This window comes from Dasypus novemcinctus, unplaced genomic scaffold (genome assembly GCF_030445035.2).
Source record: "Dasypus novemcinctus isolate mDasNov1 unplaced genomic scaffold, mDasNov1.1.hap2 scaffold_193, whole genome shotgun sequence".
Lineage (NCBI taxonomy): Eukaryota > Metazoa > Chordata > Mammalia > Cingulata > Dasypodidae > Dasypus > Dasypus novemcinctus.
In genome coordinates this window covers 187,376-456,740 of record NW_026688170.1, presented here as the reverse complement: position 1 = coordinate 456,740, position 269,365 = coordinate 187,376, and the positions used below count along the sequence as shown (strand labels likewise).

General features: G+C 42.5%; 2 long non-coding RNA genes across 2 annotated transcripts; one reads left to right on the top strand and one right to left on the bottom strand.

The window, feature by feature from the left end:
- Positions 1 to 38,788: 38,788 nt before the first annotated feature.
- On the bottom strand, positions 38,789 to 70,088 carry LOC111759053 (uncharacterized). The gene is made up of 3 exons (XR_009184764.2): positions 70,015 to 70,088; positions 69,476 to 69,562; positions 38,789 to 38,927 (listed from the first exon to the last, which is right to left on the bottom strand). It is a non-coding gene; the product is annotated as an uncharacterized lncRNA (long non-coding RNA).
- Positions 70,089 to 85,517: 15,429 nt separating this feature from the next.
- LOC139438531 (uncharacterized) lies at positions 85,518 to 135,718 on the top strand. The gene is made up of 3 exons (XR_011648205.1): positions 85,518 to 85,607; positions 86,337 to 86,423; positions 135,598 to 135,718. It is a non-coding gene; the product is annotated as an uncharacterized lncRNA (long non-coding RNA).
- Positions 135,719 to 269,365: the final 133,647 nt, after the last annotated feature.

Here is a 269,365-nt window from a genome sequence, read left to right as displayed (position 1 = left end):
GGAAGGGGTGGCCGACGTGGGTGGAGCCTGCTGGGAGGGGACTGGGCTAGGAGAGAAGCTCTGCTATGCTGTCCTGGACAGTTGTTCCCTCCTGTGTGTCTGGTGAAAAGCCAAGAGACAGAAGAAGCTCCAGGAACAAGAGAGCGGCTCCGGTGCCCAAAGTCAGAGCCCAAACTTCCACCGCTAGGGGCCACTGTTGGATAGGAATAGTTCCTGGCTGACACTTGCTGGGGGGCAGAGGGCTGAGTTCTAAGGCAGGGGGAGGGGCAGGGCCCCTTGCAGAAGGGGCTGTGGGGGAAGGGACCCGTGGGCCAGCTCTGGGGCTGCTGGGAGAGCCCCCCTCTCCATGCCATAGCTCACCTGGCCCAGGCCAAGGGTCTGGGTTGGGCCAGGCTGCCAGACCCGTCTGAAGAGGGGCTTTCCTCGCCAACCAAAGTCCCCGAGGCCTCCTCAAGCGGGGGCCTAGCTAGGGCCGGCCGGCCTTGCCCTGCAGGTCTCTCCCACGGCAATGCTCACAGACATGCTGTCTCCCATCGCCGTCACCTCCACCTTCTGTCAGGGGAACCCCGGCCTTTCCCACCGGTGGCCTGCGGGCTTCGGCCTGGGCTCCTGGCCAGGCCTGCAGAGGCCTGTCTCCCGGAGAGGACAGGCCCAGAGTCTCCCCTCTCCCTTGTCAATGACCTCTCTTTCTCTGCGTTTCTTTTCTGGGACGAGAGGGGCCCCAGAGCACCCCGACGACTCTGAGCAAGGAGCCTGCCCTTTCTCCTCTCGCCCTCCTTTTTGGGACCGTACCAAGCAACGAGCATTTCTCTCGGCTCTGGGGCCGCGGGACGCACAACGAAACTGCTTACCTATTGGGTGGCGAGACACTTGCGTGGGTATCATTTCTGCTCACTTGAGGCAGGCACTGCGGTCAAGTGGGCTTACAGGTCCAGGTGTTCCATGGACCGGGTATATTCTAAGCGGCCATCGTGACCGTCCAAAGCGGACGTATAGGTTGTCTGGGCAGTGACTCGAGTCGTACCCATCCGTTTTTGGGGGAAAAAGAGGGAGAACCCATCATCTTCAGCACATTTCCCTCTGCCACAGCACGCCACGCAACCAGGTGATTTTCCTATTGATTGCCGTTCCAAGCTACCATAGCGGGCAATGCCGCAGGGATACTGTCCAGATTTCCAAACCAAAGCAGATAGGCCTTCTCGCCGAGGCGCAGCTGCCTGGTCGATCAAGCCCCAGGCCCTGGTGCTCCTGAGGGCTGCGGGGACACCCAGGACTACGCTGCTGATGGCAGGTGGCTCCGGGCCTCAGTGGCCTGCCAGTGGGCTCTACTTGGGAATCCGTGCTCTTGCACGGGGTACGGGGTGGGGGTGGGGAGTCGGTTGCAGGGGGGGCCTCCCTACACATGCCTCTTCTTCTGTCACTTTGGCGGCGGCTGAGCCTGGCACTGAGTGCGTGCATGCTCGGGAGACAGGCTTCTGCATGTCTCTGGACAGGCCCCGTGCCAGCTGGGACCTGAGCCCCAGCGCAGGTGCACCACCTGCGCTCAGGTTCGTTGGACCGGCCCAGGTCAGCTGAGAGGGAGGAGAACGTGGTCCTCACCGTGGAGGGAAGCAAAAGTGCCGACACCTGCCAGCGGGAGAGCCGCATCCGACAGCCCTGTGGGATCTAAGCCCCCTCTCGCTCCATCCGCTGCCTCCGCCTGACCCCCTCCTTTCGGGGCGCCCAGACGGCGCCCGGGGTGGGTGTGGGGCAGGGGGAGGGGCAAGCGCTAGGCCTCCCGCGCCGCCGTAGAGCCGTAGACCGCCCTCTGACGCCCGCCAAGCCGGGAGCACGGCGCAGGCGCCCCGGCCCGCTGGGCCGGCCACGCCCAGCGCCGCCCTGGCGCGCAGGCGCCACTCACCCCGCCCCCGGCAGACTCGCCCCGACCCCGCCCCTCCTGGTGGCTCTGGAGACGGTGGCCACTGGCGGGAGGTGCCCAAGCCCGGGAGTGGGAAGACAGTTGTGATGGATTGGGGGGGAGGGGAGGCGTTTTCTGCACTCGGGAGTTGTCCCCAGTGGCAGTGCCGGGACAGATGCGGCCAATAGGCATCCTGCCGAAACCCACCCGATGCACTTCGGGGAGCGCGTCCACTGCCAGGAAAACCTCCAGCGCTGGGGGAAGCGGGGTTCCAAAATGTATACACCGAATGCCAGCAGGAGGCCACGGGGACGCGACGGAAGGGGTGGCCGACGTGGGTGGAGCCTGCTGGGAGGGGACTGGGCTAGGAGAGAAGCTCTGCTATGCTGTCCTGGACAGTTGTTCCCTCCTGTGTGTCTGGTGAAAAGCCAAGAGACAGAAGAAGCTCCAGGAACAAGAGAGCGGCTCCGGTGCCCAAAGTCAGAGCCCAAACTTCCACCGCTAGGGGCCACTGTTGGATAGGAATAGTTCCTGGCTGACACTTGCTGGGGGGCAGAGGGCTGAGTTCTAAGGCAGGGGGAGGGGCAGGGCCCCTTGCAGAAGGGGCTGTGGGGGAAGGGACCCGTGGGCCAGCTCTGGGGCTGCTGGGAGAGCCCCCCTCTCCATGCCATAGCTCACCTGGCCCAGGCCAAGGGTCTGGGTTGGGCCAGGCTGCCAGACCCGTCTGAAGAGGGGCTTTCCTCGCCAACCAAAGTCCCCGAGGCCTCCTCAAGCGGGGGCCTAGCTAGGGCCGGCCGGCCTTGCCCTGCAGGTCTCTCCCACGGCAATGCTCACAGACATGCTTGTCTCCCATCGCCGTCACCTCCACCTTCTGTCAGGGGAACCCCGGCCTTTCCCACCGGTGGCCTGCGGGCTTCGGCCTGGGCTCCCGGCCAGGCCTGCAGAGGCCTGTCTCCCGGAGAGGACAGGCCCAGAGTCTTCCCTCTCCCTTGTCAATGACCTCTCTTTCTCTGCGTTTCTTTTCTGGGACGAGAGGGGCCCCAGAGCACCCCGACGACTCTGAGCAAGGAGCCTGCCCTTTCTCCTCTCGCCCTCCTTTTTGGGACCGTACCAAGCAACGAGCGTTTCTCTCGGCTCTGGGACCGCGGGACGCACAACGAAACTGCTTACCTATTGGGTGGCGAGACACTTGCGTGGAAATCATTTCTGCTCACTTGAGGCAGGCACTGCGGTCAAGTGGGCTTACAGGTCCAGGTGTTCCATGGACCGGGTATATTCTAAGCGGCCATCGTGACTGTCCAAAGCGGACGTATGGGTTGTCTGGGCAGTGACTCGAGTCGTACCCATCCGTTTTTGGGGGAAAAAAAGGGAGAACCCATCATCTTCAGCACATTTCCCTCTGCCACAGCACGCCACGCAACCAGGTGATTTTCCTATTGATTGCCATTCCAAGCTACCACAGCGGGCAATGCCGCAGGGATACTGTCCAGATTTCCAAACCAAAGCAGATAGGCCTTCTCGCCGAGGCGCAGCTGCCTGGTCGATCAAGCCCCAGGCCCTGGTGCTCCTGAGGGCTGCGGGGACACCCAGGACTACGCTGCTGATGGCAGGTGGCTCCGGGCCTCAGTGGCCTGCCAGTGGGCTCTACTTGGGAATCCGTGCTCTTGCACGGGGTACGGGGTGGGGGGGGGGAGTCGGTTGCAGGGGGGGCCTCCCTACGTATGCCTCTTCTTCTGTCACTTTGGCGGCGGCTGAGCCTGGCACTGAGTGCGTGCATGCTCGGGAGACAGGCTTCTGCATGTCTCTGGACAGGCCCCGTGCCAGCTGGGACCTGAGCCCCAGCGCAGGTGCACCACCTGCGCTCAGGTTCGTTGGACCGGCCCAGGTCAGCTGAGAGGGAGGAGAACGTGGTCCTCACCGCGGAGGGAAGCAAAAGTGCCGACACCTGCCAGCGGGAGAGCCGCATCCGACAGCCCTGTGGGATCTAAGCCCCCTCTCGCTCCATCCGCTGCCTCCGCCTGACCCCCTCCTTTCGGGGCGCCCAGACGGCGCCCGGGGTGGGTGTGGGGCAGGGGGAGGGGCAAGCGCTAGGCCTCCCGCGCCGCCGTAGAGCCGTAGACCGCCCTCTGACGCCCGCCAAGCCGGGAGCACGGCGCAGGCGCCCCGGCCCGCTGGGCCGGCCACGCCCAGCGCCGCCCTGGCGCGCAGGCGCCACTCACCCCGCCCCCGGCAGACTCGCCCCGACCCCGCCCCTCCTGGTGGCTCTGGAGACGGTGGCCACTGGCGGGAGGTGCCCAAGCCCGGGAGTGGGAAGACAGTTGTGATGGATTGGGGGGGAGGGGAGGCGTTTTCTGCACTCGGGAGTTGTCCCCAGTGGCAGTGCCGGGACAGATGCGGCCAATAGGCATCCTGCCGAAACCCACCCGATGCACTTCGGGGAGCGCGTCCACTGCCAGGAAAACCTCCAGCGCTGGGGGAAGCGGGGTTCCAAAATGTATACACCGAATGCCAGCAGGAGGCCACGGGGACGCGACGGAAGGGGTGGCCGACGTGGGTGGAGCCTGCTGGGAGGGGACTGGGCTAGGAGAGAAGCTCTGCTATGCTGTCCTGGACAGTTGTTCCCTCCTGTGTGTCTGGTGAAAAGCCAAGAGACAGAAGAAGCTCCAGGAACAAGAGAGCGGCTCCGGTGCCCAAAGTCAGAGCCCAAACTTCCACCGCTAGGGGCCACTGTTGGATAGGAATAGTTCCTGGCTGACACTTGCTGGGGGGCAGAGGGCTGAGTTCTAAGGCAGGGGGAGGGGCAGGGCCCCTTGCAGAAGGGGCTGTGGGGGAAGGGACCCGTGGGCCAGCTCTGGGGCTGCTGGGAGAGCCCCCCTCTCCATGCCATAGCTCACCTGGCCCAGGCCAAGGGTCTGGGTTGGGCCAGGCTGCCAGACCCGTCTGAAGAGGGGCTTTCCTCGCCAACCAAAGTCCCCGAGGCCTCCTCAAGCGGGGGCCTAGCTAGGGCCGGCCGGCCTTGCCCTGCAGGTCTCTCCCACGGCAATGCTCACAGACATGCTTGTCTCCCATCGCCGTCACCTCCACCTTCTGTCAGGGGAACCCCGGCCTTTCCCACCGGTGGCCTGCGGGCTTCGGCCTGGGCTCCCGGCCAGGCCTGCAGAGGCCTGTCTCCCGGAGAGGACAGGCCCAGAGTCTTCCCTCTCCCTTGTCAATGACCTCTCTTTCTCTGCGTTTCTTTTCTGGGACGAGAGGGGCCCCAGAGCACCCCGACGACTCTGAGCAAGGAGCCTGCCCTTTCTCCTCTCGCCCTCCTTTTTGGGACCGTACCAAGCAACGAGCGTTTCTCTCGGCTCTGGGCCCGCGGGACGCACAACGAAACTGCTTACGTATTGGGTGGCGAGACACTTGCGTGGAAATCATTTCTGCTCACTTGAGGCAGGCACTGCGGTCAAGTGGGCTTACAGGTCCAGGTGTTCCATGGACCGGGTATATTCTAAGCGGCCATCGTGACCGTCCAAAGCGGACGTATGGGTTGTCTGGGCAGTGACTCGAGTCGTACCCATCCGTTTTTGGGGGAAAAAAAGGGAGAACCCATCATCTTCAGCACATTTCCCTCTGCCACAGCACGCCACGCAACCAGGTGATTTTCCTATTGATTGCCATTCCAAGCTACCATAGCGGGCAATGCCGCAGGGATACTGTCCAGATTTCCAAACCAAAGCAGATAGGCCTTCTCGCCGAGGCGCAGCTGCCTGGTCGATCAAGCCCCAGGCCCTGGTGCTCCTGAGGGCTGCGGGGACACCCAGGACTACGCTGCTGATGGCAGGTGGCTCCGGGCCTCAGTGGCCTGCCAGTGGGCTCTACTTGGGAATCCGTGCTCTTGCACGGGGTACGGGGTGGGGGGGGGAGTCGGTTGCAGGGGGGGCCTCCCTACGTATGCCTCTTCTTCTGTCACTTTGGCGGCGGCTGAGCCTGGCACTGAGTGCGTGCATGCTCGGGAGACAGGCTTCTGCATGTCTCTGGACAGGCCCCGTGCCAGCTGGGACCTGAGCCCCAGCGCAGGTGCACCACCTGCGCTCAGGTTCGTTGGACCGGCCCAGGTCAGCTGAGAGGGAGGAGAACGTGGTCCTCACCGCGGAGGGAAGCAAAAGTGCCGACACCTGCCAGCGGGAGAGCCGCATCCGACAGCCCTGTGGGATCTAAGCCCCCTCTCGCTCCATCCGCTGCCTCCGCCTGACCCCCTCCTTTCGGGGCGCCCAGACGGCGCCCGGGGTGGGTGTGGGGCAGGGGGAGGGGCAAGCGCTAGGCCTCCCGCGCCGCCGTAGAGCCGTAGACCGCCCTCTGACGCCCGCCAAGCCGGGAGCACGGCGCAGGCGCCCCGGCCCGCTGGGCCGGCCACACCCAGCGCCGCCCTGGCGCGCAGGCGCCACTCACCCCGCCCCCGGCAGACTCGCCCCGACCCCGCCCCTCCTGGTGGCTCTGGAGACGGTGGCCACTGGCGGGAGGTGCCCAAGCCCGGGAGTGGGAAGACAGTTGTGATGGATTGGGGGGGAGGGGAGGCGTTTTCTGCACTCGGGAGTTGTCCCCAGTGGCAGTGCCGGGACAGATGCGGCCAATAGGCATCCTGCCGAAACCCACCCGATGCACTTCGGGGAGCGCGTCCACTGCCAGGAAAACCTCCAGCGCTGGGGGAAGCGGGGTTCCAAAATGTATACACCGAATGCCAGCAGGAGGCCACGGGGACGCGACGGAAGGGGTGGCCGACGTGGGTGGAGCCTGCTGGGAGGGGACTGGGCTAGGAGAGAAGCTCTGCTATGCTGTCCTGGACAGTTGTTCCCTCCTGTGTGTCTGGTGAAAAGCCAAGAGACAGAAGAAGCTCCAGGAACAAGAGAGCGGCTCCGGTGCCCAAAGTCAGAGCCCAAACTTCCACCGCTAGGGGCCACTGTTGGATAGGAATAGTTCCTGGCTGACACTTGCTGGGGGGCAGAGGGCTGAGTTCTAAGGCAGGGGGAGGGGCAGGGCCCCTTGCAGAAGGGGCTGTGGGGGAAGGGACCCGTGGGCCAGCTCTGGGGCTGCTGGGAGAGCCCCCCTCTCCATGCCATAGCTCACCTGGCCCAGGCCAAGGGTCTGGGTTGGGCCAGGCTGCCAGACCCGTCTGAAGAGGGGCTTTCCTCGCCAACCAAAGTCCCCGAGGCCTCCTCAAGCGGGGGCCTAGCTAGGGCCGGCCGGCCTTGCCCTGCAGGTCTCTCCCACGGCAATGCTCACAGACATGCTGTCTCCCATCGCCGTCACCTCCACCTTCTGTCAGGGGAACCCCGGCCTTTCCCACCGGTGGCCTGCGGGCTTCGGCCTGGGCTCCTGGCCAGGCCTGCAGAGGCCTGTCTCCCGGAGAGGACAGGCCCAGAGTCTCCCCTCTCCCTTGTCAATGACCTCTCTTTCTCTGCGTTTCTTTTCTGGGACGAGAGGGGCCCCAGAGCACCCCGACGACTCTGAGCAAGGAGCCTGCCCTTTCTCCTCTCGCCCTCCTTTTTGGGACCGTACCAAGCAACGAGCATTTCTCTCGGCTCTGGGGCCGCGGGACGCACAACGAAACTGCTTACCTATTGGGTGGCGAGACACTTGCGTGGGTATCATTTCTGCTCACTTGAGGCAGGCACTGCGGTCAAGTGGGCTTACAGGTCCAGGTGTTCCATGGACCGGGTATATTCTAAGCGGCCATCGTGACCGTCCAAAGCGGACGTATAGGTTGTCTGGGCAGTGACTCGAGTCGTACCCATCCGTTTTTGGGGGAAAAAGAGGGAGAACCCATCATCTTCAGCACATTTCCCTCTGCCACAGCACGCCACGCAACCAGGTGATTTTCCTATTGATTGCCGTTCCAAGCTACCATAGCGGGCAATGCCGCAGGGATACTGTCCAGATTTCCAAACCAAAGCAGATAGGCCTTCTCGCCGAGGCGCAGCTGCCTGGTCGATCAAGCCCCAGGCCCTGGTGCTCCTGAGGGCTGCGGGGACACCCAGGACTACGCTGCTGATGGCAGGTGGCTCCGGGCCTCAGTGGCCTGCCAGTGGGCTCTACTTGGGAATCCGTGCTCTTGCACGGGGTACGGGGTGGGGGTGGGGAGTCGGTTGCAGGGGGGGCCTCCCTACACATGCCTCTTCTTCTGTCACTTTGGCGGCGGCTGAGCCTGGCACTGAGTGCGTGCATGCTCGGGAGACAGGCTTCTGCATGTCTCTGGACAGGCCCCGTGCCAGCTGGGACCTGAGCCCCAGCGCAGGTGCACCACCTGCGCTCAGGTTCGTTGGACCGGCCCAGGTCAGCTGAGAGGGAGGAGAACGTGGTCCTCACCGTGGAGGGAAGCAAAAGTGCCGACACCTGCCAGCGGGAGAGCCGCATCCGACAGCCCTGTGGGATCTAAGCCCCCTCTCGCTCCATCCGCTGCCTCCGCCTGACCCCCTCCTTTCGGGGCGCCCAGACGGCGCCCGGGGTGGGTGTGGGGCAGGGGGAGGGGCAAGCGCTAGGCCTCCCGCGCCGCCGTAGAGCCGTAGACCGCCCTCTGACGCCCGCCAAGCCGGGAGCACGGCGCAGGCGCCCCGGCCCGCTGGGCCGGCCACGCCCAGCGCCGCCCTGGCGCGCAGGCGCCACTCACCCCGCCCCCGGCAGACTCGCCCCGACCCCGCCCCTCCTGGTGGCTCTGGAGACGGTGGCCACTGGCGGGAGGTGCCCAAGCCCGGGAGTGGGAAGACAGTTGTGATGGATTGGGGGGGAGGGGAGGCGTTTTCTGCACTCGGGAGTTGTCCCCAGTGGCAGTGCCGGGACAGATGCGGCCAATAGGCATCCTGCCGAAACCCACCCGATGCACTTCGGGGAGCGCGTCCACTGCCAGGAAAACCTCCAGCGCTGGGGGAAGCGGGGTTCCAAAATGTATACACCGAATGCCAGCAGGAGGCCACGGGGACGCGACGGAAGGGGTGGCCGACGTGGGTGGAGCCTGCTGGGAGGGGACTGGGCTAGGAGAGAAGCTCTGCTATGCTGTCCTGGACAGTTGTTCCCTCCTGTGTGTCTGGTGAAAAGCCAAGAGACAGAAGAAGCTCCAGGAACAAGAGAGCGGCTCCGGTGCCCAAAGTCAGAGCCCAAACTTCCACCGCTAGGGGCCACTGTTGGATAGGAATAGTTCCTGGCTGACACTTGCTGGGGGGCAGAGGGCTGAGTTCTAAGGCAGGGGGAGGGGCAGGGCCCCTTGCAGAAGGGGCTGTGGGGGAAGGGACCCGTGGGCCAGCTCTGGGGCTGCTGGGAGAGCCCCCCTCTCCATGCCATAGCTCACCTGGCCCAGGCCAAGGGTCTGGGTTGGGCCAGGCTGCCAGACCCGTCTGAAGAGGGGCTTTCCTCGCCAACCAAAGTCCCCGAGGCCTCCTCAAGCGGGGGCCTAGCTAGGGCCGGCCGGCCTTGCCCTGCAGGTCTCTCCCACGGCAATGCTCACAGACATGCTTGTCTCCCATCGCCGTCACCTCCACCTTCTGTCAGGGGAACCCCGGCCTTTCCCACCGGTGGCCTGCGGGCTTCGGCCTGGGCTCCCGGCCAGGCCTGCAGAGGCCTGTCTCCCGGAGAGGACAGGCCCAGAGTCTTCCCTCTCCCTTGTCAATGACCTCTCTTTCTCTGCGTTTCTTTTCTGGGACGAGAGGGGCCCCAGAGCACCCCGACGACTCTGAGCAAGGAGCCTGCCCTTTCTCCTCTCGCCCTCCTTTTTGGGACCGTACCAAGCAACGAGCGTTTCTCTCGGCTCTGGGACCGCGGGACGCACAACGAAACTGCTTACCTATTGGGTGGCGAGACACTTGCGTGGAAATCATTTCTGCTCACTTGAGGCAGGCACTGCGGTCAAGTGGGCTTACAGGTCCAGGTGTTCCATGGACCGGGTATATTCTAAGCGGCCATCGTGACTGTCCAAAGCGGACGTATGGGTTGTCTGGGCAGTGACTCGAGTCGTACCCATCCGTTTTTGGGGGAAAAAAAGGGAGAACCCATCATCTTCAGCACATTTCCCTCTGCCACAGCACGCCACGCAACCAGGTGATTTTCCTATTGATTGCCATTCCAAGCTACCACAGCGGGCAATGCCGCAGGGATACTGTCCAGATTTCCAAACCAAAGCAGATAGGCCTTCTCGCCGAGGCGCAGCTGCCTGGTCGATCAAGCCCCAGGCCCTGGTGCTCCTGAGGGCTGCGGGGACACCCAGGACTACGCTGCTGATGGCAGGTGGCTCCGGGCCTCAGTGGCCTGCCAGTGGGCTCTACTTGGGAATCCGTGCTCTTGCACGGGGTACGGGGTGGGGGGGGGGGAGTCGGTTGCAGGGGGGGCCTCCCTACGTATGCCTCTTCTTCTGTCACTTTGGCGGCGGCTGAGCCTGGCACTGAGTGCGTGCATGCTCGGGAGACAGGCTTCTGCATGTCTCTGGACAGGCCCCGTGCCAGCTGGGACCTGAGCCCCAGCGCAGGTGCACCACCTGCGCTCAGGTTCGTTGGACCGGCCCAGGTCAGCTGAGAGGGAGGAGAACGTGGTCCTCACCGCGGAGGGAAGCAAAAGTGCCGACACCTGCCAGCGGGAGAGCCGCATCCGACAGCCCTGTGGGATCTAAGCCCCCTCTCGCTCCATCCGCTGCCTCCGCCTGACCCCCTCCTTTCGGGGCGCCCAGACGGCGCCCGGGGTGGGTGTGGGGCAGGGGGAGGGGCAAGCGCTAGGCCTCCCGCGCCGCCGTAGAGCCGTAGACCGCCCTCTGACGCCCGCCAAGCCGGGAGCACGGCGCAGGCGCCCCGGCCCGCTGGGCCGGCCACGCCCAGCGCCGCCCTGGCGCGCAGGCGCCACTCACCCCGCCCCCGGCAGACTCGCCCCGACCCCGCCCCTCCTGGTGGCTCTGGAGACGGTGGCCACTGGCGGGAGGTGCCCAAGCCCGGGAGTGGGAAGACAGTTGTGATGGATTGGGGGGGAGGGGAGGCGTTTTCTGCACTCGGGAGTTGTCCCCAGTGGCAGTGCCGGGACAGATGCGGCCAATAGGCATCCTGCCGAAACCCACCCGATGCACTTCGGGGAGCGCGTCCACTGCCAGGAAAACCTCCAGCGCTGGGGGAAGCGGGGTTCCAAAATGTATACACCGAATGCCAGCAGGAGGCCACGGGGACGCGACGGAAGGGGTGGCCGACGTGGGTGGAGCCTGCTGGGAGGGGACTGGGCTAGGAGAGAAGCTCTGCTATGCTGTCCTGGACAGTTGTTCCCTCCTGTGTGTCTGGTGAAAAGCCAAGAGACAGAAGAAGCTCCAGGAACAAGAGAGCGGCTCCGGTGCCCAAAGTCAGAGCCCAAACTTCCACCGCTAGGGGCCACTGTTGGATAGGAATAGTTCCTGGCTGACACTTGCTGGGGGGCAGAGGGCTGAGTTCTAAGGCAGGGGGAGGGGCAGGGCCCCTTGCAGAAGGGGCTGTGGGGGAAGGGACCCGTGGGCCAGCTCTGGGGCTGCTGGGAGAGCCCCCCTCTCCATGCCATAGCTCACCTGGCCCAGGCCAAGGGTCTGGGTTGGGCCAGGCTGCCAGACCCGTCTGAAGAGGGGCTTTCCTCGCCAACCAAAGTCCCCGAGGCCTCCTCAAGCGGGGGCCTAGCTAGGGCCGGCCGGCCTTGCCCTGCAGGTCTCTCCCACGGCAATGCTCACAGACATGCTTGTCTCCCATCGCCGTCACCTCCACCTTCTGTCAGGGGAACCCCGGCCTTTCCCACCGGTGGCCTGCGGGCTTCGGCCTGGGCTCCCGGCCAGGCCTGCAGAGGCCTGTCTCCCGGAGAGGACAGGCCCAGAGTCTTCCCTCTCCCTTGTCAATGACCTCTCTTTCTCTGCGTTTCTTTTCTGGGACGAGAGGGGCCCCAGAGCACCCCGACGACTCTGAGCAAGGAGCCTGCCCTTTCTCCTCTCGCCCTCCTTTTTGGGACCGTACCAAGCAACGAGCGTTTCTCTCGGCTCTGGGCCCGCGGGACGCACAACGAAACTGCTTACGTATTGGGTGGCGAGACACTTGCGTGGAAATCATTTCTGCTCACTTGAGGCAGGCACTGCGGTCAAGTGGGCTTACAGGTCCAGGTGTTCCATGGACCGGGTATATTCTAAGCGGCCATCGTGACCGTCCAAAGCGGACGTATGGGTTGTCTGGGCAGTGACTCGAGTCGTACCCATCCGTTTTTGGGGGAAAAAAAGGGAGAACCCATCATCTTCAGCACATTTCCCTCTGCCACAGCACGCCACGCAACCAGGTGATTTTCCTATTGATTGCCATTCCAAGCTACCATAGCGGGCAATGCCGCAGGGATACTGTCCAGATTTCCAAACCAAAGCAGATAGGCCTTCTCGCCGAGGCGCAGCTGCCTGGTCGATCAAGCCCCAGGCCCTGGTGCTCCTGAGGGCTGCGGGGACACCCAGGACTACGCTGCTGATGGCAGGTGGCTCCGGGCCTCAGTGGCCTGCCAGTGGGCTCTACTTGGGAATCCGTGCTCTTGCACGGGGTACGGGGTGGGGGGGGGAGTCGGTTGCAGGGGGGGCCTCCCTACGTATGCCTCTTCTTCTGTCACTTTGGCGGCGGCTGAGCCTGGCACTGAGTGCGTGCATGCTCGGGAGACAGGCTTCTGCATGTCTCTGGACAGGCCCCGTGCCAGCTGGGACCTGAGCCCCAGCGCAGGTGCACCACCTGCGCTCAGGTTCGTTGGACCGGCCCAGGTCAGCTGAGAGGGAGGAGAACGTGGTCCTCACCGCGGAGGGAAGCAAAAGTGCCGACACCTGCCAGCGGGAGAGCCGCATCCGACAGCCCTGTGGGATCTAAGCCCCCTCTCGCTCCATCCGCTGCCTCCGCCTGACCCCCTCCTTTCGGGGCGCCCAGACGGCGCCCGGGGTGGGGGTGGGGGAGGGGGAGGGGCAAGCGCTAGGCCTCCCGCGCCGCCGTAGAGCCGTAGACCGCCCTCTGACGCCCGCCAAGCCGGGAGCAGGGCGCAGGCGCCCCGGCCCGCTGGGCCGGCCACGCCCAGCGCCGCCCTGGCGCGCAGGCGCCACTCACCCCGCCCCCGGCAGACTCGCCCCGACCCCGCCCCTCCTGGTGGCTCTGGAGACGGTGGCCACTGGCGGGAGGTGCCCAAGCCCGGGAGTGGGAAGACAGTTGTGATGGATTGGGGGGGAGGGGAGGCGTTTTCTGCACTCGGGAGTTGTCCCCAGTGGCAGTGCCGGGACAGATGCGGCCAATAGGCATCCTGCCGAAACCCACCCGATGCACTTCGGGGAGCGCGTCCACTGCCAGGAAAACCTCCAGCGCTGGGGGAAGCGGGGTTCCAAAATGTATACACCGAATGCCAGCAGGAGGCCACGGGGACGCGACGGAAGGGGTGGCCGACGTGGGTGGAGCCTGCTGGGAGGGGACTGGGCTAGGAGAGAAGCTCTGCTATGCTGTCCTGGACAGTTGTTCCCTCCTGTGTGTCTGGTGAAAAGCCAAGAGACAGAAGAAGCTCCAGGAACAAGAGAGCGGCTCCGGTGCCCAAAGTCAGAGCCCAAACTTCCACCGCTAGGGGCCACTGTTGGATAGGAATAGTTCCTGGCTGACACTTGCTGGGGGGCAGAGGGCTGAGTTCTAAGGCAGGGGGAGGGGCAGGGCCCCTTGCAGAAGGGGCTGTGGGGGAAGGGACCCGTGGGCCAGCTCTGGGGCTGCTGGGAGAGCCCCCCTCTCCATGCCATAGCTCACCTGGCCCAGGCCAAGGGTCTGGGTTGGGCCAGGCTGCCAGACCCGTCTGAAGAGGGGCTTTCCTCGCCAACCAAAGTCCCCGAGGCCTCCTCAAGCGGGGGCCTAGCTAGGGCCGGCCGGCCTTGCCCTGCAGGTCTCTCCCACGGCAATGCTCACAGACATGCTGTCTCCCATTGCCGTCACCTCCACCTTCTGTCAGGGGAACCCCGGCCTTTCCCACCGGTGGCCTGCGGGCTTCGGCCTGGGCTCCTGGCCAGGCCTGCAGAGGCCTGTCTCCCGGAGAGGACAGGCCCAGAGTCTCCCCTCTCCCTTGTCAATGACCTCTCTTTCTCTGCGTTTCTTTTCTGGGACGAGAGGGGCCCCAGAGCACCCCGACGACTCTGAGCAAGGAGCCTGCCCTTTCTCCTCTCGCCCTCCTTTTTGGGACCGTACCAAGCAACGAGCATTTCTATCGGCTCTGGGGCCGCGGGACGCACAACGAAACTGCTTACCTATTGGGTGGCGAGACACTTGCGTGGGTATCATTTCTGCTCACTTGAGGCAGGCACTGCGGTCAAGTGGGCTTACAGGTCCAGGTGTTCCATGGACCGGGTATATTCTAAGCGGCCATCGTGACCGTCCAAAGCGGACGTATAGGTTGTCTGGGCAGTGACTCGAGTCGTACCCATCCGTTTTTGGGGGAAAAAAAGGGAGAACCCATCATCTTCAGCACATTTCCCTCTGCCACAGCACGCCACGCAACCAGGTGATTTTCCTATTGATTGCCGTTCCAAGCTACCATAGCGGGCAATGCCGCAGGGATACTGTCCAGATTTCCAAACCAAAGCAGATAGGCCTTCTCGCCGAGGCGCAGCTGCCTGGTCGATCAAGCCCCAGGCCCTGGTGCTCCTGAGGGCTGCGGGGACACCCAGGACTACGCTGCTGATGGCAGGTGGCTCCGGGCCTCAGTGGCCTGCCAGTGGGCTCTACTTGGGAATCCGTGCTCTTGCACGGGGTACGGGGTGGGGGGGGGAGTCGGTTGCAGGGGGGGCCTCCCTACGTATGCCTCTTCTTCTGTCACTTTGGCGGTGGCTGAGCCTGGCACTGGGTGCGTGCATGCTCGGGAGACAGGCTTCTGCATGTCTCTGGACAGGCCCCGTGCCAGCTGGGACCTGAGCCCCAGCGCAGGTGCACCACCTGCGCTCAGGTTCGTTGGACCGGCCCAGGTCAGCTGAGAGGGAGGAGAACGTGGTCCTCACCGTGGAGGGAAGCAAAAGTGCCGACACCTGCCAGCGGGAGAGCCGCATCCGACAGCCCTGTGGGATCTAAGCCCCCTCTCGCTCCATCCGCTGCCTCCGCCTGACCCCCTCCTTTCGGGGCGCCCAGACGGCGCCCGGGGTGGGGGTGGGGCAGGGGGAGGGGCAAGCGCTAGGCCTCCCGCGCCGCCGTAGAGCCGTAGACCGCCCTCTGACGCCCGCCAAGCCGGGAGCACGGCGCAGGCGCCCCGGCCCGCTGGGCCGGCCACGCCCAGCGCCGCCCTGGCGCGCAGGCGCCACTCACCCCGCCCCCGGCAGACTCGCCCCGACCCCGCCCCTCCTGGTGGCTCTGGAGACGGTGGCCACTGGCGGGAGGTGCCCAAGCCCGGGAGTGGGAAGACAGTTGTGATGGATTGGGGGGGAGGGGAGGCGTTTTCTGCACTCGGGAGTTGTCCCCAGTGGCAGTGCCGGGACAGATGCGGCCAATAGGCATCCTGCCGAAACCCACCCGATGCACTTCGGGGAGCGCGTCCACTGCCAGGAAAACCTCCAGCGCTGGGGGAAGCGGGGTTCCAAAATGTATACACCGAATGCCAGCAGGAGGCCACGGGGACGCGACGGAAGGGGTGGCCGACGTGGGTGGAGCCTGCTGGGAGGGGACTGGGCTAGGAGAGAAGCTCTGCTATGCTGTCCTGGACAGTTGTTCCCTCCTGTGTGTCTGGTGAAAAGCCAAGAGACAGAAGAAGCTCCAGGAACAAGAGCGGCTCCGGTGCCCAAAGTCAGAGCCCAAACTTCCACCGCTAGGGGCCACTGTTGGATAGGAATAGTTCCTGGCTGACACTTGCTGGGGGGCAGAGGGCTGAGTTCTAAGGCAGGGGGAGGGGCAGGGCCCCTTGCAGAAGGGGCTGTGGGGGAAGGGACCCGTGGGCCAGCTCTGGGGCTGCTGGGAGAGCCCCCCTCTCCATGCCATAGCTCACCTGGCCCAGGCCAAGGGTCTGGGTTGGGCCAGGCTGCCAGACCCGTCTGAAGAGGGGCTTTCCTCGCCAACCAAAGTCCCCGAGGCCTCCTCAAGCGGGGGCCTAGCTAGGGCCGGCCGGCCTTGCCCTGCAGGTCTCTCCCACGGCAATGCTCACAGACATGCTGTCTCCCATCGCCGTCACCTCCACCTTCTGTCAGGGGAACCCCGGCCTTTCCCACCGGTGGCCTGCGGGCTTCGGCCTGGGCTCCCGGCCAGGCCTGCAGAGGCCTGTCTCCCGGAGAGGACAGGCCCAGAGTCTTCCCTCTCCCTTGTCAATGACCTCTCTTTCTCTGCGTTTCTTTTCTGGGACGAGAGGGGCCCCAGAGCACCCCGACGACTCTGAGCAAGGAGCCTGCCCTTTCTCCTCTCGCCCTCCTTTTTGGGACCGTACCAAGCAACGAGCGTTTCTCTCGGCTCTGGGGCCGCGGGACGCACAACGAAACTGCTTACCTATTGGGTGGCGAGACACTTGCGTGGAAATCATTTCTGCTCACTTGAGGCAGGCACTGCGGTCACCATGGACCGGATATATTCTAAGCGGCCATCGTGACCGTCCAGAGCGGACGTATGGGTTGTCTGGGCAGTGACTCGAGTCGTACCCATCCGTTTTTGGGGGAAAAAAAGGGAGAACCCATCATCTTCAGCACATTTCCCTCTGCCACAGCACGCCACGCAACCAGGTGATTTTCCTATTGATTGCCGTTCCAAGCTACCATAGCAGGCAATGCCACAGGGATACTGTCCAGATTTCCAAACCAAAGCAGATAGGCCTTCTCACGGAGGCGCAGCTGCCTGGTCGATCAAGCCCCAGGCCCTGGTCCTCCTGAGGGCTGTGGACAAAGCCAGAAGAGACCTGTGGACAAAGATCACATCTATGTCCAGCCCTTTCATACAGAAACACAAACTCCAAAGTTGGGCAACTGAGATGGCACTGAACTTCATCTACCATGACCATAGAAACTGTGGTTCTCTGTAGCCCTCAAAAGAACTAATACCTGGGGTTGTATCTACTTTATCTGTCTCTGGGATAACAGGATTACTAACCACCTTTACTTTAAGGTATTAAAAGTTTTAAATTGGGGAACCACAGGAGAAACTGATTTTTAGTTCTACAGCCTAGATGATTCTTTTAATCTGCCACACCCAGTCCCTCACTCAGAGCTCTGGCAAAGAGAAGGCCCAGGGGGCTGGGAAGGTTAAAGGGCTCAGGAAAACCTTTCCCTTTCCCAATTCCCAAATGACCCACTCCCTTCCCTTCCCACACTTTCCCACATTAACCACATCCCTCATTAGTGTGGTACATCTGTTACAATTGGTGACCACATACTGGAGCACTGCCACTAAGTGGGGATTATACTTTACATTATAGTTTAAATTCTCTCCCATACAATTTTATAAGTATGAGAAGATATATAAAGGCCTGCACCTGACACTGCAACATCATTGAGCACAATTCCAATGTCCTGAAAATGCCCCCGTATTATACCTATACCCTCTCCCTCCCCTCAGAACCTCTGGGGGCCACTGCTTCCTCATCAATGATAAATGTTCTCCCATTACTAGAATCACAATAAGTCTGTAACAGAATAACAGTCAGTCTACTGTAGTCCATCATTCATTCCCCAATTGCAAGGATTCTGGAAAGGTGATGCCCAGTCTGTCTCTGAGAGAAGGCTTAGATCCCAAGGGGCAGGCAGATGAGACTATCTTCTTGAAGTTGCAGACTCTGTTCTTTGGAATGGCTGTTGTCCATTCTCATCTCCTTGTCAGATGTCCTTGGTAAGTTCAATGAACTGGAGAGTAGGTGTTGCAAATCTCTTGAGCTTCAGAGCCCACTGGCACATAGAAAGCCCAAAACTATAAGTCTTGTGGACATAAACCTATCAGTTCTATTACTAACTATAGGCTCAAATACCATGGGCAGAAGATCCATGTGTTTGGAAACCACAACTGAGTCCAACTCTGTCACACTGGGGAGCATAAATTCCAAAGTAGGACCCAATGGCGGGGTGCCAAACTCCTCAAACGTCGACCCAGCCTATAGTGTCTGGCTGTCTGCAGAGCCCTCAGGAACCTAGCTATTTGAGGCAATTATTTACTATGGCAGTCAATCAGATCCTGCTAGGATGTGCATAAATGTAACCTCTAGCATGACCTCCCCATTCACTTTGAAGCCTCTTAGCCATATAAACTCATTTGTCTTTACTCTTTCCTCCTTTTGATCAATGTCCAGTTGCATTGCTACTTGGTGCTTGGTGGTAATCCCTCGGTGCACGGGAGCCTCATCCCTGGGCATTATGTCCCATGCCAGGGGGAAGATAGTGTATTTATATGCTGAATTTGGCTAAGAGGCCACACTTAAGCAACAAGGACGCTCTCAGGAGGTAACTCTTAGGCAGCCTATAACACTAAGCTAGGTTTCAATTTCAAAAGTAAAGGTTCAAAAGCACAGTCATCAATATCAAGGGTCCATCAATGGCCCATCCTCTTTTACTAGTCACCGCCTGTATACTCAGGGGGTTCTTGCTGTCCCATTAAGGAATATGGCAGAACTGGAAATTTAATGTTCTGGTTATTGTGTGAATCTTCACCCACTGTGACAATGCCCCATGAACATTTGACCACATGCCTTACATATATGCCCCAGGTGAACCTCTTCCCATGAATCCCACATCATTGACAGCCCACACCATTGATCCTCCCCTGCCACAGTTGGAACCCTTCTTAGATCCAACATTTATTCAAAAAATGAAGCCAATGAAATAATCAAACAGAATAAGAAAATGAAATGATAGGTTAAAAAATAAAAATTGAAAAAAATTGAAAAAAAAATTAAAAATAAAAAATTTTCATTGTGCCTTTCATCACTATAAGATCTGTTGTCTTGTATGTGCAGTGACATTTTCTTCCATTTATTCCCCCAGAGTCTTATTTTCTTCACTGTACCTTCAGAGAAGCTTTAGGTTATTAAAAAAAAAGCCATGTACAGAATATAGGGTATTCCCATATACCCAATATCTTCCCCCTTTTCCTGTTTCCCCCATCAATAACATTTTACATGTGGATGGTACATTTGTTACAATTGATGTACAAATATTGAAGCATTGCTACTAACCATGGTCAATGATTTACGTTATGGTTTATAATTTGGACCCTACACTTTTATAAATTTTGATGACATTTAACAAGGCCTGCATCCATCACCGTAAGACTATGTGGAACAATTCCATCACCCCAAAAATGCCCCAAGTTCCACCTATTTTATTTCTCTCTTGCCTCCCCTTAGGATCTGGGCAAGCATCATGCTTCATTCCATAAGAACGAGATTCATAGTTACTTACAACAACACTGAGGGCTTCATACACTGGCCTGTCCTCCCATTTAAGGCACTGCCTATAATCTTAAGAGACTCCTGCCACTCTGAGAACACAGCAGGACTGACTCCCCAGGAGACCACAACTTCCCTCTCATTATGTGGGTCTCCACCCTCTGATAACACATACTATGATGGGATGAACACTCACACACTCCCTAGAGGCCTGCCTCAGGTGTCCTGCATGCTCCCCACATCCAAAACCCTAAACCAATAACTCTCCCTTCCATATTTGCCAAAATAACATTCTCAATGTTGTCGTTTCAACCACATACCCACAAATCCCCAGTGTTCACCTGCTCCCTCCCCCAACCCTCCTCCCAGTTCCCTGTACAGTCCAACCCACCTTCCCCTCCCCAACCCCTCACAAACCAGCACCACTGAACCCAAGAGCCTCACTGCACCACTGTCACACCCATTCACTACAACACTAATCCCCAGAGCTCATCTGTTCCCTCCCCCAACCCTTGCCCCAGTTCCATGGACAGTGCAACCCACCCCCACCCTACCCCCTCACAGACCAGCACCACCCATCCCAATAGCCTCACTGCACCACCATCATGCCCAGCCACTGCACAGATAGATACACCCTTCCACCTTATCATCAATTTTGCCCATAAGGGCACTGGCCCACAACCCACTACACCATTTCTGACAGACACTTAAATTTAAGAAAGATTAAAATAAAGTGGTCATTTATTGGCAAAGCAGCTGTGTTTCATAGATAGGGCACTGACCTTGGAGTTTCCACTCCCAGGTGTGAATCCAGCTCTGAGTCACATTAAGTTGTGAGATCTCAGGCAAGACATTGGACCTTTAATTAACCTTCCCAAGCATCTACAGTACATACTTGATATATATTAAGTCATTCATAGACAAATGTAATGGTTGATATATTCTCCTCCTCCTCAGGTGGAAAAACTGAGGTACAGAATTATACATGCAACAATGACAAAAAAAAGAAGTGAACTTCATCAGAAGTCAAAAGTTTTGTCAGTCAAAGAACATTATCAAGAAAGTGTAAAGAACCTACAGAAAAGTTGCAAATCTTATTTCTAGTATGGGTTTAAATAGCCAGTATGTATAAAAGAACACCTACAACTCAACAACAAAAAGAAAAAAAAAAAACAATTAAAAATGGGCAAAGGACTTGAATAGATAATTCTCCAAAGGATATATCAAGTACCAATAAGCACATGAAAAGATATTCAAAGTCATTATTCATTAGGGAAATTCCTATAGAACATACAATATCTGCAGGGTCAGCATTTGTGGATACATGGAGATTGAAATGATCTGGAAGATGTCAAGAAGACACTGCCAATTTTGGAAATTTAGGTGAATACAGAACAAATGGGAGGCACCATGGAAACCTGTCACTGAATTTTAGAACCATTTGTAGGCTGATTATTACAAGTTACTTTAGATTGCCATTAACTACAATTCTTTTCTTCTATTGTCTTTGCTATTCTTCTTACAGTAAGAAGGATGGCCCAGCAGCAGCTCATACTGTACTTGTTAATCCACAAACTCCACTCTACCCTCCTGCCCAAGGCTAGAATACTACTTGAGTAATTCATGGTTAAACAATTAGTGTGCTCACAGATACTCTGTGTCATCCAAGCTCCCAAGGAATAAATGATAGTGGAGCTTCCCAAAAACCAAGAAGATGAGGTAGCCCAACTAATGCTGAGGTGAGGTCACTATTCTTTGTCTAAGATATAAATGTTACCCTTTTTGTTTCTTTCTCTTTCCACTGACTTCAGATAAGGTTATCTAATTACGTATAATATATTTCATACATACAATTTCCTAGGAGAGGCAAGTGTCGATCGAGTGTGGTCCTCTTCAAACTGACCCCTTCTTTAAAAGAGCATCCACAAAAGGCAGCAGATTATAAACTATGTGGTTGGGGTCTTTACCTCAGCAAAATTTTTCCCTCCACTGATTAAGAATTTTGTAATCACAAAGCAAAACGGACTTGAGAGATTTATGTTCAAGCAAAGCATGTGCCCTACCACAGATGTCCCTCCACTTGCTTATGGGGTCTTCGACTTGACCACAGTTTCCCATCTGTTCTTCTAAAGCACCAAGGGAACAAAGTACCTGAGCAAACACTACACAGCATGATCCACTATGGAGTTTTCATTTCTGTAATTGGGAATGACGCTAAACAGAAGCAAAAACAGCACATATTTTGGAAGCACTCATGTTTGAGGAAATATCTGCATAAGAAAATCAGAGCATTCTTGCTGGCTTTGTCTGGAGAGTCATTCTCTTTCCATATCCTGGAAGAAATGAAGATTGGGGTATGGCTAAAGAAAAGAGAGTTTCCAGGTAAAGAACTAGGTCTTACAAGCATCAATGTTCCCTTAGATGGCATGGACTCTGTGTACAGGGACTGGGGACTGTCTATGTGCAAGTCTGAGTGGTGTGCTTGTGAATGTGGGGGCAGGGGAGGGGGTGTGAGTGTGTGTCCTGGAGAGGGACAGTGGGATGCATATCCTTGAACACACTTCTAGCCTCCACTCTACACCCAGATCCAAAATTCAAGGATTAGGAATAAAACCTGAACTTGTTCTCAGTTGAGAGGGATTGCTGTCCAGCTGTCCCTCAATACTTCCCAAGGCCTGGCAGGCTTTCTGGAGGACTTGTGTGAAGGGGCTATTTCCTGGCTTGTTCCACACACTGGCTCTCACACTCCTGCTGACATGGTTTCCTGGAATGAACCAGACCCACCACAGAATCTCTGGACCACAGGGCCCAGGGCTCCCTGCTCTTCTCAGAACCCACAGCTCCAGTGAGACAGGTCAGCCTTGTCCCCCAGACTCTACCAATGCCCCTCCCTGTGAAGTTTCCTCAGGCCATAGTTTTCCTGCACTGGGTCATTCCAACAGGCACAAATGTTTTCTTCCTTCCCCCAGCTGTCAACACTGTTCCAGAGCAAGTCTGGTTCCAAAAATTATTCTGCACTGGTTCAAGAGAAGAGACTTGGGAAGAATGAAGAGTTGAAGAGAAAGAAGAGGAAATGTGGAGCAGGTCAGAAGAAGGGAAGGGAAGTAAGTGTATATGGAATCCACTGCTTTTCTAGCTTTCTTTTTGGCATTTCAGGAAATTCAGCAAAACTGAGGGGAACACTAGGTAACTGCAATTAACATTTTATGTGAACATGCAAGTGGAGCTGGGAACTAGCTGGTAAAAATAGGCACGGGAGGTAAAGATGCCCTGACAACTTCTACCCAGGGGACAGAAACGCTTTCCATAAAAGCCCTTTATTTGCTTGGCCATCCATCCAATGGCTCCTTAATTTGGGCAAGAGAGCTGTAGGTGCATGTAGAGTCACTGTATACAGCTTCCTCTTCCATTAATCTGTGCCTTTCCAGATTCTAGAACTTGTGTTTGTGTTCCAGATCCTAGTATCAACAGCTACAAAGACCATGCATGAACTGAAGGTCTTTGCCAGAGCCTCAGAGGAGCTGGTGTTTGCAGACTGAAAGGCATAATTCCATGAAATGGAGAAACCTCAGTACTCAACCCCTTATACCCATTCTCTAATCAGCTGATTTAGTGAAAGTCTGGTTTTTAGTTTGACAGATTTAAAGTGAGGTTTATAGACTTTACTTTTAATGTTAGGTATTATTATATTAAACAATATTTATCTCCTACAAGTTTTCTTAATATTTATCAAGCACCCTAAAGAGAGTTAGAACTTCCTGAATTATCCTATGTCTGTTTCCCTAGTAGCTTTCACCAAAGACACTCTCATACAACCCTCATTTAGTCATAGTGGAACAAGTGTAAATGTAATACTTAGTTAAGCATCTGTCCTCAGGTCAATGTTTTTCTAAACATACCTTTACTGAACTTTGTTCACTCAGCTGGAAGGGAATGTGGGAACAATATTACCCAGGGTCTAACAGTATAATTTGGACTTCCTGTCTTTTATACTTGCAAATTAATTTTGTTGGGTATAAAATTAATGGCTCCATTTTCTTCTGACACAATGCACTGTCTTCAAAAACCTTGATGGGGATCTAATTTTCTTTCTATCTATTGTGCTAAACACACAAATGATTTTTCTTTTTCTGCAAAGCCCATCAATTCTACTACACTATATATTGTCATTATATTCATTCTTATTCAGTGCTCAGTATGTACTTTCAATAAGAAACTTCAAAACATTCCTTCTATTTACAGACAAAAATGACATCTTATGGGAAACGGACTTTGGCCCAGTGGTTAGGGCGTCCGTCTACCATATGGGAGGTCCGCGGTTCAAACCCCGGGCCTCCTTGACCCGTGTGGAGCTGGCCATGCGCAGTGCTGATGTGCACAAGGAGTGCCGTGCCACGCAAGGGTGTCCCCCGCGTGGGGGAGCCCCACGCGCAAGGAGTGCGCCCGTGAGGAAAGCTGCCCAGCGTGAAAAGAAAGTGCAGCCTGCCCAGGAATGGCGCCGCCCACACTTTCCATGCAGCTGACGACAACAGAAGCGGACAAAGAAACAAGACGCAGCAAATAGACACCAAGAACAGAAACGGGGGGGGGGGGGGGGGGGGGAGGGGGGGAATTAAATAAATAAATAAATCTTTAAAAAAAATTTTGTTTCAGGTCTCTGCTTTGGTTTTGTCTTTTCATGCACTCCAGTTATTAACATACTGGCTCTTCTGTACCTATCATTAGCTTTTGACAGTTTTTCTCAAATCTTTAAACAAATTTTTATTTCTCTTGAATAATTTTTCTCTTCATCAATTTCTATTTCTTAAGGCATTATCATTCACTGTGTTTCTTCTAGCTTGCATTACATTTTGAAGTGATTTTTCCTTCTTCTTTTCCATCTTCTTTCCACATTTCTGTCCCTTCATTTTTTATTTCTTATCTGATGTCTTTTAATACCTTCCTTCATTTTCTTAATGCCTTATGCCATGTTTTTTTGAAAAACTACAACATAAAGGACACCGAAATGAAGATTTTTCATTTCATTCTATGCTGTTACTCTGCATTTATTCCTTTTTTTGCCCTCTATTACCTTTGTATGTCGATTGACATGAGTATTTTTTCTATTGGTCAATTTATATGATTTTCCCCCTTGAATTTGTAGGCAGTATTATGATTCAGAATAGCTTTCCCAACCTCACAGAGCTGTCTCTCCTGTAGTTTCTGTAAAATGCTCAAAAATATGGCAGTTTAATTCTGGGTATTTCCTGGTTCTATATTTTTCCCACTCTTAAATATAGGTCTTTGTTCTCTCTGCCTCTATTGTACCCTGTTGTTTCCATTCTGCATATGATTATTGGGGTTTTTTTTTAGATTTTTTAAAATTTATTTCTCTTCCTCCCCCCTGTTGTCTGTTCTCTGTGTCTGTTTGCTGTGTGTTTTTCTTTGTCTGCTTCTGTTGTTATCAGCAGCACAGGAATCTGTGTTTTTTTTTGTTGTTGTGTCATCTTGCTGAGTCAGCTCTCTATGTGTGTGGTACCATTCTTGGGCAGACTGCACTTTTTTCATGCTGGATGGCTCTCCATATTGCATGCACTCCTTGCCTGCGGGGTTCCCCTATGCTGGGGACACCCCTGCGTGGCACGGCACTCCTTGCATGCATCAGCACTGCATGTAGGCCAGCTCACTACATGGGTCAGGAGGCCCTGGGTTTGAACCTTGGACCTCAGATGTGGTAGGCAGATGCCCTAACCATTGGGCCAAATCTGCTTCCCTTTAGTTTCTTATTACTGTTGAAACTGAAGGTAAGTTCAAGTCAATTCAAAGACGATTATCATCAATTTGTGATGTTAAATATAAACTCCAACATAACCCTACAAATAAAATATCTAAAAAATTTCAGAAAAAGAAATAAGAATGGGAAAAAACTGTTTCACTACAAAAGATCAACTATACACAAAAGAAGGCAGGAATGGAGAAAATGAGGGGGAAAAGTATAAGATGTATAAAAAATGAATTTAAAATGCCTAAATGAATCCTGCTTTTCAAAGTACTTGCTTCAAAATAAATAGATTATAAGGTGTACACCCAAGAGACTTCAGTCTTTGGACTGTCCATGTCACAGCTGGGCTTTGAATCTCAACAGTTCATTGGACTCACCGAGTACAACTAACTAGAAAATGATGGCACAATAATGATGGGTTGATGACACAACAATGGTCCCAAGAAACATAAAGAGTCTACAGCTGTAAGCAAGATATTCTCATGCATCTTGCTCTATGGGAGGAAAGCCCCCTCTCAATTAGAGGTGGAATGGGCATCCATCCCAGAATCCTCAGCACTGGGGGAATGAACTATGGACTAAAGTAGACTTACTGGTATCCTACTACAGACTTATTGTGATTCTAATCACAATAGATTAGAATCTATTTATATCATTGATGTGAAGGCAGTGGCCATTAGAGGTTCTGAGGGAAAGGAGAGGGAAAAACAGATGTAAAATGGGTGCATTCTTGGGACTTGGGAATTGCCCTGAATGACATTGCAATGACAGATACAGGCCATTATATATCTTCCCATAACCTATAAAATTGTGTGGGAGAGAATATAAATTACAATGTTAACTATAATCCATGATTAGAGGCAATGCTCCAAAATGTGTTCATCAACTGTAATGAATGTACCACACTGATGGAGGACGTTAATGTTGGAAAATGGGGGAGGTATATGGAGGGGGGCATACAGAAATCCCCTATATTTTTTATACATAATTTATGTAATCTAAGTATCTTTTAAAAAATAAAGAAGTAGATTAAACTCACCAATCGAAATACACATATTGGCAGAATGTATTGTAAAAAATACTTCAAACACCTATGTTATTTTCAAGACACTCACTTTAGATCCAAAGAAACAAATAGTTTGGAAATTTTTAAAAGAAAAAAATGTTACATACTAAGAGTAACTAGAAGAGAACAGGGGTGGCTAAACTACTAGCAGAATAAAATAGCCTTGTAGTCCAAAACTACAACAAAAGAAAATGGAGGACACTATATATTAAGAAAAGGGTCAATCCACCAGAAGGTATAGCAATAGACAACATATATACACAGAGCCACAAAATACATGAAACAACATTGGCAAAACTGAAAGACAAAATAGTTATACAGTAATAGTTGGAGACTTCAAAGCACCACTTTCAAGAATGAATCAACAGGAAGCAGACTTGGCCCAGTGGTTAGAGTGTCTGTCTACCACATGGGAGGTCCACGGTTCAAACCCCGGACCTCCTTGACCTGTGTGGAGCTGGCCCATGTGCAGTGCTGATGTGCACAAGGAGTGCCGTGCCACGCAGGGGAGCCCCATACGGAAAGAGTGTGCCCCATAAGGAGAGCCACCTAGTGCGAAACAAAGTGCAGCCTGCCTAAGAATGGCACCGTCAACATGAGCTGGCACAAGATAACTCAACAAAAGAGACACAGATTCCCATGCCGCTGAGAACAACAGAAATGGACAAAGAAGATGCAGTAAATAGGCACAGAACAGACAAGCCGGGGGGGGGGGGCAAGGGGAGAGAAATAAATAAATAAATAAATCTTAAAAAAAAGAGAGAGAGAATGAATCAGGGAAGTGGATGTGCCTTAACTGATAGAATGTCTGCCTCCCATATAGGAAGTCCAGAGTTCCATAACCAGGGCCTTGAGGCCCATGTGGTGAGCTGGCCCATGCACAGTACTGCCATGTGCAAGGAGTGCTATGCCATGCATGGGTGCCCCCAGTGTAGGGGTGCCCCATGCACAAGGAGTGCACCCCTCAAGGAGAGTCACCCCACATGAAAAACACAGCCCACCCAGGAGTGCCACCACACACAAGGGAGACCTGACACAGCAATATGATGCAACCAAGAGACACAAATTCCCAGTGCCACCTGACAAGAATGCAAGCAGACACAAAAGAACACACAGCTAATGGACACAGAGAGCAGGCAACTGAGGGGAAGGGGAAAGAAATTAAATAAATCTTAAAAAAAAGAATGAGTCAATCATTAAGACAGAGTTTCAGAACAGAAAATGAGGATGTGAACAATATTAAAAACAAACTGCACCTAATATATATAGAACACCACTCAACAACAGTAGAATACTCATTCTTCTAAAGTGTCCATGGATCATTTTCCAGGCTAGGCACAAGACAACAAAAATTAAAAGATAGAAATCACAAAAAATCCTCTCCTACCCCAATGGATTTATATAAAAATCAATAGAAAGAAAACTGGAATTATATGATTAAGTGGAAAATATATGACCCATTTTTAAATAACTAATGGGCTAATTTTCTGAAATCCACCTACAAAGAAAACCAGAAAATTCTTAGAGAAAATTTTTTTTTAATGTGCAAAAAACTATGGAAAGGAGCAAGACAGTACTCACTAGGAAAAATAACTATAAATTCTTATATTAAGGAAGAATGATATTAAAATCAATAACCTAATTTCATATGTTGAGGAAAGAAGAGAAAACCAAACCTAACATTAGTAGGAGGAAGGAAATAATAAAGATTACAGAGTGGAGACAAGTGAGATAAAAAATAGAAAAACAAATGAGAGGATCAATGAAACCAAACTTTGGTTCTTTGAAAAGATTAATAAAATTGACAAACCTTTATCCAGACAAACAAAGAGAAATGAGAGAAGATGCAAATAACTATTTAAGGAATGAAAGTGGGAACATTAACAGTCACCTGGCAGAATTTAAAGGGTTATAAGAGAATACTATGAACATTCATATGTCAACAAACTAGATAACCGAGAAGATATGAACAAATTCCTAAAACATAAAAATAACCTGCCTTGACACAAGAAGATATAAAAGATCCTAACAGACATATGAAAGCAAAGAGATTGAATAAATAATCAAAAACCTCCCATCAAGGAAAGGTCAAAGTCCAGATGGCTTTAGGGAGAATTGTAACAAACATTCAAACAAGAATTAACACCAATCCTTCCCAAACTCTTCCAAAAAACTAAGGCTACTATTGTTCTAATACCAAACCAGATAGACACATCAAAAGACAAAGAATAACTTCCATATGAATATAGAAGCAAAAACTCCCAACAAAACACTGGCAAATCAAATCAAACTACATATATTATAAGGATTATACCCCATGGCCAAGGGTGACATATCCCCAGAATGCAGTGGTGGGTCAACCTAAGAAAATCACTCATTGTAGTAACACCACATTAAAACAAAGGAGGGAAAAACCTATGATCACTTCAATAGCACTGAGAAGGCTTCTGATGAAAGCTACCATGATTTCATAATAAAATCGCTCAGAAAAACAGAAATGAAAGGTAACAACCATAACAAGTAAATACAAAAAACTCACAGCTAACATCATAGTCAACATGAGAATGAAAGCTTGCAATGAAAGAATGAAGCCTGAGACCAAGAACAAGACAAGGATGCCCACTGTTACCACTTCTATTCAAAATTAAACTGGAAGTTCTAGCCAGGGTTATTAGGCAAAAAAAGAGAAAGGCATTCAATTCAGAAATCAAAAACTACCACTATTCTCAGATGGTATGATCCTTCATATTGAAGATCCCAAAGAATCCACAAGAAATCCACTACAGGAAATAAATTCAGAAAAGTTACAGGGTATAAGATAAACACTAAAAAAAAATCAGTTTTGTTTTTCCATACCAGGAAAGAACAATCTGAAATGGGCATTAAACATCAATTCCAGTAGCTGCAACACCTACTCTGCAGTTCATTGGCATCACCCAGGGTAACTAACAAGGAGGTGAGGATGGACAACCACCATACCAAGGAAACAAGAGTCTACAACTGCAAGCAAGAGAGTCCCATCCATCAGCCATATAGGACTGAAGCCTCCTCTCAATTAGAGGTGGAGTAGGTATCCCCATCCCAGAATCCTTAGGATTGGGGAATAAAATATGGATGAGAGTGGACTTACTGCTATTCTACCATAGACTTATTGGTATTCCAGCAATGGAAGAAATTATATCATTGATGTGGAGTCAGTGGCTGCTAGAGGTGCTGAAGGCAGAGAAAGGGAAAAAGAGGTGTAATATGGGGGCATTTTTGGAACATGGAACTGTCTTTAATGACACTGCAAAAACAGATACAGGCCACTATATATCCTAAAGAATTGAGTGAAAGTGAGTATAAAGAATATAAACTATAATCCATGCTTCATGGCAATGCTCCAAATGTGTTCAATTGCAATGAATGTACCACATTAATGAAAGTTGTTAATGTGGGGAAGGGTGGGAGGTGTTTGGAATGGGGCATTTAGAAATCCTTTCTATTTTTTGTGTAACATTTTCTGTAATCTAAGTATATTTGAAAAAATAAAAACTGTCTTACATAAAATTTCATTCACTATAGACTCTAAAAGAATAAAATAATAAAATACCTGATAATGAATTTAAATAAAGAGATGAATGGCTCATACACTGAAAACTCCAAAGCACTTAATTAAATCTGACCTAATTAATTTTAATTAATGATGACCTAAATAAATGACAAGATATATGTCCTTTTTTTCAGATTTAATATTGTTACAATATTAGTACTATCTGAAGTAATCTACAGATTAAATACAATACCTATCAAAATCTCCACAAACTTTTTTTAGGAATGGAAAAAGATCCTCAAATTCATATGGAATAGCAAGGCACCAACTAGTCAAAACAATCTTTCAGAAGTCTCTAACTATATAATAAGCACACACAACCAAGATATCATCCCAAATTATACAACATAATGTAGACCAACTAGTCGAAACAATCTTTCAGAAGTCTCTAACTATATAATAAGCACACACAACCAAGATATCATCCCAAATTATACAACATAATGTAGAAAGAACAAGAAAAATATCATCTATTCTCCAGGGGGAAAAACAATCAGCCAATACAGTCCCAAATGAACCAGAGAAGGAATTATCTGACAAAGCAGTCTCTGCTCAATGAGAAAGGTAAATCCTCCTGGAATGAAAGAAAAGATAGTTCTCAACAAAGAAACATAAATAACAAAAATGTAAAAGGAAACTTTAGACCTATATATAAAATATCCAAAATTCAAGGAAAACTAACAAGATGGTGGCAGAGTAAGGAGTTCCTAGAGTCAGTTCCTGCTACAGGGCAGTTAGTAATCACACAACACTATCTAAAGCACCTGTTTGGGGACTCCAGGAAGCCAGAAGAGTATCCTGCAGCATCCTTGAAAGAATGGAAGGAAGGAGACTGCCCATCTGCAGAAAAGATTCAAAAGTAGAGCACACCATGCCCTGGAGGCCAGTGCCCATCCTCCACTGGAGGCACAAGCTACCTCAGGAGGTATTCCACAGGTGGAATTGGAAGCTCCATTTCCCAAAAATGGGCAGGAAGATAAGACTGGACACCAGCTTCAGCTATTGAGTAGTAATTTCGGCAGGTGAAAGTATAATCCTCAGAATGGCTAAAATTTGAACCTATCCAAGTCAGAAGATTTTGGTATCCACCATGTTAACTCCACCCCAGGCACAAGGGAGGCAGATGGACTGAACATCCCAGTGCTGGTAGGGACCAACTTCTTTCCATCCAGATCAGATTGCAGCTCTAGCCCAAGCCCCAGCCCTGCCTCCAGCATGGAGAAAGTTGGAGGGAACTTTGCCAGCCTCTCTGGAAAAATACAGGCCACACAATTGATGCCAGTTATCTCCTACACTGGTGGTGCAAGCCATCTAAGGAGCTCTTCTGTGGCTGGAATTGGAAACTCTATTTACCAAAAACAGGGAAGGAAGAGATGCTTGGTCACCAATTTCATCTACTAATTAGTAAATTCAGCAGGCTGAAGTACAACCCTAAAAACAGCTCAAGTTTTCACCTATCCAAGTCAGAAAGAGGACAGTAGATATCACTTGACTTTGCCCCGAGCATGAGATGAAGCTGGGCTACCTGAAAATCAAAGTGCTGGTAGAGACCAGCTTTTTTCACCCAGATTAGCCTGCAGGCCTAGCCCAGGCTTCAGCCCCACCTCTAGCAGAGAGCAAGCAGATGGAGCCTGCACCACCCTCTCCAGGTAACTGCAGGTACATTCAGTGAGGAGACTGAATAGTGGGAACTCTACTGGGGCAACTACAGTCATGTTGGACATGCATGGCATAGATTATTGCCTACACCTGCAGTTCCATCTCCCCTAGGCAGGGGAGAAAAGGACTTGAAGCTTAATCAGTCACTCTGGGTGACCACAATTGAGGCCTGCAAAACTTGGATTATTACACACAGCTGTGGATTTGTCCCAACACCTGGCAAAGGAGAAAGTTGGGAGAAGCTTCATCAGTCCCTGGGGAAATGAGGGCAGCCTGAGCCTCCACAGCTCACAGCACCAACTATATCCTTGGCTCCTACTGCACAATCAACAAGGGAGAAAGGGCAGGAAGCCCTAAACTAAAGAGAAAGAATGCATCCAGAATAAACACTTCTAACAAGTCAGATGTGGAAACACCAACAAAAAAACTACAATCCACACCAAGGAACAGAAAGACACAGCCCAGTTGAAGGAACAAAATAGGCCTCCAGATGACATAAAGGAGTTGAGACAACTAATCATAGATGTTCAAACAAATCTTAACAAATTCAATGAGATGGCTAAAAAGATTAAGGATATTAAGAAGACATTGGATGAGCACAAAGAAGAATTTGAAAGAATACATAGAAAAAGAGAAGATCTTATCAGAATGAAAGGAACAATAAATGAATTTAAAAACACACATGAATCATATAATAACAGATTTCAGGAGACAGAAGGATTGGTGAGCTTGAAGAAATGGCCTTTGAAATAAAACAGACAAAAGAACAGATGAAGAAAAGAATGGAAAAAATTGAACAAGGTCTCAAGGAACTAAATGATAGGAAGAGATATGCAAACAGTGACATGGGTGTCCCAGAAGAAGAAGAGAAGAGAAGAGAAGAGAAAAAAGGCAGAAGGAATATTTGAAGAAATAATGGTAGAAAATTAACCAACCCTATTGAAGGACATGGATATCCACATTCAAGAAGCACAACATACTCCCATATGAATAAATCCAAATAGACCAACTCAGATACATATTAATCAGAATGTCAAATGCCAAAGATGAAGAAAGAATTCTGAGAGCAGCAAGAGAAGAGCAACACAAAATATATAAGGGATACCCAATAAGATTAAATGTCAATTTCTCATCAGAAACCATGGAGGCAAGAAGACAGTGGTATTATATATTTAAGATACTGCAGGAGAAAAACTGCCAGAAAAGAATCTTACACCTGGCAAGATTGTCTTTAAAAATTGAGGGTGAGTTTACAATATTCACAGATAAAAAGAAAAGGAGAGAACTTATAACCAAGAGACCAGCTTTGCAGTAAAGGTTAGGGTGTGTTATAGCCTGTAAAGAAAAAACAGGAAAGAGAGGTTTGGAAGAGAGTCTAAAAATGAAGATTATATCAGTCAAAGTAACTGAAAATCTAAAAACAGTGGTAAAAATAAAATATGACAGATAAAACCCCAACACTTACAAATAAACTTAACCAACATTCTAAAGCACTTGTATTCAGAAAACCACACCTCATTGTTAAAAGAAATTTTAAAAAGACCTATATATTTGGAAGAACATTCCACTCTCATTAATTGGAACACTACCTGTCACTAAGATGTCAATTCTACTCAAACTGATATAAAGATTCAGTGCATTCCTGATAAAAATTCCACCAGCATTTAAAAAATAAATGGAAATTTATTTGGAAGGGTAAGGGGTCCTGAAAAGCCAGAAACATCTTAAAATAGAAAAGCAAAGTTGGAGGACTCTCACTTCTGGACTTTAAACTATATTACCTAGCTACAGTGGTTAAAAACAGCATGGTATTGGCATAAAGACAGACTCAGAGACCGATAGAACTAAATTGATGGTTTCAGAAACAGACCCTCACATCTAAGGTCAAGAGATTTCTGACTAGCCTGCCAAACCCATCCAGGGCAGGCAGACAGTCCATTCAACAAATGGTGCTGGGAGAACTGGATATCCATAGTTAAATGAAGGAAAAAGTATCCCCACCTGACAACTTATACAAAAATTAACTCAAAATGGAACAAAAACTTAAATATAAATTCAAGAACCATAAGGCTTTTAAAAGAAGATGTAGGAAAATATCTTCAAAACCTGGTGGTTGGTGGTGGATTCTTTTTTTTTTTAATACTTTTTAAAAATTAAAGTTAATAGAGCACAAAGAATGTTACATTAAAAAACATCAGAGGTTCTCATATAATCCACTCCCCATGCCCCAACCCCATCATTTTTGTAAATTGTATTTTTTGAAGATATATACATCACAAAAAATGTTACACTAAAAATTGTACTCCCCACACCCCCTACCCCACTCCTCTCACACCAACAACCTCCCCCATCATTGTGGCACACTCATCACACTGGGTGAACACATTTTGGAGCACGGCTGCAGGTGGTGGATTCTTTTTTTTTTTTTTTTTTTTGTCCTTATAGGTCAATGAATATTTATTGAATAAATCTTAAGATGAAGTGTTTTTCATCCTCCCAAACCACCCTATTACTTTTTTTGTTCATAAACAATACCATTTATCTAAAATGTACAATCAATGGCATTTGGTATAATCACAGAGTTATGCATTCATCACTTCAATCAATATTAGAGTATTCTCATTACACCAAAAAAAGAAAAACAAAAAACCACTGTTCTTACCTATATGTTAGCTCTACTAATTAATCCTGTGATGTACTTTCTTTTTTTTTATTGACTTTGTAATAATATTACATTAAATATATATATATATGAGGTCCCATTCAACCCCACCACCCCCACCCCACCTCTCATCCCCCAGCAACACTCATTCCCATCATCATGACACATCCATTGCATTTGGTAAGTACATCTTTGGGCACCTCTGCACCCAATGGTCCACATCATGGCCCATACTCGCCCCCATTCCATCCAGTGGGCCCTGTGAGGATTTACAATGTCCGGTGATTGCCCCTGAAGCACCATCCAGGGCAGCTCCATGTCCCAAAGACACCTCCACCTCTCATCTCTTCCTGCCTTTCCCCATACCCATCAGCCACCATGTCCACTTTTCCCAATCCAATGCCACCTTTTCTATGTGGACATTGGATTGGTTGTGTCCATTGCACCTCTATGTCAAGAGGAGGCTCAGATTCCACATGGATGCTGGATGCAATCCTCCCACTTTCAGTTGTAATCACTCTAGGCTCCATGGTGTGGTGGTTGTCCTTCTTCAACTCCATCTTAGCTGAGTGTGGTGAGTCCAATAAATCAGATTGTAGGTGCTGGAGTCTGTTGAGGCTCAGGACCTGGCTATCACATTGTCAGTCCAGAGATTCAAATCCCCTAAATATATCTTAAACCCCAACATTAACTGCACCTCCAGCACATTAGCATGAAAGTCTTATGAAGAGAGATCCCATCTAAGTCCTGATTCATCACACATAAACACCAGTTCCAAAGAGGGGCCATCTGACCTGGTAGTTAACCCCATCTGCCATGACCATAACTCCCATGGGTCTCTTTAGTCCTCAAAGGAACCAATACCTGGGGGTTGTATCTGCTTTATCTGTCTCTCAGACTCTGCTCAGTTGTGCATAAGGGGAATCCTTCTGACAGCCTCCAGACTCTTTTTTAGAGACTCATAGCCATATAAACTCATTTCTCCTTTCTATTTCCCCCTTACATTAGGTCAAACAGCATTTTAAAGTCATGTTATTTTATGTAGACAGGGATATTCTGCTGATCCGCATTGAACCTTCCGTATAAGGTCATTTTCCAGTTGCATCATCAGTTGGTAGTTGATAGAGGTCCCTCGGTGCCAGGTAGGCTCATCCCCAGGTGTCATGTCCCACACTGGGGGGAAGGCATTGCATTTACATGCTGAGTTTGGCTTCGAGACTGGCCACATTTGAGTAACATGAAGGCTGACAGGAGGAAATTCCCAGGCACAATGCTGCTCTAGGCCTTGTTCTTATTTTGGGCTTATCAGCTCACAAGCATAGTCATTAGCATCAGGGGCTCACTGTTGAACCCTCACTCCCTCCTGGTCCCCACCGCTGCACCTGGGAGACTGTCGCTGCTCCCCTAGGGACCACGACAGAGCACCACTGGCCAGGAACCCAGTACCCCCCCTGCTGTGGTTTTTAATTGTTGCCACTATGAGTATATCCAAACATTACCATGCACCCTGGACATATGTTCTGTACAGCTCCCTGTCAGCCATATATCACCTGTCAATGGTATCCTATACCAGTATTCCTCCGTTGCCATTGTTGAACCACTCTGTGATCCAGAACTCCCTGAAATTTGAAGCCCAATATAATGTCAGGGTCCCTTACTAGGAAATGGCATATAGCGATGGGTTTAAAGGTTAGACATAGAATACGTGTTGACTTGGGAAAAATTCTACATCCTATCTTTTTCTTTTTTTTTTTCCCCCTAATTACTGAACTTCTCTTCACAGGAGCCCTAGACCACAGCAATGCAGATATATAATATACAGCACTCCCATACATCCACCACAAAACCTTTTCCCTTCCACAGCGATACTCTTACACCCTATTCACATCATATATACTTAACATGATGTACAGAGTCTGAGACAATAGCTTTCAAACAATGTGACATCTGTGCTTACATTGTGGTGCATACTTTAGGATACACAGTTTTTTAAATTCTTAGTTATTCTATGTTTTACATTATGGTTTACATTATCAGTCTGTCATCTCCTATATGTTATGGTGTAATATTACATGTTTTATATCCGTCCTTGTGTACTCTTACAAAACTCCTCTCTTACCACCCCCCTTCACCTTGGTTCCACACATTTAATGTCTATTTTCCCTTCCACCTTGGTGCCCACAGTGACAGCCAACCTCCATTTCCCAAGGAGCCACTTCCAGAGACAGATGGAATAGTGTTCAGGGCCTAACTTGCTCGACTGCCCCAATGCCCTGGGAGCCACCCTTTCTCTCGAGGGATACAGTTCCCTCTATTTGATGGTATTAGTCCTCCCCAGGATGTGGGTCCACCCCCACTCTCACTACTTGGGTTTCTACCCCATGGTGTCACCCACTCTGGCAGAATGAGCATTTAGACATTCCCCAGGAGCCCGTCCTGCATCAGACCCTCCTCTTCAAGCATTCTAAACAGGTAACCCACTTTATTATATTTTGATATGATTTTCTTGGCATTTTACTCTCCACCAACACCTGACACTCTCCTGTGTTCGTATGCTACCTCTCCCTCCCCCCACTTTTGGGCAATATTACCCATCCGCCCATCCCCAGTCACCCTCAAACCCGCAAAGCCCCAACCAAAGGCAACCCCTTGCCCCCATTTTATCTCTTCTTTGTGTTCATACTTACCACCATCTCGTCTTAAATTCCACCCCTGCAGACATCGGCTCACATCCTTCCTCCACCCTCCAATTCTTAAAGGAGCTAAGAGCAGGGCTGAGATGGACTACTGATGTTTAATGTATGTAAAAGTTTTAATTAACCCTACTGTAAAAGGGTGGAAATACAGAGAGTTGATGGTAATATATTATAGTGAGTTACAGTTGGTGTATAAATGGGAATGTGGCTGAAAAGTGTAGTCTAGGGATGTATATGTCAATTCACAGGAAGCTAGAGAATATTCCAGGGAATGAATAACACAGTAAACCCGGAGGTGGATGAAAATTGTGGTTGATGGTACAGATGCAAGAGTGTCCTTTGTGAACTAGAGAAGATACACATCTGCAGATATACGTAATGCAGGGTGGTGGGAATTTGGAGAAGCATAAAAAATATACAACTGGAATGACCTACGGACTGTGGTTAACAGTAATAATGTACCATTTATGCATCTATGCCTAGGATGTACTGTTTAGATAATGGGGAAGCATGGAAAAAGTGTGCCAAATGTAAGCTATGGACCTGGTAATAATCTGATGATATCATCACATAATTTGTAACAAATGTGCCACCACAGTGTGGTGTATTGTTATAAGGGAATTCTGCACATGTGTATGATTGTTTTGTAAGCTTACAACTTTGTCATTAAAAAAATGTAAAAAGTAATAATAGGGTATGTTGGAGGAAGAACATACCAAATGAAAGATAAGGACTGTAGTTAGTGAGATTTTGACAATATTCTTTCATAATTTGAACAAATGTCTCATAACAATGCAAGGTGTTAGTGTTGGGTTAATGTATGGGACCCCTGTATGATGTTATGCATGTTTGTTTTGTAAGTTCACAACTTTTACTATATACATTGTTTATGCCTGTAAATGTATAAATCATATAAAAAATAAAAGAGTGGGTTAGGGGAAAAATACACCAAATGTAAGATACTTTGGTTAGTAGTAATATTTTGATGATGCTCTTTATTCATTAGTTATAAATGATTCACAACAATGCTAGGCACTGATGACAGAGTGAAGTATGAGAGCCCCATATGATGTTATATATGTTTGTTTTGCAATAGTGTTTTCACAACTATTACTATACACTTATTGTTTATATATTTTGTGTATAAGTGATATACTTCAATAATTTTTTTAAAAAAAAGAATTCCACAAGTCAACCAGCATATCTGTAGGCTTGGTTTCCTACCATCTTCCAACCTTGGGGTCACCCTGATGAATACACATCCCTTCCCCCACTACTCCTCTGTGGGCCAACCGCTGGCTCCAGTGCCTTCTTCCCATCTGATCAAGCCCTTCAGAAAACACAAGTGGCAGCACTGCCTCAGCCACAGGCACCCCCAGCCGACCCACATTTGGGTCCTGCAACCCCACCCCAAAGTGTAAAGACCCCTTTCACCCTAAGTTCCTGGTGGGCAGCCTCATGGAGTCATCAGCACTGACCATTCTTTCCAGTTTGTGAACCTGGCAGCTCCCACCTCAACCTCTCCTCAAGGCCAGATACCCGTGAGTAGCACCAGTTAGCTTTGGGGGGTTGATACCCACAAGTTCCACCTTGGGCACCCATGCCAGGCTCCAGTGGGCCTGTGGGTCCATCCCCCCATATTGTCCTCTGGCACAGCCAATGCCTCTGGCTTTGCAGCTGCCACCAACAGGCCCTGTGCTGTGACAAATTTCAATCCCAACATGAGGCAGTGATGCTCAACATTTGGCAGTACCCCCCAGCCAGCTCCAGGTTGGGGGTTTCAGTAGGATGTAAGAGCTCTGGGAGCCAAGTGAAGGTCACAAATCTGTGCTAAAGCATTCAAGCACTAAGTGTAAGAGCAGAAATGAGTGGGGCCCCACACCACAAACTGCTATGGGGTAAGCTTGGGCCTGAAGCCCTGGGGCCCTGGAGCCAGAGCACCCCTATAGCCATTGTGGCAGCTGGTGCCCCTGAGAGGAACCCTGTGTTTGGAGGCATTAATGCCCCTACTAGCTGCTTGACACCCAGGGGCCTGCCCCAGCAGGGTCCCCTTACTTCTTCTGGTGGAGGCCCAGCACCTCTCAGAACCATACTGGATTTACTTGCACATCCATCCCAACCTTTATTCCCACCAACCCACCAGGAGCAGCCTTGTCTTCAGGGTTCTGTCATCACAAGGCAGGGCTTTGCATGAGACAGAAATGTAGGCCCTCAGCCCATTCACTTCTCTCCAGGTGGGGCTCCACCATCTCAGGGTCTAAAAGGAGAATACTGGTGTGAGGAGTGGAACCTCAAGCAGCCTTAGGAAGCAGATGGGGCTCAAGCAACTGGGCTCCCATCTACCACACAGGAGGTCCAGGGTTTGATGCCCAGGGCCCCCTGGTGAAGGCAAATTGGCCCATGTGGCAAGCTGACACATGTGGAGTGCTGCCCCACACAGGGGAGCTGCACCATGCAGGAGTGCTGGCCCACATGGAGAGCTGGTGCAGCAAGACAATGCAACAAAAAGAGATATAGAGGAGATACAATAAGAGATAAAGCAAATCTGGGAGCTGAGGTGGCACAAGAAAATGATCAACCCTCTCACACTCTGGAAGGTCCCAGAATTGGTTCCCAGAGCTGCCTAATGAGAATACAAGCAGACACAGAAGGACACACAACAAATGGACACAGAGAGCAAAAATGGAGGGGGGGCAGAAATAAATAAAATTAAAAATAAAAAAAAAGCCTTGTCCACAGGCTGGATCTGAGGTTGCCAAGTTTAAATGTGTCATACAAATCAACCCCTGTTCTCTTCACTTCTAGAGCCAGCTGGAGCCCCAAAGATAAAGGTTTCCATTTCCTCTGCATTCCCTGCAGGTTTGTTCCTGAAGTTGGGGGTTTCGGTTGTCATCTAGTAGGATCCCAGCAGCCAGATTACTCAGGCAGGAGAGGAGGCCTTGGCCTGTCTGCTCCAGACATGGAGCTGGCTGAACCCACTGCTGCCACAGGTGCTTCCTGCCCTGCCCATCTTCCTTGTCAGACTTCCAGATGTTTTATAAATAAAACCTAATTCTTTTTCTTTTCCATAATATATCTCTGATCTGTAAGTCAACTACAGAGAAGCCATTGACTTGCACAATTGGAGAGGGATGAAGCCAGGCTTAACTCTTTAAAGTTTCTGATGTCCCAGGTAATGGGGTGGGGAAAGCAGCAAAATAAATGAAACCTGAGTATGAAGCCTGACACATAAATATTAAAAATGTGTTTGGACTTTAAGGTCTGGGAGTCCAATATATAGTGGATCCAAGGAAAGCATAGATGGGGTGCCCAGGGTAAAAATGACCTGGGGAAGGGAATGGTAGATGGGGAGCAGAAGGTGAAGAGGCCCCTTCTCCTCCCCTGAAGAGGGGGAGACACAGGTGGAGGCCCAAGACAGTGGGCCCAGGGAAGGGGACTCTGACTATGGAACTGGCTGCATCATCACTTGTACATACAATAAAACACAAGTGATACACCCAGTGTTTTGAAGCTGGTGATTTTTTTGCTTTCAATTAAAGTTTAGACAAATCACAGCTCACCTAGAGAGTGTGGGCCTGGCATCAAGGCACTAGGACCAGAGTGAACAAGAGATGAAAATTCACCTCTGCTCTGTAAACAGTGAAATGCATATGCCTAAGATATGAAATATTCTTGGACAATTTGCCTTAAAAAAAAAAAAAAAGCATAGGACCGGACAACCAGCAAGATGGTGGCAGAGTGAGGAGCTCCTAGAGTCAGCTCCTGCTACAGGATAGTTAGTATACACCCTGAGCTATTTGGAGCTAGCTAAGCACCTGTTTAGGGGCCCCAGGGGACCAGAAGAGCATCCTGCAACATCCTGAAGGAATGGAAGGAGGAGTCTGCCCATGTACAGAGAAGACTTTTAAGTAGAGCACATTACGCCCCGGAGGCCGGTGCCCATGCTCCACTGGTGGCACAATGTACCTCAGGAGCTATTCCATGATTGGAATTGAAAGCTACACTTCCCAAAAATGGGGAGGGAAAAGGTAGTTGGGCATCAACTTCAGCTACTGATGAGTAAATTCAGAGGGCTACAGTATATAATCCTAAAACAGCTAAAGTTTGAACCTGACTAAGTCAGAAAGAGGCTGGGAGCTGCCATCAAGGGGAAGCAGGACAGAATAAAAATCCCAGGGCTAGTAGGGACCAGCACCTTTCCATCCAGATCAGACTGCAGCTCTAGCATAGGACCCAGCCTCATCTCCAGCAGGGAGGAAGTTGGGAGACCTGCATTAGCCTCTTCGGAAATTACCAGCCAAGTTGCAGACACCACTGAATATCCTACTATAGCAGCACAAGGCACCCCAAGAGCTATACTGTGGCTGGAAATGGAAGCTCCATTTTCCCAAAAACAGGAGAGGAAGAGATGGTTGGCCACTGATTTCAGCTACTCATTAGTAAATTCAGCTTGTTAGAGTCTAACCCTAAGAACAGCTAAAGTATGAACCTGTCCAAGTCAGAAAGAGGCTGGTGGCCACCATTTTAACTCTGCCCCCAGCAGGGGAAGCCAGCTGACCAAAAATCATGGTGACCATAGGGACCAGTTTCTTTCATCCAGATCAGGCAGCAGTCCTATCCTAGGCTTTAGCCCCACCTCTTACAGGGAGGAACCTAGTGGGTCCTGCACCAGCCTATACAGGTAACTGGAGGAACCTTTAGCTGACACGGACTGAATAATCAGAAGTCTACCAGGACAACTGTGGTCATCTTGGACCTGCAATGCATAGATTGCTGCCCACGCCTGCAGCTCCATCCCTGACCCAGGCAGGATTGAAAGGGGTGTGAAGCTTCATCAATCTCTCTGGGCAACTATGGTCTAGGTCTGCATGTCTTGAATTATTCCACACAACTGTGATTCTGTCCCTACCCCTGGCAAAGGAGAAAGTTGAAAGAAGCTTCATCAGTCCCTGAGTAATGAGAGCAGCTTAAGCCTCCACAGCTTAGAGAACCAATGACATCCTTGGCTCCTACTGCACAACCAGCAAAGGAGAAAGGGCAGAAAGCCATAAACTAAAGAGAAAAACTACACCCAGAATAAATACTTTACTACTCCGGATGCCAAGACACCAACAAAAATTATAATCCACACCAAGAAATAGGAAGATATGACCCAGTTAAAGGAACAAGATAACCCACTAGATCACAGAAAGGAGTTGAGACAACTAATTATAGAAGTTCAAACAAATCTCATTAATAAATCCACTGAGATGGCTAAAGAGATTAAGGATATTAAGAAGACATTGAAGGAGAACAAAGAAGAATTTGAAAGCATACATAGCAACTTAGCAGATCTCAGAATGAAAGGTGCAATAAATGAAATTTAAAAACACTGGAATCATATAATAGCAGATTTGAGAAGGCAGAAGAAAGGAAGGATTGGTGAGCTGGAAGAAATGGCCTCTGAAAGTGAACATACAAAAGAACAGATAAAGAATGGGAAAAAATGAACAAGGAATCAGGAAACTAAATGACAGGAAAAGATGTGCAAACATACATGTCATGGGTGACCCAGAAGAGAAGAGAAGGGAAAAGGAATATTTGAAGAAATAATGGTAGAAAATTTCCCAACCCTATTGAAGGACATAGATATCCATGTCCAAGAAGCACAATATACTCCCATCCAAAAAAATTCTGAATAAATCAATTCTGAGACACACACTAACCAGAATATCAGATGCCAAAGACAAAGAGAATTCTGAAAACAACAAGAGAAAAGCAATGCATAATATCAGGGATACCCAATAAGATTAAGGGCTGATTTCTCTTCAGAAACCAGGAAGGCAATAAGACAGTGGCCTGATATATTTAAGATACTACAAGAGAAAAACTTCCAGCCAAGGATCTTATATCCAGCAAGACTGTCTTTCAAAACTGAGGGTGAAATTAGAATATTCACAGGCAAAGAGAAACTGAGAGAATTTCTGACTAAGAGGCAAGATTTTCAGGAAATACTAAAGGGTGTGCTAGACCCTGACAAGAAAAGACAGGAGAGAGAGGCCTGGAAGAGAATCTAGAAATGAAGATTATATCAATAAAAGTAAAAGTGGAAAAGAATGGTGAAAATAAAATATGGCAGATAAAACTCAAACAGTCAAGAATAAACTTAACCAATGATGTAAGGTACTTGTATTCATAAAACTGCAACTCAATGTTAAAAATTTTTTTTTTAAGTTCTAAATAACTGGAAGACTATTCCATGCTCATGCATTGGAAGACTAAATAACATTAAGATGTCAATTCTACTCAAATTGATATACAGATTCAATGCAAGTCTGATGAAAATTCTACCAGAATTTTTTTTAATTGAAAACACAATTATAAAATTTATTTGGAAGGGTAAGGGATCCTGAATAGCCAGAAACATCTTAAAAAGGAAAAGTGAACTCTCACCTCCAGACTTTAAATCATATTTCCTAGGTATAGTGGTTTAAAAAAAGCATGGTACTGCCATAAAGACAGACACATAGATCAATGGAATCAATTTGATGGTCCCGAAACAGACCCTCACAGGTATGGTCAAGCCATTTTTGACTAGCCTGTCAAACCTACACAGCTCAGGCACAATAGTCCATTCAACAAATAGTGCTGAAAGAACTGGATATCCATAGCCAAAAGAAGGAAAGAGGACCCCTATCTCACACCTTATCCAAAAATTAACTCAAAATGGGCAAAAACTTAAAAATAAAAGCAAGAACCATAAAACTTCTAAAGAAATTGTAGGAAAGTATCTTCAAGACTTGGTGGTACGTGGTGGATTCTTAAAGAAGATAAGAGGAGGACTGAGGTGAACTACTGATGGTTAATGTATGTAGAAGTTTTAATTAGTTTTGCTGTAAAAGTGTGGAAATGTATAGAGTAGATGGTAACATATAGTGGGTAAAAGCTAATTAATAATTGGGGATGTGGCTGCAAATGGTATTCTAGATATGAAATGCCAAGTGACAAAATGCTAAAGAATAATCTAGGAACTGAATAGCACAGTAAACCAAGAGGTGGATGAGAATTGTGTTTGATGGTATGGATGCAAGAGTGTCTTTGTTAGCTAAAGCAAATGTACATCACTACTGTAAGGTGGTGGGAATGTGGAGAAGCATGGGAAAAATACAACTGGAAGGAGCTATGGACTCTTGTTAGCATTGATGATATAATATTCTTGCTTCTATGCCAAAGATGTACTGTGTTGATAATGGGGCAGTATGGAAAATGTGTGCCAAATGTACACTATGGTCATGGTAACAATCAGATGATATTATCTTATCTGTAACAAATGTTCAGATAGAGGGGTGTTGTTTGGGAATTCTGTACATGTGCATGATTGTTTTGTAAGTTTACAACTTCTGCCATAAAAATATACTTAAAAAATAATAATAGGGTGGGTTGCAGGAAAAATACACCAAATGTAAGATAAGGACAATAAGATTTTGACAAAAATCTTTCATAATTTGTAAGAAACATCTCACAAAAATGCAAGGTGTTGGTGGTGGTATATGGGACCCCTGCATGATGGTAAACATGTTTGCTTTCTAAGTTCAGAATTTTTACCATACTTATTATGAATGATCATATATAAATGATATAAAGATAATAATAGGGTGGGTTGGGGGAAAATATTTTGGTTAGTAGTAATATTGTGACAATGCTGTTTAATCATTAGTTAAAAATGTTTAACAACAATTCAAGGTATTGGTGGTAGGGTGAGGTATGAGAGTCCTGTATGATGCTATATATGTTTGTTTTGTAAATTCACAACTATTATTATACACTTATTGTTTATGTATGTGTATGTATGAGTGGTATACTTTAATAAATTAAAAAAAATTTTTTTTTAAATCATGGGACCCACTGAGTCCATCACTCTCCTTTCTGGGTAACAGCACTGGGAGGAGACTATCTGGGGAGTCAGGCAAGCTAAAATTAGATTTCAATTATAAAACAAAGTAAAAATTAGGTATTTTTTTAAATCACAATTTACAGATGAGGGATAGGTACAAAGATCTCAAAGTACTTCTCCTGAAGTGACCCACCAAGTACATGTCAGGATGTAAGTACAGGGAAGTCTGACTTTAGGCTAAACCACTGTGGAAATGACTTCACAAGAGTCACAATTCCATCCAAATTGGGCTGCCCTCAAAGCCCATGGTTGAGCTTCAACTACATCCAAGGGCTGCAAATAATATGGTCTGAAACCACCTCCCCAGCCAGGAGAGACATCATAGAGATGGTGGAAAGAGCCACTGTCTCCACTTTTTATACTCTATTAAATAAACAGTGAGTGCATGGTGACAGTTTAGGTGACCCTGTGCTAGGCACAGGGCAAGGAGAGATTAATTAAACCTTATGGGAGTGACTTACAGTCCAGGGAACAAGAGATAAAGAATCAGCAAATACAACTTGAAGAAGAGTGGTCAGTGGTAGGATAACAGAGCAGGTAAGAAAGATGCTGTGAGTTGATGAAGTTCAACCTGCTGCCCACATAGGATGTCTAAGGTTTGGTTCCTGGTGCCTCCTAAAAACAAACAAGGAAAGAAATGAATAAACCAACTCAAAGGAGCCTATGTGGCTCAGTGGTTCAGTGCCATCTTCCCACATACAAGGTCCCAGGTTCAATGCCCAGTCCTGGTACCTCAAAAAAAAAATGTTACCAAAGTCAGAAAAGACAAGACTGGAGCTGGGGATCAAAAGAGGAGGAGAAAGCAGCCAAGTGGCGAGGGGTTATTTCCACATCAAGGAAATAGTTAGTGACAAGTGGAGAAGGAAGACAGAGCTTGATCACTGCATGACCTCCAAGGGAGGTGGGCATGGCAAATAAGCCCATTAAAATTGGGCAAAGTATTTAAATAGACATTTCTACAAAGAAGATATACAAATGGTAAATAAGCATATGAAAATGTGCTCAAGTCCACTAGCCATTAGGGAAAGGCACATCAAAAGCATGATGAGCTATCCTTCACACCCATTCAAAAGGCTATTATTTTTTTAATTGGAAATAGCAAGTACTGGTAAGGATGCATATAAATAGGAAACCTTGTACACTGTTGGTAGGAATATAAAATAATGCACTGGCTGCGGAAAACAGCTTGGCAGTAACTCAAAATTAACCTAAAATTACCATATGAACTGGCAATCCCACTTCTGCATATATATCCAAAAGGATTGAAAGCAAGGACTCAGACAGGTATTTGTATGCCAATGTTCGGAGCACAATAAAGAAAATGTGGAAGTCAAATAACTACCAGAAGATGAATAAACAAAATGTGGTAAATACATATGATGGAATATTATTCAGCTGTAAGAAAGAATGAAGTCCTGATACATGCATCAACATGGATGAACCATCAGGACATTAAGTTTGGTAAAATAAACCAGACACAAAAGGACAAATATTGTATGACCTCACTGATATGAACTAAGGATAAGAACCAAACTCACAGAATTAGAATCTAGAATATGTTACCAAGGGATAGAATGGGGGTAGAGAATGGAGCGCTGATATTTAAATTGTGCAGAATTTCTGTTTAGGTTGATTGTAAATGTTTGGGAATGGATAGTGGTGATGGCAGGACGTTACTGTGAATTATATGTTTGTGAATGTGGTTGAGAGAATTTGTTTACGATCTTGTACATTAGTAGGAGGAAAGCTAGAAGCCTAAAGATGGGATTGTTTAACTAAGTGAAAACTGTTATGGATGATGGACTGAGGTTAATAGTACAAATATAAGATTGTTCTTTCATGAATTACAACAAATGTATGGCACTATTAAACATGGTTAATAATAGGAAGGTAGATGGAAAAAATACACCTAATGTAAATTAAGGATTATAGTTATCAGTAATACATTATATTCATTCATCAATCCTCACAAAGCTGACACAGTAATGCAGAGTCAACAATAGAGGTATACACAGGAACATTAATTTTTTACATGAATTTTCTGTAAACATACAACTTCCCTCATTTAAAAAAAATTGCAGTAATTTTAAAAAGCATTAAGCTAAGTGAAAGAAACTAGACACAAAGTACCACATATTCTATGATTTCATTAATATATACATAAAGATAAGTCTATAGAGATGGAATGAAATTAGTGGTTATGTAGGGCTGGGGAATGGCAGAGGGACTGGGAGGTGACTTCTAAGGAGTATAGGGCTTTCCTTCTAGGAGAGATGAAAATGTCCTAAACTTGATTGTGGTGAGGAATGCACACATCCGTAATTATAAAAAGTACACTTTGGATAGATTATATGGTATGTAACTATATCTCAATAAAACTGCTTTTAAAATTTGGGGCACACATTGTGGAGGTTCTTGTAGTCCAGTGTAATACTCTTGCTTTTTACTGTAAGCTGGGAATGCATGGGGGTTTCAGTAAAGAAAAACAAGGGCCAAGACTTGCCTGAGGTTTTAACAGGATCACTCTGGCTGCTAGGTAAGAATGGACCACAGTGGCAAGCAGGTCAAAGGCAGACCAGTTAGGGAGCTACCACAGTAGTCCAGGCAAGTGATATGGTGGATTAGACAGAGCAGCAGCAGTTAGGGAAACCAGGTGGTTGGGTTTTACACATATTTGAAGTAGCTGTTGCTGGATTACTGTGGGGTAAGAAAGTGACACAATCCCAACTCCAAAAGACAGAGGAATGAACAAACAGGAGGAATGCAACTATGCATGAAAGTAGACTATTATTATTCTAATAATGTAAGAACTTGTAACATTGATATAAATAAAGGCAGTGGACACAGAGGTTCTGAGGAGAGGGAGAGGGAAGAATAGGTATAATGCGGGGCATTTTTCAAACACTGGAATAATTTTGCATACTGCAATAACAGAGACAAGTCATTATACATTTTCTCAAAACATATAAAAATGTGCTGTGCAAAGCGTGAAACATCATGCAAACTATAGACCATGCTTAACAGCAATGCTTCAATATGTGCTCATCCCATGAAACAAATGGACCACACTAATGAAGGATGATGTTCATGGGGAAAACTGTGTTAGGGGGAGGGAGTAGGGTATATGGGATTCCACTATATTTTTGATGGAATATCTATGGCATCTAAAGCACCTTTAAAAATAAAGAAAACAAAATGCTTTTAAAAATTGTGACATTTAAGCAGAGGTATCAATGGAGTTGTGATGTTAGGCAAGAGAAAGACTGGGGTATCATCAAAACTATTTGATATTTGAAAACATGGAAACAGATTCTGAAGAGAGGGTGCACTGAATGAAATCCATAAAAAATAAAAATGATACACGGCTCTTCACCAAAATTTTAAAACTACAGATCTGCAAAAAAGAAACTATAAAGGCAAACTACAGACAGGGACTAATATTTGCAAACTTAACTATGACAAGGAAAGAACACATACCTCGACTATCTGAAACTGATATCTGGATAGGTATCTACAATATTGGGAGCGGCTATGGCTCAAGCAGTTGAGCACTTGCTTCCCACAAGAGAGGTTCTGGGTTCAGATCTAAGTACTTGCTAAAATAAACAAAAACAAAAAACAAGCAAACAAAAAATTTTTAGGGGATCCCATGTGGCTTGGTAGTAGAGCACTGGCTTCCCACTTATAAGGTCATGGGTTCAACTTCTGGGCTTAATACCAAGAAAAAAAAAAAAACCACACAGGTATTCTAGAATAAATTAAAAGAATTTCCAAAATTCTCAAAATTCAACCATGAAAAAACAATCCAGGGTGTCACAGGGTGACAACTGCTATGGGTTTTCACCAGACTGAGGTGTCCCTCAGGCCGGTGGGCTCAAACTAGTTGGCCCTGGGGGAGTGAGGATGGATACGGAGACTATGCACACTCCAGAGACAGGGTTCTGGACCAAGTCTAACTTTATAACATAGAAACAGCTATTTATAGTTCAGGGCAATAGGTAAGGGGGGCTAGGTGGTATTAGATTGGCAGGGGTGAATATATGCCCAAACAAGGAGAGGGGTAAGCTATGGGGGACGGTTAGGTTGATCATGTAATCTGAGCTTTTTCATGCCATACTGCCTGATTGGTGGGTATCAAACAAAGGGAAAAGGGCTCAGAGAGGAGGAAGAAGACATGGTGTAGCTGGACAGGGCCTGGTTGCCATTCTGTCTGACCTTGTGGTCAGTGGTTATTTTGGTTAGCTGTGTGGTTGCCTTAGAGACAGCGTATTGGCAACTGATAAGCTATGCCTTGTCGGCAGTGCACAGGGTGCTCTTGGGCGCTTTTATTTCTCCTACACCAGGGAAGTGGCTGTGGCCCATCTCCAGGGCCTCCTTGTGAAGGCAGGCTCACCCACAGGCTGCCGATCGCTGCCTGGCCCGCACATGCTGCAGAGAGCCGATTCAGCAAGGTGACACAACAAAGGAGGGAGACAAGCAAAAAACAAACAAACAAACAAACACCACCTTCCAAGGCCTGCATCCTGGAGCTGAGCATCATGGGAGGGAGGGCCAGGGCAGCTTCCCGCACTGCCCATGTGCAGACCCCACCCAAGGCCTCTGGACTGGGAATGGCCCCACCCACTTCCTGCTTCAGGCACCCAGTGCTCAGCTAGTGGATCATCTGAACCATTCCTCAACTTCTGAGTGTTCTTCTTTAATCTTGAACATTCTCCATTTAATATTTCAGCCCTTTCAGCTTTTCACTTTATCTACTTAAGCATTATCTTGTCACCCTATTTCTTAGAGATTATACTTCAATTTTGAACTGTATTTCCATTTTTCTTATTTCTTCTCATTCACTTTTTGAGTTTTAAAAATTTATATCTTATCATGTATTTCATTTTCTTAATGCCTGTTATCTACTTTTCAGAAAGCATATTTCAGTACATAATATAGATCATGACAAAGAGCTTTCATTCATTTGTTGTGGATTACTCTGCACTTACTCCTTTTCTCCCTATATTACTTTGATACTTGAAAATAACTGTTTTTTCTCTTGGTTTTCATATGATTAAAAAAATTTTATAGAGAGAATTGAGACTGAAAATAGCTTTCCAACAATACAGATCTGTTTCTCTTTCTACATGTTTTATGAAATGTTTTAAAGTATGGATGCTTTCTTCCTGATATTTTCAAATTCTGTACTTCCACCACTCTTCCAAAAGGGTCTTCACTCAATTCATTACCTCTCCCACACCTTTTTTGGTCTATTTTCTTTCTCCATCTGACCATTGAATGTTCCTTTTACATGTACTCCTCTCTGGAGAAATATTTCCATGTTGCCAAAATCTAGTCATTCTCTATACATGTCTACAGATTTTCAAAATCAATGATCTATGAAAGTCTATATATATTCAAAAGTAATATGTATATGTTATTTCAATACGTTATACTATATTTCATTTCTGAATTATCTTGTTTTTGTATATTTAATGAATCATATTCCTACAATCCTTAGTTGTAGTTTCTTATACTTTATGACTACAGTTACTAATTTTCTATTTAGTTTTAAATCAACCTATTTTCATACATATTTGGTGTTAGCAATCATGATTCATATTCTGCAAATTTTGAAACATTTTTATTGCTTTAGATTCATAATCCAATAGGTTCAGGGTCATTTCTATCTGGACTACAATATTACAACCATATGGCTTTACACCTATCACCAGGCACACACATGGTCCTCAAGGATTCTGGTTAATACTTGTTCTTACTCTAGTTAAAGAACTGTTTTATAAATAACCTCTAGAAAGAAAAATTCATTTAATAGGGTTTATTGAATTTTTAAAATTTAAGAACACATCAACATATTTCAGGCATAGTCTATCATGATCTTATTATTAAACGTTGAACATATGGACATTAAGGAAAATTAAGTTCTTCAAAATCATAAAAATGTAGGTATCCAACAATTAACTCACATTCCAGGATTTCAAAAATGCACTCACAGGATACCTATAATCTGGGGGCTTTCTGCTGCTCACTACGTGGATGGTCATTTGTGGAAGTTATTCTACTCTGTTCACAGCTGCATTTTAAAAATCCACAGCTAACATCACACTCAAGAGTGAAATACTGAAACTCTTTCCCAAGAGTTCATGAACAAGATAAGTTAACTCACTTTCATCACTGCTTTTAGCATTGTACTATAAGTTCTAGCCAGAGCAATTGGGTAAGAAAAAGAAATAAAGTCATCCATACTGGAATGGAAGAAGGAAAGCTATCCCTATAGATGACATATCCCTTTAAATACATAATTCCAAAGAAGTCACAACAATACTAATGCAACAATAAAGGCATAAAGCAAACTTGCATAGTATGAGATAAATGCACAAAAGTCAGTTTTGTTTATACAGCACAACAAAAAATAAGTCCACTCAATCAGCCGCTAACAAATAAAATAGCTAAGAATGAATTTAATGAAAGGATAAAACACATGAACACTAGCAAACAAACTGAATGAAACTAAAGAAGACCTAAACATATGGCAAGACATCCATTGTTCAATGATGATAAGATTATATTATTCTAATATCAATACTTAACATAGGGAGCTACAGATTCAATGCAATAATTACAAAAATCCCAGCACCATTTTTGTTTACAGAAATGGAAAAACCAATTCTCTAATTTAAATGGCTTCAATAAGTGTCTTTAATAGAGAAAACAATCACCTTTCTTCCTTGTGAGACTGGGATAGACTAATTTATATAATATGAGGAGGGCTTTCATTGAGATCTGGTTGACTTGGGTAGGAATATGTGGGATTCTCTGAGGGATACTGGGGTTCACAGAAATTTGAGTCTTAATTCTCCCTGTTAATGGAGGGCAATATTTTTCTGTAAATTTCATAGGGACACAGAGGCCAGGATGTGGAATATCTCTGAGTACAGAGCTGTGTCTCCATTGCCATATTTTCATTCAGGCTGGGTGAAGTTTTTGGTTCTCAGAAGGAAGTAGAGGTCTCTGAAAACACAAAAATTGACCAAGTCCCCTCCTCTTTATACCCTAAATCTCAGGATCTGCAGTGAGTTAAGCATGAGCAAGGGTATGAAAATTCACTCAACATCAGTAGTGACCAGTAAAATTAATAAGAAAATTAGAAGGTCTCACTGCTCTTGGAGTGCACATGATCTGGGACAGGAAGGACTGAAATAGGAAGGTGCACACTCCAGGATGCTGAGGGAGTTGTTTAGTTCTTTAGTCAGGGAAACACCTGTTGTTGACCACCTCTAGAGTTCTCATATCATTCTACATTTCAACTCAAGAATTTCTATTTCCACTAAATTTATACTTTCTAGCCCTTTATTGATATTCTCTACTTGGAGAGATATCATTCTCATGTTTTCCTTTCACTCACTGAGCAGATTAAAAATTTGTAGATGCACTAATCCGGAAAATGGGTGTTGATGGAAGTGGGTACTGCTCATCTCTTTTGAAAAAGAATGGTTCAAACCCCGGGCTTCCTTGACCTCTGTGGAGCTGGCCCATGGGCAGTGCTGATGTGCCAAGGAGTGCTGTGCCACACATGGGTGTCCCCTGCATAGGAGAGCCCCACATGCAAGGAGTGCACCCTGTAAGGAGAGCCACCCAGTACGAAAGGAAGTGCAGCCTGCCCAAGAATGCATTGCATGCATGGACAGCTGACACAAGATGAGGCAACAAAAAGAAACACAGATTCCCATGTTGCTGACAACAACACAAGTGGACAAAAAAGATGCAGCAAAATAGACACAGAGAACAGACAACCAGAGGGGGGGGAAGGGGAGAGAAATAAAAATAAATAAATCTTTAAGGAAAAAAAAAGAACAATCATGAACACTTATGCACCGAAGCAGGGCACCTCAAAATACATAGGCAAACAAGGAAAAAAACTAAGTGGGGAAATGCATGCCTCTACAATTACTCTGGGGGACTTTAATACACCAATATCACCATTAGGCAGAACATCTCGATGAGAATCAATAAAGAAGTAAAGACCCTGAATAATACATTAGAGGATCTGGACCTAATAGACATATACATAACATTACACTCAAATACAGTGGGATATATATTATTCTTGAGTGCACATGGATCATTCTCAAGAACAGACCACATGCTAGGCAACAGAACACCTCTCAATGAATTCAGAAAGACTGAAATTACACGAAGTAATTTATGTGACTAAAATGCACAGAAGCTGGAAATCAGCAAGGGGCTGAGAAGCAGATTAGGCACAAAGATATGGGAGTTAAACAGTACACTCTTAGACAAACAGTGGGTCAAAGAGAAAATTGCAAAGAAATTGGTAACTACCTTAAAATGAATAAAAAAATAACACAGCAACATAGCATAACCTCTGGGATGCAGCAAAAACTGTACTGAGAGGAAAACTCACAGCTATAAATGCTGATATTAGAAAAGAAGAAAGTGCTAAAATCAAAGACTTAACTGCCCATCTGGAGGAACCAGAAGAACAACAACTAACCCCAAAGGAAGTAGAAAGAAGGAAATAACAAAGATTAGTGCAGAACTAAATGAAATTTAAAATAAGAAAGGACTAGAAAAAATAAAACCAAAAGCTGGTTCTTGGAGATCAATAAAATTGATAAACCCTTAGCTACACTAACAAGGAAAAAAAAAAGAAGATGCAAATACAAAAAATAAGGAATGAGGAAAAGGATATCACCACTGACCCCACAGAAATCAAGTTTATCATAAGAGGATACTTAGATAAACTGTATGCCAACAAGAATAATTTAGAATGGGCAAACTCCTAGAAACACACAAGCAGCCGATGTTGATGAAAGAAGATGAACTCAACAGACCAATCAGAAGTAAGCAGATACAGTCAACAAAAATCTCCGAACCAAGAGCCCAGACCTGTTTCACATGTGAATTCTATGAAACATTCCAGAAAGAACTAACACCAATCCTGCTCAAACTCTTCCAAAAAACTGAAGTAGAAGGAACATTGCCTAACTCATTCTATGATGTGAACATTAACCTAAAACCAAACCCAAACACAGATGCTACAAGAAAGGAAAATTACAGGCCAATCTAATGAACTTAGATGCTAAAATCCTCAACAAAATACTTGCTAATCATATTCAAAACACATTAAGCAAATTTCACACCATGACTAAGTGAGTTTCATCCTGGGTATGCAAAGAGTGTTAAACATAAGAAAATCAATCAATAAAATACACTTCATAAAGAGATCAAAGGAATAGAAACACATGATAATCTCTACAGATGCAGTAAAAGCATTTGACAAAACACACGCTTTCCTGATTAAAACACTCCAAAAGACAGGAATAGAAGGAAACTTCCTCAACAGAACATAAGGTATATATGAAAAACCAACAGCTAAATCATATAAAATGGTGAAATCCTAAGAGCTTTTGCTCTAAGACTGGACACAAGACAAGGATGCCCACTGTTACCGTTCCTGTGTAACATTGTGTTCAAAGTGCTTGCATGAGCACTGCAGCCAGAAAAAGATGCAAAAAGCCTCAAAATTGGAAAGGAAGAAGTACAAGTTTATTTACAGACAACATGATCCTATACATAGAATGCCCTCAGAAACAAAGCTTCTAGAACTTATAGTTCAGTAAAGTCACAGGATATAAGAACAATGCAAAAAAAAAATCAGTAGCATTCTTGTATACCAATAATGAGCAATCTGATGAGGAAATCAAGAAAAAAATACCATTTACAATAGAAACTAAAAAAAACCAAATACCTAGGAACAGTTTAACTGAAGAAGTAAATGACTTATATGCAGAAAACTACAAAGCACTGTTACAGGAAATCAAAGAAGACTTAAATAAATGGAAGAATATTCCCTGCTCATGCATAAGAAGACTAAATATCATTAGATGTCTATCCTACCCAAACTAATCTACAAATTTAATGCAATCCCAATAAAAATCAACACAACATTTTTTAATGACTTGTAAAGACTATGAAACTTATTTGGAAGGGCAAGAGTCCCCAAGTATTCAAAGACATATTGAAAAAGTAAACAAAATTGGAGCAATCACACTACCTGACTTTAAAGCATACTACAGAGCTAGAGTGGTCAAAACTGCATGGTACTGTCACAAGAATACACATACTAGCCAATGGAACTGAACTGAGAGTTCTGATATAGATCATCACATATACAGTCATTTGATATTCAACAAGGCCACCAAACCCACTCGGCTGGGAAAGAATGGCCTCTTCAATAAATGGTGCTTGGAGACTGGACATAAATAACCAAAGAATTAGAGGAACACCATCTCACACCTTATATGAAAACTAAAGATGGATCAAAGATCTAATTATAAGAGCCAAAACCATAAAGACCTTGGAAGATAAGTAGGGAAGCTTCTATAGGACCTTGTAATAGCAAATGTCTTCATGAACTTCAATCCCAAAGCATGAGAAGCAAAAGAAAAAAATAGATAAATGGGACCTCCTCAAAATTAAAACCTTTTGCACCTGAAAGGAGTTTGTGAAGAAAGTGAAAAGACAGCCTCAGCAATGGTAGAAAATATTTGGAAACACCAAATATCTGATAGGAGCCTAATGTCCACCATATGTGAAGAAATATCTCAAAATAAAAAGACAAACAATCCATTTAAAAAATGGACAAGTGATTTGAACAGACACTTCTCCAAAGAAGGAGACAAAAGGCTAAAAAGCATATGAAAACATGCTCAACATCACTAGCTATTAGGGAAATGCACATCAAAACTACAAGATACCATCTTACTTCCATTAGACTGGTGGACATTAAAAAATCAGAGGACTAAGGTGTTGGAGAGGATGTGGAGTAATGGACACCTTCATCCACTGCTGGTGGGAATGTAGAACAGCCCAGCCATTGTGGATGACACTTTGGGGTTTCCTCAAAAAACTAACTATAATTCTGCCATATGACCCATCAATTCCACTGCTGGGTATATACCCAGAACTGACAACAAGGACAAGAACCGATTATACACAACAATGTTCATAGCACCATTATTCACTATTTCCAAAACTGGAATCAACCCAAATGCCCATTAAGAGATGAATGGATAATCAAAATTCAGTAGATACATACAATGGAACACTACCAACTGTAAGAAGGAATACAGTACAACACATGGGATAACATGAATGAATCTGAAGGGTCTTATGTTAAATGAAGCAAGCCAGGTATTGAAGGACAAATATTGAATGACTTCTTTGATAAGAATTAAGCTAATTGAGCCAACACAGGGAGCTAGAGTCTGGAAGATAGGTTACAGGAAATAGAAAGGGAGAAGGTTGTAAGCCAATGCCCACAGGGGTGCAATCTATGATAAAGTATGAGTAGTTGTGCAGTGAAGGGATATGACAGGGGTATAAGGATATTATTGGGTTGGGTGGTGCAAGCTTGATGGGTCTAGGGTAGGGAGGATGGGTTGAATGGTCCATGGAAATGGGGAAAGAGTTGAGGGGGGAGGTAGCAGGTGAACATTGGCAGGTATGTGGTTGAAACTACAATGCTGAGAAAATTGTTTTGGCAATATGACAAGGAAGGGCTACTGGTTTAGGGTGTTGGATGGAAATATATTTGGGAGAGGGCACACCTGGGGCAGTCTTCTAAAGAAGGTGCAAGTGATGATTTTGTCATAGTGTGTTGGATCAGTGGAGGGGGAACCACATAATGAGTGAAAAGGAGTTAAGCTCCCATACAGGGGAGTCTTGATATGTTCTCAAACACAGGGGAGGGTGTCTCTGGAGAGTATGGGTGGTTCCTAACAGAGAGGACAGACTACTGTGTCAAGCCAGCAGCACTGTTGCAAATATCTACAAATTTTGTTCTTCAAGGAGTGAAGCCTGGTGGTCACAGTGGGTCCTGTGGGGGGAGAGAGAAAGAATGGGATCAACAGAAGAGTGAGTATTTAGGGGGCAAAGGAAGAATTCTGCATGATCTTGCAATGATGGATACAGGCCATGTTAAATTTCATCAAAAATTTATAAAAGTGAATGGTGTAAAATGTAAACCATAATAGAAACCACTGACCATAGTTTGAAGCTATGTTTTAATACTTGTACATCAGTTGTAACATATATGCCATCCTCATGTAAAAAGATTATTAACAAAGAAAGGGAAAAAGGGGAGGATGTTGGGTATATGAGAGTCCCCTCCATTCTGTATGTGACTTCACTGTGACCTAAAACTTCTTTGTAGACAAAATGAAAAAATAAAATACTGGGGAAGTAATGGAAGAAAATGCAACTGTACATATAGCACAACATATATTACAGTGATGAAAGGCAAAACTTAAAAAACAATTCTTTTACTATTTTTCATTTTTTAAATACCCCTTTTTAACCTTATTTTAGTTTTAGTTTTCTTAAATTATCATGTATTTTTTCTTATGTTTAAGCCTTTTGTTATTATTTCATTTTCCTATTAAGCAAATTTGAAAATATTCTTAGCTTCATTTTTGAAGAACTTCTAGATTACAGAAGGGTTACAACTATGATAGAGGAGGATCATTGGTGTGGGGAGTACATGATGGGGGATAGATACATGGAAGGAAGTTCATGTGGGGATATATATAAGGTATATAAATATGTTCCAATATTCATGGGGCATTGCCACAGTGGGTAGAGATTCACACAACAACTGAAAGAATACCGAATTCCTATCCTTGGGAGCTCTGCCACATTCTCTAATGCTACAGCAGCAATCCTCCAAGGAGCAATGACTAGTGAAAAAGGATGGTCCACTGATATACGCTTGAGATAGATGACTATGCTTATGCACTTTTTGCTCTTAAATTTGCAAGTTAGCATAGTGATGTAGGGTACTGAAGAGCTACTTCCTGAGAGCCTCCATGTTACTCAAATATGGCCTCTCCCTAAGTCAAACTCAGCATATAAATGCATTACCTTCCCCCCCAATGTGGGACATGGCTCCCAGGAATGAGCCTCCCTGACACTGAGGGATTACTACCAAGCACCAGAGGATGATGCAACTGGAAAAAGACACTGAACTAAAGGGGGAAAAGGTAAAGATACATGAGTTTATATGGCTAACAGACTTCAAAGTAAGCCAGGAGGCCATCAGAGAGTTATCCTTATAAAAGTCTCCACAGGATCTCATAGGCTGCCAAAGCAGATACTACCACAAATAGTGGGACATCTGAGGGATCCAGAGACACCCAGCTTATACGGTCAGGGCAGATAGCTCTGGAGATTGAAGCCTGGCCATTGGGCCCTACTTCGGAGTTTGTGCTCCTGATGTGACAGAGCTGGACTCAAACGTGACTTCTCTACACATGCCTCTTCTATCTCTTTTATTTGAAACTATAGTTGATGCTGGAATTGGTATGTGTACATCCAAAAGATTTGAATCTCTGAAATGTTCCTGTGCCAGCTGGGCCCTGAGCCTCAGTGGAGTTGTAACACCTACTCTCCAGTTCATTGGACTCATCTAGGTCAACTAACAAGGAGGTGAGGATGGACAACCATCACACCAAGGAACTGAGAAAGTCTACAACTGCAAGCAAGAAAGTCCCATTTATCAGCCAAAGGGGATCAAAGTCCCCTCTCTGGTAGAGTAGGCATCACTATTCCAGAATTCTCAGGAGTGTGGACTTACTGGTATTCCACTATAGACTTATTGTGGTTATATCAATGGAAAATCTATCACCAATGTGGAGACAATGGCCACTGGAGGTGCTGAAGTCATGGAGAGGGAAAAAGAGGTATAATATGGGGGCATTTTCAGGACTTGGAATAGACCTGACATTGCAATGACAGATACAGGCTGTAGCAGTCTGGTATTATTGATGAATTCCAAAAAGAAGTATTGGATTATGTTTGTAAAATGATCTTTTCCTCTGGGCATATGAGATTATATTGGATTTATAGGTTTACCTGATTAGGTAATTATGTTAATCACTTGTGCCAGAAGGGCATTGAGTCCCAACCCTTTGGTGGGCAGAAAAAAGGCATGGCAAAGGACAGAGTTAGAGGTTTTTTTTGTTTTTGTTTTTTTTTAAAGATTTATTTATTTATTTAATTTCCCCCCTCCCCTGGTTGTCTGTTCTTGGTGTCTATTTGCTGCATCTTGTTTCTTTGTCTGCTTCTGTTGTCTGTCAGCGGCATGGGAAGTGTGGGCGGCGCCATTCCTGGGAAGGCTGCTTCTTTCTTTTCACGCTGGGCGGCTTTCCTCATGGGCGCACTCCTTGCGCATGGGGCTCCCCCACGCGGGGGACACCCTTGCGTGGCACGGCACTCCTTGCATGCATCAGCACTGTGCATGGGCCAGCTCCACATGGGTCAAGGCGGCCCAGGGTTTGAACCGCGGACCTCCCATATGGTAGACGGATGCCCTAACCACTGGGCCAAAGTCCGTTTCTCTAGAGGTTCTTAATGTAGGAGTTTTTATGTTGGAATTTGATGCTGAAGTGGGAGTCCTAGGAAGCAAGGAACCCTGAACTCACAGAGAAGCAAGACTGCAGAAGGGAGGAAACCCAGGAAGCCTGAACCCTTGCAGACGTAGGCAGCCTCTTACTCCAACATGTGAAAACAGACTTTGGTGAGGGAAGTAACTTATGCTTTATGGTCTGGTATCTGTAAGCTCCTACCCCAAATAAATACCCTTTATAAAAAAAACAACCAATTTCTGGCATTTTACATCAGTACACCTTTGACTGATTAATACTCAGGCCATTATATATTCTGCCATAACCTACAGAATTGAATGCAAGAGAGTGTAAACTACAAGGTAAACTATAATCCATGCTTAGTTGCAATGCTTCAAAATCTGTTCATCAGTTGTAATGAATGTAGCACACTAATGCTAGAAGTTGTTAATGTTGGGAATAGTGGGAGGTATAGGGAGTGGGGCATATGGGAATGTCTTATATTTTTCAATGTAACAATTTATGTAATCTAAGGATCTTTTAAAATTAAATTTAAAAAAGGATACAAAGGCCTCTGAGCTGACTACAAAGGGGTATCCAGGGATCTACCATCCTGGGAAAGGTGAAAGAGAGGGACACAGCCTAAGGCTGACAGCTTCTGACCCACAATTCTGGTCTGCTGTGTCCCACCAGCTTTTCCAGGCTGACTGGGACCACACTGTTGTCTACCTTGGGCTACTAAACAGAGGTGGAGAAATCCAACATTCTCAATCTCCCTCTCTTATAGCCGGGGTTGATTGTTGAGGATGTACCTTCCCAGGAAACAGGAGAGAGAGGGACACAATCTAAGGCTGACTCATCTTTGGACCCACAAATTTGGTCTGTTGTGTCCCATGGGCCCTTCCAGGTCAGAGAGACCTTGCCATTGTTTGCCTTAGGACGCTGCAAGGGAGTAAAGAAATCTGACCCTCTCAATCTCCTCGATGAACAGGGACTGATTGTTGAAGATGCAGAAGGGAGTAGAATTATTTCTTACCCAGGAAATGGGAGGGTGATGCCAGAGAAGGCTAGAGACTTTTTTTATAAGAAAGTCCAAATTACAAGGATTTTAGCCTCCAGGCAGGATCTTCTCACATTGATCCAGGCTGTGTTACAGTAAAAACACATTAAACAGGCATCGAACTGAGGGCTGCCAAAGAGTGTCATCTGCTGGCAGAACTTGGTAGTACATATGAGAAAACTAAAAATAAATGAGGCATTTTCTGACCTTTATAGCTTGCCTCCCAAGGCCCTAGGAAGTAGGTCTGCAAAACATTACTGGGTGCAGAGCACACTTTTGAGCAACTAACAAGGACAAGCCTAATGATCCAGGTTGAATCCAGAATCAAAGAGCAACAGTAACACACAGCCTCCTGCCACTAAATCCCAATAAAAGACAAAGAAATTGAGCATCTGAGTAAACTACACACTAATCAGGTGCCTAGACATCAGCAAAAATTTATGAGCCAGAATAAGAAAATGGAAGGCATAGCCCAGGAAAAGGAATATATCAAAGTCCCAGAAGAGATGCAGGATTTGAGAGAACTAATTAACGAGATGTGTACCAATTTCCAAAAGTAAATTCATGAGTTAAAAGACAATATGGTTGAAGAGATGAATGTCATTCAAGAAGATGTTCAGCAAGCACAAAGAGAACTTGAAATGTGGAAGAGAAAAGCAACAGAGCTCATGGGAATGAAAGATGCAATAGGTGAAATCAAAAACAACATTAAAGGTTTACAACAATTTCAAGCAGACTTGAAAGGATAAAAGAAAGAATAAGTGATACCAAAGACAGAAAACAGCTGAAATTGAAGAGAGAAAAGAACAGAGGGAGGGAAAAAATGGAAAAAAAATTGAGCAGAGCCTCAGGGAGATGAATGACAAGAAAAAACACAACAACATACATGTCATGGGAGTTCCAGAAGGAGAAGAGAAGGGAAAAGGATTAGAAAGAGTATTTAAGGGAATAGTTAAAATTTCCCAATGCTTACAAAAGAAATGACCCTGCATGTCCAAGAAGCCCACCTTATCCTAATCTGAATAAACCCCAATAGATATACTCCAAAGCATATATTATTCAGAATGTCAAATGTCAAAGACAAAGAGAAAATTCTGAGAGCATTAAGGGAAGCAAATCATCACATACAAGGGATGCCCAGTAATAGTGTGGATTTCTCATCAGAAACCATGGTGGCGAGAAGACAGTGGTATGATGCAATTAGGAGACTGAAAGAGAACAACTGCCAACCAAGAATTCTGCACCCAGCAAAACTGTCCTCCAAATATGTAGGTGAGTATAAAATATCCACAAACAGAAACTAAGAGAGTTTGTAAAAAAGAATCCAAATTGCAGGAAATAATAAGGAAGCCATAGAGCCTGAAAGAAAAAAACAGAAGAGAGAGGCCTGGAGCAGAGTAAAGACAAAAGAATAGCAGAAAGGATAACCAAGAGTAAAAAGATAAGACCAAAATATGATATCAACATGAATACCAAAGAATAAAATGTTTGAAATAATGCATTTACAGTAGTATCATTGATTGTGAATGAAGTAAATGCACCAAACAAAAGATATAGATTGACAGAATGGATAATAAACACAAGAGCCATCCACACACTGCTTACAAGAGACCCACCTTAGACTCATGGATACAAACCAGCTGAAAGTAAAAGGTTGAAAAAAGATACTCCATGTAAATAGAAACCAAAAAAGAGCAGGGATCGCTATACTATTATTGGACAAAACAAACTTTAAGTGAAAAGAAGTTATGAGACAGAGAAGGCCATTATATATTAATAAAAAGGGCAACCCTCCAGGAAGATATATTTATGCACCTAACCAGGGTGCCCCAAAATATGTAGGACAAACTCTGACCAAACCAAAGGGAGAAACAGGCATCTCTACAATAATCACTGGAGACTCTAATACACCACTCACATCATGAGACAGAACAACTGGACAGAAGATCAACAAGGAAACAGAGACCTTAAAGAATAATAAATGAGTTAGACCTAAAAGACACACAGAATGCTGCATCCAAATGCAGCAGGTTATACATTCTTCACACATGCCGATGCATCCTTCACTAGGATACACCACATGCAGGGCACAATGCATGTCTCAATAAATGTGAAAAGACTGAAATTATACAAAGCACCTTCCTAGATCATAATGGAATAAAACTGGAAATCAATAATAGACAAGAAAAAGGCAACTTCACAACTGTGTGGACTCTAAACAACATACTCTTAAATGATCAGTGGATCAAAAAAGAAATTCCAAGTGAAATCAGGAAATATATTGAGAAAAATGAAAATGAGAACACAAATTACCAAAGCTTATGGGATACAGCAAAGCCAGTCTTGAGAGGGAAATTTATGGTGCTAAACACCTATATTAAAAAAGAAGAGCTAAACTCACACTTAACTGAATACCTACAGAAATCAGAAAAAGAACAGCAAACCAATCCTCAAAGCAAGCAGAAGGAAAGAAATAATAAAGATTGGAGCAGAAATAAATGAAATTGAGAAAAACAACAACAAAGAGAAAATCAAAACCAAAAGCTGGTTCTTTGAGATCAGTAAAATTGACAAATTGCTAGCAAGATTAACAAAGGAGAAAGAGGAGGCAAAAAAAAAAATCAGAAATGAAAGGAGGGAAGTAATGACTGACCCCACAAAAATAAAAAGAATCAAAAGAAGATATTCTGAGAAATTGTATGCCAACAATCTAGACAACCTAGAAATGGGCAAATTCCTAGAAATGCACCAACAACCTACACTGACACTATAAGAAATTCAAGAACTTAACAAACAAATCACATTTAAAGAGACTGAATCCATCATCAAACACCTCACAACAAAGAAAAGCTCAGGACCAGATGACTTCAGAGATGAATTTTACCAAGTATTTTGAAAAGAATTAACACCAATTCAGTTTAAATTCTTCCAAAATGATGAAGAGGAGGGAAAATTACCCAACTCTTTTTATGAAGCCAACATCACCCTAATACCAAAGCCAGATAAAGACAGTATAAGGAAAGAAAAGTACAGACCAATCTTTCTAATGAAACAGAGATACAAAAATTCTCAACAAAATGTTGACAAATTGAATCCAGCAACATTATCAAAGACTTACACATCGCGACCAAGTGGGATTTATTCCTGCTAGGCAAGGCTAGCTCAACATAAGAAAATCAGTCAACATAGTACACCACATTAACAAATTGAAGGGGAAAAAAACACATGATCATCACAGAAAAGGCATTTGACAAAATCCAGCATTCTTTCTTGATTAAAAAAACACTTCAAAAGATATGATTGGAAGGAAAATGCCACAATATGGTAAAAGGATATGTGAAAAACCCACAGCCAACATTGTACTTGGTGGGGAAATGCTGAAAGCTTTCCATCGAAGATCAGGAACAAGACAAGGATGTGCACTATCACCACTGTTATTCAACATTGTACTACAAGTTCTAGCTAGAGTAATTAGAGAAGAAAAAAAAATTAAAGGCATACAAATAAGAAAAGAGGAAGTAAAACTTGCACTATTAGCAGATGACATCATCCTATATTTAGAAAATTCTGAAATGTCTACAACGAAGCTACCTGAGCTAATAAATGAGTTCAGCAAAGTGGCAGAATAGAAGAGCCACATGCAGAAATCAGTGTTTTTTGTACACTAGTACTGCACAATCTGAGGAGAAATCAGGGAAAAAATCCATTTACAATAAGCAAGAAAAAGACTCAAATATGTAGGGGTCAACTTAATCAAAGAAGTACAGGACGTATATGCAGAAAACTACAAAACAGTGGTAAAAGAAATTTAAAATGACCTAAACAAATGGAATGACATTCCGTGTTCACGTACTGAAAGATTAAATATCATGAAGATGTCAATCCAACCTAAACTGATTTATAGGCTCAATATAATACCAATCAAAATTCCAACAGCCTACTCTACAGAAATAGAAAAGGTAGGGAAAAGGACTTGGCCCAGTGGTTAGGGCATTCGTCTACCACATGGGAGGTCCATGGTTCAAATCCTGGGCCTCCTTGACCCATGTGGAGCTGGTCCATGCGCAGTGCTCATGCACACAAGAAGTGCCCTGCCACACGGGGGTGTCCCCCACATAGGGGAGCCCCACGCACAAGGAGTGCACCCCTAAGGAGAAGCCGCCCAGCATGAAAGACAGTGCAGCCTGCCCAGGAGTGGCGCCACCCACACTTTTCCTACAGCTGACGACAACAGAAGCAGACAAAGAAACAAGATGCAGCAAATAGACACAGAGAACAGACAACCGTGGGAGGGGGAGAATTAAATAAATAAATAAATCTGTAAAAAAAAAAAAAGAAAAGAAAGAAAAGGCAATTACCAAATTCATTTGGAAGGGAAAGTGCACCTAAATAACCAAAAGCATCCTAAGAAAGGGCAACATGGTGGGAATTTCACTGCCAGATCTTAAAACATATTACAAAGCTACAGAGGTAAAAACAGCATGGTGCTGGCATATAGAAAAACTCATTGATCAGTGTAATAGAATTTAGAATCCAGAAATAAACCCTCACCTCGATGGTCAACTAGCGTTTGACACATCTACCAAGTCCATGTTAATGGGAAAAAAGTCTCTTCAAAAAATGGTGCTGGGAAGGATCCAACCATTCTGGAGGACAGTATGGCGGTTTCTCAAAAAACTAGCCATAGATTTGCCATATGACCCAGCAATACCACTGCTGGGTATATACCCAGCAGAACTGAAAACAAGGACACAAACCGATATATGTACACCGATGTTCATAGCAGCATTGTTCACTATTGCCAAAAGTTGGAATCAACCCAAATGCCCATCAACAGATGAGTGGATCAATAAAATGTGGTATATACACACAATGGAATACTACTCGGCTGTAAGAACAAACACACTACAAACACATGTGATAACATGGATGAATCTTGAGAACCTTATGTTGAGTGAAGCAACCCAGACATTGAAGGACAAATACTACATGACCTCAATGATATGAAATAAACAAGCTGCCCTAGATAGCAAGAGACTGAACGATAGGCTTACAGGAAATCGGAGGGTGGAGGAAGGATATGAGCCGATGTCTGCAGGGGTGGAATTTAAGACGAGATGGTGGTAAGTATGAACACAAAGAAGAGATAAAAGGGGGCAAGGGGTTGCCTTTGGTTGGGGCTTTGCGGGTTTGAGGGTGGCTGGGGAGGGACGGATGGGTAACATTGCCCAAAACTGGGGGGAGGGAGGGGTAGCATACAAACACAGAAGAGGGTCAGGTGTTGGTGGAGAGTAAAATGCCGAGAAAATCATATCAAAATATAATAAAGAGGGTTACCTGTTTAGAATGCTCGGAGGGGAGAGTCTGATGCAGGACGGGCTCCTGGGGAATGTCTAAATGCTCATTCTGCCAGAGTGGGTGACACCATGGGGTAGAAACCCAAGTAGTGAGAGTGGGGGTGGACCCACATCCTGGGGAGGACTAATGCCATCAAATAGAGGGAACTGTATCCCTCGAGAGAAAGGGTGGCTCCCAGGGCATTGGGGCAGTTGAGCAAGTTAGGCCCTGAACACTATTCCATCTATCTCTGGAAGTGGCTCCTCAGGAAACGGAGGTTGGCTGTCACTGTGGGCACCAAGGTGGAAGGGAAAATGGATGTTAAATGTGTGGAACCAAGGTAAATGGGGGGTAAGAGAGGAGTTTCTTGAGAGTACACAAGGATGGATATAAAACATGTAATATTACACCATAACATATAGGAGATGACAGACTGATAATGTAAACCATAATGTAAAACATAGGATAACTAAGAATGTAAAGAACTGTGTATCCTAAAGTATGCACCATAATGTAAGCACAGATGTCACCTTGTTAGAAAGCTAATGTCTCAGACTCTGTACATCACATTAAGTAAATATGATGTGAATAGGGTGTAAGAGTATCACTGTGGAAGGAAAAAGGTTTTGTGGTGGATGTATGGGAGTGCTGTATATTATATATAGGCATTGCTGTGGTCTAGGACTCCTGTGAAGAGAAGCTGAATAATTAGGGGGGAAAAAAAAAAAAAGAAAAAGATAGGATGTAGAATTTTTTCAAGTCAACATTCTTTATCTAAGTTCTTTATCTAACTTTATCCAAGTTCTTTATCTAACCTTTAAACCCATCGCTATATGCCATTCCCTAGTAAGGGACCATGACATTATATTGGGCTTCATATTTCGGGGAGTTCTGGATCACAGAGTGTTTCAACAATGGCAATGGAGGGATACTGGTATGGGATACCAATGACAGGTGATATATGGCTGACAGGGAGCTGTACAGAACATATGTCCAGGGTGCATGGTAATGTTTGGATATACTCATAGTGGCAACAATTAAAAACCACAGCAGGGGGGGTATTGGGTTCCTGGCCAGTGGTGCTCTGTCATGGTCCCTAGGGGAGCAGCGACAGTCTCCCAGGTACAGCGGCGGGGACCGGAAGGGAGTGAGGGTTCAACAGTGAGCCCCTGATGCTAATGACTATGCTTGTGAGCTGATAAGCCTAAAATAAGAACAAGGCCTAGAGCAGCATTGTGCCTGGGAATTTCCTCCTGTCAGCCTTCATGTTACTCAAATGTGGCCAGTCTCGAAGCCAAACTCAGCATGTAAATGCAATGCCTTCCCCCCAGCGTGGGACATGACACCCGGGGATGAGCCTCCCTGGCACCGAGGGACCACTATCAACTACCAACTGATGATGCAACTGGAAAATGACCTTATACAGAAGGTTCAATGTAGACAGAATATCCCTGTCTACATAAAATAACATGACTTTAAAATGCTGTTTGACCTAAAGTAAGGGGGAAATGGAAAGGAGAAATGAGTTTATATGGCTATGAGTCTCTAAAAAAGAGTCTGGAGGCTGGCAGAAGGATTGCCCTCATGCACAACTGAGCAGAGTCAGAGAGACAGATAAAGCAGATACAACCCCCAGATATTGGTTCCTTTGAGGGCTAAAGAGACCCATGGGAGTTATGGTCATGGCCGATGGGGTTAACTACCAGGTCAGATGGCCCCTCTTTGGAAATGGTGTTTATGTGTGATGAATCTGGACTCAGATGGGATCTTCCTTCATAAGACTTTCATGCTAATGTGCTGGAGGTGCAGTTAATGTTGGGGTTTAAGATATATTTAGGGGATTTGAATCTCTGGACTGACAATGCGATAGCCAGGTCCTGAGCCTCAACAGACTCCAGCACCTACAATCTGATTTATTGGACTTACCACACTCAGCTAAGATGGAGTTGAAGAGGGACAACCACCACACCATGGAGCCTAGAGTGATTACAACTGAAAGTGGGAGGATTGCATCCAGCACCCATGTGGAATCTGAGCCTCCTCTTGACATAGAGGTGCAATGGACACAACCAATCCAATGTCCACATAGAAGAGGTGGCTTTGGATGGGGAAAAGTGGACATGGTGGCTGATGGGTATGGGGAAAGGCAGGAAGAGATGAGAGGTGGAGGCGTCTTTGGGACATGGAGCTGCCCTGGATGGTGCTTCAGAGGCAATCACCGGACATTGTAAATCCTCACAGGGCCCACTGGATGGAATGGAGGAGAGTATGGGCCATGATGTGGACCATTGACTATGAGGTGCAGAGGTGCCCAAAGATGTACTTACCAAATGCAATGGATGTGTCATGATGATGGGAATGAGTGTTGCTGGGGGGGGGGGGAGAGGTAGGGTGGGAGGGTGGGGTTGAATGGGACCTCACATATATATTTTTAATGTAATATTATTACAAAGTCAATAAAAAAATAAATTAAAAAAAAATGGTGCTGGGAGACCTGGATATCTATAACCAAAAGAATGGAATAGGACACCTATCTTACATCCTATACAAGAATCAACTCAAAATGGATCAGAGACCTAAATATAAAAGGAAGGATCATAAAACTACCTGAAAAAAATATAGGGAAACATCTTAAGGACCTTGTGCTACATGGTGGTTTCTTGGACAAAGCACATGAAACAAAAGAAAAAATAGATAAATGGGACCTCCTCAAAATTAAACACGTGTGCACCTCACAGGACTTTGTCAAAAGGGTAAAAAGGCAGCTGCCTCGCCATAAGGAAATGCTTGGAAATCATATGTCCAATAAGGGTTTAATAGCTATAATATATAAAGAAATGTTACCACTCAATAATACAAAAAGACTCAATTAAAAAATGGGCAAAAGACATGAGTAGACATTTGTCCAAGGAAGAAATACAAATGGCAAGAAAACACATGAAAAAATGTCCAACATGAGTAAAAATTAGTGAAATGCCAATCACAACTAAGAAATATCATTTCACATCTATCAGAATGGCCACTATTAAAGTCAGAGAACTACAAAGTTGGAGAGGATGTGGAGAGATAGGAACACTTATTCCCTATTGGTGGGAATGCAGAATGGTACAGCCACTGTGGAGGACTGCTGGGCAGTTCCTAAAGAAGGTGAATACAGATTTGCCAGTGACCCAGCAATATCACTATTGGGTCTACACCCAGAACTGAAAGATACAAACAGACACCTGCACACCTATGTTCATGGCAGTGCTACTCACAACTGTCAAAAGCTGGAAAGAACCCAGTTGTTCATCAACTGAGGAATGGATAAACAAACAGTGGTATATTCCCATGGTGGAATATAATGCAGCTGTAAGAAGAAAGGGAGTCATAAAACATTTGACAATGTGGATGAACCTGGAGGACATTATGTTGAGTGAAGCCAGACACAAAGGACAAATACAGTAAATACAGCATTACTATGAATTAAATATACTGTATAACACACTGTATGATTTCATTTATATAAAATGTAAATATAAATCAATTTATAAAGGGGAAAAAAGTATTTGTGCAAGAATATTCAAAAATGGGAGTTGTGAAGAGTAGGGGAGGCACAGATGGAGAAGTGATGGATTTTCTTATTTATTATTATTGAATTTATGAAAATGCTCTAATAATGATAGAGGTGATGAATGCACAACTATGTGATGCTGCCGAATACCAATGATTGCGCACTTTGGATGAACTGTATGCTTCCTTGATACGTACCAATAAAATGATTTTTTAAAAAAAATTGACAAATAGCACTTAAAAATGGGAAAATATGTAAATAACACTTTCACCAGAGAAGAAACATTCAATTCTTTTCATCACTAGGGAAATACAAATCAAGACCTGCTATGACTTATCATATAGACATAGTAAAATGGCTAAAATCAAGAAAGATAATACCAACTGTTAAAGAAGATATGGAAAACCTAGAGTCCTTATATATTTCTAGTGAGAATGCCAAATGGTGCTGCCACTTTGGGAAACATTTTGTCAGTTTCTTAAAAATATAAACTTACATCATTGTTGCTAGTTCCACTCCGAGATATCTATCCAAGACAAATTGCTGTACCATGATTCCCACAGCAAGTTCATGGCCGCCAAAACTGGGGAAAAAAATACAAATGCCTATCAAACGGGGCTTGGATAAGAGAAGGTGGTACATCGTAAATAGCTCTGCAGCTCTAACTAGGTAATTTCATTCAAATAACTTTCACCGAATAAACAAGTTATCCGCGTCTGGAAAAATGCCAAAGACTGAAGCAGGCCGCAAGCCCCCTGCTGCCCAGGGCCCGGCGAAGGCAGCCCCCAACCTCCCGGTCCCAAACCGCACAGAGAGGGCAAGACCGGCGGGGGTGCCGCGCACAACCGTCAAGCGAGCAGGAGCTTCGGCAGCCGCACGGCTGGGCGCTCCCACAGCGCAGCGCGGGGATAGCCGCTCGGTCGCTTTTCTGCGCTGCCGGGGGCCCCCGCAGCCCCGCGCCCCGCCGCGCCCACAGGCCCGCGGGCGCTCCCCACCCACCCGCCCCGCCGCCGCCAGGTGGGGTCCGCACAGTACCGGGCTCCGAGCCGGGCGCAAGCGGGCGTCTGAGGAGGGGCCGCGCGCTCCGCCTGAGGGTTCCGGGCCAGCGCTCACTGCTCGCCCGCTCGCGGGCCAGACACGCCCCGCACACGCGGAGCCCCGCACACGCGGAGCCCCGCACAGGGCCTCGGCCCTGCTGGAGCACCAGGTCAGCGCGTCCGACGACCCCGAACACCCCGAGCTTCAAAGGGCCGCCGCCGCGCCGCATGCCGGGTGGGGCCTGAGGGGGTGGGGCCCGAGGGGGCGGGGCTGAGTGCCCGGTCACGCCCCTGCCAGGCGGGCCCGCGCGCCCTCGCGCCCCTCGGCTCTCCTGTCCCACCCGCCTTCGGGGCCCCTACCTGTGTTCTCCTGGGCCGAGCGTCTCCCCACCCCCGAGACCTGGCTGAGGCCTGGCAGCCCCTTGGATCCCCCTGGCCAGGAATGGGGCCGCCTCCCAGGAAGAGCTGCTGGCCCCCCTGTTGTGAGATAAACATTCTTCTACATCACAAAAGACTGAAGCTCTGGGTGCAGCACAATCAAGGGCAGCAGGAGGTGCGCTGGGTGGGGGGGACCGGGGAGTCTCATTGTAAACAGAAGGTGACTGGCTCCTTTTCAACTAACAGGTCATGATTCTAGGACCCAAGATGATAAAAATAGTTAAAATGGGCAGAATTGTAGTTTCTCAAGATACACAGGATTTTTAAAGTGGAAAATCTTCAAGGGAAATTAAGACCTATGAAATGCTATGGTTATACGTGAATCAACACTTGGAATATTTTAGAGCAATACTCGGGGCAAACTGTCAGTAATTCATCTTTTAGGACTTGTGTAATAACTCCAAACAGATTATTCCTGTAATATCAAAAAACTATCAAGTAAATGGAAATATTTTTTAAAAATTTTATTTAATTGCCTTTTTTTAAAGCTACATTGATCACAAAAAAGTTACATTAAAAAATATGAGGTTCCCATACTCCACCCCCACCATAATATGCAAATACAGAGAGACAGAAAGATGATTAATGGCTGGGACGGGTTGAGGGGAGTGGGGAAGGTGGAGTAACTCCCTTTGGATCTATGAGGGTTCCTTTGGAGTGGATAAAAATGTTCTGAAACTAGATAAATTTGATGCACAACATAGTGAATATACTAAATGCCACAGAATGTACTGTTAAAATTGTTAATTTTATGTTATGTTAATTTCACCTAACAAAAAAAATACAGATGTGAAGTGGAGGAAAAAGAAATGGTCATAATTATAATGTTCTTTGGTGCTTGAAAGGAACACTTTCTTTCTACTATATCTCTTACCTGCACAGTTCTGAGTTGTCACCTGCTGATGGTAGAGTTCCATGCCATCCAAAAGGACAAGGTGTGCCTACATTGCAAAAGAGCCACAAAAATCCTGACTGGCTCCTGTTCAAGGAATAGGTTCTCTAGTTCTAAAAATGGCTAAAAGCTAGGGTATTAAGTTAAAAAAGTATCATCAACACAGACATATGTTGAAATGTAGTGGAGAAATTCGGGTATGTGTGGTTTTGAAGGCCAGGACACGAGAATACCGAGAAGGAATTTGGTTTATTTTGACCGGCCGGGCTCGGCGGACTCTTGTCCTAATAAAAACCGAGCCCCGAACAGCCTTTTCCAGACCCTTTTATACAGAGAATATAGGATTAGGAAGACTAACAGTGATGGTAAACAGACCTTTGGTTAGGTTCTTCAGTGTTTGATCTTAGTATCAGATAGGTTATTTCCTCTAGGTGAGTTACATATTCTCCACATCCAAGCCAGTTTGGATTAGCATAGCTCCACATTATCTGGAGGCAGCCCTGAATACACACTCAGTCTCACATCCCTTCTGAACATTCAAAGACTGTAGGGCCTATATTACTTATCTGACCATCTTGGAGACTAGGTACTCTTGGAAATAATTTTGATTTAACACACAGGCTATATCAGTAGAATTTGAGAGAGGTTTGATTATTTGTGTATAGAGAGGCCAGCACTCAGGAAGGATTTTGAGAAGGAAAAATGGTTTATTGAAGGCCGGCTGGACTTGGTAACTTCCTGTTGCAAACCCAGGCCCAGAAAACTTTCAAGTTTCTTTTATACAGAGAGGAAAGGTTAAATGGTCCTTTTGTTTCAGTTCTCAATAGGCTTGAATTAGCATATATATCTTCCACAGCTTAGGTAAGCTTTTAGCATGGACTTCAGACATTCTAGATAAGCTTTTAGCATTTTGGTTTGCATTTCCCCTGAATACTTAAAGTTTATAGACCTTGCGTTGTTAAACTGTTTCCTGGGACTGGAGTCATTGCCATGACCAAGGTGACCGTGGTCACCAAGGGCAGGACTGCAGACAGGTTAGGTTATCTCTGAAGAGACAAAGAGCCTCCCATCCATAGCCCACATCACATACTCAAGAGTGAATTAGGAAGAAAAAGGAATTTTGCAATTGAGCAAGTCTCTTGCTAGTCTTCATTACTAGAACCAATTAAAGCATTTTTCTTTTCTGCTCTAGTACAGAACCTGGTCAGAGGGTTTTTCTCCTAGCTCACTTAAGCTTCCCCTCTTCTATTAGTGCCTTTGCAGGGTCCTCTCTTGTTGTAGAATTTGAGAGAGGTTTGATCCGGAGCTTTCTGTTTCAATCCCAAGCCCAGAATGAGATTTTTGAGTACTTTTTATACAGAGAGGAAAGGCCAAATGGTCCTTTTGTTTCAGTTCTCAATAGGCTTGAATTAGCATATATATCTTCCACATCTTAGGTAAGATTTTAGCATGGACCTTAGGTATTCTAGGTAAGCTTTTAGCATATTTTGTTTGCATTTCCCCTGAATACTTAAAGTTTATAGACCTTGCATTGTTAAACTGTTTCCTGGGACTGGAGTCCTTGCAATGGGACTGCAGCCTTTTATCATCCCACACCCACAAGTCACAGATAGTTTAGGTTATCTCTGAAGAGACAAAGAGCCTCCCACTCATAGCCCACATCACTCTGACCACAAGAACCTTCCCTGCCATTCTTTATGTCCCATTACCCCCCTCTTCCCTCCAGTTTCTCCTCCTCCCCCTCCTCCTCCTGCCTCTTCTCTCTCTTCTCTCAGGCTTTTCTAAACCACAAGAGGCAGTGGCTTCTTTTCTATTGTCATAGAACCTCAAATCCCAAAGACCTGCAGAATCACTCCTCAAAGTTTGCAAGTTTTTTCTATTACTTGTGTAGAGGACATGATCATTTTTGGTTACTGTTAGCATGGAGTATCTTTTTCAAAGATTTCACTTTCGGGCAGTTTTTATCCTGGATCTAAGGTGAGTCTCTTGTAGGCAGCACATGGATGGCTCATGTTTTTTCATCCATTCTGTCAGCCTGTATCCATTCACATTCAATGATATTACGGTAAATGCATTATTTACTTCTATCACTTTACTCTTTGGTTTTCATATGTCATGTCATTTCTGTCTGTATTTTCTCTCTTTTGGTTATCTGTTCTGCTATTCTTTCTTCTATAATCTCTTTCAAGCCCCTGTCTCCTGTCTTTTTCTGTCAGTTGTAAGGCTTCCTTTAATATTTCCTATAAAATGGAATCACTTTTATGAATTCTCTTACTTTCTGTTTTGTTTGTATTTTAAACTCACCTTCATATTTGAAGACCAATTTGCTTGATAAAGAATTCTCAGCTAGCAGTTTTTCTCTTTTAATATCCTAATTATATCATACCACTGTCTTCTCTCCTCCAAGTTCTGAGGAGAAATCCATACTAAATCTTTCTGGGCATCCATTGTATGTGATAGTTTGCTTCTCCATTGCTGCTCTCAGAATTTTCTTTGTCTTTGATGTTTGACATTTGGAGTAGTCCTATTAGACCTACTATGAATGTGAATAGATTTATGGGAGTAGGTCTATTCACATTTATTCTGATTGGGGTACACTGTGCTTCCTGGACATGCAAGGTCATTTCTTTCATGAGGGTTGGGAAATTTTCAGCTTTTATTTCCTCAGATACTCTTTCTGCCCCTTTTCCCTTCTCTTCTCCTTCTGGAACTCCCATGATATGCATGTTGTTGTGTTTTCTGTTACCACTCAACTCAATGAACCCTTGCTCCATTTTTTACATTCTTTCTCTTTCTGTTCTTTTCTCACTTCCATTTCTGCCATTCTATCTTCTGGATCACTTCTTGTTTCTTCTATCATTTCAAACTTGCTGTTGTATGCCTCTAATGTTTTTTGTTGTTGTTTTTTTGTTTGTTTGTTTCCTCTTTAGGAGGTACTGGCAATTGAACCCAGGACCTTGTGCATTGTAAGCAGATGCCCAACCACTGAGCTACATCTGCTCTGCAGTGAGAGTTCATTTTTTCATTTGTTTGCTTTTAGAAGGTGCCAGGGATCAAACCTGAGACCTTGTACATGGGAAGTATGTCCTCAACCACTTGAGCTACAACTGCTCCTCTCTAATTAGTTTTTTTTTATCTCACTATTGTGTCTTTCATTCCAATGAGTTCTTTACTTTTCTATTCAGGTTTCCAAATTCTTTTTTGTGCTCACTTGGTGTCTTCTTAATATCTTTTATCTTTTTATCCATATCGTCTTTCAATTCATTAATTTGATTTTGGGAATTTGTGTGCATCTCCTTGTTTAGTTGTCTGAAATCCTGTGTCTCTTCTGGGGACTTTGGTATATTCCTTTTCTTGGGTCATTTCTTCTATTTTCTTAGAATGACTTGTAACTTTTGCTGATGTCTAGGCATCTGATTTGGATGGTGAGTTTACTCAGACGCTCACTTTCCTTTCATAGGGATTTAGTGGCAGAAGGCTCTTACTGGTGTTCTTGATTCTTGATTCAACTTGTTCTGGGTCTTTAGGATTGTCCCTGTTAGTTGTTCAGATCTGGGCCCTGAGCAGAGTAATGTGTTGCAGACCTGCTTCCCAGGGCCTTGGGGAGGGAGAATGTAAAGACCAGAAAATGCCTCTCTCTTTTTTTTTTTTTCCTTCTTTTTATTTTATTTTATTTATTTATTTTTAATGTTATTCATTTTGTAAAAATATTACATTAAAAAAATATGAGGTGCCACTCAACCCCACCACCCCCACCCCACCACTCCCCCCCTCCCAGCAACACTCATTCCCATCATCATGACACATCCATTGCATTTGGTAAGTACATCTCTGGGCATCTCTGCACCTCATGGTCAATGGTCCACAACATAGCCCATACTCTCCCACGTTCCATCCAGTGGGCCCTGGGAGGATTTACAATGTCTGGTAATTGTCCCTGAAGCACCACCCAGGACAACTCCAAGTCCCAAAAATGCCTCCACATCTCATCTCTTCCTCCCATTCCCCATACCCATCAGCCACCATGGCCACTTTCCCCACACCAATGCCGCCTTTTCTCTGTGGACCTTGGATTGGTTGTGTCCATTGCACCTCTATGTCAAGAGGAGGCTCAGATTCCACATGGATACTGGATGCAATCCTCCTGCTTTTAGTTGTAGGCACTCTAGGCTCCTTGGTGTGGTGGTTGACATTCTTCAACTCCATGTTAGCTGAGTGGGGTAAGTCCAATAAATCAGAGTGTAGGAGTTGAAGTCTGTTGAGGCTCAGGGCCTGGCTATCATATTGTCAGTCCAGAGATTCAAATCCCCTAGATATATCTTAAACCCCAGCACCAACTACACTTCCAGTAAAGTAGCTTGCTTATTTATGTCTGTGTTCCCACATGCTTTTCTTTGGTCCACCAGCAGATGGCACTCATTGTCAGGCCTTCAGTTTGATGTCTGCCCAGAGTGTGTTTGCATCCATCAGACCAGATCACTGTGATAGAGAATCCTAAACTTTCTCAAAGGCAGTTCCTCAGGCTGTGCTGGTAGTCCTCTCCCTCATCCCAGGTAGGCAGTAATTCCATTCCCTTCTCTGTCCTCAACAACCAGTCCTGGTCAGTAGAGGAAGAGAGTGAGATTGTCAGATCTCCTCAGTCCTGGATCTCTTTAGTCCCCTGCTGGCTCCCTGGCAAACAATAGCAGGGCCCCAGGAGGTTAAGCTTTGGTCCACGTATGTAATATTTTGGTGGTCAGTGGAAACTTGAAGAAGCCAATATATATGACTTATATCAGGGATTCTGAACCTTTCAATTATTGATTTCATTACAGTCTCCCGACAGAAAGGGTTAATCTTTATTGTGCATGAAAATCTTGTAGGGAACATATTTAAAATACTATTTTCTGTAACTTATACCTGGATATTTTTATCCGTGGTTTGGGGTGGAGGACCAGAAATCTGCATTTAATTAAAATACATTAGTTTTCTTGATTAGGTACATGAACATAATAAAAAGTATCTGTCTAGAATAATCTCATGATGACTTCTGTCCCTTCAGCCTAGTTTACTCTGCCACTCTTTCAAATTATTATTATTATGAATTTCTTAACTCTATCCAGAAAGTTTTTCCTAAGGAAACAACAATTCATTTTAAACAAGCCTTTTATCCTACTATTGTATGTATTGGATGTTTTTAATTGTACCACATTGATTGCCTTCGTTTTCCTATATGGATATATTGTCATTTCTTTTTCCTCTGTTTTCCATGGGGTCAAAATTTAACATCCTAAATATATAAAATCCTATTTCATTTGATACGAACTTAACTTTCATGACATGTACATATACTTTACCTATACCTCTACAGACAGGGAGATTTTGTAACAATGAAAGGATCAACCTAAGGGAAAGATATGACACCAGTAAAAATATGCTCATTTAACACCTAAGATTCCATTTAATACCTAGAGCAAAAAAAATTGACACCTATCTGAGGGATACCCCTGTCAAGGAGGAGGGGGAAAGCTTGATGTCTACTGATCTCCCAAATTCAGGTCCTTGCACTATGCTCCAAAATTCAGAGCACTCATCCTGATTGTTTTAATCATATATTTATAAAGTTTGGCTCACCAAGAACATGTTCTCCCCCTGAAAGTACAGCATATACTAGTTGATTTCCAATGATTGTCTTGGAATGTATGAGCAAATGAATGCCTGAATGGATGGCTCACCAGGCAGAGGTGAAGATGTAAGAGAGTAGAGCATATTGTTGAAACTTTAGGTTTTCCCAAATGCCTTCAGTAACATACCCCAAACTGAATGCTTTGAGATGTTAATAGCTATTCAATTAAAAACAGGAGTTCAGTACTCAAACTTTATCTTCTCTGTTCCTTATTTGAATATGCCCAATGCCCATTTTAGTGTCTATTTTTTAAATATACTTTTAAATTTTTTAAAAAAGATACTTAGACTACATGTTACAAAAAATATAGAGGGGATTCCCATATGCCCCAATCTCAACTCTCCCATAATTTCCCACATTAGCAACATCCTCCATATATTTGTTACAATTGGTATATTTGTTACAATTCATAGATGTTTGTTACAATTGATGAACATATTTTGGAGCATTGCCACTAAGAGTGTATTATAGTTTACATTGTAGTTTAACTCCCTGCCCATCACGGTGTTTAAGTCCATTTCCCCATGTTCACAAACTTATTAGACCAGAATTTTATTAATATCTGAAAGAAGTGCTCCTTGGAACACTGTTTAGAATATGCTGACCTTTAGTGTAAGATAATTCTGTTGGGTGGTTTGCAGATGAGTCGTAGAGGTGGGTGGTGGCCAGTTTGGAGGTTTCCATTCTAAAATGCTGGATGAACTTGAATTTTATTATGCAAACTATATAAATAATTGAATGGTTTTAGATAAGAAATATTTTGCATTTTTACACATGTGCTAGCCACAATGTAGAAGATAAAGTTGAGGGAGGCTGGACCAGAAGTGGAGAAATTATTTGGAAGCTTGTGACAATAATCCAGGCTATCAGTGATGAAATACTGGACTAAGTCTACAATGAGAAATGGGGACGCAGGGTGGAATTGAGAAGATATATTTAGGAAGTAGTATTGACACATCTTCAGAGTAATTGTATTTCAGAATGATAGAGTGGGAGATATATAGGAAATTTTCCAGTTTCTGGCTTAGAGAATTGGGCAGGGGTGGTGACATTCATACTGAAAAAGAAAAGGGTGTAGAACTGTGGGGTAACAGCCTTAGTTTGAGGGATCTATGAAAAACAAGTGAGAAGTTCACATCTGGGACTCGGGAGAGAGATCTGGGCTAGATATGAAAAGTTAAGAGCCCTTGGCATCATGCTTGAAACAATAGGTTTGGATGTGGTCACTGAAATAGACTATGGTGAATGAGAAGGAAAGTGAGAAGACTGAACCTTGTGGAACATCAACATGTAAATGGTTAACAGAGGAAGAGGACACTGAGATGTATGAAAGAAAATTAGCAGGGAGCCCCAAGAGGTAAATATGGTGAAGCCAAGATAGCAGAAGGGGAAGAACATAATCAAATCTGTTAACACTACAGAAAATCAGGAAGGAAAGTTCAAGAATGATAAAGAAAGTGGCCTTTCATGTGAGAATTTGAATGTAATTGGAATACCCATAGGAGAGTTGTTCCACTGGAGTGGTTGGCTGGGTTCAGCAAGTTGAAAAACACAGAGGGCTGAAATAGAAATGAATAGGTCTGGAGAGGGACTGCATGGGACTGCTTCTAAGGGGTTTATCTCTGAAAGGACAGCCAGAGGAGGCTGTGTTGGGGTCTTCAAGGAAGCTGTCCTGACACTGTCCAGATGTCACCAGGGAAGACTGTTATTGGGCATCATGGGGGAGACCAGCAAGGCTCTATACAACAAGGCTCTCGAGCTTTGCTCTTTGTATAAACAGAAAGTGCTAATTGTCCTGTGCATTAATCAGTCCTTTGGCTGATGTCAGGCAAAGGAGACCACCCCCTGTGCTCTGGCCTCTCTGTGCCCCACCTGGGCCTACAGCAAGCCCAGAGGATCAAGCAGTGCCCTGACCTCATCCATGCCCTGCACTGAGCATGTCAGGGCACAATGGCGGGAGTCACACAAATAGAGGACTCCTGTACCCACAGGCTGGCAGGCTCATTCTAAGTGTTTTTTCTGCCCTTGGAAAATGTATTAGCCAGCCAAAGGGGTGCTGATGCAAAATACCAGAAATTGGTTGGTTTTTATAGGGTATTTATTTTGGGTAGAAGCTTACAGATACCAGGACATAAAGCATAAATTACTTCCCTCACCAAAGTCTAATTGGAGCAATATGGCTGCTGATGTCTGTGAAGGTTCAGGCTTCCTGGGTTCCTACATTCCTGGGGCTTTTCTCTGGGCTCAAGGTTCCTTTCTTCCTGGTGCTGACTTCTCTTTTCTCTGCATGCTGACTTCCTGGGACTTCAGCTTAAGTCTTCAGCATTAAACTCCAACATCAGAAATTCTCAACTCTGTTCTTTGCCACACCTTTTATCTGTGAGTCCTCAACCACCAAAGTGTGGGGACTCAATGCCCTAATCATAACTCAATCAGGGAAGTGGACTTGGCCCAATGGATAGGGCTTCCACCTACCACATGGGAGGTTCATGGTTCAAACACCGGGCCTCCGTGACCCATGTGGAGCTGGCCCACATGCAGTGCTGATGTGTGCAAGGAGTGCTGTGCCACACAGGGGTGTCCCCCACATAGGGAAGCCCCATGCACAAGGAGTGCACCCCATAAGGAGAGCTGTCCAGCATTTTAACCCCATGGAAAACACAGGAAAAGGAAATGACAATATATCCATATAGGAAAAGGAAGGCAATCAATATGGTACAATTCAAAACATCCAATACATATAATAGTAGGAAAAAAGGGTTGTGTTTAAAATGAATTGTTACCTTAGGACAAACTTTCTGGATAGAGTTAAGAAATTCATAATAATAATAATTTGAAAGAGTGGCAGAGTAAACTAGGCTGATGGGACAGAAGTAATCATGAGATTATTCTAGATTGATATTTTTCATTATGTTCATGTATCTAATCAAGAAAACTAATATATTTTAAATAAAATGCAGATTTCTGGTTCTCCACACCAAATCACAGATAAAAATATCTGAGTATAAGGTATAGAAAATAGTATTTTAAATATGTTTCCTACAAGATTTTCATGTACAATAAAGATTGAACCTTTCTGTTGGGAGACTGTAATGAATTTAATAATTGAAAGGTTCAGAATCCCTGACATAAGTCATATATATTGGCTTCTTCATTTTCCACTGACCACTAAAATATTATATTCCTGGACCACAGTTTAACCTCCTGCCACAATGTCTTTAAATTATAGTTTTGTTTTTTATTTACCAAGAAAGGGTTCTTATTTGCTTTAAAAAAATTATCTTTTTTATTATTATTCTTTTTTATTCATTGTCTCTAATAACAGTTATATGTTATTTAATTATCCCTGTAAAAGCTATCACTTTCAGCATTCTTGCATCAGGAAAACTTTTTCTTAAGAATGGTATGTTTTCTTCTCTGTGAAAAACAAATATGTAGTTGCTTTTTAGCCTGAGAAACTATTTAACAAAAATGATAAAAGCATGGCTGCCCTGATAGAAGGGGCTGAGGGTCAGAACTGTGTACTCTCAGTTTCCTCCATGACTCTTGCATTAATTCCTCACTGCTGTAATGGATTCCGTATAATGGGTTGGCTTACCAACAGGGATTTACAGACTCAAGGTTTCAGAGGCTAGAAGGCTCGCTTCCTCCCAGAGTCACTACCTTGGCTTTTCTGTCATGTGCTGATGCATATGGCTGCATCTTCTCCTTTCTCTTCTGGGTTCTGTTGACTTCCAGCTTCAGGCTGCTCCCAGAGCTTCCTTTCCACATCCATTTGGTTTGCTTATAAGGACTTCAGCGACACTGGATTTAAGGCCCATATATTCAAAGGTCCTATTTACAAAAGTGTTCCCACCCACAGACCATGGGTTGGAACCTGAACATACCTTTTGTGGGGGACATTATGCAATCCCCAACACCAATGATTCCCTCTGACAACTCACCTTTCCAATGGGACCCAGAAAGCAATAAAAAAATCATTAAGTGAAAAATCACTTTGGAAATCAGTATTTCAAATGTCCACAATTCTCACTTTGCTCTGAACACTAATTCAGTCAAATTTGATGCAATTTGTATTAACTCTCCTGTGAGAATGTTTACTTTAGCCTTTTTTATAGCTTTAACTTCTTTGGGGCTTTAGTTTCAAGAGGATTTCATAATTATTTCTATAAATATATATTTGTGCATATACTAAAAAACCATTATGGAAAGATGGGGTACAAATAGTCTGAATACATATTCATTATTATTATCTTTATTGAAATCTTGTTAACTCAAATGGCTTCCATTACTTTACAATGATTCTTCTGGGAATATGGCAGATTAGCAAGACAGAGGATTCTCTTCTCTTCCAGAAAAATAGCTAGAGGACAGGCAGAAATGGCCTGGAAAGAAACTTCTAGGGGTCAGGACCCCAGGAGAAGGCTGGACACCACCAAGCAGAGAGAGGGGCAATGGAAAAAACCATGGTGACAAAACTGTGAGTACATGCTGCAGCTGCCAGTATCCACCCCCACCATACAGACACTTTGAATTCTCAGGCCTCAGGGCCACTGGCTACAAACCAGGACCCACCTCTCAGAAGTGAGGAGAGAGCAACACAGCCTAAGGCTGGCTGCTTTCGGCCAACTGTGCCCTTGAGCTCCAGCATGCGGCTGGGTGGGGCCCTGCTATTGTTTGGAAGCAAGCAGGGGACTAATTGCCCTCTCTATTGACCAGGACTGAATGTTTGAATTAGGGGGCTCTTAGCCTCCAGGCAGGATCCTCTATCACAGTGATCTGGTCTGGTGGATGCAAACACTCTCTGACCAGGCTTTGAATTGAGAAGGCTGACAAAGAGTGCCATCTGCTGGACCAAGGAAAAGCATATAAGGAACACAAATAAACAAGAGAGGCATTTTCTGGTCTTCACAGTCTCCCTCCCCAAGGGCCTAGGAAGCAGGTCTGCAACACATTACTCTGCTCAGGGCCCAGATCTGAGCAACTAACAGGGACAATCCTAAGACCCAGAACAAGTTGAACCAAGAATCAAGGGCACCAGTAACGCACAGTCTCCTGCCACTAAATCCCTATGAAAGGAAAGTGAGCATCTGAGTAAACTCACCATTTAAATCAGATGCCTAGACATCAGGAAAAAGTTACAAGTCATTCTGAGAAAAGAAAAGAAATGACCCAAAAAAAGGAATCTATCAAAGTTCCCAGAAGAGACACAGGATTTTAGACAACTAACCAAGGAGATGCACACAAACTTCCAAAATCAAATTAATGAATTGAAAGATGATATGGATAAAAAGATAAAAGATATCAAGAAGACAAGTGAGCACAAAGAAGAATTTGGAAGCCTGAATAGAAAAGTAACAGAACTCATGGTAATGAAAGACACCATAGTGGGATAAAAAACAAATTAGAGGGGAGCAGTTGTAGCTCACGTGGTTGAGGATCTACTTTTCATGTACCAGGTCCCAGGTTTGATCCGTGGCACCTTCTAAAAACAACAAATGAAAAAATGAACTCTCACTGCAGTGCAGATGTAGCTCAGTGGTTGGGCATCTGCTTATAATGCACAAGGTCCTGGGTTCAATTGTCAGTACCTCCTAAAGAGGAAACAAACAAAACAACAACAAAAAACATTAGAGGCATACAACAGCAAGTTTGAAATGACAGAAGAAACAATAAGTGATGCAGAAGACAGAACAGCAGAAATGGAAGAGAGAAAAGAACAGAAAGAGAAAAGAATGTGAAAAATTGAGCAAGGGCTCAGGGAGTTGAGTGATAACAGAAAACACAACCACATGCATGTCATGTCAGTTCCAGAAGGGGAAGAGAAAGGAAAGGGGCAGAAAGAGTATCTGGGGTAATAAGAGCTGAAAATTTCCCAACCCTTATGAAAGTAATGACCTTGCATGTCCAGGAAGCACAGTGTACCCCAATCAGAATAAATGTGAATAGATCTACTCCAATAGGTCTATTCAGATTCATAGTAGGTCTAACAGGACTACTCCAATTGCCAAATGTCAAAGATAAAGAGAAAATTCTGACAGCAGCAGTGGAGAAGCAAACTATCACATACAATGGATGCCCAGAAAGATTTTTTGTGGATTTCTCATCAGAACTTGGAGAAGAGAAGACAATGGCATGATGTAATTAGGATACTAAAAGAGAAAAACTGCCAGCTGAGAAATCTTTATCCACCAAAATTGGCCTTCAAATATGAAGGTGCATTTAAAATACAAAGAAAACAGAAATTAAGAGAATTCATGAAAATGATTCCATTTTGTAGGAAATATTAAAGGAGGCCTTACCACTTGACAGGAAAAGACAGGATACAGAGGTTTGGAAGAGATTATAGGAGAAAGAATAGCAGAAAGGATAATCAAGAGAGTGAAAATACAGACAGAAATAAGACATGACATATGAAAACCAAAGAATAAAATGATAGAAGTAAATAACGCATTTACTGTAATAACATTGAATGTGAATGGATTAAACTCCCCAATCAAAAGATATAGGCTGGGAAGCAGACCACATGGAGGGTCCAGGGTTCAACCCCCAGGGCCTCCTGTCCTGTGCGGTAAGCTGGCCTATGTGCAGTGTTGCTGCACTCAAGGAGTGCCCTGCCATGCAGGGGTGCCCCTGCATAGCAGTGCCTTATGTGTAAGGAGTGTGCCCCACAAGGAGAGCTGCCCCATGTGAAAAAAAGTGCAGCTCACCCAGGAGTGGCACTTCACATGGAGAGCTGAACAGCAAGATGATGGAACAACAAAAAAAAAGAGACAGTTTCCCAGTGCTGCCAGATAATGCAAGCAGACACAGAAGAACACACAGCAAATGGACACAGAGAGCAGACAATGGAGGGGGAAGGGGATAGGAATAAATAAAATAAATCTTTAAAAAAATGATACAGGCTGACAGAATGGATGGAAAAACATGAGCCATCCATGTGCTGCCTACAAGAGACTCACCTTAGATCCAGGATAAAAACTGCCTGAAAATGAAATCTTTGAAAAAGATGCTCCATGCTAACAGTAACCAAAAAAATCATGTCCTCTACACAAGTAAAAGAAAAAACTTGCAAACTTTGATGAGTGATTCTGCAGTTCTTTGGGATTTGAGGGTTCTATGACAATGGAAATGAGGCCACTGCCTCTTGTGGTTTAGAAAAGCCTGAGAGAAGAGAGAGAAGAGGCAGGAGGAGGAGGGGGAGGAGGGGGAGGAGGAACTGGAGGGAGGAAGGGAGAAATGGGACATAAAGAATGCCAGGGAAGGTTCATGTGGTCAGAGAGGACCCTGCAAGGGCACTAATAGAAGAGGGGAAGCTTAAGTGAGCTAGGAGAAAAACCCTCTGACCAGGTTCTGTACTAGAGCAGAAAAGAAAAATGCTTTAATTGGTTCTAGTAATGAAGTCTAGCAAGAGACTTGCTCAATTGCAAAATTCGTTTTTCCTCCTAATTCATCTTGAGTATGTCTGTGTTGATAACACTTGTTTAACGTAATACCCTAGCTTTTAGCCATTTTTAGAACTAGAGAAACCTATTCCTTGTACAGGAACCAGTCAGGATTTTTGTGGCTCCTTTGCAATGTAGGCACACCTTGTCCTTTTGGATGGCATGGAACTCTACCATCAGCAGGTGACAACTCAGAACTGTGCAGGTGAGAGATATAGTAGAAAGAAAAGCACGATAAGAGCATTATAATTATGAGAGTTTCTTTTTCCTCCACTTCACATTATCTGTATATTTTTTGTTAGGTGAAAGCGACATAACATAAAATTAACAATTTTAACAGTACATTCTGTGGCATTTAGTATATTCACTATGTTGCGCATCAAATTTACCTAATTTCAGAACATTTTTATCCATTCTGAAGGAAATCTCATAGACCCAAAAGGAGTTACTCCACCTTTCCCACTCCTCTCAACCCCTGCCAGCCATTAATCCTCGTTCTGTCTCTCTTTATTTGCATAGTATAGTGGGGGATAGGGGGGTGGGAACCTCATATTTTTAATGTAACATTTGTGCTCAAGGTAGCTTAAAAAAAGGCAATTAAATAAAAAATTTTTTAAAGTTTCCATTTATATGATAGTTTTTTGACATTACAGGAATAATCTATTTGGAGAGATTACACAAGTCCCAAAAGATGAATTACTGGTAGTTTGTCACAAGTATTGCTCCAAAATATTCCAAGTGTTGATTCACTTATAACCATAGCATTTCATAGGTCTTAATTTCCCTTGAAGATTTTCCACTTTAAAATCCTGTGTATCTTGGGAAATTACAATAATTCTGTTCATTTTAACTATTTTTATAATCTTGGGTTCTAGAATCACGACCTGTTAGTTGAAAAGGGGCCAGTAACCATCTGTTTACAATGAGACTTCCCGCTCCCCCCCACCCAGCGCACCTCCTGCTGCCCTTTATTGCGCTGCACCCTGAGCTTCAGTCTTCTGTGACAAAGAAGAATATTTATCTCACAAGGGGGGTTGGGGCTGACAACTCCTCCCGGGAGGCGTCCCCATACCTGGTCAGGAGGATCTGCGTGGCTGCCAGGCGCTGGCCGGATGTCAGGGGTGGGGAGACCCTCCTCCCGGAGGACGCAGGTAGGGGCCCCGAAGTCTAGTGGGACTGGAGCGGGCAGGAGCCCTAAGTGCGCAGGCCAGCCTGGGGCCGCGGCAGGGGTGGGGCTTCTGTCAAGGGCGTGGAGGGCGCTCAGCCCCGCCGCTGGCCGCGCAGCCGCTTTCCCCACCGCTCAGCCCCGCCCCTGGCTGTTTAGCCCCGCCCCTGAGGCCCCGCCCAGCACGCGGCGCAGCGGCTGCAGCTTTCAGACCCTCGGGGGTTCCAGTCCCGGCGGTGTCCTGGTTCTTGGGCCTGGCGGAGGCTCCGCGCGCGGCAGCGAGCACTGGCCCGGAACCCTCAGGCGGAGCGCACGGTCCCTTCTCAGATGCCAGCCTGCTCCTGGCCCGGAGCCCAGTACGTGTGCGGACCCCACCAGGGGACGCGGGGCTGCGGGGGCGCGGGGCTGCGGGGGCCGCCGGCAGCGCAGAAAAGCGGACGAGCGGCCGTCCCCGCGCTGCGCTGAGGACGCGCCCGGCTGCACGGCCGCCAAAGCTCCCGCTGTGCGGTTGGGGGCTGCCTTCGCGGGGCCCGTGGGCGGCGGGGGACCTGGGGCCTGCTTCAGTCTTTGGCATTTTTCCATACACGGATAACTTGTTTATTCTGTGAAAGTTAGTTGAATGAAATTACCTCGTTAGAACTGCAGAGCTATTTACGATGTACCACCTTCTCTTATCCAAGCCCCGGTTGATAGGCATTTGTATTTTTTTCCCCAGTTTTGGCGGCCATGAACTTGCTGTGGGAATCATGGTACAGCAATTTGTCTTGGATAGATATCTCGAAGTGGAACTAGCAACAATGATGTAAGTTTATATTTTTAAGAAACTGACAAAATGTTTCCCAAAGTGGCAGCACCATTTGGCATTCTCACTAGAAATATATGAGGGTTCCAGGTTTTCCACATCTTCTTTAACAGTTGGTATTATCTGTCTTGATTTTAGCCATTTTACTATGTCTATATGATAAGTCATAGCAGGTTTTAATTTGTATTTCCCTAGTGATGAAAAGAATTGAATGTTTCTTCTCTGGTGAAAGTGTTATTTACATAGTTTCCCATTTTTAAGTGCTGTTTGTTGTTTTTTTTAACAAATCATTTTTATCAATACTTATCAACAAAGCATACAGTTCACTGCACAATCAGTGGTGTTTGGCAGCATCACATAGTTGTGCATTCATCACCTCCATCATTACTAGAGCATTTTCCTAATTTGAATAATAATTTAAAAAGTAAATCCATCACTTCTTCATCTGTGCTTCCCCTACTGTTCACAGCTCCCCTTTTTGGCTATTCTTGCACAGATACTTTTATTTCCCCTCTATAAATTGATTTATATTTATGTTTTATGTAAATGGAATCATACAATATGTTATACAATATATTTAGTTCATAGCGATCCTCTGTTTATTGTATTTGTCCTTTTGTGTCTGGTTTGCTTCACTCAACATAATGTCCTCCAGGTTCATTGATGTTGTCAAATGTTTTAGGACTTCTTTTCTTTTTTTTTAAGATTTATTTTTTATTTATTATTCTTCCCTTCCCCACCCCACCCCCAGTTGTCTGCTCTCTGTGTCCATTTGCTGTGTATTCTTCTTGTGTCCACTGGTAATCTTGTCAGCGACACCCAGAATCTGTGCCTCATTTTGTTGCGTCATCTTGTTCTGTCAGCTCTCTGTGTGTGTGGCACCACTCCTGGGCAGGCTGCACTTTCTTTTGTGCTGGGTGGCTCTCCATACGGGGTGCACTCCTTGCACGTGGGGCTCCCCTATGCGGGGGACACCCCTGCGTGCCACAGCACTCCTTGGGAAAATCAGCACTATGTATGGGCCAGCTCATCACATGGATCAGGAGGCCCTGGGTTTGAACCTTGGACCTCCTATGTGGTAGGCAGATGCCCTGTCTGGCCAAATCTGCTTGCCCATTTCTTCTTAAGTACTGCATAATATTCCATTGTGGGAATATACCACTGTTTGTTTATCCATTTGTCAGTTGATGGGCACCTGGGTTCTTTCCAGCTTTTGACATTGTGACTAGCACTGCTATGAACATGAGTGTGCAGATGTGTATTTGTATCACTGCTTTCAATTCTGGGTGTAGACCCAATAGTGATAGTGCTGGGTCACTGGCAAATCTATATTCAACTTCTTTTTTTAAAAAAAAGATTTATTTATTTATTTATTTCCCTCCCCTCATCCCCGCCCTGCCCCAGTTGTCTGCTCTCTGTGTCTATTTGCTGCATCTTCTTCTTTGTCCACTTCTGTTGTTGTCAGCGGCACGGGAATCTGTGTTTCTTTTTGTTGCATCATCTTGTGTCAGCTCTCCATGTGTGAAGCACCATTCTTAGGCAGGCTGCACTTTCTTTTGCACTGTGCAGCTCTTCTTCCGGGGCACACTCCTTGCATGTGGGGCTCCCCTATGTGGGGGACACCCCTGCGTGGCAGGACACTCCTTGTGCACATCAGCACTGCACATGGGCCAGCTCCATATGGGTCGAAGAGGCCCGGGGTTTGAACCACAGACCTCCCATGTGGTAGACAGATGCCCTAACCACTGGGCCAAGTCCGCTGCCCTATATTCAACTTCTTTAGGAACTGCCCAACAGTCCTCCACAGTGGCTGTACCATTCTGCATTCCCACCAATTGTGAGTAAGAGTTCCTATCTCTCCACATCCTCTCCAACATTTGTAGTTCTCTGACTTTTTAATTGTGGCCATTCTGGTAGGCGTGAAAAGATATCTCTTAGTTATGATTTGTATTTCCCTAATCATTACTCATATTGAACATTTTTTCACGTGTTTTCTCACCATTTGTATTTCTTCTTTGGACAAATGTCTATTCATGTCTTTTGCCCATTTTTTAATTGAGTCTTTTTTTATTTTTGAGTTGTAACATCTCTTTACATATGGATATTAATCCCTTATTGGACATGTGATTTCCAAGTATTTCCTTCTGCTGAGGCAGCTGCCTTTTCACCCTTTTGACAAAGTCCTGTGAGCTGTACATGTGTTTAATTTTGAGGAGGTCCCATTTATCCATTTTTTCTTTTGTTTTGTGTGCTTTGGATGTAAGGTCCAAGAAACCACCATGTAGCTCAAGGTCTTTAAGATGTTTCCCTACATTTTCTTCAAGAAGTTTTATGGTCCTTTTATATCTAGATCTCTGATCCATTTTGAGTTGATTCTTGTATGGGATGTAAGATAGGGGTTCCATTCCATTCTTTTGGTTATAGATATCCAGGTCTCCCAGCACCATTTATTAAAGGGACTTTCCCCCCATTAACATGGACTTGGTAGGTGTCTGAAAAACTAGTTGACCATGGAGGTGGGAGTTTATTTCTGGACTCTAAATTCTATTATACTGATCAATGAGTCTCTCTTTATGCCAGTGCCATGCTGTTTTGGCCACTTGTAGCATTGTAATATGTTTCAAGGTCTGGCATTGAAGTTCCTCCCATGTTGCTCTTCTTTTTTAGAATGTTTTTGGTTACTTGGGTGCATTTCCCTTCCAAATGAATTTGGTAATTGCCTTTTCTATTTCTGTCAAGTAGGCTGTTGGAATTTTTATTGGTATTACATTGAGTCTATAAGTCAGTTTAGGTTGGATTGACATCTTCATGATATTTAGTCTTAGAGTACATGAACACGGAGTGTCATTCCATTTGTTTAGGCATTTTAAATTTCTTTTACCACTCTTTTGTAGTTTTCTGCATCTAGGTCCTGTACTTCTTTGACTAAGTTGATGCCTACATATTGAGTCTTTTTGTTGCTATTGTAAATGGAATTTTCCCCTGATTTCTCCTCAGACTGTGCAGTACTACTGTACAAGAACACTGATTTCTGCATGTGGATCTTGTATTCTGCCACTTTGCTGAACTCATTTCTTATGTCAGGTAGCTTTGTTGTAGACATTTCAGAATTTTCTAAATATAGGATCATGTCATCTGCTGATAGTGCAAGTTTTATGTCCCCTTTTCCTATTTGGATGCCTTTAATTTTTTTTTCTTCTCTAATTACTCTAACTAGAACTTGTAGTACAATGTTGAATAGCAATGGTGATAGTAGGCATCCTTGTCTTGTTCCTGATCTTAGATGGAAAGCTTTCCACCTTTCCCCACTGAGTACAATGTTGGCTGTGGGTTTTTCATATATGCCTTTTATCATATTGTGGCATTTTCCTTCTATTCATACCTTTTGAAGTGTTTTTTACCAAGAAAGAATGCTGGATTCTGTCAAATGCCTTTTCTGTGTCTATTGTGATCACCATGTGTTTTTTCCCTTCAATTTTTTTTAATGTGTATTATGTTGATGGTTTTTTTTTTATGTTGAGCTAACCTTGTAACCAGGAACAAATCCACCTTGGTCATGATGTGTAAGTCTTCAATAATGCTGCTGGATTCAATTTGTCAATATTTTGTTGAGAATTTTTGCATCTCTGTGTTCATTGAAGAGATTGGTCTGTACTTTTCTTTCCGTGTAGTGTCTTTTATCTGGCTTTGGTGTTAGGGAGATGTTGGCTTCATAAAAAGAGTGGGGTAATTTTCCCTCCTCCTCATCATGTTGGAAGAGTTTAAACAGGATTGTTGTTAATTCTTTTTGAAATGTTTGGTTGAATTTATCTCTGAAGTCATCTGGTCCTGAGCTTTTCCTTGTTGGGAGGTGTTTGATGATGGATTCAGTCTCTTTAAATGTGGTTGGTTTGTTAATTCTTGTATTTCTTGTAGTGTCAGTGTAGGTTGGCTGTGCCTTTCTAGGAATTTTCCCATTTCTAGGTTGTCATTGTTGGCATACAGTTTCTCATAATATCATCTTTTGATACTTTTTATTTCTGTGGGGTCAGTCATTACTTCCCTCCTTTCATTTCTGATTGTATTTATTTGCCTATTTTTCTCCTTTGTTAATCTTGCTAGCGATTTGTCAATTTTACTGATCTTCTCAAAGGACCAGCTTTTGGTTTTGATTTTATCTATTTTTTTTCTTGTTGTTATTGTTCTCAATTTCATTTATTTCTGCTCTAATCTTTATTATTTCTTTCCTTCTGTTTGCTTTGAGGATTGGTTTGCTGTTCTTTTTCCAATTTCTCTAGGTGTTCAGTTAAGTCTTTGAGTTTAGTGCTTTCTTCTTTTTTAATATAGGTGTTTAGGGCTATAAATTTCCCTCTCCAGACTTTGCTGTATCCCTTAAGTTTTGGTAATTTGTGTTCTCATTTTCATTTGTCTATATATTTACTAATTTCACTTGCAATTTCTTCTTTGATCTACTGATCATTTAACAGTGTGTTGTTCAGACTCCACATAGTTGCAAAGTTATCTTTTTCCTGTCTATTCTTGATTTCCAATTTTGTTCCATTATGATCTAAGAAGGTGCTTTGTATAATTTCAGTCTTTTCATATGTATTGAGACCTGCAGTGTGCCCTACATGTGGTGTATCCTGGTGAAGGATCCATGGGCACATGGGAAGAAGGTATAACCTGCTGTGTTTGGATTCAGCATTCTGTGTGTCTGTTAGGTCTAACTCATTTATTGTTCTTTAAGTTCTCTGTTTTCCTTGTTGATCTTCTGTCCAGTTGTTCTGTCTCATAATGTGAGTAGTGTATTAGAGTCTCCAGTGATTATTGTACAGATACCTGTTTCTCCCTTCAGTTTTGACAGAGTTTGTCTTATGTATTTTGGGAAACCCTGGTTAGGTGCATAAATATATCTTTCTGGTGGGTCGTCCTTTTAATTAATATGTAATGGCCTTCTCTGACTCATAACTTTTTTTCACTTCAAGTCTGTTTTGTCCAATAATAGTATAGCTGTCCCTGCTCTTTTTTGGTTACTATTTGCATGAAGTATCTTTTTCCAACTTTTTACTTATAGCTGGTTTGTATCCGTGAGTCAAAGGTGGGTCTCTTGTGAGCAGCATATGGATGGCTCATGTGTTTATTATCCATGCTGTCAATCTATGTCTTTTGTTTGGTGCATTTAATCCATTAACAATCAATGATAGGACTGTAAATGCATTGTTTACTTCCTACATTTTATTCTTTTGTTTTCATGTGTCATGTCATATTTTGGTCTGTCTTTTTTCTCTTGATTATCCTTTCTGCTCTTCTTTTTCCTCTACTCTCCTCCAGGCCTTTCTCTTCTTTTTCTTTCAGGCTCTATGGCTTCCTTATTATTTCCTGCAATTTGGATTCTTTTTTACAAACTCTCTTAGTTTCTGTTTGTGGATATTTTATACTCACCTTCATATTTGGAGGACAGTTTTGCTGGGTGCAGAATTCTTGGCTGGCAGTTTTTCTCTTTCAGTCTCCTAATTGCATCATACCACTGTCTTCTCACCTCCATGATTTCTGATGAGAAATCCACACTATTACTGGGCATCCCTTGTATGTGATGATTTGCTTCCCTTACTGCTCTCAGAATTTTCTCTTTATCTTTGACATTTGACATTCTGAAGAATATATCTTTTGGAGTATGTCTATTTGGATTTATTCCAATTAGGATAAGGTGGGCTTCTTAGACATGCAGAGTCATTCCTTTTGTGAGCATTGGGAAATTTTAACTATTTCCTTAAATACTCTTTCTGACCCTTTTCCCTTCTCTTCTCTTTCTGGAACTCCCATGACATGTTTTTTTTTTGTGTTTTCTGTTGTCATTCATCTCCCTGAGGCTCTGCTCAATTTTTTTTCCCCATTTTTTTCCTCCCTCTGTTCTTTTCTCTCTTCAATTTCAGCTGTTCTGTCTTTGGTATCACTTCTACTTTCTTCTGTCCTTTCAAGTCTGCCTGAAATTGTTGTAGACCTTTAATGTGCTTTTGATGTCGCCTATTGTGTTTTTCATTCCCATGAGCTCTGTTGCTTTTCTGTTCCACATTTCAAATTCTGTTTTTTGCTTGCTCAACGTCTTCTTGATGTCATTCATCCCTTTAGCTGTATTGTCTTTCAACTCATGAATTTAATTTTGGAAATTGGTACACATCTCATTAATTAGTTCTCTCCAATCCTGCATCTCTTCTGGGACTTTGATATATTCCTTTTCCTGGGCTATGCCTTCCATTTTCTTATTCTGGCTCATAAATTTTTGCTGATGTCTAGGCACCTGATTAGTGTGTAGTTTACTCAGATGCTCAATTTCTTTGTCTTTTATTGGGATTTAGTGGCAGGAGGCTGTGTGTTACTGTTGCTCTTTGATTCTTGATGCAACCTGAATCATTAGGGTTGTCCCTGTTAGTTGCTCAAAGGTGTGCTCTGCACCCAGTAATGGGTTGCAGACCTACTTCCTAGGGCCTTGGGAAGAAAGCTATGAAAGTCAGAAAATGCCTCATTTATTTTTTATTTTCTCATATGTACTTCCTAGTTCTGCCAACAGATGGCACTCTTTGACAGTCCTCTCAGTTCAATGCATGTTTAGAGTGTTTTTGCTGTAACACAGCCTGGATCAATCTGAAAGGGTCCTACCTGGAGCCTAAGAGCCTTGTAATTTGAACTTTCTTATAAAAAAGTCTCTAGCCTTCTCTGGCAGCCCCCTCCCATTTTCTGGGTAAGAAATAATTCCACTCCCTTCTGCATCTTCAACAATCAGTCCCCCTTCATAGAGGAAATTGAGAGGGTCAGGTTTCTTTACTCCCTTGCAGCCTCCTAAGGCAAACAATAGCAAGGCCTCCCTGGCCTGGAAGGGCCCATGGGACACAACAGACCAAATTTGTGGGTCAAAACCTGAGTCAGCCTTAGATCTTGTCCCTCTCTTCCCTGTTTTCTGGGAAGGTGCATCCTCAACAGTCAGTGCCAGCTATAAGAGAGGGAGATTGAGAATGTTGGATTTCTCCAGTCCTGTTTAGTGTCCTAAGGTAGACAACAGTGTGGTCCCACTCAGCCTAGAAGGGCTGGTAGGACACAGTAGACCAGAACTGTGGGTCAGAAGCTATCAGCTAAGCAGTGTCCCTCTCTCTCCCCTTTCTGGGGATTGTAGATCCCTGGATACCCCTTTGTAGTCAGCTCAGAGGCCTTTGTGTCCTTTTAAAATTTATTTTTAAAAGATCCTTAGATTACATAAAATGTTACATTAAAAAATATGAGAGATTCCCATATGCCCTACTCCCTACACCTCCCACTGTTCCCAACATTACCAACTTCTTGCACTAGTGTGTTACATTCATTACAATTGATGAACAGATTTTGAAGCATTGCAGCTAAGCATGGGTTATAGTTTACATTGTAGTTTACACTCTCTCACACTCAATTCTGTAGGTTATGGCAGAATATATAATGGCCTGTGTATTAATCAGGCAAAGGGGTACTGATGTATAATACCAGAAATTGTTTTTTTAACAAAGGGTATTTATTTGGGGTAGGAGCTTATAGATAGCAGACCATAAAGCATAAGTTACTTCCCTCACCAAAGTCTATTTTCACATGTTGGAGCATGATGGCTGCTGACATCTGCAAGGGTTCAGGCTTCCTGTTTTTCTTCCCTTCCAGGATATTGCTTCTCTCTGGGTTCAGGGTTCCTTGCTTCCCAGGACTCCAGCTTCAGCATCAAACTCCAACATCAAAACTCCAACATTAAGAACCCTTAACTCTGTCCTTTGCCTTGCCTTTTATCTGTGTGTCCCTGCTCATCAAAGGGTGGGGACTCAATGCCCTTCTGTCACAAGTGATTAACATAATTACCTAATCAAGTAAACCTATGAATCCAACATAATTTAATATGCCTGCCCCAAAAAAGATCAGTTTACATACATAATCCAATATTTCTTTTTGGAATTCATCCATAATATCAATACGCTATAGCCTGTATCTGTCATTGCAATATCATTCAGGTCTATTCCAAGCCCTGAAAATGCCCCTATATTATACCTCTTTTTCCCTCTCCCTGACTTCAGCACCACCAGTGGCCATTGTCTCCACATCGATGAATAGTTTTTCCATTGATAGAACCACAGTAAGTCTGTAGTAGAACACCAGTAAGTCCACACTAATCTATATTTTATTTCCCAATCCTGAGGATTCTGGAATGGTGATGCCTACTCTACCTGAGAGGTGACTTTGAACTAATTTGGCTAATAAATGAGACTTTCTTGCTTGCAGTTGTTGACTTTCTCAGTTCCTTGGTATGGTGGTTGTCCATCCTCACCTCCTTGTTAGTTGTCCTGGGTGAGGCCAATGAACTGGAGAGTAGGTGTTACACCTCCACTGAGACTCAGGGCCCAGCTGACACATGAACCATCCAGAAATTCAAGTCTTTTGGATGTATACCCACCAATTCCAGCATCAACTATAGGTTCAAATAAAAGAGATAGAAGAGGCATGTGTAGAGAAGTCACATTTGAGTCCAACTCTGTCACACTCGGGAGCACAAACTCCAAAGGAGGACCCAGTGGCCAGGCATCAATCTCTGGAGCTATCTGCCCTGAACATATGAGCTGGGTATCTCTGGATCCCTCAAGTGTCCCACTATTTGTGGTAGCATCTGCTTTGGCAGTCTATGACATCCTGCAGAGACATTTTAAGTGTAAATCTCTGATGGCCTCCTGGCTTACTTTGAAGTCTCTTAGCCATATAAAGTCATGTATCTTTACCTTTCCCCTTCTTTAGTTCAGTGTCCAGTCTCATTCCTGGGAGTCATGTCCCACATTGGGGGAGAAAGTAATGCATTTATATGCTGAGTTTGGCTTAGGGAGAGGCCACATTTGAGTAACATGGAGGCTCTCAAGAAATAACTCTTAGGTATCCTACATCACTAGGCTAAGTTACAAATTTAAGAGCAAAAAGTACATAAGCATAGTCATCAATCTCAAGGGTATATCAATGGGCCATCCTTTTTCACTAGTCCTTGGTCCTTGGGGGATTGTTGCTGTAGCATTAGAGAATGTGGCAGAGCTCCCGAATATAGGACTTCAATATTCTTTCAGTTATTGTGTGAATCTCTACCCACTGTGGCAATGCCCCATGAACATTTGAACATATTTATATACCTTGTTTATATCCCCACATGAACTTCCTCCCATGTCTCCCCCATCACAGACACCCCACACCAATGGTCCTCTCCTAACCCTTTTGTAACCCTTTTGTGATCTAAAACTTCTTAAAAAATGAAGCCAAGAATATTTTCAAATTCGCTATAGGAAAATGAAATAATAACGAAAGGTTTAAACATCAGAAATAAAATACATAATAATTTAAGAAAACAAAAACTAAAATAGGATTAAAAAGGGGTATTTAAAAAATGAAAAATAGTTAAAAAATTAAGTTTTGCCTTTCATCACTGTAATATATGTTGTCCTGTATGTACAGTTACATTTTCTTCCATTACTTCCCCAGTATTTTACCTTTTTCATTTTGTCTTCAAAGAAGTGTTAGGTCACAGTAAAGTCATACAGAATATAGGGGACTCCCATATACCCAACATTCCCCCCTTTTTCACCTTTCCTTTTTAAGAACATTTTTTACATATGGATGGTACATTTGTTGCAACTGATGTACAAATATTAAAACATAGCTGCAAACTATGGTCAGTGGTTTCTATTATGGTTTATATTTTAGACCATATACCTTTATGCATTTTTGATTTAATTTAACTTGACCTATATCCATCATTGCAAGATCATACAGAACACTTCCTTTGCCCCCTAAATACCTACTCTTCCATTGATCCCTTTCCTCCCTCTCCCTCCCCTTAGGACCCACTGTGCCCACAAGGCTTCACTCCTTGAAGGACAAGATTTGTAATTCTTGCAACAATGCTGATGGCTTGACACAGTCGTCTGTCCTCCCCTATTGGGAACCACCCATACTCTCCAGAGACACCCTCCCCTGTGTTTGAGAACATATCAAGACTCCCCGGTATGGGAGTTTAACTCCTTTCCACTCATTATGTGGGTCTCCCTCCACTGATCCAACACACTATGACAAAAGCATCACTTGCACCTTATCTAGAAGACTACTCAGGTGTGCCCTGTCCCAAATGTACCTCCATCCAGCACCCTAAACCAGTAGCCCTTCCTTGTCATATTGCCAAAACAATTTTCTCAGGATTGTAGTTTCAACCACATACCTGCCAATCCCCAGTGTTCACCTGCTACCTTCCCCAACCCTTCCCCCATTTTCATGGACCATCCAACCCATCCTCCCTACCCTAGCTCCCTGTTAAGCTTGTACCACCCAACCCAATAGTATCCCTACACCCTTGTCATATCCCTTTACTGCACAACTACTCACACCTTATCATAGATTTCACCCCTGTGGGCATTGGGTCACAATCTTCTTCTCCCTTTCTATTTCCTGTAAACCTATCTTCCAGACTCTAGCTCCCTGAGTTGGCTCACTTAACTTAATTCTTATCAAAGAGGTCATGTAATATTTGTCCTTCAATGCCTGGCTTGCTTCATTCAACATAAGGCCCTTCAGATTCATTCGTGTTATCCCATGTGTTGTACTGTATTCCTTCTTACAGTTGAATAATATTCCATTGTATGTATAGACTACATTTTGATTATCCATTCATCTCTTAATGGGCATTTGGGTTAATTTTCCAGTTTTGGCAATAGTGAATAATGCTGCTATGAACATTGTTGTGCATATTCCATTCTTGTCTTTTGTTTTCAGTTCTTCTGGATATATACCCAGCAGTGGAATTGATGGGTCTTATAACAGAACTACAGTTAGTTTTTTGGGGAAATCCCAAACTGTCATCCAAAATGGCTGGGCCATTCTATATTCCCACCAGCAGTAGATGAGGGCATCCATTACTCTGCATCCTCTCCAACACCTTAGTCCTCTGATTCTCTAATGTCCACCAGTCTGATGGAAGTAAGATGGTGTTTCATTGTAGTTTTGATTTGCATTTCCCTAATAGCTAGTGATGTTGAGCATCTTTTCATATGCTTTTTAGCCTTTTGTATTGCTTCTTTGGAGAAGTGTCTGTTCAAATCACTTGTACATTTTTTTTTTAAAGATTTATTTATTTATTTATTTAATTCCCCTCCCCTACCCCGGTTGTCTGTTTTCTGTGTCTTTTTGCTGCGTCTTGTTTCTTTGTCTGCTTCTGTTGTCATCAGCGGCATAGGAAGTGTGGGCGGCGCCATTCCTCGGCAGGCTGCTCCCTTCTTCGTGCTGGGTGGCTCTCCTTATGGGTGCACTCCTTGCGCGTGGGGCTCCCCTACGCGGGGGACACCCCTGTGTAGCACGGCACTCCTTCCGTGCATCAGCACTGTGCTTGGGCCAGCTCCACACGGGTCAAGGAGGCCCAGGGCTTGAACCGCGGACCTCCCATGTGGTAGACGGACACCCTAACCACTGGGCCAAAGTCCGTTTCCCACTTGTACATTTTTAAAATGGGTTGTTGGTCTTTTTACTTTTGAGAAATAGGATTTCTTTACATATGCTGGATATTAGGCTCCTATCGGATATTTGGTTACCAAATACTTTCTACCATTGTTGAGGTTGTCTTTTCACTTTCATCACAAACTCCTTTCTGGTACAAATGGTTTTAATTTTGAGGAGGTCCCATTTATCTATTTTTTTCTTTTGCTTCTCATGCTTTGGGTTTGAAGTTCATGAAGACATTTCCTATTACAAGGTCTTATAGACACTTCCCTACTTACCTTCCAAGGTCTTTATGGCCTTGGCTCTTATAATTAGATCTTTGATTCATCTTTAGTTAGTTTTTGTATAAGGTGTGAGATGGATATTCTTTTGGATATTCATATCCAGTGTCCAAGCACCATTTGTTGAAGAGGCCATTCTCTTCTAGTTGAATGGTCTTGGTGGCTTTTATAATTAGATCTTTGATCCATCTTTAGTTAGTTTTTGTATAAGGTGTGAGATGGATATTCTTTTGGATATTCATATCCAGTGTCCAAGCACCATTTGTTGAAGAGGCCATTCTCTCCCAGTTGAGTGGGCTTGGTGGCTTTGCTGAGGATCCAGTGACTGTATATGCCATGATCTATATCAGAACCCTCAGTTCAGTTCCATTAGTTATTGTCTGTTCTTGTGCCAGTACCATGCAGTTTTGACCACTGTAGCTTTGTAGTATGCTTTAAAGTCAGGTAGTGTGATTCCTCCAATTTCATTTTACTTTGTCAATATGTCTTTTAATATTCAGGGACTCTTGCCCTTCCAAATAAATTTCATAGTAAGTCCTTCCAATTCATTAAAAAACACTGTGTTGATTTTTATTGGGATTGCATTAAATCTGTAGATTAGTTTGGGTAGGACAGACATCTCAGTGATATTTAGTCTTATCCATGAGCAGGGAATATTCTTCCTTTTATTTAAGTCGTCTTTGATTTTCTTTAACAGTTCTTTGTAGTTGTCTACATATAAGTCATTTACTTCTTTAGTTAAATTATTTCTAGATATTTGATTTTTTTAAGTTTCTATTGTAAATGGTATTTTTTTCCCTTGATTTCCTCATCAGATTGCTCATTATTGGTGTAGAGGACTGCTACTTATTTTTTTGCATTATTCTTATAACCTTTGACTTTACTGAACTCATTTATCAGTTCTAGAAGCTTTGTTTCTGAGGGCTTTCTATGTATAGGATCATGTTGTCTGTACATAGTGAAACGTTTTTTTTTTTCATAGTGAAACTTTTACTTTAAATATATATATATATTTATTTATTTCTCTCCCCTTCCCCCCCAACCCCGTTGTCTGTGTCTATTTGCTGCATCATCTTCTTTGTCTGCTTCTGTTGTTGTCAATGGCATGGGAATCTGTGTTTCTTTTTGTTGTGTCATCTTGTGTCAGCTCTCCATGTGTGTGGCACCATTCCTGGGCAGGCTGCACTTTCTTTCACGCTGGGTGGCTCTCCTTGTGGGGCATACTCCTTGCACGTGGGGCTTCCCTACACCGGGACACCCCTCCGTGGCATGGCACTTCTTGCACGCATCAGCACTGTGCATGGGCCAGCTCCACATGGGTCAAGGAGGCCCGGGGTTTGAACCTCGGACCTCCTGTGTGGTAGATGGATGCCCTAATCACTGGGCCAAGTCCGCTGCCCCTTTTTACTTCTTCCTTTCCAATTTTGATGCCTTTTAAATCTTGTTCTGGCCTCAGTGCTCATGCAAGTACTTATAACACAATGTTAAATAAGAGCAGTGACAGTGGACATCCTTCTCTTGTATCCAATCTTAGATGGAAACCTTTTAGGAGTTCATGATTGTCTATGATGTAGCTGTGGGTTTTTCATAAATACCTTATATTATGTTGAGGAAGTTTCCTTCTATTCCTATCTTTTGGAGTGTTTTAATCAGGAAAGGGTGTGTTTTGTCAAATGCTTTTCCTGCATCTGTAGAGATGATTATTTGATCATGTGTTTTTTTTCCTTTGATCTCTTTAGGTGGTATATTTTATTGATTGATTTTCATATGTTTAATGCTCATTGCATACCCAGGATGAAACCCATTTAGTCATGGTGTATAATTTGCTTGATGTGTTGTTCAATATGATTAGCAAGTATTTTGTTAAGGATTTTAGCATCTGGTTCATTAAAGATTGGTCTGTAATTTTCCTTTCTTGTATCATCTTCGGGTTTGGTATTAGGGTAATGTTGGCATCCTAGACTGAGGTAGGCGATGTTCCTTCTACTTCTGTTTTTTGGAAGAGTTTAAGCAGGATTGGTGTTCTTTCTGGAATATTTGGTAGAATTCACATGTGAAACTGCTCCTGGGCTCTTCTTAGTTGGGAGGTTTTTGATGACTGATTCTATTTCTTTACCTGTGATTGGTCTATTGCATTCATTTTTCTTCTTTCACCAGTGTAGGCTACTTGTGTGTTTCTAGGAATTTGCTCATTTCCTCTAAATTATTCTTTTTGGCATATAATTTTTCAAAGTATTCTCTTATGATACACTTTATTTCTGTGGGGTCAGTGGTGATTTCCCTTTCCTCATTTCTTATTTTATGTATTTGCATCTTCCTTTTTTTTTTTCTTTATTAGTGTAGCTAAGGGTTTGTCAATTTTATTGATCTCTAAGAACCAGCTTTTGGTTTTATTTTTTCTAGTCCTTTCTAATTTTCAATTTCATTTAGTTCTGCACTAATCTTTGCTATTTCCTCCATTGTACTTCCTTTGGGGTTAGCTTGTTGTTCTTTTTCTAGTTCCTCCAGGTGTGCAGTTGGGTCTTTGATTTTAGCACTTTCTTCTTTTTAAGATCAGCATTTATGGCTGTGAATTTTCCTCTCAGTACAGCTCTGCTGCATCCCATAGGTTATGCTATGTTGTGTTATTTTTTCATTCATTTCAAGGTAGTTACTGATTTCTTTGCAAATTTCTCTTTGACCCACTGATTGTCTAAGAGTATATTGTTTAACTTCTATGTCTTTGTGCCTAATCTGCTTCTCTGCCCCTTGCTGATTTCCAGCTTCAGGCCTTTGTGATCAGATAAGTTACTTTGTGTAATTTCAGTCTTTCCAAATTCATTGAGAGCTGTTCTGTGGCCTAGCATATGGTCTATCCTGGAGAATGATCCATGTGCTCTCAGAAAGAGTGTGTATTGCACAGTATTTGAGTGTATTATTATGTGTATGTCAATTAGGTCCAGGTCCTCTAATGTATTATTTAGGGTCTTTGCTTCTTTATTGATTCTCATTGAGATATTCTGCCTAATGGTGATAATGGTGTATTAAAATTCCCCAGAGTAATTATAGAGGCATGTATATCCCCACTTAGTTATTTCCCTTGTCTGTCTCATGTATTTTGAGATTCCCTGGTTTGGTGCATAAATATTTATGATTGTTCTTTCTTCTCGATAGATTTCTCCTCTTTTCAATATATAGTGTCATTTTTTTGTCTCATAATAGTTTTGCATTTAAAGTTTATTTTGTGTGTTTTTAGTATAGCTACTCTCACCCTCTTCTGATTATTGTTTGCATGTAAAATTGTTTTCCATCCTTTCACTTTCTGTCTTCTTGCATCCCTGGGTCCTTGATGAGTTTATTGTAGGCAGCGTATGGATGGTTCATATTTCCTTATCCATTCTGCCAATCTGTGTGTCTTGACTGAAGAGTTTAAGCCTGTAACATTCAATGTTATTACTGTCAGGGAATTACTTATATTAGCCATTTTTTTTTTAGACTTATATATGCCATATGTTGTTTTTATTTCACTTCTTATCTTTTTATTCTTACATTCTCCTCCACCTCTCTCCTTTTTTTCCCTTTCATCCTAAAGAACTCCCTTTAGTATTTCTTTCTTTTTAAAGATTAATTTTTTATTTTCTTTCTCTCCCCTTTCCCCCCAATCCCCCCATTGTCTACTCTCTGTGTCCATTTGCTGTGTGTTCTTCTTTGTCTGCTTCTGTTGTTGTCAGTGGCATGGGAATCTGTGTTTCTTTCATTGCATCATCTTGTGTCGACTCTCCATGTGTGTGGCACCATTCTTGGGCAGGCTGCACTTTCTTTTGCACTGGGTGGCTCTCCTTATGGGTGCATTCCTTGTGCCTGGGACTCCCCTATGTGGGGGGCACCCCTGTGTGGCACAGCACTCCTTGTGCACATCAGCACTGCATGTGGGTCAGCTCCACACAGGTCAAGGAGACCCAGGGTTTGAACCATGGACCTCCCATGTGGTAGACAGACACCTTATCCCCTAGGCCAAGTCCACTTCCCTCCATTTAGTATTTCTTGAATGGCAGGTTTCTTATTGACAAATGCTGTTAATTTCTCATTATCTGTTAATATATTGAAGTCTTCATTTTTTGAATGCCAGATTTTCTGGATAGAGAATTTTTGTCAGGAAGTTTTTTTCTTTTAGCACCTTAACTCTGTCATACCACTGCCTTCTTGCCTGTATGCTTTCAGATGGGAAATCAGCACTTAATCTTTTTGAGCTTTCCTTGTATGTGATGGATCTCTTTTCTCTTGCTACTTTCAGTATTCTCTCTTTGTCATGAGCATTGGACAATTTGAAAAATATATGTCTTGGGTAGATGCATTGGGATTTATACTTTTTGGGTTGTGCTGTACTTTCTGGACATGTACATCCCTTTCCCTCAGTAGGGTTGGGAATTTTTCAGCCATCATTTCCTCCAGCATTCCTTCTGTCCCCTTTTCCTTCTCTTTTCCCTATGGGATGCCTACAGTGCATATGTTTCTGCAATTCAAATCCTTAAGTTCCAGCTGGATTTTTTCTGTCTTTTCATCCTTCTGTTTTGCTGTCTGATTTCAGATGTACTGCCTTCCTCATCATTGATTCTTTCCTCTGTTTGTTCACATCTGCTGTTTTGTGCTTTCAGTGTATTTTTGATTTCCTGCATTGTGCCATTAATCACCATCATATCCATTGTCTTTTTATGTATGTATGTTTTCAATTTATTCAGTATGTTCTCCCAGTGTCTTTTTTTAAGATTTATTTTTTATTTATTTTTCTCCCCTTCCCTCCCCCCAGTTGTCTCCTCTCTGTGTCTATTTGCTGTGTGTTCTTCTGTGTCCACTTGTATTCTTGTCAGTGGCACCGGCAATCTGTGTCTTTTTGTTGCATCACCTCTCTGTGTGTGTGGTGCCATCCTGGGCATGCTGCACTTTTTTGCCCTGGGTAACTCTCCTTGTGGGGTGCACTCCTTGTGCATGGGGCTTCCCTATGCAGGGGACACCCCTGTGTGGCATGGCACTTATTGCATACATCAGCACTGTGCATGGGCCAGCTCATCCCATGGGTCAGGAGGCCCTGGGTTTGAAATTTGGACCCCCCCCCATGTGGTAGGCAGATGCTGTATCTGTTGAGCCAAATCTGCTTCCCCCTGTTTATTTTTAATATCCTCAATCTCTTCCTTCACTTCATTAAGTTGACTCATGATATTTGGACATCTTTGATTAGTTTCATGTTCTGTATTTCCTCCTTTTTTCCAATTTATTCATTATCCTGGGCCATGTCTTCCTGTTTCTTAGTATGGGTCATAATTTTTTGTTGGTGTCTAGGCATCTGTTTATCTTGATGGGTTTATTCAGTTGATTAGCTTCTCTTTTTGCTCTAGTGTTTTATTTTGTTATTGTTTTTGCATGTTGTAAGTTTTCACTTTGACACTTCATTCCTCTTATTGTATAATAATAGCAGTAATAATAATAAGACCTAGGAAAATAAATACTCCACATGAGTAAAAAATCTTAAGGACAGTGGAATAAGTTTTAAAAAGTGGAATAAAAAAATGAAATGAGAAAAAATAGATAAAAGTAATGAGGTAAAAGCCTGGAATGATGAGTAGATAGGTGAAAAGGAAAGCAAAATTAAAAAAAATAATAAGGAAAGAAAACAGAAAAACAGTGTGAAAGAGAAATAAAATTTTTTTAAAAATTGAAGACCAAGGAAAATAGGCAAGGTGCATGAAAAAGAACAGAAAACAGAAGATAGATAAATGAAGGAAAGAAAAGAAATTCTGTAGGCAGAAAAAAATCAGTAAAAGTAAAATTGGGGGGACAAAGAGAGGGGAACACCACAAAAGAAATGAAACAGCAGCAGCAACAACAACAAAACAACTGAGGAAAGACAGCCTTCCCTTTAGGCCCCTAAGGAGCTTCTCAGGCTGCTGGTGTTCATCATTCACCCTGCAGCCTACCTTCTGCAGGCAGGTGATGGACCCAGTTTTAGTGATTAAAATTTAAAAAGTTAAAATAAAGAAGGGGGACTTTTTTAAAGCAAAGAAATAACAGGTCCAAGAGAACTTAAATCAGAAAGAGTGCCAATATATTCCTTGTTGTAAACTACTAACTGATGCCTGATAACCAGTTGGGTCACACCTTAGACCAGGGGCCTCATACATGCAAGGCAGGACTCCCTCCACTGAGCTAAATTGTCTCCTTAAGTTAATGGGTCTTTAGAGAGCTAGGTGCCACCTTTCCCAGGTGTTTGTAGACTTCTGTACTTGCTAGAGTCCTGCTGATGAGGTGGTTGTGCCCAGCCCCTCTCTAGTCTAATGGCTTTCTCTCCTCAGGAGGGCATCTGGGTGTGACAACCTGCCTGAGGGGATCCCACCTCCCCTCTCCCAGGCAGGTCTGGGTCACTTCCAAGATTCAAAGGGACCTGAGCTGGCCAAACTCACCACAAAGAAACCACTGTGCAGCATCTGCCAGACCCCTCTTCCTCCCAGGGAACACACCTTCCCAGTCCCTTGGCAGCAGCAAGCCAGGAGCCATGTGGCTACTTGCTGGGATTGTGGGGTACATGTGCAATTTCCAGCCACAGGGGTGAGCAACTCCTGGTTTTCTTCTTTATCTTTCCAGTACCTTCCAGATGACTCAGAGCACCTTCCTGTTCTATAAATATCTAGAGCACCTCCTTTAGCTAGGTACCTGCCTTCTGGGTGCTTTTTTTTGTAGGCATGTAAGTCTCTACCTACCTTCTTCATCCCTTTTCCTGGCAGTCCTCAAGGTTGTTTTTTTGGGGGAAGTGGGCTTGGCCCAATGAATAGGGCATCCACCTATCACAAGGGAGGTCCACTGTTCAAACCCCAGGCCTCCTTGCCCCATGTGGATCTGGACCATGCCCAGTGCTGATGCACATAGGGAGTGCTGTGCAATGTAGGGGTGTTCCCTAAGTAGGGGAGCCCCACGTGGAGGGAGTGCACCCCATAAGGAGAGCCACCCAGCATGAAAGAAAGTGCAGCCTGCCCAGGAATGGTGCTGCACACACGGAGAGCTGACACAACAAGATGATGTAATAAAAAAGAAACAGATTTCTGGTGTTGCTGCTAAGAATAGAAGAGGTCACAGAAGAACCACAGTGAATGGACACAGCAAACAAATGGGGGGTGGGGAGGGGAGAGAAAAAAATAAATCTTTTTTTAAAAAGTTGTTTTTTGATGTTTGGTCCTTTAGAATATCCTCCCAGTTGTCTCTATTCCCTTGGGGGGAAAAAATGCTAGACCCATAGGAAAGGAAAGAGATAAGAATAATAGTAATAATAATGCAAAAAATGTAAAGAGGAACTGCATAAGAGCTAGGAAACTAAGGAATATAAGTAAAAAACCATAAAAAATACAAAGGAATAAGAATAAAAAGAGTTGGAATAGAAAAAATTAAACAAGAATGAAAATAGAAAAAAAAATAGAATGAATTAAAATGCCAAGCACATCAGAAGACCATAGAAGAAAAGAGAGAAAATGAAAAAATGAAGACCAAAGAAGAACTGGTAGAATGAAAGAAAAGCAACAGAAGTCAGAAGGCAGAAAAACAAAAGGAAGAGAAGTAAAATAGGTTGAAAAATAAGTTTAGAAAAAGGAACAAAGAGCAAAGAAAACAAAAGAGTAACAAAGAAGCCACCCTGGAAGAGCAGCCTTCCTTCTTAGGCCCCCAGAGACCTCATAGGCTGCTGGTGTTCATCATTCAGTCACCTACAGCCTGCCTTCCACAGGTGATGCATCCAGTTTTACCAAGTGAAATAAAGGAAAAAGAAAAAAATCCAAGAAACCATTAAAAAAAACAATAGAATCTCAGCCTTATGTCCCTATCATGAGGTGCTCACTGTGTGCCTACTCTCTCTGGATCCCTTCACTCAGGAGGTACCAGGGCTCCAACCAGGCACCTACATGCAAGGCAGGGGCTTCCCTCTTGTGCTGCAGGAGCTCTATGAGCTAAACAGGCTTTTGGAAGCCTGTCTGGCTCTTCCTGGCCCTGTTTCCCTTAAGAGTTGGACTTTCTAACAGCTTTCAGGGGCTGGGCTAGTTGGGTGCCCATCCCTCCCCCTCCTTGATCAAGTTCCTCTCTCCCAGGGTGACTGGGTGTGGCAGCCTGCCTGAGCAGATTCCCCCTCTGCTCTCCCCAAGGCCACCTCAGTGCTAGCCAGATGTCCTCCCTGAGATTCAAAGGGGGCTGAGGTTTGCAAATCCACAGAAGGGAAACCACTCCCCATCCTGCAGCAGACCCGCTTCTTTCCAGGGAATGCTCCCTCCCCCTCAGCTGGCCTTTGAGGGCCAGGGGGTCCATGGAGGCTATTTGCCTTGAGAGTGGGGCTTGCCCACCACCTTTTCCAACCACAGGGGTGAGCACCTCATTGTTTTGCCTTGGGCTCTTTATCTCTTTGTCCACCTCCCTCCTGAATGATTCCTGCTGCCTCTTGCTCCTTGGATTCCCAAAACAGCTCACTTAAGTTAGGCCCCTGCCCCCTCTCTGCCATTTTTTTTTTCAAAAGAGATGAGCAGTACCCACTTCCATTGACACCATTTTCCAGATTAGTGCATCTACAGATTTTTAATCTGCTCAGTGAGTGAAAGGAAAACATGAGAATTATGTCTCCCCAAGTAGAGAATATCAATAAAGGGCTAGAAAGTATAAATTTAGTGGAAATAGAAATTCTGGAGTTGAAAAGTAGAATGATATGAGAACGCTAGAGGTGGTCAACAACAGGTGTTTCCCTGATTAAAGATCTAACAACTCCCTCAGCAGCCTGGAGTGTGCACCTTCCTATTTCAGTCCTTCCTCTCCCACATCATGTGCACTCCAGAAGATGTAGCAGTGATGGGAAATGGAATTGGCCCAGTGGTTAAGGTGTCCGTCTACCACAGGGGTGGTCCGCGGTTCAAACCCCGGGCCTCCTTGACCCGTGTGGAGCTGGCCCATGCGCAGTGCTGATGCGCGCCAGGAGTGCCCTGCCACGCAGGAGTGCCCTGCCACGCAGGGGTGTCCCCCGTGTAGGGGAACCCCACGCGCAAGGAGTGTGCCCCTAAGGAGACTCGCCCAGTGTGAAAGAAAGTGCAGCCTGCCCAGGAATGGCACCGCCCACACTTCCCGTGCCGCTGACGACAACAGAAGCGGACAAAGAAACAAGACACAGCAAACAGACACAGAGAACAGACAACCGGGGGAAGGGAGGAATTAAATAAATAAATAAATCTTTAAAAAAAAAAAAAAGATGTAGCAGTGAGACCTTCTAGTTTTCTTATTAATTTTACTGGTCACTACTGATGTTGAGTGAATTTTCATACCCTTGCTCATGCTTAACTCACTGCAGATCCTGAGATTTAGGGTATAAAGAGGAGGGGACTTGGTCAATTATTGTGTTTTCAGAGTCCTCTACTTCCTTCTGAGAACTAAAAACTTCACCCAGCCTGAATGAAAATATGGCAATGGAGACACAGCTCTGTACTCAGAGATATTCCACATCCCGGCCTCTGTGTCCCTATGAAATTTACAGGAAAATATTAGCCTCCATTAACAGGGAGAATTAGGACTCAAATTTCTGTGAACCCCAATATCCCTCAGAGAATCCCACATATTCCTACCCAAGTCAACCAGATCTCAATGAAAGCCCGCCTCATACCATATAAATTAATCTATCCCAGTCTCACAAGGGAGAAAGGTGATTGTTTTCTCATTAAAGATACTTATTGAAGCCATTTAAATTAGAGAATCGGTTTTTCCATTTCTGTAAACAAAAATGGCAGCTGGGATTTTTATAACTATTATATTGAATCTGTAGTTCCCTGTGGATAGTATTGATATTAGAACAATACGGTCTTATCATCATTGAACAATGGATGTCTTGCTATATGTTTAGGTCTTCTTTAGTTTCATTCAGTTTGTTTGCTAGTGTTCATGTGTTTTATCCTTTCATTAAATTCATTCTTAGCTATTTTATTTGTTAGCGGCTGATTGAATAGACTTATTTTTTGTTGTGCTGTTTAAATGAAACTGACTTTTGTGCCTTTATCTCCTACTATGCAAGTTTGCTTAATGCCTTTATTGTTGCATTAGTATTGTTGTGGCTTCTTTGGAGTTATGTAGTTAAAGGAGTATGTCATCTATAGGGATAGCTTTCCTTCTTCCATTCCAGTATGGATGACTTTATTTCTTTTTCTTACCCAATTGCTCTGGCTAGAAATTATAGTACATTGCTGAAAAGCAGTGATGAAAGTGAGTTAACTTATCTTGTTCATGAACTCTTGGGAAAGAGTTTCAGTATTTCACTCTTGAGTGTGATGTTAGCTGTGGATTTTTAAAATGCAGCTGTGAACAGAGTAGAATGACATCCACAAATGACCATCCACGTAGTGAGCAGCAGAAAGTCTCCAGATTATAGGCATCCTGTGAGTGCATTTTTGAAATCCTGGAATGTGAGTTAATTGTTGGATACCTACATTTTTGTGGTTTTGAAGAACTTAATTCTCGCTAATATGTTCAACGTTTAATAAGAAGATCATGATAGGCTATGCCTGAAATATTTTGATGTGTTCTTAAATTTTAAAAATTCAATAAACCCTATTAAATGAATTTTTCTTTCCTCAGGTTATTTATAAAACAGTACTTTAACTAGAGTAAGAACAAGTATTAGCCAGAATCCTTGAGGACTATGTGTGTGTCTGATGATAGGTATCAAGCCATATGGTGGTAATATTGTAGTCCAGATATAAATGGTGCTGAACCTATTGGATTATGAATATAAAGCAATAAAAATGTTTCAGAATTTGCTGAATATGAACCATGATTGCTAACACCAAATATGTATGAAAATAGATTGATTTAACACTAAATAGAAAATTAGTAACTGTAGTCATAAAGTATAAGAAACTAAAATCTAATGATTGTAGGAATACGATGCATTAAATATACAAAAACAAGATAATTCAGAAATGAAATACAGTATAACATATTGAAATAACATATACATATTGCTTTTGAATATATATAGACTTTCATAGATCATTGATTTTGAAAATCTGTAGACATGTATAGAGAATGACTAGATTTTGGCAACGTGGTAATGTTTCTTAAGAGAGGAGTACATGTAAAAGGAACATTCAGTAGTCAGGTGGAGAAAGAAAATAGACAAGAAAAGGTGCAGTAGAGGTAATGAACTGAGTGAAGACCCTTCTTGGAAGAGTGGTGGAAGTATAGAATCTGAAAATATGAGGAAGAAAGCTTCCATATTTTAAAATATTTCATAAAACATGTAGAAAGAGAAACAGAGCTGTATTGTTAGAAAGCTATTTTCAGTTTCACTTCTGTCTATATAATTTTTTTAATTATATGAAAACCAAGAGAAAAAACATTATTATTTTCAAGTATCAAAGTAATATAGGGAGAAAAGGAGTAGGTGCAGAGTAATCCACATCAAATGAATGAAAGCTCTTTGTCATGATCTATATTATGTACTGAAGTATACTTTCTGAAAAGTAGAGAACAGGCATTAAGAAAATGAAATAATACATGATAAGATATAAATTTAAAAAAACTCAAAAAGTGAATGAGAAGAAATAAGAAAAATGGAAATACAGCTCAAAATTGAAGTATAATCTCTAAGAAATAGGGTGACAAGATAATGCTTAAGTAGATAAAGTGAAAAGCTGAAAGGGCTGAAATATTAAATGAAGAATGTTAAAGATTGAAGAAAAACACTCAGAAGTTGAGGAATGGTTCCGATGATCCACTAGCTGAACCCTGGGTGCCTGAAGCAGGAAGTGGGTGGGGCCATCCCCAGTCTGGAGGCCTTTGGTGGGCCCTGAGGTCTGGGTGGGGTCTGTACACGGGCAGTGCTGAAGGCTGCCCGGCCCTCCCTCCCATGATGTTCAGCTCCAGGCTGCAGGCCTTGGCAGGGTGTCCAGGCTCCTTCAGCCTGGCCTTTGGTGATGACTGTGGTTGCTCAGGTGCTAGGCGGCCTTGAGCTCTGTACCCTGGGGATGTTTGCAGGAGGTGTTAGTCCTGTGCACTGGGGAGGGTGTAGACCTGTGCTTAGTCTCATCCTTTAATACTGGACCTCCTGCTGCCGGAGCAGGAAGTAGTGCATTCATCTGGGTGGACCTGGGGACTCCAGATCACTGATTTGTCAATTAAAGAAAGTCCATGAACTGGGTTTCCACAGAGCCATTTAACAGATGGATGAGCTCTAGGATGACTGTGTGCTCCCCCTTGTTGAGGGCAGTTCTGGTTTATGTCCGTTGTCCTTCCTTTTCATGTCACCCCCTCTCACTAAGCGTATCCTGATGTGACTTTATGTTACATGGTCAAAATATTAGGTCTACTTTGGGCATTTCTTTAAGAAAGGTTGACTTAATGACTGAATGATTTAAGTTAAAAAAACTTGTAAAACATAGGGTTTGCAATGAGACACAGGCATATATACTTGTGTCTGGATGGCCTATCCAGGAAGGAGGTATGTGAAATTGGTAATTAGGTGTCTGAGCAGAGGTAGAACAGAGGGAATGGGCTGAATGAGAGGGAGGCTTACCTTTAATTGTGTAGCTTTTTCAACATTTGATTTTTATTAAAATGAGTGTTTTTCCTACAAAATACACAATAATAAGATTCTGGGAAGGAATCATTATAGGCATTTGACATATGTCCTGTTATGTGAATTTTCCTTCTAGGAGATGCCTAGTCAGCTGGAAAATCCCAGGAAATGGGACAAAATTTTGTTTTTATATTCATGAGAAATATTGGTATGTGTTTTTCCATTCTTTTAATATCTTTTTCTGGTTTTGCCATTGGGGTAATGTTGGCCTCATCTCATGAGTTAGGAAATGTTCCCTTTGCATTGTTTCTGAAAGAGATTGTGGGGAATTGGTTTCATTTTTCCTTAAATGTTTGGTAGAATTTGCTTTTGAACTGTCTGAGCCAGGTCCTTTGTTTTTTGGAATGTTATTAATTATTGATTCAAAATTTTAATGGCTATAGGGCTATTCTGATGATCTATTCTTGTGTTCATTTTGATCATTTGCACCTCCCAAGAACTTTTGAGTCATTACATCTAAGTTATAAAATTATTGGACCTAAGGATGTTCATAGTCTTGTTTGATTATCCTTTTACTGTCTGTGGAAGCAGTAGTGATGACCCCTCTTCCATTCCTGGTAATGGTAATTTTTATCTTCTCTATTTTATGTTTGCTTAGCCTAGCTAGAGATTTATCCATTTGATTAGATCATTTCAAACAAACTAAGGCTTTAGTTTGGGCATATGTTTTGATTTCTATGTGATTAATGTGCAGGAGTGCACTTGCTGGGCTGTATGATAAGTTTATGTTTAGTTTTATAAGAAACTGCTAACTAGTTTTCAGAGTGACTGTACCATTTTACATTCCCTTATGCAATGTATGAGTGATTCAGTTTTTCTGCATTCTCACCAGCATTTGGTATTGTCACCTTATGTTTTAGTTGTTTTAATAGTGTGTAGTTATATATCATAATGGTATAGTTTGCATTTCCCTAATGACTAATTATATCCAGCATCTCTTCCTGTACTTATTTCCCATCCATTCATCTACTACGGTGAAATGTTTGCACATATATAGTGCCCATTTTCTAATTGGATTGTTTTTTTTTATTTTTAAATTTCCCCTCCACCCTTGCAGCTTGCTTGCTGTGTCCATTCTCTGCACACTCTTCTGTGGGTTTTTTTGCTTGTCTTCCTCCTTTGTTGCATAACCTGGCTGAGTTGGCTCTCTGCAGTGCCTGTGGGCTGGGCAGTGATCCACAGCCTGTGGGTGAGCCTGCCTTCACAAGGAGGCCCTGGGATGAGAACCCAGGGCCTCCCATATGGTAGACAGGAGCCCAAGTGATTGAGCCACAGCCGCTTCCCAGGATTGTTTTTTCATGGTTGAATTTTGAGAATTTTGGAAATTCTTTTGATTTATTCTAGATATCTGTGTTTTTATGGGCTTTTTATTTTTTTGGTATTTGGCACAGGGGTTGAACCCAGGACCTCATTAGTGGGAAGCCAGCCCTCTACCACCAAGCCACATGGGCTCCCCTGAAATTTTTTTGTTTACTTGTTTTTTATTTTTGTTTATTTTAGCAAGTACTTGGATCTGAACCCAGAACCTCTTGTGGGAAGCAGGTGCTCAACTGCTTGAGCCACATCCACTCCCAATATTGTAGATAGCTGTTCCAGATATCAGTTTCAGATAGTCTAGGTATGTGTTCTTTCTTTGTCATAGTTAAGTTTGTAAATATTATTCTCTGTCAATAGTTTGCCTTTATAGTTTCTTATTTTCAGATCTGTAGTTTTAAAATTTGGTGAAGAGCTGTGTATCATTTTTATTTTTTATGGATCTCATTCAGTGCACTCTCTCTTCAGAATCTGTTTCCATGTTTTAAAATATCAGCTAGTTTTGATGATACCCCAGTCTTTCTCTTGCCTAACATCACAACTCCATTGATATTTCTGCTTCAATGTCACAATTTAAAAAAATTTTATTTTCATTATTTTTAAAGGAGCTTTAGTTGCCATAGATGTTCCATCAAAAATATAGGGGGTTCCCATATACCCTACTCCCTCCCCCTAACACACTTTTCCCCATATACATTATCCTTCATTAGTGTGGTCCATTTGTTTCATGGGATGAGCACATATTGAAGCATTGCTGTTAAGCATGGTCTATAGTTTGCATTGTTTCACACTTTGCACAGCACATTTTTATAAGTTTTGAGAAAATATATAATGACATGTATCTGTTATTGCAGTATCATGCAAAATTATTCGTGTTTGAAAAATGCCCCGCATTATACCTATTCTTCCCTCTCCCTCCCCTCAGAACCTCTTGTGTCCACTGTCTTTATATCAATGTTATGTTCTTCCATTATTAGAATAATAATAGTCTACTTAATCCATAGGTGCATTCCTCCTGTTTGTTCATTTCTCTGTCTTTTAGAGTTGGGATTGTGTCACTTTCTTACCCCACAGTAATCCAGCAACAGCTACTTCAAATAAGTGTGGAACCCGACCACCTGGTTCCCCTAACTGCTGCTGCTCTGTCTAATCCACCATATCACTTGCCTGGACTACTGTGGTAGCTCCCTAACTGGTCTACCTTTGACCTACTTGCCACTGTGGTCCGTTCTTTTTTTTTTTTTTTTTTTTTGATTTTGTAAAAATATTACATTAAAAAAATATGAGGTCCCATTCAACCCCACCACCCCCACCACCCCCCTCCCCCCCCAGCAACACTCACTCCCATCATCATGACACATCCATTGCATTTGGTAAGTACATCTCTGGGTATCTCTGCATTCTTACCTAGCAGCCAGAATGATCCTGTTAAAACCTCAGGCAAGTCTTGGCCCTTGTTTTTCTTTACTGAAACCCCCATGCCTTCCCAGCTTACAGTAAAATGCAAGACTATTACACTGGACTACAAGAAACTCCACAATGTGTGCTCCAAGTTTTAAAAGCAGTTTTATTGAGATATAGTTACGTACCATATAAGCTATCCTAAGTGTACTTTAGTATAATTACAGATGTGTGCATTCCTCACCACAATCAAGTTCAGGACATTTTCATTACTCCTAGAAGGAAAGCCCTATACTCCTTAGAAGTCACCTCTCAATCCCTCTATCATTCTCCAGCCCTACATAGCCACTATAAATTTCATCTCTATAAATTTATCTTTCCATTTTATATTAATGAAATCATAGAATATATGGTACTTTGCATGTAGTTTCTTTCACATAGCATAATGTTTTCTTAAATTACTACAATTTTTTAAAATGAGGGAAGTTTTATGTTTACAGAAAATTCATGTAAAAAATACAATGTTCCCATGTATCCCTCTATTGTTGACTCTTTGCATTAGTGTGTCAGCTTTGTGAGGATTAATGAAAGAATATAAGATATTACTGATAACTATAATCCTTAGTTTACATTAGGTGTATTTTTTCCATCTACCTTCCTATTATTAACAATGTGTAATAGTGTCATCCATTTGTTATAATTCATGAAAGAGCAATCATATATTTGTTAACCTCAGTCCATCATCCATAACAGATTCACTTAGTTAAACAGTCCCATCTTTAGGCTTCTAGCTTTCCTTCTAGTAACGTACATGACCTTAAACAAATTCTCTCAACCACATTCACAAACATGTAATTTACAGTAAGGTTCTGCCATCACCACTATCCATTCCCAAACATTTATAATCAACCTAAATAGAGATTCTGCACAATTTAAGTATCAGTTTTCCATTCTCTAACCCATTGTATCCCTTGGTAACTTATATTCTAGATTCTAAATCTGTGAGTTTGCTTCTTATCCTTAGTTCATATCAGTGAGATCATACAATATTTGTCTTTTTGTGTCTGGCTTATTTTACCAAATGTAATGTCCTGATGGTTCATCCATGTTGACGAATGCATCAGGACTTCATTCTTTCTTAGAACTGAATAATATTCCATCGTATGTATTCACCACATTTTGTTTATCTATTCATCTGCTGGTAGTTATTTGGCTTCTACCTTTTCTTTATTGTGCTGTGAACATTGACTTACAAATACCTGTCTGAATCCTTGCTTTCAATTCTTTTGGATATATATGCAGAAGTGGGATTGCCAGTTCATTCAGTAATTTTAGTTTAACTTTTTGAGTTACTGCCAAGCTGTTTTCCACAGCCAATACACTATTTTATATTCCTACCAACAGTGTATGAGGTTTCCTATTTATATGCATCCTTACCAGCACTTGCCATTTTCCAATTTTAAAAATAATAGCCTTTTGAGTGGGTGTGAAGGATAGCTCATCATGCTTTGATGTGCCTTTCCCTAATGGCTAATGGACTTGAGCATCTTTTCATATGCTTATCATTTGTATATCTTCTTTGTAGAAATGTCTGTTTAAATACTTTGCACATTTTTAATGGTTTTTTCTTTTTTTGTCATGCCCAACTCCCTTGGAGATAATTGAGTGATCAAGCTCTTTCTTCCTTCTCCACTTGTCACTGGCTATATCCTTGATGTGGAAATAGCCCCTCACCATTTGCCTGCTTCCTCCCCCTCCTTTGATCCCCAGCTCCAGTCTTGTCTTCTCTGACTTAGGTAACCTTTTTTTTTTTTTTTTTTTTTTTTTTGAGGTACCAGGACTGGGCATTGAACCTGAACCTGGGACCTTGTATGTGGGAAGCTGGCACTGAACCACTGAGCCCACATAGGCTCCCTTGAGTTGGTTTATTCATTTGTTTGCTTGTTTGTTTTTAGGAGGCACCAGGAACCAAACCTGGGACATCCTATGTGGGCAGCAGGTTGAACTTCATCAACTCATCTTTCTTACCTGCTCTGTTATCCTACCATTGACCCCTCTTCTTCAAGTTGTATTTGCTGATTCTTTATCTCTTGCTCACTGAATTGTAAATCACTCCCATAAGGTTTACATTCATCTCTACCTGCCCTGTGCCTAGCACAGGGTCACCTAAACAGTCACCATGCACTCACTTTATTTAATAGAGTGTAAAGAGTGGAGACGGTGGCTCTTTCCACCAATCTATGATGACCCTCCTTGTTGGGTAGGTGGTTTCAGACCATCATATTTGCAGCCCTTGAATGTAGTTGAGGCTCACTATGGGCTTTGAGGGTGGCCCAACTTGGATGGAATTGTGACTCTTGTGAAGTCATTTCCACAGTGGTTTACCTTAAGTCAGACTTCCCTGTACTTAGATCTTGACATGTACTTGGTGGGTCACTTCAGGAAAACTACTTTGAGATCTTTGTACCTATTCCTCATCTGTAAAATGGTGATAAAAAAATACCTAATTTTTCAACTTTGTTTTATAATTGAATCTAATTTTAGCTTGCCTGACTCCCTAGACAGTCTCCTTCCAATCCTGTTCCTCAGAAAGGAGAGTGATGGACTCAGTGGGTCCCATGCTTTTAAAAAATTTTTTTTTAAATTTATTAAAGTATACCACTCATACATAAGCATACATAAACATGAAGTGTATAATAATAGTTGTGAATTTACAAAACAAATATATATAACATCATACAGGACCCTCATACCTCACCCTATCACCAATACCTTGAATTGTTAAACATTTTACATTTATGATTAAAGAGCATTGTCACAATATTGCTACTAACCAAAGTATTTTCCCCCAACCCACCCTATTATTATCTTTATATCATTATATATGATCATTCATAAATAATAAGTATGGTAAAAATTGTGAAGTTAGAAAGCAAACATGTGTAACATCATTCAGGGGTCCCATACATCAATCCTCCACCAACACCTTGTATTTTTGTGAGATGTTTCTTACAAATTATGAAAGATTTTTGTCAAAATCTTATTGTCCTTATCTTACATTTGGTGTATTTTTCCTGCAACCCACCCTATTATTATTTTTTAAGTATATTTTTATGGCAGAAGTTGTAAACTTATAAAGCAATCATGCACATGTACAGAATTCCCAAACAACATGCCTCTATCTGAACATTTGTTACAGATAAGATAATATCATCTGATTGTTACCATGACCATAGTGTACATTTGGCACACATTTTCCATACTGCCCCATTATCAACACAGTACATCTTTGGCATAGATGCAACAATATTATATTATTACTGCTAATCAGAGTCCATAGGTCACTCCAGTTGTATTTTTCCCATACTTCTCCACATTCCCACCACCTTACAGTAGTGATGTACATTTGCTTTAGCTAGGGAAGGACACTCTTACATCTGTACCATCAAACACAATTCTCATCTACTTCTTGGTTTACTGTGCTATTCATTTCCTAGATTATTCTTTAGCATTCTGTCAATTGGCATTTCATATCTAGATTACCATTTTCAACCACATCCCCATTTATAAACTAGCTTTTACTCACTATGTGTTACCATCCACTCTATACATTTCCACACTTTCACAGCAAAGCTAATTAAAACTTATGTACATTAACCATCAGTAGTCCATCTCAGTCCTCCTCTTATCTCCTTTAAGAATCCACCATGTACCACCACATCTTGAAGATACTTTCCTACCATTTTTTTCTAGAAGTTTTATGGTTCTTGCTTTTATTTTTAGGTTTTTGGTCCATTTTGAGTTAATTTTTGGATAAGATGTGAGATAGGGGTCCTATTTCCTTCTTTTGGCTATGGATATCAAGTTCTTTCAGCACCATTTGTTGAATGGACTATTCTGCCTGAGCTGTGTGGGATTGACAGGCTAGTCAAAAATGGCTTGACCATACATGTGAGGGTCTGTTTCGGAACCATCAAATTGATTCCATTGGTCTATGTGTCTGTCTTTATGGCAGTACAATGCTTTTTTTAAACCACTATACCTAGGAAATGTTTAAAGTCTGGAGGTGAGAGTTCACTTTTCCTTTTTAAGATGTTTCTGGCTATTCAGGATCCCTTACCCTTCCAAATAAGTTTGATAATTGTGTTTTCAATTAAAAAAAAATTCTGGTGGAATTTTCATCAGGCTTGCATTGAATCTGTATATCAATTTGAGTAGAATTGACATCTGAATGATATTCAGTCTTCCAATTCATGAGCATGGAATATTCTTCCAGTTATTTAGAACTTTTTTGATTTTTTTTTAACATTGAGTTGCAGTTTTATGAATACTGTAAGTGCCTTAAATCATTGGTTAAGTTTTTTCTTGACTTTTTGAGTTTTATCTGCCATATTTTATTTTCACCCTTCTTTTCCTCTTTTAATTTTATTGACATAATCTTCATTTCTAGACTCTCTTCCAGGCCCCTCTCTCCTGTCTTTTCTTGTCAGGGTCTAGCATAACCTTTAGCATGTCTTGAAAATCTTGCCTCTTGGTTAGAAATTTTCTCAGTTTCTGTTTATCTGTGAATATTCTAATCTCACCCTTAATTTTGAAAGACAGTCTTGCTGGATATAAGATCCTTGGCTGGAAGTTTTTCTCATAGTATCTTAAATATATCAGGCCACGGTTTTATTGTCTTCCTGGTTTCTGAAGAGAAATCAGCACTTAATCTTATTGGGTATCCCTTATGTCATGCTTTGCTTTTCTCTTGTTGGTCTCAGAATTCTCTTTGTCTTTGGCATCAGATATTCTGGTTAATATGTGTGTCAGAGTTGGTTGATTCAGATTTTTTTGGATGGGAGTACATTGTGCTTCTTGGACATGGATATCTATGCCCTTCAATAGGGTTGGGAAATTTTCTACCATTGTTTCTTCAAATATTCCTTCTGCCCCTTTTCCCTTCTCTTCTTCTCTGGGTCACGCATGACATGTATGTTTGTACATCTTTTGCTGTCATTTAGTTCCCTGATTCCTTGTTCAATTTTTTCCATACCTCATTTGTTCTTTTGTATGTTCACTTTCAGAGGCCATTTCTTTCAGCTTACCAATCCTTTCTGCTGCCTCCTCAAATCTGCTTTATATGATTTCAATGTTTTTAAATTTCATTTATTGCACCTTTAATTCTGAGATCTGCTAATTTGCTATGTATACTTTCAAGTTCTTTGTGCTCCTCCAATGTCTTCTTAATATCCTTAATCTCTTTAGCCATCTCATTGAATTTATTAAGGAGATTTGTTTGAACTTCTATGATTAGTTGTCTCAAGTCCTTTCTGTTACTTGGAACATTATCTTGTTCCTTTAACTGGGCCATATCTTCCTGTTCTTTGGTGTGGATTATAATTTTTTGTTGTCTTGGCATCTGGTGTAGTATTTATTCTGGGTGTGGTTTTTCCTCTTTAATTTATGGCTTTCTGCCCTTTCTCCTTTACTGGTTGTGCAGTAGGAACCAAGGATATAGTTGGTGCTCTAAGCTGTGGAGGATTAAGCTGCCCTCATTACCCAGGGACCTATGAAGCTTCTCTCAACTTTCTTCTTTGTAGGGGTAGGGACAGAATCATAGCTCTGTGGAATAATTCAAGTCATGCAGGCCTAGGCTGTGGCTGCCCAGCGAGACTGCTGAAGCTTCATGCCCCTTTCACCCCTGCCTGGGGCAGGAACAGCGCTGCAGGTGTGGGCAGCTATCTATGCATTGCAGGTCCAAGATGACTGCAGTTGTCCTGGTAGACTTCTGATTATTCAGCCCATGTCAGCTAAAGGTTCCTGCAGTTACCTGGATAGGCTGGTGCAGGGCCCACTAGGTTCCTCCCTGCCAGAGGTGGGGCTGAAGCCTAGGATAAGACTGCAGGCTGATCTGGGTGAAAGAAACAGGTCCCTATATTCACCATGATTTTTGGTCAGCCTGGCTTCCCCTTCTGCTGGGGGTGGAGTTAAAATGGTGGCCACCAACCTCTTTCTGACTTGGACAGGTTCATCCTTTTAGCTGTTCTTAGGGTTAGACTCTAGCAAACTGAATTTACTAATCATTAGCTGAAATCAATGGCCAACTCTCTTCCTCCCCTGTTTTTGGGAAAAAGGAGCTTCCATTTCTAGCCAGAGGATAGCTCTTGGGCAGCTTGTGCTGCTTTAGTAGGATATTCACTGGCATCTCAACTTGGCTGGTAATTTCCCACAGAGGCTAATGCAGGTCCCCCAGCTTTCTCCCTGCTGGAGGTGAGGCTGGGTCCTATGCTAGAGCTGCAATCTGATCTGGATCAAAAGGTGCTGGTCCCTACCAGCACTGGGATTTTTATTCTGTCCTGCTTCCCCTTGTGCCTGGCATGGAGTTAAGATGGCGACTCCCTGTCTCTTTCTGACTTGGTCAGGTTCAAACTTTAGCTGTTCTTAGGATTATATACTGTTGCCCTCTCAATTTACTCATCAGTAGCTGAAGTTGGTGCCCAATTACGTTTTCCTTCCCCATTTTTGGAAAGTGGAGCTTCCTATTCCAGCTGCAGAATAGCTCCTGAGTTGGCTTGTGCCTCCATTGGATGATGGGCACCAGCTTCCAGGTCATGGGGTGCTCTACTTCTGAATCTTCTCTGCAGATGGGCAGTCTCCTTCCTTCCATTCTTTCAAGGATGTTGCAGGATGCTCTTCTGGCTTCCTGGAGCACACAAACAGGTGCTTTAGATAGCACCATGTGATTACTAACTGCCCTGTAGCAGGAGCTGACTCTAGGAGCTCCTTACTTTGCCACATCTTGTTAGTTGTCCTTGAATTTTGGATATTTTATATATAGATCTAAAGTTTCCTTTTACATTTTTGTTGTTGTTTATGTTTCTTTGTTGAGAACTATCTTTTCTTTCACTCCAAGAGGATTTACCTTTCTTATTGAGCAGAGACTGCTTTGATGCATAATTCCTTCTCTGGTTCATTTGGGACTGTATTGGCTGATTTTTTCCCCTGGAGAATAAATGAGATTTTTCCATTTCTTTTTATGTTATGTTGTATAATTTGGGATGATATCTTGGTTGTGTGTGCTTATTATATAGTTAGAGACTTCTGAAAGATTGTTTTGGCTAGTTGGTGCCTTGGTATTCCATATGAATTTGAGGATCACCTTTTTCCATTCCTAAAAAAAGGTTGCAGAGATTTTGGTAGGTATTGCATTTATTATTTTTTTCATTTTTTTGGTCTTTAAAATTTTTTTTAATGTTACATTAAAAAAATACAAGGTCCCTATAAACTCCCATCCCCCTCACCCCACTTTCCCCCCCATAACAACCTCCTCCATCATCATGAGACATTCATTGCACTTGGTGAATACATCTCTGAGCACCACTGCACCTCATGGTCAATGACCCACACCATAGCCTACACTCTCCCACAGTCCACCCAGCGGGCCATGGGAGGACATACAATGACTGGTAACTGTCCCTGCAGCACCACCCAGGACAACTCCAACCCCTGAAAATGCCCCCACATCACATCTCTTCCTCCCACTCCCTGTCCCCAGCAGCCACCATGGCCACTTTCTCCACACCAATGCCACATTTTCTTCAATTACTAATCACAATCATTCATGAATAGAACATCAGTAAGTCCACTCTAATCCATACTCTATTCCTCCATCCTGTGGACCTTAGAATGGTTGTGTCCACTCCACATCTATATCAAGAGGGGGCCTAGATTCCACATGGATGCTGGATGCAAATCTGCTTTCACTTGTAGGCACTCTTGGCTCCCTGGTTTGGTGGTTGACCTTCTTCACCTCCATGTTAGCAGAGTGGGGTAAGTCCAATAAACCAGAGTGTAGGAGCTGCAAGTCTATTGAGGCTCAGGGCCTGGCTATCACATGGTCAGCCCAGAGATTCAGGTCCCCTGGGTATACACTAAACCCAAGCACCAACTACAGATCCAGTAAAAGTAACAGGGGAGGCTTGTGGACAAAGATCAGATCTGAGGCCAGCTCCATCACACAGAAACACAAACTCCAAAGTGGGGCCAACTGACATGGCACTGAACTCCATCTGCCATGACCATAGAAACTGTTGGTCCCTGTAGCCCTCAGAAGAACCAGTACCTGGGTTTGTATCTTCTTTATCTGTCTCTGGGACTCTGCTGAGGTTTGCATAAGGGCGACCACTCTGATGACCTCCCAGCTCTTTTTGGAGACTCATAGCCACATAAACTCATTTGTCCTTTCCTTTTCTCCTTTTATTCAAGGTCAAAAAGCATTTTTATCTCCTGGTATTATATGTAGACAGATATTCTGCTGGTCTGAGTTGACCCTTTTATTCAAGGTCATTTTCTAGTTACATCTTCAGCTGGTACTTGGTAGTAATCCCTTGGTGGAAGAAGTTGCCTTGCCAGTTTGCATACAGGGCAACACTTATTGCAGTGACGGAAGGCAAAACATCAAAAATAAAGCTTTTGCATTTTAAAATTTTTTGGTACCCCAATTTATTTTTACCTTAATTTTTCTAAATTAATATGTATTCTATATCTAACCTTTAAACTCATCACTATATTTCATTTTATTACTAATGGAACCTGGCAATAGAGGGCTTCATTTTTGAAGAAGTTTTGGATCACAGAGAGGTTCAACAATGTCAGGGGAGGAACGCTGGTGTGGGATGTTATTGACAGGGGACACATGGTTTCCCAGGAGTTCTACAGGGCATATATCCATATATCCAGGGTACATAAAGATGTTTGGATATTTTCATAGTTGTTACAATTAAAAACAACTGAGGGAGTGCTGAGTTCCTAGCCAGGGGAGCTCTATCACAGTCCCTAAAGGAACAGCAACAATCCCCCAAGTGCAATAGCAAAGACTATAAAAGAAGGAAGATCCAACAATGAGCCCTTGATACTAATGACTATGCTTGTGAGCCTGTGCACCTGAAATAAGAACAAGGCCTAGAGCTGCAGGGTGCCTAAGAGTTACCTCCTGAGAGCCTCTGTGTTGCTCAGATGTGGCCAGTCTTAAAGCCAAACTCAGCATGTAAATATTTGCCTTCCCCCCATTTTGGGTATTGCATTTAAACTGCAGATCACTTCAGATAGTACTGATGTTGTAACAATATTAAATCTGAAACAAGGACACAATGTCTTGCCATTTATTTAGATCATCTTTAGTTAATTAAAATTAATTAGGTCATAATTTAGGTTAAATTTAATTAAGTGCTTTGCAGTTTTCAGTGTACAGGTCATTCATCTCTTTATTTTTATTTTTTATTTTTTATTGACTTTGTAATAATATTACATTAAAAATGTATATATATATGAGGTCCCATTCAACCCCACCACCCCCATGCCACCTCTCCCCCCCCCCAGCAACACTCATTCCCATCATCATGACACATCCATTGCACTTGGTAAGCACATCCCTGGGCACCTCTGCACCTCATGGTCAATGGTCCACATCATGGCCCATACTCTCCCCCATTCCATCCAGTGGGCCCTGTGAGGATTTACACTGTCTGGTGACTGCCCCTGAAGCACCATCCAGGGCAACTCCATGTCCCAAAGATGCCTCCACTTCTCATCTCCTCCCACCTTTCCCCATACCCATCAGCCACCATGTCCACTTTTCCCAATTGAATGCCACCTTTTCTTTGTGGACACTGGATTGGTTGTGTCCATTGCACCTCTATGTCAAGAGGAGGCTCAGATTCCACATGGATGCTGGATGCAATCCTCCCACTTTCAGTTGTAATCACTCTAGGCTCCATGATGTGGTGGTTGTCCCTCTTCAACTCCATCTTAGCTGAGTGTGGTGAGTCCAATGAATCAGACTGTAGGTGCTGGAGTCTGCTGAGGCTCAGGACCTGGCCATCACACTGTCAGTCCAGAGATTCAAATCCCCCAAATATATCCCAAACCCTAACACCAACTGCACCTTCAGCACATTAGCATGAAAGTCCCATGAAGAGAGATCCCATCTGAGTCCAGATTCATCACACATAAACACCATTTCCAAAGACGGGCCATCTGACCTGGTAGTTATTCATCTCTTTATTTAAATTCATTATCAGGTATTTTATTCTTTTAGAGGCTATAGTGAATGGAATGTTTTAAAGATTTTTTTATTTTTTCAAATGTACTTAGGTTACAGAAAATGTTACACAGAAACTATAAGGGATTTCCAAATGTCCCATTCCACACCTCCCACCCTTCCCCATATTAACAACTTCTTTCATTAATGTGGTACATTCATTGCAATTGATGAACACATTTGGAGCATTGCCACGAAGCATGGATTATAGTTTACATTCTTCCTACTCACTCTCACTCAATTCTTTAGGATATATAGTGGCCTGTATCTGTTTTTGCAGTGTCAGTGAAGACAATTCCATGTTTCAAAAATGCCCCCATATTACACCTCTTTTTCCCTTTCTGTGCCTTCAGCACCTCCAGCAGCCACTGTCTCCACATCAGTGATATAATTTCTTCCATTGCTGGAATACCAGTAAGTTCATAGTAGAATATTAGTAAGTCCACTCTCATCCATATTTTATTCCCCAATCCTGATGATTCTGGAATGGGGATACCTACTCCACCTCTAATTGAGAGGAGGCTTCAATCCCTTATGGCTGATGGATGGGACTCTCTTGCTTGCAGTTGTAGACTCTCTCGGTTCCTTGGTATGGTGGTTGTCCTTCCCAACCTCCTTGTTAGTTATCCTCGGTGACGCCAATGAACTGCAGAGTAGGTGTTGCAGCTACTGGAATTGATGTTTAATATCCATATCACAGTGTTTTTTCCTGGTATGGAAGAACAAAACTGATTTTTTTTTAGTGTTTATCTTATACCCTGTAACTTTTCTGAATTTATTTCCTCTAGTAGATTTCTTGTGAATTTTTTGGGATTTTCAATATGAATGATCATACCATCTGTGAATAGTGGAAGTTTTTGATTTCTGATTTGAATGCCTCTCTCTTTTTTTTGCCTAATAACCCTGGCTAGAACTTCCAGTTAATTTTGAATAGAAGTGGTAACACTGGTCATCCTTGTCTTGTTCCTGACCTCAGGTTTCATTCTTTCATTGCAAGCTTTCATTGTTTCTCACATTGACTATGATGTTAGCTGTGAGTTTTTTGTATTTACTTGTGGTTGTTACCTTTCATTCCTATTTTTCTGAGCAATTTTATTATGAAATCATGGTAGATTTCATCAGAAGCCTTCTCAGTGCTATTGAAGTGATCATAGATTTTTCCCACCATTGTTTTTTTCTTTTTTTTTTAATATTTATTTATTATTTTTTTAAATTACATTTAAAAAAATATATGAGGTCCCATTCAACCCCACCGCCCCCGCCCCCACCATTGTTTTTTTTTAATTAAAATTATTTATTTTTACGAATTACATTCAAAAAACACGAGGTCCCAATCAACCCCACCGCCCCCACCCCCCACTCCCCCCACAGCAACACTCTCTCCCATCATTGTGAGACATCCATTGCACCCAGTAAGTACATCTCTGAACATCACTGCACCCCATAGTCAATGGTCCACATCATAGCCCACACTCTCCCCCTTTCCATCCAGTGGGCCCTGGGGGGGTCTACAATGTCCTGTAATTGTCCGTGAAGCACCACCCAGGACAACTCCACGTCCCGAAAATGCCTCCACATCTCATCTCTTCCTCCCATTCCCCAAACCCAGCAGCCACCATGGCTACCCTTCCCACACCCATTCCACATTTTCTCTGTGGACACTGGATTGGTTGTGTCCCCCACCATTGTTTTAATGTGGTGTTACTACAGTGAGTGATTTTCTTAGGTTGGCCCACCACTGCATTCTGGGGATAAGTCACCCTTGATCATGGGGTATAATCCTTATAATATATGTAGTTTGATTTGATTTGCCAGTGTTTTGTTGGGAGTTTTTGCTTCTATATTCATATGGAAGTTATCCTTTGTTTTCTTTTGATGTGTCTATCTAGTTTGGGTATCAGAACAATAGTAGCCTTATGGAATAATGAGTTAGGAAGAATTCCTACCACTTTAGTTTTTTGGAAGAGTTTGGGAAGGATTGGTGTTAATTCTTATTTGAATATTTGGTACACTTCTCCCTGAAGCCTTCTGGACTTTGACCTTTCCTTGATGGGACATTTTTGATTATTATTCAATCTCTTTGCTTTTATAGGTCTGTTAAGATCTTTTATATCTTCTTGAGTCAGAGCAGGTTATTTTTATGTTTTAGGAATTTGTTCATGTCTTCTCAATTATCTAGTTTATTGACATATGAACGTTCATAGTATTCTCTTATAATCCCTTTAATTTCTGCCAAATGAGTGTTAATGTTCCCACTTTCATTCCTTAAATAGTTATTTGCATCTTCTCTCATTTCTCTTTGTTTGTCTGGATAAAAGTTTGTCAATTTTATTAATCTTTTTAAGGAACCAAATTTTGGTTTCATTGATCCTCTCAGTTGTTTTTCTGTGCTTTATCTCACTTGTCTCCTTCCTTTTTTTTATTTTTTTATTTTTTTATTGACTTTGTAATAATATTATGTTAAAATATATATATATATATGAGGTCCCATTCAACCCCACCACCCCCACCCCACCTCTCCCCCCACCAGCAACACTCATTCCCATCATCATGACACATCCATTGCATTTGGTAAGTACATCTTTGGGCACCTCTGCACCTCATGGTCAGTGGTCCACATCATGGCCCATACTCGCCCCCATTCCATCCAGTGGGCCCTGTGAGGATTTACAATGTCCGGTGATTGTCCCTGAAGCACCATCCAGGGCAGCTCCATGTCCCAAAGATGCCTCCACCTCTCATCTCTTCCTGCCTTTCCCCATACCCATCAGTCACCATGTCCACTTTTCCCAATCCAATGCCACCTTTTCTATGTGGACATTGGATTGGTTGTGTCCATTGCACCTCTATGTCAAGAGGAGGCTCAGATTCCACATGGATTCTGGATGCAATCCTCCCACTTTCAGTTGTAATCACTCTAGGCTCCATGGTGTGGTGGTTGTCCTTCTTCAACTCTATCTTAGCTGAGTGTGGTGAGTCCAATGAATCAGATTGTAGGTGCTGGAGTCTGTTGAGGCTCAGGACCTGGCTATCACATTGTCAGTCCAGAGATTCAAATCCCCTAAATATATCTTAAACCCCAACACTAACTGCACCTCCAGCACATTAGCATGAAAGTCTTATGAAGAGAGATCCCATCTGAGTCCAGATTCATCACACATAAACACCAGTTCCAAAGAGGGGCCATCTGACCTGGTAGTTAACCCCATTGGCAATGACCATAACTCCCATGGGTCTCTTTAGCCCTCAAAGGAACCGATATCTGGGGGTTGTATCTGCTTTATCTGTCTCTCAGACTCTGCTCAGTTGTGCATAAGGGGAATCCTTCTGACAGCCTCCAGACTCTTTTTTAGAGACCTGTAGCCATATAAACTCATTTCTCCTTTCCATTTCCCCCTTACATTAGGTCAAACAGCATTTTAAAGTCATGTTATTTTATGTAGACAGGGATATTCTGCTGATCCGCATTGAACCTTCTGTATAAGGTCATTTTCCAGTTGCATCATCAGTTGGTAGTTGATAGTGGTCCCTCGGTGCCAGGGAGGCTCATCCCCGGGTGTCATGTCCCACGCTGGGGGGAAGGCATTGCATTTACATGCTGAGTTTGGCTTCGAGACTGGCTGCATTTGAGTAACATGAAGGCTGACAGGAGGAAATTCCCAGATACAATGCTGCTCTAGGCCTTGTTCTTATTTTAGGCTTATCAGCTCACAAGCATAGTCATTAGCGTCAGGGGCTCACTGTTGAACCCTCACTCCCTCCTGGTCCCCACCGCTGCACCTGGGAGACTGTTGCTGCTCCCCTAGGGACCACAGTAGAGCACCACTGGCCAGGAACCCAGTACCCCCCCTGCTGTGGTTTTTAATTGTTGCCACTATGAGTATATCCAAATATTACCATGCACCCTGGACATGTGTTCTGTACAGCTCCCTGTCAGCCATATATCACATGTCAATGGTATCCTATACCAGTATCCCTCCATTGCCATTGTTGAACCACTCTGTGATCCAGAACTCCCTGAAATTTGAAGCCCAATATAATGTCAGGGTCCCTTACTAGGAAATGGCATATAGCGATGGGTTTAAAGGTTAGATAAAGAATACGTGTTGACTTGGAAAAAAATTCTACATCCTATCTTTTTCTTTTCTTTTTTGCCCCCTAATTATTGAGCTTCTCTTCACAGGAGCCCTAGACCACAGCAATGCATATATATAATATACAGCACTCCCATACATCCACCACAAAACCTTTTCCCTTCCACAGCGATACTCTTATACCCTATTCACATCATATTTACTTACCGTGATGTACAGAGTCTGAGACAATAGCTTTCTAACAAGGTGACATCTGTGCTTACATTGTGGTGCATACTTTAGGATACAGTTTTTTACATTCTTAGTTATCCTATGTTTTACATTATGGTTTACATTATCAGTCTGTCATCTCCTATATGTTATGGTGTAATATTACATGTTTTATATCCATCCTTGTGTACTCTCATGAAACTCCTCTCTTACCCCCCATTTACCTTGGTTCCACACATTTAACGTCCATTTTTCCTTCCACCTTGGTGCCCACAGTGACAGCCAACCTCCGTTTCCTGAGGAGCCACTTCCAGATATAGATGGAATAGTGTTCAGGGCCTAACTTGTTCAACTGCCCCAATGCCCTGGGAGCCACCCTTTCTCTTGAGGGATACAGTTCCCTCTATTTGATGGCATTAGTCCTCCCCAGGATGTGGGTCCACCCCCACTCTCACTACTTGGGTTTCTACCCCATGGTGTCACCCACTCTGGCAGAATGAGCATTTAGACATTCCCCAGGAGTCCGTCCTGCATCAGACCCTCCCCTCCGAGCATTCTAAACAGGTAACCCTCTTTATTATATTTTGATATGATTTTCTTGGCATTTTACTCTCCACCAACACCTGACCCTCTCCTGTGTTTGTATGCTACCCCTCCCTCCCCCCAGTTTTGGGCAATGTTACCCATCCGCCCCTCCCCAGCCACCCTCAAACCCACAAAGCCCCAACCAAAGGCAACCCCTTGCCCCCCTTTTATCTCTTCTTTGTGTTCATACTTACCACCAGGTCGTCTTAAATTCCACCCCTGCAGACATCGGCTCACATCCTTCCTCCACCCTCCGATTTCCAGTAAGCCTATCATTCAGTCTCTTGCTATCTAGGGCAGCTTGGTTATTTCATATCATTGAGGTCATGTAGTATTTGTCCTTCAATGTCTGGGTTGCCTCACTCAACATAAGGTTCTCAAGGTTCATCCATGTTATCACATGTGTTTGTAGTGTGTTTGTTCTTACAGCCGAGTAGTATTCCATTGTGTGTATATACCACATTTTATTGATCCACTCATCTGAAGATTGCCATTTAGGTTGATTCCAACTTTTGGTGATAGTGAACAATGCTGCTATGAACATTGGTGTACATATATCGGTTTGTGTCCTTGTTTTCAGTTCTGCTGGGTATATACCCAGCAGTGGTATTGCTGGGTCATATGGCAAATCTATGGCTAGTTTTTTGAAAAACCACCATACTGTCCTCCAGAATAGTTGGATCCTTCTGCATTCCCACTAGCAGTGGATGAGTGTTCCCCTTTCTTCACATCCTCTCCAACACTCGTATTCTTCTTTTTCATAGCTGCCAATCTTATGGGTGTAAGATGGTATCTCATTGTGGTTTTGATTTGCATTTCCCTGATAGCTAGAGATTTGGAATATTTTTTCATGTGCTTTTTTGCCATTTGTATTTCTTCTTTGGAGAAGTGTCTGTTTAAGTCTTTTTCCCATTTTTTAAATGGGTTATCTTTTTATTTTCAAGATATAGGAATTCTTTATATATGCAAGTTATAAGTTTCTTATCAGATATATAGTTGCCAAATATTTTCTCCCACTGTGTGGGCTCCCTTTTTACTTTCTTGACAAACTCCTTTGAGGTGCAGAAGGCTTTAATTTTGAGGTAGTCCCATTTATCTATTAGTTCTTTTGCTGCTCGTGCTTTTGGTGAGATATTCATAAATCCATTTCCTATTACAAGGTCCTGTAAATGTTTCCCTACACTGCTTTCTAAGGTTTTTATGCTCTTGGCTCTTATATTTAGGTCTTTGATCCATCTTGAGTTGATCTTTGTATAAGGTGTGAGATGGTAATCCTCTTTCATTCTTCTACATATGGCTATCCAGTTCTCCAGACACCATTTGTCGAATAGGCCACTCTCTCCCAGTTGAGAGGGTTTGGTGGCTTTATTGAATATTATGTGGCTGTATATGTGAGGTTCTATATCAGAGCTTTCAATTCGATTCCATTGGTCTATGTGTCTCTCCTTATGCCATTACAATGCTGTTTTCACCACCGTAGCTTTGTAGTATGTTTGAAGTCATGTAGTGTGATTCCTCCAATTTCGTTTTTCTTTTTCAGTATGTCTTTGGCTATTCGGGGTCTCTTTCCTTTCTAAATAAATTTCATAGTTAGTTTTTCTAGTTCCTTAAAGAAGGCTGTGTTGATTTATTGGGATTGCATTGAATGTGTAGATCAGTTTTGGTAGGATAGACATCTTAATAATGTTCAGTCTTCCTATCCATGAACAAGGAATAGTCTTCCATTTATTTAGGTCTTCTTTGATTTCCTTGAACAATCTTGTATAGTTCTCAGTGTATAAGTTCTTTACCTCTTTAGTTAAATTTATTCCTAAGTATTTGATTTTTTAATTTACTATTGTGAATGGTATTTGTTTCTTGATTTCCTCCTGATCTTGCTCATTATTGGTGTACAGAAATGCTACTGATTTTTGTGCATTGATCTTATAACCTGCAACTTTACTAAACTCATTTATGAGTTCTAGAATCTTTGTTGTAGATCTCTCAGGGTTTTCTATGTATAGGATCATGTCATCTGCAAATAATGAAATTTTGACTTCTTCCTTTCCAATTTGAATGCCTTTCATTTCTGGTTCTTGCCTCAGTGCTCGAGCAAGTACTTCTAAGACAATGTTAAATAGGAGTGGAGACAGTGGGCATCCTTTTCTTGTTCCTGAGTTTAGAGGGAAGGAGTCTAGGATTTCTCCATTGTACACAATATTGGCTTTAGGTTTTTCATATATACTGTTTATCATGTTCAAAAAATTTCCTTGTATTCCAATCTTTTGGAGTGTTTTTATCAAGAAAGGGTGCTGTATTTTGTCAAATGCTTTTTCTGCATCAATAGATACAATCATGTGATTTTTTTCCTTCAATCCGTTTATATGGTATATTACGTTGATTGATTTTCTTATGTTGAACCATCCTTGCATACCCGGGATGAATCCCACTTGGTCGTGGTGTATAATTCGTTTAATGTGTTGTTGAATACAATTAGCAAGTATTTTGTTAAGTATTTTTGCGTCTAGGTTCATTAGAGAAATTGGTCTGTAATTTTCCTTTCTTGTAATGTCTTTGTTTGGCCTGGTACTAGCGTAATGTTGGCATCATAGAAGGAGTTGGGTAATGTTCTTTCTGTTTCAATTTTTTGGAATAGTTTCAGCAGGATTGGTGTCAGTTCTTTCTGGAATGTTTTGTAGAATTCACCTGTGAAGCCATCTGGCCCTGGGCTCTTCTTAGTTGAGAGATTTTTAATAACTGATTCTATCTCTCTGCTTGTGATTGGTTTGTTAAGATCATCAATTTCTTCTTTTGTCAATATGGGCTGCTTATGTGTTTCTAGGAATTTGTCCATTTCCTCTAGATTGTCATTTTTGTTGGAATATAGTTTTTCAAAGTATCCTCTTATGATAGTCTTTATTTCTGTGGGGTCAGTGGTGATATTGCCTTTCTCATTTCTATTTTGTGTATTTGCATCTTCTCTCTTTTTTTCTTTGTTAGTCTCACTAAAGATTTGTCAATTTTGTTGATCTTCTCAAAAAACCAGCTCTTGGTCTTGTTTATCTTTTCAAGTGCTTTCTTATTTTCTATTTCATTTATTTCTGCTCTTATCTTTGTTATTTCCTTCCTTCTTCTTCCTGGTGGGTTACTTTGTTGTTGTTTTTCTAATTCCTTCAAGTGTGCAGTTCTTCAATTTTTGCTCTTTCTTCTTTTTTGATATATGAATTTATGGCTATAAATTTTCTCTCAGTACTGCTTTTGCTGCATCCCATAAATTTTGGTATGTTGTGTTATCATTATCATTTGATTCAAGGTAGTCATTGATTTCTTTTGAGATTTCCTGTTTGACCCACTGTTTTTCTAAGAGTGTGCTGTTTAATTTCCAAATCGTGGTGTGAAATCTGGGCTTCTGTCCATTGCAAATTTCCAGCTTGACTCCACTGTGGTCAGAGATATTGTTTTGTATGATTTCAATCTTTCTGAATTCATTCAGCCTTTCTTTGTGGCCTAGCATATGATCTATCTTGGAGAATGATCCATGTGCACTTGAGAAAAATGTATATCCTGCTGTGTTTGGGTGCAGCGATTTATATATGTCTATTAGATCCAGCTCCTCTAATGTACTGTTCAGATGTTTTGTTTCTTTGGTGATTCTCTTTTGAGATGTTCTGTCCAGAGTTGATAGTGGTGTATTAAAATCCCCCACTATAATTGTAGATGTATCTATTGTTTCACTTAGTTTTTCCCCCGTTTGCCTCACGTATTTAGAGGCACCCTTGTTAGGGGCATAAATATTTATGATTGTTCGATCTTCTTGACAGATTTTCCCTTTCACTAAAATGTAGTATCCTTCTTTGTCTCTCACAATTGTTTCACATTTAAAGTCTATTTTGTCTGATATTAATATAGCTACTCCTGTCTTTTTTTGGTTATTGTTAGCTTGTATGATTGTTTTCCAGCCATTCACTTTCAATCTCCATGTGTCTCTGGGTCTACGAGGTTTCTTGTAGACAGCATACGGATGGGTCATATTTCCTTATCCAGTGTCCCAGTCTGAATCTTTTGATAGGTGAGTTTAATCCGTTGACATTCAGTGTTATTACTTTCAAGGAATTATTTGTGTTAGCCATATTTTGATTGGATTTGTGTTTGTCATATTTTGTTTGTATATTTTTTGTCTTTTTTTTTGTTGTTGTTACTCTTATACTCTCCTCCAACTCTGCCTTTCCTGTTTTTTCCTTTCTTCCTGCAGAACTCCCTTTAGAATTTCTTGAAGGGGAGGTTTCTTGTTGGTATACTCTTTCAGTTTCTGTTTGTCTGTGAATATTTTGAACTCTCCATCATGTTTGAATGCTAGTTTAGCTGGAAAGAGTGTTCTTGGTTGGAAATTTTTTTCCTTTAGTACCTTGACTATATCATACCACTGCCTTCTTGCCTCCATGGTTCAGATGAGAAATCAGCATTTAATCTAATGGAGCTTCCCTTGTATGTGATGGTTTTCTTTTCTCTTGCTGCTTTTAGGATTTTCTCTTTGTCTTGAGCATTGGATAATTTGACAAGTATATGTCTTGGCGTGGGCCTGTCGGGGTTTATGACTAGTGGAGTGCGCTGTGCTTCTTGGATATGCACATCTGTCTCTTTCAGTAGATTTGGGAAGTTTTCAGCCAGTATTTCCTACAACACTCCTTCTGACCCCTTTCCCTTCTCTTCTCCTTCTGGAATGCCTATAATACGTATGTTTGAGCATTTTGCAATGTCATTCAGGTCCCTAAGTCCTAACTGGATTTTTTCTATCTTCTTATTGACCCCTTCTACTATCTGTTTGATTTCTGATGTACTGTCTTCCACATCACTAATTCTCTGCTCTGTCTCTTCTAGCCTGCTGATATTTGCTGCAAGTGTATTTTTGATTTCTTGAACTGTGGTGTTCATTCCCATTATATCTGTTATGTTTTTGCATATGTCTACAATTTCCCCTCCAAGTGATGTCTTCAGGTTGTTAACCTCTTTCATTACTTCATCAAATTTGTCGGTGATAAATGTTCTGAGATCTTTCATTGCTTGTGCAAAGTTTTGCTCCCCTTCATGATTTTTGGTTTGTTGAATGGATTCAGCCATGTTTTCCTGATTACTGGTTTGGTTTGTAGATTTTTGTTGCTTTCTGGTCATCTCTTTATCTTGACGGATTTAATCAGTTCCTTAGCTTCTTTGTCTAGTCTTGGAGGTTAATTAGGTGTTATTTTTGCATAGGTGTTATATCTTCTCTTTGTCACTTTTTTCTTCTTATTCTAATTTCTTGTTGTTGGTTAAGTTCACTTTAAAGGAAAGTATTAGTGTTGGGGAAAGGCAATTGTGTACAGAAGGGAAAAGTGTAAAGTAGTATTGGTGATATATGTTAACATAGCAAGAATATGAGATCTGGGAGGATGGAGGTTAGATTCATGTAAATTGTGTAGAGTTATAGCAGTAGGTAGCGTACTTATTATGGGGTAGATGATTGAATATGGGAGGAATATGGTATGAGCTAAAAAGCTATTGTTTTTGTGAGAGAGGGGAAGAGAAAATAAAGGTAATAGTTTCAAGAGTGAATAACAGACAGAAAACAAAACTAAGGTATTAGGAATTAAGACTTAGACCCTTCGTGGATCGAAGAAAGGGAGGTGGGAGGTGGAATATAGGAGAGACAGTAGATGGTGGCGGATATCAAGATGGAGGGGAAAGAGGATAGTGTAGGTAGCCCAATTCAGTTCACACAGAAATGAGGCAGTGGAGGATGAGAAAACCCAGCAAATGTGAGGTGTTTCCTGCTGCACCTATTGTATAATTGAGTTAAAATAAACTAAGTAGAATATGAGGGACAAGAGGGAGAGAGACAACAGAAAAAAAGAAAAAAAAAGGGGGGGGAAGGGATGAGAGGAAGAAAGGAAAAGAGGGTGGGCAAATGGTGGGGAACAGGTAGGGGAAAGAAAAAAAAAAAAAACCAGATATACACGAACCAGAATTTAAACACCCACTACACAGCACCTACCACACACACAAAAAAAAACCTGAAATAACTGAGTAAAAAAAAGACTTTGGGGGATACGCTGTGAGAGAAGACTAGGGGATAATGCGGTGTTAGCAATCAGGAAATTGAAAAAAGTAAAGAATAAGTCAAAATGAAAATAAAAACAAAACAAAATGAAATGATAAAAAATGCCAACGTTGAAGGCTAGGGCATTTAAGGACCTCAGATGGACCTCAGTGCGAGATGGATTCAGGGATGGAAAGTCTGAGATATTGAGGACTCAAGAGGTGTGAGTCTCTGTGGTGTGGGCCACCAGAGTTTAGGGACCTGGCAACCTCCAATCTGGTCAACAGGAAGCCTGGGAGCCCTGCAGTGTAACACAGCCCTCAGGGATCCCCACAGCTGGGTGCCAGCCCTATGGGGGAAGTCAGACCTGCAAACTCTATATTATGACTGAACCCTGCAATTCACTTACTTAGCTGGTCTCATTAGTATGGGTATATCTCACTTCAGCTTTTGGACAGCTCCCGTCCTGTGATTCCAAACCACTGCCACTAGAGGGCGCCTCTACACTGCAGCCACTTTACTAGTACAGATGCAAAGCCCGGCCTGTGACGCTGAAAACAGATTCCAAAACCGGAATTCCCAAGCTTCGCAGAATATTCCCTAATAAGCTTCCAGACGTGTCCCCCTCCCTTGCCGCAGCCTAAAACAATTTTCCAATTATGTCTCTTTATTGCCTACAGCCTATTTGGGTTGGAGATCGGCTGCTGGGCTTTTGGGGGCGGGGCTTCAGGCAGAAGCACTATTGTTTGTATTCACAATCAAAAGTTTCTCCCGCTTCACAACAAAACACCGTCTATCTTCCCAAATCAATCCGCAAAAACGACCCGTTGCATCAACCCACCAACAGCTCGCCCAGAACTCGCGAACTCCTTAGCACCTCAGAGTCATCTAAAAGTGGAGCCGCCGGGCAGGACCGTGGTTCCCCCCACCCCCAATAGGGAGGAGCCTGTGTGTGGGTCTCACCTGCGGGCAATAGAACCCAAATTATATCTACTAGACCAATCCTCTCCATTACCTTTCCACCCAATCGATGTCCAGGCACTTCTACCCTGCAAAAATCCCGAAAAAGCCCCGCCTTGGAGAACCTGCAGCTGCGCCCAGCCGTCTCTTCCCGCGACAGACCGCAAAGGCAAGTTCACTGAGCGACCATCTTGCCTCCTCCCTGTCCACTTGTCTCCTTTCTAATCTTTATTATTTCCTTCCTCTTACTAATGTTAGGTTTAGTTTTCTCTTTCCTCAAGATATGAAGTTAGGTAATTGATTAAATATCATTCTTTGGTGGGTGAGGACTCAATGCCCTACTGGCACAAGAAGTTTATGTAATTCCTTAATTAAGTAAACCTATGAATCCAGTATTATCTAATATGCCTAGAATTGGAATTCATCAATAATATCAAACTGCTACAGTCAATATCTAAAAGGGGAACAAAAAAGTTGGAGCCTTTATTTACCTGTCCTATACTTATTTAAATCCAAGGTCGGAGTTAATATATAAAAACTCAAGGATGTGGGCTGCTTAGAAAAATTTTTGCTCCTACTTGCTTTGTGAATCATGTTGCCTTACAAACTGGGTCCCCTATCTAATGTCTGCTGTGACCTAATTAAAACAACAGGCAGCTTCAGAGTCTTTTAAAAAATCCAAATTTTATAAAGAACCAATTAGAAAGTACTGTGTGTGCACCAAAAAGATACATTTTCAACTGCCTTTTGAAGGCTTAGAAGGAGGACTGCTTAATCCCCAAGTCTGAATGTGTAAACAATGTTTGGATAAGGAGCCAATATGCAATAGGATATCTGAGTCATAGTAGCTCTATTTACCAACCCACTAGCCATACCAGAAATAAACATGCCCTAGATATGAAGTAGCTGGGCTAGGGTTAACCATAAGACTATCAGCTCCCTATGGAATGTTTGCCCATCATGAGGCAACCTAACAGCCACAGTAGAAGAATGTGTCAATATCACTGATGAAATTCTCAAAACAATTTGAGTTTCTATAGACACAGCAAATGTCATGGATAGTGAGATGGCCCTAGATCATCTTCTGGTAGAACAAAGAGGGGTATGTGCAGTAGCCAATATCTCCTGCTGCACATGGGTAAATACATCAGGGCAGCTAGGGCTAAACACCCAAGCCATTTAGCTTCATAACATTACCAATCCTCCTGCATAATCGATATGAGAATCCATAAAAAACTCTATGCCTAAATTATCATCGTTCTTACCCATAATAAGTCCCCTAATAATTGGTATCATGCTCTTAAAATGTGGTCCCTGCCTTCTTAACTGCTTGGTGTACTTCATGAGTAAAAGTTTAGAAGCTATTAAACTGCAAATGATCATAGCACAGAGCTATGAATGATTCTGTTGTCAGCATGCTGACAGTCAAGTATACCTTACCATAGCTAGGGAAGGATTCTGCTCCTCCACTGGGACCTGTTACAACATCCACACTCAGCAGGAAGCAGCTCCAGAAGCTAAAGCTCCTCAAGAGTAAGGAGAGTGTATAAACAGAGGGGGAATTGCTACAAGGATGGAGTGCCCCCTGGATGATTACACACGGAAAATTTCACCTGTCCTTTTGTTTGAGCTATGCTTATTTTCAGGAACTAAGGGTAGGTTGCCAGTAACCACAAGAGCAGCCCACCTAGGGCTGCCAAAGATGGCAAATGGGCTCCCTGTGCAAAAAGTATTATAAAAAGTGCCATGCGCAAGAAGAGACCATTTGCATATAACAGAGTAGAGTTAACAATAATATTGTAATATTTGCAGCAATGGCAAAGATATTATATCAATTCTAAAGGACAATAATAGGGGGTATAAAGGGATATGGGATTTTTCCTTCTCAAGTAGTGAAAATGTTCTAAAATTGACTGAGGTGATGATAGCACAACTTTGCGATGGACGTGAGAGCCACTGACTATACACTTTGAGTGGATTGTAGAAAACAGGAGACTGTATAACACAATGAATCCTGTGGTAGAAGATGGACTGTGGCTAACAGAATATGAAAATGTTCTCTCATGAACTATAATAAGTACATAATTCTAATTCAGGGTGTCATTAACTGAACCCTGGGGGAAAAGTACACCAAATGTAAGATATTGGCTATATTTAGTAGTAATATTTTTACACTGCTTTTTCATAGTTTGTAACTATTGTTCCATAACAGTGCAAGGTACTGCTGTTGGGGTAATATATAGGAGCCCTGTATGATGATATTCATGTTTGTTTTGTAAGTTCACAACTTATACTATACACTTATTATTTATGGATATTCACATATGAATGATAATCTTCAATAAAAACTTAAAAAACAAAATAAAACGTTGTAAAACTAAAGATAGGAGGTAGCATGATTGTAAAAGAAACATAATTATTTCAAAACTGAGGCTTATTCTCTACAACAAGAAAGGGTGATAAGGTAAATACAGAGCACAGGTGATACAGAAAGTTTGCCTTCTAAACAAGACACTCAGTTAAGGAAAACCTTCTATAACTTCTTATTAAGAACAGACAAATAATACAAGAAAACTTTAACTGAACAGAGAGAAAACCATGGTATGAAGTGATTTTGTATGAAGCACTGTATGAAGATATTGTCTGATGGGAGAACTCTTAAAAATCTATAAACCTATCAAATTTTAGCCACCCTGTCCCATGACAAATAAAATTCATTTTCTGCAAACCTTCAACTTTCTATATCAACTCATGATTGTCCTACATATTCCCGTTTCTTTCTACAATAACCAGTTTTTTTACTTTAAATTTTAAGACAAAACTTTATTTTCCTTTAACAAAACATATCTTGCAAACGTATTTAAATGATCAAAAAGATCTTGGAAACTCTCTTCAATGTAGCAATCTTGAAAACATAATTTTTCTTTCAATATAATCATGGAGGTGAAGAAGGTCAACCACCACAACAGGGAGCCAAGAGTGCCTACAACTGAAAGCAGGAGATTTGCATCCAGCATCCATGTGGAATCTAAGCCCCCTCTTGATATGGATGTGGAGTGGACACAACCATTCCAAGGTCCACAGAATGGAGGAATAGAGTATGGATTAGAGTGGATTTACTGATATTCTGTTCATGAACTATTGTGATTAGTAATCGAAGAAAATGTGGCATTAGTGTGGAGAAAGTGGCCATGGTGGCTGCTGGGAGTAGGGAGTGGGAGGAAGAGATGAGATGTGGGGGTGTTTTGGGGACTTGGAGTTGTCCTGAGTGGTGCTGCAGGGACAATTACTGGATATTGTATGTCCTCCCATGGCCCACTGGGTGGACTGTGGGAGAGTGTGGACTATGATGTGGACCATTGACCATGAGGTGCAGTGGTGCCCAGAGATGTATTTGCCAAATGCAATGAATGTCTCATGATAATGGAGGAGATTGTTGTTATGGGGGAAGGAGTGAGATGAGGGGGATGGAGGGAATATGGGGACCTCATATTTTTTTAATGTAGTATTTTTTAAAAAGCCAAAAAATAATAAAAATAATAAAATCAACTTAAGCTCTAATAGATATAGTTCTAGTTTATTTGATCAGTAATTACATAGAGTTGGGAAGAACACACCCATGTAGAATGAAATTATATGCTTATATTGTACTTATTTTTTTTAAAGATTTATTTATTTCTCTCCCCTCCTTCCCCGTTGTCTGCTTTCTCTGTCCATTTGCTGTGTGTTCTTCTGTGACTGCTTCTATCCTTATCAGTGGCACCGGGAATCTGTGTCTCTTTGTTGAGTCATCTTGCTGTGTCAGCTCTCCATGTGTGTGATGCCATTCCTGGGCAGGCTGCACTTTCTTTTGCTCTGGGTGGCTCTCCTTAGGGAGTACACTCTTGTGCATGGGGCTCCCTGTAACATTAGGAGTGTTAATTTATATGTAAATGCTTACTTATCTCTAAGTCAATTTGAATAGAGCTCTTTGCAGGAGTTTTATAAGTTAATTTGGAAATAATATTCAGATGTAGGAAAATATCATGCATCAAACATAGACAGATACACTTACAGAGTTTATTTATACTTTCAATTTAAGCTACTAATCAAACATAAAAAACAGATATACAGAAAACAGATATCTCATGAGCTTTTAATTTCTCATTTGCCTTTTTCAAAGAATCATTTAATGAAACTTTAAAAATATTGCTAACATACTCTGAGCATCCGTTGAAATAGGCATCCCATTTGACTGTTTGGCTGGGATATCACATTTGGGAGCACATCTCTAAGATGAATAATTTTGTCTACTTGGAATGTTTCTCATAATTAACATTAAAATTCTAGGTTGTCTTTGTTAGATATTGCCAATTTGTTCGATACGTACAGCTTCCAACTCCATAATATTTGAATATATATAATATGCCAGTGTGCCATAGGATAGAGAATTAAAATTTTAAGAGAATGGGGATCCATCTTTATCATTTTGCTTCTTAACTTGTGCACAGGTCAAAGAAACCAGCCACAGCAAACATGAAACTGTGGACTGAACCATAAGGCTAGAGATTTAGGATCAAAACTTGAATTTTCTCATTAAAAAGATTGACCCACTGACCTTTGGACTGAAAGCTAGTGAGACTGGAGAGCACAGACACAAATAAGTGGAACTCAGATCCAAGAGGGGCTCACTCATGAACCTTAGAGATGGTGGAGAGGAGAGCATGCTGAAAGGTTTCAGCATGAACCTTCTGTCTTCTTATCTCCAGAGCCCTTCACAGTGGCATTCAGATTCTGTTCTCATCACTGAACCTGTGCAAAAAAATACCCAGGTAATTAACATTTTGGATTTCACACCTTTATTAAGTGATTCATGAATTAGGCAGCATTCAACCCTAGAGTAAGGCTCATATAGGCAGAACAAGGTAGTCTTAAAGAAAATACAGTCAGGAAGTGGACTTGGCCCAGGGGTTAGGGCATCCATCTACCACATGGGAGGTCCACAGTTCAAACCCAGGCCTCCTTGACCCTTGTGGAGCTGGCTTATGCACAGTGCTGATCCGTGCAAGGAGTGCCATGCCACACAGGGGTGTCCCCTGTGTAGGGGAGCCCCACACGCAAGGAGTACACCCCATGAGGAGAGCTGCCCAGCACGAAAGAAAGTGCAGCCTGCCCAGGAATGGTGCTGCACACACAGAGAACTGACACAAGATGACGCAACAAAAAGAAACACAGATTCCCTTGCCGCTGACAATGACAGAAGTGAACAAAGATGCAGCAAATAGACACAGAGAACAGACAACTGGGGTGGGGGGAAGGGAGAGAAATAAATAAATAAATCTTAAGAAAAAAAAAGGAAATACCGTCTTACAGAGTGCCTTACTTGGCTTAATATTGACTTAGAGGAAGTAGGCTACAGAACAAAAAAGGGGAGCAACCAGCTCCCCAATTTCAGGTTCAGGGAGAAGGACCCTTTACAAGAGACAGGAACTTAATTAGGCTTTGGTTTCTGATATGGACTTAGCATGAAAGTCTCCATATCAGGTCTAGTAAACTTATCTGTTGTGCTTGTATCTCCTATTTATTTTGACAAGGGCAGTTCTTATACTTTCTCAAAAAAAGTAGAATGAATTTCACAAATTTTCAACAAATGTATAAATGAAAGCACAACATCCTAAAAAATGAAAATTTATCTATAAGGGGCTCATGGGCCTGCATACAAATGATTCATAAAATAAGATGGAGAGAAACTGCAAAAATTTGAAAGATATAACAGCATTCCCTATCACGGAGTCCCCAGGACCTGGGGGCACAGGGACCCCCAAGGGGAGATCATGGCCACTGCACCTAGAGAGCCCCAAACTGGAGGGGGGTGCATGCAGGGCACAAAGAGGAAGTCCTCAGTAACACAAAGCAAGGGAGCTATGCAGCCCAAAAGAACAGGATCTGTATAAGCCAGCACCCAGTTTTCCACAGGAAACAGTTGCTGGCAGCTACAAAACATTTACAGCTTCTTCTCTGAAAGAAAAAAAATGTAATTAATTGAAATTTAATAGCCAAATGTGGCTAGGGCTTACACTAGTGAACACCAAAGACCTGGGATCTTGGATGAGGCAATTAAAAGCAATGAAATTTTTCTTTCATGTAAAAGTTGCATGTTTGAAATGTCTGCAGGTGGGTCCCACTATTGGATGGATTAGTTGGTGAATATATATTACAAAATAAGATCAGGGAGGATGTGCAGCTGGAGAGGAAGATGCTTCCCAAAACTGGGGTTCAGTTCAGACATGGCCCATGCCTGCCCCTTCCCTGGCTTCACCCACACCTGCCAGGTAAGGGCTGACTGTGTAAAGGGAAACAAATCATCTTGATAGTGCCTGTCTGTAGAAGGTGATTTTCATGATCTCCCCATCCCAGGCACCCAAGAATCAAACCACAGCCAGGGCTGCAGCACTGAGCCATGGAATGTGGTAACTCCTAGAGCCAAGAGGTGTCTTTTAAAGAGCCACAGGTGGGTAATCTCCTCAGCCATCAGTTAAAGAACAGACACTGCTCCTCACTCACCATCCTCCTGCAGCGAGTCACCACAAGAGCTGGCCTCCTGCCCCATCTGGGGACTGCTCTGCTGGCACTGGGCACTTCTGCTCAGACCACCACAAGCTCCTGGGATGGGGGGCCCAGCAGGCCAGGTGCCCTGGTGCTCTGTGGGTGGGCACATGGGCTGTCCTGAACTAAGGAAAGGTCTGCAGCCTCCCCTACTGCTCCCTCCAGCTTATGGCTGATGGTGACCTGTGGACAGACCTGATGACAGATGTGAACCTGCCTCCTGAACAGGTGCGAGTGGGCTATCTTTTGGAAGTTAAAGGCAGCATTAGTATTTGCCTGTGCTACAGAGGAGACACCTAGGGCTTCTCAGAAACATAGGGAGAAACTTAGTTTGCACAAATCTAGGGCCCTGTGTGCACAGTGGCACTTTGCATACATGCACATGCAGGCAAATGCATGCACAGTGGCATTCAGCAGAGGGGGGCAAAGATGGGAGGCAGGATGGGAAGGAAGAGAAAAAGTCTGAAATGAAGGAAATCACAAAAAAGCAATGAAGTAAACTAACACCCCCCAGAGACAGTACTGTGAGTAAACCAGCAACTCTACACACACTCTTTAATAAAGTGACACATTCTGGTCCATAGCTGGCAGGATGCACCAGAGGGTCATTCAACTGACATTTCATAGGTCTCCTCCCCTCCATATACAGTAAAAACAAAAGAGCAGGGGAAGGAGCCCACATTTTCTCCTTGATAAAACCTGGTTGAAAACCCATAATGGACTCAAAGTCACAAGGTTGTCTCTTTAAAAAAATCTGCTAGTGAAACATGTCTTGGATTGTCAATCTCAGCAGGGAGTGATTTTTAATAAGGATGGAAAGAGCATCTGCTCTTGAAGATGCTTCCCTAGAGGAGAAAGAAACTCTGTGGAGCAGGAGGAGAGCCGCAATCTGCCCCCCAGGAGGTGCCTCTGCCCTCTGCACCCCGAGGGCCTCTGGGGGGGCCTCCAGGGATGCTCCTGCCTGAGGGGAGCTGCCAGCACTGGCACGAAGGCCTGATGAGCCAGAGGAGGAGCTGACCTGGTCTCACCAGGTGGGGCAAAGCGGGAGGGAGGCCCCAAGCCTGGAGAGAACAGCAATGGCCTTTCAGGCACCCAGTGAGCAGCAGGAGCAGCAGCGGGAGCTGCCAACCCCACCCAGGACAGGAAGCTCCTCCACTCTCCTCTCTCTGAATTAACACACCCAAAAGCTACTGCTGCCAGCTCAGGAAAGTTAGACTCTCTTCCTCCATCTTCCCCAGGGCACACAGGCAGGAGAAGGGACACAAATGGAGCCCTGTAGGAAGGCCTCCCTGACCAGAGGCAGGTGCTGCCTCAACCCACAGCTGACAGGGGGCTGGGAAGGAGGCGGAGGTGTGTACCAGGTCTGGAGAGCTGCAAAGGGAGCCCTAGAAATCAACAGCCCCAGGGAGTGCTTCCTACCGTCAGTGAGCCTCAGGATGGCTGGTGTGGGTCAGGAGCAGAGCTCTGCACCCTGAGAGGTGCTGGAGGGAGAGTGATGATGACAACCAGGATGTCAGACCTGCTGAGTGTCACACCACAGACTGGGGGGATCTGACACATTGGGGTGCACAGAGCAGTTTTAAGTAGGATGTCAGAGAGGTCTAATGGGGAAGGGGACCTGTGTACAGAAGTGGGAAGGAGGTGGGGGTTCTGGGTAGCAGCCTGTTTGGGGTGCAACAGGACAGAAGAGACCCTGAGGACCAACTCGGGGGACTTGTAGGGAGGGAAGTGAGGAACCAGGTGTAGCCACGTGTCCAGGCCCGACTGCCACATAACCCCTGCACTCCACCCCAAGGTTTTTACCTGAGAGAAATGAGATCAAATGTGCTGCCACCACTAATGTGTCCCTGGGTCATAGCAGCTTTATCTGCAAAGGCCCAAAGTTGGAGCCAACTCAGAGGTCTGACAGGGTATATAGCATGAGCCACATATGGCCTGTCCACACCGTGGAATCCTACTTAGCAATAAGGATACACACCCCATGATGGATCTCCAAATAATTATGCTGGGTTAATGAAGGCAGACCAAGGGGGCAGGGAGAGAAGAGAGAGAGAGCAGTGCTGTGCAAATCCCCCCATGCGATTCTAGAAGGTGCAGGGGACTCTGTTGTGAAAGGAAGCACAGCAGTGATCCCTGGATAGGGGGCAGGGAATGAGGGTGGAGAACGGGCAAGTGGGGACTCCAGGGGTGGACATGTTCCTTATGTTAGTCTTGGCTACATAGGTGGACACATGTCAACACAAACCATAACAACTGTAGCCTCTAGACTTGCAGTTTAAGTAGGTCAATATGCCCCCAAAGGAGGAGGGATTTTTTTTTAATGTAACATTAAAAAAATAAAGTCCCATATCCCCCCACCCCCATTACCCCACTTCTCCCCCCATAACAACAACCTCCTCCATCATCATGAGACATTCATTGCATTTGCCGAATACATCTCTGAGCACTGCTGCACCTCATGGTCAATGGTCCACATCATAGCCCACACTCTCCCACAGTCCACCCAGTGGGCCATGGGAGGACATACAATATCCAGTAACTGTCCCTGCAGCACCACCCAGGACAATTCCAAGTCCACAAAACGCCCCCACCTCACATCTTTTCCTCCCACTCCCTACCCCCAGCAGCCACCATGGCCACTTTCTCCACACCAATGCCACATTTTCTTCGATTACTAATCACAATAGTTCATGAATAGAATATCAGTAAGTCCACTCTAATCCATACTCTATTCCTCCATCCTGTGGACCTTGGAATGGTTGTGTCCACTCCACATCTATATCAAGAGGGGGCTTAGATTCCACATGGATGCTGGATGCAAATCTCCTTTCAGTTGTAGGCACACTTGGTTCCCTGTTGTGGTGGTTGATCTTCTTCACTTCCATGTTAGCTGAGTGGGGTAAGTCCAATAAACCAGAGTAGAAGTTGCAAGCCTGTTGAGGCTCAGGGCCTGGCTATCACATGGTCAGTCCAGAGATTCAGGTCCCCTGGGTATACATTAAACCCCAGCACCAACTACAGTTCTGGTAAAAGTAACAGGAGAGGCTTGTGGACAAAGATCAGATCTGAATCCAGGTCCATCACACAGAAACACAAACTCCAATGTAGGGCCAACTGAGATGGGACTGAACTCCATCTGCCATGACCATAGAACCTCTGGGTCCCTGTAGTCCTCAGAAGAACCAGTACTTGGGGTTGTATCTACTTTATCTGTCTCTGGGACTCTGCTGAGGTGTGCATAAGGGCAACCCCTCTGATAACCTCCTGTCTCTTTTTGGATACTCATAGCCCATATAAACTCATTTGTCCTTTCCATTTCCCCCTTTTATTCAGGTCAAAACATATTTTTAACTCCTGGTATTATATGTAGACTGAGATATTCTGCTGGTCTGAGTTGACCCTTTTATTCTAGGTCATTTTCTAGTTACATCATTGGCTGGTACTTGGTAGTAATCCCTTGGCACCAGGAAGACTCATCCCTGGGAGTCATGTCCCATGCTGGGGGGAAGGCAACACATTTACACACTGAGTTTGGCTTTGAGACTGGCCACATTTGAGCAACACAGAGGCTCTTAGGAGGAAACTCTTAGGCACCCTGCAGCTCTAGGCCTTGTTCTTATTTCAGGTGCACAGGCTCACAAGCATAGTCATTAGTATCAAGGGCTCATTGTTGGACCTTCCTTCTTTTTTGGTCTTTACTCTTCACTTGGGGGATTGTTGCTGTTCCTTTAGGGACTGTGATAGAGCTCCCCTGGCTAGGAACTCAGCACTCCCTCAGTTGTTGTTTTTAATTGTAGCCACTATGAAAATATCCAAACATTTTTATGTACCCTGGGTATATGCCCTGTAGAACTCCCTGCCAACCATGTGTCCCCTGTCAATTACATCCCATACCAGTATTCAAAGGAGGAGTTTTTAACAGAAAGAAACAAGGTCATCAGGTCAGGTTGGGGGGGAGGAAGCTAGAGGTTCTGAGGAGCAAAAGAAGGTAAGGGTGGGTGCAGAGCACACGCAGGAATTGTCCACAGGACATGGGGCCCAGAGAGGCTGATGGGGACAGGTGAGGGGAGTGCAGGCCACAGGGTCCTGCTGGTCCCACAAATGGTTGCTCTTATCAAGAGCTTGTGATTTGGGGCCCACCCTCTCCCTCTCATGTCCCATCATCCTGCCCTCCCAGGGCAGTGCCCAGCAGTGGGGTCTTTGGCTCCACATTAGGGAGACCCTGCTCCTGGGGGACGTGGTCCTGCTGGCACCTGATGTGACCACAGGATGTGGTGTCCACTGTGGTTTGGGAGATGGGGCAAGGTCCCCAGCAGAGCCCCTTGGCACTCTCAGCTCTTGGTGCCCTCTCCTCTGTCTCTCCTGCCTCCTGCCATGGCCCCCAGCCCTGGGATTTTTGGTTTTCTCCTCTCCATTTCCTACACCATCAACAACAAACTGTCACTTGGAATGTGCAAGACCCTCTAGAGCCTTTCAAACTACAAATGGGAATGTAAAATAAGGAGGTCATGGTGCTTAGGAACACTGGGAGCAATTTATCTGGTGTAAAGAAAATACCAGATAGAGGCTTTGGGGGTTCAGGGTGATTGCAGGGAAGAGAAGACCCTTGAGCTTAGTTCCCAGGTCTAGTTCAAACATAGGAGAATGTATTGTATCTATTCCTTCCAAGAGAAAGGCAAGCACACAGCCATGAACCCACAACTGAGAGGTGAAGTGTGAGGTGAGCAGCAGGTGGGAGATGTCCACAGTTCTGTAGACTCAGGAAGCAAGTGTAAGGGCCATGGCCAATGGTCATCTGAGATCTTCAGGACAGGGCAGGGGACAGGGTGGGGCAAGAGCAGGGTAACTCACTTTTGTAGTTTGGAGATACATTCACCAGAAAAGCATGTTCTTAAACCTAATCCATCATGTGGGTCTACTGACGAGGTGACACCAGCTGAGGCCTGGCCCAGCTAAAGTAGAATGGGTCTCAGTCCTGTTACTGAAGGTCTTATAGGGAAGATCACGTGGAAAGAGAAAGCCAGGAGCAGCCAAAGGTGAAAGTCAACAAAACCTGGAATAATAGAAAGAAGCCAGCAGAGGCCACCATGTGCACTGGGATATGACAGAAGAGCTAGGACCAAGGGTCCTTGGCTGCCAGCTCCAGGGTGCTTCAGTTTCTGGGAGGAAGCGTCACTCTCATGACACTCTTGATTTTGGTATTCTCCTTGAAAAAACTATGAGTAAATAAATTCCCACTGTTCAAGCCAATCCACTGTTTGGCACTCAGGAAACAGCCATTGTCCAAAGGTCCTTATTTATCCCAGTGCTTGGGCATTCAGCAGGATTACCCGGACAGGGAATTCTACAAACCTGGCAAAAATAATATTGGAAGAACAAGAAAGCTAGTGGTTTACCAGTGAAATCCCTCCTCACATTTGCTGGTCCCTGGCAGGTGGTAACAGGTGAGGCCAGATGGCCCTGGAGGGGGAAGTAGAGAGGCAGCAGCTCTTTCCTTTCATTTTAGTTCTTTCTACACTGCCTTACTCTTTAGCAATGTGCATATTTTCTGTCCAAAATAAATAAAATCTATTGGTAGTAACTGTGGGAAGAGTGTCTGTTTCAGTGGCACAGGTTCTGGGTCTAATCAGATGACAATGGGGGAAGGTAAACATCCTGGTCCTTCCATCCTTCTGCCCCCTCAACAAAGAGGTGAGGAGGCCATGGCATCTGGTACAGAACTAATCATCCTGCCGAGAGGAGACCCACCTGTAGGGCTGGAATTGTCCAAGGCAATGATGGACACAGCTGCTTTGGCATCCAGATGGATCCAGATGGGGCATCATGAATTCCAGCTCCTGAGTGGGGACCAGCTGCCCACTTCCATGGATGACACCAGGACATAAGCCACGATCCTGATGTGGCCAGTGTGGATCCATCAGGTTGCTGCCAGCTGCCAGTGGGCAGAGGCCAGGCCCAGGCCAGGCAGGGGTCCAGGAGGCAGCATGGAGGCCAGAACCCTCCACCAACATATTGGTGCCCTGAAGAGACTTGAAGGACAAGCAAACACCACCCCTCAGTGGGCAGAGGTTCCTGCAGGCAGGGGCCTGGGAAGGGACTCCAGTGACTTTGGGAATCTGGGTTTCCATCTGGGCACATCCCTGACCACCTGTGGGACCCACACAGGAGTCACACTGGGATACCCTGTCCTCCTGCACATGTGAGATGAGGGGGCTAGAGGCTGGACCTGAGGGGCTGGCCCCAGGGACACCTAATTGCAACTTATTAGCAATTGTGTTTACAGTGGCTGCAATGGAGCACGGGTACAAGACTGAAAATTGAAAAGGCTGAGCAAGGGCCTCAGAGTGGAGCATGGCTTCCCACATCGAATAATGGCTCCTGAAAGGAACACCAGGCAGCACTAACTAGTAATTTACAAATTAATATTCATCATACTTTCAGTGTCTCTCAGATTGAGCTCCGAGCCTTTGGTTAAGCCCAGATAATCTCTGCAGCAACTCAACATGAAAGTCCTATCACTAAGCCCACTTCACAGATGGGAAAACTGAGGCACAGAGAGGTCAGGAGAACCTGCTCAGGGTCACACAGCAAGGTGGGGCCAGGCCTGGAAGTGAACCAGCTGGGAGCCATGAGAGATTTGATGTCAGATCATTTAAAGGACAAGGAGGAATAGATGCACTCAGGGTCAAGGGCAGGCCAGGATGGGCCTTGGCCCTGGCTTGGGCCCCAGCCCTGCCCCAGCCAGCCACCTGGGTACCAGCAGCATCCTTACGGCTCCAGGGGCTGTGAACTCTTGAGAGGAGGAGCAGAGTGGCAGGGGCAGTGCTTAGAACAGCACCTGGGGCAGAGGAGGGACTCAGAAGGGGCTGGTTTAAGCAACACAATGACATTTGAAAACTCAAAATACTACAAAGAGATGAAGGTGACAGCAGCACATTATACTTCTAAGTCTGCCTCTCCTGCTGCCAGATGGAAGCTGCCCCCACCTGCGGCCATGGGGGCTCCTTCCATCCCCGGCAGCTGTCTCTGCTCTCAGCCTCCAAGGAACACCCTCTCCAAGCCCCACTCTTTTGCCCTGAGAGCAGAAGATTGGTCACATTAGCCATCGAGATGACAGGACCTGGGCTCCAGTGGCTTTGAAAGGTTCTCATCTCTAGGAAATTCCAGGACCAGGGCCAGTGGTTCCCACAGTCCTTGAGTGGCCTCTGGGGACCACAGAGGGTCAGTTCCTTGACTTCCTGCTGAAAGCAGGGCAGAGTCAGAAGGAGAGGAGACTAGAAGCTCCATGACCCTGCCTCTTTCCCCTGGCAGAGTTAGGTCATCTGAGCAGGGAAGAGCATCCACTGGTTGGAAGAGGGCGTTGCCACTGCTTCAATCCACTGTCCTTTACTGCATGGTCTCTCTTCAGTCTTAACCAACAACCAGAATTATGAATCTTGGACACCCTGAAACTAGGACACATGGTTCACCAGCTCCCTACTTCTGACCACATGATGGCCCTTTCTCCACCTGACTCCCGGCCCTGGCTGCACATTAACCTCTAAACACAGAGTGGCTGCCACAGCCCCACCTGGCCAATACTTGGCCACATAGGAGCCTCAAAGCCCAACCTCTTGCCAGCCTCAGCTGCATCATTCTCATTCCCTGATAACAAACTGACCCCACAACACCTGAGGGTGAGCTCTAGCCACCAGGAGAAGCTCTGAACCTGCAAATGGCACACTGCCCCTGTCTAACCAGAAGGGCACAGGTGAATGTGAAGCTTGCTGGAGGCCAGCAGCCACCACAAACCATGAGGAGTCTGGGCCCTCACACCACTCACCTGACAGCACAGGCCTGTCCCCAAACTGGGCATGAGCTTGGGTGCTGCCTGATGGTCCTGGCAGGCCTTGCATGGAACTCAGGAGGAGAGACCTTCAGCACCCCTGGAAGCTGGCACAACAGTTGTAGATGTTTGACTGCCCAGCTCATCTCCAATGCCACATGCTCCTGCCCAGGAAAACAAGCCCCCCAGTCAGTCCAAGTCCACTGTCATCTCTCCAAGGGCAGTCATGGATTATTCTGTGGTTAAGGTTTCAAATTTTGCTCATGACAGAGACAGATTAGTGCCAAGTTGCTCAAGCAAGTATATCAAACACTCAGTTAAGTACAAAAAATGTGCTTCAGAGTTAAGAACTGGATCATACAAAGCTCAGGATGTACTGAAAATTGCCAAAGAAAAGGCACAAAAGAAACAAATTGAGACCTGACTCTTCCAGTGCATCAGTTGTAGCATTGATTTGAAATCAACCCATGCAGACCCTAGTTCTTCTGAAAGCTTTGATTTTCCACCAGGAAGCATGCATGCATCTTCTGCCTCCACTACTTCCTCCTCTTCAAAGGGAGAGAAAAAGCTCAGGAATTCCTGATAATGAAAGCCTGTTCCAAAAACATCTCTGAATCTTTCACACCAGATAGCAGGATCATATGTGTAGGGAACATTGTTTGCATCCACATTTACAGCTTCCATTGGCCATTATTCATATCATAACTGTGGGACAGAAATTTATAATGGCCTTTCAATCCAACAGGAGACCCATATTTCATGGTTTGAGTCTCCAACATCTTTCCTTGCTCTCTTGCAACCCTCCCCCTTTATAGAACACTTCCAGTAACACTTTAGTAAGAGAAAGGGCCTGTGCCACAAGCCTGTCACAAAGGCAGCTAAGACTGCCAAGCAGCCAACCCCTGAAATGTGGGCTCTGTTGGTGCAGTTTGAAATATGAACATGGACAGTAAGGTAGGTGAGAAAAATTGGAAAGCACCACAGATTTTCTAATCTAGTTAGCAATGACTTCTACAAATTGCCTGTTCAAATTGTAGAGAGAAATTGTACTGAATTGGCTGGTTTGTTTGTATGTTTTGGTTGGCCTTGGTTTTTTACTTCCATATAGCCATTTTTTGACTGAGCAACTTGTTGAACAAGCAATGAAATTTTGTCTTAAGGAAGTGAAATGTTAGTAGTATTTTTCAGTTGTGAAGTCAAAAAACCCCAAGGCATAGGAACCATAACCTCAATTGAAAGTGAATTTTTGCACTTTAAAAAAATTTTTTTTCTTCTTTATTTTCTTTTAAATGTTACATTAAAAAAATATGAGGTCCCCATATACCCCCCATCCCACCCACCCCACCCCTCCCATATCAGCAAACTCATTGTGGCACATCCACTGCACTCGGCAAATACATTCTGGAGAACCGCTGCAGCACATAGACAGTGGTCTACATTGTAGTCCACACTCTTCCCCAGTCCACCCAGTGGGCCAAGACAGGACACACAATGTCCAGCATCCATCCCTGCAGTAACACCTAGGACAACTCCAAATCCTGAAAATGCCCCCACACCATATCTCTTCTTCCCTCTCCCAGTCATCAGCAGCTACCATGGCCACCCTCTCCACATCACTACTACAGTTTTTTCCCTTATCACAATAGTTCCCCAGCAGAACACCACTAAGTCCACTCTAATCCATACTCTGTTCCTGTGTCTTGTGGACCTGGGATGGCTATGTCCAGTCCCCTCTACCTCAAGAGGGGGCTTAGATTCCACATGGATGATGGAAGCAATTCTCCTGCTTGCAGCTGTAGGCACTCTTGGCTCCCTGGTGTGGTAGTTGACCCTCTTCACCTCCCTGTCAGCTGGCTAGGGTAAGTCCAAGAAACCAGAGGGTAGGAGCTGCAAGTCTCCTGAGGCCCAGGGCCTGGCCATCACTTGGACAGTTCAGAGTTTCAGGTCTCCTGAGTATACACCAACCCAAATGCCAACCACAGGTCCAGTAAAAGTAACAGAAGAGGCATGTGTAGAAAGGTTGTATCTGAGTCCAACTCCATCACACTCAGGAACACAAACTCCAAAGTCAGGCCAACTAACATGGTCCTGAATTCCAGAGCCATCTGCCTTGACCATAGAACTGTGAGTTCTTGCAGCCCTCAGGAGAACCAGCACCTGGGTTTCCATCTACCTTGGCTCTCTCTGGTACCCTGCTGAGGCATGCATAAGCATCACCCCCTGATGACCTCCTGACTCTTTTTTGGAGACTCTTAGCCATATAAACTCACTTGTCCTTTCCATTCCCCCCTTTTTATCCAAAGTAAAAAAGCAGTTTTTAACACCTGATATTATATGTAGGCTGAGATATTGTGCCGGTCTGAGTTGACCTCTTTGTTCAAGGTCTTTTGGTAGTTACATCATCAACTGGTACTTGGTAGTAGTCCCTCAATGCCACAGAGCCTCATCCCCAGGAGTCATGTCCCATGCTGGGGGGAAGGCAATGCATCTACATGCTGAGTTTGGCTTAGAGAGTGGCCACATCTGAGCAACATGGAGGCTCTCAGGAGGTAACTCTTAGGTACCCCACAGCTATAGTCCTAGTTCATATTTCAGGCACACAGGCTCATAATTGGAGCCATCAGTATCAAGTGCTCATCATTGGACCTTCCGTCTTTATTGGTCTTTACCATTGCACTTGGGGGATTGTTTTTGTCCCACTGGGGAGTGTGGTAGAGCTCCCCTGGTCAGGAATTCAGCACTATCTCATCTGTAGTTTCCAACTGAAACCACTATGAAAATATCCAAACCTTTCTATGTACCCTGTATACATGCCCTGGAGAACTCCCTCCCAACCGTGTGTAGCCCTCCAATGACACCCCACATGAATGCTCCTCTCCCACCATAGTTGAACCTCTCTGTAGTCCAAAACTTATTCTAAAAGGAAGCCCAATATATTGCCAGACTCCATTAATAAGAAAATGGAATATAGTGATTGGTTTAAAGGTTAGGTATTAGAATATATAGAAATTTAGAAAAATTAAATAAAGGAAAAATAAATTGGGGCATCAAAAAAATGAAAAATGTTTTGACATTTTGCCTTTCATCACTGCTATAGCTGTTGCCTTGTATGTACAGTGGCAAGGCAATTTCCTCCATTTCTTCCTCAGTATCTACCTCCTTTTTTTTTTCCTGATTATTAATTTTCTCTTGATGTAAGTTTTAGGTCACAGTAATTCACATATACAGTATATGGTACACCCACATATCCAACATCAAACCCTTTGTCCTTTCTCAACAGTGATCTTTTTACATGTTCATATTATATTTGCTGCCGCTAATGTACAGATATTGAAATGAGAGCTTTCAAACATGGTTTCATTTGGGTTTACATCATGGTTTATATTTTAGACTATACACTTTTCTAAATTTTTAGTTATCTTATGTTTTACATTATGGTTTACATTTTAGCCTATAGACTTTTATACATTTTTGGTATAATTTAACATGACCTGTATCCATCATGGCATGATCTTGTGGAACACTTCCATTGCCCCACAGTTACCCTGATTCCATGTATTCAACACCTCTTTCCCCCTCCCCTCAGGGCCCACCATGACAACCAATCTTCATTACTTGAGGGACCATATTCAGAGATACTTGCAAAAATGTTGAGGGCTTGATCTACTTGACTGCCCTAACCTATTGGGAGCCACTGATTCTCTCAAGAGTTACAATTCCCTTTGTTTGAGAACATCAGTCCTCCCCAGGATGGGGGTATACCTTCACTCTCATTGTATGGGTCTCCACCCAATGATATAATCCACTATGACAATATGAGCACTCACACACTCCCCACAAGCTTGCCCTGTGTCAGATGCCCCCTGCCCTTAAGCATCCAAAACAGGCAACCTTCCATATTACATTCTCTAAAGAGTTTTCTCTGCACCACAATTTCAACCACATACCTGACAATCTCCCATGATCAAATGTTCCCCTCACCCTCTGCTCAATTTCTTGGGCAATCTGACCCATCCTCCCATCCCTAGTGCCCCTAATGCCCATGCAGCACCACCCTAAGTTACCCCTATGCCCCCATTTTATCCCTTCCCTGTACAAATACTTACCTCCAGCTTATCATCAATTTCACCCAAGTAGCTGTCAGCTCAAAACCTTCCTCTACCCTCCAACTACCTTAAAGTTTATCATCCAGTCTCTAGCTCTCTGAGACAGCTTGGTTTACTTATTTCATATCAGAGAGTCATGTAGTATTTGTCCTTCAATGCCTGGGTTGCTTCACTCAACATAAGGTTCTCAAGATTCATTCATGTTATCACGTGTTTGTACTCTATTTGTTCTTATAGCTGAGTAGTATTCCACTGTATGTATATACCACATTTTACTTATCCATTCATCTGTTGATGGGCATTTGGGTTGATTCCAACTTTTGGCAGTAGTGAACAATGCTGCTGTGAACATTGGTGTGCATATATTGGTTTGTGTCCTTGTTTTCAGATCTTCTGGGTATATACCCAGCAGTGGAATTTCTGGGTCATATGGCAAATCCATAGCTAGTTTTTTGAGAAACCACCAAACTGTCCTCCAGAATGGCTGGATCCTTCTGCATTCCCACCAGCAGTGGATGAGTGTTCCCATTCCTCCACATCCTCTCCAACAGTTGTAGTCTTCTGATTTTTTGATAGCTGCCAGTCTTATGGGGGTAAGATGGTATCTCATTGTTGTTTTGATTTGCATTTCCCTAATAGCTAGGAATTTTGAGCATTTTTTCATGTGTTTTTTAGCCATTTGTATATCATCTTTGGAAAAGTGTCTGTTCAAATCTTTTTCCCATTTTTTAAATGGGCTGTTTGTCTTTTCACTTTCAAGATATAGGAGTTCTTTATATATGCAAGATATGTCTCCTATCAGATATATGGTTACCAAATATTTTCTCCCATTGTGTAGGCTCTCTTTTCACTTTCCTAAAAAACTCCTTTGAGATGCAGACAGCTTTAATTTTGAGGAAGTCCCATTTATCTATTTGTTCTTTTGCTGCTCGTGGTTTTGGTGTGAAGTTCATAAAGCCCTTTCCTATTACAAGGCCTGTAGATGCTTTCCAATTGCAGAGAGTTTTAATAGCCAGTTTGTACATAGTATTTTTGTGTGTGTGTATGCGGCGGCTTGCTCGGTCGGTAGAGGTGGGGTCTGGCTGCGGACGAGGGGTCGGTCCAGCTCTGGACGAGGGGTCGGTCCCGCTTGGGACGAGGGGTCGGTCCCACCTGGGACGAGGGGTCGGTCCGGCAGCAGACGAGGGATCGGTCTCACAAGGGGTTGCGCGGTTCGGCTGACGGGGTCGCCCGGCGAAGCCGGCGACGAAGGGGTCGCCCGGAGAAGCAGGCGACGAACTGGGGACAAGGGAGGCCAGGCCCTTGTCGGGGGCTCTCAGGACTGGAGGGCGCACGGCAGAAGAACTACCGCGGAGACAAGGTAAACACGCAAGTCCACTTTACTGAGGGAGAGGCAACAGTTTTATAGGGGCTGGGGAAGGCTGATTGGTCGAAGCCACGCCCTGTTCTGATTGGTTGCCAGCGAAAGGTCAGTGGGCGGTACTGGATGGGGGAGGGGTGGTGGTTAGGGATTGGCTGTCGCTGTTGCTGGGGGAAGGGGCAGGGTTTAGGGATTGGTGGCTGCTGTTGCTGGGGTGGAGGGCAGACTTGAGTTTCCCGCCCACGCCTGGCTATTGCTGCTGTCGGGGGAAGGGAAAAGGGCGGGCTGGATTTTTCCGCCCACGCCTGGCTGTTGCTGCTGTCGGGGGAGGGGAAAAGGGCGGGCTGGATTTTTCCGCCCACACCTGGCTGTTGCTGCTGTCGGGGGAGGGGAAAAGGGCAGACTGGAATTTTCTGCCCTGCGCCTGCGCAGGGAGAAAGAAGGCATCGTGTGGCACCATCCGGGAGCAGGGGCGGCCGTGGAAGCATGGCTGCCGAGAAGGGGAGACCCGAGGGCACTCTGCGCCCATGCCGAGCTTCCTTCAGGGGTAGCGGTGAGTTCGACCAGCCACCCTATTATGGGGGCAGCGGCTTGGCCTACCGCGGCCGCTCCCCCGCCAGGCCAGCAAACCACGCTTCAGCCCGAGGGGTGACCGCATTTCCCCCTTCTTTTCAAATAAGGACCAGGATGGCAGCAGCAACAAGTAGCTGAGGCCCAAGAGGCAGTAAGCAATGAGGGAAGCGGGGCTGAAGAGGGAGGTGAGTATGACGGGGATACAAATGTACAATTTGGGGGGCGGTATCTTGCCGTTGCAAGCAAGGGTGGCCAATGTCCAATTCCCGTTGACCTCGGTGGCGATAAGGTCTATCTGTTGTTAAAAGTCCAGGATGATAGTGCATTACAGGTGGTTGATCTCTTCTTGGTGGCGAAGAGCGGCAGAGGCAGACTGTGTGATGGTCTGGAGGATCGCAGTGGTGAGGACAAGTTGCGTCAGGGCACCAGCGACGGTGGTGGCAGCAGCGTCGGGAGTGGTGGAGACGTAGGCGAGGACAAGAAGGCCAAGGTCTCCACAGGCCGAGAGAGGCCGATGTTAATGGGGCGGGCCGACATGGGGCGGCCCAATCTGCAACGCAGTAGGGGTTCAAGCGAAAAAAGGAGGGGGGGCGGGGGACGAGAAAGGACGCTTTGGATGGCTGAGAAGAGGAGTGAGGTCGAGACAGGAGGAAGCTCCGCAGAAGTATGGGGAGCTGTTAAAAGCAGAAACGTTATTAGATGCTAGAAAGCAGGCCGCAGGCCGGGGAAAGCAGGTTGTGGGCCGTTTCGCGGGGCTGGAGCTGCTTGAGAGCGATGGCGGCATGGGGGGCCGTGGTTACAATCTTCTGGGGTGGTAGTGGCTAGACAGATGGCGGGAAATATTATCAAGAAAGCAAAGGTTATGAGGAAGAAATAGAGTATTAAAGGCTGTGGGGGAAGTGAGAAGATCATTTAGAGGATAGGGTTGAGAATGGTATGTTTAAGACAGAAGCTTTGTGGTTTGTAGGAGACTGCTTTATAAATGAAGGAGAATGAGGGCAGTAAATATAGTAACGATAGATAGGAAGATGACAGTGAGGAGGAGTCTTTGTTTAAGGTTCCAATCGTCCGGCGCAACAGTGGCTAGGCCTATAGCGAGGGGTGTTGCTAAATAGACAATGGCTGCAAAGACAAAATCATCCTCTGTTTCCTTAAGAATAACTTTTCTTTAAATACTTAGTAGCATGCAATATTAGAAACCGTTTCCTAAAAGCAAGTTGGCAGGGGAGCTTGGTTGCTGTTAATCTTTCCTGTTATAAAATTACCTTTTATTATTATTATCATCAATTTAGTTTTATATATATATATTTAAGAATGACCTTTTGGAATTAGCCATTTAATACCTTAATGTAAACTATTGAAGATAAATTTTATCTTTACAGAACACATTCCCTTACGTAAAGTTATCACAATACCTTTTACACTTGCCGCATGCAAATTAAATTTCAAGAGTTTATGAAAAATTAGCCATCCTACTTTAGGACAAAATACATCTTTTTGCAAAACTTATTACATTTCCGTTAGCATTTTTACAAACTTTTAACCTTTTTAATATTCATATAAGTTTTACATTCTTTATATTATCCTGTGAAGAAAAATAAGTTATTCATTTTAATCTAGGCAAGAACAACTTTTTATGAAGACGTACAGTTAATTTTGTTAATTAAGACTTACAATTTTTTTAATTGTAGATATCTTATTAACATTTAAACTTATGTATTAATATAATAAACTTAAGTATTAATATAAGCGCTTATTTAATTTTTGGCCATTTGAATAGAGCTCTTTTAAAGATTTCCAGTAATTTATATTTACCATCCGGAGGTATCACAATATATGTTGACATTGAGCGAACAGACAGACAAACACAGAACAATTACAACACATTAACAGAAATATATAATTTATTTACAGTTGACTCATAATTCTTACTTTCTTGGTATAGCTGCTTTTAAATCCTTTTTTATATAGCATATCATAGATTATACCCTTCAAGATTTCTTCTGGACTTCATGTTGCCTGTAATAAGCCAGGAGGGAATCTTTTACCTTCCTGCTCCACAGCAAAAGTGACCCTATCTATAAGGTGAGTATAGGTGTCCGGGTCCCAAAGCTGACACGTGGTAAGCCACGGATTAAAGGGGAGAAGAAGGTCCCAATATACTTGGAGCTGTTTCAAAGAGATCTTACACCGGTGAGTGTCTAGGAGACCGGTAAGGGCCTGAACTTGTGGGGCTTGCTTAGCAGATAGGATGTTACCCATTGCTAATGGCCTTTTGGAGCCGATAAGAAAAGGGGCCCTTACCTTGAGAGTGCGGCGATGGGAGCCGAGGTGCGCGGTGAGATGAGGGGTCGGAGCCGGTGGGGCTCCGACGGTGGTCATGGGCCAAGAGAAGGCCCCGACGAGGGGAGGGCGGGACAACGAGCAGTGGAGCAAGGCAAAGGGGAGCAAGCGCAGAAGGGAGGAGGCAGAGGTGAAGGCAGGGGTGGAGGTGCTCAGGCACGTGCTCCTGAGAGTTTTATTGGCGCCTCTTAATCATAGCGGGTCGGTATAAGCCCCCGACATGGAAGGAGAAAGCCATCCAGCGATTCTCCCAGACCGCCGTGGATCATATGAGGTCACCAAGGTTCAGGAGCAGCAATGCAGAGCGAAAAGATAGGGGTGAGAAGAGAGGAGAGCGTAGGGCTATGGTAGGGTTACTTCAGACGTGCAAGCGCGTGCTCCCGAGAAATCCAAGGCTCCTCTTAATCATAGCGGGTCGGTATAAGCCCCCGACATGGAAGGAGAAAGCCATCCAGCGATTCTCCCAGACCGCCGTGGATCGTATGAGGTAGCCAAGGCTCAGGTAGCAGCAATGTTGCACGAGAGAAGTCCCAAGGTGAGAAGAGAGGAAGGCGTAGGGCTGTGGTAGGATTACTTCAGACGTGCAAGCACGCGCTCCCGAGAAATCCAAGGCTCCTCTTAATCATAGCGGGTCGGTATAAGCCCCCGACATGGAAGGAGAAAGCCATCCAGCGATTCTCCCAGACCGCCGTGGATCATATGAGGTAGCCAAGGCTCAGGTAGCAGCAATGTTGCACGAGAGAAGTCCCAAGGTGAGAAGAGGGGGGGGGCGCCAGGTTATGGAGTGAGGCTGTGGTGGAGTTGCCTTGCCCCACGTTGTGCTGTGGTGGGGTTGCTTTGCCCCACGTTGGGCGCCAACTGCGGCGGCTTGCTCGGTCGGTAGAGGTGGGGTCTGGCTGCGGATGAGGGGTTGGTCCAGCTCTGGACGAGGGGTCGGTCCCGCTTGGGACGAGGGGTCGGTCCCACCTGGGACGAGGGGTCGGTCCGGCAGCAGACGAGGGATCGGTCTCACAAGGGGTTGCGCGGTTCGGCTGACGGGGTCGCCCGGCGAAGCCGGCGACGAAGGGGTCGCCCGGAGAAGCAGGTGACGAACTGGGGACAAGGGAGGCCAGGCCCTTGTCGGGGGCTCTCAGGACTGGAGGGCGCACGGCAGAAGAACTACCGCGGAGACAAGGTAAACACGCAAGTCCACTTTACTGAGGGAGAGGCAACAGTTTTATAGGGGCTGGGGAAGGCTGATTGGTCGAAGCCACGCCCTGTTCTGATTGGTTGCCAGCGAAAGGTCAGTGGGCGGTACTGGACGGGGGAGGGGTGGTGGTTAGGGATTGGCTGTCGCTGTTGCTGGGGGAAGGGGCAGGGTTTAGGGATTGGTGGCTGCTGTTGCTGGGGTGGAGGGCAGACTTGAGTTTCCCGCCCACGCCTGGCTATTGCTGCTGTCGGGGGAAGGGAAAAGGGCGGGCTGGATTTTTCCGCCCACGCCTGGCTGTTGCTGCTGTCGGGGGAGGGGAAAAGGGCGGGCTGGATTTTTCCGCCCACACCTGGCTGTTGCTGCTGTCGGGGGAGGGGAAAAGGGCAGACTGGAATTTTCTGCCCTGCGCCTGCGCAGGGAGAAAGAAGGCATCGTGTGGCACCATCCGGGAGCAGGGGCGGCCGTGGAAGCATGGCTGCCGAGAAGGGGAGACCCGAGGGCACTCTGCGCCCATGCCGAGCTTCCTTCAGGGGTGGCGGTGAGTTCGACCAGCCACCCTATTATGGGGGCAGCGGCTTGGCCTACCGCGGCCACTCCCCCGCCAGGCCAGCAAACCACGCTTCAGCCCGAGGGGTGACCGCATGTGTACACATACATACTCACAGGTAACATAAATATATGCAATAGAAAATGTAGCTTGTCACTAAGTGACACAAGTTGCAGACTTGGAATTGCAGATGAGCTGGAAGAATAGTACAGATATTTAATGAGTTTTTGTTTTGCTTTTTAATTAATGATCACTTAACCTTTCTATGCACACAATAGCATAAGAGTTTGATACATGGGGTCAGACAAACTGAGATGCTCCTTATTCAGTGGCAGACTGGAAATAGCCTAGTATTTGGGATTAGCACTGTTAAGGCTGGATATAGGTTTAAATGATCACTTCATATCTTCCAATGTGGATTTAACAAAAAGTTTCAAGCTTCTTGTTTGGAAGATTAATTAGGTTTGTTTTTTAATATATAAATAGCTGATTGCTAAATTTGGTCAGAATTTTCCTGATTGCCAAATTTAGTCAGATTTCTACTGATTGGCTGCTCTAAATTCTTAGTACATGTCCTAGTAAATTATACTTTGTGAATTGTCTTATGTGTAGTTGTTGCATTTTGGAAATACCTAATTTGTTATATTAAAAAAAATATTTCCACATAAGGTATCTGTTTGCAGGTCAGAAAATGAAAAAAATGTAATTGTGTAATGCTCTGAAAGGTGTAAGAACAAAAATAGTGAAATAAAATTGACTAAAACTAACCAAAAAACTCTAAATGCTTACATTTAAAATTGGCATGAAGCTGTAAATGTTTATATTAAAAATTAGGAAAGATTTTATATTAGAGACTTAACCCCAAACCTGGAAGAACCAGAGAAAAAGAAGATCAAGCTAAACCAAAGTAAGTCGAAGGAAGTAAATAACAAGGTTTAGAGCAGAGATTAATGAAATAGAATACAATAAAACAATAGAATCAGGGAAACTAAAACTTGGTTCTTTGAAAAGGTTAATAAAACAGGCACACCTTTCTTTCAGCTTCTGACTACTCGGTCTTTGGCTGTTCTCTCTGCTGGGCATTGGTTTTAGCTTCTGGAGTCATTTCCCTGTCTCTGCAGTTTTTTCCTCCATCAGTGACCTTTTATTCCTCCATATATAAAGGACTCCAGTAGGAGGATTAAGACACACCCTGGGTCACACAATTTAATCAAAGGCCCTTAATGGAGTAATTTAATCAAAAGATCCCACCAACGGGAAACAGACTTTGGCCCAGTGGTTAGGGCATCCGTCTACCACATGGGAGGTCTGCAGTTCAAACCCCAGGCCTCCTTGGCCCATGTGGAGCTGGCCCATGTGCAGTGCTGATGCACGCAAGGAGTGCCATGCCACACAGGGGTGTCCCCCGTGTAGGGGAGCCCCACGCGCAAGGAGTGCACCTCTAAAGGAGAGCCGCCCAGCGTGAGAGAAAGTGCAGCCTGCCCAGGAATGGCACCACCCACACTTCCTGTGCCGCTGACGACAACAGAAGTGGACAAAGAAACAAGATGCAGCAAAAAGACACAGAAAACAGACAACCAGGGGAGGGGAGGGGAATTAAATAAATAAATAAATAAATCTTTAAAAAAAAAGATCCCACCAACAATTGGTTTCCACACAGGGAATTAATTAGCTCTTAAGGACATGATTTTCTAGGGTCTAAAAATTCTCAAACTACCATGCCCCATAGTCCAACTATTAGATATAAATCCAAAAGAATGGAATTGCACAATGATATTCATAGCAGCATTATGCAAAATTGCAAATAGTTGGAAGTAACCCAAGTGTCCATCAACTGGTGAATGGAAAAAAATGTGATATATTCATACAATGGAATATTATTCAGTCATAAAAAGAAATGCAGATTTGATACATGCATTGTGAAGATTTGAAGCTGTACATACCTCAGAAAAGCAATCCGTTCCTCTGGATGCATATCCACAGTAAGTAGGGCCTTTTGATGAGGTTCATTTAGTTACGGTGTGACCCATCTCAATCAGGGTGGAACTTACTCCTATTTCTGCAGTCCATTCTAAACAGAACACATTATGGAGAGAAAAAAAGCCATGGTAGGAAGAAGCTGGAGTCACGAAACCTAGAAGAAAAAGAAGAGACCAGGAGAGGCCACCATATGCCTTGCCATGGGCAGAGGAGCCAAGAACCACTGTAGTAGTCTTAAAGAAAAAATCATAGCCTTGATGGATTACATGAGTTGAACATATTCCTGTACTATTGCCATGAACAAATAAATTCCTATTGTTTAAGCCAAACCCATTTCATGATATTTGCTCTAAGCAGTCTAGGAAAATAAAACAGATTTTTGTACCAGGATAGTGGAGTGCTGCTATTGGAAGCTCTAAAAATGTGGAAATGGCATTGGAATTGAGTAATGGTTAGAGGCTCATACAACTGTGCAGCACTTGCTAGAAAAAGTTTAAAGATTACTTTCTAGTGTCTGTTCCTAGAAATATGAACACTAAATATACTTCCATTGAGGCCTTAGATGGAAATTTGAAAATGTTATTAGAAACTGAAGTTAAAGTGATCCTTGTTCAAAATGGCAAAGAACTTGGCAAAATTAAGTTCTGATGTTGGCGGAAGGCAGAACTTGAAAGTACTGATCTGGGTTATTTAGCTGAAGAGTTTTCCAAGGTAACTATAGAAAGGACAGTTTACCCTTCATTGCAGCTTATAGTAAAATAGAAGAAAGGGAAAAGCTGATAACTGAATTCCTGAGCATAAAGAAACCAGAAATTGCTGGCTTGGAAAAGTCTGGGCTTCCATAAAGCAAGTCCCTAGAGAACAGTGTCCATGTGAGCATTTAACTGAACATGAATCCAATTAGACATTCCAGGGCAAGTCAGGACTTGCAGTGTAGTTACTCAGGAAAAAACTGAAAAGTCTTGTTTGATGGATTCAACCCTGTTTACTACATGCAGACCAACAAGATTTTTTGCAAGATCTTTATAAGTGGAGCCACTGCCAGCCTGGATTAAAAGGGAGACATTGAAGACTAAAATCACTTCAAGGGCAGAACCATGGAAGCTGAGTTCTGGACCAAACACAATTCAGGCCAAGAGTGTGGGCACACCATATGTGCAGAAAATGTGCTCTGCCATAGCATTGGAGAGGGCAGGCCATCCAGCCAATTGTTCAGGGAAAGTGCTATCACCCCAGTGTTCTAGGAAGTTGGAACCTATGTCCCAAGATTGCTGACAGCCTACATGTCATCTCAGTGGTGGAGAGGGTGGTGCCTTCACCACTAGTATTTGGGTAGAGCATTTTCACTGCACACACACTTGGAAGGGTTGTTCTCCACTCCATCAGGCCCATAGAACAAGACATCTTTCAATAGAGGACTCTCAGAGTATGCCCTTCAGGGTTTCATAATTGCTTGGAAACTCTAATCCCTATTTTCCTTCCAATTTCTCCCTGTGGGAATGGGAATGTTTATCCTATGGCTATCTCTCAATTGTACATTGGAAGCAGATAACTTTTTAACCTGGATTCCCAGGTCAACTGAAGGAGGGAAACTGTGCTACAGGACAGACCACACCCATAACCAATTCTGATGAGACTTTGTAATAAGCATTGTTTTTGAAATGATTTAAAGTCTTTGGGATACTGAGATGGAATAAATGTATTTTGCATATGGGGAGAACATGTCTTTAGCAGATCCAGAGGATGGGCTGTGGTAGTGCAATGCTGTATGTGCCCCTGAAAAACACATTCTTAAATCTAATTCACTCCTGTGGGTGTGAGCCCACTGTAATTAGGGATTTTTGTTAAGGTTACTTCATTTAGGGTGTCACCAACATCAATCAGGATGGGTATTAATAAACAGAATGAATACAGAGAGAGAGAAAGCCATGAAAGCAAAAAGCTGAAATCAACAAAAACTGGAAGAAGGGAGAGACCAGCAGATGCCACCATGTGCCATGTGGTAGAGGAGTCAATGATTGCCAGAAGCTGCTCTTCAGGAAGAAAGCATCACCTTGATGATGCCTTGATTCAGACATTTTTCTGATCTCTAACCATGAGTGAATATATCTAGTTCCCATTGTTTAAGCAAACTCATTTCATGGTATTTGTTTTGAGCAGTCTAGGGAACTAAAACATAAGACAGTGTGGATGAAGCTTGAAGACATGTTAAATGAAATAAACCAGACAGAAAGGACAAATATTGTATGATTTCATGGATATGAAACTAGAATAAGTAAACTTACAGAGTCAGAATCTAGAATATAGGATACCAGAGGATGAGGTGTGGAGAGGGAATGGGAAATTATGGCTTAAAATGTACACGGCTCTTATTTGGAAATGATATAACTGTTTTGGTGGTGGATGGTGGTGATGGTGGCACAACATTGTGAAGGTAATTAAGAACCCTGAAATAGCCATCTGAATGTGGTTAGAAGAAGAAATGTAAAGTTTTGTACATGGTAAAAAAACAAAACTTTTACAAAACTCCAGGGAACTGCACTACATAAACAACAAACCTGACCTTAAACCATAGACTAGAGTTCATAGTACAATTATAAAAATGTGCTCTTATCAATTGTAATATATTTTCCACACCAATGCTCAGTGTTAATATTTGGATGGTATATGGGAATCTTGTATATCATGTATGATTTCTCTGTAAACCCACAACATCTCTCAGAAAGAAAAAAAAATGGTATTGACATCTTATAAAATAAAAATTTGTAATGAAAAAATATTAATTTTAAAAGTAGCCCCAATAGGATGATCATGTCTTTTTTTATATAATTTTTAGATTAAATTGTCTATTTTTAAAAGATACATAGATCACAGAAAATGTTACATTAAAAAATGTAAGAGCTTCCCATAACCCCCCACATACACGCTCCTCCCACACCAACAACCTCTTCCATCATCTTGGCACATTCATTGAATTTGGTGAATACATTTTGGAGCACTGCTGCACACATGAATAGTGGTTTACATTGTAGTTTCTACCCTCCCCGGTACCTTCAGTGGGTTATGGCCCATGGGTTCCTGGCTTCCTCCTTCAAGATAGTCCCTCTCCCACTTCCTGCCTCGGCCCCTGTCTCCAAAATGTTTGCAAACTCAAGCTGGAACTACCTTGCATGCTCTTCTCTGTCTTCCTCCCTTGATGATGTCATGGGGCCCAGAACAGGTCACTGCACCCACTTGGAAATAAGCCAGCCTAAGGGACAATGGGGCAGGGGAGTGGAGGTAGGGGTGGTAAGGATGTGGGGAACATCTTTTTGCTGCATCCCATGACATGAGCAACCCCATGAAGCTTTTGTGTAGGTCTTTTATGTGGTGCAGTAAACTCACTAGGGCCCAAACAAACTCCCAGGACTGATAGTTTCTGAAGTTCTGCAGATAAAAGGCAAAACACCATAGTGATGCTTTGTAGCATGATTTGCTGGCTTCAGAGACTATCTTTCAGCTTTCCCCAAAGCAAGAGTTCTTTACAGATATATGTGCACTCTTTCTCCTCCTATCAGGGAGAAGTCCAAGGAATGTTCACCCTCTTTTTGGACCTCAATGTAGAGCTCCACCAACACTGTGCACCCCCAGAGCTACTCCTCAGTGTAGGTGAGCAGAGGACTGCCACTACATAAATACAGGGGTGGGCAGATGCAGCCTCATGGCCTCAAGGACAAGCTTCAGGCAATGCTCTGAATTGCTGGACTACTGAGATTAAGCATGTTTAGGGTGCCCAAGGGTGATACTTAAACTCAACCATGTGTTATGGAGAAGAGAGGAAAAATAAAGTGGAAGGCACATGATTTGTCACTGTGGCCATGTATGTGTATGAGAGAGAAACAGTGACAGAAGTGGGTGTAATGGAGTCACAGGTCACAGATTCCCTTCAGCACAGTGTGCTGGCCACTGCCCTGGTTTTGGAAGGCACCACACATCAAGGGGTAGATGGGTTACATGACAAGGACACAGGAGTCTAAGAGGTGGATCTAGGGCTGTTTTCTCCATGAGCTTTTCAATTTTTCTGTGTTTGAAATGTTCCATAATGAAATGATGGGGGAATACCTTTGTGTGGAAAACAGATGGATAGTAAAGACAGTGTATGTGAATGTGAGCAGCTGAATTTAAGGCATGGGGTGTGACCAGGTGCCCCACAGAGGGACAAATGAGAAGGATCCCAGGTGGAACCCCAGGCAGGGTGATGGTTAGGGTAGGAGAAGCAGATGACAGCAGAGACCTAGGGAGAGGACAGCAGACAGTTACCTCAGGCCTAAGGTCCCACGGGAGCCCCAGGTCTAGGTGCTCCCTCTGAAGTGATCTCTTGGCCAGGCTGAAGCTGCAGATCTTGAGCAAGATTCCCTTCAGGCACTGGGACATGTATCTCTTTATTGTGGACCTCTTTTAATTTCCCTTAATAAAGTATTACATTTTTTTACCTTCGATCTTGCATGCCTTTGGTTAGATTAATCTGTGTCATTAGGATACAGAAAAACATAATTTTCTATATTATTCTTTCATTCAACTACCTTGTATTCTCATACTTTTCCTATAGATTTTTTCATGGTTCTATGTAAATTGACAAATAATATACAAGCAATTTTGTTTTTTCCTTTCTAAATCTTATGCCCTTGAATTCTTTTTCTAATCTTTTTTGCTCTATCTAAGGACTGCCAGTATAATGATAACTAGAAGTGTTAGTAAATATTCTGTCCTCATCCTTGTCCCACATTTTAAAGAGAATATGTTCAATGTTTTAGGAAGATGTTTCCATAGGTATGGCTTTTGGGGAGAGTGTGACCATCAGCCAGTGTTCTGACAGCACTGATCCTGTGCTCTGGGATTGCAGTGTTTGGCCATGACCATGATGCTTCAAGTGTGTAGCCTCCTCCCCAGTGTTTGGGGAGGGCATGGGAAAGGGTGGGACTGCTGCTCCATTAGTCCCAGAGGCCAAACATCATTCCATAGAAGACCCTCAGACCTCAAAATCTGGTGAAGGAGTCCCTGCTGTGTCTCAGAATTGTTTGGGACCCATGAACCCTTCCAGTTTCTCCCTGTGGGAATAGGAATGCATATCCTATGCCTGTCCTTCCATTGTGTACCGGAAGCAGATAACTTGTTCTCATTTTCACAGGTCCACAGACAGAGAATAATGCCCCAGGACAGAATACACCTATAACTGATTTTTTTAAACAAGGCAATTTTATGGATACGTATTAATAAAGCAACAATTCATCCAGTGTACAATCAATGGTATTTGGTATAATCACAGGTGTGCATTCATCACCTCAATCATCATTAGAGCATTTTCATTCTTTTGATAATGAAAATTAACAAAAGACAAACTAACAAATTCTTCACCCCTTTATCTCTCTATGCTTCCCCTGTTGTGTACATCGCTGCTATTTCTGGCTATTCTTGCACAATTAATTATTTATTAAGCAGCTATTACCAGTTTTTTTTTTTTTTTTTTTTTTAAAGATTTATTTATTTTATTTAATTCCCCCCCCTCCCCTGGTTGTCTGTTCTTGGTGTCTGTTTGCTGCGTCTTGTTTCTTTGTCCGCTTCTGTTGTCGTCAGCGGCACCCGCTTCTGTTGTCGTCAGTGGCACGGGAAGTGTGGGCGGCGCCATTCCTGGGCAGGCTGCTCTTTCTTTTCACGCTGGGCGGCTTTCCTCACGGGCGCACTCCTTGCGCGTGGGGCTCCCCCACGCGGGGGACACCCTTGCGTGGCACGGCACTCCTTGCGCGCATGAGCGCTGCACATGGCCAGCTCCACACGGGTCAAGGAGGCCCGGGGTTTGAACCGCGGACCTCCCATATGGTAGACGGACGCCCTAACCACTGGGCCAAAGTCCGTTTCCCATATTACCAGTTTTGATGAGACTTTGTACTTAATGCTGACACTGAAATGACTTAAGGCTTTGGGGATATTTTGATGGAATGGATGTATTTTGCATATGGCAAGTAACATCTTTGGGGGGCCTAAGGGTGGGGTGTGGTGTTTTGAAGCTGTACGTACCCCAGAAAAACATGTTCTTTAATCTGTGCCATTGATATGGAGGTAAACCCATTGTAAGTAGGATCTTTTGAGGAGACTGCTTTAATTAAGACATTCATTCAGGATCAGGCTTAATCCTATTATTGGAGCCCTTTATAAGAGAATCAAATTCAGACAAAGAGAGAAAGCCATGGAAACAAGAAGCTGTAATCAATGAAACCTTGAAAAGAAGGGAGAGACCAGCAGATGCACCATGGGCCTTGCCAAGTGGCAGAGGAGACAAAGATTGCTGGCAGCAGGTCTTCGGAGGAAGGCATCACTTTGAGATACTTGGATTTGGATATTGTCTCAGCTCAAAACATAAGCTAATAAATTCCCATTGATGAAATCTAACCATTTCATGGTATAAGCTTTAAGTAGCTTAGGAACCTAAAACAATGTTCTTTTCTACTACAATTGTATTGTTATAATGTTTAGGTTGCAAAGTATATTATGCTTGAAGATTCATTTGTAAATGTTTTGGGGAAAGGAACTCCTTTTCATGGCAGATCATTTGCTTTTGGCAGTTTTTAATTCCAAAGATGGATTGCGTTTCTGGCAGGTCACTGTCCCTTTGTCTTTTTTACGAACATATTCCAAATCAATTATTTTTCACTGTTGACTATGAATTTAGAATTGCTTTGCTTTGATTCTATAGGATGTATCTTGGAAATAATTCAATTCTATAGGCTTAAGAGAATTCTTTCATGAGAAAGTCTCAAAGAGAATGATCTATAATGTGTTAAGACCAGTGGAAATGAATGGTTTAAAAAGCAGTAGCTCCCTCTTAAATTTGCAGTTTATTCCTTGAATCCAATTCTGTTAAGGTACAAATGTCTATTTATCCCTTCAAATCTGTCAGTATTTGCTTTATATGTTATGGGGCTCTGCCATTAAATGCATATATGTATGATTTTGTCTCTTTGTTTATGCCTCCTTGTTAATTGCCCCCTTTATCAGTATATAATGACTGTCTTTGTCCCTCTTAACAGTTGTTCATTTTAAGTTTATTTTACAGGCAATTAGTTTGACAACTCAAGCTGTCTTTTGGTTACTATGAGATGCAGGAGAACTTCCAGGAAAGTAAATGTCCATGAAGCCATTTTAAGTTCATGTTCCAAACTTTAAGGTGATATGTCATGTGAGATGGTAGTCTGCAGTAGGATGCATAAAATTGGTATTGGGGAGAGACTGCAGCTACCAATAATGAGAAGATTCAAGAGAGGATCATGCAATGCATGGCTGCAGAGTGTGGAGACAAGATCACAGGAGGAGAAGAGTAAAGAATTGAAAGGACAGTGTATTGGCCAGTTGAGATGTGAGGAGTATTGGAGAGAGTAACAGAGTGTCAGTACTGGAAACTCAGAAATGAGGGGGGAAAGCAGATTTAGCTAAACTGATAGAGCATCTGCCTACCACTTGGGAGGTCCAGTATTCAAACCCAGGGCCTCCTGGCCTGTGTGATGAGCTGGCCCACATGCAGTGCTGATGCATGCAAAGAGTGCTGTGCCAAGCAGGGGTGTCCCCCACATAGGGGAGCCCCATAACAAAGAGTGTGCCCCTCAAGGAGAGCTGCCCCATTCAAAAAAGGTGCAGCCTGCCCAGGAGTGGTGCCACACACACCAAGGGCTGATGCAGCAAGATGATGCAATAAAAAGCGACATAGATTCCTGGTGCCGCTGACAAGAATGTAAGCAGACAAAGAAGAACATACAGTGAATGGACACAGAGAGAAGACAATGGGGGGAGCAGGGTGAAAAAGGGGAAAGAAATAAAAAATGAGGGGCCTACAGTCAACAGCAAGTGAGGGCAGTGGGTGATATCATCTGGTGACATGAGATTCAAACATTGGTCTGTGCCTCTGTTTAGGAAATAGGAAAGAATAATTATCTGAAAAGAGCAAGGTGGATAACCCCCCACTCTAGGCCAGAGGTAAGGGGTGTATGCAGAAACAGCAGCCATCCTTGTGGTGGATGCTTGGACCATAGGGAGAGTTGGGTTTCCCATACAGCAGGTTTTTTCACTCTCAGCACTGTTGGCACCCTGGACTAGAAAATTCCTGGTTGTGGGGCATGTGCAGAGTGCTTTAGGGTGTTTACTGGCACCCCTGACCTCTGTCTACCCACTAGATGCCAGTAGTAGCTCCTCCCACCAGCCCAGCATTATGTCAACTAAAAGTGCCTCCACAAATAGCCCCTGGGGGGGGGGGGGAGCAAAAATTGTTGAGAACCACTACCTTAGAACACTATGGTGATGGAACTTTCAACAGGAGCTGTTGAAGATAAAGTATATTTTGCTGTTGATGCACCACAAATCCAGAGGACACCAATCTGTGCCATGATATGAACATTGTTGGGAAACACTAGATTAAGACTGAAGCTACTGGGAGAATGAGAAAGACAGAGCAAAACCCAGGAAGTGAGGAACAAGGGAATTGAGAATAAAGGAATATCAGGATCTAAGCTTATGTGGTTCTGACCTGCAGACTGCTGCCACTCCTTCATTATCAAAAAGTCTGGGCCAAGAGCCTGGCAGAGGTCAGACTACAGTTACAGGCCAAGTACAAGCAGGTTTCCAAATAAAGAAAAAAACTGGTCAGAACATTACATGTCATTGCAAGCAGAAGGAGTTAACTCTGACCTGAAAATGTCTGTTTTTATTTACAGCATTTGAAAGCAGACAATTCAGTCAATATTCTCTGATTTCAGAGAACTGCCTATACAATTCCTGTTAATGAGATATTGACTAAGGAAGACAAGTTTAATGTAATCAGGGCAAATACACTGAAAGGTCATTTGCACCAAACAGAGAAGTGAGAAAGAGCACAATTTGAAATAGAGGTAGATGAAAAGTATAGCAGTTTTAGAGTGAAAACTGATAGTAATAATAAAATGTATATGTGTAATGAACTCTTGAGTGACCAAAATAATGGAGAAAGAACCACAGATTACCCAATTTGATCATAACAGATTAATGCAATATATACTTAAATTCTGCACAAAATTTAACTCAAAGGATCATTGAGCTAAACATGAAACAAAAACATAAAATGCAAGAAAATATATGAAATAACTAGGTGAAACATGATTGGAAATATTTTTTGGCTTTTTGCTAATTTAAATTTTTAATTAGATAAGTAGGTTGTCAGAAAAATCATGTAACAAATACAGTTTCCCTTATACCCCCTCTATTATTAGCACATTGCATTAGTGTGGTACTTTCTAACAATTGAAAGCAGAGTATTATAATTATAGTATTAACAATAGTCCATATTTTATATTAGGGTGTATTTTTTCCTAGTATATCACCCTCTTATTAACACCTTGCATTTGGGTGTATATGTATATGCCACATTTTGTTTATCCATACATTGGTTGATGGACAGTTGGTTGATGGCATCTTCTGGCAATTGTGAACACAGTAGTGTGAAGATATTGGTTTAAGTCCCTGCTTTCAATACTGTTACATATATGCCTATTGGAGGGATTGCTGGGTCATATTGTAATTCTATACTTAAAAGCTGATAAGGAACAGACACTAAGAGATTCATTTGTTTTTCCCCCCTGACACCATCCACTGGGCTCGGTGAAAGTGGTTTCTTTTTGTGAGCAATCTCAGTAAGTATTCTATTGGTTGGTGAACTCTGTTTTAAAAGATATATATTGTAGGCCATTTGTAAATGGCATGTCTAGGTAACAATTACAGTGTCCATTTATTCACTATAATCTTAGGTAGTATAATAGTTTGATATTGTTTATAAATTAAAAAAAATAGATATTGGATTATGTTTGTGAACTGGTCTCTTTCTCTGGGCATATTAGGTTGGATTGGATTCAGAGGTTTTACTGTTACTTGATTAAGTAATAAGGCTTTGATTGGGCCATGTCAGTATGACATTGAGCCCCACCCTCTTGGTGGGTAGGGACTCACAGAGAAAATGACATGGCAGAAGAGAAAGTTGGAGTTTTGAGCTGGAGCCTGGGAAGTAAGTGCAGAGTAGAGCAGCTGAGCCCAGAGAGAAATGAGTCCCAGGAAGTGAGGAACCCAGGAAGCCTGAACCCTGGCAGACATCAGTAGCCTTCTTGCCCAAACACATCGGAATAGACTTTGGTAAGGAAAGTAACTTACGCTGACAATTCCTAAAATGCTCAGTCAGTACCACCTATATTCTCCCATTGAGGAAACTGACACAACAGGATGAAGAGGTTTCAGAATCAGTGGAACTAACATCTGAATCCTAAAATTATCTCCTGTTAATTGGTTTAATGTTGTAAAAATTCCTGAACAAATGCAATGTCAGAAGGTTAAGGAAGGCATACAAGGACAGGATCTTAAGCATCAGGGCTCCCTGAAGGGCCCTTTCCAATCTGGAATGCTGATTCTTCTCCTGGCATTTATTTTTAGGCCAGTAAAAATAATTTATTCAGAAATTGGGGGAAAGAACAGAACTTGCTGAGAAATGGGAGAGAAGGACAGAAACACATCAAGCTTTGGTGTGGGCTCCTCTAGGAAGAGAGCCTCCTGGACTTTTGAGGAAGCCTGCCCTCTCCTTCTCCATGGGGCTGAGTAGCTGCACATTGAGGAGCACTACACACCCATGAAGAAATGGAAGCCCTTGTAATCCTGTCACTTCTGCATGTGAAAACTCACCCATATGTGCACCTGGCTGCCTGCCCAGAGAGCACAGAAACATCCTTGGGCTCAGGGTCTCCTGTACCACTATGAGGAGCAACTCAAAGTGATGCATTCAGGAGGCACTGAGGAGCAAACTGAAACCTGACTGCCTGGATTCAAGTCCCAGCTCCTACACCCACTAGCCATGTGACCTTGAATGACTTACAACTCATGTGCCTCAATTTCCTCAACCACAAAGTGACAAGAGTAAAGTAAGCACACACTAAATGATGGATAGCTACTATTGTTGTTGCTGTTGTTCAGAAAGTTTTGTCCAATCCAGGGCACTTCTTCTTCTCACAATGTCCTTACATCACAGTGTATATGAGAGTATTCTCCTCCTTCACTCCAATTATAAAACTATGCTCTCAACCAAGCTCATAAAAATAAAAATAAGAAACTAGACTTCTCAAACCAAAGGACTTACATTAACTATTTCCTAACATGATGATAGGAGCAAAAACCAATAAGCTCTCGCAGAATTCACTCATGAATAGGAGGAAGCTAATTTAAATAAGAAGTTTAAATGAACTCATTTCCACAAAAAAAAAAAAGTATTCTTATTGTTTGACATAAGCATGGTAAACATTCTCCCAACTATGAGATAGGCCTGGGTTTCACTTTTTAAAGATATAATTTATGCATTTCCACTGATTAGTTTCATAATATTTCAGATTAGTTTTACTGTCAAAAAAACATCCCATTTAAAATATCAATTCAACTTTTAAATCATTAGGGAGCAAAGTATCATTGATTTAAATATACATTCATGATTTAGGGATAACATTTTCACCAAATTTTTTAGAGACAGAGAATATTAGTAATAGGGATAGCTAATATTTATTACACACCAATTAAGTATTTAAGAAGCTAGATGCTATTTTTATAGGCTAGCTCATCCTTTTCATCCTTTGATGGAGGTTGTTAGAGAAAAAATGGAGCTCACTGAGACATGGAGACTGACAGGATTGCCATAAGGAAGTTGATTGGGAAGCTCTCCCAATGGAGGGGACTGGAGAGAGACTTCAGTCCACATTTGGCAGAGGGTGTCATGAATCTCTGCAGTCCATCTATAGGCAGGAACATGCTTAGCCAATGGCAGGGGTGGGGCTTGGGTAAGACCGAGGGCCAATAGGGATGGCCAGGGGGGTGGTCTGCTAGTGGTAGTGAATTCTAGGAGTGTGGGAGGGGTTGGTGGTGTCACATGGCTCCTTTGTCTATTCTGGTGGGTAAATGAACTGTATCTGAACATGTAGGCTCTGGATGGGGGCTGTTGTAGGTCATAGGAATTCAAGTCACTTTTAATCATTGTAAACAGTGTGATCAAGGGGAAAACAGACTTGGCTCAGTGGTTAGGGTGTCCGCCTACCACATGGGAGGTCTGCGGTTCAAACCCTGGACCTCCTTGACCCGTGTGGAGCTGGCCCATGCGCAGTGCTGATGCACACAAGGAGTGCCCTGCCACGCAACGGTGTCCCCCGCATAGGGGAGCCCCACCCGCAAGGAGTGCATCCCATAAGGAGAGCCACCCAGCGTGAAAGAAAGTGCAGCCTGCCCAGGAATGGCGCTGCCCACACTTCCCATGCCACTGATGACAACAGAAGTGGACAAAGAAACAAGATGCAGCAAATAGACACAGAGAACAGACAACTGGGTGAGGGGGGAAATTAAATAAATTAATTAATTTTAAAAAAACCCGTGTGATCAGTTCATTATTAAACACCTTGTAAGGGAGAAACCTCTAACAGAGGTTCAGGCCCCTTTTATACAAAAATCTCAGCCTTGAGGTGGATTATTAAATGCTTCTGAGGGCTGATGGATAGCACCCATGTGAGATTTTTAGCACAAAAACATAGGGGACTGTACTTCTTAAATTTTAATATGCGTGTGAATCATGTAGGGGTCCCTGAAGTAATGTGCAGGGCTCAAGCCATGTTGTGAAGAAGGATCAATGTGTGCAGAGAGGTGGGGGTGTGGTCAAACATGTCTGTACCTGCAAGTAAGCAGAAAGGAACTGATGTTCTGATAAGAAGGAACTCTAAGAACACCCTCCTCAAAGAACTTCACGCCTGATAGCCCCTGCTCTGAGAACAATGACCTAGCTAACTGCTTTATTATTTTTTTAAAGATTTATTTATTTTATTTTTTCTCTCCCCTTCCTCCCCCACCCCAGTTGTCTGTTCTCTGTGTCTGTTTGCCTCATGTTCTTCTTTGTCTGCTTCTGTTGTTGTCAGCAGCACAGGAATCTGTGTTTCTTTTTATTGTGTCACCTTGTTGTGTCAGCTCTCTGTGTGTGCAGTGCACTTCCTGGGCAGCTGAACTTTCTTTCACACTGGGCAGCTCTCCTTACAGGGTGTACTCCTTGCATGTGGGGCTCCCCTACACGGGGACACCCCTGCATGGCATGGCATTCCTTGTGGGCATCAGCACTGCACGTGGGCCAGCTCCACATGGGTCAAGGAGGCCCAGGGTTTGAACTGTGGACCTCCCATGTGGTAGACAGATGCCCTAACCACTGGGCCAAGTCTGCTTCCTTTAACTGCTTTAAATAAAGCTTGTGGTGCCAGCTCGGGGCCTTGACTTTGCCATCAGCTAGCCCTGGTGCACCTGGTCCCCTCTAATCTTGTCCTTGTCTCTATATATCTTTCTGCAGCTCCTGTCGCCTCCCCTCAGATTCTCAGTTCACCCATGCAGGTTGCAGCAAATCACCTGGGGAAACTTCCTATTATGATTCAAAAGTCTGGGGTGAGGTGTTTCTACAATCTCTCAGAACTTGGTGAGGCTTCTGGTCTATGGAACACATTTTGAACAAGGATCAACTGGTTGTAATAGGCCACAAGTCATATGTGCAAAAAATCTTTTTAAAAATTCAAATTTTAAAATATGAGTTTTCTCAAAAATCACAGGATTAGAATGAGAAATATTCATATTTCTTGTTGGGATTCTGAAATATATAACACCATAGAACTATTTTATAGCAACTTCTTGTTTTCTTTTCCAGTTTAAATTTAGAATCCAATTTCTTGCTGTTTTCCTGGGGGTGGGGGTGGGGGTGGGGTGTCCCCTAAAGCCCCTGATTTTTATCAAGGCTGAAAGGACAAGTACATGGAAAAACTGTTGCATGCTGCCATACCCTCATACAGGTCCCTTCTCTTCTCTCACCTATGCATAACAGCTCACTTTTAAAGTTCTAGAGATTAGACAACTGGCAGAGTCAGGCTGTATCTAAGGAGCTGGGCCTAGAAGTTCTCCCAGATGAAAGGCAAGCTCTACAACAAAACAGTACCTTACCAAAAGGCAAGAATAAAACCACTGGCTTCCATCCCTGACCTTAGGTGACACACTTCCAGCAATAAGATAACATTTGTTTGTACAATATTTTGCATGATAGTTTGGTTCAACTTTGCCAATGCTAGGTTCAATTAACTTTTAAAAGGCCACTGGCTAAACAAAGCAAGTTTACTGAAGGGCGTGTGGTCCACCTGGGCCCCTCATCCCCATTCTTTTTGCTAACAGCAACACCTAACTACCAAACCAATACATAGTTGAGAGCATTCCAACTTATTGTAAAGGGTCAGTTAAAAATTTACACCTGCCCTTTTGTCTTTCCTTAGAGTCCTTCAGAACTACTCTCCAGTCACCAGCAGAACAAGCCTTTTACCCAGGAAAGAAATAAAACAGAATATGATTCTGCAAGCTACAAATTCCTACAAATTCTGAGACTTTTATTTAAAAGGTGTTGGCACATTACATTATTCCCAAGGATTGTTCATTTGTGCACTCACATCAGCTGTTGATGGCCTACCTGTGAGTTGGAACATAGGGGCATTTTTTTTTAAAGGTTAAGGTAGGTATTCATCACAATTCATTTGAAGATTCCTCTTTAGGTGTGGCAAAAGGGAATCAGGCTGGCCCTTAAGCCACAAGACTGGAGTCCTTACAAGCAAAGGAAACTCAGACACAGAAAATCAGTAGAAGCCCCAAATCAGGGAAGCCAGGAGTCACAAAAGAGAAAAGGTGGAACCATGTGATAGAAGCAGATATTCCAGATAAGGAACCCCACGTACTGCAGCAAGTGGCAGCAGAATGTCAGGGAGAAGGTGTGTTCTGTTGAGATCTTTATTTTGGAATTCTAGCTTCCAAACCTGAGGCAATAAGTTTCCAATCCTTAAAACAACCAGCTTTGAAGTATTTATAGTATCAGCCTTAGCATATTTGATACCAGAAAGTGCTGTGCCTTTGTTACAGATACCTAAAACTGTGGAAGTTATTTAGGAATTCAGTAATTGATAGATCCTGAATTTTTCACAAGTTGTGGGTTTATAGAACCATCATGAATAAAATAAAGGATTCCCCATTCTCTGTTCCCTTATTCTAATTATTTCATATTAGTGAGATCATATAAGATTTGTCCACCTGTTTCTGGCTTAATTCTCTCAACAAGCTGTCTTCAAGGTTCTCTCTGCTGTCACATGAATCAGGACTTCTTTTTCTTTTTATGATGGAATAATAGTCCATTTGATGTGTTCTTTTTTTAAAATTTGTTTCTCTCCCCTTCCCCCCCCACTTGTCTGTTCTCTGTGTCTATTTGTTGCATGTTCTTCTTTGTCAGCTTCTGTTGTTGTCAGTGGCATGGGAATCTGTGTCTCTTTTTGTTGTGTCATCTTGCTGCATTAGTTCTCCATGTGTGTGTGGTGCCATTTCTGAGCAGGCTGCACGTTCTTTCATGCTGGGTGATTCTCCTTATGGGGTGCACTCCTTGCATGTAGGGTGCACTCCTTGCGCATGGGGCTCTCCTATGTGGGGGGGGCACCCCTGTGTGTCAGGACACTCCTTGTGTGTATCAGCACTGCACGTGGGCCAGCTCCACATAGATCAAGGAGGCCCAGGGTTTGAACCGCTGACCTCCCATGTTGTAGGTGGATGCCCAATCCATTGGGCCAAGTCTGCTTCCCTATATTCAACTTCTTTAGGAACTGCCAAGCAGTCTTCCACAGTGACTGTACCACTCTGTATTCCCACTGATGAATAAGTTTTCCTCTCTCCACATCCTCTCTGTGACTTTAGTTCTCTGTCTTTTTAATACTGGTCATTCTGATAAGTGTGAAACGATACCTTATTGTAGTTTTGATTTGTATTTTCCTAATTATTAGTGATGTTGAGCATTTTTTCATGTGTGTGTGTGTTTTTTTTTTGCCATTTGTATTTCTTCTTTGGACACATGTCAATTCAAATCTTTTGCCCACTTTTTATTTGGGTCATTTGTCTTTTTATTGTTGAGTTGTAACATCTCTTTATATATCCTGGAGATTAAACCCTTATCAGACAAATGATTTCCAAATATTTTCTGCCATTAAGTCAACTGCCTTTTCAGCCTTTTGACAAAGTTCTTGAGGTGCAAAAGTGTTTAATGTTGAGGAGGTCCTATTTATCTATGATTTCTTTTGTTGTGTGTGCTTTGGATGTAAGGTCCAAGAAATCACCACTGATCACTAGGTCTTGAAGATGTTTCCTTACATTTTCTTCTAGTAGTTTTATTGTCCTGTCTTTTATATTTAGGTCTTTAATCCATTTTGAGTTGATTCTTGTATAGGGAGTGAGATAGGGGTTCTCTTTCATTCTTTTGCTTATAGATTTCCAGTTCTCCCAGCACCATTTGTTGCTGAGACTGTTTTGTTTCATTAACATGGATTTGGTAGGGTTGTCAAAAACCATTTGGCCATAGAGATGATGGTTTATTTCTGGACTTTCAATTCTATTCCACTGATTGATGTGTCTACCTGTATGCCAGTATCATGCTGTTTGACAACTGTAGCTTTGTAATGTTTCAAGGTCAGGCAGAGTAATTCCTCCCTGTCTCTCTTCTTTTTTAGAATGCTTTTGGTTTCTCACATATACTTTCCCTTCCAATTGAATTAGGTAATTGCCTTTTCTAGTTCTGTAAAGTAGGCTGTTGGAATTTTGATTGGTACTGAATGAACAATGGACTAAAATAGACTCATTATTATTCTACTAAGACTTATTATTCCAGCAATTGAAGAGCTCTTTTCATTGATGTAAAGGCAGTGGCCACCAAAGGTTCTGAAGAGGTGAGAGGGAAGAATAGGTGGAATTTGGGGCATTTTGGGGACATTGGTATTGTCCTACATGGCACTGCAGTGATGAATACAGGCCATTGTATATTTTGTCATAATCTACAAAATTATGCAGGACAAGGTGTAACCTATATCGTAAACTTTAGCACATGGTTAGCAGCAATTCTTCAGTATGGGTTCATCAACTTTAACAAATGTACCACACTAGTGAAGGATGCTGTTAATGTGGGAAAATATGGGAGGTGAACAGAGTGGGGCATACTGGAATTCCTTATATTTTTATGTAACATTTATGTAATCTAAAGCTTCTATAAAAATAAAAAAATATATATTAAAAAAATAGTCCCTGTGCATAAAAAATGTTTCAGATTTCTGTGGAATTAGGGAAATCTCATAACATAGAATAATTGAATAATGTTGAAGATGACCTGAACTGAGTCTGAAAACACTGCTACGATATACTGAACACGACTGTGTTCTGTCATGTGACAATGAATATGGGGAAATAGGTCAAAACTTCTTCTCCTTTCTTCTCTGTTCACATAGTCATTTTACCATGTAACACTCTTTATCCAAAATCTATGCTAACCAGCACTGCTTCTGAAACACAGTTGGTTCCCTCTGAGTCAGGGCTTCAGTATGGCTTATGGCTCCTTGGCTTTAAGGCTGCACATGTGACAATCTGAGGCAGTCTAGTAAAACAGGGAATTGATAGCGGATCTGGAACCTGGCAGAAAGCCACCACCATTAAACACGTGTCCTTTGGTGCCCCCAAAATGGCTGCTGGAAGACCCTGGCTAGAAACTCCCATTCAGAATGAGATTTCCTCTGGAAGCCAGGAGAAGCCGCAGATATTCACCTCTTTGGCTGCCTAATACAGCGGGTATGTGCATGCTTAAAGAAAGTACCAAGAAGGACTGTGGGCAGTGATGTGAACAGACATCTGCACACCTATATTCATAGAGGCATTATCCAAACTTGCCAAAAGTTGGAAACAAACCCAGTATCTATCTGCCTATGAATGGATAAAGAAACTGTGGTATATACACACGATGGAATATTATGCAGCTGCAAGGAGAAATGTAGTTATAAAATATTTGGCAACATGGAGGAACTTGGAGGACATGTTGAGTGTAGCATGCCAGACACAAAAGGACAAATACTGAATGATTGCATTACTATGAACCAAATACATTTGTAACATATGATTCAAAAAAATTTATATGTATTCAGTACATTTGAGAAATATATGCTTTTATTCAACTGTGTTTTCTTTTAATTAACTATTGTTTATATTTTCAATTATTAAATGTACAAAATAAAGGTAAAAAGATATTTTATGATTCCATTGATATAAAATGTAAATATAAATCAATTTATAAAGATGACCTTTGATTAGTGGTTATGGACAGCTAGGGAAGGCATGCTAAGGGGTGTGGAGTAATGAAATAGTTCTAAAAGTTTTTGTGATGATGAATGCACAACATTGGGATTATACTAAAAGTCATGACTCTACACTTAAGATGTTATGGTATGTGAGTATGTCTGAATAAAATGACTAAATAAATAAATAATTGTGGTAGAATGGCCAGAAATAGCAGCTCTGTAAGGCAGGGGAACAGAGAGAGTGAGGGATGAAGAAGTCTGTTTTTTGCTTATTCTTATTATTGAAATAATGATAACGCACTCCTAATGATGAAGTGATGCCCGCACAACTCCAATATACCATATACCGTTGCTTGTATTCTTTGGATGTATTGTATGATTTATTAACATGTACGAATAAAATAAATTTGGGAAATAAATTCTCCCCAGAACGCAGACCAGGGGCCAGCACTCCTAAGGCTCCTCAGAGGAGCCAGCCCCCAGCTCCGGGAGAAAGGAGCAGGGACGACAGCCTCGCTCGGGGCCGGGCTCGGCTGCGCCGGGTCAGAGGCCCCTCACACCGCGCTTCCAGCAGCTCCAAGCAGCCGGCCTCGGTGACCCACGCCCGGGCCCAGGCCGCCTCTGGTGCACTGTGGGTGGGGACACCCCCACTTGCGGGGAACCCCTGCCCACCAGTCAGGAGCCGCCCTCACGGCGTAGGGCGACACCGCCCTCTTTAGCGCCAGCCGGACCGCGCGTCGATTGGCTGCTGGGCGCTGTCTGTCAGGGAGAGGGCCACGCCCCTTCAGGGGTGGAGTCGGGGAACCGGTCCAGACCTGATTGGCCCTCAGGCTCTCAGGCCCTCAAGTCCCGTCTGGCCCCGGCGGGATGGCCCCTTTAACAGCTGGCGGCGGTTGGGAGCCCGCCCCATGGACCTGCTGCGCGCTCCCCTGCGAGCCCGAGGGCAGGAGGGATGCGGTGTTGGGGCGCATGGGGGGGGAGGGGGCTGCGGGGAGCGCTACCCCGCCCTCGGGACCCCTGTGTCCCGCCCACGCAGCAGTAAGTCTGGGCCCCACGTGGGGTCGGGCGGGCGCAGGCAGGGCCCATAGGCGCAGACGAGGGTGAGCGAGCCCCCTTGCCGCGTGAGGGGCGCCCGTCCCATGCCCACGGAGGTCCTGCTGCCTCGCCTGCAGGGGGCAGGGTCCTTTGGGGGTGGGGGTGGGGGGCTGCTTCTGCAGGCAGCGCGGGGCAGACGGGGGCTTTCAGGGGTCCAGGCCCAGCGCAGCGGGACTTGGGTGGGGGGGCCTGAGTCAGAATAAGAGTCCCCGGGCCCACGGGAAAGGCCGCCCACACTTCCCCCACAGTACCCTGATGTGGGCAATGGGTGGGACGCTGTCTCTCCAGAGATAACAAACTATCTGACTTGTGGGTGTGGGATGATAAAAGGCTGTAGTCCAGCCCTTGGTGAGTAGGAAACAGTTTAACAATGCAAGGTCTATAAACTTTAAGTGTTCGGGGGAAATGCAAACCAAATATGCTGAAAGCGTATCCAATGCTTGAGGTCCATACTAAAAGCTTACCTAAGATGTGGAAATATATGCTAATTCAAGCCTATTGAGAACTGAAACAAAAGGACCATTTGGCCTTTCCTCTCTGTATAAAAGGGACTAAAAAATGTTTGGGGGGTTCAGGGCTTGGGATTCAAACTGGAAGTTCCAGAGTCAGCTGGCCGTCAATAAACCATTTTTCCTTCTCAGAATCATTCCTGAGTCCTGGCCTCTCTATATGCAAATAATTGAACCTCTCTCAAATTCTACAACACCTCCTCCCCCACTTTCCCTACCCCCATGGCCCCTCCCCCCCCACTATTCCTTCCCCCAGGGACCCTCTGCCCCCATGGTCCCTCCCCCCTCACTATTCCCCCCCCAGGGGTCCTCTGCCCCCATGGTCCCTCCCCCCACTACTACTCCCTCCACTGTCCCTCCACTCCCCATGGTCTCCCCCCCACACTCTTCCTCCCCTTGGGGGCCCTCTGCCCTCCACAGTCCCTTCCTGCCATGGTCCCTCCTCCACATGATCCCTCCTCCCCTAGTACCCCTACCTCCACAGTCCCTCCTCCCCCCAAACTGACCTGTCCCCAGTCTTGGTCTCTTCCCACCCCCCACTATCCCCTCAACATGTTTCCTCCTCCTCTTCACAATTTTTCCCCAACTGTCCCTCCTCCCCCATCCTTTGCCCCAGGGTCCCTCCCCCCATAGTCCCTCCTTCCCTCCTGGGTCTTTCCCCCATGGCCCCTCCCCCTCCTCAGTCCCTCCTTCCCCTCACTATCCCTTTCCTCCCCATCCTTCTTTCCCCCCACGTCCCCTTCTCTGCCCACAGCCCCCCTCCCTCCCCACATTCCCCCTGTTTCCCCATGGTCCAACCTGCAGCCCTGGCCCCTGCCTTTGCTGCCTACCCTCCCAGGTTCCTGGGAGCCTCCCCTTTCAGCTCTCCCTTCCCAGGCCCTCCACTTCACATTTGCCTCCAGGTCCAGGCTGCTTCTCTTTCTTTTCCCCTGGATAGGGCAGCTGGTGCCTGCTCACAGCAACACTTTTACGGGGGAACTCATCTGCTCCCTGGGGAGGGGCCCGAGGAAGGCCTGGGGGAGGGGGAGCAGGGCGGACACCCAGTGTGTGCCCTCAGGGAGCACAAGGAATGGGGCCCTCTCCTGGGAGGGGCCTGGGGGCAGGTTTCTGCCCAGCCCGGGAGTTTGCAGGGACCTCAACAGTTTACAACTAAAAATGTGTATCCAACCCAGAGGTCTGTGGGAGGCACTCCTCCTCCTCCTCATAGGCTTTTGCATTCTTTGGATCCAAGCCCAGGTGAGCCACTTGAGACTTTCATTTTCTCTCTTCCGTCTGTTTTACTCCTTTCTGCTTTCCGGGAGTACGCGCGGCAGGCGAGGTCTGTGGTCTAGGAGCCGGCTCCCATCGCACCCCTACTGGCTGTGCTGCACTGGACGCCCTGGGACAGCCTGAGCCAGGGCCTTCCTCAGAGCTCCCCATGGCCCCAGGGAGGCTTTTCCTTTTGGTAGTGGTTAAAGCTTTTCTTAAAACTTTGATTTGTTGGAGTAATGCTGGGTAGAAATGGTTTGTGTGTCTTGCTAAGATGCTAGCTTGCGAGGGCCGGAGAAGGTTGGCTGGCCAACAGGGGCCACCGGATTTGGGTGCCTGCTAGGGTGCACTGCACAGAGTGGGAAAGGGCACCTACTAGGGGCTGCTGAGGGAGACCAGGGCTGTGCTAGCATTTCAGGAGCTCCAGGGCACCTCTGCTTGGCAGAAGGGGTGACCCAGGTGCCTTGGGGACACCATTCTAGCCCTGCTGTGTCTGCCAAGGGCCGTCACCCAGCTGACCTTAAAGGAGCCGGCTGCAGAGGAAGCCTCTGCACTTACAGTTCTCAGCCTCTTAGAAGAGTTGGTTCCATTCCAGGGAAGCAGTTCAGAGCTGGGGAGCAGCTGCTCTAGTTAAGACAGATGTGCTGGACCTCCTCACCCCCACCCCCTTCTTTTGACCCCTGCGCTTCCTCCTGAGCTTCTGAAGGTGGTTTTCACACGATTGCCACCCTGGAAGGGGGAAAGCCAGGCAGAGCTGCTGGGGGCCCTGTCACTTCCATACAGATGACTGTGCCATTCTTCTAATGCACTGTCACTCAGCAGATCCTAAGTGTGACGAGGAGGAATACAATGTTGCTCAGTGGAAAAATCTGGGGAGTTTTTATGCTAAAACCTTAACAATGAAATCTTTGGATGAGGATTAGAAGTGTTTTTCTTTTTTTATAAACTAATTAATTTTATTGATACATGCTTATGTTTTTAACAAATCAACTTTATTGGTATACTTTAATAAAACAATTCCTTTAAAGTGTACATCCAGAAAAAGTGCACAACCAGTGGTATTTGGTATAATCACATAGTTGCATATTCATTATCTCAACCATCATTAGAACATTTTCATTATTTGAATAATAAATAAAAATAAATTAATAAGGAAATTCCTCACCCCTTGATCTCTTCGTCCCCTGCTGAACTGCTGCTATTTTTTTTTTGCTGTTCTTACACAATTATTTACTTAAGTTTTACTGAGATATATTCATATACCATACAATCTATCTGAAGTGTATAATCAGTGGCTTTTAGTATTATCACAATATTATGCATTCCTCACCATCAAAAATTTTAGAACATTTTCAGAACTGTAGAAAAAACGCACACCCCTTAGCAGTCCTCCCTAGCCCTATATAACTACTACTTGAACTTCAACTTTATAAATTGATTTACATTTACCTTTTATATAAATGGGATCACACAATTTGTAGTACTTTGTGTCAGGCTTCTTCACTTAGCATAACTGATATTGTTACCATCTTTTGTTAACATACATTTGTTCAATTTCAAAGAAAACAGGCATATATGCAACTTTATCCATATTCATATATTTCACACACAATTTTATTATGCTAAAAAGAGCTTGATTTCTATATCTCTTTTTTTGGTATTTATTTTTCTTGAGTAAAGGATCACATTTTAAAGTCTCTGATTTTTCAACTCTTCAGTGTAACCACTTTTTTAAACTTTATTTTGTATATTTTAATAATTGAATATGTAAACAATAATTTAAAAAGAAAAGGAAAACACTGTTGGATAAAGATACCATTTCTCAAATAAATGTACTGGATACATATAAATTTTTTTGAATCAAACAATATGTTACACAATATATTTGGTTCATAGTCACACAATCATACAGTATTTGTCCTTTTGTGTCTGGCTTGCTTCACTCAACATAATGTCCTCTAGATTTTTGCTTGTCATATGCTTTACGATTTCACTTCTTACAGCTATGTAATATTCCATTATGTGAATACACCACAATTTACTTACCCATTCATCAGTTGATGGACGCTTGGGTTTTTCCCAACTTTTGGAATCGTGAATACTGCTGTAGTGAACTTTGGTGTGCAGATGTCTGTTGGTGTTAGTGCTCTTCATTTTTCTGTATATATACCTAGTAGTGATATTGCAGGGTCATGTAGCAAGTTTATATTCAACTTCTTTAGGAACTGCCAAATGGTCCTCCATAGGGGCTGTACCATTCTGCATTCCCACCAACAGTGAATAACTAACTGTTTATTTCTCTCTACATCCTATCCAGCAATTGTGGTTTTCTATCTGTGGCAGGGGGTGATCATTTGTATGGGGTGTCAGTGATGGGGAATAAATAGGAGGAGGCTCACCTGGGCATACATAAAAGGCATATAAATGTGTTCAGATGTTCATGGGGCATTGCCATGGTGGGTGGAGACTCATATAATTGAAGGAATATCCAAGTCCCATCCTGGGGAGCTCTGCCACATTCTCTGATAGGTCAGCAAGAATCCCATAAATACAGGGGCAATGACTAGTGAAAGAGAATGACCTACTTATGGGTCTTTGATATTGATGAATATAAGAACCTTTACTCTTAAGTTGAAACCTAGCCTTGTACGATAGGGTGCTAAGAGTTGCCTTCTGGGAGCTTTCTTTTTGCTCAAATGTGGCCTCTCTCTAAGCCAAACAGCATATAAATACATTATTTTCCCCCAGTGTAGGACATGAATCCTGGGGATGAGCCTGTCTGGCACCAAGGGATTATTACCAAGCACCAACTAGCAATGCAACTGGAAAAAGCCCTTGACCAAAAGGGGGGAAAGGTCAAGACAAATGAGTTTATAAAGCTAAGAAACTTCAAAATGAGTTTCTGCACATCTCAGCAGGATCTTATTGACTGCCAAAGTAGGTACTATCCCAAATTTCAGTGCTCCTGAGGGTTCTGGAGATATCCAGACACTATAGTCATCATTAGAGCAGTTTCATTATCTCAGTGATAATAAAGCCACCACCCCTCAATCTTTCTGTGCTTTCTTTGTTGTCCACAGCTCCCCTTTCTGGCTTATTTTGCACAAATACTTTTTTCTTTCATCTACAAATTGATTTCTATTTACATTTTATATAAATGAAATCATACACTATATTACATAATACTTTCGTTCATTGTAATGCAGTTTTCCTGTATTTGTCCTTTTCTGCCTGGCTTGCTTCACTCAACATACTGTCCTCCAGGTTCATCAATGTTGTCAATGTTATGACTTCATTTCTTCTTACAGATGCATAATGTTCCATTATGTGAATATGCCGCAGTTCAATTATCCATTTATCAGCTGATGGACACCTTGGTTGTTTCCAGCTTCTGGCAATTGTGAATAATGCCACTATGAACATAGATGTGCAGATGTCTCTTCATGTCACTGCTCTCACTGCTCTCAGTTCTAATGTGTATATACCCCATAGTGGTATTGCAAGGTCATGTGGGAAATCTATATTCAACTTCTTTAGGAACTGCTGAACTCCACAGTGGCTCTACATTCTGCATTGCCAACAACAGTGAATAAGTGTTCCTATCCACATTCTTTCCAACATTCATTTCTCTGACATTGAATACTTTTTCATATGTTTTTTGCCATTTGTATTTCTTCTTTGGACAAATGTCTATTCATGTCTTTGGCCCATTTTTAATTGGGTCATTTGTCTTTATATATATATTTTTATTCATTTTTAAAAAAATATTACGTTCAAAAAATATGAGGTCCCCATTCACCCCTACCACACCCACCCCACCACTCCCCCCACAGCAACACTCTCCCCCATCATCATGATACATCCATTGCATTTGGTGAGTACATCTCTGGGCATCACTGCACCTCATGGTCAATGGCCCGCATCATAGCCCACACTCTCCCATGGTTCTTCCTGTGGGCCATGGGAGGACATACAATGTCTGGTAATTTTCCCTGCAGCACCACCCAGAACAACTTCAAGTCCCGAAAATGCCTCCACATCTCATCTCTTCCTCCATCCCCCCACACCCAGCAGCCACCATGGCCACTTTCTCCACACCAATGCCACATTTTCTTTGATTCCTAATCACAATAGCTCATGAATAGATTATCAGTAAGTCCACTTTAATCCATATTTTATTCCTCCATCCTGTGGACCTTGGATTGGTTGTGTCCATTCCACATCTATATCAAGAGGGGGCTTAGATTCCACATGGATGCTGGATGCAATCCTGCTTTCAGTTGCAGGCACTCTTGGCTCCATGGTGTGGTGGTCGACCTTCTTCAACTCCATTTTGGCTGAGTGGGGTAAGTCCAATAAACCAGAGTGTAGGAGCTGAAGTCTGTTGAGGCTCAGGGCCTGGCTATCATATGGTCAGTCCAGAGATTCAGATCCTCTGGGTATATATTAAACCCCAGCACCAAGTACAGTTTTGGTAAACATAACAGGAAAGACTTGTGAAAAAAGATCACACCTTAGTCCAGCTCCATCACATAGAAACACCAACTCCAAAGTAGGGCCAACTGACAAGGCACTGAACTCCATCTGCCATGACCATAGAATGTGTGGGTCTCTGTAGTCCTCAGAAGAACCAATACCTGGGGTTGTATCTACTTTATCTGTCTCTGGGACTCTGCTCAGGTGTGCATAAGGGCGACCCCTCTGATAACCTCCCAGCTCTTTTTTGGAGACTCATAGCTATGTAAACTCATTTGTCCTTTCCATTTCCCCCTTGATTCAGGTCAAAAAGCATTTTTAACTCCTGGTATTATATGTAGACTGAGATATTCTGCTGGACCAAGTTGACCCTTGTATTCAGTGTCATTTTCTAGTTACATCATTAGCTGGTACTTGGTAGTAATCCCTCGGTGCCAGGTAGGCTCATCCCTGGGAGTCATGTCTCACGCTGAGGGGAAGGCAATGTATTTATATGCTGAATTTGGCTTTTAGACTGGCCACCTTTGAACAATATGGAGGCTCTCAGGAGGTAACCCTTAGGCACCCTGCAGCTCTAGGCCTTGTTCTTATTTCAGGTACACATACTCACAAGCATATTCATTAGTATCAAGGGCTAATTGTCAGACCTTCCTTCTTTTTGGTTTTGCTGTTCACTTAGGGGATTGTTGCTGTTCCTTTAGGGACTGTGATAGAGCTCCCCTGACTAGGAACTCAGCACTCCCTCAGTTGTTTTAATTGTATCCACTATGAAAATATCCAGACATTTTTGTGTACCCTGGATATATGCCCTCTAGAACTCCCTGCCAACCATGTGTCCCTTGTCAATAACATCCCACACCCGTATTCCTCTGCTGCCATTGTTGAACCTCTCTGTGATCCAAAACTTCCTAAAAAATGAAGCCCAATATATTGCCAGGTTGCCTTAATAGTAAAATGGAATATAGCAATGAGTTTAAAGGTTAGATATAGGATACATATTAACTTGGAAAAATTAAGGTAAAAACAAATTGGGGTATCAAAAAATTAAAAAATGCAAAAGCTTTATTTTTGATGTTTTGCCTTCCATCACTGCAGTAAGTGTTGTCCTGTATGCAACTTGGCAAGGCAACTACTTCCGTCTTTTCCTCAGTGTCTACGTCCTTTCTTTTTCTTTTTTTCCCCTAATTATTAAGCTTATCTTCACAAGAGTTTTATTTATTTATTTTTTTATATTTATTTATTTTTTATTGACTTTGTAATAATATTACCTAAAAAATATATATATGAGGTCCCATTCAACCCCACCCCCCCACCCCACCTCTCCCCCCCCCCCCCAGCAACACTCGTTCCCATTATCATGACACATCCATTGCGTTTGGTAAGTACATCTCCGGGCATCTCTGCACCTCATGGTCAACGGTCCACATCATGGCCCACACTCTCCTCCATTCCATCCAGTGGGCCCTGTGAGGATTTACAATGTCTGGTGATTGCCCCTGAAGCACCATCCAGGGCATCTCCATGTCCCAAAGACGCCCCCACCTCTCATCTCTTCCTGCCTCTCCCCATACCCATCAGTCACCATGTCCACTTTTCCCAATCCAATGCCACCTCTTCTATGTGGATATTGGATTGGTTGTGTCCATTGCACCTCTATGTCAAGAGGAGGCTCAGATTCCACATGGATGCTGGATGCAATCCTCCCACTTTCAGTTGTAATCACTCTAGGCTCCATGGTGTGGTGGTTGTCCTTCTTCAACTCCATCTTAGCTGAGTGTAGTGAGCCCAATAAATCAGATTGTAGGTGCTGGAGTCTGTTGAGGCTCAGGACCTGGCTATCACATTGTCAGTCCAGAGATTCAAATCCCCTAAATATATCTTAAACCCCGACACTAACTGCACCTCCAGCACATTAGCATGAAAGTCTTATGAAGAGAGATCCCATCTGAGTCCAGATTCGTCACACATAAACACCAGTTCCAAAGAGGGGCCATCTGCCCTGGTAGTTAACCCCATCGGCCATGACCATAACTCCCATGGGTCTATTTAGCCCTCGAAGGAACCGATATCTGGGGGTTGTATCTGCTTTATCTGTCTCTCAGACTCTGCTCAGTTGTGCATAAGGGCAATCCTTCTGACAGCCTCCAGACTCTTTTTTAGAGACTCGTAGCCATATAAACTCATTTCTCCTTTCCATTTCCCCCTTACATTAGGTCAAACAGCATTTTAAAGTCATGTTATTTTATGTAGACAGGGATATTCCGCTGATCCGCGTTGAACCTTCCCTATGAGGTCATTTTCCAGTTGCATCATCAGTTGGTAGTTGATAGTGGTCCCTCGGTGCCAGGGAGGCTCATCCCCAGGTGTCATGTCCCACGCTGGGGGGAAGGCATTGCATTTACATGCTGCTTCTCTGCATCTTGTTCTGTGTTCTACATGAGCAAGTGTCCACCTCATCTTGATTTAATAAAATAAAATGAAACTTTAAAAAAGTTTTTTAAAAAATTTCTCTTCCCTCCCCCTTCATCCCCCCAGTTTTCCATTCTCTGTGTCCATTTGCTGTGTGTTCTTCTGTGTCTGCTTGCATTCTTGTCAGTGGCACCAGGAATCTGTGTCTCTTTATTGCATTACCTTGCTGTGTTAGCTCAAAAGTGAAACTTTTTAATTCAGTACAATCAGAGGGGTATCATGCCCAGAGGAACAGACCAGTTTACAACCATAATCAATATGTTTTTGGAATTCATAAATAATATCAAGCTATCATAGGAGGGATGTATTTCATGTAATGTTCAAAAATAAGCTAATGCCCAAACTTTAGGTTGAAACACTGTCCACTATTAGATGTGAATCAATCTTCAGTTGTATATGCATTAATTCTGTGATTGTGGCAATTCTGATTGAATTAGTAAATTACAATTTTCACATATACAAGAATAGGCATTTTATGGATTTTTCCTATATATAGGACTGATAAGCTACAATTGTTTTTCTTGAATCTACATGATGATTGCATTTCCACATTACCTTCTGTAGAGCAGGTGCTCAGGTATATCTTCTAGTGCTTCCTTTTCTTTGGCCTGATAGTGATTTTGGTGCTACTGATGGACTAGTGTCATGGACAGTAGATACTTTTGACTGAGAAACAAATTTTCTTTTTTGTGCCCTTGAAGCAAAACCTGGGAAAATTATTCATAATCGGAAGATCTGTTAACATTTTACTGACAAAGGTAGGAATGTTATTCATAATTTATTTGCAATTCAAACATTTGCTCCCCTGATTCATAAGTTGCCTAGTGGACCCCTGTGCATCAAAGTAGGGTTTCAAGAAAATCTTTTGTGTTTCCTTGAAACACCCAACAGACAGATATGAAGGCATGTGAAAGTTACAGTAGGTGATGTTACTACTTAGTTTAATTTATAATGTTGGGCCATATTTGTAAACTCTGTAGGCTTGGGAAATTTCAGCAATATGCACAGATGCTAGACCCCTTGTACAGTATCTATTTCTACTTCACAGTTCCACGTGTAGGTTCAGTGTATCAATATTGATGTTAATGATAGGGTACATATTAAGCTTTTCTGCATGAGATTTGGAACCTTTGTCTCTGCCTGGCATTCTCCATCTGAGTTTGTGTATAGTATAGACTCACTACATATGACTTTGATGAGGACTAATAATTTCCCATGTGTAAACTTTGCAGTGGTAAGATGAGATTATTTTCTTGACATAATTGACAGTGGCAATTGTCTTGTGCAAAGAAGACCTATGCCCAGGATAAATACACAGAAGTTCACACACACACCAAGCATGCACAATCACACTACATAGTTATCCATTAACAAACCACAACTCCACTTTGTGGTAAGCAAGACCACCCAAAGGGACCACAGCTGACTCCAGGATCTGTAGAAACATGATCAAGGGTCTTTTCCTGGAAGTCACTTTCTCACCACACCCTCAGTCCTTATTCCCACATGGGATATGGAATCACTGCGTTCTCCACTCTGAATCAAGGAAGCCCCATCATAGTCATCTAGATTCCTTCCCTGAGCCAGAGGGACACCATAACATGAACCTTTTTCTCTTGTACTTGAGGCCACCTGCAATGAAGGAAAAGAAACACTGAGGTTATATGAACCTGTGTGTTGTTTGCATTTTTTTCCTTCTTGGTGTCTCTAGAAAAGAGGATGGGAAACCATGATCATATCAAGATCACAGAAGCAAGATTAGAATACACCTGTAGAAAAGGCCTTGAGGAGTTTTCTTTCAAGTCCATTTTGGTTAACAGTTAAAAAAATTCTTAATCCAAAGAGGAAAAAATGTCACTATTGATAAGGCCTTTTAGCATACACTTTCCAATGTGATGCTATTGACATTGAATGCCCTTGGATCCAGGTATCAGCTAGTAAGGGATTGTACTCACACACACATACTACACACACACAAGAGGGTGGTACCTAGCTTCTATGATCTGCATGATGTTTTTAAATCTGAACTTGACAGAAAAGACAAAAACCAAGAAAGCAACATAACTATGTCAAACAAAGATAGGCAACCTCACCTTGGCATTAGATGGGTTCTCCTCTTCTGCCTTGGCATTTAGGAAGTTCCTCTAGTGGGTCCCCTGGGGGACCTGGGCTGAGAAAGAACAACTGTCAGTATATAGGTGGTTCTGCCCATGAATTGCTCAGAGAACTTTTCATGTAGGACCAAGAGTATACTTTATGCATGTTGATTAACAAGTATGAACTGAGCTGCTGCTGGGCCATCCACTTCATCCTTTTTATTATTCTTACTTTTTATTTATTATCTTGCCTGCATACATTATATTTTTGCATGTGTAACTATTTGCTTATCTAGCAGTCTCTTAGTTCATTGGGCTGTTCTTCTGTCTACTGCTGTGTAGGAAAGAGTCTTCTCTTTGATTACTTGAGAAAAAACTTACTCTATTTTCCCCTTGGTTACTTTTAGGGAGCCAAGTGGGTTCAGTGAAAGAGAAATAGTTATCTCCTTAAAATGGGAATTTTGGATAATTACCAAGAATATAAAGGAATTTGTGTTTTGGGCCATAAACTCATGCTTAGGAAAGAAAACTCTTAACATGTGCTTTGGGAAATTGCTTATATGCATCAAATCAACAGGTACACAGTTATACTGAGCTAATCATGCTTCAGGATAAATTAAAGTGGAATGGCATGCTAAAAACAAGTCCAGTACCCTTCATTGTGAAATGCCTCCTTTCCTATCTCCACTGTTCAGATTCACTCTAAATTTCTGAAACAAATAATTTAATACATGCTTAATGTGTAAAGAACAGCATCAAAATAGACATCATAATATGTTCCCCCAATGACTACCTAGAGTGAACAGAAGTGAGGGCTGAAGGAATAATAAAAAATATTCAAGTATTCTAAATAGAAGTTCATTTTAAGTCAACCAGCTTGATAGAATAATCAAAAATATAAATTAAGGAATAACAAAAATATAAAACTCATCTAAAACTCTTCATTATCAAATGAAAAGGAGAAACTGTAAAGAGATGAAAATAATTTGTGAACAGTAAACTAGCTCCTTTGGAGGAGTGAGTTAATTAGCAGGTCCATATGAGCATTCCAGCATTCCTCTGGAGCAGCAATTGAGATTTCCCATCTCTGTGAACTGTACTAATGAAGCTGAGAGCTTTTCTACCTGCTGCCAACTTTGCAACTCTATGAGCAGAGTGTCAGAGCCATGAGCCACACATGCTTCATGAGATAACCACAGTGAGGGGCCATCCCAGAATGTTCAGGGTGCATGTGTTCTCCACTTTGCAAGTTCCAGCTGCTGCTGTACAGACTCGTGTGTTTTTACATGGACATGTGTGTCATTTCAGAGTAAATGTTTTGTTTTAAAAACTGATTCCTAGACCCATACGTTATCTTCTTTGAAAATAAGTTACATGAGGGATAATGATCTTTTCTCCTGCATTGTCACCAATAGTGAGATTTCAAAGTGAGGAAGAACAAAGCTGAAATCCTAGGTTATTACATAATGATTGAAAACACTATTAGTTTGCTCATGTATCATGGGTTAGGAGTTCAGCAGGGAGCAGTGGGGATGTCTTTTCTGCTTTATGATGTCTTGGGCCTCAGCAGTAAGAGCTCCCTGTCTGGGGTTGTTTCTACAGCCAGGAGTTTGACTCATCTGGCTTGACTTCACTCACATGCTGTGGTTGAAGCTGGCTTTGCCTTGATGACCTATGTCACCAGGCCTTCAAGGCAGCAGGGAAGTCTCAGAACAGGTTGGTCAAAGAACTTGTAATCATATTTTCAAACCACAACACACCTGGACTACCTTAAGAAATACTAAGTCACTGGGTGCCACTCCAAAATATAGGATGCTGGAGATTTTGGCCATGGGATAGGATTATGGGTTAGGTACACAGGGTTGACACCTGCCTCCTTCACCATGAGCTGTGCAGCAGGTAAACACAGGCATCTCAGGTTCCTCAGATGACAGACAGTATTGGCCATTTTAAAAGGAAAGTCTTCCCAGAAACGGACTTTGGCCCAGTGGTTAGGGCGTCCGTCTACCACATGGGAGGTCCACGGTTCAAACCCCGGGCCTCCTTGACCCGTGTGGAGCTGGCCTGAGCTCAGTGCTGATGCACGCAAGGAGTACCCTGCCACGCAGGGGTGTCCCCCGCATAGGGGAGTCCCACGTGCAAGGAGTGCACCTCTAAAGGAGAGCCGCCCAGTGCGAGAGAAAGTGCAGCCTGCCCAGGAATGGCGCCACCCACACTTCCCGTGCCGCTGACGACAACAGAAGCAGACAAAGAAACAAGACGCAGCAAAAAGACACAGAAAACAGACAACCGGGGGAGGGGAGGGGAATTAAATAAATAAAAATAAATCTTTTAAAAATAAAAAATAAAAAAATAAAGTCTTCCATATATGGTGTTCTATGAGGAAAACATTTACTCCCCACACAGGTCAGGTCAGGATAACAGTGGGTACATGCCCTCAGAGCTTCCTGAACTTCTCTTTCTAAGCAGTGCACAGTCTTGTAAATCCAAATAGATTTGTATAGTTTGCATAGTGGTCACTTTCATTGGAGGCATGAAGCCCTGTGAGGCCAAAGATTGACTCTTTTGTCCCTCACCAACTTTTCACTCAGTGATGAGCAGAGAGGGAGCCCCACAGATTGTATCAACTTCCTGTTCTTTCAGTTCACACTTTTAACAATTTCCTGGTCCACACTGGAGAAAAGGCCTTCCTGCAGCCTTCCACATCTATTCCATGCTTTTGTTGTCACTGGAAGATATTCACCTACAGTCTCCATTATATCTGGGTGACAGCAATGTTTTCTAGAAAATTCTAGAACTTCAGGCATTGGCCATGTGAAATGCATGTAGTTATGGTACATTCTTAGTGAACAGATCAATGAACATTCCCAAAACATTGTCATCCATAATAATTTGATACATTATAAAAATAGATGTAGAAAATTACCAATATTCAATAAATGTCATTTTTTAGAAAATGACAGGAATATGAAAACATATTTTCCCCCTTGACAGCATATACCAAAATATCTAGGTCACTTTAAAAATAACAGTAAAATGTACATAAATAATATTACTTTCATAAAATTTTCCACAGGAAAACCATGAATGAAATTAGATTAATGCAGATGTAAACATTTCTTTCTCCTCTTTGTTATTGAGCAGGAAATATAAAAACTAATGCTAAAATTTTTATGTAAATTATATACTAATAATCCTTACTTTATAAAAATGATATGGCATTATAATGTAGCTTTTAATAAGGAGTGCAGATAGAGAAATGCAATCTTAACATGGAATCTCCTTCATGTATTTTAAGTATTTCCCCAACAGAAATTTCAAAATGAGTAAAGCAATGGGGAAAATGCTAAATAACCACAACTTGGGTGATTTATCTTGTACATAAATTTCATCTCAGTAAAGCTCTTGAAACTGCGTTAAAGATTGGTATATGAATACAATGGAACAAAACTTAATGAGTGATATGTTGAAAACAAATATTTGATATGGTAAGATCCAAATGAAAGAAAAAGCTGAAATACTTTCTGGTAAAACAATATATGTTGTGTCATGATGTTCTTAAATGATCAGTTTACATATAAATATGTACTATGAAATGTTAGAGAAAAAATGGTTTCTAGTATTAGAAGTGATTTCCCTTGAATGGTAAGATTATTTGTGGTTTTCATTTCCTTTGCTTTCTCTTCTGTATCATGAATTTTTGGATTAGGGTATATAAATTGCAATAAGATATATTTTGAGTGCTAATGACATCTATGAAAGGAAAAAAAACTTGAATGGCCTTGTGAAGATTTGTCTTGAAATGATTTTCCAATACTTTATCCATGATATTTTGACAGCATCTATGATGTTCAAAGTCAGAAGATTAATGTGACTAGGATCATGACCCTTGGAGCCACAGGGTCAGGGCTAAACCCAGACTCTGCCCTTACCAATTGGGCAACTTAGATAGTCTGGATCTCATTTCCTAATGTGAAATACAGAAATAATACCTCATAGGCTGCCTTAGGAAGGAAATTATGGTCCTGCCTAAAATCCAGTCTCAATCTGTATTATTCTATTGTTATCCTTAGGTTTTTATTGTTATAATTATTTATCTGATGACTCAGTTACATTTCTGCATATAGCGTTAACAGACAATGATCACATAATTAGAGTCCCACTGAGATACGTGGACCAGTCTCAAATGATGTGACTGGTTGAGCCCTAATTCTCCTAAAGGCAGTTTTGGCCAATCAGGTGGCTAGTACTTCCTAGGAAGTGTTTGTCTTTTCAGAGCCTGTCTTTGTCTCCCTTGAGGATTTTCCAATGACTTAGGCAGAATGAAGCCAGCACGTCAAGGCCTTCTTGTATGCCTGACTTTTCATTCTATTATAAATCTGTTAGCACAGAAGCTGCCTCCTTGAGGAAACCCATATTTTGAACTTACTAGGTGTGATGGTTAGGCTATTGTGTCAACATGGCCAGGTAATTATGCCCAGTTCTTTGATCAAGCAAGCACTGAGCTAACTGTAATACAAGGGCATTTATGAACTTTAGTCACCATTGACCTTACTGTAGTGGTAAATCATAGATAGCTGGTTATAATTACATCAGTCAGGGAGATTGCCATCAGCAATGAGTGACACTTAACTCAATCAGTTGAATCCCTTAAAAGGGGAAGTGATTCCAGCATTGAGAGAATTTCCCAGCTCATCTTTGGACAGCCAACATCTCCCAGAACTCATCAAGAATCTTCACTGGACTTTTACCAGAGCTCTTGGTTGCAGCCTGCCTGCAGAACCTGAACTTGTGTATCCACATGGCTGCATGAGAAACTCTGATAAATCTCTTACTATTGACAGATATCCCTTGTTGATTCTGTTTCCCTAGAAAACCCTGACTAATACACTGCAAAGATTACAAATTACCAAATTTTATATACTTTTCCATTTCTTTAAAGAAGGTATTTAGATTACATAAATGATATATAAGAAATATAGGGGGTTCCCATATGCCCTGTTCCTCATTCCTCCCACATTTTCCCACATTAACAGCATCCTTCATACATGTACATTTTTAAAAATTGATGAACACATTTTGGAGCATTGCCTATAATGCTATATAGGCATTATATATGGATTATAGTTTCCATTGTAGTTTACACCATGTCCTGCACAATTTTGTAAGTTTTGACAGGATATATGATGGCCTGTATCTGTCATTGCCATTAAATTCAGGACAATTCCCAAGTCTGGGAAATGCCCCCATATTACACCTATTTTTCCCTCTCTCTCCCCTCAGGACCTCCAGTGGCCATTACCTTCTCATGAAGGGTAAAAGTTCTTTCCATTGCCAGAATCACATTGTCTGTAGTAGAATACCAGTAAGTCTACTCTAGTCCATCATTCATTCCCCAATCCTGAGGATTCTGGGATGGTGAATCCACTCCATCCTTTCATTGGGAGGGGTCTTAGATACCATGGGGCAGATGGATGGGACTATCTTGGTTGCAGTTGCACACTCTGTGTAGCTTGGGATGGTCCTTGTCCATCATTATCTCCTTTTTAGTTCTCCTGGATGAGTCCAATGAACTGGAGAGTAGGTGTTGCAACTCTGTTGAGATTCAGGTCTCAAATGGCATATGGATAGCCCAAAGATTTACATACCCTTATTAACTCTAGTACTAACTATAGGTTCAGGTAGAAGGGGCAGAAAAGTCACGTGTAGTGAAACCACAACTGAGTCCACCTCTGTCACACTGGGGAGGATAAGTTCAAAACAGTGCCCTCTGGCATGATTCCAGGCCTGAGCTGTCTGCCCTGCCTATAGTGTCTGGACATCTCCAGAGCCCTCAGGAGCCCTAATGTTTGAGGCAGTGTTTACTTTGGCAGTCAATGAGATCCTGCTGAAGCATAACCTCTGGAATGACCTCCTGACTCACTTTGAAGTCTCTTACCTTATAAACTCATTTGTCTTTACCCTTTCCCCCTTTTGGCCAAGGTCTTTCTCCTCCTAGCATTGATAGTTGGTGCTTGGTAGTAATCCGTCAGTGCCAGGGAGGCTTATCCTTATGAGTCAAATCCCATGCTGGGAGGAAGATAATGCATTTATATATTGAGTTTGACTTAAGAGAGGCCACATTTGAGCAACAAGGAGTCTCTCAGGAGGTAACGCTTAGGGACCCTATAATACTATGCTAATTTTCAATTTCAGAAATAAAGTTGCATAAATACAGTCATCACTTTCAAGGGCTTGCCATCAGTCTGTCCTTCTTCACTAGTCACTGTCTCTGTACTTGGGGGATTCTTGCTGCCCCATTCAAGAATGTGGCAGGCTCCCCAGAATGGGAATTTGATATTCTTTCAGTTATGTGTAAATCTCTGCCCATTGTGGCAATGTCCCATGAATACTTACACACATTTATATGCCTTATAGGTTTGCCCCAGGTCACCCTCCTCTCATGCATCCCCCATTACTGACACCCTACAGCAATCATCCTCTCCTGCCACAGTTGTAACCCTTCTGTGATCCAGAACTTCTTCAGACATGAAACCAACACAATAACCAAATACAATTAATAGAAAAATGAAATAATGATAGTTTAAAAATTATCAATGAAAATACAAAAAAATTAAAGGTAAATTTGAAATGAGGAAAAGTAAAATAAATTTTAAAAATTTAACATGTCTTTCATCATTGTAAGATGTGTTGTATTGTATGTTAAGTGACATTTTCTTCTGTTTATTCCCCCAGGGTATTATTTATTTTTGTTTTGTCTTCAGAGAAGCTTTTATTACAGTAAATTCACATACAATGTATAGGAGATTCCCATATACCCAACATCTTCCCCTTTTTCCTCTATTGAAGACATTTACATGTGGATGATACATTTGTTATAATTGATGTACAGATATTGAAACATTGCTACTAACCATGGTCAGTGATTTACATTATGGTTTACTTTTGAAACCATACACCTTTATAAATTTTGATGAAATTTAACATGGTCTTCCATCACCCCAAAAATGCCCCATATTCCATCTATTTTATTCCTTCCTTCCCCTCCCTTGAAGAACAAGGTTCAGAGTTACTTACAACATTTTGGGCTTTACATACTGTTCTGTCCTCCCCTATGAGGCACCACCCTAGCTCTCAAGAGACTCCCTCCTTTCTATTTGATAAGCACAGCAGGACTCCCCAGGATTGGAGTCCAACACCTTCCCACTCATTATATGGCCCTGCACCCACTGATACAACACACAATTGACAAGAGGAACTCTCACTCCCTAGATGCCTACCCAGGTGCACCCTGTCCTGCATGCTCCCTACATCCAACTCTGTAAACTGGTAATCCCCCCCCTTGCCATACTTGGCAAAATGACATTCCCAACCATTGTAGTTTCAACCACATACCTACAAATCCCCAGTGTTCACCTGCTCCCTCCCCCATCCTTACCCCATTTCCATTGACAGTCCAACCAACCCTCCCCTCCCTAACCCTTCACAAACTAGCACCTACCTAATGGCATTGCTGCCGATACAGCACTGTCATGCCCTTCCACTGCACAACTACTCCTATACACCTTACCATAGGTTTCTCTCATATGGGCCTTGGCTCACAATCTTCTGCTCCCTTTCTATCTCCTGTAAACCTATCTTCCAGACTCTAGCTCTGTGAGTTTTCTTAATTTGTTTAATTCATATCAGTAAGGTCATGTAATATTTGTCCTTCAGTGCCTGGCTTGCTTCACTCAACATAAGGTCTTCAAGATTCATCCATGTTATCCCATGTGTTAACACTGCATTCTTTCTTACAGCTGAGTAAGATTCCGTTGTATATATATATAGCACAATTTGTGTATCCATTCCTCTGTTGATGGACATTTAGGTTCCCATCTTTTGGTAGTAGTGAATAATGCCACTGTGGACATTACTGTGCTCTATCTGTTCTTGTGCTTGTTTGTGCATTTCTTGTTCTCATTCACATCCCTAGTTCCTCCTGAATTTTTTTGGGACTTTTTATCTATCTGTCCTGATTTCAGCTGTCCTGTCTTCTGCTTTGCTGATTCTTTCCTCTGCCAGTTCAGATGTGTTGTTTGTACCTCTAGGGTATTTTTGATTTCTTGCATTATGCCATTCATCACCATCAGGTCTGTTATCTTTTTATGTATATTTACAATTTCTTCAGTATGTTCCCCCAGTGACTTCTTAATATCCTTTATCTCTTCCTTCACTTCATTAATTTCACTCATGATATTTGTTTGGACACCCTTGATTAGTTCCCCATTTTGTATCTCCTCCTGTTTTTCAGTTTGTTCATTGGAGTGGACCATGTCTTCCTGTTTTCTTAGTATGGCTTGTAATTTTTTGTTGTGTCTAACCATCTGTTTATCTTGATGAGTTTATTTGGTTAGCTTCTCTTTCTACTCTGGGGTTTTATTTTGTTTCTTTGCATTCACCAAGGATGTTTTTTTTTGCTTGGTTCCTCTCATTCTATATCCTTGCAGTTGTCTGTTCCCTTGTAAAAAAAAAATAGGCTCAGAGAAAAGGAAAGAGATAAGGAAAGGAGAATAGTATTAATCATAAAACATACAAGAGGAACTGTACAAATGTTTGGAAACTAAGTAATATGACTAAAATTCATAACAGATACAAAGGAATAAGAATAAAGAGTTGGGATTGAAAACAACTAGAAAAAATAGAATGAATTTGAAGACTAGACAGATGAGGAAAAAATAAAACAAGAAACAAAATAGAAAAAAATAGAATGAATTGAAAGACTAAGCAGATGAGAAGAGAATAGAAAGGGGAAAAAAGAAGACAAAGAAAAAGAAACATAAAGACCAAAGAAGTGGTGGAATGAAAGAAAATCAACAGAAGATGGAAGATAGAAAACTGAAGGAAAGAAGAGAAAGTAGGTTGAAAAACTAGGTAAAAGAATAAAGGAAACAAAAGGTAAAAGAACAAACAAGAAACAAAAGAGTAACAACCCAGGAAGAGCAGCCTTCCATCTTAGGCTCCTAGGGACCTCCCAAGACTACTGGTGCTCATTAGTCACTCATCCTGCAGCCTGCCCTCTGCAGGTGATGTACCCAGTTTTAGTCAATAAAATGAAAAAGAAAAAAAGATCCCAAACAACCATAAAACAAAATAATAGAAACACAGTCTATGAGTTCCTATCATGAGGTGCTAGCTGGGTGCCTTACTCTCTCTAGGTCCCTTCTCTTAGGAGGTACCAAGGTTTGAACCAGGTACCTATGTGCAAGGTAGGCATTTCCCTCTTTTTCTACAGCAGCTCTACAAGCTAAATAGGCAACAAACACCTCAATCTTCATATTAAGGTGGTGGTAAAAATAAAGTGATCTTGATTCCATTGGGAATCTTAGGTTTTCATAAAACAATAGAAAAAGTAATTTTTCCTGTATTGTTAAAATAAACTACCTGTTAATGTAAGCAAGGTAATTATATATTGTAAGAGATTTGCTCTGAGATAGTTTCCAAAATCACTTTGGTAACTTATGTATGTAAATAGAATGTTTTATTATTATGGAAAAAGAAAGTAGTTATGCCCAAAATAAAATAACTGGTTATTAAGAAAAAGTAAAGTGTGGGATAAATCCTGAATGAATACAGAAAGTTCAAAAGGTTCATGGAAAAATAACTTTTATGGTTAAAGTTGAGTAAGATTTGATGGGTCTATTTATAAAAATTTAAAAGCTTTAATATCAAATCTAATGATGTAAAGCTAAAATTTTGTTCTTTCTCTATTAATGTGACAAAGTTTCTTAAGCTGTTAGTCTGTTTTAGTAGAAGTTGATAGAGTTTTTCTCCTGAATAACACGAAGAAACAAAACAAAAAAGAAAGTTTATCTGGCTCTTCCTGCCCCCATTTCCCTTAGGCAGGTGGACTTCTAACAGTTTTCAGTGGCTGCACTAGTTAGATGCCTGTCTTTGCCCCCTCCTTGGCCAAGTTCCTCTCCCAAGGTGGCTGGGTCTGACAGCTTGCCTGAGCAGAATCCCCCTTTCCTCTCCCCAGGCCCACCTCAATGCTGGCTGGTGTCCTCCCTGAGATTCAAAGGTGGCTCAGGTTCCCAAACGACAGAAAGGAAACCACTCTCCACCCTTCACCAGGGCTCCCTTCCTCCAGGGATTGCTTCCTCCCACTCAGCTGACCTTTGAGAGCAGGGGGTCCACAGAGGCTATTTGCCTTGAGGGTGGGACTTACCCACCAACTTTTCCAGCCACAGGGCTGAGCACCTCATGGTTTTCCCTTGGGATCTTTGTCTCTTTGTCCAGCTCCCTCCTTAATGATGCCTGCATGCCTGCAGCCTCCTGCTCTGTGTATTCCCCAAACAGCTCACTCAGGTTAGGCCCTGCCCTTTCTCTACCATTTTTGTGAAAGAACTCAGCAGTGCCCACCTCCATTGATGCCATTTTCCCAGACTAGTCTCTTAATTACCAATTTTTAATCTGCTCAGTGAGTAAAAGGAAAACATGAGAAGGATGTCTCACCAAATAGAGACTATAAGTAAACAGCTAAGAAGTATAAAATCAACTGAAATAGAAATTCTGGAGGTGAAAAGTATAATCTGTGATAATGAGAACTTTTCCAGAGGTGGTCGACAACAGTAGTTCCCCTGGCTAAAGACCTGAACCACTCTCTGAGCAGCCTGGAGTGTGCACCTTCCTACTTCAGTCCTTCCTCACCCAGGTCATGTTCATTCCATAAGATGTATCAGTGAGACTTTCTAGTTTTCTTATGAACTTTACTGGTCACTAGTGATGTTGAGTGAATGTTCATACCCTTGCTCATGCTTAACTCACTGCAGATCCTATGACTTAGAGCCTACAGGGGAGGGAGATAGTCAATTATTCATTTTTTTAAGAGACCTCTACTTCCTTCTGAGAACCCAAGACTGCACCCAGTGTGAATGAAAGTCCCCAAAGGAGAGATACAGCTCTATACTCAGAGATATTCCACATTCTTGCCTCTGAGTCCCCATTAAACTTACAGGAAAATAGTGGCCCTCCATTAACAAGGAGAATTATAACCCAAATTTCTGTGAACCCCAATGTCCCTGAGGATCCCACAAATTCTTAAGTCAACCAGATCTCAAGGGAAGACCTCCTGATGTTATATAAATTAACCTATCCCAATCTCACAAAGTAGAAAGATGATTGTTTTGACTCTTCAAGACAGTAATTGATGCCATTTAAATTTGACAATCAGTTTTTCCAGTTCTGCAAAAAGAATAATGGATGCTGGGATTTTTAAAACTATTATATTGATCTGTAGTTTCCTGTAGGTAGTATTGATATTAGAACATTACTGAGTCTTACCATCCTTGAACAAATGATGTCTTACCATATGTCTAGGACTTCAGTTTAATGCAGGTATGTTTGCTAGTGTTCAAGTGTTTCACCCTTTCATTAAATTCATTAGGTATTCAAATTGTTAGTGAATAATTAAATGGACTTCTAAAAAATCCATTTGTTTTTTTTTTTGCTGTATTATAAAACCTTTTTTGTGTATATCTTATACATGACAAGTTTGCATTATTGTAAAATTAGTATTGTGAATTCTTTGGAATTTGTTTTTATAAGATTATGTCATCTGTATGTAAGGATAGCTTTCCTTCTTCCATTCCAATCTGAATGACTTTATTTCTTTTTCTTACCCAACTGCTCTGGCTAGACTTCATAGGCAAGATTTTCAGGATTTCACTATTGAGTATTATGTTAGCAGTGAGTTTTGTACATGCAGGTATATGAACAGAGTAGAATGACTTCCACAAATGTCCCTCTGCTTAGTAAGCAGTAGAAAGTTCCCAGGTGATAGCATCCTGTGAGTGCATTTATGAAATCCTGGAATGTGAGTTAATTGTAGCATACCTACAATTTTATGGTTTTGAAGAACTGAATTCTTTCTAATGTCCACGTGTTCAAGTTTTCATAATCCGCTCATGATAAAATATGCCTGAAACATTTTGATGTGTTCTTAAGTTTTAAATTCAATAAAGCATATTAAATGAGTTTATTCTTTCTAGAGGTTATTAAGAAAACAGTACTATTAATGGATCAAGGACAAGTATTAAAGACAATCCTTGGGGGCCATGGGAATACCAAGATTCCTTCAGGGATGTTGGTGTATGTGCCTGATAATGGGTTTAAAGCCATATGGTGGTGATATTGTAGTCCATATAAATGGCACTGAACCAATGTGATTGTGAATCAAAGTAATAGAAATTAAAAAAAAAATTGCTGATATGAACTGCCATTGCTAACACCAAGTATGTATGAAAATAGATTGATTTAAAATGAAATAAAAAGGAAGTTAACTCTGAAGTCAACTCAGATATAAAGTGTAAAAACAAAGAAATTTACATATATAAGAAATATAAGAAACTAAAACCTAATGAGTATAGGAATAATATGTATATAAATATTCAAAAATAAGTTAATTCAGTAATGAAATACAATGTAAGTCATATATTTGAAAATAACAGATAATTGGTTTTAAAAATACATAACCGTTTATGGAGAATGACTTGATTTTGGCAAAGTAGTAATTCATGTTTCACTTGCTAAAAGAAATATTCAGTAATCACATGGAGGAAAAAAATACACAATGATGGGTGCAATAGAGGTAATGAGAGTGACGATGCATTTTTAGGAGTGCTAAAAGTACAGAATCCAGAAATATCAGGAAGAAAGCTTCCATGCTTTAAAAAATTTTCATAATACATCTAGACACGGAAACAGTTCTGTGTTGTTGGAAAAGGTATTTTGAATCTCACTTCTGTCTATAATTTTTTTAATCATGTGAAAATCAAAAGAAAAAAATTCATGTTATTTTCAAATAATATAGTGAGAAAAGGAGTAAGTACAGAATAACCCCAAATGAATGAAAACTCTTTATCATGATTTATATTATGTACTGAAATATACTTTCTCAAAAGAAGATATGAGGCACTAAGAAAATGAAACAATATATGAGAAGACATTACAAATTATTAATAAAACAAAAAAAGAATGGGGAGAAATTAGGCAGTAGAAAATTGGGAAAGTATCAGTTCAAACTTGAAATGTAATATATATGAAATAGGGTGACAATGCTTAAGTAGAAAGAGAAGGTAATAAGTGGAAAGTGCTGAAAAGATATTGTGTAGAATGTTAAAGGTTTGAAAGAAAAGTCAACAGGTGAGTGTGATGGTTATGTTAATATGTCAACTTGGCCAGAACGTGTGCCCACTTTTTTGGTTAAGCAAGCACTGGGCTAATTGTAATATAAGGGCATTTGTGGACTTAAGTCATCAGTGAGTTTACTGCATAGATGGCTGATTATGTCTACAGTCAACCAGGGAGATTGCCTTCAGCAATGTGTGATGCTTTATGCAATCAACTGAATGCCTTAAAAAGGGGAAGTGATTCAGCATTGAGAGAAAATTTCCCAGCTCCTCTTTGGACAGCCAGCGTCTCCTGGGAACTTCATGGGACTTTCATCAGAGCCCCTGGCTTTGCAGCCTGCCTACAGAATCTGGATTTGTGCATCCCCACTATACATGAGAGAATTTTATAAAATCTCATACTCTTTACAGATATCTCCTGTTGATTTTGTTTCCATAGAGAACCCTGAGTTAATACAATGAGAAATGGTATAGAATGTCTGAACCAGAAAACCAGCTGAAAGACTTGAAAGAAATACTAAAAATTACAATTCCTTTATTTGATATGAAATTCTTTGAAGCTGCATATCAAAAGTGCACACTGAGCACTGACTAAGAAAGGCTAAATGCAAAGCATATTTTAGGAAAATTACCCATTAAAGAAAATATAAAAATCCTTATACATGCATTATGCAAAGTAATTAGTATTTCATCAACATTTTTGAGAACGATATTTTGTGCCAGACGCAAATGGGGCAATATAATTGTGGAAAGAAATATTTGTGATTTTATACCCAGCAACACAGAAATGTAATAAAAAAGGCATTGACCACTGGTTGGACTGGGGGAGAGTGTAAACTACAATTTAAATCATTATCATGTGGTGCAGCAGTGTTCCAAAATGTATTCATCAAATGCAGTGAATATCCCATGATGATGAAAGAGGTTGTTGATGTGAGAGGAGTGGGGTGAGAGGAGTGGGGGGTATATGGGGACCTCTTATATTTTTTTAATGTAACATTAAAAAAATAGAGAAAAAAAGCAAAAAAGTCATTGAAACTCAATTATCCTACTAGACAAAGGTTAATATTTTGGGCAAGACCTCTTCCATGTGAGTGAACAGAGTTCAGTAAATGAAATTACTGAAATTCATTGACAGGAGGATGGATGATACAAACTCAATTTACCATTATTCAACTAACAGTGAGGATTCTAGGAGTGAGAGTATGACCTTGGGAGCCATTATGGAGACCAAATATAATTCATATAGTGCTAACTTTGTTTAGGGTGCTTATCTATATATGTGTTTATTTGATAAATACACATATTAAAGATACAAATATTGTTTAATAAGTAAAATTAAATGTAACCTCTTCCTAAAACAACCTAATCTTTTGAAGTAAAACTAAACTGTCATTAAATTGACTCATTCTGAGTGTAGTAGAAGAGTGAGTACTGAGGCATCTCCAAACACTGTGAGATCTCCAGCTCCTCTTAGCCTCAAACTGAGGCCTCTAGTCAAGGTCTCTGAAGCTGTCAGTTGTAGGATCTGCAACACAAATACAGAATCTGGAATACCTGAGGTGGGTTGCAAGACCCAGAAGATACCTCAGACCCTGGAGAAGTGACCTTAGGTCCCTGATACCCCTGGGAGCCAGATCCAGGAGGCATTGAATTCCTATTGCTGCTCTTTGCAGAGGGTGCTGTCTGTGACAAAGATTGTCTAGAAATTTCCAACAGAGTTCAGTCATGAAAGATTCATATTAAAAAAGACCTTCCTTTTCCTAACCAACAGTTTCATTCTTAATCAAACACAAAGCTTACCTGTCATTTTCCATTTTTAAAAAGTTATACTGTGATACCAAAAACAAATTTTATTACATTAATATATTCCAAAATGTAGATATTATAAAACACTCCTCATTATAGTATAATAGAGTTATTTTAATAATTACAATCTTTAATAAGGGGAAATGAGTAATGTGAAATCCTACTTGCTTCTCTCATCCCAAGTTAGCTCTGCAGGGAAATTTCCTTCAGGTTTTGTTTCTTTGACTTCTACATACATAGAGAAATCCTCAAGACCTGCATCTGGAGAAAAGGTGCATGAGCTAATCTGGTATCTGGGTAGAGAACTGCAGAGACTGAGAACCCCATGTCTTGGGCAACTGAGAGTCAGGTCCCAGTGAGAACAAATGGCCTCAGTAGCTACCCTTCTTGCTGAAGAGGGACCCCAGAGCATCACTGTTCTTGTTGGATCAAGTCAGGTCCAGCCATAAAGTCATGGTTTCACCCTCACCTCAACTCCTAGGGAAGTGAACTCGTTTGTGAATAGGGCTGTCAGATCTTATTGGTGTAGGTGATGCCAGTCTGCTACAGGGTGGCTTTAGTCCTTTATGCATGGAGTCCTAAAGAGAGCAAGTCTAGAGAAATTCATGAGCAGGAGCAGAGGGGACAAATATAAAGAGATGATAGGTGATGGAGGGAGAAGTGGAGTTATGGATTGCTGGCAAACTGCCACCAGCTTGAGGGAAATCATGGCCATGCTCACACCTAGAGTTTAGTTCTAACCTCTGAAACTATTAGGCAGTCAATTCCTGCATATACACCAACTAGCCAGTGGTATTGGGTAAAGCAGCCCTGGCAAACTAACAATCTAACTCAACCTTTTCCCTTGGGACCTGACTAGGTGGCACTCAATGACACTCCACATTATCCACCACACTCAGTAATAGAGAGGGGAAGAGCTGGTGGCCTTTAAGGGGATTGGGAGGGCAAACTCTGTTCTTAAACTGGGCTAGAGCTCTCTCCTCTTAACTAAGGAGCCATAGCTGAGCAAATTAGGACTTTTGTGGAATGGGTTTCTAGTCCCTAGGGTGAGGGTCTCAGGGCATCCTTCACCTGCCTGCACTTATTTTCACCATCCAATTCTCACCTCTATCTCCATGCTCCCACAGTTGCAGTCTCTTCAGTAAGCTCCTCAAGAAGGCTAGATTTCCTGAAGTGTCAGGAGAAAGTAAAGAATCAATGGAGTGTTAGTTGACCTGTTTCCCTTCTCCTCCTCATTCTACCCACACCACACTCAACATGTCCTCTTCTTGTTCTTCTCTTTCTATATCTTGGATGCCATCTGTGCTTTCCAGGAACAGACAATTGACATAAAGAGACTCCTTCTCCTCCTCCTCAAAGAGTGTAGGCAGCTGCAGGGAGAACAGACTTGCATTTCCAGAGCTGCATGTGTAGCATCACTACTATGAGGGGATAGCCCAGCCCAGAACTAACTTCACAGAGTCCCCTTCCCCATGATGGAGATCCAGGCTTCTGATCCCAGCACAGCTACTTTTCTGGTCCATCTGGTTTCCATGAGTTGATTCATTGTGCAGAGTAGGTTGAAAAATCAGTGTAATGTAGAAATATAGTAGGTAGGAAGTTGGAGACATGTTTTAAAGACATTATCATTGGTATGAACTCATCTTTCTGGAAGAGACCAGGTCCTTCAAGATAATTATATAAAGAATGGATAAAGGAAGAGCTACAAAGAAATGCTTACAGATAAGAAACAGATTTAAAAAATAGGGAGAAAGGAAATAAATTACATGCAGGTTGCCATTCTCTATGTCTGAATCTTCTTCATCTGTGAAAAATGCTTCTGAATGCACAATGCTGTAACGGTGATGGGGTGGCCTTGCAAAAGGAAAGGAGAAAGTTCAGGTTGAAAGGGGAGCTCAAGCCCCTATTTTTGATGTCATAACATGACCTGCACCTAGGATACAATTCTGTCCTCATCTCATCCTGATTTTGAGCTTCAATTGCATCTCTTCTGCCTTGTGTGGTTTGCCTAAGATACAGCGTCTGTGTTCTAGACCTCACATGCTCTAATTTTAGGGAGAAATGCTCATATCTTCCTTGAGCGCTAAGAAAGCAGTCAGTGTCTCCTTGTCTTCTAAGCATGCTATTGCTTTCCTTCCCATTTTCCTGGCTCAGAACCTCCCTGCCTCTCTTCTGTCTCCTAATTAGTGCTTATTTGCTTTAATTTCCATTCGTGTTGTTGTTCCATAGGAGAACATGGAGTGTTTATTGTTGTCCTCTCCAGTCAATAAATTGTTCACTTACCAATTCAACCATCTCCAGGAGCAACTCCCTGCAGCCTGGAGTTGAATCAGATCCTGGGGAAGAGAGCTACCACCCACCTCACAAACCAAGTGGCTGTCAAGTGCCTGGGATGACCTTAGGAATTGGGCAGACCTTTGCCCTCTCAATGCCCCCATAGGTTTCCTAACCCTTTTGGGTAGATGAACACGAGATTAGAGGTAACTTGCCCACATTCTCTTGTCCTGCAATTGACATAATAGGATTTATGCAGGATGCATGGCCAATTAAAGAAGTGACTTCATCAAGCCTCTCTAGGACTGGGTACCTTGGGTGCTTTGACAAGCCAGGGGAAAGGTATAGGGAGGGACACACATGTTGTGTGAAGGACATAGCAGAGGTGCCTGGCAGCAGCACTGGTTTAGGGAGGAGCAGGGAAGCTGTGGTCCTGCTGCCCAGAGATTCTCTCTTGGGCCTGCTCAATTCCAGAACTCCAGCTGAGTAGGATTTGGAGAGCCAGTGTGTGAAGCCATCCAGCAGCCCATTCACAGAAGTCCTACAGAAACCTGCTAGGGTTTTTTAGCACTGAAGGGGCAGCTGGAATCAAGCCTTTCTCGAATGTGATGAAATGTAGGTTTAATTCCTAATCCAGCATTTTGGATTTGGCACCAGGTATAACTACTGATCTGGAATCCTCTCCATTAGATCCTTCCTTGAGAATTGTTACCTACCTGGATTGTCATCATCTTTGCTTCTGGTGGAGATGTACCTCTGATCCACAAGCCAGTCTTTTAGGAACACAAGCATCCACAGGAACATTATTAAAATAAGGCCTCCACCCTCTCTTCTCTACCTGAGGCTGTGCTGGCTACCATAGGAATCCCAGCTCCCTACCCTGGGTCCTGAGATGTTCCCTGTGCAAGGGAAGCTGTCACTGGTGTTTAGCTAAGGACATCCCAGAGCAGCAAGAAATAACCCTACAAAGGGACTAAAATGCAGCAGTTTGTTCAATGAGAGATTCTTACCACTCCTCCTGCCCCTTTTGAAGCCCAGTGTTATAGTTTGACCATTGACTGTGCAAATATATGTAAAATGTGCAACTGTGGTGGAGTATGAGCAAAATCCCAAACCACCTAATGGGAACACAGCTGCTTCCAAGTACTGTAGTACATGGCCATTTGTCTTCACCTTAAACAGAAGCACATTCCTATTTCTTATGTCCCGGTGGAAGCTGAAAGCAGGCTTCTCTCCACAGTAAAGTAAGCATGAAAAACCTTGTGGTTAAATTATCTAGATTTTTTTTCTTAATGTGTAACCAATACCAAAATCCATACCATTTTCACTTACTCCTGAAGCCACCTACAATTAGAGAAATGAAAACACTGAGGATTGGACCATGCTGTTTATGTTTGCACAAATATTTTACTCTGCTGCTTCCTTTAGAAAAGCTGATGGTAAAAAGTGGTCCAGTGAAATGCCCCTAAAGTAACTGTAACAGACATGTGGAAATGCACAGGATTTTCCTGTTTGATCCATCTCTCCTGTCTATTTAGGTTGGAAATAAAATCTTAATCCTACAAGGAAAAACTAGCCCTGTATCATACAGGTGATTCTTTGTGGTTCCTCTTGTGTCAGGGCTAAGTTAGTAACAGGCTCCAAATGAACACTCCCCCTGACCAAGGAAATTGTATACATCATGAATAATTACTTGGTCTGATTTTCATATCTTAATGAAAGCTAAAATTAGGAAGTTTATTTCAGTAAAAGAAAGGGTGACCTTACCTTTGAGTTAGATGGAACATCTTTGTCTGCCCTATCTCTACGGGGCTCCTCTAACAGACCCGTGGGGGTTGCTGGGAGGACACAGAGTAAGTATCTTTACATGGGGTGTTGTTCATGAATTATTCAGGCAGCTGCCATGTCTTTGCAATGGGCAAGAAAATATGGAGCTGAGGGCAATAAGCCTGGAATGATGTGTGGTAGCCCATGCTTTCTGGTGGAAGAAGGATTTTAAAGGAGGAGAGGAACAGGAAACAAATGAGAAACAAGAATGTTTGGCTATGTAGCTTAAGGCATCCAAGAGCAACATGATATATCCAACCCACAAATAGTATTAAATAGATGCTATTCCCTCAGAGTCCTGTCACTCTTCCTTCCTCCTTTGAGTCAATGCTAATTGTAGTGTCCTTTTGTACTTCACAAGATCATTTCAATCTCCACTACTACAAAATGCTGCTACTAAAATACTCATTTGTTGTGTAGTATTTTTCTTTGTGTGTATTGGTGGACTGGATATAATTCTAGGTAAATTATTCTTTGTATTGAGTCACTGAGATGTGTCATAAGGATAGTCTTTATAGAGCTTGGCATTATACTGAAGCATTACCATTTAAAAGTAACAAATGTTCAACTTACATTTTTCCTTCATTCTTTCTTTTCATTACTGTATTTTTGTATTCACTGAGTGATGTGACTCTCCATGCTTACATGAACCAGCCCACTGTGGGACAGTTAATTTGGATTAACTGTATTGAGAGGTTGAGCATTGATTCTTTATCCCACCTATGCAGGAATGTGGCAATGAGAGTGATGAACATGAAGCTTATGACTAAGATGGAGTTTGATTACTTCCTGGTTACTGTTCCTCCAATGTGTACTCACAGAATGATCATTTGTATGGCTGTGGCAATAAAGTCATCAAGTAGATGAAAATATCTCCCCAATACCTGTCTACTTGGGCCATGCACTGAGCTGTGACCCAACATTGGCAGAGATTGGCAACTTGTTCTACTGATGCCTCACAAGTCTCAGAATTTACCAGAAACATTTTGGGCTTTCTCTTGCTTTTCAAACTAATAACTAAAAGATTTGGTAAAATGCAACTAATGCAACCCTGGGTTATATGACCCCTGAGTATATCAAATATTTAAGTGCAGTGTTTAAGAACTGTCTAGGGCACATGCATATATACAGATGATGGAAACTCCTTCAATGTCACTAATAAATCATGCCTGTGATGTAAGTGATAGTAGCTCACAATATTGGTATATTGTGATACACTATCACAATATTAGTATATATTTTGATAGGTAGCACTATCACAGATATTAGTGGTAGAATATTTGACTCTACCACTTAGGAATTTGAAGTCTTGGGTCATTAATCAATGCCCCTCAGAATCTTCATGTAAGGGATGGGGAGAGTGTCCATCATTGCAAGAATGATTCTGGTGAGGATTTTACAGGTTAATATATGCAAAATGTGCAGTGGTGATGGGATGAGTTTTTAGAAAGTTTTCAATGATAATTGTCCTTTGTATGTTGGGCTTCTCTTAGGGAAACACACATTAATGCCCCACATACCTCCACAATTCCTCCACATACAGTCAGTCATACAATGCCCTAACCACAGTACACACAAATCCATGCCACCTAAAGGGAATGCATTTGCTTACTGGACAATAGAGAATGGCCATAGTCCTTATCATGAGAAATTCATGTCTAACCATACCACAATCTTCACTCCCACCAGTACCTGGAGCCGCCATGGCTCTACAGGCAAACTTATCTTACCCATATATTTCCTTAATCAGTATTCTAGATACCTACCAATCTGACTTGCTCCTGGGGCCATCTGCAATTAGAGAAAAGCCTATGAGGATCATATCATGTTTTGTCTGTTTGCAAAGGACTTTTGCTTGTTTGGCATCATTAGTAAATCAGATGTGAAATAGTGGTCAAGCAAGACCTGATAAGCAATTATAGCAGACACTTCAGGAGAGGCATGAGTTTTTTCTGAGACATGCATCTGTTAAATTCAGTTTTGAATGTGATTGCAAATTCTCAACCTAAGGTGAAAGAAGTTATAGTTCAATAAAAGACTACTTGGTAAACTGCTGCCCCACTTTGTGGATGATCTCTTCAAAGTTGGATCAGTTAATGGAGGTTCTCACTTGATGCTTCCTACCCTAAGAAAATTGTGTTATGTCATGTAATATGTACATGATGAGGCATCCTCATCTGAAAGTGACTGAAAAGGAACATTGTCATTTTAGATAAAGAATAGTAACCTCACCCTGGCTGTAGATGGGACCTCTTTATCATCTTGGTCCCTTGGAAGTGCCACCATCGTTGTTCCTGGGGTGCTAGGAGGACACAGAATAATGCCTCATATTGGTGGGTTGCTTATGAATTGCTGAAGAAATTTATGGCCTTGGACAAGATGCTAAATTTTGTAGAGATGGTAGTTTAACAAGCATGATGTGAGCTGCTGTGGGGCCTTCCATCATGAAAGAAAGATGGCAGGGAGAGTAGGAGGAAAGAAACAAAACTCAGTGTCCCAGCTTTGTAGCTAATGGAAGCCTAAAGCAATTGGCCATACCCAGTGTGCAAATGGCACAAAAATACATGCTATGACCCAGTGGCTGAGTACTATCACACCTCCTCTCTATAGTGTATCTCACCTAAATTGCCAGTATCCTCTTGACAAATCCAACAAATTCAGCTCCATGGATACACATGTACTGATGCTACATTTACCATTTGTTCCACAGGAATTTCCACTTGATTAAAAGCAACTTTTTTTGGTGGTCTAGATTCCAGTCTACATTGTACATTCCATTGCATTTATTCAGTATCATATTGTAATAAAGATAATCAATTGTAGAAGATTGATGATCTAAAATATTACCATTTAAATGTCACTGCTTATTAATCATATGGATTTTCTTCCAGTCTTTCTTTGCAACTCCCTTTGTTAATTCATTGAAATATTGTTTGTTCATTATTGGCCATCAACTCTGGGATGCTCATTATGGAGGGCTGCCTAGATTGAGTGCCAACACCCATAAAGACAGCTGTTTAAGAATGTTTCAACACTACAATCGCACGTGGTAACATGGATGAACCTTGAGAATCTTATGTTAAGTGAAGCAACCCAGGCATTGAAGGACAAATACTATATGACCTCAATGATATGAAATAAGTTAACTGCCTCAGAGAGCTAGAGTCTGGAAAAGTGGCTTACTGGAAATCGGGGGGTGGAGGAAGGATGTGAGTTAATGTCTGTAGGGGTGGAATCTGTGATGAGCTGGGGGTAAGTATGAGCACAAAGAAGGGACAAAATGGGGGCAAGGGGTTACCTTCGGGTGGGGTTTTCTGGGTTTGAGGGGGGCTGGGGATGGGAAGAGGGGTAATATGGTCCAAGAAATAGGTGGGAGGGAGGGGCAACATACAAACATGGGAGAGTGCCAGAAGTTCATTGAGAACTAAATGCTGAGTAAAACGTATCAAAGTATAAGTAGGAGGGTCACCTGGTTAGGACGCACAGGGGGTATGGTCTGATGCGGGACGAACTCCGGAGGGAATAGCTGAAGGCTCATTTTGCCAAGGTGGGTTCTACCATTGGGTGGGGTGGACCCATATCCTGGGGAAGACTAATGCCGTCGAATAGAGAGAACTGTATCTCTCGTGAGAAAGGACGGCTCCCAGGGCATTAGATTGGCAGGCGTTGTGGGCCCTAAGGGGAGGGGAAAATGGACGTGCAATGGATAGAACAAAGGTAAATAAGGGGGCAAAAGAGGAGTTATGTGAGAGTACACGAGGATGAATATAAAACAGCTAATATTACACCAAAAACATATAGGGGACGACAGACTAATAATGAAAACCGTAAGACAAAACATAGGATAACTAAAAAATTTAGAAAACTGTACAACCTAAAGTATGGACCACATAGTAAGCACAAATGTTACCTTGTTTGAAAACTATAGTTTCAGAATCTGTACATCAGTTTCAGGAAATATGATATGAATAAGTTAAAAGATTATTGCTGTGGAAGGGAAAAGGTTTTATGGTGGATCTGGGGAAATACTGTATATTGTATATATGAATTTTGGTGATCTAAGACTCTTCTGAAGCTGACATTATGTTGGGATTCACTTTACGGGAAGTTTTGGATCACAGAGTGGTTCAACAATGGCAGTGGAGGAATACTGATATGGGATGTTATTGACAGGATATATATGATTGACAGGGAGTTATACAGGGCATATGCCCAGGGTATATGGTAATGTCTATATATACTCATAGTGGAAACAATTAAAAACAACAGCTGGGGGGATACTGGGCTCCTGGCCGGGGGGTCACTGTTGTGGGCCCTGGGAGAGCAGTGGCAATCCTCCAGGTGCAACGGCAAGAACCAGGAAGGAAGGAGGGCCCAACAGTGGGCTCTTGATACTAATGGCTACACTTCTGAGCCTATGCACCTGCAATAAGAACAAGGCCTAGAGTAGCATTGTGCCTGGGGGTTTCCTCCTGACAGCCTTCATGTTACTCAAATGTGGCCACTCTCACAGCCAAACTCAGCATGTAGATGTGATGCATTCCCCCCAGCGTGGGACACGACACCCGGGGATGAGCCTCCCTGGCACCGAGGGATCACTACCACATACCAGCTGAAGAAGCAACTAGAAAATGACCTTGAATTAAAGATGCAATGCGGAACAGCAGAATATACCTGTCTACATATAATAACATGACTTCGGGAAGCGGTTTGACCTAATGTAAGGGGGAAATGGAAAGGAGAAATGAGATTATAAGGCTGTGAGTCTCTAAAAAAGAGTCTGGAGGTTGTCAGAAGGAATACCCCTATGTACAACTGAACAGAGTCTAAGAGACAGATAAGGTAGATACAACCCCAGGTATTGGTTCTTTTGAGGGATAAAGAGACCCACGGGTTCTATGGTCATGACAGAAGGGGTTCACTGCCATGACAGATGGCCCTTCTTTGGAGCTGGTGTTTCTGCGTGATGGAAATGGACTCAGAGGGGATCTCTTTTCACAAGACTTGCATGATACTTTATTGGAATTATAGTTGGTGCTGGGTTTAAGATATATGTAGGGGATTTGAATCTCTGGACTGATAATATGACACCCAGGCCCAGAGCCTCAACAGACTTCAGCTCCTACACTTTGACTTATTGGACTTACTCCACTCAGCTAACATGGAGTTGAAGAAGGTCAACCACCACAACATGGAGCCTAGAGTGTCTACAACTAGAAGCGGGAAGAGTGCATCCAGTACCCATGTGGAATCTAAGCCCTCACTTGACATAGGTGTGCAATGGACACAACCAATCCAATGTCCACAGAGAAAATGTGGAATGGGTGTGGGAACGGTAGCCATGGGGGCTGCTGGGTGTGGGGAACGGGAGGAAGAGATGAGATGTGGAGGCGTTTTTGGGACGTGGAGTTGTCCTGGATAGTGCTTCATGGACAATTACGGGACACTGTAGATCCCCCCAGGGCCCACTGGATGGAACGTGAGAGAGTCTGGGCTATGATGTGGACCATTGACTATGGGGTGCAGTGATGCTCAGAGATGAACTTACCAGGTGCAATGGATGTATCGCGATGATGGGAGAGAGTGTTGCTGTGGGGGGAGTGGGGAGCGGGGGCGGTGGGGTTGAATGGGACCTCATATATTTTTTTTAATGTAATTAAAAAATAATAATAATAAATAAATAAATAAATAAGAAAGAATGTTTCAAGAAGGGTTTTAGAAACAAGGTTAAGAATGATGATGTTCCTGAGTTTCTATTTTTCAGTGACAGTATTGTGTGACTCATGATTTGAGCATCTATGGTGTCATTTGGGATGATGTTATCAAATGCACTGTATTGTCTTCTCAATGCCTATCTGCTTTTTTTTAATATATATGTATTTTTTTTTTTAAGATTTATTTATTTATTTAATTTCCCCCCCTCCCCTGGTTGTCTGTTCTTGGTGTCTATTTGCTGCGTCTTGTTTCTTTGTCCGCTTCTGTTGTTGTCAGCGGCACGGGAAGTGTGGGTGGCGCCATTCCTCAGCAGGCTGCTCTTTCTTTTCACGCTGGGCGGCTTTCCTCATGGGCGCACTCCTTGCGCGTGGGGCTCCCCCACGCGGGGGACACCCTTGCATGGCATGGCACTCCTTGCGCGCATCAGCGCTGCGCACGGCCAGCTCCACACGGGTCAAGGAGGCCCGGGGTTTGAACCGCGGACCTCCCATATGGTAGACGGACGCCCTAACCACTGGGCCAAAGTCCGTTTCCCTATATATGTATTTTTAATCACCCCTTTGCAGCTTTTTTTTTTGCTTGCTCTCAGTTCTTTGTGTCCATTCACAGTGCGTTCTTCTGTGTCTGTATTTTTACTTATTTATTTTCCCCTCCCCCCACTTTGTGGCTTGCTTGCTGTCTGTTCTCTGTGTCCATTTGCTGCATGCTCTTCTGTGTTTTTTTTGCTTGTCTCCCTTTTTGTTGTGTCACCTTGCTGACTTGGTGCCCCATGGTGCTTGCAGGCCTGGATACCTTCTGCAGTGCTTGCGGGCTCATGGCATTCCATGGCACCTGGGCCAGTAGCTCTCTGCAGCATGTGGCTGAGCCTGCCTTTACAAAGAGGCCCTGGGTTCATGCCGTGTGGTAGACAGGAGCCCAACTGATTGAGCCACAGCCACTTCCTGCCTGTCTGCTTTTGGTGACTTGCTGAGCTGTGTCCTCAGCCCTCTTAGGATTGACCATGTTATCCTATGTATTGCCACACAACTCAGAATTTTGAGCTGCTCATTTGCATGTGGGAGTACTGTGTGCTTTGGGTACTAATAACTATGCCAAAGTCTGTAATATTCTGGACAGCTAGCTTCCCTAGGCCATGTGACTACTTTATAATGATGGGCAGTTTTGGTCTCTTTGTAGGCCCAGGTAATTTGGGTGTAGGTACATACACATGTGCTAGAACTCTCTTGCATGGTTTCTAGCAAGCATATGGTTGTGTGGTAAGTTCATGTCTGTAGGTCACAGTATTATGACACATGGCTGAGTTCACATTTATGACCTTCCCTTTAGCAGTACAAGAGTGTGGGTTCACATCTGCACCTCACTTTTACATCTTTTTGCCATCATAGAAAGCAAACCCCAGATCCAGCTGTGGTGAGGACAGAACAAGATCATATACATAGAGCATGCTGTGGTGATGGGTTGTACTTGAGAAAAGTGTCCCTGGTAATTGTCCAGTGTAAATGGCACCTAACATCTAGGGAGCTGCTTATGGTCACCCCCTTTTGCTCACAGAGAAACTAAAAATTACACCACAGAAACTAAAACTAGAGTACCTGCAAACCCCCTTGCATGCAAAACGTGCACAACTTAGAGAGATCACAGCCATTATCACAGAATGTAGTAACAAGGGCACATTTCCTCCATGGAAACCCTTCATCCTACCCCTAATCTTCATCTCACCATGATGCTGTGATTAGCCTGAGTCTCTAGTTTGAAGCCCGAGTCTCTTATATTTGTTTTCTCATCAGACATTGGATGAGCCCAGAACACCTACTTTTTCACTTGCTCTGGAGTTCCCCTGCATAGAAAAGAAAACTATGAGGATACTATGATGTTGAATAGCCATAAAATCTGAGTCATGTCTCCTAACCATTTTATGCCTCAACAACCAAAATTACATGCTGAATTAAATCAAATAATGAGTGATTAAAATGTATTTAGCCATTATATGCAAAATGCCATTCCAGTCATTTCTTTTTTTAAATTGTATTCATTTGAAAATACTTAGATCACAAAAATGTTACATTAAAAAATATAAAAGGTTCCCACATAGCCCACACCCCCACACTCCTCCTACATCAACAATCTCTTTCATCATTGTGGCACATTCATAGCATTTGGTGAATACATTTTGGAGCACTGCTGCACCGCATGGATTATAGATTACACTGTACTTTAAACACTCCCCCAGTACATTCAGTGGGTTATGGCATGATATCTAATGTCCAATATCTGTCTCTGCAATATCATTTAGGACAACTCCAAGTCCCCAAAATGCTCCCACATCATGTCTGTTCTTCCCTCTCCCTGCCCTCAGCAACTACCGTGGCCACTTTCTCCAAATCAGTGCTACAGTTTCATCTATTACTAGTCACCCATTTGTCCACTCTAATCCATATTTTATTCCTCCATCCTGTGGCCCCTGGGACAATAATGTTATTTCACCTCTATATCGAGAGGGGGCTTAGACCCACGTGGTCATTTCTTGAGTGCTTATCTTTTTTGGATCACTAAATGTAGAGGTGATGGTGAACTTGTCTTTAGGTAGATCACATGCTAGCAAAAGAGAGAAAAGGTTTGTAGCCAATGAAGTACCATGTAAGAAAAAAAAGCAGGCATTATTTAAGAGCAAAAGAGTATTATGAAGAAGAGAATAATATTTTGAGAGTTTTGAGAGAAAAGTAAAAATTAGCCAGTACTATGAGGAAAGATAGAAAAGAAACATTTCATGGAAAAGAATTATAGTGGACAAAAATACAAGGAAGGGAAAAACATATGTTTTCAGGTAGTTTTACAAGGCTGGAGCTTAAAGAGGGCATGTGAGTATTCAGAAAGTCACAAGTATATAGTCAGAGTGTGAAAGTCTTAGAATGTTATTTGATGTCATCCTATATTCAATAAGCTCATCAACTTGAAGTAAAATAGAAATGTAGGTTTTGCTTATTTTAACAGAAAATTTATACTTCATTTCTGAAGAAAGAAAGAGATCTTGTTGCACTTAGGAGGCTCAAAGCTATTGGTGATACTCTGTCTTAAGTTGGGTGGAAATGACATGGATATTTAATTATCATTATATATATATCTAAAATGGATAAATAAATTATAACTACAGATAAATAAGGCATAGTGAGTGTATGGAATGATCTCCTCCACCTCCCATTGTCACCATTATGGAATATAAAGTTTTTAACCTAAGAGAATTAAAAGAATAGGAGAAAGATTTTCTTTTTGGAAATGAGTTATGGATACAAGGTGATAACAAAAACAAATAAAACTAGGCCTCAACAAGTCTAAACTTTAAATGGAAATGGGATGGAAAAAGTAAAAACCCTTCAGAAAAAGGAGAAAAAAGTGGAGGAACCAGTTGTACAATAATACAGAGACATCCTATAATTACAACTCAACGTGTGTGGTATCAGGGCACAAATAGGAAAATAAGCCAATGGAAAGAAGGAAGAGCCCTGAAACAGGAATATCCATCCATTAGTTATGTATGACCAGATTGGCACTGGAGATCAATGGAGGAAGGAAAAATTTTTTAAATACTTAGTCCTGGGATAATTAGGTATGTATATAAAATTGAATTGTACACCTGTGTCAGTATTACACAATAAAATGCAAGGTCAATTACATGCAAAAAGCTGAAGGAAAACATAAAGATATTACAAAGTATTATTTGTATTATATGTTGTTTCTTCTTAACAAGACACAGAAATTAATAACAACCATGAATAAGACTGAGAAGTTTATGGCAGAAAAATTAATAAGATCCAGTTAATGAAAGACAATATAAAGAAAGTTAAAGAGACACTGACTGGTTAGAGAAGATTTTATAACAGATATAAATGACAAAGACTTATGTCCAGCATATATTAATACCTTCATAAATCAGTACCAACATACAATCCTATAGGAAAATTGGGCAAGATAATTGAACAAATACTTCAAAACAGAAATAATTTAGTAAAAGAAAGGTGCTCAGAGGGAAATCTAAATTAAAACTAAAAGGTGATACAATTGCATACCTACATGTGAGATTTACCAAAATTTAAAAAGCTGACAACAAGATGTGCAAAAATAATGTGAAGCAACAAATACTATCATACACTGACATTAGGACAACATAATAGACTGTTCAGGAGTCATTTTGACATTTTGTAACAAAATTGAATATCTGCATTCAATATAGCCAACAATTATGCCAACAACTTCCCTAGAGAAATCTGGGCATGTGTACACAATGATACATGCACACAGGAGAATTGTGGGAAGATGGTGGAGTAGAATGCTCCAGGAATCAATCCCTTAACCAGAACAACTAACTATTAAATAGTGAGGAACTGTCTGAATCAACTATTTCAAAACTCCAGAGATCAGCAGAACACTGCAGCAACAAGGAAAGGGCTGAAGGAAGATTTGTCTGCTGATATCTCCCTTCTCTCTCAGCTGTCCTTGTTTCCAGCTTCTTGCTTCTCTCTATCTGAATTTCATTCTCTTCTCAAAGACTCCTGTAAGAGGATTAGGGCCCACCCTGGATGAGGTAAGCCACATCTTAATTTAAGATTCTTCTCACCAAGTTTCTACTTACACTAGATCCACATCCACAGGAATGGATTAACATGAAGAACATACTTTTCTGAGGTACATACAACTACAGACCATTAGACTGCTCTTCCAATTTTTGGAAAAAATTAGGATTGGTCTTAATATTTCTTGGAATATTTGATAAAATTCCCAATGAAGTAATATGGTTTCATTGTTGGGAAGGTCTTGATGACTGTCTTTACTAGTTATTATTTGACATCTATATCTTCTTGAGTCAATCTGGTACTTTGTGTGTTGCTAGGAATTTTTCCATTTCATCTAGCTTATCTAATTTGCTGTTGTACAGTTTTTCATATTATCCTCTTAAAGTTCTTTTTATTTGGTGGGATAATAAAAAGGAACAGTAATAATGTTCCTCTTTTCATTTCTGATTTTAGTTAGTTTTGCCTATCTCAGTTTTCTTTGTGTTTAGCTAAAGGTTTGTCAAATTTATTGATTTTTTTGGTTCATGATGTATATTTTTTTATTCTCCATTTAATTCATCTCCATTTCAAGCTTTGTTATTTCCTTCCTTTTGCTCCTTTTGGGTTTAATTTGCCCTTCTTTTACCAGTTCTTCCAGTTTTTAGGATAGTTCTCTATTCAGAAATCATCCTTTTTTCTCATCTTCTTTTTAAAATTTTTTATTAGAGAAGTTGTGAGCTTATAAAACAATCATGCATAATGTGCAAAATTCACGTACATCAGCCATCCACTGACAACTTACACTGTTATGGAATATTTGTTACAGATTTTGAGAGGACATGATTAGACTATTACCACTAACTATGGTACATATTGTACCTTTGGTATATTTTTCCATATATACACTGTTATTAACAGTATGTATTAGTATTGTACATTTGTTATAGTTCATGAGAGAACATTCTCATATTTGTGCTGTTAACCATAATCTGTCTTCCACTACATGGTTCACTGTATTATACAGTCCCATGCTTGTACATTCCATCCAAAATTTATACTCAGGTGTTCTCACTTTCATCACAGGGTTGTGTAACGTTTACACCAGTTAATGTTTGAACTTCCTCCTTATTAAAAGAAAAAATCTCATACCCCCAATATTGTCCCTTATCACTAATATAACACTTTCTTTAACATTGATGCAAGAATATCACAATATTGCTGTTAACCATAGTACATAATTCATATTAATTGTATTTTTACCTTACACTATATTCTTACTACCTTATAATAGTGATGTACATTTGTTCTAGTTCATAGAAGAACATTCTTACATTTGTATTAATGTTGTGGAATTTAAGAGAAGTTCAATTATTTGAGTATAGAGAGGCCAGGACTCAGGAATGATTTTGAGAAGGAAAAATGGTTTATTGACGGCCGGCCGGACTCGGGAGCTTTTTGTTTGAATCCCGAGCCCGGAACAAGATTTTCAAACGTCTTTTATACAGAGAGGAAAGGCTAAATGGTCCCTTTGTTTCAGTTCTCAATAGGCTTCAATTAGCATATATCTTTTTCACATCTTAGGTAAGCTTTTAGCAAGGACTCTAGACATTTTAGATAAGCCTTGGTTTTTGTATTTCTCCTAAATACTTAAAGTTTATAGCCCTTGCTTTGTTAAACATTTCTTGGGACTGGAGCCTGCTGGTCCCTAAGAGCAGGACTGCAGCCTCTTACCGTTTCACACCCACAAGTCAAACAACTTAGTTATCTCTGAAGAGACAAAGAGCCTTCCACCCATAGCCCACATCATTATTAACCATAATCCCCGCCCACCTCCAGGTTCACTATGTCATTCTGTCCCAAGATTATTCTCTAGCTTTATTTCAGTTGACATTTACATTCCTAGACTACCCCTTTCACCCACAATCCCTCTTTTTTCTTTTTTAATGTTACTGTTTAGAGCTATAAACAGCTCTTCCTATTAAAATCAAGCCTCCACTCCTTTAGTGGATATAAGACTAGTACCAGATTCTAACATGCAATTAGGCAAACCCAAAACACCAGGGCTTTTTCCCAGTTTTTCTCCAGGACATTAGGACTCGAACCTATAAACAACCCTTCCTATGAAAATCAAGACTCCACTCCTTTAGTGGATGTGAGACCAGTACCAGCTTTTAACATGCAGTTAGACAAACCTAAAACATCAGGGCTTTTCCCCGGTTTTTATCCTTTTCCCAGGCCTAGAAAGAATGGCTTCCCCCCAATTTTCTGTGGCTAGTAGGGTTCTCTCGGGAGGTGATCAGCCTCCCCTTCCTAGCAATTAAAGCTAGGGCTTTCCAGACTATGCTCACTCAGGGAATCTTACCTTCTTCCATGTTTGGAGTTCTTTTTCATTCCCAGAATCTTTCTCTTCAGACCTTCCATTGCCCTCGATTTTTGTCAGGAAGACTCTGGTGGAGCCCACATCTTTTCTGGATTAAATTTAATCCAGGGGCACCCAGATTTGGGTTTCACCTGAGTCCTCCCAGCTTCTGCAGGGATTTGGAAGGGGCAGCAAAATGCTACCATCTCTGGCCTTCGTTTGCTGTCCCACCAGAGTCACCAAAAATGTAGAATTTGAGAGAGGTTCAATTATTTGTGTATAGAGAGGCCAGGACTCAGGAATGATTTTGAGAAGGAAAAATGGTTTATTGATGGCCGGCCAGACTGGGGAGCTTTTTGTTTCAATCCTGAGCCCCAAACAAGATTTTCAAATTTCTTTCATACAGAGAGGAAAGGCCAAATGGTCCCTTTGTTTCAGTTCTCAATAGGCTTGAATTAGCATATATATCTTCAACATCTTAGGTAAGTTTTTAGCATGGACTCCAGACATTCTAGGATAAGCTTTTAGCATATTTTGTTTGCATTTCCCCTAAATACTTAAAGTTTATAGACCTTGCATTGTTAAACTGTTTCCTGGGACTAGAGTCATTGCCATTATCACTAAGGGGAGAACTGCAGCCTCTTACCATTCCACACCCACAAGTCAAACAGCTTAAGTTATCTCTGAAGAGACAAAGAGCCTCCCACCCATAGCCCACATCAGCATGTCCAGAGAAGTCTGGTCTTCATTGCTGTTTCTAGAATTGTTTTTTCTTTTATGAGTTCCTCTGTTTGCAAGCATTTGAATGTCCCTCTGGACTTACACAGAGGCAGACCTTCCTTCTCCAGGTGTCCCACTGTAGGATTTAAAGCAGACCATTCCTTGCCACAGGCTGTCTGCCTCAATTGTTTTTTACACTGCTTTAGTTGTCTCAAGCTGCTTTTGCCTGTAGGACAAATTCTGGGAGGAGGGAAAATCTGGATAGAGTTTCCCAAGAAAGTCTTTTCCTGCTGGATCAAGGCCAGGAACCACAAAACCAGCACCAGCCAGGGTAGCTTTCAGGGTAGAGGATCAGATAGAGGCCAGTAAGTATGTCAGGAACTTCTTTCATAGCTCCACAAAGCTATACTTTCTTGACTTGGTACCTTTCTACAAAATGTAGTCCAACTATCTTCCACAGGTCTGAGGAAGCATTCTTTCTTTAAGTCTACTCTGTCACTTTTGCTGAGGATTGGGAGGCATGGAATTTCCCTTAAGGCCATGCCCCCAGAGACCAAAAGTAGCTAGTCAAAAGGCAGTGGGAAGCTTTGGGTCTGTGCTGTACTCCCTCCAATCTTGGGAACCAGGTTTTACATGTCTCTGTCTGGCACCAGCAATCTATGGCAGTGACTGGATCCCACTGCTGCCTAATGTGAGAGTGGGGGATGGGTGTCAGTAACCAGTGAGTAAAGAGAGCAATTTCCTGGTATTTACAAGGAATAAGTTTAAGAACATGTGTTTCTGGGGTACATATAGCTCCAAACCACCACACCATTTCAAAAATGGGTAAAAGACTTGAATAGAAATTTCTCCAAAAAGAATATACAAATGACCAGAAAGCACATGAAAAGACACTCAAGCCATTAAAGATGCTTAGCCATTAGGGAAATGCAAATAAAAAACACAATGAGATACCATTTCACACCCACTAGAATGGTTACTATTTCAAAAACTGAAAATTACAAGTCTTAGAGAGGATGTGGAGAAATAGGAAAACTCATTCATTGTTGGTAGGAATGTAAAATGGTGCCACTGTGGAAAACATAGAATTAACATTTGGTCTGGCAATCGCACTACTGGGTGTATAGCCAAAACAATTGAAAGCAGATATCTGCACATCCATGTTCTTAGTGGCATAATGCCAAATGATGGAAGGACTCCAAATGTACATTAATTGATGAATGGATAAACAATATGTGGTAGATACAGAAAATTGAATATTATTCAGCCACAAATGGGAGTGAAATTCTGATACAGGCAACAACAGGTTGTACCTTGAAGACATTATATTGAGTGAAATAATCCAAACACAAAAGGGCAAATATAGTATGATCTCATTGAAATAAGTAAAGTAAGCAAACTCATAGAATCAGAATTTAGAATGTAGGTTAACAGAGTGGAGGTAGGAAATAGGGAGTCAATGATTAAAATGTACAGGGGTTCTTTTTGGGATGGTGGATAGGTTTTGGTAATGGATGGTGATGATTTTAGCACAACATTGTGAACACAATTAACATCACTGAGTTATATATTTGAATATGGTTAAAAGCGGAAATTTTAGGTTGTATATATGTGTAATAGAACAAAAGAGCAAAATGCAAGGCACAAATAAATATATAAGGCACTTCTTATAGAAAGTTCAAAAACAGGAAAAACTGCAATATTGTACAGGTGCTTTAAAAGGTGGTTACGTGTGGAGCTGGCCCATGTGCAGTGCTGATGCATGCAAGGAATGCCATGCCACCACGTGCAAGGAGTGTGCCCCATAAGGAGAGCCACCCAGTGTGAAAGAAAGTGCAGCCTGGCCAAGAATGGTGCTGCACACACAGAGAGCTGACACAACAAGATGACACAACAAAAAGAAAAACAGATTCCCATGATGCTGACAACAACAGAAGCAGACAAAGAAGATGCAGCAAATAGACACAGAGAACAGACAACCAAGGTGTGAGGGGAAGGGGAGAGAAATAAATAAATAAATAAATCTTTAAAAAAAATAAAAGGTGGCTAAAAATTAAAAACAAGAATTAAATTCCTATAATGTCAGTTGTGTGGTAATTCCTGGGAAAAGTGAATTATTGACCATTGGGATGGATTTGAGTTATTGGCTATATTTTCAATTATATGGGTGTTTGCTTTAATAATTACTGTTTAAGTTGACCATTGTGTTCTATGCATTTTTATGTTTACAAAAGAAAAAAATGGTTAAGATAATATGACTCTGGAAGGGTAAAAAGGTGCAAGCTCTGTGGAAAACATTTTGGTAATTTCTTAAAAATTTCAATGTAGAATTACCTATGACCAACAGCCATTCTTCTAGGTATATACTTAAAAGAAATGAAAACAGAATCCCTAATATATTCTTAAACATGAATGTTCATGTCAGTATTATTTAAAATAGCCCAAAGGTGGAAACAACCTAAGTGTCCATCAAAGGATAAAAGGATAAATGGAAAATAGTGTGTGTGTATATATATATATATATATAAACATATTTAATGGAATAATAATAATGGAACAATATTCAGTCAAAAAAAAATAATGAAACTCTGATGCATGCCACAACGTGGATGAATGAAACTATTATGCTGAAATAACTAGATATAAAGGACAGATATTCTATGATTCCAACTACATGAATAAACTAATACATACAGGCAGAAAGTTGATTAGAGATTATCAGAGCCTGTATTGGGGAGAATGGAGAGGTATTGCTTAATGGGTATAGAGTTTGTACTTGATGTGAGAAAAAATTTAGGTAATGGTTGGTATTGATGGTAGCATAACATTATGAATTTAATTAATACTTCTGAATTGTACACTTAGAATTTTTATTGTATCCATTCCTTTTTCCTTTTTTTTTTTTTTTTTTTTTGCCCTATTTCCTTTACCAAGTTTTCAACCTCCTTGGGGTTTCCAATATAACTCTTCAAAATATGGAGAAATATCCCAGGAAAACCACAGACTGAGTCATTTAGATGCTGCCTTACTCTCTTACTTGTGCATAAAATATTTTGGGTTCACTCAAATGTAGAGAGCAGTTTCTGTGTGTTTTACATCATATATCATATTTTCTAAGAAGCAGCTATTATACCATGCAAATAATGAATATATCTTTGCCTAAAATTCTAATGTCAAATTATTATATATATTTAATGTGTTTCAGGGTAGTAAAATGCCATTATATAAAAAAGAACTTGATGGAAATTTTCAAGAGACATTGTGGTATTATATGAAGCAAGTTTAAGTCTCTTACCATCTCCATCGTATGGTGCTTTTCCTGACCACCATCATCTCTACTGGATTCCTGCATGAGATTCAGTCTGTTCCCCTGTTTCCAACATCAGTCCATGTATTTCATTCACAATGCAGCAGTCAAAGACATTTTTAAGATAAGTCATACAATAACTTCAAAACTCTCCATTGGCTTTCCATCTCATTCAGAATAAAATCTAAAATCCTTTAAAAAGCCAGTAGGTATTTTGGGGATATTAAAGTCTTAAATGGGAAGTTAAGACTTAAACTGTACAGAGTTTGGAACAATGGAAATGTTTTGGCAATGGATGGTGATGGTGGTAGGACCACACCGTGAATGTAATTAAGAGCTCTTAAATATATATCTGATTGTGGTTAAAAGGGGAAATGCTAGCTTGTATACATGGCAATAGAATATATTTTTTTAAATTCATGAATCTATACTACACAGTGAACCCTAAGTTAAATCACAGACTATAGCTAATAGTACAATTTTTTATATGTGCTTTCACCAATTGTGACAAATGTACCTCACCAGTGCAGGGTGTTGATAGTGACATGGTATATGGATATCCTGTATTTTATGCATCATTATCTATAATTCCATAACTCTAACAACAGAAAAATTGGCCAGTAGGTTTCTACCCAAACTGACTTCACTTTTCTTCTGCACCTCATCTCATCCTAAGCTCTCATCTGCTAATTGGGATCCCTCCACAATGTTTTTTATCTTTTCCATGTTCCCTCCTCAGTCCTCTGTGATTGGAATACTTGTTCTCATATATTTGCAGGATGAATTCCTTCACATCCTTCAAGTGTTTTCTCTATCATGTCTGTCTTGGTTTGGCAAAGGTATGCAGATGCAAAGTAACAGAAATCTGTTGACTTTCCCAATAAAGTCAGCTTTTCAAGCAAGGTGGTGAGTGACCTCTACCTGGATCTCAGGCCCAGCTGCTCTGCCCTCTTCACAAGTTCAGCTGTAAGCTCTCAGGCAAATGTCTCTTCTCTCCCCAGGGCCTCAGCTCTGTTACCTTCTCCTTTCTGTCACATGGCAGGATAAGAAATGAGAGCTCTCTCTTTCTGTGTCTTAGCAAATGTCTCTTTATATCAGATTAGCAAAGGGGTGAGGACTCAGATGAGTCACACCTATTGATGTAGTCCAATCAAAAGCCCTAAAGTAGGTGTTATTTACAAGGGGTCAATGAGCTGGAATTTAAATGTAAAAAACATTATTCTTGTGGGGATGTGTTGGTATATTTATGATATATTTATTAAAATATATGTGTGGTATATGTGTGAAATATTTATTAAATAATACACCTTATAGCGTGGACTTCATAAGGGGTCTGTGATTTTCACCTGACTGGCAAAGAGGTCCATGGAACAAAAAAGGTTAAGAACCCCTGCTCTAAAGCAATCTTACAAAATAATTTAAAAATTATTTAATGCAGTTAAAGGGTATCACACCCAGAGGAATATATTAGTTTACAAACAATCTTTCCCTTTTTAGCATACATAAGATAATCTCGAACTGCCACAATCCCTTCTTAATGAGGACCTCCCTGGAAATCCCATTTAAAATTACAACACCTTCCCATCATCCTATTCTCCTAATTCTTAACTAATTCTGAATTAATTCCTGTTTTTCATAACCTTGATAATACAGTCATGCTATGTAATGGTTATTTAATGAATTTATATAGTACCATAATGAAAAATATTATAGCATACATTATGATGTTTGTTGCTTATTTAATGCCTTTACCTGCTAGAATGAAAACGAACTCCACATGGTAAGGGATTTATGTTTCTATTTAAACTTAACACATCATAAGTCCCAATAAGGAGTTGTGGAATAAAGAAATGGAGAATTTGAGTGAGAAAATTTCAAGACCTGAGAATACTTGTAACAGGGGAATGCAAAGATTTAACAAATGCTAGGCACAGGGACATTAATTAAGAGTCTATTTAATGAAGTTAGAGGTCCTTATATCCCTCTCCTTCATACTACACCCAGGAGACTAATTGCCAAATAACCACCCTTCAGTGGATACTGGAGGATTCTCTTCTGGAGAAACAGCTATAGGAAAATGGTTCCCAAAAATGAGTGTAATAACAATCCACCTTTTGATAAGAATGAACCTTCAAAATTTTTCAACATTGTTAAATATGAATGGATATATTGGTCACTCAAAAGGGTACTGGTGCAAAGTACCAGAAATCTGTTGACTTTTATAGAGGATATTTATTTGGGATAGAAGCTCACAGTCAATGCCTTAAAGAGTCCAAATCAAGGTACAATAAAAGGTACTTTCTTACCAAAGTTATTTGCCACATGTTGAAGCAAGATGGCAGGTGATGTCCATGGGTGTTGAGCCTTCCTTTTTCCTCTTAAGACTCTGTGGTCCCTCAGCTGTAGGCTGGTATAAGGTTGTCTCTCAGGGTTTCTCCACTGCTCTGCTTTCCTCAGCTGCAAATTATCAGGCTCATCTCTTCCCAGGGCTTCTTCCATATGTATTTGCTGTCTCTCTTCCTCTTCATCTTCTCTGTCTCTACTTCTCTGTTCTTGATTGAGCATCCATCTATATAGCCCACCAAAGGGGTGGGAACTCAGCCCTACACGCCCTAATAACATGGTTGAATCAAAACTTTAATCTTGATTTAATAAAGCAAAAGTGAAACTTCTGAAAGACTCACACCCAGGGAAACAGACCAGTTAACAAACACAATCAGCACCTCTTTTTGGAATGCATAAATAATATCAAACTGCCACATTCCACCCTCTGAATTCCAAAAAGACTTCACCATATTAAAAATGAACCCAAAACCTTAAAACAGTAATAATGCTAAGTACAAAATCACATCATAATCAGTTTCTAGAAATACAGTTTGTCTTGGGGCAAAGTTCTACCTGGCTGTTGGCCTCTGAAATTTACAAAACAATTTATCTGATTCCAATATACAAAGGAACAGGCAAAAGATAAACATTTTCATTACCATACAGAGGATTTGGGAGGGAAACATGCATCACTGGTACCCTACAGTTCCAAAACCCTGTAGGGTATACTTCATTATATTTCAAAGTCTTTGAGTCATTCTGTGTGTGTGTGTGTGTGTGTATTTTTTAATATATTTCTTATTTTTAAAAAACACATTACATAAATGTCATATAAAAAGCAAAGGGGATTTCCATATACCCTGCTCCTTACATCCCCCACGTTTTTCCACATTAACAACATCCTTCAATTGATTAACACATTTTGGAGCATTGTCACTAAGCATGGATTATAGTTTACATTGTAGTTTTCACTCTGTCCCACACAATTTTGTAGGTTTTGGCAAGAAATCTGTATCTGTCATTGCAATATCATTCAGGACAATAATATGTTTTTTCTTTTCCCTAGCATCTCATGGGTCCCACCCTTTCCACAGGCTTGCCAAATGGCCATTTTCCTGGTTCCACACTCATCGAGCATCTGGATGATGGCTCCAGAACTCACCATCCAAGAATGTTAGGGTGATGGCCACACTTTACCCAATCTCTTGAGTATTCTCAACCCCTTAGTACAGTGAGGGGGTGGCAACAGTCTCCCTAAACTCTGAAGTACATGCCCAACTCTTTCAGAGAAATAGGCTGGCAACCTCACCTTCCCTCATCTATGGGAGACATGCCCACACTTCTCAGACCTATGGAGTGTTGAACTGCAGAATGTTCTCCACCCTCTCTGTAGCCTGGGGCAGCAAAACTCTCCCTAAACAGGATGGAACATCGACCTTCTTCAGCTGCTGGGGAAAACTCACTCTTTTGATACACATAGGTGGGTTTCCTCTCTTGGCTCAAGGAGATGTCTTAATTCCAGACCTCAGCTTCCATGGTTTTCCTCTTAAAACTGTTTTCCCTTTCATCTTTCCCCTCCATGTCCCTTTTAGTCCAGGCTGCCAGTTTTTTTCTTCATACAGCTTTCTCAATAAGCTTGTTGGTTTAGCATGCTGGAAGCAGAGGACCAAGCCATCAGACAATAAAACTTTCCACAAGTCTTTCCTAGATAGCTGCATTTTCAATCCTGACTTAAAAGTTCCATGTTTAGTTAATTCTTCAAATAGGGAACTATCTCCTGGGGGCTTCATTGCCATAGGCTTGAAATTTCTAGAATGAGTTCCTATTTTCTTTGTGTCCAAGTCAGCTATCATCTTATCTCTTTCCTCTAACGTTTTGTTATAAGCTGTAGGGATAAGCCAGGCTGTATTTTCCACATTTAATTTGGAAATATCCTTCTCTAAATGTCCAAGTGTGTAGATTTCAAATTCTGTCTTCAATATACTATCAGGAGTTAATCTTGTTAAGTTCTCTTTGGCTTTAAAACATGGATCACCTTTCATCCAGTTTCCAATAATAGTTTCATCATTAACTTCTAAGGCCTCATAAAAAGTCTCTTTAGCATCCATATTCCTACCAAAAGTCTCTTCAAAGAAATCTAGGCTTTTTGCATCAAGCATCTCACAATTCCTCAAAACAACAAAAAAAAAATACCCCTTCTCCATTTATGAAACCTTTCCAGCATTTTGGTAATTGCAAAAGCACCACCACACTCCTGGTATCAAATTCTGTATTTGCCAAAGGGGTGCCATGAGAAGTACCAGAAACGTATTCTTTCATAAAGGGTATTTATTTGGGGTAGAAGCTTACAGTCACAAGGCCGTAAAGAGTCCAACTTAAGGTACCATAAGTGGTACTTTCTCACCCAAAGTCATTTGCCACATGCTGAAGAAAGATGGTGGGTGATGTTCAGTCTTTCTTCTTCTTAAGGCTCCATGGTCTCAGCTTCTTCTGTTCTCAGCTAAGGGCTGGCATATGGCTTGTCTCTCAGGCTTTCTTAGATGCTGTATTCTATTCTGCTTCAAGCTATCGGGTTCATCTCTCCTCCCAGGGCCTCTGCCATATCTATGGACATGTGTCTCTTCCTCTGTGTTCTTCTTCCTCTGTGTTCTACTTCTTTGTTGTTGATTGAGCATCCATTTACATAGCCCATCAAGGGGGCAGGGACTCAAACCTTCACACCCTAATGGCATGGTTAAATCAAAATGCTAATTTTGATTCCATAAAGTGAATGTGAGACCTCTGAATTTAATAAAAAGGATTGTCACTCCCAGAGAAACAGACCAGTTTACAAACATAACATATATCTCTTTTGGGAATTCATAAATAGTATAAAACTGTCATGGTGGACCAGCAAGTATTTGAGGAAATTCTATAATATGGGAGATAGACTGCAAAATCAAATACACAGGTATTTAAAAAGGAACTCACAGGAAACAGACAATTCATGTGCAGTAGAAGACAGTCTACCTAAAATAAAAATTTAATATCCTTAGAGGGAGAACATATGATACTGCATTCATAAAACAAGACCAAGATTCTATAAAATAGAAACAATCTTAGAGGAAAAATAGTTACTAAAATTTAAATAATGAGAGCTGAAAATGTATTTAATATAAGTTTCTAAAGATAAGCAGGATGATTCAAAGTAAAATAAAATTAATAAAAGGGGAAAAGAGATACGAAAACTAGAAAATCAGTTAAAATGGCTAAATCTCTATTAATATGATTTCAAAATGTCATATATTTGTGGTTTATATTATGGCACAGGCCAATTCCAATTCACATTTCTCTTTTAGTTATGGTGAACTAGGCTGCAGCAACAAATTGACCCAAAGTTATAATGAATTAAATGTAGTAAAAGTTTATGTCTTATTCAAATAACATTGTAGTTTGTTTCCAGGTCAGCAAGAGTGGGGACAGACTTCAATTCATGCATAAATTCAGTCCTCAGGTTGATCAAAGTTCTGAATATGCAATAAACATGTCACCCAGAAATAGATCTGAATATTAAGTGAAATCTTGGGAATCTTCTATAAGATACACTTGGAAATTTCACTCATCATTCCACTTATGTTCAATTGACTATCACTTAGTTATGGACCTAAGTATCATAATCATCCCAGGATCCACAGGATGGAGGAATAGAGTATGGATTAGAGTGCACTTACTGATATTCTACTATGGAACTATTGTGATTAGTAGTGGAAGAAAATGTAGCACTGATGTGGAGAAAGTGGCCATGGTAGCTGCTAAGGGGAGGGAGAGGGAAGAAGAGATATGATGTGGGGGCATTCTCAGGACTTGGAGTTGTCCTGGGTGGTACTGCAGGGACAGATGCTGGACATTGTATGCCCTGCCATGGCCCACTGGGTGGACTGGGGGAAAGTGTAAACTATAATGTAAATCATTATCCATGTGGTGCAGCAGTGCTCCAAAATGTATTCACCAAGAGCAATGAATGTCCCACAATGATGAAGGAAGTTGTTGATGTGGGAGGAGTGGGGTGAGGGGGTGGGGGTATATGGGGACCTCATTTTTTTAATGTAACATTAAAAAAGAGAGAGAGAAAAAAAGGCTGGGAAATATATATTCAGAAAAAAGGAAAACTGATTTTTATTGCAGTTGCTTGCACATTTCTATTCCGTGCCATATTCTATTCTTTGGAGATCCTACTAAGCCTTTGCTCTTGCTTTGCTATCTCCTTCATCTCAGTCTCATTAATAATTCAGCTTCATAGATCCTGGTGGTAGGGAGGAAGCTGAAGTCTCCACAATGTTCTCTGCAATAGCCATTACCAGAGCACCCTAAATAATGATGTTAAATTCACCCATTCTGACCCACTTGGGGGAAATCACCAAAATGCTAAAAGGAGTAAGAGCACGCAAAACCAAGAACTTAGGTGTCATAGTCTCTATTTGCAAAACCCTAATTTGAGCATCTGATAAATTCTGTTAGCTCAAGCTCTTTAATATATCCCCGAACTGCCAATTTGCCCGATCCCATCATTATCAACATAGTTTAAACTACCATAATTTTTTATGGAACAATTGCCTGGTAACAATTCTACCTGTTTCCATTTTTGCCTCCAGTGCAATCCATACACAGAAAACAGAATAAACAAATTTTAGAAGTCTCAATTAACCAATAAGTAAATAAACTTAAATAAATGTGTAGAGATTAGTTAACTTCATGTCACAACAAAGTTTAGTCACAGTTTATGTATTAACAGTAAACCATAAGGTAAACCATGGACTATAGCTAATAGTACAATTATAAAAATATGATTTTATCAATTGTAACAAATGTACAATGCAAATGCAAGGTTTTAATAATAGGGTAGTATATGGAAACACTGTATTTTATACATGAGTTTTCTGTAAAACTACAACTTCTCTAGTAAAAAAGTATATATGTAAATGAGTATTTTAAATGTGTATATTTACATGTAAATTTATATATTTTGAATTTGAAGATAGCTTTATATGTATTTCTGTATATCTATATCTATCTTTTTTTTCCTCTCTCTCTCTCTACTTCTACCCCCTCTCTATTCTTGAGTACTACTCCAAATAGAACAGTGAATTTGGATAAGACCTTTTTCTGGTGGCTAATTGCATGTGTCACCTTGGCTAGTTTATGGTGTACAGTTTTTTGGTCAAGCAAGCTCTGATCTGATTGTTACTGTGACAGTATCTCATAGATGGGTTTGTATCTATATCATTTGATTGCACATATGGGTGTTTGCATCTACAAACAACAAAAAAGATTGCCCATAGAAATGATAGAGTTTTCCTCATCTAATCAGTTTTCTGATTAGTAAGGCAGAACTTAGGATTTCAGCAGTCAAAAAGTTTGTCTATGTCTGCATCAGTCAGCCTATTTCTCCTGCAGAATACAATTTCAACTTCACTGGAATTTCTAGCTTGTGGCCTGTTCTATGGAATTTGGACTTGTTAATCCCTGATCACGTGAGCCAATTCCTTTAATATTTATATATGCATACATATCATATTGGTTCTCTTTCTCTAGAGAACCCCAATACTATCTTTATAACATCAAAGTAGAGAAATAAATCTCAGACAAAAAAACAAAAAGAGCAAATCATAATGACAGTAGAAAGTTTACTAAAGTAAAATCTATCCCCAAAAGACACCAAAATTAAAATGCAAACTATGGTCCTGTGATTTATATTCTCATTGAAACACTTAAAACTCATTTGTATGCAGAATATATGAAGATCACACTCAAATCAGTAAGAAAATGAAAACAACCAATAGAAATATATGCAATGGCAATTCATAGAGCAGGAAAACTGAACTTTTTTTAGCTGTTTGAAAAGGTGCTCAACATAACCTAATCAGTGAAATGCAAATTAAATCAATAATGAGATGCTTTTTCACAAACATCTGATTGGTGAAAATTTAAAAGGGGAGGAATGGGAATTATCTTCCACTGCTGATGGGAGTATAAATTGATCTCCTTTGAAAATCATTTGGCTATAGCAAATAAGTTGGACAAACACATTTCTCACAACTCAGTAATCCCACTCCAAGAATTATACCTTATTGGAATATGTATAGATATGTACAAGGAAATATGCATCATTAATCACCACAGCATTGTTGGGAATAAGAAAACATTTGAAACCACCTTGTTTTAATTTTCTAAAAGCTGCTAGGAACAAAATACCAGAAAAATGTAGCTTATATAATGGGAATGTATTAGGTTAAAAGCTTACAGTTCCAAGGCTTTGAAAATGTCCTAATCAAGGCATCTTCAGAGATGCTATCTTACCCAGGGTTGGCTGCTGGTGATCCTGGACTCCTGCCATGTGACATGGCACAATGGTGGGCAGTCTCTGCTGAGGTCTCTGCCTTTCCCTCCAAGTTCACTTTTCCCTGAGCTCCACTGTGGGTGCTCAGGCATATGGTTTGTCTCTCCCCTCTCCTGTGGGCCTCATCTCTCTCAACCTCTCAGGGGTCTCTTTCCATGCCTCTATGCTCCACTGATTCCAGCTTCTTGGGGTCTCTCTGTTTCTGCTGCTTTTCCCTGCATGTCTCTTCTGTCAGCCCCTCATTTAAAAAGGACTCCAGTTAGAGGGTTAGGACCCACCCTGGGACACACCTCACTGGAGCAATCTGACCACAGTGCCCCAAACCCACAGTAATGGATGAGCTCCAAGAAAATGATCCTTTTTGAGATCCAGAAACAGCTCCAACATGTCACACTCACATCAATGGAAAAAAGCTATTTATTCATGCATTTTAGTTAAAATCTATGCATTAGGATCAGTCATGATCATTTTCTTCTCCTCCTCTTTCAAACTCTCCTTCATTTTTTCTCTCCTTTTACCTCTTTGTGCTGCATTCAGATCTAGCTTCCATTTCATGAATTCTCTCTTCAGTGGTGTCTACTATTTAATCCATAAAGTTTTTAACTTCTATGACTATTTCCATTAGATTTTGATTTGGACTAATTTGATATTACCATATATTTCCTCACATTTTCCATTCCTTATTTTATACATCTAATCACCTTAAAGAATGTGGGTTTTTTTTCATGGCCTCTCTTGGCTAGCTGTATTCTGAGAGGTTCTTAGGGATCTAAACCTGTTATTTGTTTTTTCTCCTAATTCTTACTAGAGTTATTTTCCCATTCATTTCTTAATTTCATATTGTGAACTCAATTTAGTCATAGCTTGATCTATAGGAATTATTTAAAAATATAACTACAATACCATTTTCTCTAAGAGCACCACCAGTTCAGATTCACTTTTTTAAAAAAAATTTTCTTCCTATCCCTTTTATTTTCTTTAAGATTTATTTTTATTTACCTATTTCTCCCCTCCCTTGTTGTTTGCACTCACTGTCTTCACTATCCACTCTCTGTGTCTGTTTTTTTTTTTAAGGAGGCACCCAGAATGAAACCCCAGGCTTCCAATCTGGTAGGCAAGTGCTGAACTGCTTAACTCACATCCACTTCCTTCTTTTATTTTCTAGTTTTCTCTAATCTGCATGCAACAATTTTTAATTGAAAAAAATGTTTGGCCATTTTGTAGCTCTTTTTTCTCTTCAGCAGCCTCGTTGCTTGGCTCAGATTCACAAGCCCTACCCAGCTCAGGGAAGGGGGCAAATAAAAACAAGGAGGGCAAGTGTCTGCCACCCCCTCTGCTGCAGGCTGAGGGTCAAGGAGCAGGGGGAGGTGCAAATGAACTGATGACACTTGGTCTCAAAGTCAGAAACCCAGATTCCTCAGGTTCCTGTGAAAGGAGAGAGCCACACCCACAGCCCAAATGGGCTCACCTGCTCCAGGCACCCCAAACAGAAGGAGGCCAGAGCTCACAGGTCATAAACACAGGGCTAGGAACCGAAAGAGCCACTGCACTGCTCAAAGGGTCATTCTTCCTCCCCACATCACTAGGCCAGGACCAGCACTGATGCCTGAGAGGGGGTTGGTGTGCAAGGCCCCAAGAAGCCCCAGGGAGCCCTGGGAAACCATCCCCCAGATGGCATAGCAGTCTCAATGTCCTGACAGGGATATAACCATAATTCCACCTGCTGGGCACTGATCCAGGCTCTTCCAGCCCTTTGTGACAGTAAGTCAACAGTGGCACTGTGGGGGCAGAGCCCACCCAGGCTGGAATCCGGGCTCAGCCCCCAATGCCCACTCAGGCCCTGCAGCAGCCCTATACAGCTGCCCACTGTCTCCTCCTACCACTTCCCATGACCCCACGAAGCCTGTTGTCTCCATTTCACAGATGAGGACACAGAAGCACTGAAGGGTGCAGTGCTCAGCCAGGGCCCTCTTTCTCTTTCTAGCAGCCAGCACAGCCCCCCATGACCACCTCTCGCCCACCTTGCTTCTTCTCCAGCTGCAGTGGGCCAACAGTGAAGGGCTGGGCCACAGGCACCACTGTTCAGACAGAGGACAGGCTCACAGGAGGACAGTTCCCCTCCATTCCTTCTGGCCCATTCCAGGACGCCCTCTAGGATGGCTATTTGCATCTGACTGCCCTCAGCTGGAATCCCAGCCCTGCCACCTCCTGGCTGTGTCTCTGGCCAAGTCACCCTCCTCTCTGAAGCTCCATTTCCTCCCCTGTGAAATGGGGCAGCAACAGAACCTCCCTCCAGGAAGGTGGAATTAGGTGATCTGTTGTGTGTACAGGGGCTGCCAGTCAATCCCTCTCCAAGGCAGGCCCCTCAACAGCCCCAAGCCCTGCCAAGCTGCCGGTGCCTGGCCAGGGAAGCACAGGGGTCTAGGGGCCACAGCTCTGCCTCCTCTCCAGCCTAAACTCTCCTCCACCTCCAGCCAATCCTGCCCAGCCTCAGGGCCCTGCTCAGAGTTCACTCCCCCATGGCGCACCCCACCAGCTCCAGTGGCGTCCTTCTCAGCACCCACCCTCCCAAGCACTTACAATTCCACCAGGGCCCATGTCTTGTAATTGTGTGTGTGTGACCTGCAGGCTGTGGAAGGAGGTGAGGCTTGCTCTAACACATCTGCTGCTTACCAGGTGTGCAACCGGGGCAAGTTACCTGGAACCTCCAGTTCTCTTGGTTCACTGAGGCCCAAAAGAAGAGCAGAACAACACCTACCATAGGGCTTACTTCAAGGACAAAAGGAACAAGGGGATTTAAACACTCCTTTTTCCCCACAGGATGGGACTTCTTTGGGCCTCCTTACAGTCAGGGAGCCCAGGCCTGGGTGGCTCTTGACAACATGCACCGAGGCAGGCCCAGAGGGCAAGCACACCTGGTCCTGGGCCAGGTCATGGCCAAACAGCCAGACCCATTGCCAGATGTGTGCTGCCTCTGTGAAGGGGGCCAGCCCCCCCACACACACACTTGGGCAAATGCCCAGGACCCACAAGACAGCTCAGTCCACCTTTGCACCAGAGGTCTCCACCCCAGAGCAGCTGGGCACTGGACTCTGGAACCCACAGAAGCTCGGTTTGGTTCATAGGTCACCTGGAATCCCAGTCATTTCCTGTGGGCAAAACACCCAAATCCCACCTGGGGTGGACACAGTCCCACAGCCCCAGCAGTCCAAGGCTCAACTGTGCCCACCACTCACGCCCTAACAAGGCAGGTGATGAGCCTACACCTGGCACACAGCAAGCAGTTATCCAATGTTGACTGGGCACCTGCTGTTTACCTTCCCAGGTGAGAGGACTCAGCTTGGACAGTCCCTCATGGGGAGATGGAGACAGCCTCACTGACAGTGATGACACCACAATTGCCATAATAACAGAGAGAGCACAAGGGGAGCAAGGAGCACAGGCCACGGAGTAGGGAAGTCTGCCTGGAGGAGTCAGAGGAAGCTGCCCAGGGAGGCAGCACTTGAGCTGGGACTGAAGGAGGGCTTGTGGGTGTTGGGGGACAAGTGAGTAGGGGATGGCTTTGCAGGTACAGGGTAGGGTGGAGGCGTCTTGTTTGCCAGGGGAGGGCTGGAGGCCAGGGGAGGAGACAATGAGGAAGCGTATGGTCATGGAGTTCTGATCTCGGCCTCCTGTGGATGGCTCTCCTCTCTGGAAGCAGCCAGGCCTTGCTGGGACACTCAGGGGCAAGCTCTGGGTCAGAGCAAGTGGAGGTCAATCCCAATTCTGCCACTTCCCCACTGGCTGTCCCTGGGTAAGTCACTTACTTCTCTGAACCTCAGGCTCCTTCCTGTTCAGTGAAATGGAAATAATTTTCCCACCTCACAGGGTCTTACTAGGATTAAGCTGAAGCAACACACTAAGGCACCTGGCACAAAGTAAGTGCTCAGTAAACACCTACGCCATTAGCATTGTTCTTCTTGAAGGCCTACAGGCCATGGGGGCAGGGTCTGTCAGAGGGCAGGAGGAGGGACAGAGGCAAGAGGGTGGTTGCCTGGAGATGCTGAGCAACAGGCTGGGGGCCCTGGAGCAGATGGCCCCTCAGACCCCTCCCATTCCAGACACTGGGAGCCAGGTGCCAGGTAGGCATGCCGGGCTGGCATTTGCCATGAACGTGTGCTGAATGTGTTACTGAGGAGCCTCCAATTGCTGCCCAAAGTGTCCTGACACCTTTTCAGAAAAGAAGCCGAAGAATGCCCTCTTCCCTCCACACGTGGAAAGCCTGCCCATCCCCACCCTTCAGGAAAGCTCCATTCCAGGGAAGGCAGGGCAGGGAGCTGCTCACTCAGAAGTGCCCTATGCTAATCCTGCCTCCTATAAAAAGAATTCAAATTTATTTCCTCCCCTCACTCAGGCCTCCAGGTAACGCCCTTCAAGGGCCTGGAAATCCTAGGGCTGCCAATCCCTGGCTGCCCTGTGACCTGGGGAGGGAGCTGTGTGCATTGACTTTTTGGGACTCAGTTTCCCCAAATATGAAGGGGTACTGGTGGAATCGCGAAGGGTGGCATTCTGCACTCAGCAAGGCAGTTGCTCCCCTCCTAAATCCCCAGCTCTTACTGCAGGGGCTGACTGCTGAGACCGCTGAAGTCATTACCGCATGGAGAAGGGAGGAGTCTTTGCAGGAGAAAATGACAACCTGAGACCGCAGAGGAGGGGGCTCTTGCCTGCTGCCATCTGGGAAGACCCATAAGTGAGGGAGTACCTCACGCCCAGCGGTGGGAGGCCCCACCCACACCTTCAGCCAAGCCCCTTCAGACAATTCCAGGCACCCCACCCCGCCCCGCCCAAAGCGCTCCAACTGGGGTGCCCCGGGAGAGGCAGTGGCCCGCCTCCCTCTTTCCTGCGGGTGGGTTCAGGGGCCTCCACCGAACGGGTTCCCCGCGGGTGTGGAAGGACTTGGGGAGGTGCGGGAAAGCAGGAAGACCCAGGCAGGAAGGTCCCCCTAGCCGAAGGCTGGGCCTGCAGTGACGGCCCGGGTCTCCCCACACCCCGCGCCCACGCTCCCTGCGACGGCCTGAGGCCCTGGGGCCGGCTTCCAGGGGAAAGACGGGGACTAACGGCCACGGAGAGGAAGGCCACGGAGAAGAAAGAAAGACCGGACAGAATAGACAGCGGGCAGAGGGAGGGAGACACGGAACGCCGCCAGGACGCAAGCGTGTGGCGCAGCTCCAGGGGCCAAAACCAGAGACAGGGACTCGGGGGCACAGAAAAGACCTAGAGGCGGGCGCTCGGTGCCGGGGGATGCGGCGAGAGGGGACACAGGCTCAAGGGACATCAACACAGACGGACACAAACCCAGAGGCAGACACAGAGGGGGACTGGGAAGGACGCACAGCGACGTCACAGATACACACGGGGACAGACACGCCCAGAGGCGGGCACGCGCACAGGCCCCGCGGAGGCGCTCTTCCCGCCGCCCGCCCCGGCCCTGCCGCCGCCCTCCCGAGGCCGCAGGCGGAGGCGCCGCCCCTGGCCGGGGCCGCGGGGGCTGCTGGAGCTCCTCGCCCCCCACCCCGCGGCTCGGCGGCGGGAGCGGCGCGCGGCCAGACGGCAGCCCCGCGGGCGCAGAGGCGCGGGGGACACTCGTGAAGCCGCTCAGATTCACTTTTTAAGTTAAGTTCTCGATTTGAGGTCTTAGGATAATTTAAATAGGATAAAATCAAAGTCCTAAACTACAGAAATGAGAGCCTATGGGTGGAACTTTAAGTACTTGCTTGGTACTTGCTTGGGTGGAACTTTAAGTACTCCTCACTTAGAGATCAGGATAAGATGGAAATTGTGGGAGCTGAAGGAAAAAAAAAGAAAAGTAAGATTGTGAATTACAGACATGAACTATGATTGTCATGGGCCTTACAAGACTTAAGAAAAAAGCGTTTCTGCTTTTTTGCAATAAAATGTCAGGTTCCATAGGATGACATCATTAAATGTAATTACACGTACATGTATAAAATAGTGTATAAATAGTATCTAACAGGAAGCAGACTTGGCCCAATGGATAGGGCAACCGCCTACCACATGGGAGGTGCATGGTTCAAGCCCCGGGCCTCCTTGACCCGTGTGGAGCTGGCCCATGTGCAGTGCTGATGTGCACAAGGAGTGCCCTGCCACACAGGGGTGTCCCTGGCATAGGGAGCCCCACGCGCATGGAGTGCACCCGGTAAGGAGAGCCACCCAGCGCTAAAGAAAGTGCAGCCTGCCCAAGAATGGCACCACACACATACAGAGCTGACACAGCAAGATGACACAACAAAAAGAAACACAGATTCCCGGTGCCGCTGATAAGGATAGAAGTGGTCACAGAAGAGAACACAGTGAATGGACACAGAGAGACGACAACTGGGGGGGGGGGGGGAGAGGGGAAATAAATAAAAATAAATAAATAAGTCTTTAAAAATAAATAAATAATAGTATCTAACTATGCATACTATTTTATAATCTATTTTCTCTATTAAACAATATACCGTGTACCTTTGCCCATTGCAAAATGTATCTACCTACCTACCTACCACCTATCATCTATCTGCAACTATCTAACTATCCATTTTTGTTTATGTATGTGTATTATTAATACTTGGAAAGTATTCTATTGTAAAATATGCTATATAATGATTTGTCAAACAAATATTCTAATGTAGGACATGACAATTTTTCTTTTTTTACAATTACATATAGCACTTCAACAAACTCTCATATGAACAATGTTGCATGATGGCATGATACTTTTCAAAAATATCTCTACTTGTTTTCTCCAGGAATTTACCAAGAGAGTGTAAAAAGAGTTTATTCTACCACACCATTGCCAACAGAAGAATTATAATTTCATTTTTGCATATATTTCAGATGACAAAGATATTCAATTAGTATTTAACATGTTTGATTGTTCACCAGTTTTAATATATTTTCTATGCATAGTGGTACCTAAATATCTCAGACAGTTCCTTTTCTTAACTTGAACACTTTTTCCTGCTGGGTTGTTCAGCTCTTCTCTGTGGTTTGTATGTTAGCTTTCTGAATTGATAATATAAAAATTTAAATAGCATGTCTGTAGTAAATATTTTCTTTATTTTTTGTTTTTAGGCTTTTAACTGTGTTTTATATTTATGTAATAATTTTACATTTGGGTTGTAACCAAAAATTCTTTCTTGTTTGATTTTTATGTTCACTATCTCAATTTTTTCTTCTTTCACTGAAAATCCTTTCTTGTGTGGTTTTCATGTTCACTATCCCAATTTTTTTCTACCTACATTCTTTAAAAGGACTGGAACAGCACTGAATGTTTGACTCCCTCATTCCTTTACAGCCTCTCCTTGCTGAAAATTCCTGCTGCTCACTTTACTTTCTGAAAATATTGAATTGATTCCAATTTATGGCATATCTTTTTTTTTAGGAGATAAGGGCATCGAACCTGGTACTTCACACATGCAAAGCAGGCAATCAACCACTGAGCTACTCCCACACCCCCAAAAAGCTCTTTCTAAATATCCAGTCCTTGATCACAGTTTCTTTCTGTCTGACACTCCCTTCCCCCACTCTCTACCAAGCTCATCCCACTCATCGTTTGCTGATCCTGATGACTTCTACACAAAATCCATCACCGCTTTACTCCTTAACTTATTGAAACCCAATTTGTTTGAGAAAGTAATGTGACCAGACTTAAATGCTCAATTATCTACCTAACTTGGAGCTAGAGGTAGCCCAGTTTTGGACAAAAAAGTATAGGAAATCTGTGGGATTTAACCTTTATCGTTAAAATTCTTAAAAATGGAGAGAATATATATTTCTCCCTGTAGCTGACTGCTTCTTCTTGCCTGGAACAAAAGCATGGTGCCTGGTAGTAAAAATGTCATTAGGTAATCTTAGGGCAAAAGTATGTGAATGAAGACTTATGCTCAAGATGTCATGGGAGGAGAGAAGACGGGCCTATTTTATTCATTGAGTTCCAAACCATTTTTTACTCTGCCTTGTTCTGGTCTGTGCAGGGGAAGCTGCTCCCTATGGACTGTGTCTCCCTTATTCAATTTGGTTGCTTGCTGAATTGTAGTTAGGATTCATGTTTGAAATCACCAGAAGATCGGAATGGTGAGAAAACTTTGGAGGAAGAGAAGAGTATTTTCCCCTGCTTTCTCTTTGCTTAAACATATCACATTCCTGAGAGTAGCTGCATCCCTTCAAGATGTGCCAGGCAACACTCCCCACAGTTCCCAATCTCTTTTGACTTCTAAACACTTTTCCTTCCCTTGTCCTTCCAAGCCAAGGGGTGGTCACAAGCTGTTCTCTTTGTTTACACTCTCTGTGCCTTGCCATCCCTTCTTTATTGTCACATCTCTAGAGTAGCCTTCACCCTAACACCAGGGATGACCTTTCTTACCTGCCAGACTCCTACCTGCTGCTTAAATGATACTAGCGGTGCCACTGAGCCAGCACGCCTGCACTTCAGCAGCCCTCCAGTCTCCTTGGTGCCTTAGAAGTACAACTCATTTCTGTTGGCCAGAGTTCCTCATACCTACCCCAAATTTCATTCCTTCATTCTTCAGGTTTTATATTTATTTTAGTCTGCTAAAAATGGCTGGGAACATTATACCAAGCATGTTTGGTGTTTATAATGTGAATTTATTAGGTTAAAAGTTTACAGTTCTGAGGTCATGAAAGTTTCCAAATCAAGGCATCATCAGAGAAGCTGTCTCACACCAGCTCCAGCTGTGGGTGGTCAGGCACATGGCAGTGCGTGATGGCAGCTCTGTCCAGATCAAGGCATCAAGCCAGGCTCCCTCCCTGAGCATTTACTTTTCTATTTCTTTAGTTCTACCTCTTACCATGCTTGTAGCCCCTCAATTTTAGAACATAACAGTGCTTTTAGACTTCATTTTGTCCTTTCAGTTCTTTTCACCTTCTATCCTCTTTTCAATGAGGATGCAAATTTATATGATTTCCATATCTACATGTAATCAAAATGATCAATTTTCTGATTTCATATTTGCACAAGATAGCAGCTAAAGCTGCCCTTCTTACCACATTTCTACATTTCATTCTCCTATATATGTTTTCTGTCCTTCGGGTTTACTGAAACAGAATTCACAAAGTTTGCAATCATCTTGTAACAGGAAATCCAATGGGTTTGCCTCATTTCTATTCTGCCTCATTGTTATTAATAATGAAATATATTAATCACTGTGCTTCTATTCTTTAAATTCTGACCATTATGGAATTCTTACCAGTTTAATTCTTCCTCCATTAAGACAGATTTCTTTTTTCTATATTGAATTTTATTCTTTCTTCTCCTTCTTATTGTCATTTCACAGATTACAATATCTGCTTTCATGGTTCAGTTTTGAGATATTGTAGTTGTCCTGTATGACATTAAAATGAAGGTTACAGGCCATTATACATTTTTTCATAACCTATAAAATTGTGCATGGCAGAGTGTAACCTCCAATGTAAACAGTAGTCCACAGTTAGTAACAATGCTTCAATATGTGTTCTTCAATTGTAATGCATGTACCACACCAATGAAAGATGTTGTTAATGGGGGAAAGTGTGGGAGTGGGAGGGGGTGGGATATATGTGAATCCCCTATATTTTCTATTAACATTTATGTAATCTAAAGCTTCTTTAAAAATAAAAAAAAACCTGCTTTCTTCTCTTTTATGTCAATTCTTATCAAAATTTTTACTCAATCACATGACTTCAATTCATTGCTCCCGATCATGAGTTTATCTTCAGTTCTTTTCAGCAGTTTTTATTATGAAATTTTATTATGAATTATACTAGTATGTCTGTTTTTATGTATACATATTCTTTTTCTTTTTTAAAGTATTTATTTATTTAATCCCCCCTCCCGGTTGTCTGTTCTCTGTGTCTATTTGCTGTGTCTTGTTTCTTTGTCTGCATCTGTTGTCGTCAGTGGCATGGGAAGTGTGGGCGGTGCCATTCCTGGACAGGCTGCACTTTCTTTCACGCTGCGTGGCTCTCCTTACAGGGTGCACTCCTTGTGCACGGGGCTCCCCTACGCGGGGGACACCCCTGAGTGGCACGGCACTCCTTGTGCGCATCAGCACTGTGCATGGGCCGGCTCCACATGGGTCAAGGAGGGCCAGGGTTTGAACTGTGGAGCTCCCATATGGTAGATGGGCACCCTAACCACGGGGCCAAGTCCGTTTCCCTACATATTCTAATATCACCTTTCACTCAACATATCTAGCCATCAGTCCAAGTTCCCACCACCAAAGTTTTTTGATGACATCCTTGAAAATAGTGCATAACATTTTCCAGGCTGCTGAACTGAAAATGTAGCTTCATATTTGACCCCAACTTCTACCTCCTGTATCTCAAATAATCCTATCCTACTGCCATCACTTTGTATCAGATCCTAAAAATTCACAGAAATATGACTATCATATTTCTTCCAAGATAAAAACATGCAGCAGCTTCTCAGTTTATGAAATATTTAAATCATTACTGTTTTAATGTATGTATTCCTCTGTGAGCTTCTAAGGTTTTTTTGTGTTTAGCAGTCATTCTGTATTTATGACACACTGACTTTTATATCTACTGTTTTCCTATATTACAGTTAGCCTTACCATGCATAATATAAGAATCTTGCAGGAAAGAGCAAAAAATAATGTTTTAAAGGCCTATAGCCAAGATTTAGGTAGAAAGCAGGTATTTTTCCATCTCTCTGCTTTCCTTTCTCTACAAGCTCTTTCCTGCCAATCTCATTTACATAAGAGTGTCAGTCATCACCTCTAATCAGAAAATTCAAAAACACGTGCAAACACACACACACTTCATGCTTATCCTCCAGTCTCACATTTTCCCTTCACTTAATTCACTCTAAAAATAAAAGTCAAATATTGTCTTTGTCTTTTTTATCAAAAGATTGTTGTCTTCTGACTCAATATTGTGTCCTTCCAAAATGAACAGTTCTTCATGAATGAAATAGATATCCTGAAAGACATTCACCTCCAGAGATTTTCCTTCTGAACCAAGTTAAGTTACTCAGGGATGTTGTATCATGGTTATAAGTTTGTCAGAAGTTTCCATCTGCCAAGTTTCCTCTTGGCAAGGGAAACCCTTAAATAAGACTATAATGTAGAATAAGGAGGAAAATCAAAGTAGGACTGATCAATCCTAAAAATTACTTGTGTCTATAGATTCACAAGGAGGACTGTCCATTTTTATTCTCTTAATGGGAACTTAAGCAATCGCTTTATATTTCCTAAAAAATTAATCTAATTATAAATGGTCCATAAAGTTATTTTCTTCTACAGAATAATATACATTCATATGTTGAAAGAGGACAGAATTGTTTACTATATTAGCATCATATTCAGATAATACATTTTCTAATTAGCACTTTCTCCATGAATTTTAGTAGCCTATTAACAGTATGGGATCTCTATACAAATAGTTTATTTAATCAATTCAAATAAGTGAAACATACATTTGTCTGATAAAATACTTAAAAAATAATATACACCTCTCTTTAATCTGATTAACAGGAGATAATTTACTTATTGATTTCTTGTAAAGAGCCACAGACAAATAATTGACTTTGTCCCCATAAACATTTTGCCTGCAGATTTTAAGGACACTTGCAGGTAGAAAGAAAAATGTAGGCATTCTTGGCAGAATGGCTACCATCTTTTATCTAAGTTGAAAAGCAGGCACCAAGAATGAAGAAATGTGTAAGCTCATAAAAGGAGGGGAATCTTCTTTTTCTTTAAAGTCATGAGAAAGTGAGGAAGTCAGAACAAGAGATATGTGGTGTATTTACTGGCCGAGGTCACTTGGGCAAAGAATCCCAAGGAAGCAATTAATATCTGCTTTCACTAGGACACTGTTAGCCAAGAATCACTTTGGGAAAAGGAGGCATATAGGGCAGATATTTTTATCACTCTGTTCTAATTGCTAAAAGACCAGTTGAAGTTTTCAGATGCAGATAAGATCACTAGTTGGGACCTGGCATCACCTGACTTGTAAATCATAATCTTACTCAAAACACACCTCAGGGTTTGTCTTCTATAGAGATTCACAAAACTGCTCCAATCACCCCAATCATTCTAAATAAAGATACCAGAAATGTAAAAAGACCTACTAGAAGAGCTTGTGAAGGTATATATCACTGATTATAAACTCAGTGAATGAGGCTTTTCAAAAAGTAACCAATAGGAATAAATACACAATTGAATTAATGGGCAAATTAAACTTAGTCAAGACACTGAAACTGAAATGTAAAAATAACTACAAGTGACAATGGAATATAATTTTGGATAAAAAACAAATTGGAATTGATGGATAGTATCACAGAAGAGCCTCTTCTCTGGAAACAGAATGTAAATTCAGAAAAACAGAGGAAATTCTAGCACTGCCCATGATTTACACACAGATACACACCACACACACACAAATGCACAAGGCTTAGCTCACTTGTTACTTTCCTATGAAGTCATCCTGAGTTTCCCAATCACAGACAGTCTCTGCTTACAAAGAAACATACCACTCTGTGTGTTCCATTCTTGTACAACATTTTTTGTTGAATCCTGGCAGTAATCATTTGACTATAGGTTATTTCTTCTACAAAATCATATACTTTAGAGCTGAGATTGAGCATATATCCCTTAGTTTATAAATATAGTATTCTTTTAAAATTATTTCACCTCTACTTTTAACTTGTATTGCATTGTTATTAGACAATGACACATAGGAACTCATCAAATTTCTAAAATTGTTAAGATCTTTAATATTTTTGTTATGTATAATTATATGCCAATAAAAGAAGTGAACAATGGTCTAGAAACATTAAAGTCTCCAAACTTGATTGAATAATAGAAAGCCTGAGTGGGACAATTAAAATTGAACCTGCCTTGTGAGGTGTGGGTTCTCTTGAAGATGTTGAGAGTCATTTTTTTCCTGTGGTGAGTTAAGTCACCAGGGTCCTATTTGAGTTTTAAAAGGGAACTCTCACAGAGGCTATTGCATCCTGCTGCCCTGGGAGAGAAAGCAGTAAGAATAAAAAGGGAGAAGGGCAGATTCCTAATCAGCAGGAATTTATCCAATTTGAAAGACTCAATCCTGATCAAGGGAAATGGACTCTCTAGCTTTCTGAATAGCTAATAGACCTAACAAGAAAGTTTAGCTCCATGGAGGAGTTTCCACCTTGAATATACAAGGTCTCTAGTGCAATTCCCAGCTCCTTGTAGAGAGTAGTGACCCACTGGGATATTAAACATCTAGCTGATACCTTGGGACAGGGAAAACATAGAAATTATTCTTATATTAGCATCTCTTGGGTCTCTTCTTTTTCCTAAAAAAAGAAAGTTACCTTTGTTTTATAATTTAACTTAGTTTACTCACTAAAACTCACTTCAAAATCTGCAGCAGGAAGGCTGCAGGGTAATTGATTGATAAACACTGGCAGTCTGAGAAGCTCCATAGGGACTTAAGAGGGAAGGCTGCTTTTTCTTAGTGTTTGGTTGACTCCTTACTTGTGAGCTTGTCTGTTTTCTTGCTTTTCTTTACTCTTTATCACCTCCCCCCTACTTTTCAAATTAAGTGCTGCCAGCTTATTTTTTGTTTGCTGTGTTTCCTCTTCCTCAATTTCCTCTGTTCTGTGTGTACCGATTTTGACTAACAATGCTATCTCTTTTCCTTCCTACATCTTTCTATCTTCCGCTTTCTGTTGTTGCTCTTACATTCCACCTGTTTGTTTAGTCCTTAATTTTTCTGTCATTTTATTTCTAACTCTACTATTCCATTTTCTATCTTTTATAAACTCTTTCACTTTTGTCCTTTCTTTTCTCTTCCCCTCTCACCTCCTCACGCCAGCCTTTTCAGTCATTCTAGGAGGTGGGGCAAGATGGCATCTGAGTGACTGCACCTCATAATCTCTCCTGCAAAGAAGCAGCTGAGTAGGGTCAGAGTCCTGCTGGACCAGGCTGTTTTGGGTGCTTGCAGGAGGTGTCTGGATGTCAATTTGGTGAGACAGTGACAGAAGACATTCTTGCAAGAGGTAGAATTTTGTGTCTCTTACACAGAGGTCAGAAGTTGTGGGTGGAACTTCTGAAATCTTTGTTGTGGTGCTGTGTTCCCAAACCCTGAGTGGGCTGTTTCTGGGGTTTGCAGGGCATGAGGTGTCTGGATGTTGATTTGGTGAGACAGTGATGAGATTCTTGTGAGAGGTGGAATTCTGGGTTTCTGACATGAAGGTAAGAAGTTGTGGGTGGGACCCCTCCCCCAAGGCTGGCAGCCTGGCCACAGGGATCCCTTAAGGCTTTGTTGTGCTGCAGTGTTCCCAAACCCCAGGTTAACTGGATGTATGGTTCCCACATCTGTGTCCCATAAACCCTGGTGGCCCGTGCTCCAGAGACTCACACACCTTGAGTCTGCAATACCATGGACTTCCCATCCCCGAATCCACCACACCCTGAGGTCCACCTGAGGTCCTTGATTACCCTAACCCTCCATGTTTTTGGTTGTTGTTGTTGTTTTTTCTCTCTCTCTCCTTGAGCTTGGAGGAGTATACCAGCTGACTTGGGGAGAGTCTGGGAAGAAAAGAGAGGTGAATCTGTTGAGGAAGCCCTATTTACCTAAATGTCCTGGGGTAGGAAACTTGGTCTGGGAGAAGGTGGAGTCAGAAAATCAATTAGACCTCCCCTAGCACGCCTAATGGGGAGGGACTGTAGGACATGTTATCCAAGCTTCCAATAGCATATTTGGGGATTCTGGTGAGGTATAGGTGATCTCACGCTGGAAATAAAGAGTCCTTGTTTTCTGTGTTTAGTTGCTTCAAAAAGGACCCACTTGAATCTCCTACCAGACCATTCAGGTAGCTTTCCTGCTACCTTGGGAGAGAGAAGTGAGGAAGAGAGAAAGGGGGAAGGCCAGATCCCTAAGTGTTTTATTTAACTGCAAAGAGGATTCCTAGCTTGAAACGTTGGTTCTTTTCTTTTATTTCTTTTTTTTTTTGTCATGGGTGCTAATATTGCATTGTCTCCTGGTCTTTTCTCTGGTTTTATCACCCAAGGTCCTTTTTCATTTATTTAGTTTTTTTCTCTTTTACTTTTTTTGCTTGTTTCCCCCCTTTCTCTGCCCCCACTTTTTCTCTTCTCTTTTTTTCTTTTCTCTCTTTTTCTTCTTATTTTATTTTATTTTCTTTATATAATAGGTGCTTCAGGGAGTGCTTCACATTTGCTGTGTTTCCTTATCCCCCATTTCCTCTTTTCTGTGTTTATTGAATTTGGCCAGATACACTATCCCCTTTCCCCTACATCTTTCTATCCTCCATCATCTACTGTTTCTCTTACATTCCACCTCCCTTTCTTTGGCCCCCAAATTGTCTGACTTTTTAATTCTAATACCTTTGTTCTGTTTTCTGTCTTTTATCCACTCTTGATATTATTGTCTTTCTTTTCTCTTTCCCTCTCTCATGAAAACACTGGCCTTTTAATTCATACTATATTCCTCCCCATATTCAGTAGACTGTCTCATTATAGGTACTCTACTTACTGCTATAACTCTGCACAACTTACATGAGTTTAATATCCACTCATCTTGATCTCACATTTTTGCTCTGTTAACATTTATTACCAATACTACTTTATACATTTTCTTTTGTTACTCATTTTGTTTCCCCTGGCCCTAATATTTTCCTTCAAAGTGAATTTAGCCAGAAACAAGATAATAGTTAGAAGAACAAAGTGACAAAGAGAAGACATAACACTTACACATGAACAACAACTAATTAATCCCCAAGACTAAACAAAGACACCAAGGAACTTATTAAACCCATCAAGATAAAATGATGACCAGACAGCAACAAAAAACTACAAACCAAACCAATAATCAGGAAAACATGGCCAAATCCAATGAACAAACTAAAAACCAGGAAGAGGACCAGAGCATTGGACAAGTAATTAAAGATCTCAAAGCATATGTTAGAGACCAATGTAATGAAGTAAAGGAAGAAATTAACAATATGAAGAAAACACTATCATAGGAAATTGCAGACATATGCAAAAAGATAACAGATCCGATGGTGATGAACACCACAGTTCAAGAAATCAAAAATACATTCTCAGCAAATAGCAGCAGATTAGAAGAGGCAGAGGAGAGAATTAGTGACATGGAAGACAGTACATCTGAAATCCAACAGATAGTAGAACTGATTGATAAAAAGATAGAAAAAATCCAGCCGAGGGTTTAAGTTATATGTAGGGGATTTGAATCTCTGGACTGATAATATGACACCCAGGCCCAGAGCCTCAACAGACTTCAGCTCCTACACTTTGACTTATTGGACTTACTCCACTCAGCTAACATGGAGTTGAAGAAGGTCAACCACCACAACATGGAGCCTAGAGTGTCTACAACTAGAAGCGGGAGGAGTGCATCCAGTACCCATGTGGAATCTAAGCCCTCACTTGACATAGGTGTGCAATGGACACAACCAATCCAATGTCCACAGAGAAAATGTGGAATGGGTGTGGGAACGGAAGCCATGGGGGCTGCTGGATGTGGGGAACGGGAGGAAGAGATGAGATGTGGAGGCGTTTTCGGGACATGGAGTTGTCCTGGATAGTGCTTCACGGACTATTACGGGACACTGTAGGTCCCCCCAGGGCCCACTGGATGGAACGTGAGAGAGTCTGGGCTATGATGTGGACCATTGACTATGGGGTGCAGTGATGCTCAGAGATGAACTTACCAGGTGCAATGGATGTGTCATGATGATGGGAGAGAGTGTTGCTGTGGGGGGAGTGGGGGGCGGGGGCGGTGGGGTTGAATGGGACCTCATATTGTTTTTAATGTAATTTTAAAAATAAATAAGTAAATAATTTAAAAAAAGAAAAAAGAAAATATCCAGCCGAGACTTAGGGACCTGAATGACAATGCAAAATACACAAACGTATGTATTATAGGCACCCCAGAAGGAGAAGAGAAGGGAAAGAGGACATAGGGGGTTTTGGAGGAAATAATGGCTGAAAACTTCCCAAATGCACTGAGGGAGATGAATGTACATGTCCAGGAAGCCCAACACACTCCAAACACGATAAATCCCAAAAGGCTGACTCCAAGACATGTACTTGTCAAATATCCAATGCTCAAGACAAAGAGAAAATTCTAAAAGCAGGAAGAGAAAAGAGAACCATCACATACAGGGGAGGTTCCATAAGATTAAGTGCTGATTTCTCATTTGAAAACATGGAGGCAAGAAGGCAATGGTATGATATAGTCAAGGTACTAAAAGAAAAAAATTTCCAACCAAGAACACTCTACCCAGCTAAGCTAGAATTCAAAAATGATGGAGAGTTCAAAATATTCACAGATAAACAGAAATTAAAAGAGTGTGCCAACAAGAGCCCTGACTTTCAAAAAATACTAAATGGAGTTCTGCAGGAAGGAAGGAAAAAACAGGAGAGGCAGAGATGGAAGAGAGTGTAAGAGCAACAAAAAAGACAAAAAGAGAAGGAAGAAAACAAACAAAATACGACAAACACAAGTCCAAACGAAATATGGTTAACAAAAATAATTCCTTGAAAGTAATAACACTGAATGTCAATGGATTAAACTCACCTGTCAAAAGACTCAGACTGGAATATTGAATAAGGAAATATGACCCATCTATATGCTGTCTACAAGAAACACATCTTAGACCCAGGAATTAATGGAGGTTGAAAGTGAATGGCTGGAAAACAATCTTACAAGCAAACAATAACCAAAAAATGCAGGAGTAGCTATATTAATATCAGACAAAATAGACTTTGAATGCAAAACAATTGTGAGAGACAAAGATGGATACAGCATATTAGTGAAAGGGATAATCTTTCAAGAAGAACAAACAAAGGCACCTCCAAATATGTGAGGCAAACACTGGAAAAATTAAGTGAAAGAATAGATGTCTCTACAATTATACTTGGGGACTTTAATACACCACTATCAACTTTGGACAGAACATCTCAAAAGAGAATCAATAAAGAAACAAAAACTCTGAACAGTATATTAGATGAGCTGGACCTAATAGACATATACAGATCATACCACCTGAATAAAGCAGGATATACATTTTTCTCAAGTGCACCTAGATCATTCTCCAAGATAGACCATATGCTAGGCCACAAAGAAAGGCTCAATGAGTTCAGAAAGATTGAAATCATACAAAATAATATCTGTGACCACAGTGGAGTGAAGCTGGAAATCTTCAAGGGGCAGAGGCCCAGATTTCACACCAAGATATGGAAATTAAACAGCACACTCATAGAAAAACAGTGGGTCAAGGAAGAAATCTCAAAAGAAATTAATAACTACCTTCAAACTGATGAAAATGATAACACAACATACCAAAACTTATGGGATGCAGCAAAAGCAGTACTGAGAGGGAAATTTATAGCCATAAATTCATACATCAAAAAAGAAGAAAGAGAAAAAATTGAAGACCTAACTTCACATTTGGAGGAATTAGTAAAAAAGCAACAAACTAACTCCACAGAAAGAAGAAAGAAAGAACAAAGATAAGAGCAGAACTAAATGAAATAGAAAATATGAAAGCACTTGTAAAGATAAAATGAAGAGCTGGTTCTTTGAGAAGATTAATAAAATTGACAAACTTTTAGCTAGACTAACAAAGAAAAAAAGAGAGAAGATGCAAATACACAAAATAAGAAAGGAGAAAGGAGATATCACCACTGACCTCACAGAAATAAAGACGATCATGAGAGGATATTTCAAAAAACTATATTTTAAAAAAAAAAAAGACAATTCAGAGGAAATGGACAAATTCCTAGAAACACATAAGCAGCCTATATTGATGAAAGAAGAAATTGATGATCTTAACAAACCAATCACAAGTAAAAAGATAGAATCAGTCATTAAAAACCTCCCAACTAAGAAGAGTCCTGGGCCAGATGGGCCAGATAATTCACAGGTGAATTATGCAAAACATTCCAGAAAGAACTAACACCAATCTTGCTGAAACCTTTCCAAAAAATCAAAACAGAAGGAACTCATTCTATGATGCCAAAATTACCCTAGTACCAAAGCCAACCAAAGACACCACAAGAAAGGAAAATTACAGACCAAATTCTCTAATGAAACTAGATGCAAAAGTCCTCAACAAAATACTTGCTAACCGTATTCAACAACACATTAAATGAATTATACACCATAACCAAGTGGATTCATTCTGGGTATGCAAGGATGGTTCAACATAAGAAAATCAATCAATGTAATACACCTCATAAACAGATTGAAGGGAAAAATCTCATGATTATATCTATAGATGCAGAAAAAGCATTTGACATAATACAGCACCCTTTCTTAATAAAAACACTGCATAAGATTGGAATACAAGGAAATTTTCTGAACATGATAAAGAGTACATATGAAAAACCCAGGGAAACGGACTTTGGCCCAGTGGTTAGGGCATCTGTCTACCACATGGGAGGTCCGCGGTTCAAGCCCCGGGCCTCCTTGACCCATATGGAGCTGGCCCATGCACAGTGCTGATGTGCGCAAGGAGTGCCATGCCACACAGAGGCGTCCCCCGCGTAGGGGAGCCCCACGCGCAAGGAGTGCACCCATAAGGAGAGCTGCCCAGCGTGAAGGAGGGAGCAGCCTGCCGAGGAATGGCACCGCCCACACTTCCCGTGCCCCTGACGACAACAGAAGCAGACAAAGAAACAAGACGCAGCAAAAAGACACAGAAAAACAGACAACTGGGGGAGGGGAGGGGAATTAAATAAATAAAAAATAAATCTTTAAAAAAAAAAAAGAAAAACCCACAGCCAACATCATTTACAATGGTGAAATCCTAAAATCTTTCCCTCTAAGATCAGGAACAAGACAAGGATGCCCACTATCACCTATTTTTAGAAGTACTTGCTCCAGCACTGAAGCAAGAACCAAATATAAAAGGCATTCAAATTGGAAAGGAAGAAGTCAAAATTTCATTATTTGCAGATGACATGATCCTATACACAGAAAACCCTGAGAGATCTACAACAAAGCTTCTAGAACTGATAAATGAGTTCAGTAAAATCTCAGGTTATAAGATCAATGTGCAAAAATCAGTAGCATTTCTATGCACCAATAATGAGCAAGCTCAGGAGGAAATCAAGAAACAAATACCATTTACAATAGTCAATAAAAAATCAAATACCTAGGAATAAATTTAACTTATACACAGAGAACTACACAACACTTCGAGGAAATCAAAGAAGACCTAAATAAATGGAAGAATATTCCCTGTTCATGGATAGGAATACTAAATATTATTAAGATGTCTATCCTACCAAAACTGATCTACACACTCAGTGCAATCCCAATAAAAATCAACACAGCATTCTTTAAGAAACTAGAAAAACTCACTATGAAAATTATTTGGAAAGAGGCCTCAAATAGCCAAAAACATATTGAAAAAGAAAAATGAAATTGGAGAAATCACACTACCTGACTTCAAAACATACTACAAAGCTACAGTAGTGAAAGCAGCATGGTACTGGCACAAGGAGAGACACACAGACCAATGGAACTGAATTGAGATTCTGATAGAGATCCTCATATATATAGTCATATAATATTCGATAAAGCCACCAAACCCTCTCAACTGGGAGAGAATGGCTTATTCAACAAATGGTGCCTGGAGAACTGGATATTCATATGTAAAAGAATGAAAGGATTACCAACTCACACCTTATATAAAAATCAACTCAAGATGGAAGAAAGACCTTAGTATAAGAGCCAAGACCATAAAGACTTTGGAAAGCAGTGTAGGGACGCATCCACAGGACCTTGTAATAGGAAATGGCTTCACTGACTTCACACCAAAAGCACGAGCAGCAAAAGAACAAATAGATAAAAGGGACTTCCTCAAAATTAAAGCCTTCTGCACCTTAAAGGAGTTTGTCAAGAGAGTGAAAAGAGAGCCTACACAATGGGAGAAAATATTTGGCAACCATATATGTGATAGGAGACTCATAAACTGCATATACAAAAAACTCCTATATCTCAAAAATAAAAAGACAAACAACCCATTTAAAAAATAGGAAAAAGATTCAAACAGACACTTTTCCAAGGAAGAAATACAAATGGCCAAAATCACATGAAAAAAATGTTCCAAATTCTAGCTAGTAGGGAAATGCAAATCAAAACTACAATGAGATACCATCTTACTCCCATAAGATTGGCAGCTATGAGAAAAACAGAAGACTACAAATGCTGGAGAGGATGTGGAGGAATGGGAACACTCATCCACTGCTGGTGGGAATGCAGAAGGATCCAGCCATTCTGGAGGACAGTTTGGCGGTTCCTCAAAAAACTAGCTATAGATTTGCCATATGACCCAGCAATTCCACTGCTGGGTATATACCCAATAGAACTGAAAACAAGGACACAAACAATTATATGCACACCAATGTTCATAGCAGCATTGTTGACTATTGTTAAAAGTTGGAATCAACCCAAATGCCCATCAACAGATGAATGGATAAATAAAATGTGGTATATACACACAATGGAATACTACTCAGCTTTAAGAACGAATACACTACAAACACATGTGATAACATGGATGACTCTTGAGTACCTTATGTGAGAGAAGCAATGCAGGCATTGAAAGACAAATACTATATGACCTCTCTGATCTGAAATAAGTAAACCAAGCTGCCTCAGAGAGCTAGAGACTGGATGATAGGCTTAAAGGAATTTGGGGGGTAGAGGAAGGATGCAAGCTGACACCTACATGGGTGACATCTATGATAAGCGGGAGGTATGTATTTGTACAAGGAAGGGATAAAATGGGGGCATATGTTTAACATTAGGTGGGGCTTTGTGGGTTTGAGGGGGCTAGGGATGGGAGGATGGGTAATATTGCTCAAGAAATTGGGGGGAGTGTGGGAGAACATATGAACATAGGAGATTGTCAGGTATTTGGTTGAGAGTATAATGCTGAGAAAACTTTTTCAAAAATATAATAAGAAAGGTTACCTGTTTAAGATACTTCAAGGGGATAATCTGATGCAGGACAGGCTTCTAGGGAGTGTGTGAGTGCTCATTTTGCCATAGTGGGTTATATCATTGGATAGAGACCTACATCCTGGGGAGGACTGATGTTCTCAAATAGAGGGAATTGTATTTCTCAAGAGAAATGATGGCTCCCAATGCATTAGGGCAGTCTAGCATGTCAAGCCCTCAACACTGTTGCAAGTATCTTTGAACATGGCCCTTCAAGCAATGAAGATTGACTGTCACTGTGGGCCCTGAGGGAAGGGGAAAGAGGTATCGAATAGATGGAATCAATGTAACCATGTGGACAATAGAAGTGTCCCACAATATTATGCAAGGATGGATGTAAGACATGTTAAATTACACCAAAAATATATAGGGGCTGATAGGCTAAAATGTAAATCATAGTGTAAAACATAAGATAACTAAATTTTAGAAAATTGTATAGTCTAAAATATAAACAACAATGTAAACCCTAATGTTACCTTGTTTGAAAGCTATTGTCTCAATATCTGTACATCAGTTTCAGTAAATATAGGATGACTATGTAAAAAGATTATTGCTGTGGAAGGAAAAAGGTTTTTATGTTGGATATGTGGGAGTACTGTATATTGTATATATCAATTACTGTGATCTAAAACTTTTGTGAAGGTAAGCTTAATAATTAGGAAAAAAAGAAAAGATAAAAGAAAGGATGTAGACACTGAGGAAAAGATGGAAGAAATTGCCTTGCCAATTTGCATACAGGGCAACACTTACTGCAGTGATGGAAGGCAAAACACCAAAAACAAAGTTTTAGAATTTTTAAATTTTTTGATACCCCAATTTATTTTTACCTTAACTTTTCTAAATTAATATGTATTCTATATCTAACCTTTAAACTGATCCCTATATTCCATTTTACTATTAATGGAAGCTGGCAATATATTGGGTTTCATTTTTGAAGAAGTTTTGGATCACAGAAAGGTTCAACAATGGCAGGGGAGGAATACTGGTGTGGGATGTTACTGACAGGGTACACATGGTTTGCAGGGAGTTCTCCAGGGCATATATCCAGGGTACATAAAAATGTTTGGATATTTCATAGTGACCAAAAAAGAAGGAAGGTCCAACAATGAGCCCTTGATACTAATGACTATGCTTGTAAGCCTGTGCACCTGAAATAAGAACAAGGCCTAGAACTGCAGGGTGCCTAAGAGTTACTGTCTGAGAGCCTCCATGTTGTTCAAATGTGGCCAGTCTTGAAGTCAAATTCAGCATGTAAATGTGTTGCCTTCCCATCAGCATGGGACATGACTCCCGGGTAAGAGCCTCCCTGGTGCTGAGGGATTACTACCAAGTACCAGCTGATGATGTAACTAGAAAATGACCTTGAATAAAAGGGTCAACTCAGACCAGCAGAATATCTCAGTCTACATATAATACCCAGAGTTAAAAATGCTTTTTGACCTGCATAAAAGGGGGAAATGGAAAGGACAAATGAGTTTATATAGCTATGAGTCTCCAAAAAGAGCCAGGTTATCATAGGGGTTGCCCTTATGCACACCTCAGCAGAGTCCCAGAGACAGATAAAGCAGATACAACCCCAGGTATTAGTTCTTCTGAGGGCTACAGAGACCCACAGGTTCTATGGTCATGGCAGATGTAGTTCAGTGCCATGTCAGTTGGCCCTACTTTGGAGTTTGTGTTTCTGTGTGATGGAGCTGGACTCAAATGTGACCTTTGTCCAAAGCCTCTCCTGTTACTTTGAATGGATCTGTAGTTGTTGCTGGGGTTCAATGTATACCTAGGGGACCTGAATCTCTGGACTGACCATGTGATAGCCAGGCCCTGAGCCCCAACAGACTAGCAACTCCTACACTCTGGCTTATCAGCTAACATGGAGGTGAAGAAGGTCAACCACCACACCATGGAGCCAAGAATGCCTACAACTGAAAGCACAAGAATTGCATCCAGCATCCATGTGGAATCTAATCCCCCTCTTGACATAGATGTGGAGTGGACACAACCATTCTAAGGTCCACAGGATGGAGGAATAGAATATGGATTAGAGTGGATGTACTTATATTCTATTCATGAACTATTGTGATTAGTAATTGAAGAAAATGTGGCATTGGTGTGGAGAAAGTGGCCATGGTGGCTGCTGGGGGTAGGGAATGGGAGGAAGAGATGTGATGTGGGGGCATTTTTGGGGGTTGGAGTTGTCCTAGGTGGTACTGCAGGGACTGTTACTGAACATTGTATGTCCTCTCATAGCCGACTGGATGGACTGTGGGAGAGTGTGAGCTATGGTGTGGACCATTGACCATGAGGTGCAGTGAGGCTCAGAGATGTATTCACCAAATGCAATGAATGTCTCATGATGATGGAGGACGATGTTCTTATGGGGGAGGTGTGGGATGAGGGGGGTGATGGGTATAGGGGGACCTCATATTTTTTTAGTGTAACATTAGAGAAATAAATAAAGACAAAAAAATTAGGTCATTCTATATACTTCTCCATATTTGGTTTCCCACTTCATTGTAGGTACTCCACTTTTTTATTCCTATAACTTTACACTGCTTATATGGGTCAAATATTCATTTTCCTAGGCCTTACACAGTTCCTTTTCTAACTTTTTCTATCAATATAGTTAATATCTTTTTTCTTTTCTTACCTCTTTTTCTTTGGTTGGCACTAATGTTTTTCTTTCTAGGAAACTTAGATAACAATAAGGAAATAAGAGCACAGTGTCAAAGAAGAACCATAACACTCACACAAAAACAGCAACTAAATAAAACCTGAGACTAGAGGGAGAAGCTAATCAATTGAACAAACCCATCAAGATAAAAAGATGAGCAGACAGCAACAAAAAATTATCAACCATACCAAGAAAAAGGAAGACATGGCTGCCCAATGAACAAACTGAAAACCAGGAAGAGAAGCAGAACATTGAAAAACTAATCAAAGTTGTCAAAAAATAGCATGGGCCAACTTAATGAAGTGAAGGAAGAGATTAAGGATATTAAGAAAACACCGAGAGAGCATACTGAAGAAATTATAAACATACATAAAAAGATAACAAATATGATGGTGAGGAATGGCACAGTCCAAGAAATAAAAAATACACTCTCAGAGAATAACAGCAGATTTGAAAAGGCAGAGGAAAGAATTAGTGATGCAGAAGACAGCACATTTGAAATCAAACAGTGGAGCAGATAATAAAAAGACAGAAGAAATCCAGCAGGCACTTTAGGATTTGAATGACAAAACAAAACATACAAATATATGTATTACAGGCATCCCAGGAGGAGAAGAGAAGGGAAGGGGAACAGAAGGGGTGTTGAGGAAAGTAGTGGCTGAAAACTTCTCAATCCTGTTGAGGGAGATAGATGTACATATCTGAGAAGCACAGTGCAGCCCAAACAGTATAAATCCCAACAGGCCTACTCTAAGACATATACTTGATAAACTTTCCAATGCTCAAAACAAAGAGAAAATACTGAAGGCAACAAGAGAAAAGAAAACCATCACATAGAACTGATGCTCACTAAAATTAAGTGCTGATTTCTCATCTGAAACCATGGAGGCAAGAAGGCAGTGGTATGACATAGTCAAGGCACTAAAAGAAAAGACTTCCAGCCAAAAATTGTCTACCCAGCAATCTTGGCATTCAAAAATGATGGAGAGTTCAAAATATTGAAATAATACAAATTCATTTCTCTGACTGCAATGGAATGAAACTGAAAATCTACAAGGGCCAGAAAACCAGATTAGGCACAAAGATATGGAAGTTAAGCAACACACCCTTACACAAACAGTAAGTCAAGGAGCAACTCCCAAAAGAAATCAGTAAATACATTGAAACCAGTGAAAAGGACAAAGCAACGTATCAAAATTTATGGCTGCAGCAAAAGCTGTATTAAGGGGAAATTCATAGCAATAAATTAATACATAAAAAAGAAGAAAGAGCTAAAATCAAAGACCTAACTGCATACTTGGAGGAATTAGTAGAAAAACAACAAACTAATGCCAAATAAGTAGAAAGAAAGAAATAACAAGATCAGAGCAGAAATAAATGAGACAGAAAATAAGAAAGCCCTAGAAAAAATAAATCAAGAGCTGATTCTTTGAGAAGATCAATAAAGTTGACAAACCCTTAGCTAGACTAACAAAGAAAAAAAGAGAAGATGCAAATAACAAAATAAGAAATGAGGAGACATAACCATAGATCCCAAAGAAATAAAAAGAATCATAAAACAGTACTTTGAAAAACTATGTGCAAACAAGTAGGATAAATTAGAGGAAATGGACAAATTCCTAGAAACACATAAGCAGCCTGCATTAAGAAAAGGGAAAACTGATTATCTCAACAGACCAATTGTACGTAAAGAGAATCATTTGTTAGAAACTTCCCACCTAGAAGAGCCCAGGACCTGATGGCTTCACACATGAATTCTACCAAACATTACAGAAAGATCTAATACTAAACTTGCTTATACTGTTTTCAAATAATTGAAGAATAAGGAATATTACCTAACTCATTCTATGATGTTAACATTACCCTAATACCAAAGCCAAACAAAGATGCCACATTAGAGACTACTATTAGAGAGACACTGATGTCTCTAATAAACCTAGATGCTAAAACCCTTAACAAAATATTTGCTAATCATATTCAACAACACATCAAATGGGTTATACACCATGACCAGGTGGGTTTTATCCCAAGTATTCAAGGATGGTTCCACATAAAAAATTCAATTTAACATATGACATAAACAAATTAAAGAAAAATATCACATGATCATATCTATAGATGCATAAAAAGCATTTGACAAAATGCAGCACCCTTTCCTGACTAAACACTGCAAAAGATAGGAATAGAAGAAAACTTTCTGAACGTGTTAAAGTGTATATGTAAAATATCGACAGCTAATATGATATACAATGGTGAAATCCTAACAGCTTTCCCTCTAAGTTTGGGGAAAAAACAAGGATGTCCACTATCAAGCCTCCTTTTTAACAATGTATTAGAAGTACTTGCTCAAGCACTGAGGCAAGAAAAAATATAAAATGCATCCAAATTGGAAAGGAAGAAGTCAAAATTTCACTATTTCCAGATGGCATGATCCTATACATAGAAGGTGCTAAAAATCTACAACAAAGCTTGTAAAACTTATAAATGAGTTCACTAAGATTGCAGGTTATAAGATCAATGCGCAATGTGCAAAAATCAGTAGCATTATGAACACCAATAATGAGCAATATGAGGAGGAAATAAAAAATACCATTTACAATAGTAAATTAAAAAATCAAATACCTAGGAATAAATTTAGCTAAGGATGTAAATAACTTATACTCAGAAAACTACACAGATTTTTTACTGAACTGGAAAAACTGTGAAATTTAGTTGGGATGGAAAGAGGCCCGAAATAGCCAAAGACATGTTGGAAAAGAAATATGAAATCAGAGAAATCACACTACTTGACCTTAAAACATACTACAAAGCTACAGTGTATACTATTGTCACAAGGAGAGACATACTGACCAATGGAACCAAATTGAGAGTTCTGATATAGATCCTCACATATACACTCATCTGATATTCAACAAGGTCACCAAGCCCACTCAACTGGGAGAGAATGGCCTCTTCAACAAATGGTGCTTGGAGAAGTGGTTATCCATAAGCAAAAGAATGGGAAGGGAACACCACCTCACACCTTATACAAAAATAAACTCAAGATAGATCTAAGATCTAAATATAAGAGCCAAGATCATAAAGACCTTGGAAGACAATGTAAGGAAAAATCTACAGAACATTGTAATAGGAAGTGGCTTCATGAACTTCACACCCAAAGCACTAGCACTGAAAGAAAAAAATAGATAATTGGGACCTCCTCAAAATTAAAGCCTTTTACCCCTCAAAGGAGTTTGTCAAGAAAGTGAAAAGAGAACCTACTCAATGGGAGAAAATATTGATTACAAGATATCTGATAGGAGCCTAATATCCAGCATATATAAAGAAATCCTATATCTTTAATAAAAAGGCAAACAACCCATTTAAAATATGGGCAAGAGATTTAAACAGACACCTCTCCAAAGAAGAAATACAATGGCTAGAAAGCTCATGAAAAGATGCTCAAAATCATTGGCTATTAGGGAAATACAAATCAAAATTACAAAGAGATATATACCATCTTACACCCATTAGACTGGCGACCATTAAAAAAACAGGACTACAAGTTTTGGAGAGGATGCGAAGGAACGGGAGCCCTCATTCCTGGCTGGTGGAAATGTAGAATGATCCAGCCATTGTGGAGGACATTTTGGTGGTTTCTCAAAAAGCTAACTATAGATCTGTAATATGATCCAGCAATTCCTCTGCTGGATATATACCCAGAAGAACTGAAAACCAGGTCATGAACCAATATATGAACACCAATGTTCAAAGCAGCATTATTCACCATTGACAAAAGCTGGAATAAACCCATATGACCATCAACAGATGAATGAGCAAACAAAAGGTATATTTCATAAATGGAATACTATTCAGCTGTAAGAAGTAATACAGTATAAAAACATGGGATAACATGGATGAATCTTGAGAACCTTATGTTGAGCAAAACAAGCCAGGCATTGAAGGACAAATGCTACAAGACCTCTCTGATATGAATTAAGTAAATCAAGCTGTCTCAGAGAGCTAGAGCCTGGAATATAGGCTTAGAGAAAACAGAGTGGAGAGGAAGGTTGTAAGCCAATGTCTACATGGGCAACATCTAATATAAGGTAAAGGTAAGTAATCGTGCAGTGAAGGGATATGATGGGGGTATAGGGATACTATTGGGTTGGGCAGTGCAGGCTTGACAGGGGCTAGGGTTGGGAGGATTGGTCAGATGGTCCTTGGAAGTGGGGGGAAGTTTAGAGGAAGGAGCAGGTGAACATGGGGGATTGGTGGGTATGTGGGTGAAACTATAATGTTGAGAAAAATCTTTTGACACTGTAATAAGGAAATATTACTGGTTTCGGGTGTTGGATGAGGGGCATTCAGCAGAGGGTGCACCTGGGGCAAGCATCTAGGGAGTATGTGGGTACTCATCTTTTCATAGTATCAAAATGTCAAAAAATTTCCTATAATATTTTTAATTTATCTAATATCTCAATTTTTTACTTTTAGTTTTCTAAATTATTATGTATTTTATTTCTAATGCTTAAACCTATCATTACTATCTCATTTTCCTATTAATTGAGTTTGGCGATATGTTAGGCTTCATTTTGAGCAAGTTTTGTATCACAGAGGGGTTCATGTATGGTAAGGGAGGAGCATTGGTGTGGGGTGTCATTGATGCTTGATACATGGGAGGGAGTTAATCTGGGCATGCATATAGGGTTTATAGATGTGTTTGGATATTCCTTGGGTATTGACACAGTGGGTAGAGGTTCACATGACAATTGAGTGAATGCTGGGTTCCCATCCTGGGTAGCTCTGCCTCATTCCCAAGTTGGAAAAGCAACAATCCCCAAGTGCAAGGGCAAAGACCAGTGAAAAATGATGGTCCAATGATGGGCCCTTGATACTGATGGATATGCTTATAAACCTCTTGCACTAGAAATTTTGATTTGGTCTAGTGTTGCTGTGTGCCTAAGAGGCTCTCAGCCTCCATGTTGCTCAAATATGGCCATTCTCTAAGCCAAACAGCATATAAATGCATTACCTTCCTCCCAGTGTGGGACATGACCCCTGGGAATGAGCCTCCCTGGTGCCAAGCAATTACTACCAAGAATCAATCAACTGGTGATGTAACTAGAAAAATACCTGGAATAAAAATGAAAATGGTAAAGACAAGTGAGTTTATATGGCTGTCTTCAAAATGAGTCGGGAGGCCATCAGAGGGGTCATGTTTATACACATCTCAGCAGGATCTTGGAGACAGTCAAAGTAGATACAACCCCAGATACCAGTGCTCCTGATGGCTACAGAGACACCCAGGTCCTATAGTCATGGCAGATGGCTCTGGAGTTTGGTACCTTGCCAGAGGGCCCTACTTTGGAATTTGTGCTCCTGAGTGTGATGGAGATGGACTCAGATATGACTTCTCTACACATGCCTATTCTGTCACTTTTACTGAACCTGTGGTTGGTGCTGGGGTTGGTGTATGCTCAGGAGACTTGAATCTCTGGACTGTCCATGTGCCAGCTGGGCCCTGAGTCTTAGCAGAATTGCAACACCTACTCTCCAGGTCATTAGACATACCCAGGGCAGATAACAGGGAGGTGATGATGGTCAACCACCAAACCAGGGAACTGAGAGAGTCTATAGCTGCAAGCAGGAGAATTCCATCCATCAGCCATGTGGGATCTAAGCCCCTTCTCAATTTAGAGGTGAAGTGGACATCACCAACCCAGGGTCCTCAGGATGGAGGAATGAAATGTGGATTAGAGTGAACTTACTGGTATTCTACTATAGAATTATTGTGACTCTAGTAATGGAAGAAATTATATCATTGGTGTGGAGACAGTGGCCATGAGAGTTCCTGAAGGCAGGGAGAAGGAAAAAGAAGTGTGATATTGGGCCTTTGGGGGACTTGGTGTTGTCCTGAATGATATTGCAGGGACAGGTACAGGGCATTATATATCTTGCCATAAGACACTGAATGTAAACTACAGAGTGTAAATTACAACATAAAGTATAATCCATGCTGTATAGCAATGCTCCAAAAAGTACTCATCAAATGCAATGACTGTACCATACTAATGAAAGAAGTTGTCAATGTGGGAGGAGTGTGATGTGGGGAATGGGGTATATGGGAACCTCATATTTTTTATTGTAACATTTTGTGTGATTTAGGTATTTTTTAAAAGAGATAATAAAATAAAATACAATAAATCTCAACAGAGTTGCAACACCTACTCTCCTGTTCATTGGACTTACCCAAAAAACAAGGAGATGATGATGGACAATGACCATCCCAAGGAACAAAGGGTGTCTGCCACTACAAGCAAAACAGTCCCATTCATCTACCCCATGGGATCTAAGCCACCTCTCAATTTGAGGTGGAGTGGGCATCAGCATCCCAGAATCCTCAGGATTTGGGAATGAATGAAGGACTTAGAGTAGAATGGCTGGTATTCTACTATAGACTTAATGTGATTCTAGCAATGGAAGAACTCATATAATTGATATGGAGACAGGGTTTCCTTCTTATGATAAATCTGATTTGATTATAATGTACTTTTCAATAAACTGCTGACTTTGGCAAGCTAAAAATAAAATAATGTACTTTATGGGATCTCTGTGTATTATGCATGATTTTTCTGTAAAAACAATTTTTCTAATAAAAACATTTGAGAGAATCAACAGAAAAAATGCCTATTTCGTTCAATTTAGACTACAGCATTTCAGTTGTGACTAAGAAGTCCACAGCAATTTAATATCATGCTAGATCATTTTAAAGGAATCTTATGTGATCTGGAGTAAATTATTACAAAATTCTTATAAGATCTTTCAAAATTTATTGAGGAAAAGATAATACCTTTTTATCCCCAAATTCCTTGAGGTCAGGAAACATACTTTGTACAAAGGGTGACTTGCAAAAAACTGCATTGCCTACTCACTTATGAAAATAATTTTTATTTTTATGTTCATTTATTGATCACTATTTGCATCATTCATACCTGAAAATGTCAGGCATTCATTAAATACATTTTATTAAATGAGTCATTGAGAAAAACTAACAATACTACCTTCTGTTCTCAGAATATTTGATGTAGACTGTGTCATACACACTTAATTCTTAAGTTCTCATAGTTCACTTTAATTATGGAATTGTATTTGAGATAAAAAGAAATAATCCATTCGGAAGCAGATGTGGCTCAAGTAAATGGGCTCCCATCTACCATATAAGAGGTCCACAGTTCATTACCCAGGGCCTCCTGGTGAAGGCAAGCTGGCCCACACAGAGTGCCAGCCCATGCAGAGTGCCACCCTGTGCAGGAGTGCTGCCCCACACAGGAGTGCTGGTCAACATGGAGAGCTGATGCAGCAAGATGATGCAACAAAAAGAGACACAGGGGGCGGCAGACTTGGCCCAGAGGTTAGGGCATCCATCTACCACATGGGAGGTCCATGGTTCAAACCCTGGGTCTCCTTGACCTGTGTGGAACTGGCCCATGCACAGTGCTGATGCACACAAGGAGTGCCCTGCCATGCAGGGGTGTCCCCATGTAGGGGAACCCCACGTGCAAGGAGTGTGCGCCATAAGGAGAGCTGCCCAGTGTGAAAGAAAGTGCAACTTGTCTAAGAATGGTGCCGCCCAAATGGAGAGCTGACACAAGATGATGCAACAAAAAGAAACACAGATTCCCATGCCACTGACAACAACAGAAGCGGACAAAGAAGGAGACAGCAGCAAATAGACACAGGGAACAGACAACCAGGGTGGGACAGGGGGAAGGGGAAATAAATAAATAAATAAATAATAAATATCTTTAAAAAAGAGAGAGAGAGACACAGAGGAGAGACAATAAGAGACTTAGCAGACCAGGGAGCTGAAATGGTACAAGAGAATGATTGCCTCTCTCCCACTCCAAATGTGCCAGGACTGGTTTCCACAGCTGCCTAAATGAGAACACAAGCAGACAAAGAAGAACACACAATGAATGGACACAGAGAGCAGACAATGGAGGGAGGGGGGAGAAATAAATAAATAAATCTCAAAAAAAGAAATAATCCAATGCGATTCTTGAAAACAGGCAAAATATTCAGGTCTCTAATAA